Below are 267,963 nucleotides of genomic sequence, written 5' to 3'. Positions count from 1 at the left end.
GCACGATATTTTACATTTACTGAGAGCTGTTATTTTCTCCCACCCACTGTTTGTGCTTTTTCTGTCCATAAAACTGACAAAATACAAAATGAAATCCAATGAACTTGTTTGGGTTCCTTAAAATTCACCTGTTTTTATTATTGCAAAGAAGTCAGGAAAATTAACGATGCTTTATGACTTCCTAGCCTTTGATAGTTATTGATTTAAAAGATTGCTTTTTTACTATTCCATTACAAAAAGCTAAAAATGATACATTACATGGACGACATTTTATGTGCTCATCCCAATCTTGAAGTGTTGGAAGAAATCTTGTTAAAAATACAAAATTTGTTGCAAAGTCATGGGCTTCAAATACCCCAGAAAAATTCAAAAACATCCTCCATATCAATATTTAGGTCACCAGATACTTCAAGAAAAAATAGTTCTACATCCTCCAAAAATAGACCTACAAAAGTTGAAAACACTTAATGATTTTCAGAAACTTATAGGAGATATACAGTGGCTTCGGTCACAGATAGGCATTCCAAATTATGAATTGATACCTTTATATGATTGCCTTAGAGGTGATCCTCAATTAGATTCACCCGAATACTGACCCCTGAGGCGAAACACACATTGCTGTATATTCAGGAACAAGTAGTTGGAACACACACAAACAGGATTGATAATACATGAAAGCATGGAAGCTTCTATATTTAACACCCCAAATTCTCCAACAGCAGTGATACATCAGAAACAAAGGCTTTTAGAATGGGTATATTTACCATCTCAGCCAAAAAATACTTTAAGTAATTATATGGTCCTAATAGGGGACTTAATACATAAAATTGATAACAGATGTTTAACATTGTGTGGCACACATCCGGAAGTCATATACCTTCCATTTCCTCAACAAGTTATAGAAAAAGCAATACAAAAATGCCTAACTGGCAAATACATGTAAATTTGAACTTGTTTGGAAAACCCTTAAATATCACACAATCTTTGAGAATTGGCCTTGGATACAACCCACACTTACAGCAGGTGAACCCGTACATGGCATTAATGTCTTTACTGATGAATAAGGCCTCTATCTGGTGCCCTATAAGAAAGGAGTTACATGTGATTGAAACACCCTTTATATCCACACAACAGAATGAATTATATGCTGTCTATTGTGCATTTCAAAAATATGAGGAGCCAATGAATATTAGCACAGATAGTAAATATGTTGAAGGAATTCTAAAACATCTAGAGACTGCTGTAATAAAAAATACTGGTAACAATATATGTCAGTTGCTTAATGATATACAACTTATGATACAGAATAGGACAGAAATATTTTATGTTTTGCATGTTCGTTCCCACACTCTTGCCCCAGGACCAATTTTTGAAGGTAATGATATTGTTGATAGGTCTTTAACAATGAATGTGGAAATAGCAAGGAATAGTCATAATAAGTTACATTTATCTGCTAGGTCTTTAAGAACTTTATATGGCATAACAAAATCACAAGCACATGAAATTGTTAAGCACTGTGCTACTTGTGTGCCTTTTCAACCCCTTTCCATGTTGATGTCCATAACCCCAAGGGACTTACACCTAACACCTTATGGCAAATGGATGTTACTCATTATTCTCCTTTTGGAAGACAAAAATATGTTCATGTTTCTATTGATACTTATTCAGGCTTTATTTTTGCTACTGCTCAAGCGGGAGGCTGTTCAATGTTGTTAATCATTTGCTTCATTGTTTTTCCTTCACTGGCCCACCCAATGCTTAAAGACTGATAATGGTCCTGCATATATTTCGCAGGGTTTTTAAGTTTTGTACTGAGTTCTCTATTAGTCACACTACTGGCCTTCCCTATAATCCTCGTGGTCAGGCCATAGTTGAACGTGCCAATCGTACCTTGAAAATGGTGCTCCAAAAACAAAAAGGGGGAGCTAAGGGATCCCCTTGGCATCAATTGAACACTGCACTCTACACTATAAATTATTTAAAATTTGATAGTTGTAACCTCTCCCTGCAATGAAATATCTGGCAGGAAATGACAACAGTACTAGTGACACCACTAAATCAAACAGATTCCTTTCTCCTAAACATAATATGAAAGTTGTGGAGAGACGTTGATGGGTCTGGCAGGGTCCAGGGCAAGTGCTAACCTGGGGGCAAGGGTTTGTTCTTATTTTCACAGGTGATGGAGAACTCTGGGTCAGAACAAAGGATGTGCATTATCCATTCAGAAGGGACAAGGCAAGCAGAAGAGAAAACACAGGCCGGCCAGGAAATTGAAGAAGCCAAAAGAATAAGAAGAAGGCATTACAAGAACTTTTAACCAAGCTGTGCCTCTTGTCATTGTCGTCAGCAGGCATACAGAACACAGCAGCAGCAGAGACAGGAAATACAATACGATGGGCCTTTGTGACAAAACCACCATGGCCCAGACTAGTTACATGGAGAGACAATACCTGAGGTCATTCTGCAAGGAAATGCCTCCACAGGTTTTGGCAAGGAATTTCATTTCATATCACCTAAGAACCGGTCTCAACACACTGTAAAAATGAACTTTACTGGTGTGACTTTGGTGCCACCTATTTGTGTTACAAAAGGCAATGACACCAAAGACTCCACGTGTTTACAATTATTTAATGTCACCACCCGTTTTGATGGGTATGTGTTTAATAACATGGCACCCCCTCCTTATACTGTTGTCTTTTTTCAATTTTATAAGGTTACTTACACGGGCATCTTGGGGTCACAGTGTGTTAATGACACACCTATCAGACGTCCAAGTAATTCAAAGCCATGCTATCATGTGACACCGATTAGCAAGAGCTTAGGGTATCCTCCATGGTTATCTTATACTTAATTATACTACGGAGAAAAACAATCATACTTGGGCTTTTGGCGGGTTTCCATTTCCTCAGTGGGTTTCCCTTCATGACAGAGGGGTTTAAAATCAGTTGTGGAAGGCGTGGGCAGCCTTAAGTCCCATAAACATCACAAATTTGCAAGGCGCCATCCATGATAATATGACAATGCGAGCTTGTTTGACTAGTAATCATGCATTTATGTGGGGAAGAGCACAGAATGTTAATATAATGGCTGTGGATTCAGGAGAATATAATGTCACTTGTATTAATTGCAGGATGTCTGAATGTATAGGAACCAAGATTAGAGACCAAATTATTTTTGTTATTACACAGCAAAAGTTTGCCTTGGTGCCTGTGAAAAGCAAAGATTGGTATGAGTCACGTTCTGATCATATTTTTGGAATAATAGACCAAAGTAATCAATTAGCAGTTGCTAGGAAAAAGAGATGCATTTCATGTGTAGCATTAGGAATTGTTTCACTTATAGCTATCATAACTGCTTATGTATCTTTATCTCAATCTATATCTATCACAAGAAATGAAATGGTTCAAGCTGATTTTATGAATCAGTTAGCTCGCAATGTATCTAAAGGTTTTCAAACACAAAAAAGGGTAGATGATGAATTTTACCATATGCTTGAGGGAATGAAGGAAACCATTATTGAAATAGGTGATGAATTGGATATTTTAGAATATAGAACACATTTGAAATGTGATTATAGGTATAAATTCATTTGCCTTACTAATGTTAAATACAATAAATCCCAATGGGATTGGCAAAGAATACGTAGGCATCTAAATGGGCTGTTTGGAAATTCTACTATTGCAGTGGATATTGATGACATACAAAATTGCTAAAGATAATTGCAAGGGTGGCTGATAAGGATTCGATGCCAGATAAAACTGCCCAATGTATACTTGATTGGATAGATAACATTTGTAATCCTTTTAATGACCTTGGACATTGGTTTATATCTCTGTTGTCTTGTTTATTACCATTATGTTTGATTTTGCTGACCATGCTGTGTTTTGGACCGTGTTTGCTCAGGTGCATAGTTAATCAGATAAAGGACTTTGGGACTGAGCTTTATATGCTCATCTCCAACAAAAACAAAAAGGGGGAATTGTTGGGGATCTGTAAGGATGTTGAGGGCCACAGGCTGTTCACGAGGTCTCACTGATGGGCAGAGGCCCCTCTCTGGTGACTGATCTATGAGCAAAGGTCACCTGGTTTGGTGCTCCATTCTATGGATCTTTAACAATCTTTAACTCTCCTAGTTATTGTATGGTCATTAGCAGTTTATCTGTGATTGGAGTCAGATAAGTGCACAGGACTTGCATGTACTGTGGTTGAGCACAGCATGGGCTATACGTCATTGTAACTTGAGAAAGAGTTCCTGTTACTTTACTGTATAAGTAAGTGCTTCCATCCTGCCTCCCACCTCATCAATGCGCATTCGAGATAGAAAATCAAGCTGGACTTGATTCATCAGGTGTTTGGGAAATCCTAGGCCCTAGGTAGGCTCTATAGCCAAGTGAACTAGTTGTGCACAACATGGAAAGACAGATGCCTATTCACAGGATTATCTTATTTTGAAAACTATAATTTTATTGATGTCTTTGTTCTGTTATCACCTACATTTTTTAATGCATCCCTTCTCCCATCCTCCTCCTAGGAAGCTATCCATTATGACAAATTAAAAAATAAAATCCAACCAAACTAACCAACTGATCGAGTCAGCAAGCATTTACATGCCTACTACATTCCAGGCACAGTGTTAAACTAAGCCCAGGATACACAGAAAGGCAAAAGACAGTCCCTGCTCTCAGGGAGAGCACATCGACAGTATATTTTAAAAAGTCCAACATTATCTGTATCTTCACCCTTATTTCCCCACCTCTGAAAAGAAGTGAGGGAGATGTCTTCTCCTATCTCTTCTTTGAAGCCAAGCCTGGTCATGTAATTCCATATCATTCAGTTTCAATTGTTTGACTGTGTTATTATTTGTATTTAAATTGTTGTAATCATTGGGTATACTATTTTTTCCTATTTGAACTTACTTCACTTTTCATCACTTCATATAAATCTTTCCATGCTTTTCTGTATTTATCATATTCCTTGCTCTTTTTTCATCACAATAGCATTCTATTACATTCATTTACCACAATTTCAACTGTAAGTCTTTGGCCATATTTGGAAATGTTCTTTTTATCATTGACCTTCATGAGATATATGCCAAGAAGTAGAATTTTAGAGGACATTTTAGAGGAATTACCAACTATTAACAATCATACAAAAGAAAAGGATGCTCCAAAATGCAAATAAGAGAAATGTAAAATCAAAACCACTCTGAAGTTTTACTTTACCCAGCAAAATGACAAAGATGATACTTTCTCCATCCTCTCCAATATTAGCCATCCTCCTCTTTTGTTATCTTTGCCAGTTATTGCCTAAGATGAAGCCTCAGGATGATTTTAATCTGCATTTCTCTTATTAGAGATTTGGAACATTCTTTCATATATTCTTCCCAGTGGTTGTTCATAGTTTACCATTCCTATTTTGAGGATTGTTGATCATACTCTTTGACCATTCATTTATTGGGAAGACAGAGTATCTTAAAATCAACTAACCAGCAAGGTTTTACTGAATACCTCTTATGTCCGCTATACAACAGTAGTATAACCCATAGGTCCTGTCTTCAACCTGCTTGAAACCTAGTTGGAGAATCATAGTAAAACATTTTTAAGTGTTAAATTGTGCCCTGCATTAAGAATTTGGGGGTGGGGAAAGGAGAGGAGAGAATTATGAGCTCCTCAAATTCAGGAACGAGCTAACTTTTGCCTTTCTTTGTGTCCCCAGCAGTTAACACGGTGCCTGGCATAGTAGGTGCTTAATAAGTGCTTATCAACTAAGTTTTTTTAAAGACTTCCACAGAGAATTTAAGTCAATAAACAATTATTAATTGCCTATTGTGTGAAAGACACTGTACTGGTTACCAGGGATAAAAAAAAACACCACACATTATTTAAGCCTTTCAGGCAGTATTGTAGAATGGAAAGAGCACTCAATTAGAAGTCTAAGGACAGGCTTTTTTAAAAATTACATAACTAGGCTAGGTAATTTTATGACATTAGACTTAGTCACTTCCCATCCTGAGCCACTTCCCCCATCTGTAAAATGAGGGAGTTGGACCAAATGGTCTCTGACATCCTTTCTAGCCAGGGTGTGTTAGGGGCAACTTGAGAGAAGCCCATTGTTAAATTTTCAGTGTAAGGATTTACACCTCAGAAATGTACAAATGAATCAAATCAGGACTTGGTTTGTAGTTTTATTGATTTCCAAACTTAATAAAATGATAAAGAAAATGTTAATAATGCAGATTAAAGTTAAAAGTGTGCCATGTGTAAATTTTTGGGGGGGAGAATGCCTGTTGTTAAACATTTACCAGCATACTGATAAATGCATTTATCAGCTGCTTCAAGCCCTAAAGAGAGAATCTCTAAGGTCTCTCTAATTCTAAATCTCATAAAGACATCGCTGCTAGATCCTAAGGTCCTTGAGATCAGTATTGGCATTATATCTAGCTTGGTATCCCCAGTAGCCACAGAGGTAGATATATATAAATGCTCCTTGAATTGAAGCACGTGGGGAAAACTGAGCCCTACAAGATGGAGCGGAGTTTGGGTAAGAATGGAAAGTAAGGATGTTTGGTAGTGCAGGGAATTATGTAATCTTTTATGTACCATGGGCAGCTAGGTGGTACAGTATATGGAGCAGTGGGCCTGGAATCAGGAGAACTTAAGTTCAGATCTGTAAAATGAGGACAATAACAGCAACTACCTCACAGGATTGTTGTGAAGATCAAATGAGACTGGCACACAGTAGGTGCTTAATAAATGCTATTCCCTTCCCTTTTCCCTGTGTATCAACATAGCAAGGGGCTGTTCCTACCCCTCCTCCCCCACAAAAACAAAAACAACTTGAGGGTCTCCGACATTTGGAGTAGGTTTACATTGCATTAGATTTTCATGGCCCTGCTGATGTCTGCATAGCCTACCTAGACTAAGATAAGGAATATGGAGGCTAGTAGATAAAGGGAATGGAGTACCTCCAAGCCTTTGAGAGTCAAGGGGAGATATTAAGAAACTTGCCTTGCAGGCCTAATGGAGAGGGATGGGGGGGGTGTTAAGGTTGGGGAATTTTTGAGCAGAACAAATGGAAAGCAATTTCCATAACATCTGAAGAAGCCCTCAGTTTGAAGGGTGGAGTCCCAAGTTAAAGAACAGGAGTAAATAGCCTGGAACAATGGAGCCCTGGGTGTGAAGAACTTTTATCATAATTAGCCCCCTCCCCTGTTCTAGATTCTGGGGAATTGGTTCCATCTCCTGGCCAAAAGTGGAACTGCTAGAGAATACGTGATAGAGAATGAAATCTGTTCTAACTTTGATGCTTTGTGAGCTTGAGTATTTTAAGGGAAGCTGATGGCTAACCTCAGAGGGAACATTCCTAATTACAGCTTAGCAGAGGCAAATGAGTGAGAGGAGTGTTAAATTTCTAAAGGAACCAATGGGCTTTGAGTCAGGAACAAGTGATTTCTAGGGGCTCCAGAAAGAAGCCTCTTGCATGAGGTTAGGTAGCTGGACACCAGAAGTCAGTCAGAGAAGTCCAAGGAACCTATGTCCATTAATATTGGGAAGGTGGGAAAGGCCAAACCCAAAAGTTTGAAGGACCTCTGAACAAAAATATTTGTAGGCATCCCCAGAAAACTCCCATTCACCTAGAAAGGAACCTGGGAGGAAAGCATCAGTAATCAGTTTGAGACATAATAAAATGGATTTTCTTATTTCTTCTTGAAAGTGGATCAGGACCCTTGAGAAAGTATAGTAGGGGAAAAAACCAATTTAATTCAGTTTAGCCAACATTTGTTAAGCATCTGCTACTTGCCAACAAGTTAAAAAACAATCTGGTTTCTTCCCTCCAAGAATTTACAATCTGGTAATTAATATGTCAATTGGAACCTGGCCCCTGGGGAAGCTATAGGTCCTATTCTCACCTTAGCTCCAACCTAAGCCTTAGGACAAACATTCAAAGGTTACAGAATCCCCCTAGGACCCCATATATAATTTAGAATCATTCATATCAAGCTTGGTAGAGAAGGGAAGGGTAAGTTTTTCTCTTCTTATTTAAAATATTTCCGCTACCAAATTCCAATATGATTTTAAAAGTTCAAAAAAAGATCTTAAAATTTAAATGTACAGTGGATAGAGCTCCGGCCCTGAAGTCAGGAGGACCTGAGTTCAAATTCAACCTCAGACCAAATACTTGACACAAACTGTGTGACCCTGGGCAAATCACTTAACCCCAATTGCCTAAAAAAAAATTAAATGTAGGGTCCAACTCTGTCTCCAAATAAACTTGTAGAATCCTAGGATTCAGAGCTCCAAAGGACCTTTTAAGTCCAATCTCTTATTTTACAAATAATGAAACTGTGGCCCTCAAAAATACAGCGACCCTCTGCTTTTATCCTGGCCCATTCTGAAACATACCTTCTTCCTATGTCTGCCTCTGGCCAGAGGGGCGGGACCTTTTAAAACAAAACAAAATAAAATAAAATTCATGAACCCTCTCTGATCCCATCCATCACTCCATATAGCCAGATTTCACTCTAACCTCTGAGGCAATTAAGTGGCGCAGTGGCTGGAGCACTGGGCCTAGAGTCAAGAAGACCTGAATTCAAATTTGGCCTCAGATACTAACTAGCAGGGACCCTGGACAAGTCACTAAAACAAAATGAAACATAAAACCCTTGTGTGTAAAATGGAAATAATAATAACACCCCCACCTCAGCATTGCGAGGACTAAATGAGGTATTTGGAAAGTTCTTAGCACAGAGCCTGGCACTAGTAGGTGCTTAATAAATGCTTATTTCCTTCTTTCTTCCTTCCTCCCCTCCCTCCTTCTTTTCTTGTTTCCTTCTTTGTAAGTGGAGTAGTTAAATATCAATCTATCCAGTTGTCTCCAGGAAATTAGATTCCTTCATCCTCTTAGACAACCCTCCTTTATAAACTAAAAATTGTCTACTCATTTTCAAACTTCTTTTGGAATCCAACTTGGAGGGAAAATTCTTTACTGTCATTAACCAAGCCAGCCAGAAAGTACAAGCAAAACATCTGCATGTATTTTGCTCAGCTTCCCAAAGTCATAACCCAGTGTTCCTTTCATTATAGCCTTGGGCAGAAGATGAAGTCAACTTCATCACACCCAAACACACCTATGTGGCAAATGCATAACACACCCTTCGTATATTAGAATCCCATTAAATTTTCTTTTGGCCTTTCCTTCTCTCTAGCCCTTCATCTCTCCTCCTTTCTGTACCCAAAATGTGTTTTTATTCATCTTGTTAAGTATAATTATCATCATATGAGGCAATAATCCCACCAGGCTTCTTTCTGCCTCCATCTTTGGCTGCACTGGACTAAATCCAACACTTGACTTCTGCTTTGTCTCTACAGTCACTTTTCCTTACTATTTTAAAGGAAAAAAAGGGGGGGGGCGAGGGAAGGGGGAGGTTTCTTTTTCAACTTGGAGTTAACTGCAGCAATTTACAGCCCAAATCTAGTGCTGTTTCTTAGAACTTCTGATGCATTGTCCATCCTGGGAGATGTGTGTTTGGAGGGGCAGGTAAGATGAGGAAGAGAGGCAGAAAAGTTATTCTTTTTCATGATGTGTGAAAACAGTAAGTGTTAGTAAAGTTCCATCCTGACCCAATTTAAAAGAGCAGATTTGAAAACACACACACACACACACACACACACACACACACACACACACACACGGAATCAAACCACAGTTTCATCATCTTCATAAGCAAGACATGAGCTATGCCAAGGAACAGTTAGCCAATAAAGTTCTTATGAAGCATTCACACATGTAAATTGTTATGTGACTATATAGAACAATCCTGAAAAGTTTAACTAAATTGGTGTTTATGGTGGATGCTGTAATATTAAGCTTAAATTCAACCATGTACAAAACATGTGTTGCCATCATAATGTCAAGGAAAAAAATAATGTTCCCATATAGTTTAGAAGAGTGGGTAGAGATTCCCAGCTAAAACCAGAAAGCAGGTAATTATCAGTCTTTTGTATTCTACATGCTATCAATCAGAAATCACTTGATGAGATTGTGATTACGATAATTTCCTTGTGTTCCACAATATTTTGTGTAAAAAAAAAGAATGATTTGCATAGCTTCCTCTCACTCTTCTCAACAAAATTTCTGAAGCTATTTTTCAGAAAGAAAAACTATGTGTCTCCAGTGTACACCATCTGTCTCATCTCTCTCCCTTTTTAAGGATCACAATTATTTTGTAATTGGAGCTGTCAAATCTTGTGCCTTTGATGAATGAAAAGAAACTGTGTATTGTTATGTATAGTTGTGTGAGTGTTGCTGGGGTTAAGGAAAGGTTAGATGCTCAAAGCCCATTATGGCTAAGTTGACACATTGGAGGAAATGGGATCAGGTGAGCCGGTTGCAAGTTCACAAGGCAGGCAAACCATCTCTGGAAAGTGGACACAAAGCAGACCTTAGGGGGTAAGGGGAGGAGGAACTGGAAAGTAGCCTTGTGAGGCTCATGCTGTGAGCCACACATGAGAATGGAAGCTAGGTTTGGGATAATGACCCTGCCCAGTGACCTCCTTCTGAGGTCCGTAACTATTTGAATACAGTTAATGCTTATTTCAAGTTTTATAGGTATAACACAAGCATCCCGGAAATCAGAAAGAATGACAAGAAAGTATTCATGCTGAGGTTTTATTTAGAATCAATCATGCCAGGCAGATATAAAATCTGTTCTGCTTGGAATTACCAGGGAATTGCTATGGATATCATAGTACAATATTTGGACTTTATAACCAATGAATGCGGTATCTCATGATTTTTCCCCAACACTGATTCTAATAAAAATGGTTACAAAGCACAGTAAAACAAAAATTAATTGGAACAAACACTCAAGGTGTAAATCATTCTTGTTTACTAAGATCTAGTAATGGTTTGTAAAGAAGGTATTTCGCTTGCAGAAGCTCCTGTAACTCCTGTAAATTTCCTTAGTAAGCACTTACTAAGATGTGTCATTTTCTGGATAGCCAAGCATTTTTAGATTGCCAAATCTAAAAATTTGGGTTTGGACAGTTTAAGCATCAGATTTCTTCTTCTTCTTTTTAATCTTAACTGTTTTGGATAGATCTTTTGCTAGAATGTATTACAGACTTTCCTCCCTTCTCAAACAAATGTGCTGAGCATAATTGAAGCTTTTCTTTATGACTCAGAGTCATCATAATGATCAATTATGATTGTGGAGTAATTGAGTTACATCCTCAGAGTCTATTGAGTTGTATGGGGTTATTTATCCCTATATTAAATGGCCCCAGATGGGGTTCTTGGGTCTACTTTTTATGATTTTCCTGGCTCCTTCCTTAGAATCAGGCTATCAGGTTATCTATAGAAACTTCTTACTGCTACTATTGTGTTTGCCAAGAGCAATCCCATTCTCTCCTTCTTATTTGAACATTCTAGGTAGGAAGAGAGAAGGGAAAGGAGGAAGACGGGAGAGAGCAAAGAAAGGGAGGAGGGAAGGAAGGAAGAACAGAAAAGAAGAATAGGGGGAGGGTAGAAGAGAAAGAAGGGAAGGGATGAAAGGACAGAGGAAGGAAATGAAAATTTAAAGTACTACTCTGTGCAAGGTACTGTTCTAAGAGCTTTACAAATATTATCTTATTTGATCCTCACAACAACTTTGGGAGGTAAATGCTATTATTATCCCCATTTTACAGATGAGGAAACTGAAACAGAAAGAGGTTAAATGACTTGCCCAGGACCATGTAGCTGGTAATATCTGATGCTGGATTTGAACTCAGATCTTCCTGATTCCAGGCCCAGTTCTCAACTCAAGAAGGTTAAATAGTATGTGGCTCCCACTGTCTCTTTCCTTCATATCTGCTTAGTACAGTGACTTGCACAAAGTAGGCACTTAATAAATGATAATTGACTGACTGGAAGACTGTATCTCCCAAAGTATCAGATCCAGTGTTGAGAACATAGTGGGAAATGCAAGGGCTATCTTTTGTAGGTCACTGTTTATGTTGAAGACTTACTACCTCATTTCTAGACTTGTATATGGACTAGTAGCTAGTGATGAAACACAGGGATTTAATAACTGGCATCAGAAGTATTTACAAAACTACTTAAAAATTAATTAATCCATACCAATACTTTTTTTTTTTGCAAAAGGCTAAATGAAAAACAATACAAAAATATTAGATTAAAAAACAAAACAGAAATATGAGTTCTAAATTTCACAGATTGAAAAAAGGGGAGAGTTAGGGAAGGAGTAGGAAATCTGGAGTGTCAGGTCAGAGAGCAGATGTACCATGCCCACTACAAAAACCATGTACATTTTCCAGAAGGGATGAAGCATAAATGATTTCTGGAGCTTGTGACTTCAGCTTTCAGCCAGCAATGAATGAACTTATTTGAAACTGGACCAGCTGCCTTTCGAACGCTTGCTATGACCTTAAACAAACCAGTAGTAGTCCTTAGCTTCTCTCTAGGTCATTTACTTTGTCAGGAGATTCTGCTGACATTTTAGGAGACCTCAAGGATCCTATTTCCCATTCTCTACTTCCATTCTCATCTACTTCAAAAGCAGAGGTGAAATGAGGACAGGGCTAGAAGTTTCAGAGAAAGCTTCAGCATTCTAGTATCCTCTTCAGATTATTCTGATAAATGCCACAGAAAATGATTGGTGAGTGTTCTTCAGAAAAATAAAGCAATCTTAAGCCTTGTCTCGTTGGTAAAAATTAACTTGGTCCTGAAATGTCAAAAGAAGAAAGAGAAAAACAGGAAAAGGACTGGAAAATGGAATAATATCCTAAATGACTTGATGTGATTTGCAATAAGCTTTTCAGAAGAACAAGAATAAGATTAATGTGCTCATGCTGATAACTTAATTTAACTTATTTTCAGAGAATTGTCCAAAGGAGAAACTGAAGTCATTTTTTAACCATCAGATAAGATCCCATTACCATGGGAAAGGAACAACATATCACTTCTCCTATAACAAGAACAAAGATCACATATAAACTCTTATTTGGTATTTCTCTGATGTCCTTAGTTGTTTATTTGTTTGTTTGTTTATATTCAGAGATTATTTTTTAAAATTTGTTTTTAAATATGATTCAGACATGACTTCTCCACAAAGCAAGCCATGTAAATGTCTTTCTAAGATGTCATGCTCCTAACAAGAAGTCAACAAATTAAGTCAACAAATATTTATTAACCATTTACTATGTTCCAGGCACTGTGCATACAAATACAAGCAATAAGATGGTCTCTACCTCAAGAAGTGTACATTCTATAGGGGGAAAAAACACATAAAAGGAAGGGGGGGGGTGAGGAAGAATGATGAAGTCTGGAGATTTAGAAGCAGAACTGGAAGGGGAATGAAGGGCGACCCTTCTTTACAATGGAGGAAGAATTTCTAGAGACAGCAAGCAACAAAGGTAACTGATATTTCCTCCCTTGACCTGGACCAGTGCAAATGCAGGTCTCTCAAAAAATCCTATAAAACAATCTCAAATTATTATTTGGAGTAGACTGAGTTTCAACCTGTTTGTCTTCATTAACAATCCAGTGAAAGACCCTCAATGCCACTGTCAAAAGTCCTACTGCCTGATTCAAAGCATATGAGGGCACTTAGGGTCAGATCTATTACGAAGGCAGGGCAACAAGGACTCTAAGCCCAAGGGACCAAAATTTAGGGGGTGCTGATAACACATATGCTTTTAGAAGCTAGAAATAACTGAACTTAGTTAACCTAATTAGTTAAATTAGAAAGCCACCAGAATAAAGCTTACCCCACAGATTCCTCAATAGCCAGAATTTCTTGTCTTCAACGCGGGCCAGTGTCCTAAGGTTTCTTCTTTCCTTTCAACTGAATTTGTCTTTAAAAGTTGCTTTGAGGATGCATTAAGGGTATGTGTAATTTGCTAGTTAAAGATCAGCTTATGATCTCCCAACTTTCCTAAGCTGCTGCTATCGGGGCCCCAAGGAATCAGTCCGTTTTTAAGGGCTTTGAGGGTCAGTCCAGCTTAAGTTTCTTTGCAAGAGGGTTAGTTCTAATACTGCTTTAAGGTATGTATATATATATATATATATATATATATATATATATATATATATATATGTGTGTGTGTGTGTGTGTGTATATGTATATATGTATATATATATGTATATGTATATATGTATATGTGTATATATGTATGTATATGTGTATGTATATTATTTTATTTTATTTTGTGTTACATTTTAAGTTCTGAATTGTTTCTCTTCTTTCCTCCCAACCCCGAATTAGAGAAGGCCAGCATTTGATATAGATATATATGTGGAACCATATAGCATATTTCATATTTCACTTCTTTCTCTGGAGGTAGATAGCATTTTCCTTCATAAGTCCTTCATAGTTGATTTGAATATTCATATTACTCAGAATAGCTTAGTCATTCAGTTACTTTTCAAACAATATGCTGTTACTACATACAATCTCTTGATTCTGCTCATTTCACTCTGCATTATTTCATGCAAGTCTTTACCAGTTTTTCTAAAATCAACCTGCTCATCATTTCTTACAGTACAGTAGTATTCCATCACAATCATATACCACAACTTATTCAGCCATTCTCCAATTGATGGGCAACCCCTCAATTTCCAGTTCTTTGCCACCACAAAGAGAGCTGATATATTTTAGAACGTATAGGCTCTTTTCCTTTTTCCCTGATCATCTTGGGAAACACACCTGATATTGGTATTGGTGGTTCAAAGAATATATACAGTTTTATAACTCTTTGGGTATAATTCCAGATTGCTCTCCAAAATGGTTGGATCAGGTTGCAATTCCACTAACAGTGTATTAATGTCCCAATTTTTTCATATCTCCTCCAACATTTGTCATTTTCCTCTTTTATCCTTTTAGCCAATCTGATAGATGTGAGATGATACTTCAAAGTTGTTATAGTTTGCATTTCTCTAATCAATAATGACTTACAACATTTTATATGACTATATGTAGCTTTGATTTCTTTTTCCAAAAACTGCTTGTTTATATCCTTTGACCATTTATCAGTTGGGAAGTGATTTGTATTCGTATAAATTTGACTCAGTTCTTTATATATTTGCGATATGATGCCTTTATCTGAGAAACCATCTATAAAAATTTTCCCCAAATTTGTGCTTTCTTCCTAATCTTGGCTACATTAGTTGCATTTGTATTAAAAACTTTTTAAATTTAATGTAATCAAAATTATCCATTTTACATCCCACAAAGCTCTCCATTTCTTGTTAATTCATAAATTCTTCTATCCATAAATCTGATTGGTAATATGTACCATGTTCTTCTAATTTACTTATGATATCTCACTTTATGACTAGGTCACGTACTATGGTAAATGGTGGAAGATACTGGTCTATATCTAGTTTCTGCCAGATTGCTTTCCAGTTTTCCTGGCAAGGTAAATTTCCATATTTATTTGTAGAATGCTTGGATTGAGAATATTTAAGAGCATGCACTGTACTTCCCAAGGGGTATGTCTGTCAGTCATGGATGTTTCAATTACAACAGGCAACAGTTAGGATGGTCAGTGAACTGATTTCCTTGTTGTTTGTTTTTTAATGCCTTTCTTTTTTTCTAGCCACTCAAAGGTAGGCCAGACACTCTTGCCCTTATCTACACAACAGAATGGGATTTGATAAGTAATGGGTAGGAACATTAAAGGTATAAAATTTGTCCACCAGCTGTCTTGTTCAGTGGGGATATGGGACTTTGGAAAGGACTTCTAATGGTTGGAGTTTTTTTGCTGCTAAAATAATGCTAAGCCCAATAAATCATAGGTCATAGAAACTTAAAGGTAAAATGGAGACTCAAAAAAGGTATCGTTAACTTGCCCAAGGTCACACAACTACCTTTCAACAGAAGTAGGACTAGACTCCACAACACTATCTTTCAAGGGAATAATTCTGATGGTTGAGTCTTTTGGTCTAGGTCAAGGAAAGAGAAACTCTGACAGCTCTGGATTGGAGAGATGTTTGGGCCGGTGCGGCCTCAGATCACCAGTAATAAATAGGCTGCCTCTTCTTCCTTGTAAGAATAGGCCTATCTTGATCTTTCTGGGAGTATTGAAAGGTTAGATGACCATTTTTAAAAGATTTCTAGTTTTCACAAAGAAGTGTGTATAAAATTACCAAGGGTAAGAAAACAATGTTGTAGTTGTTTTTAAATAGTTAAGAGATACATTTGAAGTTGAATTGTAAATGAATTTCACATAAAAACTTACTACAATAGATGAAAATTTCCATTAAAAATTATAAGATTTAAATGACTGTGTCCTATCAATATCAAATGTAATGGATCAGTGCTTGATAGCTTTAATTAAATAGAATTGTTGAATTTGTATTTTTCAAGTGAGGATCACAAAATAACATATTGCAGCTTTGCAAATGTTAAAGTGCTACATAAATGCTAGCAATGGTTGTTGTTATTGTAATTTTCTAGACCCATAGGAGTAAAGTGTGCAATAAAAATGAACACCAAGGTAGCCCAAGTTTCCCTAATAGCTCACAAACTTTTAGCATAATAGCAAAAATAAAAATAAAATGGACATCTGCATTGAACACAGATGATTCCAAAGAAAATGCAATGAAATAAAATACTTAGAATTTTCTCAAAAGATCACTACAGTCAGTTTAAATCTGATTTTAAAATATGCATTATGTTTTCTTTAAAATGTTCTGTGTAATGGGCAGTTAGGTGGTACAGTGTTTGTTTATTTTTACTTTTTTGGTGAGGCAATCAGGGTCACACAGCTAGTAAGTGTCAAGTGTTTGGTCTGAGACCAGATTTGAACTCAGGTCCTCCTGACTTCAGGGCCTGTGCTCTATCCACTGGCCACCTAGCTGCCCCTTAGGTGATACAGTGAATAGAGCACTGGGCTTGGAATCAGGAAGATTCATCTTCCTGAGTTCAAATCTAGCCTCAGGTACTTTTAATAGCTACTTGCCCTAGGCAAGTCACTTAACCCTCAGCTCCCTCATTTGTAAAATGAGCTGCAGAAAGAAATGGCAAACCATGCTAGTATCTCTGCCAAGAAATCCCCAAATGGGGTCACAAAGAATCAGACAAGACTGAAAAATGATTGAACAACAAATTCCATATACAGGCCCTTTAAGAAAAAGTTCTGAAAATTACATATCTGAGATACATTATAACACGAAGTCATTGCCTGTAGCTTCCTTTTCCTCTTCTACTTTGTGAAGAGGAAGGAACTCTTATTGCTAGAAAGACAACTATCTTTTTCTCTAATTGGTTTGAAAAGTCAAGATGAACAGAACATTCCTACACCCTACTGAATAACTGCTGCAAGATAATCTATCTGGAAGCGTTTTGACATTATCTTTCTAAAATTTAAACAAACTATTAGAAGGGGCTTTTGATTTCAGACGATAAATTCAGAGTCAACTAATAATGGAAAATGTAATCATTTTAGCTGGCACATTTTAAGGTTTGACGAGCACTTCCCATATATTATCTCTTTTTATCCTCACAATAACCTTGGGAGGTAGGTACTCTTGGTACTATTATTATCTCTATTTTACAGACGAATAAAGTGAGGCTAAGAGAGGTAGGTAATTTACTAATATGGGGATTAGGAAGAAAGTTATTTAACTATACTTAATGTCCCCCTCTTATGTTATCCTAAAATAACTTCTGCAAAACTCATATATGATTGTTTGTCACAGAGATCATGTGGTCTAACCTTGCTTCCTCCCCCCTCCTCTTTTTTTTTTTAAACAGTTGAGGAAACTGAGGCCCAGACAGTTTAAATCACTTGTCCAAGGCCGTATAGTAAGATCCATAATTAGATTCAGGTAGTTTCAGTCTTAGTGGGTTCAGTACCAGCTTGCCTCAAGGGTTATGATGAAAAGAGACACAGAAGTAAAGAAATTGTCCAAATGCTCCACTGCTCAGAATTAGTCACCTCCTTAGCATAATGCCTGGAATATAGTAGGCACTTAAGTGCTCATTGACTTCCTCACTTATCTTTGCCCAAAGCATTGCCATTTTCAAATGCTCTTTTTCACTATTGATTAGAAAATTGCAAATTAAAACTCTTGCAGTACCACCTCACACCTGTCAGATTGGTTAATATGACAGAAAAGGAAAATGATGAATATTGTAGATGGGGGAAATTGGAACATTAATGCATTGTTGGTGAATTGTGAATTGATCCAACCATTCTAGAGAACAATTTGGAACTATGGCCAAAGGTCTATAAAACTGTGCATACCCTTTGACCCAGCAATACTACTTCTAGGTCTGTATCCCAAAGAGATCTTAAAAATGGGAAAAGGACCCACATGTACAAAAATATTTATAGCTTCTCTTTCTATGTTAGCAAAGAATTGGAAATTGAGGGGTTGCCCTCATCAATTGGGAAATGGCTGGACAAGTTGTAATATATGAATGTAATGGAATACTATTATTGTTCTATAAGAAATGATGACCAGGCAGATTTTAGAAAAACCTGGAAAGACTTGGATGAACTGATTCTCAGTGAAGTGAGCAGAACCAGGAGAACATTGTATACAGTAACAGCAACATTGTTTAGTAATCAATTGTGATACACTTAGCTCTTTTCAGCAATACAACGATCTAAGACAATTCCAAAAGACTCATGATGGAAAATGCTAACCACATCCAGAGAAAGAGCTACTGTAGTCTGAATGCAGATTGAAGCATACTGTTTTCACTTTTTTTGTTTTTTCTTTCTTGTGGTTTTTCCCTTTTGTTCTGTTTCTTCTTTCACAACATAACTAATGTGGAAATATGTTTAGTTAACATAATTATACATGTGTAACCTATATCAGATTGTTTGCTGTCTTGGGGAGCAAAGGGGAAGGTGGAGGGGAGAAAAATTTGGAACTCAAAATCTTATGAAAAATGAATGTTGAAAACTATCTTTACATGTAATATAGATAAAGATAAAATACCATTAAAGATTAAAAAAAAGCAATTTAATTGCTAAAAAATAATCATTTTTGTCAGCCAAAAAAAAAAATCTCCTCCCTTCCCCTCTACCTCTCCCTTCCTGTCTCCTTCCCTCCCTACCTCTCCTCTCCTCTCCTCATGAAGTATCATGCCCTTACCTGTGGGTGCTTTGCCCAAAGGAAGGTAAATTTTGATGCCTGAACCTAGCTAGATTTTTTCTTAAGGACCATGCCTCAAACCCAAATCACTGGGCCTCTCACTGATTGGCCAACAATAGGTTCCACCCCCAAATCCCAAGTGGTCATTGTTTGGGCCCAGAAGACTTAGAGTGAATGTAAATAGCAATTGTTTCTGTTTTGGCCAGAAACCCTGAGGGTCTTCTCCTCTCAGATTGATTTTTTCTTTAACTAAGTAAAGAGACCGTTCTTTCCTTCATTTCTTTCCTAGTCTTATTACTGAATGGGCTTTACCTCAGTCAAACTGAGACCTATTAAAGACCTTAGTTTAAAAAGGCCAAGGTCTGCCACTGCATCCAGGGCCATTTCCAGTTGTCCTGATCTATTTTTTCCCTCCTGGCTTGCAATAGCATATTTAATAAATGTTTCTTGTTCATAGAATAACTTAGGAACTACTGTCCCCTGGTGGTAACATTTCTATGTAATAAAAGCCATCCCGTAGAGTATGATGAGTCCACATTCCTGTTTCCTTGCCACCATGTGGAAGCTTCATTCAGGGAAGGGAAGGGGGTCCTTCCAGATATATGTGACTCATGTGACATAACAAGGAGTCCCTTTGTTAGGTGTGGAGCCACAGGATCCCAGAGGCAGAGTACAAGTTCTGGAGGGAAGGCAATGAGGAAAATGGCCAGAGTGTAGACATCATGGTTTAGAAATGGGCCTGGTGTCAAAACCACCTGCCCTGCCTGGTCAAACCTATAGGCAAGTAAGTATACTAAGATAACTAGGCTTAGAGGTAGCTTTCTGAAACTGAGAGGGAAAGGTAAAGGATACTTATTTATTAAGTGCCCACTATATGCCAGGCACTCTGTTAAGCACTTTACAAATTATGTCTCATTTGATCAACAACCCTGGGAATTAGGTACTATTATTATTTCCATTTTAAAGTTCAGGACACTGAGGCAGACAAAACTAGTAAGTATCTAAGGCTGGGTTTGAATTCAGATCTTCCTGACTCCAGGCCCAGCAGTGAAATCTCTATCCCACCTAGTGGCCTCTGAGAGGTCTGGAAACTTGAATCACTTGGGTTGGAGGCAGCTCATGGAAAGGAAAGCTTTTGCATCACAGAGGACAGCCACCAACAAGAAGACTGGCCTGAGCCTGGCTATTTTACCAATAGATGTGTGCCTGAAACCATTTGGGTAGTGCAGAGGTGAGATGAAAAGTAAAATACCTACTTGGCAAAACAATCCTTCAAACTGCTTTATGTTCTGATGAGATTTGTGTGTCAGCCTACAAGCCAATTTATAAGTATAAGTTAAGGTACCAAATCTTGTTCTGAATAGGGTAGGTTTATAAGTTTTTTTATGTTTAGCTTTTTTGTGTGTCGGAATAAATCCCCTGCCTCATGCTTGATTCATATTACATCTTTTACTCCTCTCTTTTTGAGGACATCCTGGATATGAGCCATAACCTAATAAGCAGCTCTAAGTAAAATTGTCCCCAGAGTCATCAGGGTAGGGGTTTTAATGATCCAAAGAGTATGAGAAAAAGGTACCTAATACCTCTCATTACATGTCAGGCTCTCCCAGGACTGAACTTGGCCCAACTTCACATCTACATGCAAAGCAGAGGAGCCCCCTGGTTGGACAAGGGAATGGTACCCCTACCCTCACCCTCGACTCACCACCTACTCCCATCCCTAGCAACACAGAAGTGGCTCCTGAAGGTTAGACCTAAACTGTCAATTCAGCAATTCTTTCCTGTAATTTAGACAAGAAGAAAATAAAATCACAATGACAAAGGAGATGATAAGAGTTATCAAGGTTATAAAGGTTTATACTACAAATTTTCATGATTCATACACAGTAGAAATGGAAACTTCCTGGTAGTCATCTGTTCTCGTGTCATCGTAGCCAATAAAAGCATAATTTTAGGGGCATTACAGGGCTTGTGTCATGTCAAATAAATCAATGGACAAAGATTTATTGAGCACCTGCTATGTCCAGGATACCGAGGGGAGCCTGGGAGAGGCTCTGAATAGTATCTACCTACAATGAGCTGACAATACAATTCAGCAGAGGAGACAGGATGTGCATTAGTAACCCCTTTTAGATGCTCTGCATTCCTGGATTGTAAATTGAAGCCACTGTTAATAGCAACAAGCTGTTAGCGTTTCCTCTTCTGTAAAATGAGAGGGTTGCTCAAAAGAATCTTCAAGTTCCTTTGTGACTCCCAAGCTCTATGTTCTACGTCGATAAGTACAGGAAGCCTATTTAGTCATGCCAAGCTCCCCTGGGAAGTTGCTACTGAGAAGGAAGGAAACTAGAGAAAGAGCAAAACCTCTTACTGATTTGGGGTATAAGAAGATGCTAAAACTGATTACTGTAAAGTAAAAAATTCTGAGGCCTATTTGGACCTCAGGGAAAAGTGACAAGAGGCCAAGGCTAGGATTTGGAATTTTGCTTCTGCCATTTACTACCTGTATGACCTTGGGCAAAATCACCAAACCTCTCTGGGCCTCAGTTTCCACATCTGCCGATGAGGGGATTGGGCTAAATGGTCTCTCAGGGCTCTTCCGGGTCTAGATCTATAATCCTCCAGTCCTATTAGGCAATTTCAATCAAACAGCATGGTGAACTTTGAAGCAGTGAAAAGAGAGGATTGCCTGTATAAAAGGTAACAAATAATAATAAAAGTAATATAGTGGTATAGGAATTCAGGGAGGAGAGAGAGAGAGAGAGAGAGAGAGAGAGAGAGAGAGAGAGAGAGAAGAGAGAGAGAGAGAGAGAGAGACAGAGAGAGAGACAGAGAGAGAGAGAGAGAACGAGAGAGAGAGAGAAAAACACATTCACGTTTATCCCTTTAGCAGGTTGATTTGCCAGACTAAATGGGACATGGGACAGTTAAGTTTTGATAGGAAGTTAAGATAAATTCGGAGCATGAAGCATTGTGGGAGAGAGAAGGCACACACTAACAGTATGAGGATATCAACAAAGGGGTCCTAAAAGAGGAGGGAAATACAGGCAAAACTAAAGACAAGCAGCTTACCTCATAGTTTCACTTGGGATCTACCCAGACTAGCCAGGTCTGGTTCACAAAAATATTCTTCCTCTTCCATTGTCTGGCCACCTTTAAATGATGACAGCATTATTGATACAATATATTTATGCCCTTTACCCACAAATGGCATCAATTAACCACCTCATAAAATCCCCTTTATATCAATTCAGTTCCTTAATTCAGCTGTCTTCGTGGAATATGTGCCTATTAGCTTAAAAAAAAAGTTGTTAACAAATCAGCCCAGCATCTAGTTTGAGTTGACAAGTAGGAACAATATATTCCTCTAAACAAAACATTCTTGCCACCCTACAGACTTTGCAAATAATAGAGTAAAAATATTCTATTGCATTTTTTTAAGATACAACAACAAAAACATCCTTCTCTCTAATTTGAAGTATTGGAAGAAGTTAATCTCCTCACAAGGTCTGGTTTTCTGACTAAGCATTTCCACATCATTTTTCATTTATAAAGAGCAGGGATGAACTAGACAGAGTGGTACCCTGACCTTTTAGCCAGGACTGCCTGCCCCACCCCACCCCTCCATGTCTTGGCTGCAGCAGGTTTAAAGTACTGGGAGTGACCCTCTTTCTTTCCTTCTTTCTTTCTTTCTTTCTTTCTTTCTTTCTTTCTTTCTTTCTTTCTTTCTTTCTTTCTTTCTTTCTTTCTTTTTAAGAACCTTCCTGTATTTGATCAAAGTCTCTTTGAAACCTATTTCTGAGATGTTAGCCATCCTGTGTAACTTAGTGCCTACTATAAAGTCCACCATTTACATCAATGGTAGAAAATATTTTAAAATCTTTATCCCAGTTGCCACTGAGTGGGATGGGTGAAATTTTCTTACCAAAGACATAATAGAGCTAACTAAGATCTCTTCACTTTCAAAACACCCTCTAATTCAGTGCTTCTTAAACTGTGGGTTGCAACCCCATATGGAGTAACTGAATGTGGGGCTCATGAAAAATTTGGCAACAGTAAAAGGTTTCTGAACATGCAACGACCAAAAATTAATTCAGAATCAAACATGTAATGAATCCAAGGTGTCTCTGGCAGCACTTGCCCATGTGGCATTGTGCAATTTCACTTCAGCCTTGGTTCTGAACATACAACATGCACACTTTGCACTGTTCATGCTGTCATGCCACACAATGCCAACGAATGCTGCCAGAAACACTTCAACTCAGATTCAAGACTACTGTATGTTATGAATTGCAATGTTTTTACTGTACATAGAAAATTTTCTGCTGTTATAAAAACATAAGTTTAATTATGGAAAAATTAAGACAATATTTTGCTACTCATTCTTCAGCATGTAAGTATCAAATTAGTATATCTTTCGATTGGATTATGTTAGAATGTTTGATTTTAAATGGTCAAAGGATATGAACAAGCAGTTTTCAGTTGAAGAAATTAAAGCTGTCTATAGTCATATGAAAAAATACTCTAAATCACTTTTGATTAGAGAAATACAAATCAAAATAACTCTGAGGTACCACATGACAAAACAAGAAAATGATGATTGTTGGAGAAGATGTGGGAAAATTTGAACACTACTGCATTGTTGGTAGAGTTGTGAACTGATCCAACCATTCTGGAGAGCAATTTGGAACTATGCCCAAAGGCCTATAAAATTGTGTGTATGCTTTGATCCAGCAATAGCACTAGTAGGTCGGTATCCCAAAGAGATCATAAAAATGGGAAAAGGACCTACATGTACAAAAATACTTATAGCTGCTCTTTCTGTGGTAGCAAAGAATTGGAAATTGAGGGGATGCCCATCAATTGGGGAATGGCTGAACAAGTTGTGGTATATGAATGTAATGGTATACTATTGTGCTATAAGAAATGATGAGCCAGCAGACTTCAGAAAAACCTGGAAAGACTTGTATGGACTGATGCTGAGTGAAGTGAGCAGAACCAGGAGAATGTTGTACACAGTAACAACCATGTTGTAGGATGACTAACTTTGATAGACTTAGCTCTTCTCAGCAATGCAAGGATCTAAGATATCTCCAAAAGTCTTATGATGGAAAATGCTATCCACATCCAGAGAAAGAACTATGGAGTTTGAATGCAGATTGAAGCATACTATTTGCTCTTTTTTTCCTTCTGTTTTGTTTCTTCTTTCTTGTATTTCCTCCTGTTGGTTCTAATTCTTCTTTACGAACATGACTAATGTGAAAATGTGTTTAATAGGAGTATATATGTAGACCCTTTATCAGATTGCAAAATGCCATGGGGAGAGAGGCAGGGAAGGAGGGGGAGAAAATTTAAAACTCAAAAGCTTATGAACTGAAAGTTGAAAATTAAAAATAAATTAATTTTAACCAAAGAATGTCTGATTTTTAAAATTGGTGTTACCTCCTTTTACAAAAACATAAGTGTTTAATTGCAGTGAGTAATGACAAAAGCCCTTCAATAATATTTCTCCACCATCGCCACAGTATGTGTATGTAAGTGTGAACATTAACTTTTAAAATTAAGCACAAACAAATGTAATTTCATAAAGTAAAGCTAGTATATATTTGAGATAAATATTTCAGGACAAAAATATTTTTTGGTTATGGATAAGTGGCTAAATTTAGACAGAAGAGGTAAAAATACTGATGACAATGCAACAGAGTCTTCACTACCAGGTTGTAGTACACCTAAATTGACAAGAAAAAGAAAATATGTTGAATCATTTTTGCGATATGGATTTACTTATAGTCATGATGATGGTGTGGAAAAACCTTTTTGTTTAATTTGTAATGCAGTTTTGGCTGCAGAGAGTATGAAACCAGCCAAACTTAAATGACATCTGAGTACCAAGCATGCAGTGTACTGCAATAAACCAAAGGAACATTTTGGATGACTTTCAGAATCTTCAAATAAAGAAAACAATGCTTTGAGAAATTTGTTACTGTCAACGAAAAGTATTTACTTGCATCTTACAAAGCTTAATTGCAAAAACTAATAAGCTGTACTGGATAGGAGATCTCGTCTTACCTGCTGCTATTAAAATGTCAGAAATAGTTCATGGGAAAAAGTATGGGGAGAAATTTTGTAAATTCCTTTATCGAATGATACTGTTTCCCAAAGAATTTCTGAAATTAGTAATGACCAATTCCAGCAGCTTATTACCAGGCTTAAGGGCAGGCCAAAGTTTGCAGTTCAGTTAGATAAAACAACTGATATTTCTAACATGGCACAGTTGTTACTTTATGTAAGATATGTTTGTGAAGGAAGCATACATTAGGAATTACTGTTTTGTTGCCCTTTGGAAGGGTACACAAGAGGGAAGGTTATATATCTTAAAGTCGATGAATTTTTCACAAATAAAGATTTACAGAAGGAAAAATTGTACACATAGTGCTAGAGCAATGATGGGCAAGAATGTTGGATTTGTAGCAAAAGTTAAAGCTGGGGGCAATGAATGTATCACTTTTATCTACTGAATGATCCATCAGGAGGCACTCATAGCCCAAAAAAAATCACCAGAGTTAGACGTTGTGCTTTGTGATACTGTCAAAATCATTAACTTCATTAAAAGCCAGGTCCTGGACTGTGATTACAAAAGCTTATTACTACATGCAGAAGTAAGGTGGGTCTCAAGAGGGTGAAATTTAAACAGATTATTGAAATTGACAGATGAAGTTGTTATATTTTTTACCTTTATTTTGACCAAAATCCAATTTTGCCAATTTTTTTCATATTGATTTATGGCATTCAAAACAGTGTTATTTGTGGGATATTTTCAAAAAAACTTGTGGTTTCTCCCATTTGTTCTAATTCTTCTTTACAACATGACTAATGTGAAAATATATTTAATAAGAATGTATATATAGAACATGCCATCTTGGGGAGGGGGAAGGGGAGGGAGGAGGAGAAAATTTAAAACTCAAAAGCTTATGGAAGTGAATGTTGAAAACTAAAAATAAATAAATTAATTTAAAAATAAAATCGTTAAATTAATTTTGACTTGGCATTAGGACAGAATTTCCAGCAATTTCTGAAATGGCCCTAAACATACTTCATTTTGTACTGCATATTTATGTGAAGCAGCACTCTCAGCATTGACAATTACAAAATCAAAATATTGATCAACTCAGAAAAACATTGAAGATGCTCTATGTCCTGCAGTATCAAATGTTTTGCCAAGATTTAATTCTTTATTTAAAATTAACAAGCACATCCATCTCATTAGCATGCAAATTTGCTTTTGTCTTTAATAAATGGTAAAATTATATGTATACCAAAGAATTGTTTTAAAATAAATTCCTTTATGATTTATTATCAGTAAATGTTTGATTTGTGTACCTATTTTATATACTTATATACCCAGGGTTGCATAAAAATTTCTCTGGCAAAAAGGGATCATGAGTGGAAAAAGTTTAAGAAGCCCTGCACCAATTTGTTTTCCTTGACTATGTACATTTATTTCTGACCCACCTGCTTTCTTGGACTTCGTCATCTCCAGAAATTGAAAGATGAAATCAACTCAGAAACTCATGCCTCTTCTCATCATTTCTCACCCTGATTCATGACTTTATTCCTGCCTTCCGGGATGAGTACCTCTCCTTCTCTCTCTGCCTTCCTTTTCAACTTCTTTTTAAAAGTATGTTGTCTCCTCCATCAGATTGTGAACTCCTTGAGTGTAGGAACTGTCTTATACCTTTCTTTTTTAAATTAATTTATTTTTATTTTTCAACATTCAGTTCATAAGCTTTTGAGTTTTAAATTTTCTCCCCCTCCTTCTCTGCCTCCCTCCCCAAGATGGCGTGCGATCTGATATAGGCTCTACTTATACATTCATATTAAGCATATTTTCACATTAGTCATGATGTAAAGAAGAATTAGAACCAATGGGAAGAAACACAAGAAAGAAGAAACAAAACAAAACAGAAGAAAAAAATGAGCAAATAGTATGCTTCAATCTGCATTCAAACTCCATAGTTCTTTCTCTGGATGTGGATAGTATTTTCCATCATGAGACTTTTGGAGATGTCTTAGATCTTTGCATTGCTGAGAAGAGCTCAGTCTGTCAAAGTTAGTCATCACAGAACATGGCTGTTACTGTGTGCAACATTCTCCTGGTTCTGCTCACTTCACTCAGCATCAGTCCATACAAGTCTTTCCAGGTTTTTCTGAAATCTGCTGGCTCCTCGTTTCTTGTAGCACAATAGTATTCCATTACATTCATATACTACAGCTTATTCAGCCATTTCCCAATTAATGGGCATCCCCTCAATTTCCAATTCTTTGCCACCACAGAAAGAGCAGCTATAAATATTTTTGTACATGTGGGTCCTTTTCCCATTTTTATGATCTCTTTAGGATACAGCCCTAGAAGTGCTATTGCTGGGTCAAAGGGTATGCACATTTTTATCAATAGCCCTTTGGGCATAGTTCCAAATTGAACTGCAAAATATACCCTTCTTTGTATCCCCAGAGCTTAGCACAGTGCCCGGCACATAGAGTGTGCTTAATAAATGTTTATTACTCTGATTCTGACTGATTTATTATAAAGGTTTTGTTTTTCTTATTTGTTTCAGTAGAAGGGGAAGGAGGGGGAGAGAGAGGAAAAAAGTTCTTGTTAAATGAAATTTTTTTTTAATGGGAAAAAAAAAGGGCAGCTAGGTGGCAGAGTGAATAGAGCACCGGCCTTAGACTCAGGAAGAGCTGAGTTCAAATCCAGCCTCAGACACATAACACTCACTAGCTATGTGACTCAGGGCAAGTCACTTAACCCCAACTGCTTAACAAAAAAACCCCCAAAACTGTCCCCTATTATTAACACCTTAGGCCACAGGACTCAAGTCTCAACCTATCTTTTGACTGAGAATTAGCATTCTAATCAGAGAGACCCTATTTGTCATTATCTAAATGGATATCTTGGTTTCCACCTAGAACTGGGGCATTTTCAATGGCGGTTTTTATTTTCCTAGGAAATGGCAGGTGATTTAGCTGTACCCTTCTACTGAAGTACTTCTCAGATGACATATCATGGCACAGAGGTGACCCTGAGCTTTTGAAGCCAAGTCAGAGGAGAAAAAGTTCTGGCAGATCCTATCAAGCTGGAAAAGCTTCTGGGATGGATCTAGTGATAATCAATCAGTAAACAAGCAGTTTACCTATCTATCTATCTATCTATCTATCTATCTATGTCTGTTTATTTATTCCTTCTCTCCTCACTGTCTCCTGATTCCCTCCTTCAATGAGAAACCAGGTGTCTCAACCCTTTCATCTTGGTTTTCCTTCCCTCCAGACGATATATTAACTCAGTAAATACCAAAGTCCTGGGTCTTTGGCTATGGAGAGCCTTGTTCAGGTTTGTTAGCAATTGGCATACATTGTTTGTTTTCTGGATGATACATGCTTTCTTTATTTCAATGTAACATCACCCAGGCTTGCAACCTTGAGGTCATCCTCAGTCTTCACTGGAACTTATTCCATGTTTCCAGTCTGCTGCCAAGTCTTTTCATTTCTGGGGCAGCTAGGTCATACATGGCCAGAGCACTGGGCTGATAATCAAGAAGACTCACCTTCTTGGGGCAGCTAGGTGGCACAGTGGATAGACCACCAGCCCTGAAGTCAGGAGTACCTGAGTTCAAATCCAGCCTCAGACCAAACACTTGACACTTACTAGCTGTGTGACCCCGGGCAAGTCACTTAACCCCAACTGCCTAAAAACAAACAAACAAACAAAAAAGAAGACTCATCTTCTTGACTTCAAATCTGGCCGGCTACATAGCCTTGGGCAAGTCATCTCAATTGCTCATCTTGTACTTGTCTCACTTTTTCTCTGGATCATAGGGCTCCTAGTGACTGGCTTTGAAAATATGCTTGTTCTTTTCATGTCAATTCCTTAGCACCACCTTTCTTGCATGTGACTGATCCTTCTCTTCTGTGGCATCACTGAGCAGCCAAACATCATCAAGGACATCAAAGTTAAAGAGTGGGCCACTTTTCTCTCTATCTTTGGTGACGATGAAGTCAGAAGCTGTGATGATGAGGTATGATCAGATCCTCCTTGATGTACATAAGCATAAGCTGCTCCACTCCTGCTGAACCTCAGTTCATTGAAGTCTTTCTGCAGAGTCTCCAGAGCCTTCTACAGGAACTGTTGCATTGTGTTCCCTTCTTCATCTCTAATGTCCTTCAGTGCCCAGAGCTGTCCCAGTAACTAACTGTGATTTCAGTGTCTTCACTCTTGATCTGCTTGGCCTGCCATTCCTGCTGACATTCCTCTCAGAGCCTATTTTACTCTTTTTCTCAGTCATGGTCAGGAAGAAAGCTTGTGTCTACATCTGGGTTCTTCCCTAATTTTCTTTTCTTTGAAGGGATCTCTTCCTGTTCTAGATGTTCCTTATCCATTTCTTCCTCAGGCTCCTCTTCCTCATCTAAGGTGAAAGGCTAGAGATCTTCGACTCCTTTTCCTTCTTGCATTCCTTTTTTCAAAGTTTCTCTAGCTTTAGCTGAGGTGTTACTTTTCCCACTCCTTCACCAGCACTTCCTCCTTGGCCTTCATGTCATTCAGGCTTACGAGAGCCACAGTGGTGGACTTGCGCTCAGTCTTTATTGCATAATGATGAGCTGAGAATTTCTTGTCAATATTTGATTTCCTAATGTTCTCCTCAGTGAGCCTCTGCTTTGTCTACTTCATTTGCTCTTGCTGCTTCACCTGCTTCACATGCATGGCTCGGCCTTCCTTATTGACTGAGCCATGGCAGTGGTGGAGGGCGACACCCTGGGCCAGGCAGCTGAGGACTAAGTCTGATCTCCTAACAACCATTTATTAAATGCCTACCTTGCACAAGGCACTGGGCTAGGCAGACTGTATGTTTGTTCTCCAGGGACCATCCTAGCTACATTCAAAAAATCTCATCGCCAGGTTGGTTACTGGGGACTCATTTAACTGGCCATAGTAACTGTCAAAAGCCATCTGCTAAGTTAGACAGAGGGATTAATTATGCTGATAAATTTGAACGGGATGTCCCAGTGAAGACTCCTCAGTGTAATTAAGGTTTGGGATAAGGCTGAGTGGGATGAGGGTCCCGTGAAAACTTCTTAGAAGAATAAATAGAAATTGTATTAGACTCAAGGCAGGCATAGCAGCCTGACAGGCCTAAGTTTTGATTTACTAGAAATCACTGATTTACGGGAATTCAAGCCCAAGTACCCCTCCATGCCATTGTTAAGTAGTTAAAGTTTGCCAAGCCTGAAACTCCTGAAGAAGCCCCCCCTGTGTTTTGTTGATATACCTGTTGCTATATTTCGGTCATGGTGACCTGGCTATACAGTACAGTGTCTAGCTTGACTGCACATCTTTAATTGCTTCTTTGGTATTACTTCAGCAAATTAAGAAATATAGATATGTATATTGTGTTCATTGTTTTGTTTTCAGTTTCTATGGACATTGAGAATGTGAGCCAAATATTGGCCAGTTGGTGGGAGGGGGGAATTTGCTGTCTGTGTCTCCTTTCATCAGAGTATTCTGGCGGAGGGACACCCAAATCTCAAGGTTTGATATAATAATAATAAATTAACTTTCTGTTTCTCCTTGGATACCTCTGTGTGTTCTTTAATTTGAGTGGCATCTCACACAAATTCATAGATCCATCAAGTATTGGAATGGGAGATAAGGTTCCAGTGATTACCCCACCCCACTTAAAATTAATTATCTTTGTTAGGTGAGAACACTGTTTGATTGTATCAACATCAGACCTAAGTGTGAACAGGGCCCTTACAACTTCAGTCAAAGCCATTTTGTGAGAGATTTGGTCATGCCCTTAGGAGCTTGTATCAAAAAGTAGAAGCTGTTTTAGAACTGGATAGAGATTATGAGGATCTGGAAGTGGAGGAGAAAGAGTAGGGCATGTGAGAGTCAGGTAAAGGTTAAATTTCCACAGAGAAACAGAATAATGCAGAAATTTAAAGAACAGCAGCTCCAGGAAGTAGTACATTGTAAGTGGGCCAGGACTTAGCCAATAAAAAGTAAGTGGATGGTTCCAAAAAGACCCCAAAATCAAGATGAGTCCAGCCAGCTCCGCCCAGTTAGGGTCAACGTGAGGACACCTGAAAAATGTTAGAGCCTGGTTAATGAACTTCATTACTATTATCTGACACACCCTGCATAAAATTAGAGCCTCATTAACAAGTCATGGGACTTATGACCAACGGAGGGGGAACATACTTGAGCATATCAAGGGGAAACATGTAAGGAAAGGCGTAACCTGGGAAGGGATGGACCAATCCCGGCCTGGGAGGTTTGGAGCCCAAATTTAACGTATAAAAGTATTTGCACCTTAACACTCAGGGCCCACCCCTCCTGAAGAGGGGTGGAGCCCACTTCTGGCCAGGATCCTCCAGACTTTCTCTATAATAAACTTTCTTGATACTAAATTTTTGGTGTCAAGCATATTTCTAACAGTCATATAGAGCTGAGCTGGTAAATACCAGCAGCACAGAGGCAACCAGTGAGAAGGAGGAAGTAAGACTGAGCTGTGGCAGAGAAGATGGGTTTGTCCTTTGTTTGAAGAGGACCATGACATCAGGTAGATGATGCCATTGACTTCCATTTGAGTGAGGGAGGGCCCTGCAAAGTCACCACTCTCTCCTCCAGAGCCATCTGAGTCCAGGGGCCTGATATGATCAGGAAACTGAGAGCCCAGGATGGAGGGAGGCCTTGGCCCTGTTAAGCTAAGGTGTTTTCAGGTTCTCACTCTGAGTGAGGCACCACTCATTCAGTGAACAGGCTTCTTGAAGAAGTGAGTCAAGGAATTGTCCCTTTAAATCAAAAAGAAAACAAAATCAAACTGGGAGGGGAAGACCCTCAGGGTTGCTGGCCAAAAGAGAAACAATTACTACTTATATTCATTCTGAGTCAGGAGGGCCCAAAAAATAACCATTAATTGGTGCTTCGGCAGGGACCTATTGTCCAATTGATGAGATTCAGAGTGAGTTGGATTACATGTACAAAAATATTTATAGCAGCTCTTTCTGTGGTGGCAAAGAATTGGAAATTGAAGGGATGCCCATCAATTGGGGAATGACTGAACAAGGTGTGGTAAATGAATGTAATGGAATATAAGAAATAATGCTATAAGAAATGATGAACAAACAGACTTCAGAAAAACCTGGAAAGACTTGTATGGACTGATGTTGAGTGAAATAAGCAGAACAAGAAGAATGTTGTATGATGACTAACTTTGATAGACTTGGCTTTTCTCAGCAATGCAAGGATTTAAGACATCTCCAAAAGTCTCATGATGGAAAATGCTGTCCACATCCAGAGAAACAACTATGAAGTTTGAATGCAGATTGAAGCATACTATTTGCTCTTTTTTTTTCTTTCTTCTGTTTTGTTTCCTCTTTCTTGTTCTTCCTTCTGTTGGTTCTAATTTTTCTTTACAAATGTGACTAATGTGAAAATATGTTTAATAAGAATGTATATGTAGAGCCTATATCAGATTGCACGCCCTTGGGGAGGGAGGCAGGAAAGGAGGGAGAGAAAATTTAAAACTGAGTGGATTGGGGTTAGGCTTGATTTTTGAGAAAGAAATCTAGTCTGTATGTAAATAGTAACTATTTCTCTTTTGGCCATCCACCCTGAGGGTCTTCCCCTCCCAGTTTGATTTTTTTTTTCTTTTTGATTTAAAGGGACCATCCCTTGACTCACTTCATTCACTGAATAGACCTAGGAGGGAGATATAAATGTAAATTAAGACCAGAGCCAAACCTTTGCCCAAATGTTAGGGGTTTTCCTGAGTGGAACCCCAAAGAACAGGGGATCTTAAGAGGCCATTATATGGCTAGGTTAGGGCATATAAGCTGTGTGGGACAGAGACCACTTACTCAAAAATAAAAACAAAGACTTAGATACCTTGAAAGCAGAAAGATGTTTATTGCTTTCTCATGAGAAAAGACACACCCTGTGTGGCTTAAGATGGCGCCAGCAAGGGAGTGTGTGTGTGTGTGTGTGTGTGTGTGTGTGTGTGTGTGTGTGTGTGTGTGTGTGTGCTGGCTATGAGAAGCAAAGATTTATAGCCCTAACGGGTGCCCCCTCCCACTTTCTTACCTCTTTCCCCCATTGGCTGGGTACTCAAGGCGTACAATCTAAACGCGGCAGCTAATACCCAATAGAGGCAAACATACCCAGATTTGGGAACTAGATGTATACGTGTGCCAGGAAGCAATGAAGAGGTCTAGGGGTTTTGGGGTGCTGGGACCCCAAGATCGCGGTACCAGGCCCTGCTGAATGAATTCAACTCAAATCTTCTTCAGCCAGAGGAAAAGTTTATTAGTGATAAATCACATTGACCAGGTGACACCCGTAAAGACAAGCGGGCATGAGAGATTCTCAGTCTTTTGAGCATGAGATTCTCAGCATCTGAATGAGGGCCAAGGTGGATCTTAAATACTAAAGTAACTTTGGGTGGCCAGAGAAGGGGGTTGGGGAAAAGGTCTAGGTAAGAATTCTAACTGAGGAGGTCAGAGTGATTGAATAGACAATGGAAATAGATAATGGAGGGAACAGGAAGGCAGAAGTTTGAAAGGCATCTGCACAAAATCAAGGTGGGGCTAGGACTTTCAAAAGGAGATAAAGGAAGGCCTTTCTGGGGCCTATAGACAAGAGGGAGCTTAAGGCTTTCAAAGGGAGATGAGGGGAGTCGATTAGGAAATTTGAAGGTTTAAGGGTTTTTCTGGGTCCTGTAGACAAACAGGAGCCAGATTCTATTCAGGGCAAGGGTTGAAGGTGCATCTGAATAAGATCTAAAGGTAAGCTAGGGCTTTCAAGGGAAATGAGGGTCTGGGGCCTGTGAGTCAGATTCCCTTTGGGGCAAAGGGCGAAGATCTTGGTTTGGGCCCCGCCCCTATCAGCAAGAGCGACCAGGAGCTGCCTGTGCTGAGGTGACTTTTTGAGAAAGGTGAAACTCAACTCAGGGCTTAGGCTTGAGGTAACTGCACTTTAGGCCATCTCTCACAAAGCTAATTATTATAATTGGGTATTACAGAGATATTGAAATAATTGACACAGATTCTATGAGTTGAGGGCAAGAGTTCTCTCATCAGTAAGGCAAAAAAAATCACTATGTGTTTTATAACTTTTCAGCATCAACAATGCAAAAGATATTAGGTAAGATATTAACCTGAAATATAGTTCGGTCACAGTTGACATATAATATTTTTTAAAGGTAAACTTGTTATTATTTTAAAGTTAAACCCCTTTAATTACATGGAAAATCCTCAACAGAATGCAATCATATTCTTTACTGAAGATCTTCCCCCATATAGAACTTGATCTAAGAACATAGAATCACTATAGTCATGTTACCTCTTGAGTGTGTATTAATTCAAAGCACCACATTTTAGGAACACATGTGAATGCATCCAGAATTAGCTAACCAGGATATTGAAGGACATGGAGACCACGCTATATTGTTGTTAGCCCTTCATTTTTGAAGGGGAGCCACTACCCGTTTTCCTGACTTATGTCTTGCCACCGAACTCCAAATGACTCTGGAGGAGAAAGTGAGGCTGATGACTTTGCACAGCCCTGCCTCACTTAAACGCAATTCACTTGTAAGTAAAGACATCACCCTCCTGACAGCATTGGTCCTTTCTGAGAATAAAAGGCAAACAACAACAGCAACGATCATTTTTGAAGAGTACCAATAATGTCATGATGTTGGGGTCAAGGTACAGTGTATTTGGCTATATCTGATCAGTCCAATTTGAGTTCAGAAAATTCTGCCCCAGATCAGGCACAGATAGTCCATTAGAACACTTGGAATGGAGACCTAAGTATCAGTTGAAGTATCAGTTGAAGAAACCAAGGATATTTAATTTAGAGAAAAGCAGAGAGGTAGGGACATGATTGCAGTTAAAGGGGCTTTAAGAGGCATTTCTAAGGGTCATAGAATTAGATCTGGAAAATAATATTAGAGACAATCTAGTCTAACCCTCTAATTTTACAAATGCGGAAACTAAGACTGGGAAGTTAAAGGATCTTGCCCAAGGTCACACAAGTAAACAGTTTCAGTATGGGATTATTTTATGTGCTACAAGAGGGCAGAACTGGGCACAATGAGGAGAAATTTTGGAGAGGCAGATTTAGGTTACACATAAGGAAAAGTTCTTAATAATCGAAACTGTCCCAAAGGGTAATGAACTTTCTTGGGAGGTAGTTCATTTCCATCACTGAACATCTTCTTTTGGAATTGGGATGACTGTGTGTTGGGTAAAGTGATAGAGGAATTCTGTACAGGTATGAATTGGACAAGAAGGTCTTTGAGATTCCTTCCAGTTCTAACATTTTAGAATCCAATGGATTTTGCTTGTGTTCACCATTTGTATGGTGATAGAAAGTGAAGAGGGTGAAGGTGATGGGGGCAGGGCCCAAACCAAGATCTTTGCCCTTTGCCCCAAAGAGAATCTGACTCACAGGCCCCAGACCCTCATCTCCCTTGAAAGCCCTAGCTTACCTTTAGATCTTATTCAGATGCACCTTCAACCCTTGCCCTGAATAGAATCTGGCTCCTGTTTATCTACAGGACCTGGAAAACCCTTAAACCTTCGACTTCCCTCATCTCCCTTTGAAAGCCTTAGGCTCCCTCTTGTCTATAGGCCCCAGAAAGGCCTTCCTTATAGACTTCCTTTATCTCCTTTTGAAAGTCCTAGCCCCACCGATTTTGTGCAGATGCCTTTCAAACTTCTGCCTTCCTGTTCCCTCCATTATCTATTCCCATTGTCTATTCAATCTCTCTGACCTCCCCAATTAGAATTCTTACCTAGACCCTTCTCCCAACCCCCTTCTCTGGCCACCCAAAGTTACTTTAGTATTTAAGATCCACCTTGGCCCTCATTCAGATGCTGAGAATCTCATGCTCAAAAGGCTGAGAACCTCTCATGCCCGCTCGTCTTTACGGGCGTCACCTGGTTAATGTGATTTATCACTAATAAACTTTTCCTTTGGCTGAAGAAGATTTGAGTTGAATTCATTCAGCAGGGCCTGGTACCGCGATCTTGGGGCCCCAGCACCCCAAAACCCCTAGACCTCGTCAAAGGGAGCAGGAGATCAGAGGAGAGGTCTAGTCAGAGGGTGCAAGGAGAGGTGAATCTGGGTGAAATGGAACCACAGAGATCAGGTTCAGGGAGGGGTCAGTGTTGGGGTTAGGGATGGTTGAGGGGAACAGAGAAACCCATGAAAATCCATATGTGATTCTTAAAACTATTTAATAAATTACTGAAGAAACCACAAATAGAGCTTTGAGAGCTTAATACTGGAGAAAAATGGGGACAACAGAACCTGAAAGTCTTATATATTGTCATTCCTCTTGTGATTGCCCTCCCACCCTCTCCTTGTCAAACTACATTATTTCTTTCCCATTATTTCCTCTCACATCTCTCTTCTCCTCTTTATTTCTACTGCCACCACCCTAGCACAGGCCCTTCTCATGACCTAACTGAACTATTACAATGGTTTTCCAATTGGTTTCCCTGCTTAAATCATCTTTTATAATGCTGTCAGATAAATCTTCAAACCAAAGGTAGGGATCTGTGGCCTGAAGACTACATGTGGCCTTCTAAGTCCCCAAGTGTGGCCCTTTGACTGAATTCAAACTTGGACTCAGTCAAAAGACTGCACCCAAGGACCTAGAAGGCCACCTGTAACCTCAAGGCTGCAGGTTCCCCACCCTTGCTTAAGCAGTGATCATTTCACTCTCCCACTCAAAATCCTTCCATGGATCCCTATAACCTATGGAGTAAAACCCAAAGTCCTTAGCCAGTCATTTCAAGTTCTTTACAATATGGTGCCTCCTCTCATATTCCCATATATAACATCCTCCAGCTGAACTCGATTATTTACTCGATTATTCTCTGTATTTACCCCATTCTTTCCTCTGCTCTGTGTTTTTTGCTTAAACTTGTTCCTTATGTTGAAAGTACCTCTCAGGGGCAGCTAGGTGGCACAGTGGATAGAACACTGGCCTCAAGTCAGGAGGACCTGAGTTCAAATCTGGCCTCAGACCAAACACTTGACACTTACTAGCTGTGTGACCCTGGGCAAGTCACTTAACCCCAATTGCAAAAAAAAGAAATTCCTAATTCTCCTTCAAGGTTTGGTTCAAGGATCACTGCTTTCCTAAAGCTTTCACTAATATCCTCCATTAGAATATTTCCTACTTTAGATCTTTCTACCTCTTTTTATGCTCTTCTCATGTACTGTTGCATCAGTGGAATAGATTAGGCACAAATTACATTATAGTAATTGGCCATAGTAATCTAATACATGATAAACCCAAAGATCCAAGTTTTTGGAACAAAAACTCATTATTTGACAAAACTGCTTGGAAAACTGGAAAACAGTATGGTAGAAACTAGGTATAGACCAACATCACACACTGTATACCAAGATAAGGTCAAAATGGGAACATGATTTACATATAAAATATGATACCACAAGCAAATTAAGAGAGCATGGAATAGTTTATCCGTCACATTTATGAATAAGGTAAGAATTTAGGACCAAAGAAATAGAAAGCATTAAAAAATGTAAAATAGATAATTTTGATTATATAAAATTAAAAAAATTTTGCACAGACAAAACCTGTGCAACTAAAATTATAAGAAAAGCAAAAAACTGAGAGAAAATCTGCAACAAGTACCTCTGATAAAGGCTTCATTTCTCAAAATACAGAGAACTGAATCAAATTTATTAAAAATGCAAGTCATTCCCCAATTGATAAATGGTCAAAGGATATGACAAAGAAATCAAAGCTATGTATAGTCATATAAAAATGCTCTAAATCACTATTGATTATAGAAATTCAAATTAAAACAACTCTGAGATACTATCTCATACCTATCAGATTGGCTAATATGACAAAAAAGGAAAATGTTTGATATTGTAAGGGATGTGAGAAAACTGGGACACTAATGCACTGTTGGTGGAGTTGTGAACTGATCTAACCATTCTGGAAAGCAATTTGAAACTATGCTCAAAGGGCTATAATACTGTGCATACCCTTTGATCCAGCAATACCACTGCTAGGTCTATATCTCAAAGACATCCCAAAAAAGGGAAAAGGACCTATTTGTACAAAAATATTTATAGCAGCTCTTTTTGTGGTGGCCAAGAATTGGAAATTAAAGAGATGCCCATCAATTGGGGAATGGCTAAACAAGCTATGCTATATGATTGTAATGGAACATTATTGTGCTGTAAGAAATGACAAGCAGGACTTACATGTATTGATGCATAGTGAAGTGAACAGAACCAGGAGAATGTTGTACACAGTAACAGCAATATTGTTTGATGAAAAACTGTGAATGTTTGAGCTATTATTGTATTATTGAGAAATAATACAATGATCCAAGACAATCCCAAAGGACTAATGATACTATCTGCCTCCAGAAAAAGAACTGATATTATTAGAATACAGATTGAAGCATGCTATTTTTCACTTTCTTTCATTTTTGCCTTTTATTCAAGTCTGCTTGTCAAAATAATATGAAAATGTTTTACATAATTGCACATGTATAACCTATATCTGATTGCTTACCATCTCAGAGAGGAGGGGGGAGGGTTGTGGTTGTTGTTTGTCCATCCTTCTCAAAGAGAACCATGACATAAGGAAGGTGATGCCATCGACTTGCAAATGAATTAGATTTAAGTGAGGGAGGGCTGTGCAAAGTCACCAACCTCACTTTCTCTTCCAGAGCCATCTGGGTCCAATGGCAAGATATAGATCAGGATGACTGGAGATGGCCCCCTCAGGGAGGGTGGAGGGGAGAGAGGAAGGAAGAGGTAGAATTTGGAACTCAAAATGTTAAATAAAAATGTTTAAAAATTATATACAAATTCTGAACTCTATGAGGTCAGAGATTATATCTTAATTATTGCGTCTTCTCATCTAGTGTCTAGTCTTATAAGAAATGGATATTTAATAAATGATTGTTACTGAATAGATTAAAATTTGTGTATTTCTTGCCAACCTCTCACTCATTCTATGAAATTTTTGTCCACCCCCTCCAAGAAACTCTTTTTTGGGGATTCATCCAACATAACGGAGGCCTTCAATACCATGGGTTCTTAACCTGGGGTTTGTGAACTTTAAAAAAAAATGGTTTGATCACTATATTTCACTATAATTGGTTTCCTTTCTAATCCTATGGGTTTTATTTTATGCATTTAAAAACATTATTCTGAGGAGAGGTCTGTAGGCTTTACTAGACTGCCAGAGGGATCCTTGACAAACAAGGTGAAGAGATCCCAACCTAATATGATTATCATTATAAAGAAGGATATTGTACAACAAAGCTACGTTGACATCTCCAAAAGATGAGCCATATGAAAGTGTGTGTGTGTGTGGTGTGTGTGTGTGTGTGTGTGTGTGATACACACTTTCTTATAAGGATTAAAAGCACTTTCCATTAGATTAACTCATCAAAGAGGCTTGAGATCAGTTCTATCTCATCTCCTCACCTTGGGAATTGTGATTTCTAGTAATGTCCTTATAACAACTTTCACTAAAATGAAATAACTTGGATGTACCATAGATTTCATTACATAAATATTGTCCTTGTTACCTCCTGGTATAATATTCTGCCCTCAGCAGAAGGTGCTTTAGAGACTTCAACCTGACTGATGTTGTATTTACCTGGGTGATGTAGTACATATGGTGTCCAGGTCTGGAGTCGGGAAGACCTGAGTTCATATCCAGCTTCAGACACTTCTTACTGTGTGACCCAGGGCAAGTTACTTAATCTCTGTTTGGATGAATTTCCTCAACTGTAAAATGGGGATAATAATAATAATAGCACCTACCTTACAGGGCTGTAGTGAGGATCAAATGAGTTAATAATTATACGGTGTTAGCATAGTACCTAGCACATAGGAGGTGCTACATAAATTGTAGGTTATAATTATTACTGTTATTCCAGGAGGAGACAAAGAAATGTGTCTAGGCATGACATTGTTTTTATTTTTAAATTTATTTTTAGTTTTCAACATTCACTTTTATAAGATTTTGAGTTCCAAGTTTTCCACCCCCTCTCCCCAAGATGGTGTGTAATCTGATATAGGTTATACTTGTACAATCATATTAAACATATTTCCACATTAGTCATGTGAAAGATGAATCAGAACCAAAGGGAAAAACCACAAGGAAGAGAAAAGAAAAAAAAGAGAGAGAAAATAGTATGCTTTGATCTGCATTCAGATTCCATAGCTCTTTCTCTGGAGGTGAATAGCATTTTCCATCATGAGTCCCTTGGAATTGTCTTAGATCATTGTATTGATGAGAAAAACTAAATAAGTCTATCAAAATTGATCCTCGCACAATGTTGCTGTTACTGTGTACAATATTCTCCTGGTTCTGCTTACTTCACTCAGTTCATGTAAGTTTTTTCCAGGTTTTTCTGAAATTTGCTTGCTCATCATTTCTTATAGAACAATAGTATTCCATTACATTCATATACCGCAACTTGTTCAGCCATTCCCCAATTGATGGGCATCCCTTCAATTTCCAATTCTTGGCCACTACAAAAAGAGCTCCTATAATTGTACATGTAGGCCCTTTTCTCTCTTTTATGATCTCTTTGGGACATAGACCTAGTAGTGCTATTGCTGGGTCACAGGGTATGCACAGTTTTATAGCCCTTTGGGCATAGTTCCAAATTGCTCTACAGAATGGTTGGATTAGTTTACAACTCCATCAACAATGTATTAGTGTACCAATTTTCCCACATCTTTCCCAACATTTATCATTTTCCTTTTTTTTCATATTAGTCAATCTGATAGGTGGAGGTGGTACCTCAGAGTTGTTTTAATTTGTATTTCTGTAATCAACAGTGATTTAGAGCATTTTTTCATATGACTCCAAATAGCTTTAATTTCTTCATCTGAAAACTTAGGCATGACTTTATTTTATTTTATTTTTATTTATTTTTTTTAATATAAATTAATTTATTTTTAGTTTTCAACATTCACTTCCACAAGTTTTTGAGTTCCAAATTTCACCCATCTCCCCCTCCCCCACCCCAAGATGGCATGCATTCTGAATATCCCTTCCCCTAGTCTGTCCTCTCTTCTATCTCTCTCCCCTTCTCTTATCCCCTTCCCCTTCTATTTTCCTGTAGGGCAGGATAGACTTCTATACCCCATTTCCTATATTTGTTATTTCCCAGTAGCATGTGAAAACCCTTTTAAAACATGTGTTTTTAAAACTTTAGTTTCAAATTTTCTCTTCCTCCCTCCCCACCCACCCTCATTGGAAAGGCGAGCAACTCAACATAGGTTGTACATGTGCAGTTATGCAAAACACGTCCATAGTAGACATGCTGTGAAAGACTAACTCTATTTCCCTTAATCCTATCCTGCCCTCCCATTTATTCTATTCTTTCTTTTGACCCTGTCCCTCCTCAGAAGTATTTACTTCTGATTACCCCTTTCCCAATCTGCCCTCCTCTCTATCATCCCCTGCTCTCTTGTCCCCTTCTCCCCTATTTTCCTGTAGGGTAAGACAGATTTCCATACCCAATTGAATGTGTATGTTATTCCCCCTTAAGCCAAATCCTATGAGAATAAGATTCACTCATTCCTCTCACCTTCCCCGTTTCCCCTCCACTGTAAGAGACTTTTTTTCTGTTTTTTTTTGTGAGATAATTTACCCCATTCTACCTCTCCTTTCTTCTTCTCCAGTATCCTCTCTCATCCCTTAATTTTATTCTCCAGATATGACCCTTAATCTTCAACTCACCCTGTGCCCTCTATCTATCTACATATATACATATAATTTTTTTCCTCAACTACCCTAATACTGACAAAGGTCTCATGAGTTATAAATATCATCTTTCCATGCAGGAATGTAAACAGTTCAATCTTAATAAGTCTCTTATGATTTCTCTTTCCTGTTTACCTCTTCATGTTCCACTTGAGTCCTGTATTTGAAAGTCAAATTTTCTATTCAGCTCTGGTCTTTTCATCAGAATGCTTGAAAGTCCTCTATTTCACTGAATGACCATTTTTTCCCCTGAAGGATTATACTCAGTTTTGCTGGGTAGGTGATTCTTGGTTGTAATCCTATCTCCTTTGCCCTCCAGAATATTATATTCCATGCCCTGGTCCTTTAATGTAGAAGCTGCTAAATCTTGTGTTATCCTGATTGTGTTTCCACAGTACTTGAATGTTTCCTTCTGGCAGCTTGTAATATTTTCTCCTTGACCTGGGAACTCTGGAATTTGGCTACAATATTCCTAGGAGTTTTCCTTTGGGGATCTCTTTCAGGAGGAGATCTGTGGATTCTTTCAATTTCTATTTTGCCCTCTGGTTCTAATATATGAGGGCAGTTTTCCTTGATAATTTCTTGAAAGATGATGTCTAGGCTCTTTTTTTGACCATGGCTTTCAGATAGTCTAATAATTTTTAAATTCTCTCTCCTGGATCTATTTTCCAGGTCAGTTGTTTTTCCAATGAGATATTTCACATTGTTTTCTAATTTTTCATTCTTTTGGATTTGTTCTACTGTGTCGTGATTTCTCATAAAGTCACTATCTTCCAATTGCTCTATTCTAATTTTTAAGGAAGTATTTTCTTCAGTAAGCTTTTGGACTTCCTTTTCCATTTGGCCAATTTTTTTTTAGGGCATTTTCTCCTCATTGGCTTTTTGGACCTCTTTTGCCATTTGGGTTAGGCTATTTTTTAAGGTGTTATTTTCTTCAGTATTTTTTTGGGTCTCCTTTAGCAAGCTGTTGACTTGTTTTTCATGATTTTCTTGCATCACTCTCAGTTTTGCCTCTACTTCCCTTGCTTCTCAAAATCCCTTTTGAGCTCTTCCAAGGCCTGGGACTGATTCATATTTTTCTTGGAGGCTTTGGATGTAGGAGCTTTGACTTTGTTGTCTTCTTCTGGTTGTATATTTTGATCTTCTTTTTCACCAAAGTAAGATAATATAGTCTGACTCTTTTTGCGCTGCTTGCTCATGATCCCAGCCAATTACTTGAGTTTTAAACTCTTTGTTAAGGTAAAGTCTGCTTCCAATGTGGAGAATGTACTGTCCCAAGCTTCAGGGGTTTGTACAGCTGTTTTCAGAGATACTTGTAGGGACCTGTAAATTTTCAGTTCTTCCAAGGTGGTATGATAAGGGGAGGTGTTTACTCCTTTCCTGGCCTGTGACCACAAGTATTCCTTTCTGTCCTGTAACTGTGAGGAGGGGTTCTCTCCACAGCCACTCAAGCTCCACCAGCCAGCCTCCTCCTCACCCCAGCACGCCCAGAACTGTGACCCAGATCCAACACGGGCAAAGCAAGAGATTCCTGCCTCAGCACTGGCAAAGAGATCCCTGCAATCCCTCTCTGATCAGCCACTGGATTCCCCCTCAGTCTGTGGGCCAGAAGCTCGGAAGCAGCTGCCCCCCCCCCAGGGCCAGCTCTTGGGGAATGGAGCTGAAACCACCTTCCTTCTCAGCACCACAGAAACAGACTTTTCCCACTGACCTTCTAAGTTGTCTTTGGCATTGTGGATTGAGGAGTCTGGAAACCTCCACAGCTGCCCACGATTCAGTCCTCTGAGGCGTGCTGCAGGTTTGCTGAGGCCTGCGCGCCCACGCTGAGCTGTGCTGTGCTCCCAGCCCGGTGCGATACACCTTTCTGATCAAACATCCAGGTTGTCTTGGGCTGGAAATTTGCTTCACTTTGTCTTTTTGTGGGTTCTGCTGCTTCAGAATTTGTTTAGAGGCATTTTTTATGAGTAATTGGAGGGGTTTGGGGGAGAGCTCCAGCAAGTCACTGCTTTCATTCTGCTATCTTGGCTCCACCCCCCACATGACTTTATTTTAAAAGGTTACTTACAAACCCTCAACATTCAAACAAATAGAACTCCAGGGGAAGTCATAAAGGAAAACTCTGTCTCTTTCTCTGTCTCTGTCTCTCTCTCAGCTCTCTCTGTGTCTCTCTCTTTTTCTGAGTCTGTCTCCCTTCACATTTGTTTTCTGACTACTTTTTATTCTAAGCATCTCATGGAGATAGGCATTGCAAATGTGGGAAATTTGATATTTCTATTAATATTACATAACCATAACATAACCACTTTGTTAGCTCTGCTCTTTTCTTTCTTAAATGTCTGTTTGCTGAAGTGTGTGTGTATGTGTATGTGTGTGTGTGTGTGTGTGTGTGTGTGTGTGTGTGTGTGTGTGTGTGTGTGTAGGAACAACATTCATATGGGAGTTACAGTCACATGAGTAAGTTATCAATCATCTGAGGGATGAAGGCATTCATAAATGCCAACAAAATGTAACATTGCAGGGAGGACAAATAGCTACTCCAAATTGCAATTCTGTCTGTAAATTACAACCACATTGGAGAAATCACCATGATTTAGAAAGGAAAAACTAAACACTTTAAAGTTAGTTTGTGCATATGTGTTCTTAATTAAACACAAAAGATTCCTGAGCAAAGGTAGGAGATTTTATATTAAATTAAATCCAAGTTTCTTCCTGTCACCAGCCCCATCCCTTGGATAGATAGGAAGAATTCTGAAGAATAAACATGAAGAACCCTTCCAGACTTTGTTTACTATCACTACAGATGGCAGACACCATCCCATGAGGTCCTTACTTCCCTTGCACTGGCATTTGTGGGTCCCTAAGGTAGCATATCTTCCAAGCTACCTTTTATTGGTCCTCTGCACTTGCAACCATAGCAGAAGTTTCTTGCAGTTAGCTGGACTTGCATAGATTCGATATCAGTTTTAGAAGAGGTATGTTAGTAAGACAAGGACTTGTCCCCCTTATTTTTTTTCCACTGTCTGCTCCAAGAATCTAGGGGAAAGTGATTTCATATGTAGCTATCAATTGTCACAAGGATTCCTTATCCTAATGATTTCCTACAGGAATCCACTTTGGAATGTTAGGGCAAGCTTTTTATCCTCAGAAAATCTGTCTAATTCTATTTTGTTATGTATTTTATGTTAGTCGGACAGTTTCACCAAAAAAACCCACCTCTTGTTCAAAAGTTTTGAATATTTGGTTTTCTCTCTGGGTTTAACTTTTTGAAGCTGTGTGCTCCTCGCTGTACGTACATTCCTAGGGGAAGTGTGTAAGGTTATTCAGACAGTCATTTGAGGGACACCCCCCATCAACCTCCCTCAAGGAATCTCCTTTCTTATAAATCTCCACGAGTAAGGGTTTGTTTAATACCCTGTTGCCAAAAGGCCATTGTTAAAATACATGTTTGGGGGCAGCTAGGTGGCACAGCGGATAGAACACCGGCCCTGAAGTCAGGAGGACCTGAGTTCAAATCTGGTCTCAGACCAAACACTTAACACTTACTAGCTGTGTGACCCTGGGCAAGTCACTTAACCCCAACTGCCTAAAAATAAAAAAAAATACATAATTGTGATAATATTAATAAATTATGTATTTAATATGTAATAGGATGAAGACCTATTAACACATAGGCAAAGATTTCTATTCTGGATTAGCCAGCCATTATATTGGGACTGGCCTGGGGACTCTGGTGAAGCCTCAGTGAAGGAGGTTCTGGGACATGTGTTTATATGATATGTGTGTATGTGGAGGGGTAAGTATGAAGGAATAGAAGAAAGGGGAGGTAGAAGGAGAAATACAGAAGACAAAGTTGAGTTGAATAACAACTTTGCCATCGACCAATCTTGGAGCTATGAAGACAAAGCTTGAATGTTCTTTGGGAGAGTCACTAATATATGCTGAAAGAAGGGCTTTCAAAGAGACCAAGAAAATCATTGAATCTTATAGGCACTTCAGTTATTGTACTAACTCTTATCAACAACTGGAGTCTTCCACAACATCCCTGTTAAGTATTCATCCAGGATTTGCTTGAACACTTCCAATGATGGAGAACTCACTGCCTGCTATGGAAGCAGGCCATACCACTTCCAGCAGCTGTAATTTTAGGAGGTTTATCATCATAGTGAGTCAAAATCTCTCTCTCTGTAACTTTAACCCTCTGTGTTTTGTGTTTTTGTTTGTTTTGCTTTGTTGTTGTTTTTTGTTGTTTTGTTTTGTTTTTTAGACTAATCTCCCTGGGAAAAGTAGGTGGTACAGTGGATAGAGTGCTGGGCTTTCAGTCAAGAAGACTCATCTTCCTGAGTTCACATCTGTCCTCAGACTAGCTGTGTGACCCTGGCTAAGTCACTTACCCCTATTTGTCTCAGTTTCCTAATCTGTAAAATGAGTTGGAGAAGGAAATGTTGAACCACTCCAATATCTTTGCCAAGAAAATCCCAAAGGGGGTCACAAAGAATCAGACACAGCTGAAAAACAAGTGAACAACAAGAAAATCTTCCTACCTCAGTCAGGCTGAAAGTACAGTAGACACTCACTGCCTAATTCCAATACTGACTGGAACAGAAACTGGGATGATTTGTCCATTCTCAGGCAATTGGTGCTGGACTTTGTGTAGACAGCCAATCAGCTTTAGCCCCACTGTAGCTCAGAAGTTCCAAGCTCATGTGATTCACCAACCCAGACCTTCCCAGGAACAGTGGATTTACAAAGCCCACACCATGGAGGCTTTCAGACTTGGTGGATTCATTCCCAAGGTCACAGGAATCACCATACCAGATGGGGGGGTGGAGGTGAGATAGGGCAGTTCAGAGAAACTAAATGCCACAGTGTGCTTGTTACATATCCTTTCTGTGTGAGGCCAAAGTAAACCTGTTTCATTGTAAAGTGCCTCATTTGTTCTCAAATTGGACCTGAATTGAGAAGCCTCTGGCTTTAGAGTAGTGTCTGTAGGCTTGCACCACCACCAACCTGGCTCCCCTTTTTTGGTTTTGCCCTGAGTGGGATTAGGGAAGGAGGGGCAAGTAAAAAATGGCTAATCCACCATGACAACTGCATAAATACATCAAACTGTTTCTACAAAACAATCCCAGTTCTTTCCACTGACCCTCTTATGTTTTGGCAAACTGAAAATAACAGTGCTCATCCTGTTCATAATTGCTAGAGATAAGAAAGGTTTTCTAGTGACCAGAATCTCTGTAAATGCTCAGAGAATACAGTTCTATTATAGGGCTGCAGGAATTTTCAGTGCTATCAAGTACAGATTTGTGTCAACCAGACAATCTGTGCCTAGTTTTGTACTGATATCAGCATACGAAATTTACACAAACCATCACTGAATAGCTGGGAAATTGGAAAGTGGAGGCTTCTCCCCACCCGAGCTTGTCCAGGATTAACCTGTTCCAAAGCCAAGTCAAGGCACGGAGGCAGGTCATGCAGACAATCTCCTGAGTAATGAATCTGGCAGCTGTAAGGAGTGTGAGAGCCAAAAGACGTTCTTTGAAGTATAACCTAAAACCCAGGCAGAAAAGAAAAGCCGCAGCCTAATCTTTACAAGAAAAGTATTGTTTTTCATTAATGATCTCCTCTTATTATTCTTAGTCAAGAGTTTTGAATTTCATTACCAAATTAAGAGTTTATGTGATCCCCCTTTTTTTCTGAAGCTGAGATTTCATCAATGTAGGGAATCTCCAGTGAAGAAATTCCTCAACCAAAGATCTATCTACGCCTGCTCTTCAAGCCCTAGACAGTTACCTGGGACCATGAGAGGTTAAGTAAGACATGAACCCAAATCTTTCTTACTCTAGAGTCAGCATCCTATCCATTAGAACACACTGCCTGTACACACATGATTTTTATTTCTTCCCCCAACCCCCAAAAATTGAGTGTTATTTGAGGATGCTGAGCAAGCTAGGATCTGAATTTCTTTTTTTCCTCTCCCTTCCTTTCTATAACCTCCTTATTTACTATCTTCTTCTATTAGAATGTAAGTTCCTTGAGGGCAGGGGCTTCTCTGTCCTGACATATAATAAGCACTTAATAAATGTTCTCTCTCTCTCTCTCTCTCTCTCTCTCTCTCTCTCTCTCTCTCTCTCTCTCTCTCTCTCTCTCTCTCTCTCTCTCTCTCTCTCTCTCTCTCTCCCTCCTCCCCTCCCTATATAGTTATCTTTTTGTTTTTATTAATTTAATTGATTATGCTAATTGCTTTATTGATATTTAACCATCCTTGCACTTCTGGAATAAATCTGATTAATTTCATAATGAATAATTTTTGGCTGTACTTCAATAATCAATTGCAAGAATAAATGCGGTCAATTCTGATCATTCATAGTAGCTGTGTTCTATAAAGTCACCACAAACACTGAATTAATAAATATCAAATCATTGCTCCTAGGGGAGATACAGGACTAGGTTCCTGAAAGCTTCTGGTCACAACATTTGCTTCCAGACTTTCCAGGTGGCCTCACATACAGATCAGTAAACGTCCTCCTCCTTTTTCTGGATGGACCATATTGTTGATTTATTGACATTGAACACAAGACCAACAGCACTGTCACTCATGCCTGAGAGAAGCTCGTCCAACATCTAATCTATTTTCTCCATAAGACACATCATGAACTTCTTTTATTTAGGAATATCAGACAGCACATTAGTATTTCACTTGAGGATTATTTTAAACAGTTTAATCACCAACAAAAAGTACAAAAATGCAAAAAACATGGCACCAAATAGAACATGAAAAGGATACCTGTTTATAGTCTCGAAGCTGAAACAAGGCAGAGCAGAGCCTTGTTTGACCTTAGCTGTGAACGAGTGTTTCAGGTGATAACAGATTTTACAATGCTCTGGCATGTCTGTGAATGATCATAAGAACACCACAAGTGTTGATTTTTCAGGGTGGAATAAATTTTAGCCAGTAGGCAAATTCACAAATACAGAATCTGTGAATAATGAAAATTAACTGTACTTATTTGTAAAAGCTAACTGGTAGCAACAGGTTAATCAATATATGGAAGATCACACCAGATGAGGGCTTGTGAAAAATAGTTTTAGGTAAGCCACATTCCCTCAGGATTTTTTTTTGGACTAACTGCTTTTGTTGTTGAGTTCTTTCTGTCAGGTCCGACTCTTTGTGACCCAATTTGGGGTTTTCTTGGTAAAGACACTGGAATGGTTCAACATTTCCTCCTCCAGCTCTTTTTACTGATGGAGAACTGAGGCAAACGGGGTAAAGTGACTTAGGCAGGGTCGCACAGTGTCTGAGGCTAGATTTGAACTTAGGAAGATTAGTCTTTCTGATTCCAAGCCTAGTGCTCTATCCACTGTGCCACCTAGCTACTCTAACTACTTTTTGCAGTAGTCAGCTGCCCACTGGGGACACAACATGCCAGTGTGAATGGGGTTGGGAAAGTAAACCCAAAGAGAGTGTTGTCCAATCTATGGTTGTTACAAATTGACCAACTTTGTAACCTGTAAAAGTTGAGACAGGATTTTTTTTTCTGGTTAATAAAATATTTAAGTTAACTGGAAATTTTTGTTTATTGGATCTCTAATATTCAAAGACAAGCAGAGAGGGACTGTGAACCTTGTCAGTGGAGTGAGTGACTATGCCAATGAAATCACAAATCTTTTGAGGTGTCAAGGAAATTAAGATATGATAAAAATAAATGTAACTCGAAATGATACTGAAAATTATTTGATTATTCAGAAGGCACTTCCAAGTTTTATAGTTTTTCAACAGCATCATAAATATCAATTATTATCGCACTATAGATACTTGGGAATATCATATAATAGAATATATGGGTGAACCAAAGGTAGGACAAGTTGTTCATCATATACTGTTCCTATCCTTCACTACCTTTTTGGCTTCTATACTGATCCATTTATGATTAGGGAATATTTACATGTGACTACAATATATATAAATACAAATCCAAGGAAAATAATTTCTCTTCTTGTCTTGTATTTGAAAACTCCCCTTGAGGCAAGTTTGTTCCTTTGAAAGTAGTTTGAAGAAGGAAATTTTACCCTTTGCTTACCTAACTCTGAACATTGTGTTCTTGGTTTTAATATGGACAGGAAGGAAACAAGGGACGAGGAAGGAAAGAAAGGAGAAGGAAGAAGAAAAGAGAAAGGAAAGAAGGAATAAAGAAACAGAAAGGAAGAAAAGAGAAAGAAAGAATACTGTTTCAATCAGTTTTGGTGGACTGTTCAACTTAATTATAAGTGAGGATTCAAGGGGGTGCATTGTATCAAGAAATAACTGGTGTAAAAACAAAAAAGGATCAATAAAATTGCAAAACAACAACAACCTAAAAACTTCACATTTTCCTCAGAAATGCGCAGTGTTTGGCACACAGTAGGTGCTTAAATAGTTGTTGAGTAGAAGAAAAAAAGAGTTTGAAAAGAGTTTAAATTAATCTCAGGGTCCAACTTTGACATTCTCTTTGTTTCAGTAGTTTTCCAAATGCAAAATTTTTACTTATTAATGTCATATGGGCACAAAGTAAATAGTAATTAGCCTGCTGCAAAGGTGCTAGAGAAAAAACATGCTTTCCTCATGGTAACTACTTCAGTGCATGTCAGACATAATATAAACCATCTTCTGCAGTTTCCTTCCCCTAGAAATACACAAAGAAAACGTTAAAAATGCCAGTAATTTCAGAGAAAAATCAGTTTTTTTTAGTTCACTGAAAAATTATTATTGTTAAAGTTAAACTCACATACTTAGCACGTAGGTGATGCAATGGATAGAGATCTAGGCCTGGAGTCAGGATCTAGCCTCACATACCAACTAGCTGTGTGACCCTGGGTAAGTTTCTTAATTTCTTTTTGCCTCAGTTTCCTCAACTGTGAAGTGGGGATAATGACTACCTCCCTTTCAGGGAGGAATGGCAGCTATGTCAGTCATCAGGGTGGCACAGCCAGTTACCAGGGGGAACCATTAGAGGCATTCTAGCCAAGATTCAAAGGGATGAGAATGGGTTGTGTGGGGAATGTGCTTTCCCTGAGTGTACAGCTCAGTAGATGGTTATTTACTTTGTTATTCTGTTCTAATTAGAAGCTTTACAATTTGAATTGTATTCCTGGTCTGTTGGTAGTGAGTGAATGAATTAGATTGTGTTTATCTGTGTATTTAAATAATTATGATGAAAAAAATGCCCTGCACTGAACCTGAGGTACTAAGAAGTTTCAAGAGTTGTGTGGGACAGCCCAATATCATTATTTGTTGAATGCTCACAGAAAACAAGCTGTCCCTAGGGATATAGTAGAGTTAAGATGCAATTCTTCATTTTTTTCTCAACTTTAATTTTCACTTTAAAAAAAGATACCTTTACTACCTTTTTATACCTCTTACTACCCATTTCCATGGTTATTTTGCCACAACAATAGGAAAACTAAATGTTGTAAAAATGTTGACAAATTGTGCTGGTCAATACATTCTCTATGGTTATATAATGGGAAGAATGTTCTTCAATGAAAATCCATCACAGAAGCATGATGGCACAGTGGATAGAGCACTAGCCGTGCAGTCAGGAGAACCTGAGTCCAAATCTGGCCTCAGACACATAACACTCAACTAGCTGTGTGACTCTGGACAAGTCACTTTACCCCAATTGCCTCACAAGAAAAAAAAAATCCATCATAGGAGTTCTACTGCTTTCTAATTTTGGACACAATGTCATTGTTAAGAATATGACCACCACAGAACATGTGCTCAAACCTTCTTTCCAAAATCTTCATTCCAAGAATGTTTTTTCCCCCCCGAGAATGTCTTTTAAATGATTTAAGTTGTGAAATGGACAAGGAATCATATAGACTATACTAAACATCTGTCTAACACGAAACTACAGAATGATCAAAAATCAAGTGTAGGAAAACTCAAACCATTTTCTCTTGAAGCACGATAACCAGTGATTTAGCAAAATATCTTTCAATTTTGTATAAGAAATAGCCAGAAAGATTGACATATTGGGGAAGTTTCACAGATGAGCACCTGACTTCGTGCTATCAGTTTTTAGCATAAGACAAAGGCAAGTAAGTCCCTATATTCTGATGAGTGTGACCTTACTGATGGAGCCGTTTCTTCATTAGCTCTACATTGGTATGGCCACTGACATGCAAAACGTTTCCCCAGAATTTCCACCAGCTAACAATGTGGAAACTGGGTCTTTTGGAACTTTTTTTTGTAGAGACTTCTGGGAGAAAGACTTTGGAAGAAAATGACGTGGAACTGAGAGCTGGAGAGTTCAGGGTTCATCCTCCATCTTGGCACCAGATGGACTTTTAGTATTTAGTTTTAGTATTTAGCTAGGTCTCTGGGCTTATTCTCCTCTTCTCTTCTTAAGCAGCTAGTGGCACAGAGGATGGGACATTAGACTTGGAGTGATGAAGACTTGAATTCAAAATCTGCCTCAGATGTGTGACCCTGGGCAAGGCACTTAACCTCTCAGCCTCAGTTTCCTCATCTGTAAAATGGTGATAATAATAACACCTAGCTCACAGAGTGGTTGTGAGGATCAAATGTATATTGCTTTGCAAACCTTAAAGAGCTATAGAAATCCTAGCTATTATTATTATCTTTATTTTCTATGAAGACTCTGAAAGGTATTAGTGTTGCAGTTGATAGTGATGGGACTGTTTGATGAATAGGCCAGCAGCAAGGATTGTGGGAGGTAGCTGCTTGGATGTCTCTGGGAGCTTCACCAGGAGCTAGGCCCCTGTGGTTAGTTGGGGTTGTGGTTTTTTGGGTTTTATTATTTCCTTCTTCTGCACCTCTCTCTCCTCTTTTTATTGGTAGGGTTTCCGCCATTTTTTCTTGGTGGAAGCATGATGGTTCCCCAGCATGGTAACTGCTCCATCATCCTCCTGGAAGCCTTCCAAGTCAAGTCAAATCCAGAAGCATTTAGTAACACACACACACACACACACACACACACACACACACACACACACACATGCGCGCGCGTGCCCGTTTCCCAGGCAGAGTTGTAATTGATCCCTAATGCGAAGATCCCTGTTGCTTTAATTCTTATTACTCTGGAAATAAGCCACAGAGACGGTAAGAACCTATTCCTTTACAGCTCTGGGTAGATCCCTTGCAGACAGTTCATGTTGACATCCCTCTTAAATTAGAAGGCATGCTCTGTCACGCAGCCCAGGTGACAAATTGGGCAGCTGAGATAAAAGTCCCCTACTTCACCATAGATAGTGACACTAGATTAACTTTGGTTCCCAGGCCACTGTTCTGGAACACGGTGTTCTTTTGCTCGAATACATTTGAAGTTAGTTGGCAATAAATAACTATACTTTGACCTAAAGCTGCAGCTTTCAGGGACAGTCACTTTGGTCAAAAATGTCAATGATTAAACATCAAATGACATTCATTTGGTTAGGGGCTTGTGACTGTTCAGAATTGTTTGGTAAATGGCAGTTCTTTTCTAATCTTGAGGAGGAAAAATGAAAGTAATAGAATTCTGCTTTCTCCTGCACTGTGGAAGAAATGTCACTGGCACTTCCAGGACCAAGCAGGAAATAAGCCTGGCATGAAGCTCTTAGGAAATCAGCCTGGGGCATTTGCTCTAACCTTAGTGTTTCCATAGGACATCCCCATCTCTCAGGGAATAAACAGAAAGGAAAAATTACCATGGAGGCTAAGCACTGCCCACAATAATGAGCATTGTCTGCTTCCTGTAGTCATGAATCAGTGCACAAAGTTAATGTTTTAATCTGTTAATTCTGTGAAATGATACATTTTGAATAGCTTACAAAATTACTGTAATTGTGATAAAAGCAGCTTCATTTTGCCTGGATTTCTTCCCCCTGATTATTGGGAACCCTCATTTAAGTATAATTAAGCAATTACAACGGAGTAGTTTTAGACCTCTAAGTGCATATTTCAAGCTCCTGATTCATAGCATTATGCCCAATTTTTAGAAACTCTCTTTGCATTTACTTTTTGTACTGAGTCAATAGGATCTGCTGCTTCCCCCTAGCTCCCCCCCCAACCCCACCCAAGCATCTAGGAAATACATTTTTCATTGGCAATTGACTAGGACCAGTTTACGTTCCAAGGATCTTGGTGCAATTAGATACCCAGTATTCCTAATAGTTTCTGCTCCACAACTAGAAGTAATGTTCCCATAGAAAGTTTGACTATCTTTCAACAAACAGCTCTTTATTCCGGTTTTGGCTTCTTGAGTTATTTTTTTTAGGCAGGTCAAAGGGAGATTTAAAAAAAATCTTGTGTGCTTTTAAAACAAAGAAATAAGACACTAAGAAGCCAAGAGTTAGAAAGAGAAAAATTAATAAGCACAGGTAAATACCTATACAGAACACTAGAATAAGATATTCATGATCATATATACAGAGACCCAACCCAGCATGGTGGTTTGAACATACTGAATATGAATTAACACTGCTATACTAAGATGCTGAATATGATGTGCCACTTAAATAATGAATGGAATATACTGTTCCCTCTAGTTCACTTCACATAAGATCCATATATACAGTACATCAGGTCAACTTGTGTGTCCTTTGGACAATGATCTTATCCCTGTTGTTCAGTTGTTTTTCAGTTGTGTCCAAATCTTCATGACCCCATTTGGGATTTTCTTGGCAAAGATACTGGAGTGGTTTGCTATTTCCTTCTCTAGCTCATTTTACAGATGAGGGAACAGAGACAAACAGGGTTAAGTACAGAACTAGTAAGTGTCTGAGACCAGATTTGAACTCAGAAAAATCAGTCTTTGACAACAGGCCCAGCACACTCTCCACCATTCCACCTAGCTACAGACTCTACCCTTAATTAAAATAAATTCTGTCTTGGCCACACTTGGGGCAACTCTATATTGAGTAATTTTTTTTTTAAACTGACCTCCCTAAAGGTCCATTGAAAGGTTCATTGGATCTTCCTGTTTCCTTGACCAGGAAACACCCACAGATGCATCATCATCATCATCATCACCATCATCATCAAGGATATATAAAAGGAGGTGTAAACCTAAGATCATTTGACATACCAGTAGGGTAACAATGACAGAATGAGGAGATATATTTTTATTTCTTTCTTCATCAACAATTGCTCATTGGATATCCATCTCATTGTATCACATTGAATGGAGGGGATCCTGTCTTGGCATTACTTTTACAGACTAGATGAAATTAAGATAAAGACCAGTCTTCCCTGTCCCCAAACTGTCCCCACTCTGCTTCCCCCCCCACTCCATAGATAGTACTGTAAGATAAAGCACAGGTAGAATGGAATTCAAGACTCATTTTTCTGCCCTACTGAACATGGTAGAGGGAAGCCCCCCTTACACAATAGATAGCGTATTGTAGCTCTTCCCTGTCACAAGGGGAAGGAAGCCAACTCAATTTAACCTTTTCTCAGTTATCTTCTTACTAATTATTTTCGTCAAGGCTTTGTTCTATCAATAAGGTTTATAGGCTTTTGTCCTTTTTATTGATACATCATTAGACACAACAGACAGTTCCAAACAAATACTCATACTCCCTGACAAAAGACATTCCTTCAAAAGAATTAAGTCAGATTTCTTCACTGAGAGATTACAAGTGATGTCATTAGCCACTGTTGGAGTATCCCAACTCACACAAGGCAAGCACATGTTGACATAGTGTGGTCAGAAGAAATGATACAAGGACACTGTCAAGGTCTCTCTTAAGAATTTTAGAGTTGATTGCATGACATGGGGGACATCGGCATAGGGCTGCCTAGCATAGCATGCCCTCATCAAAGAAGGGGCTGTGTTCTATAAGCAAAGCAGAATTGAAGTAGCTCAAAAGAGATGGGAAATACACAAATTTAGAGAATCTACCCTAAATGTTCACATGGATTATTTGTGCCTGACCTACGGTATAGCATTCTGAGCTCAAATTGGTTTGATCGGACACACTGTAACTTGATTCTAATATAGTGATGTCATTTTGGTCTTCTTCCAGGACAAAGGGCAACAACCAACCAATCTTAATGAACAGAAAGGCAGCTGGGTGGCCAGGGTATAGAGTGTAGACACGACTGAACAATGACTGAACAGTAATAAACCAGAGCCTTCACTTGACTGGTACAATCTTCAAGAATCCAGGCATTTCTACACCACAGTGAAGTAACCACGGAATTAAATTAAGGGCCAGAGGTTTTGAGTCTAGAATAGCTGGGTGCAAGACCTGACTTTGACACATATGGGCCCTGTGACCCTGGGCAAGGCACAAACTGTCAGCATCTCAGGCAGTTCTCTAAGCTGTGGGACAGTTTCTGATCTTATTAGTGGAGGGAGTTTCCCTATATCAATGAAATCACACACAAACAAAAGACAAACAAAAAAAGTTTAGTTTTAGGTTTTCACATATCATGTTTGCTGAAAGTGAAGAACACCAGATTTTTAATTGACCAAAAGACATGTTCAGCAAGAACACTGTGCCTTTGGTTTATTTTTATTGCTATATTAAGCTTAAAATATACAATTTACCTTCAAATATGACTGTATTTGTCTATAGCTTTGTCTATGAAAGGTATTTAACATTTCTAAAACTTCATGTTGGAGTGTCCCAATGGTATGGTAATCACAGTTCATTTAATGAAATTGAAATAGATGACTTTAAGAAAGGTGAAAAGGCATTAAGCATACATCCAGACAGTACCCATATCTGACAACTAATGTGGTCAGTGTTTGACCTGATATGGGAGACTGGCGGGGCAACATGGTGGCTACATTGGCAGATGGGGCACAATAGCGAGTGTTTTTGCTTATATATTTCCTTGTTATAAAGGAGGAGTTATCTGTAGGAGGTTTTAAAATAATTTTTTTGTTTTTGTTTTTCCTTGGAAGAAATGATTTTGATGATATGATGATAGGAATCAAAATATCAAAAGACAATAAAATGCATTTTTAGAAAGACATGCTCAGTTGCATAACATGGATATTAAATAGCCCCAATCTTTTCTGCTAGCACAACTCATTCTCAGGTGAGATGAGAAATGCCTGTTACTAAGTTCAGGATAATAATAGGAAAAGAAAGCAGGAAGTTTTGGGTTGTGCATTGTTTTAGTTAGAGCTCTGCATCAGAAGTGCCAGTAGGATGTGAATTATTGAGGAATTGCCACAATATACCGCCAAAAAATATGCTTGATTTGCACCACTCCACTCTGAATATGGTTTCATTTTCTTTTGTTTTTTGCTCTTAGAGAAGGTGGTCAGTTTGAGTACCTGTTTGATCTATAAAACTGTAGAAAATAACATGTGGAATGGCTACTTCAAAGAGCTGTTGTAAAGACAGAATGAGGGGCAGCTAGGTGACGCAGTGGATAGAGCACTGGCCCTGAAGTCAGGAGGACCTGAGTTCAAATCCGGTCTCAGACAAAGCACTTGACACTTACTGGCTGTGTGACCCTGGGCAAGTCACTTAACCCCAATTGCCTAAAAAAAAATTTAAAAATTTTAAAAATTAAAAAAAAAAGTAAAGACAGAATGAGATGTGTTTACTTTGCATACTTTTAAATCCTATGTAAATATCAAGGATTACTCTTATTATTTGCCTTTATCTTTATGCATTACCTTCCCCCATTAGAATGTAAGCTTCTTGAGGGCAGGGACTATCATTCTTTTTGCTTCTATTTGTATTCCCAGCTTGTTGACTTGACCCCACAACTCTACTTTATCTTAGTGTTTCTCCCTTGCTTCAATGAAAACCATTTCTTAAAGATGTCAGGGTGAAAAAAAAACCCTTCAAGCAGTGAATTATGATGGAATAGTGCATGGTATGTACTGTCATTTACTAGCTACTCTGGACAAGTCACTTAACCTTTCTTCCTGGGCTCCAACGTCATCATCTGTAAAATGAAAGGGTTGGATTAGATGACAAGTAGGGTCCCTTTCATCTCTAAATTATGCTTCCATCATTATTCTTTCAAGTGGTAATACAACTCCAACCCTAAATACCTCCTGGTACATCTCTTTCTGTCTCTATGTATATGCATATATATAGGCCCAATTTTTATGTGGGTATCTATCTACTTTATCTATCTATTGTGAAAAATGATTTCTAGACTCAGAGCTCCACCCTCCAGCCTTCTGCTTCAAAGTTCTTCAGGAGGATATTACTGATAATGAGATTGCATTGAATCTTCTTATCCTGGTCAAACCAGACCTAAACCTGAATTGATTTTATCCCATACGAGCTTGGATGGAGACAGATTTTCCTGTCTAGATAGACCAAGGCTGGGAGTGGTCTGGAATGATGGTGGGTTGATATGAGCCCCTGCTGAAAAAGTATGTAACTCTGTACACCCAAATCCCAAATTGAGCCAGTCAACTGGCCGCCTTAGTGGAGTACAGTTTTGGACTGAACTCCCAGTTTGAGAGAAATTAAACTGTGGACACACGCACCCTAATTTCATTTGTCTCTTTCTTAGGACAGACTCTGTAATTTATTAGGGTTCAACATTAAATGGTTCCAGTGACTTGGATTTAGATTGAGATTTTGGGGGGACGCTTTTCACCCCAAAGTGCTGCTACTGAGTGTCCACCGGACTTTTCTCCTGAAGTCCCAGCGTTGAAGGGTGGGTAAGTCTTATCCTCAAAATCCCTGCTCCTTATCTATTAGACTCCCCATATTAGGTTGCAGTCTGTTTTTCTCCAAGTGGCTCTGGGGGCAGAGATGTAGACAGGTGTCCTGGAAGGAAAGGATCCTTTGTAATTGGGCTATGGGTTAATCAGAGTAAATTGGCTTTAAACGGTAACTCTGAATTTTGACCAGTCTAATTCTAATTCTAAATCGGTTTATCTTAAAAACTAACTAAGCCTAAAAAGCCAACAAGTAAATTAGATCTGTGTGCACTCTGTCTTGTCATTCCATGTCTCTGTGTGTCTGTGACTGTCATGTTTCATGTTTGTGGCAATTCTGTGTCTTTGACTATCATGTTTCATGTTTGTGGTGAAAGATTTAAAATGCAACCAGAAACACTTCTAAGGAACTTCTAAGGTCTGTAATTAGAGAGAACATTGGGAAAGAACTCCCACCTTAGGCTTTCAGTGGGAGATTAAGACTCTTTTTTAGGGGAAATCTCAACACTGGCCGAGTTGGGATACCAGAATAAAGTTAGATAATGAGTAATGGAATCAAAAAGCAGGCTGAGATTCTCCCAGAAGTTAGTGGAAGGTGAAATCAGTTAGCAAGCAACTTTTAGACTAATAAGAATCTAAACCGGGCAAGGGCTTAGAGAGGGAAAAGCTGAGGGTATGGATTCAGGTTTAATCAGATCCCAAAGCTAAAGTTTATGTTTTATGTTTAATTTAAATCTAGAGAACTGTCCTTGTACCCCCTCCCACCAATATATCTGATAACAAGGTAATGTGTTTAAAACATCAAAAATATGGGTTTTTCTGTCTTTAAAGTGATCACCTTAGGATTTCTGTGATTTGTTTAGAATTTGTGTATGATGTTTAACATTGTAAAAGCCATTTGTGAAGAGTGTGGGAGAAATACAGCTCTCTTGATTTTGTAGATTGTTAGGCATTAACTCCCTCCAGATTCTGAAAGGTGAAGACAAGTGGGACGAATTGGGGTGAGTATAATTTTTAATTTGGAATGTAAAGGAAAGTGGAGGTAGTATGAGTAATGGGTTTGAAAGATTAGGAAAGAGAAATAAAGGCTTGAGTAAAAATATGAAGGGTAGAGGAAAAAACAGTTTGGAGACAGATTGGGGTAGTCAGTAGCAAGTCCATATGCTCTAAGCCCCGCCCCCCCCCCCCCCCCCCGATGGCCTTTGTGCCAAATGTTTTGAGCCTGTTAAAAAGGGTGTGAGGAAGTTTGATTTTGTTTTAAGCAGAAGGACTGAAAATGAAAATTTTGTAGCTTGACTTGAAAACCAATAGATAAAGTTATAGAGGATAAACCTGTAGGAAGGCCTTATTAAATATAACATTACATAAATATTGGAAGATAATGGTTATTGTGACTTTTAATTATTACATGAAATCTTGAGCTGTTTCTCTATAGTATTCAATTAATTATTGCTAACACTGGAAGCTATAGAAGTTTATGCCTTGGAAACTAGCCCATACCCTGTCAGCATTAGGTCACTTTTTGCCTGGGCCAAAAGAAGCAGTTAAAATATTGGCCTAGCACATTTTAAGTTAACCTGATGATTACAGATGATTTCAAACTGTAAAACATACGCATCAGTCTGAAACTCCCAGGAAGATGAAATGCTTAGGGTAGTTTTTTATCTGATAAGCCTCAAAAAGGAAAACAGGAATTCAGCTGTCTTAAAAAAGTAGAGAAAAAACGTTACTCAAAGCTGGAAATTGTCACCACGTGTCTTTTTAAGGGAATATATGAATTTGTGGATAATATTCTCTTCCAAAAGGCCAAGAGTATTGGACTTTAAAAAAAATTAAAATGTTTATCATTAGTGATTATAAATCCAGGTTTGATTTAAGTAAAAAATCTGTCCTAAAGGAATAAGAACAGCATTTGAGAGTGTTCTTCGATTAAGCACGAAAAAAAATTTGGCATTAAATTTATTAACTGTATGGCCTTGAAAAAGTTCTATTTACCTCAGCTCACTGTTTTGTAAGGAGATAATAGTGGAACCCACTTCCCAGGGATGTTGTGATGATCACATGATTGTAAAGCGTTTGGCACACTGCTTGGTAGGACAAATGCTATCTGAATGTTAACTGTTTAAATGTAATTGTTTAAATTAAAGTCACCTAATTGGTAATATTAATTGGCTTTGTTTTGAGTTTAAGTACATGATAATTGTTTACAGTATTGTTGTATTTCTAAATTTCCTTATATTGTGTAATTTGGTAACAATTGTATCACCTATATAAGAAAAGCAGTTTCTCTTATAGATTAAGAATTGTACTGTCACAGGAAAAGAAAAAAAATGAATGGGTTAGAAAGATGTTAGGTCATTCTATTTGACCATTTTGAAGTACTGTAATTTAAAAAATCATAAACTTGCAAGTTTTGTCTATATTTAAAAGGAAGTTTCAGTTAAAATTATTTGGTTCTCACTTGTGAAAATTAAGATTACTAGCTAAGCTATTTGGAGTTATTGTTTAAATCAAGGATTTAAAAAAGTATTTTTGTGGGGGAAGCTTAGTAATTATGCAAAAAAATGACCTTGTAAAATCTCCTTGTAATTAATTTAGTTTGTCATAGTAACATCAGGATACATTGAAAGCTGTTTTTAAGAAGGGGAATATTTTTATGAAGAAATGTTTTGCAAAATCTTTTGGGTGATTTTTTTTGAAGGCCTACTAAAATTCCATTTGCAAGCTAATTTGTTGCAGTAATAATTTCATATTAATGAAAATTATGTACAAAACTACTGTGAATTTCGAGTTTCATTCCTAAGTTTGTTCTGTCCTTGGACTGGCCTTAAATAAGTGCTTTCTGAGAAACAGAATCAGAGTCAGCAGCTCAATGGGAGCAGCATCAGAGACCTAAGGCTAGTGATTAATACTAAAGCATTTACTGTAATGAGCTCTAAGTGGGAAGGATCTGAATTCATTCCATAGCCAAGCAAGGATTAAAATTAGTGTTTGAACTTATCATATGTATAAGATTCAATTCTTGAAGTGTCTCGTTCTTTCAGATTAAATATGGTTAGAGAAGGATAAATAAGCTTGAAAAACAGATGCAAATCTATTAGTACTTGTGATCTTAATGAAAATTTTATTTTACTCATGCTGTTATTTAATCAGAAACTAGTACATGTGTAGGAATGTATACACACTACTTAAGGCTTTGATTATTGGAACTTGCTATTCAACACCTTATGGGACTGTTAACTGACTGTTATTCTGAATCTGACTCCAGATATGGTTGTCAAGGAATGCTATTCAGCCACTGATCCATGATGCCAGCAACCCTGTCAGGGTCTATGCTATGAACTGCAGAGGGTGTTCTCATGGGAAAACTTGAAAGAACATCTTCCACATGAGCTGTGGTGGGATTCTCCTGACTCAATTTCCCCAATATGAATATCCGACCTGGCAGACTTAAGCCTGGCTCAATGCAGTTGGCCGTCTACATAACTTCTGCCTGGAATTGACATGAAATTAGGGAATGTTGTTCTCTTACTATAGTTATGTCCCTCTTCTTTTATGGCAATTTTCTATAATCAAAAAGTTTTGTAAGCACAATATTAACTCTATTAAATAATAGATTGAGGCTAGAACACCTGAGATTATTTTGGTAAGATGCAAGTGTAAGATTGAGCTATTTGGCCTAGAATTTTAGAATTAAGTATTTAGCCTTGATATTTGTTACTAGTATATATTCCTGTATAAATTAGGGTCCTTTAATTCCTCTTAATGGTGTGGGGATAATTAGGTCAAGGGCTTGTGAAGCCAGGATATTATTCTGTCACTTAGTTAATATTATACCTGTCTCGTTTTGCTACAATTAGTTAATGTTAAAAGAAGAATGGCTTGTGGTCTATCTTGTAAATGCCTTAAAAGAAGCATCCACTTTAATTTAAACATGACCGGAAGTTGGAATTATTTTATTACTTGAGGTGTACTGTTTTAAAATTGATCGCTCAATGTATTATGTATGTATTGGAGTCTATCTCTTTATAAAAAAATGTTCTGTTTTAATTCTTTAATAGAATCTCATTCTCCTGATAAGGGGAATGAATATGAAGTATAAAAAACTTAAACTGGGTTCTAATTTTCAATAACTGAGTTCTAATTTTCAATGAATGTGAAGTATAAAAACTGGGTTCTAATTTTTCTTTTTTTTTTTTAGTTTCTTATATATGACAATTGGCTAAGGTTCCAATTTTGATTTTATAATAATAGAGACATAAGGTTTCATTATTTGACCTGGTTATTGGCAAGGTAATTTGAAATTGTGTTAAGATCAATATTGTAGGAGATTTCAACAAAGAGTCTTTACAAGGAGTCTTGACAGGATGCTGTGCTAGAGACTGCTTGAACAGCACTCAGACCAGAAAACTTCATCAGATGATGTCCCCCAGACAGCTGTATGAGATGGGACTTCTGAGTCTTGAATGGACAATTTATTGTTTACTTTTTCCCTTTGCTATTTACTTACTAAGGGGACTGCCACCTTGATTTGTCAATGCATTGATCAATTTCTCCCTCCCCTCTCCCATATTGTTACCCATTGTAAGTCCCCAAAACTCCTTGATGAAGTGTTGACCATATCAGTTAGTGATTCATTGAGAAGGCTATGCCTCCAAACAACAAAAATTCCTACTATAAATATTTTTGACCATGTAGGTGTACCCCTCAGGAAGACCTGGATTCAAATCCAGCCTCAGACACTTACTAGTTGTATAGCAGAGTTACTTAACCATTCAACCTTTGTTTCTTCATCTGTAAGATGAAAATAATGATAGAACCTGTCTCTCAGGACTGATGTGAAGATTAAATGAGATAACTTGTATAAACCAATTCGTAAACCTTAAAGCACTATCTAAATATTACTGTTGTTATTCTGCCTCCTTATTCAAACAACTGCCCAAACTGTTCAAGTCACCTACTGGTTATGTAGTTCATTTTACTGTTTTACTTAGTCTGGTAATCCTGTGACCCTAGCCCTTTGGAAGTTGGAGAAAACCTTAAAGACCAAGAAATGAAATGAGGCTGCTTGGTGACAGTTAAGGATTCCCAGATGCCTTGCTTTTTCCTTCCCATCTCAGAGCCAAGAAAGCAGTGTGCTTGACTCTTAATCAGTTTTGGCAACTAAGAAGTTTATTCCTTTTAGGAAAGTCTTTGAAAACTACAAAATTATTTTTTGGGGGGTAGGAGTTGAGGGGAAACTCATTATAGATAAAAAAGCATTTTTCTTGAGTTTCCTCTTTAAATTTGTGGCAGGAGTGGTGGTAGGAGGGAAGTACTTACTGGGGGAAAATTACTTAAGCAAATACAATACTTTCACGCTTGCAATTTGTTTTTCCTCAATTTAACTTTTCTTACCTATTTCTTCTCTCTAGAGCAGGGCTTACCTTTGTGTATATGTCATGAACCCCTTTTGTAGCCTGGTGAAGCCTGTGTACCCCTTCTCAGAATAATGTTTTTGAGTGCATACAATAAAAACACTTAGGATTACAAAGGAAACCAATAATATAGATATACAATTGTCAAAATGTCAAAGAAAAAGGTGTACAAACTCTAGGATAAGAACCCTATTTTAGAGGATTCCCATATGGATTGCATCTATGCTATATAGCTTACAGCTCTACGTAAAAATAATCATAGCTTTCATTTATACACAGCCTTTCATTCAGAGTAAAGGAAGTCATTAAAGAAATGTTACGATTAAAAGATGATGGGTTGGCCACATGGCAAGAGAGAGGGGTTACCAATGGACAGGTCATGTGCTCCATGGATATCTTTGTATTGTTAGAAAAAAAAATGAAAGGTTCCCAGTACATCAGGTTACTTAGGAGAGGACATGAGTAAAGAGTAGCATAGGATGGGTAGGCATGAATGGGTTAATGATCTGTATTACTGGAGGGAATGTCCACATTGACACAGATGCACTTTGAGTATAATTCATAAAGCTTTTATATCAATAGTAAATTCTGTGAGGATTATAGATACATGGCTAAAAGGTACTTTAGGATGAGACTAGGCTGTCTAGTCTAACCCTCACATTTTACAGATGAGGAAACTCGGCCTTGATTTGCCCAAGGTCCCATAAGTAGTGACAGAGGTTGAATTTATTTTATTTAAAATTTTTTTATGTTATTTTTAACTTATGGAATAAAACAAGCATTTCCATAACACAGTGTAATTAAAAAAATATTATTCTGCATGAAACTGCAAATCTGTTCTGTACAACTTACTATTCCTTTTAAATCTATATAATCACGTAATTTTTTCTTTTTTTCTCTCCCTCCCACCCCAAGATGGCTGCCATCAGACACACACATACATGTGTGTATGTGTGTGTGTGTGTGTGTGTGTGTGTGTGTGTGTATGTATACATATGTATATAACCTTAACCCTAAATTATTCAAATTGGATTTAAATTGAGATCCTCTGAATCCTAAACCTAATGCTCTTTCCTCTGCACCATGATCCTATCTCCATGTGGTAAATTGAGACAAATTCAAACCACCCATATTTCAGTTTCCCATTTGCTGCCTAGAACTTGGAGCTATATTTCTTAAGTAATAATTACACTTGATTAGTAGCATTTACTTTTTCAGTTGACCAAAGGTTTTTTCAAAGGAAGTTTTGACTAAATTTTGTTAGATGAAATGTTACTAGTTGCATAGAATTTTGTTCTTTAAGGTCACATTGTACTTTTTTTTTTTAATGAGAGGATATGTAATAATGTAATATGGTTATATGACGCAGAGATGTGATGGACAAACGACTCTTGGTTTCTTTTAAAGAAAGCTTGAAACAGAAAAGGTGCTATAAAACTGGAGACAGGCAAATATTCTAATTTTCAGAAAAAGGAATGTGAGTTCAACAAAACAGAGGAGGGTGAGTTCAGTTTTGATTCTTGGCAAAATGCTAAAATGAATTATTAAACACATGGCTTGTGAGCATTTTGAAAGGGAAATGGTTATTACTAGGAACCAGCATGGGTTCACTAGAAATAAATCATGCTAAGCTAACTTTTTTTTTAAACAAGATTTATTAAATCAGGGGAATACATAGACATAGTGTGCCTAAATTTCAGCAAGATATTTGCCTGTCTTTCATAATAAACATCCTTGTGGAAAAATGAAGGGAAAGACAATTTAGTTATGTGGATTTTGAACTGGTTAAACTGAATTCAAATAATGCATAGCGGACAAGGTCAACCTGGAGGGAACTTTTTAGTGGCATGCCCTAATGCTTGCTCTAGGCTTATCAACATTTTAATGTCAGTCAACAAGGTAGTGATGCATATATTCATCAATGTGAAAATTTATTGAGCATCTACCATGTAAAACCCATGAATTTGGATTGGGACTGGGTTATAACTTTCTCCTTTCAAAACAACATTGTAGAAGCTGTTTAAAATAAATTATCTTCAAACATTTTAGAACTAGCCATTTACATTAACTATTTTTGGGGAAGGGGTCTCTTGCCCTGTTATTCTGTCTACACAGAGAACTACATTTATTTAAGCAGAACAGCAATTCTGTTGTTAACTTTAAATCTTGGAGAATAGCCTGGGTTACAATAGCAGAGGCTACACTTTAGGCCAGTTTTTCCTAACTCTAGAATCAGTAAGAGGACTAAGAAAGTCAGATATAGTAAATAAACTATAAATTCAAATCGATCAAATATTATATACTTAAAATCACTCAAATTCAACCTTTCTGAACCTCAGTTTCCTCATCTGTCAAATGAGATGATTAGACTTTGATGATTTCTGAGGTCCCTTCTAGTTACAACTATGTTACAACTAGTTACAAGCATATGAATTTATGAATGTGTAATTAAAAGGGGGAGGGTGCATGTTAATTTAGACATCTCACCAATAGAAATTATTCCTTCCTCCAATCAGCCTGTTAGTGAGGGTTTTAAGTGGCAGCATGGCATAGTTGATAGAGTTGGTCTTAAAGCTAGGAAGACCTGGGTTTCAGTCCTGTCTCTGACACGTACTTGGCTATATGACAACATAACCTCTCAGTGATCTTAGACACTAAGACTCTCAGTTGCAGAGAAGGAACTAGTAACAGGAGTATACTTACCTGAGAGTTCCCTGTATCAAGGAATTCATAAGCCCAGTCTTTATCCCAGGAATTTTTATTATATCCATACTATACATTTATTCAAAAGGCTAAATTAAAAAAAATCTTTTAATACCAACAACATAGTGTGGTTGAAAGAGTCCTAGGACAGGACCTTTTTTAGTTCTTCGTGACCCTGGATCTATTTCCTCATCATTTCTCCTTCTTTTTTCTTTTTTTGGTGAGGCAATTAGGATTAAGTAACTTGCCCCACAGTCACACAGCTAGTGAGTGTTATGTATCTGAGGTCACATTTGAACTCAGGCCCTCCTGACTCCAGGGCTGGTGCTCTATCCACCGCAGCACCTAGCTGCCCCAGATCTATTTCCTTTTTCTAGAAAAAGAGGAGTTTGAACTAAATGCTATATAGCCCTAGTGCTAACATGACTTGACACTCCATTCACTGACCTTTTTTTGTTGTTGTTGCATACACTGAATTCTGTGACAGGCAAAGAAATAACCTACTTTTATAAACACAATTGTATAGTCATCTGAAAAGCATGAGCTAATTTTATTTTTTGAGACTGGCTTTCCATACCTTGACCAGGCTGGAAGTGCTGTGGCTATTCAAGGGCCCGAGCCCATTGCTGATCAGCCTGAAAGCACTGACCTGTCATTTCTGACCTGGGGAATTCTGCCCCTCATCAGCAAGCTTGGTGGTTTCCAGCTTCCAGGGTTTCAACACAATGGTGTCAGACTTGGTGTGGACAACCAGCTGGCTTTCTCTCTCCTTCAGCTCAGAACTCTTCCAAACTCAAGCAATTCACTGGCATCCCTGCTCCTGCAGGGACTATAGACACACACATTTCTAGTTAAGAGCTAATTTTAAACTCAAGCTATGAAGAAAGCAAGCACTGATTAAGCACCTTCTATGTGCTTTGTATTATGCTAAGTACTTTGCAAATATTCTCATTTGCTCCTCACACAATAACCTGGAAGGCAGCTGCTATTATGATGCTCATTTTACACTTGAGGAAACTGAGGTAGAGGTGGTGGTGAAGTGACTTGCTCAGGGACACATGGCTAGTAAATGTTGGAGATGGGATTTGAACTCAGATCTTCCTGACTCCAGACCCAGCACTTCATCCACTGAACCACTTAGCTGCTTCAAGTCACAAAATAATCTATAGCGTTCAGGATTTTAAAGAATTGAAACATGTAGTTCAATTGAAATATACAGTTCGAGTTCTCATCTAACTCATTTGCAAAAAGAAAAAAAAAATCTAATTACCTGATGTCAAAAAGATTACTTCAGTATGTGAAATAAGAGAATGTGTATCAATTCAGTAATGATGAGGCACAGAAAGTGTTCCTAGCTCTTTATAAAAAGCATATTGGGAATAGTGTCAGTAAAGAGAAGACAAACAGTATCAGGCATCCTTCAGGTAGGTAAGAAAAAATTTAATAGTAACTTCACAAAAGTAAAGAAATATACAAAAATTAAGTTATTTTTGAATGTTAAAAATAATATACATAATAGCTTCAACATAGTGCTGTTGTGAAGATTGTTTTTATTTTTAAACTTGTGAGATTTTTGCCAATCAGGCTGCATTTGCTCAAAGGTTAACATCCTCTATCTGGATGTCAGATATTTTCTATCTAATTCTTAGCCCTATTGCAGGTAGAGATTGCGCTGTGTCGCCATCATCTCAAAGAAAAAAAACTACCTGACTTTGTGAAACTTGGATCCTCTTGTAATGAAAAGCAATAGAGGAAACCATCAAATGATCTTTTTCCACTGAGATGCTGATTGCAAGAAATGACTTATATAGAAGGAAAACTGGGGATTGGAAACATTATTTCTTCGTAAGTCATAGTCCATATAGCAACTGTGGATAAGAGATGAAAACCATAGAGGGATGCTACTTTTAAGTCATATGTTGGGTCAATGTTACAAAAGCAGGCAAATTTCCAAGTACTTCTATGGGTTCCAGCCCAAATAAAACATAACTGGAAGAAACTGAACATCAAGGAATAAAATTTTCCATCTATCCTTTGCAAATCAAAAATTTCAATAATCTCTAGAACAGTGCCTCAATTTGTATCTATTTAAGTTGGTTTGGGTGATACTGTTGGGAAAACGTACATTTTTTGTTACAACATAGATTAGGGGACAAACTGCATCCTCAGAAATGTTAAATATTCAAAGAGGGATCTTAACAAGATTATTTAATTTAGTATATTTAGCTCATAAAAAAACAACAAACAGCAAAAATTGCCTTTTAGCAGTTTAGTCTAGGGGAAAAAAAAGGATAAGAACTTGAATGTAATGTGACAGGCAAGTTTTTCACAATATGGGTCACTGTTTTTCAGCCATACCACAACAGTTGATGCTACCTTATTTCATGATAAATATTCTTTAAAACCATTACATCCATTCCTGGCCCAGGCCCATTCCTGTTAAGCTTTGGATGGTTTGACACAAAGTATGTGTCTCTGTATAGATATACATAGATACACACACACATATATTCAACAGAAACTAACTTTTAAACTCAAGGAACAAAGAAAATATACAAAGCACTAATATTTTAAGTTTAAAATGGTACGTTTCCTTGGCTCCTTCATGCAATCAGCATGCCCATCTTAATAGTGATATTCTTATTCCACAAAATGAGCCTTGCTACATTTCTGATTGAATCTTGTTATTCTGATGGGCAGAATTCCAATGATTTCCCATAGCAGAAGGCAAAAGAAAATCTTGAGTCAGGTTTATTCATCATTATCTGTAGGAAGAAAGGAAAATATAAATTTACAACTCCAAATATGGGTATTGAGGCAAATGACTGATTCTTTTGGTCAAACACTAGTTTGCCCAAATCCAGAATTTATGATTGTGACATTTTATTAAGATTGTTACATATTATTTTATTATTATTACACGTGACATGTAACATCCAGGTAGCATTCTATTCAAAACTATATAGTAAGCACATATCAGCCACTTCTGTGGTACATCTGCATCTTGGTTGGATTGGTTGTACGATGACTTATATTGATAGACTTAACCCTTCTCAGCAGTACAAGGATCTAAGACATCTCCAAAGGCCTCATGATGGAAAATGCTATCCACAGCCAAAGAAAGAACGATGGGGTTTAAATGCAGATTGAAGCATCCTATTTGTTATTTTTTTTCTTCTGTTGAGTTCTGTTTCCTCTTTCTGGTGGTTCCTATTATTGGTTCTAATCCTCACCTACAACATTACTAATGTGAAAATGTTTAATAGGAATATATATATGTATAGCCTATATCAGACTGCACGCCATCTTGGGGAGGAAACAAAGAGGGAGGGGGAGAAAAATGTAAAACTCAAAAGCTTATGGAAGTGATTGTTGATAATTCAAAATAAATTAATTTAAAATTTTTAAAAAATTGATATGAGGAAAAACTTCCTTGCAATTGGAGATAGCTTCAAGTGGAATGGGTTGGTAAGGGATTCCTCCTCCCTGGAAGTCTTCAAGCAGAAACTGGATGACAACTTGTCAGCTACACTGTACAGAGGTATTCACTTAAAGATGTTTGCCTGTGTTGCAGATGATGTCCTACACAAAGTCTATAAAAATGGTAAGGTTCTCTAGATGTTGCTGGTTTGTAAATAAAATTGCACATTGAATATGATAGGGCTTTTTCAGTGAGAATGCTACAGTGGTTCATTAGAAAAAAGAAATGGATGAAAAAAGACTTTGTTGAGATTATTAAGGATTATGAAGTCTTGACTAAGCAACTCAAGCCTTTAGAAGCACAAGTTAGACAAGATGTCTTGTGAAGTCCCTTGGAATGTGGAAGATTCTGTGATTTTCTGAACCAAGCCAACATATGCCTGAAATGTGTTTAATGGACATGAACTTGGAAGAGGACAGCAAACAATGTCTCAAATTTAAGAGACGAAAGATGCCAGAGGCTCAGTGCCATCTCAGTGGACTCAAGATTTTGTATCATGAATACATTCTCAGCAAGTCAGAAGGTATTAGACACAGAAAACACTAAATTATAACACAGAATATAAATTTCATTTTCTAGCAGACAAGGAGTGTCTGGTTACAGATGTGGGAGTCATTTAAGAAAAGAAGATATACAGTCACACTGGTTAAAATAAAAGTACAAGTCACAGAACAAATTAAAAGAAAGGATAAAGACAAGAAGATGACGTTATATGTGATGACAACAGCACCAAGGTGGCTGTCTCCTAAAAAACCCCACAAAAACCAAAAAATGTATAAAAGCAAAGAACTGTTCTTTTCATGTAATAGTCTTTGAGAGTCAGTACAGTAGGGAGGCAGAAAGGGAAAAGCTGGAATAGGATTTTATTCTCATTAATGAAAACTGTAGAACCATAACACTTGGGACTCTCAAGACTGATGGCTAGCATATGGACAGACTTTGAAAGTGGGCTCTTGTGATAAGGACTGCTCCTTCATATGGGATTTATGGAAATGCATGGACAAGAATCATACAAAATAAGAAGGTGTAGACAGGCTGGAATCAACCCTGGTAGAGGGAATGAACAAACTGATAAGCTAATGGTTATATTAAGATATTAAAGTAAGTACAGTTAACATAGTTATTGCCTTGGAAGTGATAAAAGAAATATGACTGCAGAAAATATATATTTTATAACTGGAAAAAAATAACCAGAGTAAGTTTTATACACACACATATATACGTATTTTTGTGTCTTTCTGTTTACATTTGGCCCATCTCCCTCATTCATTCAATTCAATAATATTAATAATTTACAAAATTTACAAAGTTTAGATCATGCTGCTGAGGACTGGGCAAAATATGTTCCTTATGGACAAAACATTAAGATCACGAGTAGAGTAAGATCTACCTCTTACTTGGCTAGAAACATCGGACATTCTTCCACTAGATTATTAATGTAATAATTTGGAATCACAGGATTCTAGATTTAGAGCTGGAAAAGATCTTGGAAATTATCTAGTCTAATCCTCTATCTTACAGAGAAGGAACTGAGGCCTAAAGGAATTAAGATAACTGTTTACACTGCGAGTAGTAATTCAAGTTATTCTCTGCACTGCTCCCTGAGTCCTCGGCTGCCTTTCCCACTTCAAGATGCTTCCACCTTGAGGTCTGCTCTTTAGGGAGATTGAGGTTACCCCAAGGGTGACATAATCACCATAACCTGAGGGACCCAGCTATGGTCACTTCACTCCCTGCTCATCCCACTTTCCACACTGTTCCACCTCCTCAGTCCTGTATCTGCCCCTACCTCCCACCTTGTTTTCCAGCTTCTCTTCCTTCTTATAAACTCCTTGAGAGTAGGGACCTTCTTGTTTTCTTGTATTTATATCCCCTAGCATTTGATACAGTGCCTGGCACACAGTAACCCTTAGTAAGTGCTTTGTCTCTCTATCTAATAAGTAGCCAAGATCTGAACACAAGATCTGTAACTCTAAATCTAGCACCTTTTCTTCCATATCATTGCCTGTGTTTAAAAAGAAAAAAAAAGGACAAAACATATTCTTGGGTAGCTTTCTAAATATACTTTTCCTTTCACGTCAACTCTTAAGTCACTTTAATTTTTTTCTTCAGTTTATATTTATTATTAAGCCTAAGAATTAAGTGGCAAAACCATATGGCAATTCATACTTCTAATATTCACTTCTTCAGTTTGAATTTGGATTGCTATATCTGAACAAAAATGCAAAAATCCTAAAGACAAGAAAGCAGTTACCTGCTTCGATTTCTTTTTTGAGAACTAATTCTGATGGACTCTTAAAGAGTATCAGTGTCCATCAGAGTACTTAAAAAAAAGTATTTATGAATATATGTGCCTGATACAGAACCCAAGTAAACTGTTGCTTTAAAATCACATTTATATTTAATAGACAAGGTTATGTTTTTTGATGGAATTAAGAGTTTTATTTGGAGAGATCTGAATTCTTATGTAAATAGGTTATTATTAATATGAATGACAAGGAAAAGGCAACATACAATGTCAAAAGCAAAATATAATTACACAACCAGTAATAGAACAGGCTAAAAATAAGGCAGTACAGAAAATGGCTATTTTGAAACTGTCACACTATTGTTCTAAGGGCTCTAAGCCATTAAAAAAAATCTCCAGCCTACTATTATTCCGTAGCTGATTAGTTAGTATTTGAATTATCCATGCTGTTGTTTTTTCTTGCTCTTTGATTGTTAGCTGTTACCTCTACCACCAGATCTTTCACTATGGTTATTAATAAAAGGTGATGAGATTCATATTGGCTCATTTGCTGATTGTGAATAATTCTAGTGGGGAGAAAGAAAAAATGTTTAAAATGTAATACCGGGAGAGAATAGACTTCAGTTACTTATGTCATCTCACAGATGATCCTGATTTTAGCACAGGTGACAAGTAGTTAGCTGTACTGGGTAACAAATGCCTCAACAAACACAAATATACCATGCAGAAAGACAACACACATTTTGTTCACTGAATTACATCACTGCAGAAGACATTTGTCAAGAGTGGGGTCAGGCAATAAACATTTATTAAGTGCTTACTACGTACCACTTGATGTATTAGGCACTGGGGATAGAAAGACAAATGAAACAGTATCTGTCCTCAAGGAAATTTTGTTCTACAGGGACAAAACAACATATAAATAGATAAATATAAAATCAGTACAAAATCAAAGAAGTGTCTCCTCTGGGTCTACTTTCTCACCAAACTCACCTTTGCAGGTAGGGACCCCAAGGGGTTAACAACCATCCCAGGAAAAAGAGTCTGAATGTCTAAAACTACAGGTGTGCTTTGGAGATACTGCAACAACTAGAAACCCAAAAACTAAAAACTCCAACTAAAAACAAAAATAGAAATCCTAAAAATAAAAAATGAGATTCACAAAACTGAAAACAAACCCCCACTAAATTAACAGGAATAAATTGCAAACATCGGAATAAATGGAATTTTTTGTAACATATCAAATCATATAGATCTAAAATCAATGCACAGAATTTTTGCAATGAGGATAAAATAGCATCCCTTCCAATAATATAAGGACAAAGAAATACTGTCCATTGTCGAAACTATTATTAGATATAGTTAGAAATGTTCATCTACAGCAGTACAACAAGAAAAAAACTGAGGGCATAAGAAGAGACAAAATTATTGCTTTCTGCAAATGACATGATGGTGCACTTAGAAAACTGAAGAGAATCAACTAAAATTAATTGAAGCAATTCATTAAGGTTGCAAGATATAAAATAAATTTAATGAAAATTATATTACCCAAACTAATTCACTTATTTAGGGTCACATTAACCAGTCTGATAAAGGATTATTTTGCAGTTAGAAAAAAGTAAAAATACTCATCTGAAGGAACAGAAGGTCAAGAATCTCCAGAGTAATAATGGAAAAATTGAGAAGGAAGATCTCAAACCATACTTCAAAGTCATAATCACCAAAACAATTTGGTACTGGTTAAAAAAGAGTGGTTGATCTATGCTACAGACTGAGTGTGCAATAAAGCAAACAAACCTAGTAACCAAATGTTCATTAAATCCAAAGACATTCCAGGTATGAGTGTAAGAATGCGCTATTTGACAAAAACTACTCATTTGCAAGATATGTAAGGAACTGATTCAAATTTACAGTAAAAGCCATTCCCCACCTGACAGTTAAAAGATAATGAACAAGTAGTTTTCAAGGAAAGAAATCCAAGCTATCTATAGCTATGTTTAAAAAAATACCCTAAATCACTAATAGAGAATGCAAATTAAAGCCACTCCAAGGTTCCACTTCACACATAGTAGATCAGCTAAGCAGACAAAAAAGGAAAATGACAAATGTTGGAGGAGCTGTGGGAAAATAGGCATAATGATGTACTTTGGGTGGAGTTATGAATTGGTACAGCCATTATTTAAAGTAACTTAGAACTATGCCCAAAAAGTTCCTAACCTTGTAAATATTCTTTGACACAGCGATACAACTAATCAAAGAGGGAAAAATGCTATGTGTACAAACATTTATAGAAGTTCTCTTTGCAGTGGTAAAGAACTGGTGCCCATCAACTGGGAAAACGACTGAACAAATCACTGTAGATGAATATAATGGAATACTACATTGTAAGAAATTAAGAAAGAGATGGTTTTAGAGAAATATAGAAAGACTTGTAAAACTGGTGCAAAATGAAATGGGCAAAATCAACCAGAAGAGTAATGTATACAAGTACTGAAACACTGCAAAGAAAAACAACTTCAAAAGACTTACTGAACTCTGATCAATGCAGTGACCAACTATGTCTCCAGAGGACTGATGATGAAGCAAATTACCCACATCTTGACAGAGAGATAACAGATTAAAGTGCAGAAAGAGACAAGCATTTTTGGATATGACCACTGGGTGGATTCATTTTGCTTCAGGATGCTTATTTGTTAACAAGTTTTGTTTTGTTTCATTTTTTTCTTTCTCTTGATTTTTTAGTTGGGAGTGAGGTGGAGTTAAAAAGAAGTTCACTGAAAAATTTTTATAAATGCATAGAAGAAAACAGATGAAGTTCAGAAAGAAGCACAGACAAGAAAAGTTTTCAAAGTAACATATGGAGTTTATTATATACTTTCAAGTAAAAGCAAGTGATATGAAACAGACATTTAGTTTCATATAGAATCCTCCTTCTTAGTTCTACTGTTTACATGAAAATGATCTTTTTTGTGTTTAAATTCAGAATTTTAAAAATCAGTATCATAAAAAAAACCTCACAAAAGGAAAGCAATAAAGGAGAATGACCTATGGATTATATCCACTGGAATTTTGATTGGGAGGAGATTTTCTACTGAATAGACTTAAAAGTAGGAAAGGCTTCTGGGAAAGAGGTAGAGTCTCGTAATACTAGTGGAGCAAACAGCACTCCACTAGCCCTCTAAGACCAACATGTCAGGGGGAGAGTTGGAGAAAGAACATACAGCCAGTACTAGACAGCCAGAGATGCAGCATTTTCAGAAGAGAGCCAGGCCTCAGTGAGAGCTAATAGAAAGGAATGTAAGAGAAAGAGGTCCAGGATGAAGGACAGTTTGTTCACTATGAGAAGGGGATTCCGGGTGAGCAGGGCTGAGTGAGGTTGGGTTTAGGAGGGAAAAGAGAGAATGCAAAGAAGGGGATGGGGATAAGTTTTCTCCAAATGGGCAGTGATTGTTTAACCCAGAAACAGGGTAAAAAAAAAAAAGAGTAGCCATGGAGGTGCTATTTTTATTTAATGGCTATTTATCAAAAGGCGGGAAATACAGTACAAATAAAATGAGTACTTTCCCTATAAATATACCAGAAACCATTGTTTATGGATACCTAACAACTGCAAGACTGATAGACTTTTTTTTTGTTCCTTGCAAACCAACTGAAGGAAATATTGTGTTCTGTCCTATGAACAAAGTAAATTGTAGGGCACAGAATCACAAATCTATTTTCTCATCAAGCAACCTTCCACTGTTTCACTTTAGAGGTCCATATTTAAGTAGTAGTATAAAATCTGATCCACAGAAGAGAACCTCTCACATGACCAAAGCTAGCACCAAGTCCAAGCTGCCCAAGTGCTGATTTGATAAGCTGTCCTACATGTGTCTCCCTAGATTAGGAATCTAAAATATTACTTTTATCAGGCCATTTCCAAATGTCTCTCTGTTGATCAAGTCTAAATTTCAATGTAGAACTCAAGGCCTTCCATAATTTGCTTCTACTTCACCCCTCAATGTAAACCTTTCACTCCAGATAGTCTCCCCAGTACAACAGATTCATCCTTAAATTCACTCATAGTGCTCTATCCATATGGTATGCCATCCTTACTTCTTTCCAAATTATTTCTTCTCTGAACACACCTTTTTCTGAATCTTATTGCACTCATTAGTTATATTAGACTATTAGCATTTGTGGTTTTATTCTCTATTTGCTTTATATGTGTATATCTCCCCCCCCCAAAAAAAAATGACTGCAAGCTTGCTGTGAACAAGCAATAGGTATCATTTTGGGAGTTCCTAATAGTGTACAGAGGAGACACTCAACACTTAAAGAGCCACAGAAAGTCAAAGCTGAAGGAGACCTTAACTATCATCAATTTTAATTTTTTTTTTTCTGAGATAGAGAATTAAGAGACTTGTCAAAGATCATATAACAGGTCAGGTGACATCAGGGCCAGAGACTGAACCTAGGCCTCCTGATTTCAAATCCAATATTCTTTACTGAATGTGTTGAGGATGTGCCTAGGAGGAATCTGCTAATCCAGAATCCCTCTTGTGCCTCCTTAGCTTGTGCCTCCCTAGGGTGAGAGTCTTATGACAAGACTCTTGTCATGTAAGAGTGGAAGCTGTTTTCAACATTTCTTTGATACTTTGAGAAATCTATGATTAGTCGGAATAACTCCTTCCACCAATACAGAAAACAAAAAACAACTTCTTCATGCCTTCTCATCCTGCAAATCTTCCTCCAGAAAGCCTACAGAGGATTCATCAATTTATCAAAAGTGTTAGAGGACTTCCTGTCATTTTTTAGCAGCTAAGACCCACTAATATACTATTCAAATTGTTGACCTGGTGTCTTTATTTCTTACTAGATGACTTATCCACTTTCTTTTTGGATACATGAGTATCTTTGAGACTATCTTTTATACATCATCTTGTTGAAGTACACCTCTACCATATTTTATTAGTAACAGAATAGCCTACATACACCTACCTAGCATCTTTTCATCATCCCGTGGCTACCATCTTAGTTTTTTAGACTCTTTTGCTTTAGTATTGGCAGACATTTTACACTACCAGGAGAACACAGGTGTTAAAAAGTGATGTTTTTGTATTGACAAGCAATTTGGAATCACTGAAACCATGGCACAGTATCTCAAATGAATTCCGGTCTGATCTCTTCCTATTCCATTCTAGGCCCAGCTAATTATTTATCTAAATTACTTGTTCAAGAGACATATAATGATCAAATAATTAAGTGACTTACAGTCAATCCTTAATATTTGTGTGCTTAAACCTTCATGACTTGAAGCATTTGAATGATTTTATTTAGTAACTTCATTTTTACTTTTGCGTTGGCAACCACATGCATTCGTGGCTATGCACAATACAGGAAAAACAAAACCAGAGAGGTGTGATGCACCCAAGTTTTGCCTCTTACCACTTTTCTGTACTGCATTTCATGGGTTATTTTAGGAAAAATGTTTTGTTCCAAATGTATGAAGAAAAGTGTGTTTTTGGCAATCTCTAGTGAAAGATTACAGTTTTTGGTAATTGAGGGACCCTAAACCCCTATTTCCCATAGGTTCAATGTACCAACATCTGTGTCTGACTTTTGCACAGTTTTCTAGGAACATACTCCCTGAAAATTAAGGATTGAATGGACATGTCATAATTTGCACAATGTATGATTTTTATTTTTATTCACTCTGTTTTTAGAATATGGATGGTTAGGTTAATTTCTACTGAATAACTGTTTCACGCAAGGAGATTAATAGTGCTTCAAAGTCTGTTGAAATTATGTCATCATCTATTAACAGGAATACATGAAGCACTTCATTATAAATATAAAACACTGTTTTAGTTCAGAACTCTTTGAACACTATCTTCCATGACACTAGTAGACAAATAGCTTTGGCAGATGTCTCTCCTTATTTAACACCTGATTTAATATTAATATTCAGTCAGTCAAAAAGCATTTAGTAAGCAACTACCATAACTCAGGAACTATACTAAGTACTAGGCAAAGAAAGGCAAAAACAAGGTCACCGCCCTTGAGGACCTCACATTCTAATGTAGACAACTACATACATACAAGATGTATAAAAGGGACAGCACGTGAAAAGATACAGAGTTAGGAGATAGTGTTGTGTTCAAATAGGAAGAAGGCCAGTGTCTCTAAATAGTCGAATACTCAGGGGAGAGTAAAGTATAACAAAGGTAGGAAAGGACAGGCTGTGAAGGGCTTTAAAAGCCAGAGAATTTTAAAGGTAACCCTGGAGGTAAAAGCCAATGGAGTGTATTTGAATGGGGGTGGGAGAGTAGGGAGAGGATGATATGGGCAGATCTGTGCTTTAAGAAAATCACTTTGGCAGCTCAGTGGGGAATACACTGGAGAGGAGAGAGCAGGCTACTGTAATAGTCCAGGAGGTGTTGAGTACCTGTACCAGGTTGATGGCTCTATGAATAGAGGATTTATGTGACAGATGTTGTGAAAATAGGGCAACACTTGGCATATATGGATATAGGGATGAGTTCAAATGAGGAGTCAAAGATAGTGAGGTTGGGAGCTTGGGTAACTAGGAAGATGGTAGCACTCTAAACAGTAATAGGGAAGTTCAGAAGAGGAGGGGGTTTGGAGTGGAGGAGGATATAAGATGAGTTGTTTTGGATGTGATGAGTTTGAGAGGTCTACAGAACATTCAGTTCAAGAAGACAACAAACAGTTGGTCAAGAGACTGGAAGTCAAGGGAGGCCAGAGCTAGATAAACAGAATTGAGAATCATCTGCATAGAGATGATAATTAAACTCATGAGGACTAATGAGATCACTGAGTGAGACAGTATAGAGCAGATATGTCAAACTTCATACCAGAAAAACTTGCTCCTGAACCAAATTAAAATGTAATTGGGAAATGTTTAATAAAATAAATAAAAATACAATACAACATAGATAATGTTAATTTGTGGTATTCTAAGTCAATGTACTGCTCATAGGAATCCCATACCACTGGTGGAAGAAGAGAGGAGGGCCCAGAACAGACTCTAGACTCCAGCAGACCCCATGATTTGTGGGCATAACCTGCAGGAAGAGCCAGCAAAGGCGGCAGAGGTACAATCAGACTGATTGAAGGAGAATCTGGACACAGCTGTATCATGAAATCTAGAGAGGAAAGAGTATCCACGGGAAAAGAGTGAATGAGTGTCACAGGCTCCAGAAGGGCAAGAAAGATGATCTGGTAAGTAAGAAATCATTGGTAGCTTTGGAGACAGAGCAGTTTTAGTTGAATGACTGTGGTCACAAGCCAGATTGCAAATGGTTTAGAAATGAGTGAGAAGAGATAAAGTAGAAGTATTTTTTTTCTATTTTCAAAAAATTAATTAATTTTTAGTTTTGAACATTCAATTCCATAAAATTTTAAGTTCTAAATTTTCTCCACTCCCTCCTCTATGGCATGCAATCTGATATAGACTCTACATGTACATTCATATTAAACATATAACTCCCACCTGTGGCTCCAAGAACCTGATGCACTGGGAACTGTAGTCACTATCCTGCACACAGGCAGCTCAGGCCATAGGGTTGTTTTCTCACTGGAAGCAGCAGCGGGATTTGGCAGCCCCCTGGGTATCTGAGCAGCCTTTTAAAGATCGCACTGCTCGCCTCCTGGTGTGAGGAAGGGGCTAGAAAAGGTACCCTAAAAACTGTCTGCTTATCCAACCCTGGCTTGAAAAGTGGCAGGCAGGGAATCCCACTCCAGGGTTGAAACACAAACAAATGTACAAAAACATCTGCAAAGATGATTCCACTCACCATTGGCACATGGAACGTGTGCACATTTTATAGATAACACAAAATCCAGCAGATCTCAAAGATGAACAGCTCTTGTTGCAAGAGAACTCAGCAGGTATTGCATCCAAATAGCAGCCCTGAGTGAAAGAAGACTGGCAAACAAAGGCCAGCTTACTAAAGTTGGAGCTGGATACACATTTTTCTGGAGTGGCCACAGTGAAGGGGAGTGCATGAAATAGATTTTGCAATCAAAACCAATCTAGTCAACAAGCTTGTATGCCTACCAAAATGAGTGGATGACAGGCTCATGACAATGCGATTGCCACTTGCAGGAAAATGTCATGCTACCATCATCAGTGCCTATGCTCCCACCATGATGAACCCCAACAAAGTCAAAGAAAAATTTTATGAAGACCTGGAGACCCCTTATCATCAATGTGCTAAAAAAGGACAAGTTTATAATTCTGGGTGACTTTAATGCTAGAATAGACTCAGACTACCAGACTTGGTAGGGAGTTCTAGGGAGGAAGAGAGTTGGAAACAGCAATAGCAGTGGTCACTTACTACTGAAGACAAGCAGCAAACACCGGCATTTAATAGACTATGTGATTATAAGGAGAAGAGATAGACAGGATGTGAGAGTGACAAAGGCAATATGTGGTACAGAGTACTGGACCAATCACAGACTTATCCTCTCCAAGCTAAATATTTGCATTCAACAAAAGCAGCATCCCCACGGAAAATGAGTACCAGAAGAATTAATGTCAACAGATTAGAGCTCTTCTCTGAGCAGGAACAGTTTGTTGCTAATTTGAAGGGAAAATTGAGCCAACACACAGTTGGCAACAGTGGAGCAGAAAAGGATTTTCTGAGATTTCAGAGATTTGGCATATAGCACTGCATTTGCACATCTGGGTCAGAATATTTGCAAACACCAAGACTAGTTTAATGAAAATGATGAAGAAGTTCAGAAGCTGCTAAATGAAAAACAAGAACTCCACAGGGTTTACCAGCAGGACGGTTCATCCATCTTTAAGAAGGCAGCATTTAATTCCATCAAAAGTAAAGTAGAACCACTTCCTGGATGTGTTTGTCTTTCTTGGTTTCCTTGGCCTCCTCTGCAGGAGATACATGGACTTCAGAAACTGGCTCTGTTGCGACCAAGGCTGATAACAACCTGGCAAAGAGTCCCAATTGGTACCAATGGAGGAGTCACTGCAGTAGGCTTTCTCTCCAGCTTTATTGGTGAGTCTTTAGTGGGCATTGCCTACTTCTTCTCCCAGCTGCTCCCCAATGGCAAGTTGTTGCATTTACAGGATGGTTTACTAGGTCAGTCATTGACTCATACTTAGGAGCAACAATGCAGTACTATAGTTGGGATGAAAGCACCCGCTCAATTGTCAGCCAGCCAACTGGTGAGACAAAATACATATCAGGAAGCCTATTCTTGATAACAATGCTGTGAACCTGTTTTCTTCCATCCTCGTTGCTCTCTTGCTTTCTAGTGTAGCAGCATGGGCTCTCTGGCCCAAAGAATTACTGTCGATTTCCATTGTTTAGAGACCAAAACTGAGTATAAGGTGAACTTTTCGATTTCATGATTTAACCTCTAAACAATCATTTGACCCACCCCACTTGTAGGGATTTAACTGAATTCGCATTTCATCTTCCCATAATCATAAGCCTCTTGCAATATATGGAAACATTCCAGGAAAGAAAATTCAATAGGGAAAAACAAAAAACAAACATATCTTCCAGGACCTGAGCATACAGTTTTTTTCATGTGTCTTGTGTTTTTTTTCCCAAGAACTACTCTTTTACAACTTTTTTAAATTGGAGAATAGATCTTATTCTTGTTAATTCCTTACAGACTTTGAATGTCAATCTTTTAACAAAAAAATTTATAGCAAAGATTTCCCACATCTGTTTATTTGCTTTTAATTCTGAATATAGTTTGTTCAATAAAAGCCCTTTATTTTCATGTAATCAACTCTATTTTCTTCTTAATAATTTCCTTTATATGTTGAAAAGCTAAGAATTTCCATTTTTTAAATTTTTTTTGTCAAATTATTCATTTTATCAGAAAGGCGTGCAATCTTATTTGACTAGTATTAATCCTAATAAAATCATAACATTCCCACTAAATGGAGTTCCCATATCTTATTCCATTTAAGTAAAAATTTTGCAATAATTTCCCTTATTTGAGATGAGATAATCACTTTGGGATTGTCAATTTTTCCCATTCCGCATCCTCTTTCTACAAGTTCTCTGTTTATACATTTGTTATGTAGAAATGAACCAATTTTTTCATCTCCCTTCTTTTTTCTTCTCTCAACTCTTAATCTATGTCATTTGGCTGTTATTCACAACACTACTATTTTTGTTTTGTTAATCCATAATTTTTTTCATTACAAGATCTCTTGATTGTTCACATCTATTTTTTTTTCAAACCAATGTTCTCATAAGCTTCTGGTATTTTCAGCTCTAACAAATCCTACTAAGCAGAAAAGGCTTCAGAAGTAAAGCCATGGTGACAGGTTGTTGTCTAAGAACAAGCTCAGTGAAATTCAGACATTTCTCCAGGTGTCCAGAATGATGAATTTCTCAGCCACAGGAACTCATGAACATTATCTTTCAAAGTACAGAAAAATTGTGATATGCATCAGTGAAAAGAATACTCACACTGAGGAAATCACAGACCCCTGAAATAATAAATATAAATTGTACTAAAACAGATCAAATTAATTTAAATAGTTTTATAATTGGTGAAAGATACTCAAAATTTCGTATTTAATTTTGGAATCTAAATTACATTTCCAATTAAATACATTAAAAGCAGGCATTCAATACTTAATAATAATTTTTGAAACAATTATTACCTTCCTGATAGGCTCCATCTGCCATGACTAGATGAAGGATCTTAGGATAGAGGTGCTTATGTTCATTTCCCAGAATATTCAGAACTATTGTTGAACAAATCTCAATATTCTCATCTTCATCTTCATGTATTGCCTATGTGAAATGACAATTCCAAAATTTAATGAACACTTACACATTACCTTTTTCTAATCTGATTAATTTGATTGGTGTTAAGAATATTTTCAGTACTTATTAACATAATGACTATAAAGACATGTTTCATTTGTATATATAAAGAGTACATTTCAAAAGCAAATGCAAATTTTTTATTTTTAATATTTTGTTTTAATATTTAATATATCATTTTTAATACTTAATATTTATTTTTAATATTTTATTTCCCCCCATGTAAAAATGACTTAACATTTGTTGGGGGTTTTTTGAAGTTTTGGGTTCCAAATTCTATCTCTTCCTCCTGTCCCTTCCCATCTCTGAGATAGTAAGCAATCTGATATAGATTATACATGTACAACTATGTAAAACATTTCTATATTAGTCATTAGTTGAGAACACTTGAATAAAACAAAAAGAGAAAGAAAAAAGAAAGTAAAAAATAGTTTACTGTGGTCTATATTCAAATGCCATTTGTTCTTTCTCTAGAGGCAGACAGAATTTTTCATCATGAGTCCTTTGGGACTGTCAACAAGTGTGAATTTAATCAGCATTCTACTAACCTTTATTTTATCATAAACTTCAATGAATTTATCAAAGCCTATTTCCTGCTCCAGTTCAAGTCTCAGTTCCTCTAAATGGTTAAAGACACTATCACATTCTCCACATTCACTGGCAATATCACCATCACTGTAATCTAAACAAAGGGGAAAAAAAGGCAATTACTTAATGATCAAAACAATTAAAAATTAGACATAAAATGATTTGTATCACAACAGTCAAAAAACAAGTTTAATTCTTCCACAAATAATAAGCACAGCACATGACTATTTTCGCTACCAAAAAATTGTAGTCATTACTAATTTAATACCATTAACAATAATGTGGCATGATACAGTGGCAAATGCACTGGCTTTGGAGTAAGAAGATTTGGGTTCAAATCCCACCTTTGCTGTTCATTACTTGGATGACCTTGGCAAGTCTATCAAATGAGGGGCTTTAACTTTCTGAGAGAACAGGTATTTTCTAGTGTTCCTTCTGGTTCTAAATCTACTTTAGAAAGAGCTTTTTAAAACAGCCTGGACAGTATCTTTCAGGAAATCATAAAGGACAACTGCCCTGAAGTCCTAGAACCAGAAGGTAAAATAACCATAGAAAGAATACACTGCTTACCACCTGAGAGAATCCCAAATTGACAATGCCAAGGAATATAATAGCAACATGCCAAAATTACCAGATGAAAGAGAAGGTGCTGCGAGCAGCCACAAAGAAACAATTTAAATATCATGGAACCACAGTCAGGATTACATAGGACCTTGCAGCTTCTACATTAAAAGACTGCAGGGCATGGAACATGATATTCCATAAGGCAAAGGAGCTTGGATTGAAGCCAAGGATCAACTACCCTGCAAAAATGAGCATGATTTTTCAAGGGAGAAGATGGATTTGAAATAGGGGACTTCCAAACCTTCCTGATGAAAAGACCAGAGCTCAACAAAAAATTTGATTTTCAAGTACAAGATTCAAGAAAGACATAAAAAGGTAAATGGGACAGAAAGATACAAAATGTTGTTAATAAGGGAGGAATGTTTACATCCCTACAAGGGAAGATGACACTTGCAGGCTCTTGAGAACTGTATTGTTATTACACCATGTTAAAGGATATACATAAAGAGGGTGGATATTAGTTGACTTTGATGTAATGATAAAAAAAAATCTAATCAAGTGGGTTAAATGGATCCAAGTAAGTGGATTAGTCTGATCTTACAAAATGTACTGAGAAAGAAGGAGGCAGACAAGGGTAAATTACATTACAGGAAAAGACAGAAAATCCTATTACAGCAGAGGGAAAGAAATGAGCGGGGTGAGCATTGTTTGAAACTTACTCTCATCAGATTTGGCTCAAGAAGGGAATAACATAATCAGGTATAGAAATCTAACTTGTCCTATAGGCAGTAGGAAGGAAAAGGGGAAAGAAAAGGGAGGGGGGATAAAAGGGAGGGAAGAAGCAGTAAGGGCAAAGGGGAAGAAAAGGGAAAGGGATAATAGAAGGAAGGAGAGATTGAAGGAGGCAGTGGTCAAAAGCAAACCACTAATGGAGGGGGGAAAGGAGACAGGAGAAAGAAAAGCATAAACAGGGGGGGGAAAAGTGATGGAGAAAAAGACACAGATAGTAACCATAACTGTGAATGTGAATTTTTTTTTCTCTTCTGTTGAATTTTGTCTCCTCTTTCTGATGGTTCCTCCTATTGGTTTTAATTTTTACTTACAACTTCACTAATGTGAAAATATGTTTAATAGGAATGTAAATGTATAGCCTATATCAGATTGTGTGCCGTCTTGGGGAGGGTGGTGGGGAGGAAGGGGGAGAAAAATTTTAAACTCAGAAGCATATGGAAGTGATTGTTGATAAATCAAAATAAATTAATAAAAAAAGATCTTTTTAAAAACTGAAACACAGGGGCAGCTAGGTGGTGCAGTGGATAGAGCGCCGGCCCTGAAGTCAGGAGGACCTGAGTTCAAATTCGGCCTCAGACCAAACACTTGACATGTACTAGCTGTGTGACCCTGGGCAAGTCACTTAACCCCAACTGCCTAAAAGCAAAAAAAAATTAAATAAATAAAAAAAAATAAAAACTGAAACACAGAATTAGATTAAAATGCTGATGTACATAAAGATGTTGACTGAATTAATAAAAACTGAAAAAGCATGGCATTATGCCCATCCAATTTAGCAACTCTCAATATCTATGAAACTTAATTGTCGGCATCTTACTTCACTAGGTAGAATAAATGAGCCCTTAAGTGAAAAAGTAATATGGAAGAGAAGCCAAATATAAAAAAATTTTTCACACTATTTCATGAAAGAAGTAGGGAAAATATATGGATTCAATTTTTTTTTTATTCAAACTACATTGAAGAAAGCCTAAAAACATTAACAAAACACAAAATGCTATTTAAAAAGGCAAAACTAAAAACTTATTAATGTATCTAGTCAGTGACTGAATAGTTACTAGAAATAGACTAATGCATCCTTAAACTAAATTGAGAAAGGCATGAATAAAGACAAATCTCAAAAAAAAATTTAATCTTTAAAAGAAATTAAGTTGATACTATAAGTATTAATATTCTTAATAACAAAAATGATGAACAGGAGTCAAATTATTTTAAAACTGGTTCACAGTATTGACCTCTGCTATCTAGACAGGGAGGCCAAGCAACAATTGGGAGCAAGCTTAATTAGTTTCAGATAATTGTCCAAAAAAAGGATGCCCCATACTTTAGTAGAGAAAAAAAGAGTATGGCTTTTCTTTTTCCTCTTAAAACTTTCCTAATGCTCCAGTTATTTTTAGATTTGGAAATGCCTTTTCTCCTAAAATATACTTTACTTAAAAATCAGTTTTAAAAGTTGATACTTCAAAAGAGACTAACAGTCACATTGTTTTATTTTCACCTGAATGCCACTCTTCATTAAGAACACTTTCACTGCTTATGTTGTCATCCTCGTCAGCATGTTCTGTGCCATTTGTTATATGTCCCTCATTGATGGACTTTAAGACAGTTTCTTCTTCTTCTTCTTCTTCTTCTTCTTTCTTCTTCTTCTTCTTCACTAGATTCTTCATTAGGTGGTTCACTATATTCTTCACTAGGTTCTTGAAGTAACCTTTCCATAGAGGCCTGAAGATCCTGTAAATCTGGGTCTGCCTCCCCAAATATCCTAAAGTTTAAGAACCAAACTGTCAAAATGAAAATCATGATCACATTTCTTTAAATTCCAGGACACATTCTGAATCCATGTTCACTTGTGGGCAGAAAACTTAGATGACAATGTAATGTGATTTTATATAAAACGTATAATGCTGTTGAATTTTTAAAAGATTTGAAATTTAAAACAAGTGCAACATATAATTTTATGCATTATAATAATATGAATTGGTTCCTTTAAAATAAATTTTAGTTGCTTAATGAAATTACATTACCAAAAATACTAGTTTAATAATTACTTAAGTTTTAAAATACCTATTTACAATATTTTGGTAGACTAAATATAAAAGCAGCTTTGCCTTCTCTTTTACCTTCCTTAAGTATATGCCTAATTTGTAACATAGTAATATTTTAGATGATTTTGCAAATTCAGTAAAGAAATGATTATATGGAATATTTTGGAAATTAAAGTGCATTGAAATTAATACTAAAGGGGAATTTTTCCATATAGAGATGTAATAGTTTTTAAAATATAGCATCATTGTTACAAATTATCTTTCATAAACAAAGAAAACTTGAATGTGAAGTGTTTTATCAAGTAGTAAGTATAAAGGAATAAAAGTTTTTTTAAAAAAATACTACTATTGTTCACTCAGATAAAAAGTTTTCTATAAGGGTTTTAAAGCTATATTTTAACATAAACTAAAAGTACGGAATTAATAACCCTAAGAATTTTTTATAGATCTGCAATATCAAAATACTATAATTATGTTGTAAAACTGAGTAAAATACTACTAGCTAATACTTTATCAACATGAACATTCCAAAACTGAGCATTTCCAATACAAACTATTAAAATAGTAACTGGACCATCATTTCAGTGTGTTAAAAATCTCCATAAAATTTTCCAATGGTCTTAAGCTAAGAATATGGCTAGAAGAAAAACAAAAATCCCTAAAACTTCCCACAGTTCAAAAGCCGGCGCACTGCAAGGCTTCGAGGAAAATAAGAAGTATTTAAAAAATACGAGAAAAAGTTCTGAAAAGAAGTGAGGCAAATGAAATGAAATTAGAATCACAGAATCATAGTGTTTGAAGGGCCATCTGAGGCCATCTACTTCAACTTGTATCTAATCAAGCGCCAGACAACATAACTGACAAGTGGTCATCCAATTCTTGATAGTCCATTCTACTTAAGGATATCTTTAATTATCAGAAAGCTTTTCCTTATGTCAAGCCTGAATTTGTACCTTGGCAGAACTTCCACCCATGGCTGCTAGTTTTGCTCTACAGGGCAAACCATCTAATCTAGTCCAACATGCATTTGTTTTCAAGTGATTATTAAGGACAAGGAAGGCCCTGGAGATATAAAAACAAAATGAAAGACAGCCTTTGCCTTCATGAAGCTTCTATTTTACTGGAACAAATCTAATTCCTTTTCGCTGGAAAGCCCTTTAAATAATTTAAGTTATTATGCTCTGTATTCCTCTAGTCCTTTCTTCTCTAGGTTAATCACCTCCTTGCTTTATAGCTCCTTCTAACATGAACTTGAGGAAATCCCCCATTTTGATCACCTCCCTCTGGAAGTGCTCTAATAAAAAGGCCAGGTGATGCAAAGATTTTGTTATAATTATACTATCTCTATTTTCTTTGCTTTATAGGTAAGAGGAAAATGCGCTGCATTACTTGATGTAGATTGGTCCCTTGAAGCCTTCCTAAATTCCAGTTTTTCTAGTGTTAACAAAACATGGCATCCTAACTTCATATTATATTACACATGTGGTCTAACCAGAGTGGAATACAGAAACCTACACCACTTCTGTAGTCTTGGACCCTATTAGTATTAGACCTCAGTCTAAGACTGCTTAGTATTCCTGGCTGCCATATGACAGTACTGGTTTATATTAAACTTATAGTCCATTAAAGACTGAGATAAAATAATAACAATATAAATTTGAAGTTGGCTTCAGAACATTGATTTATCAGAATAAATCTAGAGACTGAAGTAATTTTTCCCTCAGATCAATGAAGTCATTATATAACGTATGATATTCATTAACAGCTTTATGCTTACATCTCTTCACAATCAGAAGGTGCTTCTTTAATGGGTTCATCTTCAGTGTCCTCTATTTCAAGATTGTCTTGACATACATCTACCACAGTGGGAACATCTATCAATGTTCTGAACAGCTTAGAGAGATCTGGAAGTGAGCATGTTCTCAACATCTAAAAAATAAAAAAGGTTTTTTTATTAGAAAGAACAGGAAAATAAAAAATGGAAAAAAAAGACGTGTCACACACATACACACTCATCAATTCTTAGTGGCTCAGCTTTAAATTCTAGCAGTTTCATGAAAATAATGTACCTTATTTAATTTTTTTTTTCTTTTTGGTGAGGCAATTGGGATTAAGTGACTTGCCCAGGGTCACACAGCTAGTAAGTGTTATGTGTCTGAGGCCAAATTTGAACTCAGTTTCCTCTGACTGCAAGGCCACAGCTCTATCCACTGAGCCACCTAAGCTGCCCTTTAAGTTTTATTTACTTTTTAAAAACATCACTGTCATTTTCTAATGACTTCTTACATATACCTCCACTAGAAGTTAACCTCCTTGTAAACAACAAAATATAGTTAAGCAGAACAAATCAATACACTATTGTCCATTACCTGTTTTCCATTACCATTCTGCCAAGAAGATAAGATGGAGGCTGGAGGTTGATCTAAATATTAGTTTACTAAATAGCAAGAAATTTCAGGTTCCTGCTGGCTTATTATTTCACATGTTCTAACTAATTAGTCCCCTTCCCCCCACCTTTTTCACTAAAATATTCAGGTGGGCCACAGGATACATATTAAGAGATCCAGGGACTAAATATTATATAACCTTACAGTTAGGCAATATGCAAAATATGACTGGAGAGTATCATAGACACAACAGACCTTCCCAAGTATCTACAAAAAAGGCAGAGAATAAAGAAGATCATACACAAGGTTTAGTAATTGGTATTTCTTCAATTAGAGCTTGGCCTTTTCATTAACCCAAAGAATTTAAGCAATAATACAAAGCCCTTAGTCAGAAAGTTTGTTCTTATATAAGGTCCTGGAACTAAATTATAAAATTTTATGTCTATACTAAATTGTTTCTTTCCAACTTAGATCCATTTATTCTAGTTTTGTCATTTGTAAATATGATCCCTGTAAAAAAATTCATAAGACGAAACAGAAGGTTTTGAATATACAAAGATAAAGAATTTTATAAAGCTAAAAAATGGTATCTCCAGAGTAAAAGGGAAACAGATCGGAGAAAATATTTTCATTAAATATATCTGATTAAAAAGCTAATGTTCAGAATACTTTAGGAATTAATACAATTGTTTAAGAAAAATTCCGCAATGGAAACATAGTTCTAGGATATTAAGAGACAATTTTTAAAAGAAGAAATATAAACAGTTAATAACTACTTAAGAACATGTTCAAAATCTCTAATGATCAGAAAAATGCAAAGTAAAACAATTTTACAATACTTTTTTCTTCTCATCAAATTGGCAAAATAGCTAATAATGGTAAAGTCAAATATCGGTGACACCAGAGATGAGTATAAACTTTTTGGAGAACATTCTAGAAATGTACAATAAGAATCGTAAAAATCACAACTTTTGGCACAGATATTCTAATATTGCTGGGACAATATTCTAAATATTAAAGAAAAAAGGAATTATTGGTACAAAAATCTTCACTGCTGTTTTATCTGTAATAACTAAAACTAGAAATAACTATTATTTCCAATTATTTGAAATATAGCTGAATAAATTATGATATATTAAGGCAATAGGATATTAGCATTCTGTATAAAATGACAATTACAAAAACTACAAAGAAATATGTAATTTTTTAAACAAAATTATGCAAACCAATATGGCTGAAGACTAAAATCACACATACTCACTACAACTGTGTTTTAAAATTACAAACCACCCAACAACAGTAACATTATAAAGATACAAACATGGCGAATGGATCTTCCCAATTTTTTTTGATTGCTTACTGCACTGCTACCCCACTGACCATCATCGTTATTACCATTATCATAATAACTGACTTTTTAAAGTTGACAAAATACTTTACCGACATTATCTTATTTGAGCCTTGCAACCCTGGGAGGTAAATATGACAAGTATCCTTATTTCTATTTTATAGACCAGGTTTTTTCAACCAGAAGTCTAATTCACTACCACATATGTAACCCTCTAAGAGGTTCCAAAAAAAATAGTGAAAAGGTCTGCAAGAAGTATAAACTAGTATGAAGAGGGCCTGGAAAGGAGCAGGGCTAAGATTTTAGGAGAAGTCAGAACACGTATTTTTCTAGTGATGTCTCTTGTCTTCTCTTATAGTTATTTGGCACTTTTTATAGCTGTCAGTGGATCTACTGTGAATATCTCCCACTACTGATCCAAATTTTCTGGGAGTTATAAACTAGTTAAAGACAGCTATAGGACACAAAATAACTAGGGTTTTTAAATAAGTGATCTTTTATACCTAAAAGTCAGAGAAAATGATCTGGCCTGATGTAGTTTATATTCTTCTAAAAAATAAAATGCAAGGGTTGTCTGACAGCTGTTTTTCATGATGCTCAAAGGCCTTTGCCCACAGATGTTTGAGCTTGTGTCCTAGTAATTGAGGACTGTCTGATTACTGAATAAATGGGGAAGTATTACGTTTAACAATTTCTGTAAAAATGTGCAAACACAAGTAAAATACGATAAGTATAGTTAAAATATAATGTACCTGATATAGGCAATGAAAATCAAAATGATAATTCTCTAGTGACAATCAATCAACAGGCATTTATTAAGAACCATGTGCTTAGAATTGTCAAAGATACATACCTGTAAATTTGGAAAATGTTATCAGAAAGCTGCTCTTAAGATATTATTATTATTATTATTACTAGTAGTAGTAGTAGTAGTACTGGTAATAATAGTATTTATATAGTGCTTTGAAGTCTGCAAAGTGCTATAGATATATTAGCTCATCCTCGTAACAATCCTTCAATGTAGGTGCTCTTATTATCACTATTTAACAGATGAGGAAACCGAGGCAGACACAGCTTAATTGACTTGTCCAGGGTCACACTGTAAGTGTGTGTCTGAAGCCACATTTGAACTCATTTCTTATTGACTCTAAGTCAAATCCTCTACAGAACTTTTACATTTGTTTGTTTTACTCAGTTTGTTGTGAACCTTTCATATTATATATGTAAGCTTAGTCTTATATAGGGGTAGAAGGAGGGTAAGTGGCAATGAAGGAAAAGGTGATATAAGAGAAAGGCCTTACAAGACGTGTGAGTTTTTAAAGAAATGTGAACCCAATAGGAAAGAATTCTGAAAAAGAAAGCCAATAGGAAAATGGTCTCTTGTTCCCAATGACAGGTTTATGTAAAGTGATAATCCTTTTCAATATTTTGGAAGAGGGCATTCATGTGTTTTATTTAAGGGATTAAAAAAATGTTTTCAAGGAAACATCTATTAACAAAAGTGCAATAATAATAATGTTGCAGTACTTCATAATTTAACTAGCATACTTGCCTTTGGATTATTTGCATCAAATAGACCAGTAGAAAGTCCAATTAGCAATGAATTCTTGCCTTTACTTTTTGCTGGTGAATCAGAACGAGCACGAAAAGATTGTTGTTGTGTAAGATGACTTGATGGAATGAAGGCAGCTTTTTTCAAGGCTTCAAGAGGATCAACTTTGTGAAAAAATGGTTCAGGTTGCAGACATTTCTTCAGATTAGGTTCAGGTTGCACAGAATCATCTAAAGCAGGTTCTGTAGCATAAATGAAAAATCAGGCTACAAGGTCATATAATATTCTGAAACCTTTGGGTTGGAAGGGATTTCTGAAGTAATCTAGCTCAACTCCTACCCAAATCATATATCCTACTATTAACATCCCTACTGCCCAATAAACAGATAAGTTAAAAATATAATGTTAAATATTAACAACATTAGTAAATGCGAACATAATGATTTCATTTAAGTAAAAACTCTACCAAGAAAACAAAAAGTATGATGTTTTCTAATTAAATACCAGGGAGACAACATGCAAATAAATATATACAAAGCAAGCTATATACAGGATAAACAGAAAATAATTAACAGAGAGAAGGCACTGGAATTAAGAAAGGTTGGAAAAAGTTCCCTGTAGGTGAGGTTTCTATTGGGACCTAAAGGAAGTCAGGGAGGTCAACAGTTGGAGCAGTGGAGGGAGAGGGTTTCCAGACATGAGGGACAGCTAGAGAAAATGCCTGGAGCCTAGAGATGGAATGTTTTGTTTGTGGAACAGCCAGAAGGTCAATGTCACTGGTTGAAGAGTGTGTTTTGGGGAGTAAGCTGTATGAAGACTGGAAAGGTAGGAGAGAGCTAGGTTATGAAGGGCTTTGAATGTCAAGCAACGGATTTTGTATTTGGTTCCTGAGAAGGAAGGGTGACATGACTGGACCTGTGCTTTAGGAAAATCATTCTAATGGCAGAAAGGAGGATGGACTGGAGTGGGGAGAAACCTGAGGCAGACAGACCCACCAGTAGGTCATTGCAATAATCTAGGCATGAGATGATGGCCTGCACCAGAGTAGTGGCAGTGTCAGAGGAGAAAAGGGGATGTATTCGAGAGATGTTGCAAAGGTGAAATCAACAGGCCCTGGCAACAGGTTTGATATGGGGGTTGGGGAAGGTGAAAGATAGTGAATAGTTGAGGATGACAGCAAGGCTGCAAGCCTGAGGGACTGGGAGGATGGTGTTACAGTGATAGTAAGGGGGTGGGAAAAAAGTTTAGGGGGAAAAGATGACTTCCATTTTGACACACTGAATTTAAGATGTCAACATCCAGTTCGAGATGTCTGGAAGGTAGTTGGAGATGCAAGACTGGAGGTCAGCAGAGAGTCTGGGGGAGTAAAGGTAGATCTGAGAATCATCAATGTAGAGATGGTAATTAAATTCAGAGGACCTGATGAGATCACCAAGTGAAGGAGTACAGAGAAAAGAGAAGAAGGCCCAGCAAAGACCCAGCAACAGAGACAGAGAAAGAGTGATGACAGGAAGGCAGAAAACCATGAGTGTGGTATCCCGAAAACCCAGAGGGAAGAGGGTGATCAACAGTGTCAAAGGCTGCAGAGAGGTCAGGGAGAAAGAGGACTGAGAAAAAGGCCACTGTATCTGGCAACTAAGAGATCATTAGTAACCTTGAAGAGAGCATTTCAGTAGAACAATAAGGTTAGAAGCCAGTAGGTAATGGGTTAAGAGAGTGAGAGGAGAGAAAGTGGAGGCACCTATTGTAGACAGCTTTTAGAGAAGTTTTGCTACAAAAGGCACAGGAGACACAGGACAATAGTTATTAGAAATGGAAAGATCAAATGAAGGTTTTTTCAGGATGAGGAGACACAGGCATAATTAAAAGCAATAAGCACTGAGCCAAAAGACAGACTGATTGAAAATAAGTGAAAGAGTGGGGATGACAGAGCAGGTAATATGTTGGATTACAGTTATTTAATTGTAAAACATATATGCAAACCACAACTAAATTTGTATAAGAAATGGTTTGAATCCATCGATGTTTAACCAGTTCATCTTTATACAGGGGAAGGAATCAATGTTTTCTTATACTTTAATTAATACTTTGTTAAAATACTAACAAAATGGCACATATTAACTGTTTAATTTCCTTGCCACATCTGCTGAGTGTTATAATATACTGCGGTGTTTCCCAGATACAGCAAAGTAGTTCTACATATGTTTTTGGTAAATGTCACTTTTACATTGATATTAAAGTTGCCTCAATTCAGGGCCACATAGTAAGTAAGACAGTCAAAATCCTGAAGTATAATCCAGATTTACTGATTTTCCAGGCCAGTGATATACCTATCACATATGGGAAAAATTAAATATTTTGCTTGGGTTTCTCCTTTGCCCTTTATCACATTACCAGCAAAGCATTTGGTATATAGTAGGTATTTAATAATAAATGAATAAATAAACTTAATAAATCTCTGTCTCTCTTATCTACTATAATGTGTATTTGTCATTATGCCTCAGCAGAATGCAAGCTCTTTAAGGGCAGGGACTAACCATTTACAAATTTTTTTCTTCCTAGTGCCCTGCAGAGCAACATACACTAGGAGTTATTTGATAAGTGCTGGTTTCATTGTGACTGGTGTAGCAATATTCAGTCTTATAAAATACCCAAAGTAAAACAGTTTAGTACCAATCACTCTTTAAAAAGTAATTTTAAAAAAAGAATAAGCAGACCTATCTGAACTTTATTAGGTGATTCCATTTCACTCAGATTTCTTCTTTCAGAAGTTGCTTCAAGATCATTTTGTTTCATCGTTTTATTCTCCAAGCTGTCAACACATACAGAAAAGGTTATGAAGCACAGAAAGAGCTACTTATATTATAAAACACACAGTAACTGCCCCAAGCAATGTGTTTTCTTAGAATGAAATGAATTTTGGCCTGGCCTAGTGTTATGGAAACTACTGTCCCAGAAAGTCTACTCTTCTCTCCTTTAGGGGAGTAGAATAAAAGACTAGAAAGGCTAGTAGCTGGGTCAAGTATATTCAGAGATCCAGTGAAATGGGCTTGCTGTTTTCCATAAAAGATTACTGAGATCCAGAAATCTAAACAATCTGCTAGAAAATATTTATCACTACAGCAAAAAAATGATAAAGTTCATATCTTGTGGACCTGTGCTCTCACCATGATGAGGAATAATGGATTCCAATGGAAAGGAATGGTGATACCTGTTATTGATATCCTGTGATGACTTTTCTGATGACTAGCCTATCTCCCACAGAGTGGGAGTGCAGCCCATGTCCTCTCTCACCTTAATCTCCTACCACACTTCACTTATGTCCATGTGCCCCATGCTTTACAGGAAATTGTTCCACAAATCTTGGAGGCTTCCAGGACATGTTTAAGTTAGAAAAAAGTTCAGTGGCCAGCTTTTTGCCTTTAATTAGGGAGAGCTGGGATGTAGAGAGTTGGTAAGGAAGTATCAGAACTGACTTAAATGACCTGATAGGTGGAGATACTAAACAGCATGGAAGACTGTCACTATGACTCTGCAAGGAGTCCACATGAATGGACTCTATTAAATCATAATTTCTATTAAAGTTCTATAAAAGTATTAGAATGTAAGTATATACAGCCCTAAAGAAGACTCTTTGAAATACAATGCAAAAACTACTAGGGACCAGGTAACATACTCTGTCTCCTCTGAGTCTCTAAGCCACACTTCATTGACAGAGCAAGGTAAGTCAATATTTTTGCCAGCTTTACTTGATCCTTCTAAGATTTCTGCTTCCAAATCATCAGGTTCTGTAAAAAAATGAAAACATTATAAGAAATGTATATGAACAAAGTCCCAGAATGAAACACCAGTAAGCCTAGAGAAAACAACATGAACTTTGTTGTAACCCATCAGTACTTTTGTTCCAGTTAGTATGTTAATTTACTAGGGAGGGGAAACAAACCATACCAAAGTTACCTAATTTTGTGGAGTACCAAAATTTCTTTTGCAAATTATCACTGCAGAAGACAGAAGCATACTTTTTTTTCAGTTTACTTTTCCTGCTTTTTTCTGCAACATGGCTAATATGGAAATATACTTCACATGATTTATGATGGGTATCATATAGGCTGGGGAAACTATGTGGCTCAGTGAATACAGTGCCGGACCTGGAGTTCAGAAGACCTGAGTTCAAATCTGGCTTCAGATTTGTGTGACCCGGAGAAGGTCACTTCACCCTGTTTGCCTCAGTTTTCTCATCTGTAAAAAGAGCTGGAGAAGGAAATGGCAAACCATTACAGTATCTTTTCCAAGAAAACCCCCAAAGGGGTCCCAAAGAATCGGACACAACTGAAAAAAACTAAACAACAACAAAATTGTACTGCTAGCTTATGAATGAAAGGCTAGATAGAGAGAATTGGGAAATGAAAAAATTCAAAATAAACAAAGAAATATATAAATTACTTTTCAGCATTAAAAAACGACAAAAAAAATTACCAATGCACAAAGAAAAAATACTTAAAAGGATTAATTATTCTCTTTCTTCCTTTCATCATTTTATTATGTATAACATTATCTTTTTCCCTTCAGGGAAAATGTAAGTCCTGGAAAAATAAAACTGGTTTTGAGAAAGTATAAAAAACTTCCCACAGAAAGTTATTAGAAGATTAATGTTGCCATACTTCTCTTTTGTTGAACTAAATTTCAGAAAATTTGGATTTTTACTAATTAGAGATTTACAGAAAGGTTCAATAGTTCAACTGAGGGCTAGCACCCACAAGTAGCTTTAAGAAACAAAGGGGAGAATCCCCATCCATTATGGATAGTAGGGTCAATTATGTGGTGACCTACATTGAGTTTATCATATTTGTTCTTGCTATTTTTGGTTCAAATGTAGGCTAGTTGCCTTCCTAGAAGAGATGGTGAAAAGACTAGAGGGAAGCCTCCAGGTTGCTATGGAAAATGAAGGGTTTCTAAAGAAAAGAGGAATGGCTTATGGGGGGGGGGGAAAGAGTGCTGAGGTAGAGGAGACAGGAGCCTTGTGTCAGGATTACAGAGAATTGATGACTGCTTCATAGAGGAGAAAAAGGAAGGAAAAGGAAACCTGTACAATTAAAGGCCCCCACCCCCATTTCAATTTATTTATTTTTAGTTTTCAACATACACTTCCACAAGATTTTGAGTTCCAAATTTTCTCCCCAACTCTCCTCTCCCCCCCACCCCATGTCAGCATGCATTCTGATTAGCCCTTCCCCCAATCTGCCCTTCCTTCTATCATACCCCAACCCCTTCTCTTATCCCCTTCCCCTTCTATTTTCCTGTAGGGTAAGATAGATTTCTATATCTCACTGCCTGAATTATTTCCCAGTTGCATGTAAAAACACATTTTTAACATTCTTTTTTAAAACTCTGAGTTCCAAATTCTCTCCCTTCCTCCCTCCCTACCCACTCTCATTGAGAAGGCAAACATTACATTGATAAGGCTTTTCTCCAGAATGGAGTCATGTGTTCAATTAAATGATGTTTGTGTTTAAATGCCTTTTTGCAGATTCTGCACTCATGAGGTTGTTTACTTGTATGTTCATATTTATGTCTTAATAGTGAACTGCTTTTCTGGAATATCTTATCACACAAATCACAAGCATATATTCCATTGTCTGTCTTTCACGTTTTCTTTTTTGGTGATATAGACTCAGAATCACTCTGATCCTCCACATTTGATACTCCTTCTGAGCTAGTGTCTTGCCTTTCAACCTGATTTCCATTAGGCTGGGTCATCTTTGCAGATGGCTCTTGGACTGGAGGGACAGACTAAAGCAGAATACGTATATGCCACCTGGGGAATCAGGATGGTCTGCTTATTGGCAGCAAGTGCTCGTAAGCATAGAACACTGTTTTGGTCAGCAATGGCAATGATTGTAGGTAACTGGGCAGTGACACTGGGAATGGCGTTATTTATGGGGTTTACACTTGGTGGGATCGCATTTACAACTGGGTCTGAGTCTGCCACACAACTGTCCTTTGGAGGATCCTTTTTTGCACATGACAAGTTCAAGGGCTCTTCCTGGACAGAATAAACATTGTCCTGGTAAACAACAGTGATGGTGGATTTCTCCAACAATTCTCCATGTTGCTTTGGTAACATGGTTCGACTTGTGGCTCTTTGGGGGCCCCTTCTGCCGTGTACAAGTAATCCTGTGTGTTTCAGGATGAAGAAAGGTTGAGTAGTGATTTGGATGGCATGTGACTTCTGGAGCCGTTCAGAGATAACCCTGCCAGCAAAATGGGAGACTTTGTCAACTGGGACTCTCTGAAGTCGTTGTGCTGTCCTGGGGTTCATTGGTGTTGGAAGGTCCTGGTGGACTGTTGGCATTGACAGAAATGTTCTCTTTGCCTAATTCAAGGGAGGACGGTTCGTTCCAAAGGCTGGACTGAAATCTGTCCAGCTTGCATCTTTTCAAACCACTTTTTCACTACATCCAAGGGCAGGTTTACTGAATCTGCAATGTTGGAGAGCTCTTCCGCTCCTGTCTATGCATTTAGAGCACCATACGCTTTGAGGAGAGACAGAAGGTTTTTTAGGGTTGACTGAATGGGAGACAGGAGGTCCTCTCCAGGGTCTGCTGGGACAAAGGGCTTGGACTTCTCAGCTTCAAGAAGCACTGGGCTGAGCAGGCTGCTTTGGGTCATAGTGCTTTAGCTCTGGAAGTGCATTCAGATCTCCTTGGCAGTCCTCACACAGAAGGCAAGTGATATCATCACTCCCCACTCCCCCTCAAAGTGCTTATCCTTCACAGACCCCACTGTAAGGTCTTTGGGCAACTTTTCACTTTTGCAACAATTGGTGGGGACTGAATTTTCTTTTTTTCAGATTCTGGGGAACAATCTGAAGCTGAATAGGCTGCTCAAGGCAAGTTGATGATGATTTTAGTTGTTCCATCCTGGTCAACTAAAGGAAGACTAACAGCAGAAACGTATGGCTGTATGGCTGGCAAGCTGATTGTTTCTTGATCTTTGGATGCAAGATTGGGATTTCTTTTCTCCAAAACTTGCTGTATAACATTACTATCTACTGCCAATTTGAGTACATTTTGAATATCACTCAAGTTAATACTTATGGGAGACACCAAACCTACTGTTGGGAGGACAACAGCTTGCACCACACCCTGAGGAGAAATGGTAGCCTGTAAGGGGCTACCACCACTGAAAACCCCATTCTGTAAAGGGACTGAACAGCTGATTCCTGAAGTAACCATGATGGGTTTGAATTCATAATCCACAAGTTCCATTTTAATTTGGTTTGTTGGAAATTGTTCTTGCAAGGGCTTGTTTTCAATCTTCTGCCATATCTGAGGCTTCATGGCATAGTGTGGTGATGCTAACAGAGAACAGGAGGAGCACTGTGGTGGCTTAAGCCCCGTTCTTGACCAGCTGTGCATAGGCATCAAACCGATATATTTTTTACTCTTTTACTGCACATCTAGCTTCATTTACCTGAGCTTCAGGCCCCAGGATGTCTTTTCCTTCTTTTCTATCATCTTCTCAGCAACTGCTGGAACTTCCTTCCTGTTCATGGCTTTCTGGTAACACTGTCTAGTCTGTTGGCAAATCATCTTCTGGCACACTAGCATCACAATCCCCTGCATCAGTAACAATTTCTTCTTTTACAATATGTAGTTTGTCTTCATTATCTGAATACAAATTTGTTTCTACTACATTATTGTAACTTGTAATGTTATTGTACTGTGGGTTTGCCTGCTTTCTGAGCTTATGCTTGGGGCCCTCCACCATGATCCTTTTGCTTGTGTCTCAATGCTTGAGTCACCTCCTCCCCATTCCACTCCCTTCCTCCCCCTCAACTCTCTGCCTCCACCCCTCCCAGTTCTGTATTTGAAAGTCAGTTTTTCTATTTAGTTCTGGCTTCTCAAGAATGCATTAGAGTCCTCTATGTCTTTGAATATCAAATATCCCCCTCATTGATTACACTCAGTTTTCCTGGGTAGGTGATCCTGGGAACTCTGGAATTTGGCTATAATTCTCCTGGGAGTTTTCCTTTTGGGATCTCTTTCAGGAGGTGATCAGTGGATTCTTTCAATTTCCATTTTACCTTCTGGTTCTAGAATATCAGGGCAGTTTTCCTTGACAATTTCTTAAAAGATGATGTGTCTATGCTCTTTTTTTGATCATAGCTGAAGGTAGTCCAAAAGTTTTTAAATTATTTCTCCTGGATCAGTTCCAGCTCAGTTGTTTTTCCAATGAGATGCTTCACATTGTCTTCTATTTTTACATATGTTTGGCTTTGTTTTATAATTCCTTGATTTCTCATAGAGTCATTAGCTTCCACTTGCTCCATTCTAATTTTTAAGGAAGTATTTTCTTCAGTGAAGCTTTTTGGACCTCCTTTTCCATTTGGCCAATTCTGCTTTTTAAGGCATTCTTCTCCTCTCTGGCTTTTTGGACCTCTTTTGCCATTTCGGCTAGTCTATTTTTTAAGGTGTTATTTTCTTCAGTATTTTTTGGCGTCTCCTTTAGCAAACTGTTGACTCATTTCTCATGATTTTCTTGCATCCCTCTCATTTCTCTTCCCAATTTTTCCTCTACTTCTCTTACTTGATTTTCAAAATCCTTTTTGAGCTCCCATGGGCCTGACACCAATTCATATTTTTCTTGGAGGCTTTGGATGTAGGAGCATTGTCTCCTTCTGACTATATGTTTTGATCTTCCTTTTCACCAAAGTAAGATTTTATAATATTGAGTTTTTTTCCACTGTTTGCTCATCTTCCCAGCCAATTACTTGACTTTTTAATTCTTTGTTAAGGTAGGGCTCTGCTTCTAGTGTGGAGGATGTACTGTTCCAAGCTTCAGGGGTTTTGTGCAGCTGTTTTCAGAGATACTTCTAGGAGACCTGTAAGTTTTCAGTTCTTCCAAGGTGGTATGATCTAAGGAAAGGTGTTTACTCCTATCCTGGCCTGTGTTCTGGTCTGTGAGTGACTGCAAGCACTCTTTTCTGCCCTGGAACTGTGAGGAGGGTCCGCCCTCCACTGCTGCTGCTAGTGCTCCTTCCCGCCCCAGGACTGACACCCATGTGTCCCTCAGGGTTCATTCCTGTGCCCTCTTCACTTCTCCTTCATATGATTTCACTTGGTGATCTCATCAGCTCCCATGAATTTAATTACCATCTCTATGCTGATGGTTCTCAAATCTGCCTTTCCTCCCTGAATCTTTCTACTGACCCCCAATCTCACATCTCCAACTACTTTTCAGACATCTCAAACCAGATATCCCGTAGACACCATAAATTCAAATACATGAGCAGAATTCATTATCTTTCCCCCTTAACTCTCCCCTACTCCAACCTTCCCTATTACTGTGGAGTATCACACTGTCTACCCAATCCTTCAAGCTCACAACCTAGGAGTCATCCTTGACTCCTCACTATCTCTTATCTCCCATATCCAATCTGTTGCCAAGGCCTGTTGATCTCATCTTTGCAATATATTTCTAACATGCCCCCTTCTTTCCTCTGATAGTACCACCGCTCTAATGCAGACCCTCATCACTTCACACTTGGATCACTGCAAAAGCCTGCTGGGGGGTCTACCTGCCTCAAAGTTCTCCCCACTCTAACAGCCACTCCAATCCATCTTCTATTTAGCCACTAAAGTGATTTTCCGAAAGTGCGGGTCTGATTATGTCACCCATTCTACTCCGTAAGCTTCAGTGGCTATCCTTGCCTCAAGGATCAAGTGCCAATTGCTCTGTTTGACATTCAAAGCCCTTTATAACGTAACACCTTCCATCCCCTGCTTCAGTCTTCCTACACCTTGCCCAGTGAGACTGGCTTCCTGTTTCATAAACAAGACACTCCATCTTTTGGCTCTGGGCGTTCTCTCTGGCTGTTCTCTATACTTGGAATACTCCTTTTCCTCATCCCTGTCTTCCTTCAAGTCCCACTGAAAATATCATCTTTTATAGGAAGTCTTTCCCAACCCTCTTAATTCTTATGCCTTCCCTCTGTTTATTATTCCCTGTTTATCCTGTATATAGTTTGTATATATTTGTTTGTGGAGCTTGCAACCATAAGACTGTGAGCTCATTGAGGGCAAGGACTATCTTTTACCTCTTTTTGTATCCCAAGCACTTAGCAGAGTGCCTAGTACATAGTATGTACTTAATCGACTGACTGACCAGATAACAAAAGAGAGCTCTGTTTTTATTTCTTGGACATTTAACTAAGACATAAAAGAACTTCTTAAAACTTATCAAAACAGATGGCAATTGTCCACTTATATTGATTCGACTGGGCACAAACGACACTTCTAAAAGGGAACCTACAAAGTATTGTCAAAGATTATAAAGTTTGAGGCAAGCAATGGAAGACTAAGGTCCTGGACATATATTCCTTATTCTTGACCATCAAACACCAAGCATACCAAAGAGAAAAAATAATTTTGGAAGTTAACAGCTGGCTAAGCAAGGGGGACATATGCCACTGGGTACATATACTGGACTGGGACTTGGATTTCTAGATCACAGTTTACCATGTAAAGTTGAAAGAGTCTTGGCCAGAGAGGCAGTATGCCAGATAAAAGGGGTAAGAGTGTATTTCCACCTGTTTTGAAATTAAAAAAAAGGGTTTTAGATTAAAAAAGGATGGAGGAGGGAGAAAACTGTTTATATATATCTCCCAAGTTAGATATTACAGAGATTAGGCACAAAGAAAAAAGAATAGCAACTGGAACACTTATAAATTCACAGGGGACAAAATCTAAGAAAGGAGCCAGTAGTAAAACCTATAGCCTCAAATATTTAGGTGACAAACAAGAAAAATTAGTGGGCCTACTGAAGGGGGCCAAATATGACCTCAAACATATCACTGAGACTTGGTGGGATGAAACATGTGACTAGATTATAGCTCTAAATTCTAAAGAAACAGGAACATAAAATGGGAAGAAGGTAGTAGATTTATATATCAAGAAGATATATTCATGTGAGGAAGTTCAAAAACCAGAATGGGGAAGCATGATAGAGAGCATTTAGGGGAAAGTCAAAGGAGGGAGAAACAGAAATGATTTTGTCACAGAGTACATTGTAGATTACCTAGACAAAAAGGGGAAATGGAAAAGGAGTTTGTGAAACAGATTACAATGGACACAAAGGCATCATGTAGCAGTGAAAGTATATTTGGAGACTTCAATTATCCAGATATTTGCTGAAGATCTCTCTTGGCCAAAAGCAGAGCGTTAATAACTTCTTTACTTATGGTAATAATTTTATTATTTCAAAAGGCAAACGAATCCTCAAGGGAAATTCTATTCTCTCTCTGATTCTTATTAACAGAAAGGAACTTGAGAGAAAACAATGAGAATCTTGGAGGAAGTGATAATTCTCCATCCTGAAGTTTGTGACAAAGACCAGAAAAAACACAGGCAAAATCTGACATGCACCCGAGATTTGATGAAAGCAGATTTTTAAAAAATTCAGAGGAAAGATAGGTAGACCCACGGAATAAAATGTTACATGGGAAGTTAGCCCAAGAAAGACGAAAAACACTTCAAGAATAAAATTCATAAGACACAAAGGGAATCAATTCCGACAAAATGAAAATGGAATTTTTATGAAAAGATGCACGTGAAATTCACCAACTTAGATTAAAAAAAAAAAGATATGTAGAGAAGTTAGAAGTAAGGTCATGTAACTGGAAAAATATGGCATGGCATTCATGTAAAGAATGCTAAAAGCTCAGAATGAAATGAGGCCAGCAAGGGAAGCTTGGGACAACAGATAGGGGTTTGTTTGTTTTTTTATTTGTTTCAACTATATTGGAAGAAAAAAAAGAGCAAAGAAACGGTAGAATTTTTGCTAGTAGTGGATGGGATGATGATGGGTGATAACAAAGAGAAGGCAGAGGTAGCTGACACTAATACCATTTTTTTCTTTACAAAGGAGAATGATCTTTGCACTAGAAATGACAGAATGAAAATGGCTAATGGGGAGTTGGCACCTAAGAAAAATGAGACAGTAATTCATGTCACCTGATCCAAATGACTTATAAAAGAACTGGTTCACTCAATTGCTGAGCTACTGCCAGTGATATCTGAATGATTACGGGAAACAGAAGAGGTACAATGTGACTGGTGAAGGGCATATATCTTGACTTTCCAAAAAGGAAAAAGAATACATCAGCAAACTTGAGGCCAGGGAACCTGACTGTCCAGCATGGCACTATCAAGAACAGGTCATGCCAGACCAACCTCATTTCCTCTTTGGACAGGATTACTAAACTGGTGGATCAGGGGAATACTGTATACTTCATCTACTGTATAATACTGTATAATTTAATCTAGATTTTATCAAAGCTTTTGATTAATTAGCTGTTATTCTTGTGGAAAAGACAAAAAGATATGTATTAAACACACTGGAATTACCTGATGCCCCTGTGGTCTCTCTTGCCTGGATGCCTCCTCGCAGAACCTCTATTTAAAGAGGGGACTCAGGAAACATTTCATTCCTTTCTAGAATGCCAGCAAGGCCTTCCTACATTATATCCTCCTACTCTCACTTTCCAGCTTCCTTTTATGTGTTGTCTTCCTTTTTTAGAATATAAGCTTCTTGACAGCATGGGCTGGCTTTCTTTTTACTTGTGTTTGTAAGTACTGTGCTAAGTGTTTGATACAAAATAAGTGCTCAATAAATGATAGATGACTGACGACAGACAATGATAAAATCAGGTGGATTCAGAACTGGTTGGATGGCTGGACTAGAACAGTTGTTAATGGTTCAGTATCATTGTGGCAAGAGATCCAGTATAGTATCTCAGAGATCTGTACTTGGCCCTGTAACATTTAACATTTTTCTCAGTCACTTGGATAAACAGAGATTATATTCTCATAAAATTTTCAGATGACAAGGGTGGGAGGGGATAGCTAATACAGCAAATAACAGAGTCAGTATCCAGAAGGATCTTGATACTCTAACCCTGATAAGATGAAATTCAGTAAGATTAATTAAATAGTCTTACATTTGTGTACAAAAAAATAAACCAACTCTGCAAGTACAGGATAGGGAGGCACTGAGAGACAGAAATTGTTCTTAAAAAGAAATGGGCAGGAGCAGCTAGGTGGTACAGTGGATAGAGCTCCGTTCTTGGATTCAAGAGGATCTGAGTTCAAATCCAGTCTAAGAGACATATAACACTGACTATCTGTGTGACTCTGAGCAAGTCACTTAAACCTGCCTGCCTCACCAAAAAGCAAAAAAAAAAAAAAAAGAAAAAAAAAAGAGAGAGTTTGATGGGCTGCTTTAAGGAATATACTTCCAGAAACAGGAAGATGATAGCTTTACTGTATTCTGTCCTTGTTGGACCTCATTTGGAGTACTGTGTCCAGTTTTGGGTATCATGGTTTAAGAAGGATAAGAAGCTAATGAGCTAGAAAGTATCTAGAAAAGTGCAACTAGGATGGTGAAGAATGTTAAGTCCATGTCACATAAAGACTGAAGAAACAGGACGTGTTTAGCCTGAAGAAGACTTGGAGTCAGGGTAAGGGATTAGGGGAGGTTGGAGTGAGAAGAAATATGACAGCTGTCTTCAAATATTTAAAGGAGTATTACATGGAGGAGGGACCAGACTCATTACATTTGGCCCCTTATTCTTGCAAATCAAGAAAAATATCCTAAAATTAGCATGGTCCATAATTGGAATGGGCTACTTAGAAAGATGGTAGGTCTCCCCTCGTCCTATTGCCTCCTGAAGATCTTCAAACTGAAGCTGGATGACCATTTGTTGGAGACACTAACACGGAGATTTCTTTGGTGTATGAGTTAGATTAGACAGCTACTGAGGTTCCTTCTAATTCTCAAATTTTGTAATTCTGTGAAGTATGTAGATTCCAAAGAATTTAACAGATTATCCTTACAGAGATGGAAGTAAGCAGACAAAAATCAATGAGCTTCTAATTTTTTACTTCTTTGATTGATTTAACTACTGTCTTTGGACATTATATGTTGTCTATTCAAAATTACTGGCTTTTCTTTTTCTCTGCAATTATCAAACTTCACTATTTCTTTTACTCTCCCCCACAGATGAGGTATTAAGTCCCATAAAGTTACTTAGAATTCCTTCCTCTTAATTTCCAGCCCACCTAAGTGCTACTGGTAATTATTCCTTGCCAATAAATTCTCTATTTCCTTTCTTAAAACCTTGCCCAGGCATTATCTTTTAAAGCTAGATATAAATGTTCTGATAATTCCAATATTCATTTCTTTACTTTCTCTTTTTACTTATTACTTTCCTGACCTTGCCATCTCAATAACTAGCATTATCCCTTTCTACCACAATCCCATGTTCAAACCTAAAACAATAAATCATAACTTTTATTTCGGACAGCTCTATATCCTGAATGTCCTCCTTTGACCTGTTAAATTCTTACTCACTCTTTAAACTTCAACTCAAATGTCATTTCCTCCGAAAAGTCTTCTGTGACTGAAGCTGGTCAGAAATGATGTAGACCTCATAATACATTTGGTTTGGAATTCTCTCACACATTTACCATGTATCTGTTAATAATATAGTTTTTTCTGCATATTGTCCCATAATGTCATGAGAATATAACAAAAGTACAGAAATGCAAAATAGTTGAGAAACTTAAAAGTGAAATTATATGTAATGAAGTTTGAAAAAAAAAAAGTAGCCATAAAAATTATATGTACTTCTGGAATGAAGTATGGTTTAAAAAAAAAAAGAGGTAGCCATAAAAAAGTAGAGAGGTAGCTTAAAAGAAGGTTAGGGCAAAATAATAACATGCACATATCAGGGCCTGATCAATGTTCACAGACTAAACAAATGAATGATAAGAATGAAGTAAACTATATTTCTGGTTGGGTTGTTTTCTAAACACTAGGAAATATAGCCTTGTTCTAATATAAATAGAACAATATGAGCAAAGGGAAAATCGGCCTACCATAATATAAAGTTTTATTCTTGAATTACACTAGCATTTATATAAAAAAAATTCAAGCTATTTTGTTACAGTAAAAAAGTAAATACCTATGGTTTAACCTATGAAATCTTGCTTAAGGAATTATAGTGCTATGGCTTGATGTAGACATTATTTCATTATTTATATCATATACCAAGTGTCTTTGCAGATATGCACATTCAGAAAAGTGAAAAATGTCTAAGTTTGAAAGTCTTGTCCTTATTTCATAATCACTTCTTACAAAGAAATCAAAAACCAATAAACAATGATCATTAAAATATTGTGGTTGGAAATTCCATAAATGCTAGAATCAGGCAATTCAGGGTTATGGTTCAAACTGCATGTTGGAATATAAACGCTGGCCATAAATGTGACCACAAGATCATACAGACTATGAAGGAAAAAATGCCTAGCTCTACTGAAATCCCAAACACCACAGAATACAAGAAGTTATTTTTGGGAACCAAAACTTAGAATTTCTTCACTTGTATAAAATTTCAATCATGAATTTTTATACTTAACATATTCAAGCCTTTCTGAACATGGAACTTAACTGTGATTAAGTTAAATCTTAGTCCATTTAGAATACGTAGGATCCATGAGAAGGAGTGTGGTATAGAAGCTAGAAAATCAGTCTCAACATCAAGAAGACCTGAGTTCAAGTCCCATCTCTGATATGCACTGATTGGGTGATCCTGGACAAAGCACTTCAACTCTAAGGGTACCAGGTAACTCTCTAAGACTACAAATCACTAATCACTAATCCGCATTGGTAGAGGGAGTTTCCTCACTGGGAGCTCCATATGTGAAATTACAGATGCAGAAACTTTTTCATCTTTTAAGATCCCTCCATCTTTGGAATTTACACATTGGAAGGACCCTCTGCCCTATACTCTCTTTCTGATTGGATGTTTCCTCCCAGAACATCCATTTAAGAAAGAACTCAGGCCTACTATGTCTCATTCCTCTTCAGGATCTCCACTGTGCGGAGCTGTACACCTTCCTTCTCTCCACTCTCTTTTTTACCTTCCTTTTATGTCCTGTTTTTCCTTATTAGAGGGAATCATATTATTCCCTTATTATAAGCTCCTTGAGGGCAGGGATTATTTTATTTTTTACTTATATCTGTATTTCTAGGGCTTAGGAAAAAGTGCTTGTCACATAGTAAGTGCTTCACAAACGCTTGTTTATTAACTGAAAGATCTAGATCAAAAGCAAAAAACAATTAGAAACCATACCTTCTAATTTTTCTTCCATCATAACTGGTTTTAATGCCATTTGTAAAAATTCATCTGCTTCCTTAAGTTTCGGCTCTTTAGAGGCTTTGATATCAGCTTTATTAACTACAGGTGAAGGATCTATATCAACAGGAACAAACTGTACTTCTTTTTCCTCCATGACTAAGGTTTTGTAGTTTTTTACTTCACAGGCTTCTGTGGAAACACACCCCGCCCCACCCACTCCATGAAAAAATGTTTTACAAAAGTCTTGAATTTTATTTCTAATGATGTTTGAGAAACAGTTTTTAAAAGGTGCTGCTAATAATAGGTAATCCTGGCTAGACTCTAGTATAATACTTTATATGTTCCAGGTTGCATAATTCTTAGTGAAGTAGTTAATTTGTATAAATACCATCAATTGTACTTGAATTGCACAGAAAAATAGCTAAGGGAGATGTTAGAATGTGGAGGGGAAAAGTATGCTTTCCTTCTTTCAAAGATTTTCTGAAAAATAATATCCAGGAATATCTTAGTTAACTTCTTACAGCAAATTTTGGAGACTAATTAGAAGATATGTGCTCGAAAGTTACTTGTTTGAGGTTTGAACACCACAGAAAAATTGCTTCAAAAATCAAGGAAAACTTTATATCCCTTTGGCCATAGGGTAGGCTAAAAGCAAGGGAAGAAAATCTGATAGATAACTGATGCTTACATAATGTTTATAAAGTTTGCAAAGTATTTTACTTATATTCTCTCATTTGGGCTCAACAACAACTCTGTTGCGGTGCTATGGATATTATTCCCATTTCATAGTTGAGGAAACTGAGGTTCTAAGTAATTAAGGTAAAATTTTCATTAAGAGGGGACATATTAGTTCAACTAAGTTATCATTCCCAATTGATAAATGGTCAAAGGATATGAACAGGCAGTTTTCAGAAAAAGAAATCAAAACTATCAATAGTCATGAAAAAATGCTCTAAATGTTTATTGATTACAGAAATGTAAATTAAAGTAACTTGGAGTCACTACCTCACAACTACTAGAAATGATAAATGCTGGAGGGAATTTGGAAAAAATGAGACATTGAAACACTGCTAGTGGAGCTGTGAGCTACTTCAACCATTATGGAGAACAATTTGTAATTATACCCAAAGGACAAACTGCATTCCCTTTAACTCAGTAATACCACTACTAAGTCTGATTCCAAAGAAGAAGGACCTATATGTACAAAAATATTTATAGCATCTCTTTTTGTGGTGGCAAAGAACTGGAAATTGAAAGGATGCCGATCAATTGGGGAATAGCTGGCAATTTGTGGTATATGATTGTGTTATAAGAAATGCCAAACAGAATGTTTTCAGAAAAACCCAGAAGTATTATATGAACTGATGTAGAGGGAAGTGAGCAGAATCAGGAAACTACTCTACTGTACACAGTAATAACAATAGTCTAAGGATTATCAACTGTAAAAAACTTAGCTACTCTGATTAATACAATGATTCAAAACAATTCCAAAGTCCCATGATGAAAAATGTTATCCATCTCCAGAGAGAATGAACTGATGAACTTGGGTACAGATTGAAGCATACTTTTTCACTTTATTTTTCATGTGTGTGTGCGCATGTGCATATATGTTTTCTCTTCTGCAACACTGCTAATATGGAAATATGTTTTACATGACTTCATGTGTACAATCAATATTATATTCCTTGCCTTCTCAAGGGGTGGGGTAGGAACTGGAGGGCAAGAGAGAATAGGGAACTTGAAATCTGAAGAATGGAATATTAAAAAAATTTTTTAATGTAATTGGAAACTAATAAAACCATATATTTTAAAAAGAAATAAACAAAACCCACTGATTCTGATTGAAGTAGGCAGAATAAATTGCCTTTATATGTATGTATAATATTTTGCCATGCTTTCATTTATTTCAAATAATGGATAGTGTAGAGTTAGGTTTTTTTAAATTTATATGGGTTTTAGTTTTTCTAATACATTCTAGAAAAAATAATAAAATTTCTCTAATAAAATGAGAACAAGTAAATTATTCAAACATGACATAGGGGATCCTGGTTTTAATGAAGACCATTCTGTGTGAACAGTCTGTTAGCATTCCCACCCTGTCCAAAAATTACTTTGTGTATATTCTTTACTGAATAACTGGTGTATGCATCGTTTCCCTCCAATAGATGAGGATTATTTTTATTTTTGCTTTTGTATTTCATATTTGCCTATTTCAGTGCCAGACACATAGTTGGTATCTAAACTGATGCGCTTAACTGAGTTCTTCATCTAGTTGTGAGAAGCTCTGAAAACTTGGCCATACCTCCTTTTACTGACTTACATGCACTACTTGCAACTACAATTCTCTATTTAATAGTGATAATAACTATCGTTTATAGAATTTTCAACCTTGCAAATCTTTTTGCATACATTACCTTATTTCAACTTCACAATAACTCTGTGAGGTATTACCTTTATTTTACAAATGAATAAATCAATGCTCAGAGAAGTTAAGTGAGTTGCCCATGGTCACACAGCTTAGCTAAATGTCAGTGACAGGATCAGAATCCAGGTCATCCTTACTACAAATTCAGCACTGTAAAACCAGAATTACCATATTTTACAAATGCATCTTGAAAAACTTGATAAACCATGTTTCTAAGATATTATCTGTTATAATCTATCAACTAGTAATAAACCTACTACCCAAACCACAAGCAGAGAGCACATTTCTTATTCAAAAAAAAACAAAAACAAAACTTGTTTTGCCAACAAATTCTACCCTATGGCATGACTTTTCAGACTTCATTTTACTTTTTTCATTTCCTCTTCTTATTGGATCACAGATATCCTCACATGTATTTAACCTCCTAGGTTAAGGTAAAATCACAATCAGGTTACATTTACCACCTGAAGAGAAAACTCATATTAAAAGCCTTTTTATAAATCATACATTCTTATTCATGTTTATGTTTTTACTGATATTAAACATTCAATTAAAAATATTTAGTTCTATTTTACCATTTTTAAGTGTTATCTCATCCAAACATTGTGTCTGAAGTTGTAGTTCAGCTTCTCCAAGAATCTTTAGAACAGAATCTGTTGGGCTTTTCACCCAGGCTCTTCTTGGAGATCCTTCAATATCTAGTTTAATAACATGTCCCACTGTAAGTTCTATAGAGCAAAAGAAGTAGGGGAAATTGAAATGGTTATGACAAAATACTTACTATGAAATTATTATAACATGACATTAGAAAACCATTTGCATGGCTGACTGTAAGCCAGCAACTCAGTTGTTTATTTATTTACTTTTAATGTTCATATCATATAGTGCATTTAGAGAGATTTGTTTTTAAAAGGTGATTAACAAGGTTGGGAGATTGAGACCAAAGGAAAATCTTCAACTAAAGAAAATAAAGGAAAACTAAGATAGCCTTTTAAATGAAATGTCACTTAAAATTTTTCAGTTAAGAAGTAATCATGGGTGTTTCACAGCAAAATCTATAGAAAAGAATATGGCCTTCCTGCTGTAGCTTGAAAAAGACATTCCATCTCCCAACTCTGTGCATTTTTGGCTGTCTCTCATATCTGGAACTCTCTCCTTCCTCATCTTAGTCAGTCAATAAACATGAACTGGGCACCATATTAAGTGCTGGGGATAGAAAGAAAGTCCCTGCCCTAAAGAAGCTTACAGTCTAGTGGGACAACAAGTAAATATGTAAAAAGAAACAAAAAAACCCTATATGCAGGATAAAGAGGAAACAATTAATACAGCGAAGGCACTAGAATTAAGAGTGGTTTGGGAAGACTTTCAGTAAAAAAAGGGGATTTTATTTGGGATTTGAAAGAAGCTAGGGAAGTCAATGGAGGGAGAGCATTTGAGGCCTGAGGGACAGCCAAAGAAAACACCTGGGGCTGAAAGACGGGGTGTCTTGTTTGGGGAACAACAAGGAAGCAAACTAGTATCAGTGGATTCAAAAGTACTTGGAGAAAAGTAAGGTGTATCAGACACATAACACTTACTAGCTGTGTGGCCCTGGACAAGTCACTTAACCCCACTGACTAGCAAAAAAAAAAAGTAAGGTGTAAAAAGATTAGGAAGGGGCAAGGTTATTATGAAGGACTCTGAATACCAAACAAGATTATATATTTGATTCTGGAGATGATAAGGAGCCATTGGAGTTTACTGAATGGAGGGAAGGGAGGAGACATGGAATGGGGACATGGTCAAACCTGAGCTTTAGGTAAATCACTTTGGTGGCTGAATGGAGAATGGACTGGAATGAGAAGAGACCCAGCAGGTTATTACAATAGTCCAGTCATGAGGTGATGAGGGTCTATACTAGGGGGTGGCATTGTCAGAAGAGAGAAGATGTATTTGAGAGATTGTTGCAAAGGCCTTGGCAACAGATTGTATGAGGAGTGAGTGATAGTGAGAAGTGGAGGATGATATCTAGGTTGCAAGCCTGAGGAACTAGAAGGATAGTATTGTCCTCTACAGAAATAGGAAAGGTACTAAAGGGAGAGATAATGAGTTCAGTTTTAGAAGGATGACTTTAAGATGCCCACTGAACCATCCTGTTTGAGATGTCTGAAAGATAACTGGAGATGCAAGTTTGGAGGTTAGCAGAGATATAGGGAATAAGTGAGGATTTTTTCAGGGTGGGGGAGACATGGGCATGTTTGTAGGCAGCAGGGAATCAGCCAATAAATAGAGACTGAAAAAGTGTGGATGAGAGAAGTGACCATCTGCTGGAGGAGATGGGATGGAATGGTATCACTTGAACAAGTAGAGTGTTAGCTTTGGTAAGGAGTAAATGCACGTCATCATGTGAGACAGAGGTGAAGAAAGAGAAAGTAGCAAAAGTGGCACCTGACTGACAGGAGATGAGGAAGAAGAGAGAAGAGGAAGCTCATGCTGAATGTCCTCAATTTTTTCTGCAAAATGCAAGGTGCTTAGCTGAGAGAGTAAAAGGAGGAGAACCATAGAAGGTTTGAGGAAAGATGAAAAGAGAGGGATGAAAGTCTCTGTGGAGAGTGGAATAGTGAGTGATAAGGGAGGTATAAGATTGCCTGGCAGCAGTGAGGGCCCAGTCAAGGTTGTATAATATAAATTTGAGTGGACCCTGTCAAAATGGTTAAGTGATTTTCTCAATCTTCATTCAGCAGCAGCAGATAGTGGGAGTAATCCTAGGATGAGGCTTGCTAGAGCAAAACGGAAGGGGCTACAGATTCAAGAGAAGAAGACAGTATAAAATTGAACTGGTTCCCTAAGGAGTCAAGATGAGGAAAAGAGTGGCTAATGCAGAGGCGATGGCTTGGGAGAGAACTGAGGGGTTAAGGGAATAGAGTTCATGTTGTGAACAAAGAATAAGGTTATATAAGAGAAGAGAGAATTGGAAAGTAAAAATAGAGTCTTTGTATGTTCCTTTTGCTAAGTTATATCAACAAGCATTTATCAAGTATGACCTCAGTGTAGTTGCCTGGAGACCCAGGCTAAGTAAGTTTAGAGAAGCTGATCATCAAGCTTGATGAATTTTTTAGCAAAAGGAACATACAAAGACCATCTAAGTAATAAAGAAATTCTAGTCTGTTTTCATGGAAGCCTGACCTTGGAGTCAGGAAGCCTTGGGTTCAAATCTCACGAACTATCTATATGATTGTGATCTTGAGCAAGTCACTGAACTTCTTAGAGGTGCTGGCAACTGTGTGAGACTCTCAGTTGCTCCTCTCTTCCCATGCTTTCAGATGAGAGCCCCACATCATATTTTACAGAAGAAATTGAGGACTTTCATCGTGAGCGCCCTCTTCTCTCCTCTTCCTCATTCCTATCACTCAGGTGCCTTCTGCCTCTATCTCTTCCTTCACCTCTGTCTCACATGATGAGGGGGCCTAATACCTCTACTTGCTCAAGTGATACCATTCCGTCCCATCTCCTCCAACAGATCACCACTTCTTTCAGTTGCACAGCTAGGGACAATCTCCTTTGCAAGAAGGAATTTCCTGCCAGGAGCTCCCTACACTAATGAAATCACAAGAGTAGCCCCACCAATGTACAAAGGCAGCGGATCCAAGGATACATTCTTTTATTTCCCTAAGTATTCAAAATTTGAATACTTGTTGCCAAAGAAGTTTTCTTTCTGCACTGACATTAGTAAACATTTCTTAATTTCTACTTGGAAAACTTTCTGATTCTAGAAGCTTTCGCTTTCATATCTTTTTGTACTTGCTAACTGCTTTTTCTGGATTTCCTCATGAACTCTAATGACTCACGTTTCTGCAAGAAGGCTAATCAAAAGAAAGACTGCACTATTCATCTTAAATATTCAACTATAAAAACTTTAATTTTGGCAAATAATTAACTTCACTCCTTCCCCTTAAGTGTTTTCTCAGTGCTGATTAGATAATTATTTTTGTTTTTATAAAAATTTCCCCAGGGCAGCTAGCTGGCACAGGGGATAGAGGACTGGCCCTGGATTCAGGAGGACCTGAGTTCAAATCTGGCCTCAGACACATAACACTTACTAGCTGCGTGACCCTGGGCAAGTTACTTAACCCCATTGCCTAAAATAACAACAACAACAACAACAACAACAAATAAAAATAAAAATTTCCCTTCCAGGAGGCAGAGCCAAGATGGTGGAGAAAAGGCAGAGACTCGCCTAAGCTCTCCCCTAAACCCTTCCAAACTTTGAATAATGCCCAAAACAAATTTTGGAGTGTCAGAGCCCACAAAAGGACGGGGGGAAACAATTTTCCAATAAGAGAGGTTGAGGAAAAATTGGGAAGAGAAATGAGTGATGCAAGAAAATCATGAAAAAGGAGTCAACAGTTTGGTAAAGATGGTGCAAGAAAATACTGAAGAAAATAACACGTTAAATAACAGAATAGGCCAAATGGTAAAAGAAGAACAAATTTCACTAAAAAGAATACCTTTTGAAAAGCAGGATTGGCCAAATGGAAAAAAGATGTACAAAAATTTACTGAAGAAAAGAACTCCTTAAAAAGTAGAATCTGCCAAATGGAAAAGGAGATACAAAAGCTCACTAAGGAAAATAATTCCTTACAAGTCATTCCCCACTTGATAAATGGTCAAAGGATATGAACAAGTAGTTTTCAGATGAAGAAATTAAAGTTATATATAGTCATATAAAAAAGTGCTATAAATCATTATTGATTAGAGAAATGCAAATCAAAACAACTCTGAGGTACCACATCACAACTATCAGATTGGCTAACACAATAAAACAGGAAAATGATAAATGATGGAGAGGTGGGAAAATTGGAACACTAATGCATTGTTGGTGGAGTTGTGAACTGATCCAACCATTCTGGAGAGCAATTTGGAACTATGTACAAAGGACTATAAAACTATGCATACCCTTTGACCCAGCAATACCACTTCTAGTTCTGTATCCCAAAGAGATCATACAAATGGGAAAAGGATCCACATGTACAAAAATATTTATAGCAGCTCTTTTTGTGGTGACCAAGAATTGGAAATTGAGGGGATGCCCATCAACTGGGGAATAGCTGAACAAGTTATAGTTTATGATTGTAATGGAATACTACTGTGCTTTAAGAAATGATGAGCAATGAGACTTGAGAAAAACCTGGAAAGACTTGTATAGACTGATACTGAGTGAAATGAGCAAAACCAGGAGAACATTGTACACAGTAACAGCCATGTTGTGTGATGACTAATTTTGAAGACATCTCCAAAAGTCTCAAGACGGAAAATGCCATCCACATCCAAAGAAAGAACTATGGAATTTGAATGCAGATAGAAGCATACTATTAGCTCTTCTTTTTTCTTTTGTTTTGTTTCTTCTTTCTTGTGGCTCCTCCTATTGGTTCTAATTCATCTTTACAACATGACAAATGTAAAAATATGTTTAATAGGAATGTATAAGTAGAGCCTATATCAGATTACAAGCCATCTTGGGGAGGGAGGCAGAGAAAATTTAGAACTCAAAAGCTTATGGAAGTGAATACTGAAAACTAAAAATAAATAAATAAAAAGAACTGATGAGCAGGCAGACTTCAGAAAAACCTATGAACTGATGCTGACTGAAGTAAGCAGAACCAGGAGAACACTGTACACAGTAACAGCCACAATGTGACATGACTAACTCTGATAGACTCATCTCTTCTTAGCAATGCAAGGATCCAAGGCAACTCCAAAGGACTCCAAAGAACTATGGAGTCTGAATGAAGATTAAAGGATATTATTTGCCTCCTCTCTCTCTCTTTTTTGTTTGTTTCTTCTTTCTCATAGTTTCTACCATTGGTTCAAATTCTTCTTTACAACATGATTAATGTGAAAATAGGTTCAATATGAATGTATATTTAGAGCCTATATCAAACTGCACGCTATCTTGGGGTAGGGGAGGGGAGAGATGGGAGAAAATTTGGAACTCAAAATCTCATGGAGGTGGATGTTGAAAACTAAAAATAAATAAATTTATTATTTAAAAAAAAGAAAATAATTCCTTAAAAATTAGGATTGGGCAAGTAGAAGCTAATGACTTTATGACACATCAAGAAATAATAACACAAAATCAAAAGAATGAAAAAATAGAAGAAAATGTGAAATATCTCACTGGAAAAAGAACTGACCTGGAAAATAGATCCAGGAGAGACAATTTAAAAATTATTGGACTACCTGAAAGTCATGATCAGAAAAAGAGCCTGGACATCATCTTTCAAGAAATTATCAAGGAAAACTATCCTAATATTCTAGAATCAGAAGGTAAAATAGAAATCAAAAGAATCCACTGAACACTTCCTGAAAGAGATCCCAAAAAGATAACTCCCAGGAACATTTCAGTCAAATTCCAGACCTTTCAGGTTAAGGAGAAAATATTGCAAGCAAGCAAAATGAAATAATTCAAATATTGTGAAGCCATAGTCAGGATAACACAAGATTTAGGAGTTTCTACATTAAAGGACTGGAGGGCTTGAATATGATATTCTGGAGGGCAAAAGAGCTAGGATTACCACCAAGAATCACCTACCTAGCAAAACTGAGTATAAACCTTCGAGAGGGAAAAATGAATATTCAATAAAATAGAGGACTTTCAAGCATTCCTGATGAAAAGACCAGAGCTGAATAGAAATTTGACTTTCAAATACAAGACTCAAGAGAAACATAAAAAGGTAAACAGGAAAGAGGAATCATAAGAGATTCAATAAGGTTAAACTCCTTACATTCCTACATGGGAAAACGATACTTGTAACTACCAAAAACTTTCTCATTATTAGAGCAGTTAGAAGAAGCATACATTGGACAGAGTGCAAGGGTGCGAGTTGATTATGATGGGATAATTATTTTAAAAAATAAAGTTAAGGGGTGAGAAAGAGGAATATACTGGGAGAAAGTGAAAGGGAGAAGTAGAATGGGGTAAATTATCTGACATAAAAAAAGCACTAACCGACTTTTACAGTGGAGAGGAAAATAGTGAAGGTGGGGGGGAGTAAATGAACCTTACTCACATCAGAACTGGCTCAAAATGGGAATACCATACACGTTCAGTTGGGAATAGATCTTACCATACAAGAAAGCAGGAGGGGAAGGAGATAAGAGAAGGGGATGGAAATGGGGAACTGAGAGAAGGAAGGGAAGATAAGGGGAGGTAGAAGTTAGAAACAAAGCACTTTTGAGAATAGATGGGGTAAAAAGAGAGCGAGTAGGATAAATGGGGAAAACAGGGTGGAAGGAAATACACAGTAATATAACTGTGAAAAAAATTTTATAGCTAGTTTCCCTTATATAGACCTAATTTCTTGAATACACAGAGAACTGAGTCAAATTTATAGAAATAAGAGACATTTCTCAAATGATAAATGGTCAAAGATTGTGAACAGGCAGTTTTCAGACAAAAGAATCAAAGCTATCTACAGTCATATGAAAAAGTGCTCTAACTCACTATTCATTAGCGAAATACAAATTAAAACAACTATGAGGTATGACCCCACACCTATCAGACTGGAAAAGGAAAATAACAAATGTTGGAGGGGATATGGGAAAACTGAGACACCAATGCATTGTTCGTGGAGTGATATGCCGATTCAATCATTCTGTAGGACTGATGGAGTGCTTGGGGACCTGTGCTTGGATCTCAATTTCTCCCTAGCCTCAAAAACACTATCCCTGACACTTTCCCTCCAGCCCAAGGACCCTAACTCTGGCAGTGGCTCATGAGTCGGCCCAGTGAGGCAAACTATCACTCCCTGTTACAAGAACAAGCTGATGACCTCTGCAGAATTTCCCTTGTATGAACAGGACTATCTTGTACCAGCAGAACTATCAAGTACTAATGCCCATGGTTACCGTACACAATCCAGAGGTCAAGCTATAGACGTCAATTCCTGAAGCTATCTTGTTTCAGACACAGCAGACCAAAAACACCGCCCCCCTTAGGAAACTCCTTTCCCAGTTTCCAGGAGTGAATGATGTAGTTGTATGTTATCACCTAATTAGCATACTTGGTACATAATTCGCATCTTTTCCTATATAAGCTTTAGCATCATTCCTGTTAGGTTGCAAGTTCCCTAAGGAGCTCTGCCTACTATGGCGGAATTCCTTAGGGACCTGTGCCTGCTGTATAGTCTAATAATAAATCTTTGCCACTTTGACTGTGGCATTCATTCCAGATGACCCCGTCCTATACTCTAGTCTTTGAGGGGTCTCTAAATCTCTCAGACCTCAACAGGTCTTTGGACCTTTGGAACTATGCCCAAAGAGTTACAAAACCATGCATACTCTTTGACCATTACTAGGTCTGTATCCCAAAAAGACAAAAAATAGGGGCAGCCACGTGTGGATAGAGCACTGGCCCTGGATTCAGGAGGACCTGAGTTCAAATCCGGCCTCAGATACTTCACACTTCCTAGCTGTGTGACCCTGGGCAAGTGACTTGACCCCATTACCTAGCGCCAACCCCCCCCCCAAATGGTGAATGACTAGAACACGTTGTGGTATATAATTGTGATGGAATACAATTGTGCCATAAGAAATGATGAGCAAGATGTTCTCAGAAAAACCTGGAAAGACTTACATGAACATCCAATGCAAAGTGAAAGGAGCATTGTATATAGCACCAGCAATATTGTATGATGTTTAACTGTGAATGACTTAGCTATTCTCAGCAATATAATGATCCAAGGCAATTCTGAAGGATTTATGGTGAAAAAATGTTATCTATCTTCAGAGAAAGAATTGATGGAGTCTGAATGCAGACTGAAGCATATTTTTTCTTTATTTTTTTTGTTTTCTTGTTTTGTCTGTGTTTTCTTTTGCAACATGACTAACATGGAAACAAGTTTTGCATCATTGCACATAAATAACCTATAGCAAATTGCTTGCACTTTTACTTTGAAGGGAAAGGGGAGGGAGAGAATTTGGAACTCAAAAATTTTTTTAAAAATGAATTAAAGTTAAAAATTATTTTTACATGTAATTGGGGGGAAAATATTAAATTTAAAAAAAACCTAAAGAAAATTTCCCTCCCTGATTTGATTCCTTATGGGCACAAAAATGTACATTAATTAAAAGAGGGACATTTGCTTTTAATTTCAATAAATGCATATTTCCCTTGGTATCATTTAGCATAAATAATATAAAGTAACTGCTTTGCTTTGAAAATGAGATAATTTCCAACATTTTTATAATTATTCTCACCTGCAGGAAAGGTCTCTTCCATTGTTAATTTGGCTAGAGGAATTTCCAGTTGACTTCCTGGCTCCCATTTCTTACGTTCTGATGATACAGATTTTTCTTCCTGATGATCCTTAATGTCTTCATTTATAGTTATTTTACAAATTTCAGAGGCTTGTTTCTTTTCTTCTTCTTCTTCTTTGTGAGCCTTGAGGTTTTGATTTAGTCTACGCAGTATCTCTCGTTTATTCTGCAATTTTAATAGTCTTATATTTTGAAATATTTATATAAACTAAAAGAAAGGGTAAAGAGAGAAAGCTAACAAAATTTTACTTACTGAAAGAGCATTATCAGTCATTTTCATTTCTTCAGAAGTTTCCTGAATGTCAATTAAACTTCTGTTCTTTAAAATTAGAAAGATATAAGACATATCAGAAAAAAATTCTTCCTTTAAAAGTCTGTTACTCTTTTATCATTCCCCTCCCCTCCATTATGAATCAATCCACATTAATTCTTTTATTTCTGCAAAGTTTAATTTCTTTTAAATACATTAAAAAACATTTCAAAGTCAATCAAATAATAAGCTCAATATAAAGTCTACAGGCCAATTCTCAACTATTTGATCAAATATGTGGATTAATCTATATCTTTTGTAATTACTATCTCTTTTAGGGGGCGGGGGGGGGAAGGGGAAAAGGGCTATTTCAACTCCACCAAAGAAAGGACAATGAAATGAAATAAACATAATTGAAGTTTCTCTATTAACAAGTCTCACCAAAGATTTAGTAGGTGAAGTGACTCAATTAAGTCAAAAATGAGCTTGTTTCTTTAAACAGTATTTGTATTTATTGTTGTTCTCTGTTCTATATTATCATACAGTTGTGAGTTGGGTAGACTGCTTTCTATTTCAAGAATAAAGCAAACATGGAAAATGAGAACTGAGTATTTGTTTGGAAGATAGCAAATATGAAATTTTTCTTTTGATTAGCCCACTCAGAAATCTGAGCCTCTAGAGCAGGGGTAAGGAACCTGTGTCCTCAAAGCCATATGCGGCCCTCTAGGTCCTCAAGTGTGGCCCTTTGACTAAATCCAAACATTTGTTCTGTATAACTTGGATTGAGTCAAAATGCTGCACCTGAGGGCTTAAATGGCCACGTGTGGCCTCGAGACTGCAGGCTCCCCACCCCTCCTCTAGAATTTATAAGGAAATCAGAAAAAGTAGTTAGTAATTACAAAAAGATACAAAGGCAAAAGCTTCAAGACTCAGAAAGTTTTCAAAGTAGGAATTAAGAAATGTTTACTAATGTCAGTACAGAAAGAAAAACTATTTGGCAATAAGCATTACTTCAAATTTTGTACCACTTGGGGAAATAAAAGGACATAAGACGAGTTAGGTTAGCAGTATTAGAAGTAAATGAGACAAAGAACATTTTACCCAGTAAAAGTAGTCAGGAATTAGCAGTCACTATAACCAGAGAGATGACCAGCTGGATGAGAACATATATGTCTGGGTACCATCTAGAGTGCACCCAATGGTATCTAAAGTTGGAATAAACAGTGTAGTAGGTGCAAAAGAAATTTTTTTAGAAAAAAACCCTAAGTTATTAGAGAGAAAAATGTTTATAGAGGAGCAACTGCTACTTCTATGAAATTCTCAATGAATGGCCAAAAACTTTACATTTGCATAGTCAACCACATTACTGACAATGTATCAACAGGGCAACATAAAGAGAGAGAATGTACAAATTACTTAAGTACAGTCACCTGAGCTAAACACTGATCTGTCACATCAACTATCATGGATCGGTTGATCAATCAACAAGCATTTATTATGTGTTCGAAAATGTGCTAAGCGCTGGAGATACAAATTTAAGAAATTAAACAATCCTTACTTTCAACTCCACCACAGAAAGGGCAATGAAATGAACATAATTCAAGTTTCTCTATTAACAAGTCTTATTAAAGATTTAGTAGGTGAAGTGATTCAACATAAGTTGAAAATGAGTTTGTTTTTTAAACAGTATTTGAATTTGTTGATGTTTTCTCTGTCCTATATTATCATACAGTTGTGAGTTGGGGAGACTGCTTTCTGTTTCAAAAACAAAAGCAAACATAGAAAATGAGAGTTGACATTCTGACAAATAAATGACACTGACTGGTGAAGGGGAAGGGAAAATTAATTTGAATACAACTTCGGGATATTGGGGCATAAATTATTTCACATCTGTTTTCAAGATTTAAACTCTTGAGGCACATAAAAGACAGTCACTACAATTTTCTCTTTAATTGAAAATTAGGACCTATGTAAATTGTCACCCAATGAAGCTGTACTAATATTCCCAAATACAAACTTTTGGCTCAGCCCACACTTATTTGGCACAATCTCATTTCTGGTTTATGAGAGTTTAACGACACAAGAATAAAAAAAGGGAGGACTAGAAAAATTACATAATGACAAAGCAATGTAAATAAAAAAATTATTAAAAGGAAGATGAGCTCTGAGTAATTGTAATAATCAACCTTGGTCCCTGGAAACCGATAATGTAACATACACTTCTGTCCTTGGTATAGAACACAGAGAATTAAAAGGGTTGAAAATTGCATACGTTATTAGATATGGTCACTGCACTGGCTGTTTTTGCTTAACAATGGAAAGGTAAATTCTGGGGGGTGGTGAGTTTGAAAATATCCAGAAAGGGTCAAACAAATGACAGTGAAAACCATTTAAAACAAAAAACATTTAAAAACGTTTAAGACAAACAATAATATCATACAGATGAATAATGGGACAAAATCCACAATTTGGTAGTTTAACTTTTACTAGTACATCTTATTTCTAGTTAATATGATTATATTTCTGCATTTGCATCCACATACAGGTACAGCAAATTAAAAAATCATTATAAGAATCAGACCAATAAGAATGTTAATAAAGGAAGTTAAAATAAAGCAAGCTTTAATTACAGTGGAACTTCATTAGGGAAGCGAAAGGGAATAAGCATTTATTAAGTGTCTACTATGTGGCCGGCACTGTACTAAATGTTTTGCAAATGTTATCACACATGATTCTCACAACACTGTGAGGTAGATGTTGTTATTATAGTTGAGGAAACTGAGGCAGACAGGAGTTGTCACATAGGGTCACACAGTATTTACTAGCTTGAGGCCATGAACTCTGGTCTCCCTGACTTTAGGCCTAGGGCTCTATCCACTATACGACCTTCCTGACTATCAGTACAACATTATTAGCTATACAAAGAATTTAGTATATAAAAGTGGTCCTTCTTGGATTCTTAGACTGATAATTACTGAAACCAATCAATCAAAAAGTTTTTATTAAGCATCCACTCTCGTGCTGGGAACTGGGGATACAAATACAAATATGAGTTTGCTCCATCCTTCAAGTATCTTAGGTTCTATTAGCGGCATAACTAAATAAAGGATAGAGAACAACTGACGAGTACTTATTAAGTTCTTACTTTTGCCAGTCATTGAAGAAGGTGCTGGAGATACAATGACGAAAAGAAAAGGAAAAAAAGAAAACAAGCCCTGATTTCAAGGAGCTTACATTCTAACACCACAGAAAATACACACATAGCCCCTAGTGCAGGGCCCCATTTTATGCCTGGACAATTGCAATAGCTTGCTAGATAGTCTCCTGCTTCAAGTCTCTCCCAGCTCTGACCTTGTCAGCCCTCCTAACTCAATAAACTCCTGTGGCTCTCTATTACCCCCAGTATCTGTTTAAAAATCTTGTTAGGCTTTTAAAATGCTTTACAACCTACTCCCTTCCTACACATTTCTCCCCTTCTCATACTCTGTGATCCAATGACATTGGCATTCTTCCTGCTCCTGAAATATGATATGCTATCTCCTGACTCCATGCCTTTTCTGGCTTCCCTCAAGACTTTGCTTCAATCCCACCTTCTGCAGAAAGTCTTTTCCTGATCTACATCCCCTCCCCCTGCCCATTTTACCCCTTCCCCTTTCCCAATGCTAATGCCTTCCCTCTGTGATTACTGCCTTTTTACATTATTTATATCTTGTATGTACATAGTTGTACACTTGGCATAGTACCTGAAGTTAGTAAGCATTTAATAAATGTATGTTAATATTAATAACAAAGTGAATGAATATAAATAAACACAAGGTAGTTACTGACAGAGAACACTGGCAATTAGGGAGGATAAGGAGAGGTATTATGAAGAAGGTAGTCCTTGGGCTGCGTGTGTGTTTTGGAAGTTTGCAAGCCTATGAGACAAAGGTGAGAAGCTAAACAAAGAGAGTTTAGAAAAAGCAGAGGACCCCCTCCCGGAAAAGTGCTAGGGTACCAGGAGAAATGAGAAAAAGGTCACTAAAAATAAAGGACATTTACAAAGAAGTCTCACTTAAAAGACAATCCCACGCCTGACATCTGAGTAGAGTGAGACTCCAGTGTACAAAGTTATCAATTGCAAAAAAAACCCTCAACGTTCTTATGAAGAAACAATTCTTTTGCTTCTCTTAAAGAACTAGTTCAAATATCAGGAAGTGACAATTAGTTCACTTGACATTTTGCTTGTAAAATATCAGATCATTTTCATGCAGATCTTCTCTTAGTCCAAAATTTCAAAGAACTTACCACACCTACTTCTTTCAAAGCTGATGTGATGGAGATGACTGATATATTGGGCTTCACCTGTACCTGGGAAGGAGGGCTGCCCGGTTCATGCTGTTCCTGGAAATGACCAAGTGCTGCTGCTCTCTCACTGGAAGGTACATTACCAATTTTTATGCCTTTAGCTACCAACTGTAAAAAAAGGATTTATAGATGGAAATTTTAATTTTGTAGAGGAAAAAAACATAAAAACTGCTTTTTAAAAAAACATATTCGTGTATTAATATATCTTACAAAAATTTTTATCAAATTGTATAATATTTTATTTTTTGTAAAATAAAGCAATGAAGAGATCATTGACTTCTTATAAATCTAACACTAATTTTTCTTTTATTTCAAATCAGTAAGTTCTATATAAAAATTATTCCATCAATCATACCCCTCAAAATAAATTAATTCGCAGTTTCCAGGATGTTTTTCAGTAAACATCAAACAGCACTTAAAATGGAAATATCAATAGTTATAAGAAAAATAACGATACTTTCAGGGGCTGGGCTATATGTATATTGAAGTTCACTAAGCAAACAATTTGGCATCTTCAGGTATCTGTTTTATCCTGAAATTCAAGTATATAAACAGCATAACTAATAATAACAACAACAGCAGCTGACATTTATGTAACACTATATGTCAGGTGCTATGCACAATTATTATCTCACTTGAGCCTCACAACTCTGGGAGATAGGTACTATTATTATCATCCCCATTTTCCAGATATGGAAATTGAGGCAAAACAAAGATTAAGAAATTTGCTAAGAGTCAAACAGCTACATCTCCAAGGCCTGATTGGAACTCAGCTCTTCTGTACTCCAGGCTCAGTACTCTATCTATTGTATCACTTAGCTGCCCCATGAAATAACATTTATCTAAAATAGTGAAACCATAATTCCATAAATAATTTTTATTTATATTTTCTCCACCTCAGATAGTCACACATATAAATACTTCTCTTGTAAAGAACTGACTTTTTTTGTTGTTGTTGGATAATTTAGCAGTGATGTAAAAAGAATAACCATTAGCCAAACCCAAACTCATCTCTTGCAAAATGTACAAATTTTAATCAAGTATAGACATCTTAAAACTTATGTTCAAAACAGAACTTACCATATTTCCCTTCAAACCTTCCCTTTTTCCTTACTTCCCTATTATTGATAAGAGTACCACCATCCTCCCAGTCACCCATCCACCCACACCCCCACACGCTCTCTCTGTCTCCTCAGACAGTGTAACCAGCCTAGTATGCAGGTCCTCATCATCACCTCATGCCCAGACTATTGTTACCAGCCTGTTGATTGGTCTCTATGCCTCATGTCTTTCCCCACTTCAATTCAGGCTTCACTCAGTCATCAAACTAATATTCCTAAAGTGCAGATTTGGCTAGGTCATACTCCTTTGAGTAAACTCCATTGGCTCCCTATTGTCTCCAGGATCAAACATAAAATCCTGTTTGTGTCTTAAAAGGACTTCAGAACCTGGCCCCTTCCAACCTTTCCAGTCTTCTTATCAAGCTAAACAAGCTGTGGTATATCATTGTGATGAAATACTATTGTGCTATAAGAAATGATTAGCAAGATGCTTTCAGAAAAACCTGGACTTACATGAACTGATGCAAAATGAAATGAGCACAACCAGGAGACCATCATACACAGTAACAATATTATTGTATGATGATCAACTGTGAATAACTTAGCCATTCTAAGCAGTACAATGATTCAAGTCAACTCTGAAGTGAAAAATGCTATCTACCTTCAGAGAAAGAAATGATGGAGTCTGAATGCAGATTGAAACATTTTTTTAATTCTTTCTTCTTCTTCTTCTTCTTGTGTGTGTGTGTGGGGGGTGGCAGCCTGTGTTTTCTTTGGCAGCGTGGCTAGTATGGAAATGTGTTCTGTATAACTAAACATGTACAATCTATATAAAAATGGCAACTAATTACTCCTATAAATGCATTTATATGTAAGAATAATTCTTGAGTTCTCTTACTTTAAAAAAAAAAGGAAAAAAAAGACAGAACAGACCCAAAGACTGAAGATTTCATTATGGAATTTGGGCAAAGAAGTATACATAGGTCCACTAGATCCTCATCAGTCACTAGTTTCTGAGGTTCATAAATTTATAAGATGTCCACAAAACATGCAACTTAAAAAAAATGTTAATCTGCAATGCCACCAAATGACATTTTATATTATCTCATAATGCCAACTAGAAAACTAGATACTGAGAGTTTAAGCAAAATAAATTATATCTTAAATACATTTGATTATTAAAGATGCAATCTAGGTTGAGGTAAATATTACCAAATAGCATGCTCTCACCATATTAAGAGGAATTTCACAGATGACTTCATGTACCCTAAAGAAGCTAGAATCAAATTTTATTGAATTCACAGTAATTTCTTAAAATTCGGAGTTGCTCTTTGTCTAAGTGAGAAGCAACATGGCATAGTGTAGAGAAAGGTGGATGCAGAGAGAGGAAGATCCATGTTCAAGTCCAAATGCTGACACATGTGGACTGTATGACCCCAGGCAAGTTAATTAGTCTATAAGCATTCAAACAACGATCAAACTAGATGCTGATATGCCCTGGGAAAAGGAATTTCTTCACCAAGAGTTTCTTACACCAATGAAATCACAGGCCTGAATAAAAAAAAAGTTATCCAAATAACAATACTTACCAAATATTATTTTTTCACTATACCTCATTTAAATTCTAAAATACAGTAAGTACATTTTATAAGGGGAAATATTCCAAAGCTATTAAAATGTGACCTGATATGAAAAATTTTTCCAGGTCTTACTGCTTTTATTTCTGAAAAAAAAAAGTATCAGTTTCATAAATTTGTATATAAACATGTAAAATACTGGTAAACTAGGTAGATATTGATAGTCAAAGTGTAACAGGCCAAAACTTGATCTATACCCATTATAACAGTGATAATCAAACATATATGAACATAAATAAAGATCTAAAATATGTTTTGTCTATTTGGACATTCCTCTAACATGATGTTTTCTAATAAAGTTGAGGCTTAGTTTTAAAACAATTTGACATCATTTACCAGCTTATACTGACTCAAAATAATATTTGAGATTTATTTTCTATTCCAAGTTGGATACTCATAGAATTTTTGAGGTGAAACAGACTAGCATTTACCTCACCCAATCCTATCACTTTGCAAATGAGGAACCTGAATCTCACAAGATTAAGTGACTTAGTCAAATAACATATACAGTGACAGAGACATGATTATAATTGTGATTCCCTCATCATTTCTCTACTCTTTCCAATCCTGAACTGAATCAACACTTAATCAGTATTTACTGAGCACCAACTATGTGGCCAGCATTGAAATACTAAGTTCTAAATGTTCTCAAACAACCCTGCTATTTGTGTATTGATCCACATTACAGAGAGGGTACACAGTGGCAGAGGGATAGTCTTCATAATTTTCAAATTTGAGGCATACACATTCACGATTTGATGTAATCTATAAGGGTGGAGAGACACTAGACTATTAGCATGGATCATACAAGAATCAGAAAATTTTACATGTTCTTCCCAAGCTCGCTTCTCTCTCTCATATGCTTCCTTTCTTTTTCGTTCAAGTTGTTCTTTCAATACAACAGCTCGAGTGTTTGCCTGAGCCTGAAAATGAACAGAAATGAATAAAATAGAGACACACAGAAAGCCTAATGCACACAAGCTAAAGATTTATGAAAATGACCATGCCCTTTGACCCAGAGATCCTATGTCTAGGCATACATCTTAAGGAGTCAATCACTAAAGAAAACCCCCATCTACACAAAAGTCTTTAAAGAAGAACTTTTTGTGGTAGCAAAGAACTAAAATAAAGTAATGACCATTGACTGGGGAATGACAACAAACTGCAGTACATGCAGATAATAACATATTTCTGTGCTGTAAGAAATAATGACTACAGAGAAGCATGGAAAGACTTACATGAACTGATGCAAAGTGAAGTAAGAAGAAGGAAGGGGGAGGGAGAGAATAAGTATTTATATAGTGCCTACTATGTGCCAGGCACTGTGCTAAGTGCTTTTTATAAACATTATCTCATTTGATCTTCACAACAACCCTATGGAGTAGATGTTATTATTGGCTCCATGTTACAGTTGAGGAAACTGAGGCAGACAGAGGCTAAGTGACTTGCCAAAGATCATATGGCTAATCCATGTCTGAAAGCCAGATCTGAACTCAGAGGTCTTCCGGACTTCAGATCCTGTGGTCTATCCACTGTGCCACCAGCTTCCAGAACTGTTTTCCTAAACTAGGAAAACAACATACACAATGACTATAATAATGTAAATGGAAATAGCAACAACAAAATCTCCAAAGCTGAAAGTTCCAAAATTATAATCATTAAAGCCGACTCCTAATAGATATGAGAAATATAGGGTAACATGAGTACTGAAACACTACACATGAAACATCAGACATTAATGTGTTGATTAGTTCTATGGGACTTCCCCCGACACCTCCCCCCATTCCTCCTCTCTGGGAGAAGGTAGAAGAAGGGATACAGAGATATGTGGATGATGTCAAAACAAAAGACAACAATAAAAATTAATTTAAAAAAAAAAAGAAAAAGCAAGAATAGGTAAGTCATGCTCTTTAATTTGTGGAGGGCATAGGGTCAGAAAGCTATATCTCATATCTCAATTCCTAATCACTTCAAGTTTAATACCTTTAGTGTTTCTATTTTTTTGCGTCTAATTTCTGTTTCTTCATTCCCCTCTTGTCCTTTGAAGCCATCAGGATCATTCTACAAAATAAATCAGCATATGAACAAGTAACCCAGCAGGGACACATCCTTCTGATTAGTACATGGATTCTGAGAAGTGTGACAGACCAACAGTATAAAACTGGAAGGCATTCCAATGCTGTTTTTCTGTCTTAATCAACTCTTATCAAGAATGATATTACATTTCTTGTGCTGGCCTTCTTATAAATATGGCCAAAAAACAGTAAAATGAGGAAAAAAAGAAAAAAAAAGGTTTTTCCTCCTTATTCAAGAATCTGATCTAATTTTCTCTCAAAATTCCTGGCCGGGGTGGGGGGAAGGGGGGAAACAAGCATGTATTTGAATCTTCATTCCTATTTATAAAATTGATCCACTTCTTAAATCTTGTGCCTAGGAATTTGCTCTACCAGTTTCCCTCTGTCTTATGTCAGGTAGTTCTATAAAAGTTTCCCTTGCCCTTTACCTACAATATCTTCTCAATTGTTGAAAGAAAAGGAAAATAATACTCTTCAACCTGCCTTTTCACCACGAAGTTTGGCTCTAATTTGTTGGCGTTCATTGAAGTTTTGAAGTCTAATTTGCCTTAATCTTGCCAAGTATTCCTATAAAAAAAATTCAAAATTTCCATTTAGGGGAAAACAATCAATTAATGTATTTTGATTGAGAGAATTATAATAAAAGAAAGCTGAGCAAATGTTTAATTTGAACAACAGAAGAATAGAGAGAAAGCAAAAGATTATTTGGAAAGGGTTAATGGGAGTGCAAAATTAGCAGTCACTTTAAAAACGCAATTCAGCAGACTTCCTCTGAAAGTAATTTTATTAAATATTGCCTGGGTGAGAAACAGAAAAAAAAATTTCAGGGGTTCTTCCTTTTGTTGAAAGCAAAAAAAATAATATAAGTGATATAGTTATTATAAAGTATAATTATGGAATATATTAGCCTGAATATTTTAATATTCCCTATACACTTAAAAAAGCCTCCAACACTTGTTAAACCATGCAGGAAAAGATGTCAATAAACTCAAAGTGTAGCGAGGTGATGGAGGTAGCGAACATGCAGGAAGCATACCTCTTCCTCCTTGTTTCTTGGTTTCCCTCCTCTTGAAGAACTGGACCTGCCTCCACACATAGCTGTCAGGTTTTGCAGGGTACCCTGTTTATCATTTAATGTACTAAGTTCAAAAATGAATGGGGCTATGTTACCACCTCATATAGGAATAGCTAGTTGTTTGTTACCTTTTTCACCCAAGCATCATTTCCTAGTTTTTATAGTGCCCTTTGACAAATATCTTTTACTTATATTGAAAAATTTTAAGTAAAAACATATAATGGTAATTAATCTTAAAGCAAAAATCTTCAAAATACACTCCAGACATATTTTGACTTGCCATTTTAATTACATGGAAATAGTGCAAAGGTCCCCAAGTCCTACTCCTTGAAATACAATTGAAAGAAAGCTTTAGCGATGCATTCTCTTTTTTTCAACATTTACTTTTCAATATTAACTGCTTCCTTCCTAGGAAGGAATAGACTTCCCTTACCAAAACCAAGTTAGGCAAAACTGTCTAGTACAGCAGACAAGGCTGACAGAGTATGACTAGTCAGCTCCTGTAGTCCATCACTTCAAGAGTGAGCAAGGGTCAAGACCCTATTTTAAACAGAACATTTTCTTTAATGGATGCCTAGCCTTTGCAAGTTAAATAAATTACAATACATAAGCATAAAGTAAGATTAAACTAAAAGGCAGTCTGTTTTTACAGACATAGATTGATTCTATCAATTGCCTTTTCCATGCTTCTTTGCTTCTGTTGCCTCAGGTACTTGTCTTGTGACACAGGAAAACAACACATTAGGACCATTTTATAGGGGTAAAAGCAGAAATAGGAAACTACACTGATGCCCTGAATGATTGTAATAGGGAAACAACTCTTCTTACGATAAGCTAAAAGTAAAAGCCTCGGGAGCTAGTGGACATACATGAATAGTTGAGAAAGAGGAGGGAGACAATGCTATGGAGCACTTAAAATGGCATCAAAATGTTAAAGGCACTAAAGGTACTTAAAGCTTCATAAGACTCCTATGTCTCATGGACCAGGGGTGAGGGCACCAGCAAACAGGATATTAAGAGTACTGGAAGCAAAGTGGCTGCTTTTGAGAAGATAAGAGGAAAAGATGATGGATTAAAGCAATTTCTTTCCCAAATTCTCATTAACACTTTGTCTGGTTCTCTTGCTTCTATCACATTCTGCTTTTATCATACTTGTATTTATTCATATTACATTATAAGTTCCTTGAGGGTATTGGTTTTTCCCAGAGCTAGCAAGTATCTTGTATGTGGTAGAAACACAAACGTTTCTCAAGATGAATCAAAAAAAAGGCAAAGGGAAGTGCCAGAAACTCTTGTCTCTGGATCCAGAGAAAATTTTCAGGATTTTTAGCAGGCAGTACAGCCAGCTGCAGTCTTCTCTCTGGCTTCACTGAACTGGCACATTTGTGCTCAATGACTTCAGTTGCCATTACCACCTTGCCATTAATCTCATTCAGAAACACAAACACAGCTCTTTGTTACTAAAAGATTGTGACTCCTGCTTTAAGAATACACTAATTTTTAAACAAATATACTGAGCCTTATATATTTTTTGGGTCCATACCTGCTGGTTTATTATGATCCTTTTTTTTGTATTTAGTATTTTATTTTTCCCCAGTTACATGTAAAAACAATTTTTAACATTTGTTTGTAAAATTTTGAGTTCCAAATTCTTTTCCTTCCTCCCCCCTCCTCCCAAGCAATTCAATATAGGTTACACAAATGTAGTCATGCAAAACATATCCATAATAGTTATGTTATGAAAGAAAACAATAGACAAAAAGACTCAAGAAAAATAAAGTAAAAAAAAGTGTGCTTCAATCTGTGTTGAGACACCATGAATTCTTTCTCTGGGGATGGACAGCGTTTTTCATCCTAAATCCTTCAGAGTTGTCTTGGATCGTGATATTGCTGAGAATGCTGTCATTCACAGCTGATCATCTTACAATACCACTGTTACTTTGTACATAGTACATTTCACTTTGCATCAGCCCATGCAAGTCTTCCCAGGTTTTTCTGAGCATCCTGCTCATCATTTCTTATACTAAATAGTATTCCATCATAATCACATACCACAATTAATTCAGCCATTCCCCAATTGATGGGTATCCCCTCAATTTCTAATCCTTTACCCCCAGAAAAGAGCTGCTATAAATATTTTTGTACAGATAGGTCCTTTTCCTTTTTGTTTTTTATCTTTTTTGAGACAGACCTAGTAGTGGTATTTGCTAGGTCAAAGTGTATGCCTGGTTTTATAGCCCTTTTGGCATAGTTCCAAACTGCTCTACAGAATGGTTGAATCAGTTCACAACTCCACCAACAATGCACTGGTGTGTCATTTTTCCCATATCCTCTCCAACATTGGTCATTTTCCTTTTCTGTCCTATTAGCCAATCGAATACGTATAAGGTAGTACCTCAGAATTGTTTTAATTTACATTTCTCCAATCAACAGTAAGTTAAGAATATTTTTTCATATGCCTATAGATAGCTTTGATTACTTCATCTGAAAACAAACTGTATCTTTTGATCATTTATCAATTGGGGAATGGCTCTTACTTTTATAAATTTGACTCAGTTTGCTATGTTTGAGAAATGAGACCTTTCTCAAAGAAACTTGCTTCAAAAATTTTTTCACAGTTACTACTGCATCCTATTCCCACCCCCCCCCCATTTATTCTATTCTCTCTCCCCTTTCACCCTGTACCTCTTCAAAAGTGTTTTGCTTCTAACTACTCCTCCCCCAATCTGCCCTCCCTTCTAATAGGCCCCCTTCTCTTATCCCCTTCCTCTCATACTTTCCTGAAGGCCAAGATAGATTTCTATATCCAATTGAGTGTTTCTTATTGCTGTTGCCAATTGAGTATGTCATTCCCTCTTTGAGCCAATTCTGATGAGAGTAAGGTTCAGTCACTCCCCCTTATCTCCACCCTCTTCCCTTCCATGGTAAAAGCTTTTTCTTGCCTCTTTTATGTGAGATGATTTACCCCATTCTACCTCTCCCTTTCTCCTAGTGCATTTCTCTCTTACCCCTTAATTTTATGTTTTAGATACCATCCCTTCACATTCAACTCATACCTGTGCCCTCTGTCTATATATATTCCTTCTAACTACCTTAACAATGAGAAAGGTCTTATGAGTTGGAACCTTATTAAGTCCCTTATGATTTCCCTTTCCTGTTTACCTCTTTATGCTTCTCTTGAGACTTGTATTTGAAACTCAGATTTTCTATAGAGCTCTGGTCTTTTCATCAAGAGTGTCTGAAAGTCCTCTATCTCCTTGAAGAATGCCCATTTTTGCCCATGAAGGATTGTACTCAGTTTTGCTGGGTAGAGTGATTCTTGGTTGTATTCCTAATTCTTTCGCCCTCCAGTCCTTTAATGTAGAAGCTGCTAAATCTTGTGTTATCCTGACTGAGGCTCCACAATACTTGAATTGTTTCTTTCTGGCTGCTTGCAATATTTTCTCCTTGAACTGGGAACTCTGGAATTTGGCTATAATACCCCTGGGAGTTCTCCTTCTGGGATCTCTTTCAGGAGGCGATTGGTGGATTCTTTTAATTTCTATTTTACACTCTGGTTCTAGAATATCAGGGCAATTTCCTTGATAATTTCTTGAAAGATGATATCTAGGCTCTTTTTTGACCATGGCTGAAGGTAGTCCAATACTTTTAAAATTCTCTCTCCTGGATCCACTTTCCAGGTTAGTTGTTTTTCCAATGAGGCATTTCACATTGTCTTCTATTTTTTTCATTCTTTGGGTTTTCTTTTATAATTTCTTGATATCTCATAAAGTCATTAGCTTCCTTTCTACATCCTAATTTTTTTTGGGAGGGGGGGCTAGGCAATTGGGTTAAGTGACTTGCCCAGCATCACACAGCTAGTAAGTGCTATATGTCTGAGGCCGCATTTGAACTCAGGTCCTCCTGAATCCAGTGCTCTATCCATTGTGCCACCAAGCTGCCCCTATTCTAATTTCTAAGGAAGTATTTTCTTCAGTGAGCTTTTGGATCTCCTTTTCCATTTGGCCAATTCTGCTTTTTAAGGCATTCTTCTCCTTTCTAGCTTTTTGGACCTCTTTTGTCATTTGGTCTAGTCTATTTTCTTCAGTACTGTTTTGGAGTCTCCTTTGGTAAGCTGTTGACTCTTTTCTCATGATTTTCTTGCATCACTCTCATTTGTCTTCCCAATTTTCCCTCTACCTCTCTTACTTGATTTTCAAAATCCTTTTTTGAGCTCTTCCATGGCCTGAGACCAATTCATATTTTTCTTGAGTCTTTGGATGCAGGAGCTTAACTTTTTTGACTTCTGAGTGTGTTTTTATCTTCCCTGTCACCATAATAACTTTCTATAGTGAGAGGTTTTCTTTCTGTTGTTTGTTCACTTTCCTAGACTGTTACTTGACTTTTAACTGTTTGTTAAAGAAGGGCTCTGCTTCCAGGGCGGAGGGTGCACTGTCTCAAGCATTTGTTCTGTGCATTTGTTTTCAAAGATACTTCTAGGGACCTGTAAGTTTTTAGTTCTTCCAAGGTGGTATAATTTAAGGAGAGGTGTTTACTACTCTCCTGGCCTGTGCTCTGGTCTGTGAACAACCACAAGCACTCCTTTCTTCCCTGGAACAGTGAAGAGGGTTCCCCCTGCACTCTTGCACTCTTGCCACAAGCTCTGCTACGCTAGAGCTCCTCCTTGCCCTGGGACTGCCACCCAAGACTCTGACCTGGATCCAAGTATGGGCAAAGCAACAGAGTCCTGCCTCAGTGCTAGCAAAAAGATCTCTCTAATCTCCTTCTGACCAGTTGTTCAGTCCCCTTACCGTCTGTGGGCTGAGAGCTCCAGAAGCACCTGCTGCCAATTCAGACACTCCCAATGCCTGCTCCTGGTTTGCTGGGGCCAGGGCTGTGCTGGCACAGCCTGCCCTGGACTGTGTTCCACTCTCACTCAGGTACAACATATAGTTCCCGCTGACCTTCTAAGCTGTCTTTGGGGTCTGTGGGCTGAGATGTCTTGAAACTGTCACTGCTGCCACTGATTCTGCTGTCCTGAGGCCTGCTCCAGGGGGCTGGACTGCACTCTTCATTCACATTGGTGCAACAAAATTTTCCTGCTGACCTTGAGCTGGAAATTTGTTTTACTCTGTCTTTTTGTGGGTTCTGCTGCTCTAGAATTTGTTGAGAGTTATTTTTTAAAGGAAATCAAGAGGTTTAAGGGAGACCTCAGGCGAGTCTTGCCTTAACTCTACCATCTTGGCTTCGACTCCTCAAGACTTATACATTTTAAACAGTGTTACCTAGTCTAAAAATTGTTATATTAGGAGGCAAGAATCTTATTAGATGATGAAACATTATAAAAACATTCTTGAATTCTTCTTTTTGGAATGCTTTAAAAGATAGTGGGTACACTCTTCTGAATACCTTCAGTTGTGTTAAATGTGTCTTTTTAGGGAATGATGATTTTAAAAACAATGAGAAGTTATTTGGAGCCAAGTTTGGTTAAAAAGAAAAAAAGAAATGAACTAATTTGGGTAAAAAATAAAGTGTAACTTTAAAGTAGTAATAAACCCCCAATGACGTTAAAGTGGCTCTAAATACAATGTTAGGAGTTCAAAAACCACTTGATTTAAAAAACTGCCCAACAATCCATATCAACATTTTTAGTCCAAGAGTCACAGTATCTGAAAACTGGAAGAGATTTCTGGAGGCCATCAAGTCCAACCCCTCACTTTCTCAATATAGTTACTGTGGTGCCAAGAAGTAACATGACCTGCCTGCAATTACACAGAAAGTATTAAAGACAAGATTTGAACCCAGGTCCTCTGAATGCAAAGTCAGTCATGTTGTACATAGTTTTATCTACAGGAATTAGTCCACTCAGAAATTTGGAAAAAATGTTGTATTAGAGGTTCAAAAAGAATGCAGTTATTTAAAAAATAAAACACTGATTTTTAGAAACAGCAAATTGAAGAATAAGTCAATAAAAATGTACCTTAATTAAATTAATTAGAAAAATGAAGCTAACAACAATTAAAAAACTTCAAAGTTTCAGTCCTAAATAATGCATTTTCTTTCTTTGGGGAGATTATATTTTATCTATTTTTTGTAATTATGAACTCTGCATCATGGTGTGGAGGTGACCATGGAAGATGCTATACCAGTGAAGCTCAAGCTCTAGGGGATTCCATCCTTTGGGAAGACTTAATGCATGCTCACAGCAACAGATTATTTCTAGCTTTTGAGGACTAGCTAGCTAAGTCCACTAGTTTACCACTAATAGACTTGCCACTTTCTCTATTTTTTTTTACTATTATAGTTATCAGTGATGTTAAGATTTTTCTTGTATAGTTCTTCTGTATATTCTTTTTTTATTTTTTATAAATTTATTTTGATTTATCAATAATCACTTCCACAAACTTTTGAGTTTTAAATTTTTCTCCCCCCTCCCTCCTCACATCCTCCTCAAGGCGGCACACAATCCAATATAGGCTTTACATATACATTCCTATTAAACATTTTCACATTAGTTATGTTGTAAGGAAGAATTACAACCAATAGGAGAAACCACAAGAAAGAGGAAACAAAAAAAAAAACAGAAGAGAGAAAATAGCAAATAGTATGCTTCAATCTGCATTCAAACTCCATAGTTTTTTCTTTGGATGTGGATAGCATTTTCCATCATGAGACCTTTGGAGATGTCTTAGATCCTCGCATTGCTGAGAAGGGCTATGTCTATCAAAGTTAGTCATCACACAATGTGGCTGTTACTGTGTACAATGTTCTCTTGGTTCTGCTCACTTCACTCAGCATCAGTCCATACAAGTCTTTCCAGGTTTTTCTGAAGTCCTCTTGCTCATCATTTCTTATAGAACAATAGTTTTTCATTACATTTGTATACCACATCTTGTTCAGCCATTCCCCAATTGATGGGCATCCCCTCAATTTCCAATTCTTTGCCACCACAAAAAGAGCTGCTATAAATAGTTTTGTACGTGTGGGTCCTTTTCCCATTTTTATGATCTCTTTGGGATACAGCCTTAGAAGTGCTATTATTAGGTCAAAGGGTATGCATATTTTTATAGCCCTCTGGACATAGTTCCAAATTGCTCTCCAGAATGGTTGGATCAGTTCACAATTCCACCAAAAATGCTTTAGTGTTCCAATTTTCCCACATCTTCTCCAACATTCATCATTTACCTGTTTTGTCATGTTGGCCAATCTGACAAGTGTGATGTGGTACCTCAGAGTTGTTTTAACTTGCATTTCTCTAATCAATAGTGATTTAGAACATTTTTTCATATGACTATAGATGGCTTTAATTTCTTTATCTGAGAACTTCCTGTTCATAACCTTTGACCATTTATCAATTGGGGAATGACTTGTATTTTTTTTTTTAGGCAATTGGGGTTAAGGGACTTGCCCAGGGTCACATAGCTAACAACTGTCAAGTGTTTGGTCTGAGGCTGGATTTGAACTCAGGTCCTCCTGACTTCGGGGCAGGTGCTCTATTCACTGCGCCACCTAGCTGCCCCAATTACTTGTATTCTTATAAATTAAGACTTAGTTCTCTATATATTTTAGAAATGAGGCCCTTATCAGAGACACTGGTTGTAAAAATTCTTTCCCAGTTTTCTACTTCCCTTCTAATCTTGGTTGCACTGGCTTTGTTTGTGCAAAAACTTTTCAATTTAATATAATCAAAATTATGCATTTTGCATTTTATAATGTTCTCTTATCTCCTCTTTGGTCATACATTCTTCTGTTCTCCATAAATCTGACAGGTAAACTCTTCCTTGCTCTCCCAGTCTGCTTATAGCATCAGCCTTTATATCTGAATTATGAACCCATTTTGACTTTATTTTGGTATATGGTGTGAAATTTTGGTCTATGCCTAGTTTCTGCCATACTCTTTTCCAATTTTCCCAGCAGTTTTTGTCAAATAGTGAGTTCTTATCCCAGAAGCTGGGGTCTTTGGGTTTATCAAATAGTAGATTATTATCGTCATTGACTGTTGCATTTTGCATACCTAACCTATTCCACTGATCCACTACTCTATTTCTTAGCCCATACCAAATAGTTTTGATGACTGCTGCTTTATAATACAGTAAGATCTGGAACAGCTAGGTCACCTTCCCCTGCATTTCTTTTCATTAGCTCCCTTGATATTCTAGACCTTTTGTTATTCCAAATGAATCTTATTATTTTTTCCAACTCTATAAAATAACTTTTTGGTAGTTTGATTGGTATGGCAATGAATAAGTAAGTTAGCTTAGGTAGAATTGTCATTTTTATTATATTAACTTAGCCTACCCATGAGCAACTGATGTTTTTCCAATTATGTAGATCTGACTTTATTTGTGTGAAAAGTGTTTTACAATTGTGTTCATATAGTTCCTGGGCTTATTTCAGTAGATAGACTCCTAAATATTTTATAATGGCTACAATAACTTTAAATGGAATAAACCTACATAAATCATTGGTATTTCTATATATTACCAACAAAGCCCAACAGCGAGATAGAAAGAGAAATTCCACTTTCTGTTTACAATTTGAAATGTAAAGAATATAAGAATGCCCTGTGCTTACTGTTTGTTATTTTTAAAAAGCACTGGATTGTCTTAAAAAGCAGAATTGGCCAAATGGAAAAGGAAGTCCAAAAGCACACTGAGGAAAATACTTCCTTAAATATTAGAATAGAGAGGGCAGCTAGGTGGTGCAGTGGATAGAGCACCGGCCCTGAAGTCAGGAGGACCTGAGTTCAAATCCAGCCTCAGACCAAACACTTGACACTTACTAGCTGTATGACCTTGGGCAAGTCACTTAACCCCAATTGCCTAAAATAAATAAATAAATAGAAATTCAAAAAGAAATTTAGAATAGAGCAAATGGAAGCTAGTGACTTTATGAGAAATCAAGACATTGTAAAACAAAACCAAAAGAATGAAAAAACAGAAGACAATATGAAATATCTCACTGGAAAAACAACTGACCTTGAAAATAAATCCAGGAGAGATAATTTAAAAATTATTGGACTACCTGAAAAAAATTATTGGACTACCTAAAAAGCATTGGATTCACAAGAGAAAGAAACTTCCTTAAAGGCTCTCTTCCATCTATGTATCTCCAATCAATCTGTCAAAACTATATGAGATGTATCCATTGGTTCTAATTCTTCTTTACATATGACTAATGTGAATATAGATTCAATATGAATGTATATGTAGAGCCTATATTAAACTGCATGCTGTCTTGCGGTTAGGGGAGAGGAGAGATAGGGGAAAAATTTGGAACTCAAAATCTTACAGAGGTAAATACTGAAAACCAAAAATAAAAATTTTTTTTAAATTATGAGATGTCTTGAAAGATGTTAACAGAGATAACTTTCTCTAATAACTCTGATCAAGAGAAGTACTTGTACTATGGTACAAGGGGACATATGTTTGTTTAGCAAAGGACTTCATTGTTGTCATAGAGAATAGTTAAAACAGAATCCAAATGGAAAAGGGATCTGCTACAGAAATTGATATCCTCCAGATGTCCTTGTATTTGGGCACTGTGGTTACTGAATCAGACTCCAGACCACTCAGCGCCTGCTAAATGAGGTGCATCATCACTCAAAAGAGTTTGGTTTAACAGGAAAAACCAAATGGATGAAGATGCTAAAGTTCTGACTATGATATCTGAGCAGATGAACAACATCTAGGGCTGGCTGATCAGAGCATGAATCTTGGACAGACACTGCAACCACAAAAAGATGGTCCTGAAATCGAATAAGAGTGAGTTGTACTGCCTTTGGAAAATGCCCAGTGCTTGTAATGATCCCAAGCTTCTCCATGAAACAAAAGCCAATCTTCTTCACAACCTTCTGATGATGCAGTATGGTTAAGAGTCATGTGGTATAACAATATCCAAAGAATTAAAGTTGAAGGTCACCTAGATGGTAATGCCACGTGGTAATGGCATTTTGCGCTGTCTATATATAACACCTTATTAACAAAGGAGAAGTAAGATAAAGAATATCAACAAAGACCTGACAAGTTAAAAAAAAAAGATAGGCCAGATACTTTATGAGAGTAAGGGATAATGTGAGCGACAGTCTGCACGTTCCACAGATATGTACAGAATATCTGAAATCTAAAGGTAGGTTTTCTTTTGAATGGAGGGATATAGATAACAGAGATTAGTTTAATTTTGGATGTGGGTTGAAATATCAGTAGGACATCTACAGATATTTACTAATCTGTGTACATACTGCACTCTCTGGTAAGATCTATGATGAGAGATTGTTTGATTTTTTATTTTTGATCACCAGTACCTAGTAATGGTGCATTGTAGGTACTTAACTAATGCTTTCTAAATTGAACTGCTGAAAATTAACAGGTGGGTGGAAATACCTTAAGTTCTAGGGATGGCTCAGGGGTAAAAACAGGGAACTGGGCATCATCTGCACAGTAGTGAGAACTGAAGTCACAGGAGTGGATGAGATCATTAAGGAGTCAACAATCTAAGCAAGAAAGGAGAAAAAAGGCAAGGAAATAATTTTGGGGTCCATTTACACTTAAGAGATAAGAAGAATGGAAGGGGAGACGAGCTCACAAAAGAGAAAGAATGATCTCAAAATAAGAAAACACACCACAATGGAACAGAATCCAAAGGACCTGACAGTATCAAAGATTCTTTCTTTTCCTTGTACACAGTTGGAGCTCAACAAATCTTGGCTAAATGAAAAATGAGTTGGCTTCAGACACTTAACACTTACTAGCTGTGTGACCTTGGGCAAGTCACTTAACCCTGACTGCCTGGCCTCCCACCCCACTCAAAAAAAGAAAAAAAGGGGTAAAAGGACAAACAGGAATCTATGATAGCATCATCTTTAATGAGTATTAAATTGCCCTTCTAAAGTAATCTTCTTGAGCCGAACCAGAACATTATACACAGTAACAGCCATGTTATGTGATCACTAACTTTGATAGACTTAGCTCTTCTCAGCAAGGCAAGGATTTGAGACACCTATAAAAGTCTCTTGATGGAAAGTGCTATACATACCCAGAGAAAGAACTATGGAGGTTAAATACAGATTGAAGCTATGTGCTCTTTTTTTTTCCCTTCATTTTGTTTTGTTTCTTCTGTCTTGTGGTTCCTCCTATTGGTTCTAATTCTTCTTTAAAACATGACTACTGTGAAAATACGTTTAATAGAGCCTATATCAGACTGCAGGACGTCATGGGGGAAGGAAGCAGGGAGGGAGGGGGAGAAAATTTAAAACTCAAAAACTTATGGAAGTAATGTTGAAAACTAATAATAAATTAATTTTTAAAAATGAATTAATCTTCATTCGGAAAAAATATTCACTGTTAACCTATTACAAAGCTATAGTTAAAGGTCCTACACATAAGTAATTTATTGTGCTAAAGAAAGTGATTTTTTAAAAAAAGCATCATTTTCTAATTTTTGGTCATTAAGTATTTGGGAGGGGAGAATTGTATAGTAATTAACACTATTCTAAGCACTATGGAAGGGTATATGTGTATGTATGTATGTATGTTGTATATACACATACTTGTATATATACACATACAAAACGAGAGAGAAGCATATGCTGAAACATGATCTTTCTGAAGTGCTTTACTTTCTACAATTAAACACAATATTTTCTGTTTACAAGTGCAAACAGTTTGGCAATTACCACATTAATCTTAACTGAAGCACAAGGAAGTTAACTTGCCCGAAGCCATGTGGCAGCAGAGATAGCAAGTTCCCTAATACGCGAGGGCTTTTCAATAACTCGATCTCTGTAGAGCATAAGAAGAATGTGATTCTTAGAGTGTGTATATCTTCTCAAAATGAGGGGATAATAATGAAATAAAATATTGAAAAGGATGTAGTGACTACAGTAATGTAAACTGAAAGAATAAAACAAAACCGAATGCTGAAGTCTGGCCCCAGAGAAGAGCTGAGAATACATATCTTGCCTCCCATCACTGCAAAAATGGGGCGGGGGAGGGGAGAATCATGAATATAAAATACTGAATAAATTGTCAAACACATTTGATGTGCTCGTTGGTTTTACTGCACTTTTTTTCCCCTTTCTTAATCTTCATTATAAGGAAAAGCTCCCTAGGTTTGGGGGAGGGAAGAAGAATAAATTCAGAAGGGAATGTGATTAAAAATAAAACCATTAATAAAAACAAAATAAAATTAATGTAAAAAAGGAAATTGCATACATTTGATTTAGTTATGAAATTAAGCTAGAATGCTATTCTCAGTTCTGAACAGTCAGTCACATCAATTTAACCTGGAAAGATACTACTAGAAAACTGTTTCAATAGAGAGGTCAAAACTAAAATTATTCTAAAAGCTAATGGGGGCAGCTAGATGGCTCAGTGGATAGAGCATCGGCCCTGGATTCAGGAGGACCTGAGTTCAAATCTGAACTCCTACACATAACACTTACTAGCTGTGTGACCCTGGGCAAGTCACTTAACCCCAATGCCTAGCCAAAAGAAAAAAAAAAGAATAAGCTAAAAAGTAGTCAGGGCAGTTAGGTGGTGCAGTGGATAAAGTGCCAGGCCCAAAGTTTCAATCTGGCCTCAGACACTTACTAGCTGTGTGACCCTGGGCAAGCCACTTAACCCTGTTTGCCTCAGTTTCTTCATCTATAAAATGAGCTGGAGAAGGAAATGGCAAACCACTGCAGTATCTTTGCTAAGAAAACCCTAAATAGGGTCATGATGAATCCGACCTGACTGAAATGAACTGCAAGAAAAAGTTGTCAAACATTGCCTTCACATGTTCTACAAACACTGAATGGGCCAGATTATAGACGTAGGCAAGGAGTGTGTGTGTGTGTGTCCCCCAAAATGTAAGCACACACATACAAGATACTTTTTGGGCAGAAGTTAGAACACTGTTAGAGGCAGCTAGGAGATCACTGTTGGCCCTAGGTCAGTCTGCCAGTCAATACACATTTATTAAGCACCTACTATATGCCAGGCACTGTGCTAAGCACTAGGCAGACAAAGAAAGTCAAAGACAGTCCTTGCTCTCAAGGAGCTAACTGTCTAATAGACTTTTTAGGCCCTAGGGGCCTAAAGGAATTTATAAACCTGTGAAAATCCCTAATTTTGGGGCAGTTAGGTGGTGCATTGAATAGGGCACCAGCCCTGCGGTGAGGAGGAGCTGAGTTCAAATCCGGCCTCAGACACATAACACTTCCTAGCTGTGTGACTCTGGGCAAGTCACTTAATCCCAACTGCCTCACTAAAAAAAAAAAAGATCCCTACACTTAACCCCTAGCCATCAATTAAGCTAAGTAAACTTATTTCAAACTAAAAGATATAACTGAATACTCTGAAGAGTATCTACTTTTTAAGTAAAGCATTTTCAAAGAAAAGTCTTCCTCATGAATCTTTTTAGACAACTACAATTATCTTGAATACTGTCGATTAAAATAAGCAAGGAGTTTTAGTCTCCCTTTTATCTCACACTGACTTCCGAATAAATCTGAATTTTCCTACAGTTAAAAAAATGCAACTCCTTTATATAATTTGCCCAACTTTATATGCCTAAAATACTTTGATATTTATTTAAAAATTTAAAACATACAAAACCAAAATTAACTACAGTAATTTATTCTGTACCTAATAATAAGTGACCAATTAAAACAAGCAGGAGAGTACCTTAAAAATGTTTTCCCAAAAAAAATTGGTAGGAAAATCATAAAAAAGAAGGCACATTTCTTTCTTGAATATACATTTTCTCTTTATCTAGTCCCTTAACTCCATTGTGACAAAAAACTGAAATCACTATAACCATCCTGAACCTGTAAGTAGAGGACCGAAAGTCATCCCTCACCCAGTAAGGCAACACTGGAACACCTTTGTAGTAAGTATTTTATAGATTAAGATACAGCAGAAGAAGGATTATTTATCTTATTTGGGACAACTGTGCAAACTGATAACATCAAGACGTCTTTGAGTTTCTTATTTTTGCATAACTTCATTATACTACTTCTGTTTGTACCTATGTATTTACATAAAGCATTAAAACACTAACATACTTCAAAATCAAGTAAATATCATACCATGTGTCCTTCAGCTCGAGCTTTATTTTGCATGGCTTCATGTTTCCGCTGTAGGAATTCCTCTACTTGCTTTGCTCTTTCTTCAGCAAGCTGTCCCCTTTGCCTAAGTAATTATAACAGGTATGTTAACTAGTGTGAACATTAAAAAAACCCCAAAACACAAAATTAGAAACGATGTTCTAAATAATAACATAAAAAGAATAAGAGGTAAGGAAACTAGAAGATAAAGCCACTCTCCTTTATGTTGTGAGTAACATAATCTAACTAGACAAATCAGATTCAAGAAATCAGAAATTTGACAAGAGAGACCAAGGGAACTCATATGAAGATATCTCTTACTTTTAAAATGAAGTGAAATCTATAATACGTAAATTCCTTTAAACTATGATTCTTTCAACATTTGTATGAGCTATTTTTTTCTTTCAAATGACAGTTATTTTATAAATTGATCATTTATTATTTCACTACAAAGTAGTTAGAATAAAAAAAGGAAAAGAAAAAGTGAGTAAGTGGTAAATTAGAAATCACCACTTAAAATTTACAAAGTAGAAGTCTTATGAATGCCAAATGCCTCTACACTCAAGTAGGTAGAAGCCCACCAATAATTTCACAGATTTGAATCAATGTTTGGCAATTTGTTTCAACAGTCTTTCCAAATTCAACTGCTACTAATCAGAACATAGGAGCCTGAGCTAAATTGTTGTGGAAAACTATGAAATAATGAGAATATTCCCTTCCATCCCAATAAGATTTCAGACACACCTATATTACATGTACAGAATGGTCAGACTACACCAAAACATATAATAAGTGAAAGAGAAAAAGAGAGCAGAACCAAAACAGCAAAATATAGTGACTGAAACTATGTAAATGTGTACAGCAGCATTAAAATTTGGAAGAATACACCAAAGTAAAAACAAGTTCAGAAGGAGAAATTGAAATGATTTTGTCACTACCTAGTCAAAGTGAACATGCAATATTTTAAAACTTTTATTAAAAGACACTGTAACAGACACTCTTGTTTGTCTATTTCAATATCTGCTTTTGATAAAAAACATTTTTAATGATAGGTGGTGACCCTAATTTTATGACTACAGCTATGTACCAAAATCAAAAAGTCTGTTTGCTTAATGGATAAAACTGAGCTTCAAGAAACTAAACCCGCTCTACCCCAAAATTAAACATATGAGGACCCCACGGGTCATTCAGCTGATGTGGTAATTAAAACAGATTCTAAAGACTGAATACTGAGAATAAAGACATTGCAGCTCACCACTCTATTACTCTAATAGATCCTGAAATTTAGGACAATGGTTCCTTCACTTAAAGGATATGTTTAATGGTCTTTTATATACTGAAATAGAATGAAACACAACATATGCAAAGCATTACCCTCCGTTTACAGGAATGGCTGGTAAATTTGGAAGCATAAAATAATGGCTACATATAACTAAAAGAAAATTTCAGATGGCTTCAATCTGGAAGGCATTTGTTTGACATATTTCTTTGTTTTCCTTCTCTACAATAGGATACGTACAGAAAACTCAAGAGCACTGGCCAGAAACTTGGCTGAAATGCTTTAAAATTCTGGAAGGGCGATGATGGGGAGCAGCATGATGCAGGGGAAAGAGGCTGAGTCTTGGAGAAAAGGATCTTTTTTTTTTTAGGCAATGTGACTTGGCCAGGGTCACACAGCTAGTAAGTGTCAAATGTTTGGTCTGAGGCCGGATTTGAACTCACGTCCTCCTGACTTCAGGGCTGGTGCTCTATCCACTACACCACCTCGCTGCCCCTGAGAAAAGGATCTAGATCCAAATCTAAGTTGTACAACTTAATAGTACATGTCCAGTCACTGAACTTCTTTTGGCCTTTATCATTTGTAAAATAAAAAGGGTGGACTAGATCATCTATGAATAGGTTCTGGCTATAAAGATATAGCTTGATTTTCCCTGTACAGATCATTCTGTACTCTTTCTCCTAAGTTCCAGACGAGCATTACCAAATGGCTGTCCACAGGCACCATAAACTCAGCATGTCCAAAACATAACTCACTCTATTTCACAAGAATTGACTTCTCTTCCAAGTTTCTTTATTTATGTCAAGGGCTGCACCATCCTTCCAGTTATGCAGGTTCACAGCCTAGACTTCAATCTCAACTTTGCATTTACCCACGTTCCCAGTACACCATCAGTTGCTAAGTCTTATTCATTCTACCTCCGTGACATTTCATTTATCTGTTCCCTTCTCTCCACTCACACAATGATTCTAGTTCACACTCTCACTGCAACAACCTCCTAATCTAAGGCTATCTTCCATTTATACTCTGTAAATTTTATATGTATAATTTTTTTTTTTTGCATTTTGTTTCTGGCATTAGAATTTGAGTTCTTTGAAGGCAGGGGCTGTTTTTGCCTTCCTTTGTAGCCTCAGCATTTAGCACAATGTCTGGCTCATACTAAATGCTTAATAAAAACTTGTATACTATCTGATTCCAGGTCATACATTCCTAGTTATTTCCACTCTCTCGATTGAATTTCCAGACATTTGACTCTCTTGACTATCCTCCTTTGGATACATTTCAGCTAAAATATTTCTGACATGGTCTGATTAGTACAGGGTAATGTTCCAAACATTTGTGCACGTTAGTTGTAAAGTTGTTCACTTTCAGTGGTTTCTTTGGAGTAAAAGAGATAAAAATGAACCACATCAGTAGAACAAGGAGTTAAGAGTGCAGGAAAAAAGTGCACATTCAGGGCACCTCAAAATATACACAGTTAGTTTATAAAATAGATGAAAAGGGAAAGAACATTGAAATACTAGATAGTGATCAAACTAGGTCAATTTAGTATATAAGAGAAAAGCGGTAGTTGTTGAATAAGGCAACAAGCAAAAAAAAAAAAACTGTTTTCATACGGGGAAAACCTAAGCACGTTGAACACAGGAAAGGAGTCTTGGAAGGGATATGCCAAAATAAATATCACCTTCTGTACAACTTACCAGTCTTAGAGAGGTTAAATGATTTGCTTGGCATCATGCAGCCAGTGCGTGGCAAAGAAGTACTCGAATCTTTATCTTCTCAAAACCAATCTCAACTATCAATTATGCCATGCTATTTAAATGATTTTATTAATGACCATTTCTATTAAATGTAATAGGGGAAACATAGAAACTCAAAATGGTGAAAACGAATCAGGTTTGCTAGCAATATAGTTACATTTAAAAATACAATTAGATAACAGAAAATATTGTTGAGGTACACAAGATAATGATAACTACAACACTGAACTCCTTAGAGTTCTTTACTGAGGAGATTAGAGGTTTTTATTTTTTTTTTAAACATCTTAGGCTAATTAATTGAATAACTACTTTCTTAGGTGTACAGGAGCAGAGTTGGAAACATCATTTAGCCCAGTCTAAATCATTTTACAGATGAGGAAACAAGGGCAGAGTGTAGTCAAGTGGAAATAGCATCTCATTTTATCCTCATGTTAATCTTGGGGGGGGGTGAGAGGTGCTATTATTATCCTCATTTTACAACTGAGGAAATTGAGGCAAATAGTGGTTAAGTGACTTGCCCAACGTCACACAGTTAGTAAGTGGCTGAGGCTGGATTTGAAGTCTACCCAGTCTACCCAACACCAAGCCTAGCACTCTACCCCCTGCATCATCTAGTTGCCTCAGACTGGGAGGAGAAGAAACAATAGTGAGCAGTGTCAAAAAATCCTAGAAAAGAGAATGTTGAGGAGGATAAGAGAATAAAAATGAACCACATCAGTAGAACGAGGAGTTACAGTGCAGGAAAAAAGTGCACATTCAGGGCACCTCAAAATATTGTCAAATCTTGTGGAAAGAACAAGAATGAGGATTTAGGATATATGAAAAATAATGCATATTCAAGGCATCTTAAAATATACAGATGATTGAGAAAAAAAATTTTTTTAATATATATAAATTTATTTATTTTTAGTTTTCAACAAGATTTTGAATTCCAAATTTTCACCCCATCTTGCCCCCCCACCCCAAGATGGCATGCATTCTGAATACCCGTTCCCCTAGTCTGCCCTCCCTTCTATATCTCGTCTCTTGTTCCCTTCCCCTTCTATTTCCCTGTAGGGCAGGATAGATTTCTGTACCTCATTTCCTGTATTTCTTATTTCCCAGTTGCATGTGGAAACTTTTTTTTAAAATATGTGTTTTTAAAACTTTGAGTTCCAAATTTTCTCCATTCCTCCCACCCCACCCACCCTCATTGAAAAGGCAAGCAACTCAATACAGGCCATACATGTGCAGTTCTGCAAAACATTTCCATACTAGACATGTTATGAAAAACTAACTCTATTTCCCTTAATCCTATCCTGCCCTCTCCATTTATTCTATTCTTTCTTTTGACCTCTCTCTCTTCAGAAGTACTTCCTTCTGATTACCCCTTTCCCAATCTGCCCTTCTCTCTATCATTCCCCTGCTCTCTTGTCCCCTTCCTCCCCTATTTTCCTGTAGGGTAAGACAGATTTCCATACCCAATTGAGTGTGTATGTTATTCCCTCCTTAAGCCAAATCCTATGAGAATAAGATTCCCTCATTTCCTCTCACCTTCCCCTGTTTCCCCTCCACTGTAAGAACCTTTTCTTGTCTGTTTTGTGTGAGATGATGTACCCCATTCTACCTCTCCCTTTCTCCTTCTCCTAGTATAATCCTCTCACCCCTTAATTTTATTCTCCAGATATCACCCCTTTATCTTCAACTCACCCTGTGCCCTCTATCTATCTGTCTGTCTATCTATCTATCTATCTATACATACATATAATTTTTCCCCTCCCACTACCCTAATACTGACAAAGGTCTCATGAGTTATAAATATCATCTTTCCATGCAGGAATGTAAACAGTTCAGTCTTAATAAGTCTCTTATGATTTCTCTTTCCTGTTTACCTCTTCATGTTCCACTTGAGTCTGTATTTGAAAGTCAAATTTTCTATTCAGCTCTGGTCTTTTCATCAAGAATGCTTGAAAGTCCTCTATTTCACTGAATGACCATTTTTTCCCCTGAAGGATTATACTCAGTTTTGCTGGGTAGGTGATTCTTGGTTGTAATCCTATCTCCTTTGCCCTCTGGAATATTATATTCCATGCCCTGTGGTCCCTTAATGTAGAAGCTGCTAAATCTTGTGTTATCCTGATTGTGTTTCCACAATACTTGAATTGTTTCCTTCTGGCTACTTGGCAATATTTTCTCCTTGACCTGGGAATTCTGGAATTTGGCTACAATATTCCTAGGAGTTTTCCTTTGGGGATCTCTTTCAGGGGGAGATCGGTGGATTCTTTCAATTTCTATTTTGCCCTCTGGTTCTAATATATCAGGGCAGTTTTCCTTGATAATTTCTTGAAAGATGATGTCTAGGCTCTTTTTTTGATCATGGCTTTCAGATAGTCCAATAATTTTTAAATTCTCTCTCCTGGATCTATTTTCCAGGTCAGTTGTTTTTCCAATGAGATATTTCACATTGTTTTCTAATTTTTCATTCTTTTGGATTTGTTCTACTGTGTCGTGATTTCTCATAAAGTCACTATCTTCCAATTGCTCTATTCTAATTTTTAAGGAAGTATTTTCTTCAGTAAGCTTTTGGACTTCCTTTTCCATTTGGCCAATTTTGCTTTTTAGGGCATTTTTCTCATTGGCTTTTTGGATCTTTTTTGCCATTTGGGCTAGGCTATTTTTTAAGATGCTATTTTCTTCAGTATTTTTTGGGTCTCCTTTAGCAAGCTGTTGACTTGTTTTTCGTGATTTTCTTGCATCACTCTCAGTTTTTCCTCTACTTCACTTACTTGCTTCTCAAAATCCCTTTTGAGCTCTTCCAAGGCCTGGGACTGATTCACATTTTTCTTGGAGGCTTTGGATGTGGGAGCTTTGACTTTGTTGTCTTCTTCTGGTTGTATTTTGATCTTCTTTGTCACCAAAGTTAAGATAATATAGTCTGACTCTTTTTGTGAGGTTTGCTCATGATCCCAGCCAATTACTTGAGTTTTAAACTCTTTGTTAAGGTAAAAGTCTTCTTCCAATGTGGAGAATGTATTGTCCCAAGCTTTGGAGGTTGTATAGCTGTTTTCAGAGGTACTTGTAGGGACCTGTAAATTTTCAGTTCTTCCAAGGTGGTATGATAAGGGTTGAGGTGTTTACTCTTTTCCTGGCCTATGCTGTGTTCTTTGAGTGACCGGCCACAAGCAGTCTTTTCTCTCTTGGAACTGTGAGGAGGGTTTCCTCTCTAACGCCACTATAAGCTCCACTGCGCCAATGCTCCTCCTCACCCCAGGACTGCCACCCAGAACCGTGAACCAGATCCAAGCACAGGCAAAGCAAGAGATTCCTGCCTCAGCATTGGCAAAGAGATCCCTGCAGTCCCCCTCTGATCAGCCACTTGATTCCCCCTCAGTCAGTGGGCTGGAAGAAGCTCAGGATGCAGCCACTGTCCCAGCACCCGCACTCTGGAACTGGCTCTGACCTAGCTCTTCTCTCACCAAGAAAACAGACTTTTCCCACTGACCTTCTAAGTTATCTTTGGTGTTCGTGGATTGAGGAGTCTGGAAACCGCCACAGCTGCCAGTGATTCGGTCCATTGAGGACTGCTCCACGTCCACTGTGGCCTGCACGCCCACACCAAACTGCACTCCTCTGCCCACCTGGAGCGATATGCCTTTCTGATCAACCATCCAGGCTGTCAGGCTGGAATTTGTTTTACTCTGTCTTTTTGTGGGTTCTGCTACTTTAGAATTTGTTTAGAGCCATTTTTTTAACGGGTATTTGGAGGGGTTTGGGAGAGTGCTCAAGCAAGTCACTGCTTTCACTCCGCCATCTTGGCTCCACCCCCTGATTGAGAAAAAATTTACAAATAGAAACACAAATGTAACAAGTTATATTATTCTATAATAAGATTACAAGTGATGTGGTCATACCAACAGCAATAGGTAAAAGAGATGAACGGAGATATAGAATTTGAAGTTTAAAGAATGTAAATTGATTTTATTAATAATAAAAATATTTGACATGTAATACTTTAAGGTCTGAAAAGCACTTCATAAACATAATTGTACTGAAGCCACACAAAACCCTACTTAAATAAGTACTACAAGTGTTATTATGCACATTCTATAGGCAAGGAAACTGAGATGTAGAAAGGTTAAGAGACATGGTCACACAACTAATAAATGGTAGGGGTGTCAGATCTCTCGTAACGCTAAGTTCAATTTCTTTCTGTTATGCTATGCTGCTTTCAATGTGTTACTACAAACTGGGTCAAAAAGAATCTTCAGAATATAGAGATTTCACAGGTCATTTGGCACAAACCATAGTTAAGAATCTTCTCTATCACACAACTGACAAGTAACTACCCTACCTTTGCTTGAAAACCTCACAGAAAATATTACTTTGGTACTATACTGATTCAAAACTGAATTACCAAAAAGTGTAAAACTTTTAAGATGGTAATAAATTTAAGAGAAAAGGCCTAGTATAATCAAATGGCTGGCACTTGATGTTATTTCAACCATAAAATATTCTGGAAGACTGGCAAAACTAAAGAAGTAGATCTTATTTCTAACCTTATATTCTTAGACTTTAAAAGTATTCTGAAAAATACGTTAGACTAAAAAGGGCAATAGCACTGGGAAATTTATCTACATCCAATGAGTCAGCAGGAACTCTTAGGTCGTAAAAAGTATGTGTAGTATGTAGTACATCTTTCTTATAAATGCAAAGATGTTAATGGCAAATACTTTAAATACTCTTATTTAAGCTATATGGTATACTAGTTTAATCTTTTTTTAATTTAAAAATATTTGTTAATGTATTTAAAAACAATAATAAATCCACCATGTGTTAACATAAATTACACGTAAAGAAAAAATAACCACTGTATTTTCACAAAAAAAGAGGAGTGGAATTGTTCCATATATTTTTTCTTACATTTAATATTTCATTTCTCTCCTTTGAAATGTAAAAATAACTTTTAACATTCATTTATTAAAACTTACCAAATTCTCTCCCTAACCCTTCCTTCTTCATTAAAAAGACAAGCAAGTTGACGTGAGTTATCCATGTAATATGGAATACATTTCCATATTAATCATATTATGAAAGAAAACAGGGCAAAAAGAAAAAAGAAAAAGAAAAATTAAGTAAAAAAAGAAAAAGTATGCTTTGATCTCCATTAAGACTCCAACAGTTCTTTCCTTGGAGATGGACAGAATTTTATCATCATAAGTCCTTCAGAATTGTCTTGGATCACTGTATTGCTGAGAATGGCTAACTCATTCGTAGCTGATCACTGTACAACATTATTGTTGTTCTGGTTCTGTTCACTTCACTTTCCATCAGTTCATGTAAGTCTTTCCAGGTTTTTTCTGAGAGTTTCCTGCTCATCATTTCTTATAGCACAATAGCATTCCATCACAATCATATACCACAACTTGGTGAGCCATTCCCCAATTGAAGGGCATCCCCTCAATTTGAAATTGTTTGCCACCACTAAAAGAGTTGCTATAAATATTGTTGTACATATAAGGCTTTTCCATTTTTTTGGTTTTTTTTTAAATCTCTTTGGGATACAGACCTAGCAGTGGTATTGCTAGGTCAAAAAGTATGCATGGTTTTGGAGCCCTTTGGGCATAGTTTCAAACTGCTCTCCAGAATGGCTGAGTCGGTCCACAATTCCACTAACAATGCATTGCTGTCTCAATTTTCCCACATCCCTTCCAATGTTTATCAGTTTCCTCTTCTGTCATATTAGTCAATCTGACAGGTGTGGGTTGGTACCACAGAGTTGTTTTAATTTGCAATTCTCTAATCAATTGTGATTTAGAGCACTTTTTCATATGATGATTGATAGCTTTATTTATTTCATCTGAAAACTGCCTCTTCATATCCTTTGACCATTCATCAAATTGGAATAGCTCTTATTTTTATGCATTTGACTAAATTCTTTATATATCTGAGAAATGCTTTTATCAGAGAAAATGCCTGTAAAAATGTTTTCATTTATGTTTACTGTATATTTCCCTCTATCCTATTCCACCCCTCCCCCATTTATCCTACTCTCTTCTCTCTTTTACCCTGTTCATCCTCAAGAGTTTTGCTTCTGACTACCACCTTCCCCCCCAATCTGCCCTCCCTTCTATCAGTTCACCCGTTCTCTTATCCCTTTCCCCATCTACTTTCCTGTAAGGTAAGATAGATTTCTATACCCAACTGAGTATATATGTTTTTCTCTCTCTGAGACAACTCCAAAGAGGATAAAGTTCAAGTGCTCCCACCTACTTTCCCCATCTTCCCTTCCACTGTAAAAACCTCTTTTCTAACTCTTTTATGTGAAATAATTTATTCCATTCGACCTCTTCCTTCCTCCTTCTTCCAGTGCATTCCTCTTTCTCACCCCTTATTTTTTTGGATATCATCCCATAATGTTCAACTCACACCCTTGCACTCTATGTATATGCCTTCTAACTGTCTGAATAATGAGAAAGTTTTTAAGAGTTATAAGTATCATCTTTCCTTGCAGGAATGTAAACAGTTCAGTCTTAATAAGTCTTTTATGATTTCTCTTTCCTGTTTACCTCTTCAAGTTCCACTTGAGCCTTGTATTTGAAAGTCAAATTTTCTATTCAGCTCTGGCCTTTTCATCAGGAATGCTTGAAAGACGTCTGTTTCACTGAATTTCCATTTTTTCCCCTGAAGGATTATACTCAATTTTGCTGATAGGTGACTCTTGATTATAATCCTAACTCTTTATTTTAGAATATTATATTCCAAGCCTTTGATCCTTTAATGTACAAACTGCTAAATCTTGTTTTATTTTGACTGTGGTCCCACAATATCTGAACAGTTTCTTTTTGGCTGCTTACAATATTTTCTCCTCTTCCTGTGAACTCTGGAATTTGGCTATAATATTCCTGTGGGTTTTCATTTGGAGATCTCTTTCAGGAGGTGATCAGCGGATTTTTTTTTTCCATTTCTATTTTACCCACCGGTTCTAGAATATCAGGGCAGTTTTCCTTGTTAATTTCTTGAAAAATAATGACTAGGTTCTTTTATAGAACATGGCTTCCAGGTAGTACAATAATTCTTAAATTATCTCTCCTTGATCTATTTTCCAAGTTGGTTGTTTTTTCAATAAGATACTTCACATTTTCTTCTACTTTTTCATTCTTCAGATTTTTCTTTATTGCTTCTTGATGTCTCATGGAGTCATTAGCTTCCACTTGCCCAATTTTAATTTTTTAAAGAATTATTTTGCATTTGGCCAATGGTCTGCTATTTAAATAGTTCTTCTCTTCAGTGAATTTTTGTTTATCTTTATCCATGTGGCCAAGTCTGCTTTTTAAGGCATTCATCTCTTCATTGGACTTTTGTGCTTCTTTTACCATTTGCCTATACTTTTTTTTTAAATTTGAGTTATTTTCTTTAGAATTTCTTTGTGCCTACTTTACCAAGCTGTTGACTCTTTTTTCATGATTTTCTTGCATCACTATGATTTGTTTTCCCAATTTTTTCCTCTACCTCTTTTATTTGATTCTTTAAAATACTTTCTGAGCTCTTCCAGGAACTAAGAGCAATTCACATTTCCCTTTCCCCTGCAGCCATAAGCTTTGGTGTGCTCATGCTCCTCTTTGCCCTGGAACTGCAGCCCAGGACTTCAACCCAGATCAGAGTATGGGTAATGCAACAGAGTACTGGACCCAGTGCCAGCAAAGAAATCACTGAGATCTTCTGACCAGTTGTCTGATTCTGGCTGCTCACAGGTGATTCTGTTGCCCCCAAGGCCTTCTGCTGGTTTACTGTAGCATGGCCTGTACTAGCACTAGACTGTGCTCCATTCTCACCTGGTATGACAGATATTTCCTACCGACCTTCCAGATTATCCTGGGCTAGAAAACTGTTTGATCCTGTCTTTTTTTTTTGGGGGGTTCTGCTGCTCCAGAATTTGTTTTGAGTTATTATTTAAAACTGTTTAGAGGGGAATTTGGGTGAGCTCAGGTGAGTCCATTGCCTTTTCTCTGCCATCCTGGCTCTGCCCCACTAGTTTAACATTTGTTACAAATAAACAGCTAAAGTATGTGTCAATCTTATTGGGATGCTTTATATGTTTTAGTTTCTGCAATTCTTTGCTCAAATGTCTTAAAGTGTACTATAGCTACACCATACTGGACTGCCTTGAATTTACACAGTTTTCCTACTACCTTACACAGATATCAGGTATCAAATACTAATTTAAATATAACTCAATTATTTACAACTGTTTTAATTTATTCTAATGAGCATCGATCGTGCACCAGTCATATAGGTTTCTACTCCCGTAGACAAACTGCAGGAATGTCCCTCTCAATCAATTTAGTTCAAAAGCACCTTTTTATTTTGAGCCCCCTTAAAAGTGCTCTTCAGAAGAACTCAACAACAAAAGAAGATGTATCTAAATGTTCTTGTTAGTGACAACTCCTCCATTCCATCTCATAGCTATTTTAAGGATGAAAACTGAGTTTTCATTAACAGACTTTTGTACTCTAAGGAACAAAGGAGATCTGTAAATCCAAGGTTAGTCTGTAACTACTGATTTACAAGAGAAAGGGGGAAATGCAAGAGTACCACGGAAACAAAAATTAGTAATGGTTGAGAAGAGAATGAGATGAAAATAGTCTCAGAAGAAAAGGTGAGAGAAAAGCAAAGGGGAAAAGAGCTGGGAAAAATCAGGGGTTTTCAATGTTTTTCAAAAAATATATAATTGTAACAAAACCCAAACTTACTATGATGGTAGCATGGCTGCACAATAACAGGTATGAAGATTGAAACAGAGATACATAGGCATATCTTGACCCATATACTTGAATGTAATCATTTTGATCTCAATTATAAGCTAAAAGGTCAAGTCATTGAAAAAAGTTACCAATTATAATTTAGTATTAGAACTTATGGTTCCTTGACAGAATATAATTAAGTGCGAAATGCATTTACAACTTAGAAAATTAAGGCATATGTCAGTTTCCAAAAGGGAAATGATTCTGAGGGATGAAGAGATCTTCAAATAAATACAATAATTAAGCTACATATGACAACAGACAAAATTATACACAATGATGGAGTCACAGATTACCACAGTCCAACCTGTTTGAATTGGCTTGTTTAGACACGGCCTTCAATCTTTTCAATGTTTTCCTAACTGTATCAGCATCAGAAGACTGGTGATGACCTGCAGCCCCATAAGGAAATCCTGGACGTATTCCAGGAGGAACACCTCTGTAGATAAATATGCACAGTGATTTTCATTACTTTAATCTGGAGCAAAGCAGATTCATCATCACTAGAACATAACCATACCTTTCAGGAAGGCAATGGCGATGTATTTCTCCTTTCCACCTAGCCTCTCTGTCTTCTGTTCTTTGTTGCTGCATTTGAGCAAAAATAGCATGGTAATGTTCATATGGTGCTCGGGAAGGAAAAGGACCTGGTGCCATTGCCCTTCTACCACCAATATAGGAAGCCTGGAAATGAAAGGAAATGCTTTCATAGTCTTTTGTCTTTTTTTATTTCATATATATCATGTCCCCAAAGAATAAAACATATTAATTTAAATAGATGCCTTTTTCAAATTGAATTTATTAACTTAAAACATAATAATACTACCTAATATTCTACAGTTTAACATTATAATACTCAAAAACATAGTAGTTTCCTCTGTGACAATGACAACAAATTCTTAGTTTACTTTGTGTACTAATAAAAATAGATTAGCAAAATAAATTAAAAGGAATATAATAAATACATGCATAGAACTACAGGTAAATTCTAATAAAATGTTCCCCCAAATACTCAAGTGCATAGTAGTTTTCCAATGACAATGGTAATGCATTTTTAGTTTACACTGTGAATGAATAAAATAGATGAACAATAATGTATCAAATACATGCAGAGTAATTACAAGTAAATTTTATTAAAATGTTTCCAGATGAAGGTTAAAACAATGAAGAGAACATTCACTTGCAATTAGCAACACTGGATGCATATAAAAATCAATGGATTAAAATTATTTAGCCTAAACCCCTCCAAATACTCATAAAAAATGGCTCTAAACAAATTCTGAAGCAGCAGAACCCACAAAAAGACAGAGTGAAACAAATTTCCAGCCCAAGACAACCTAGATGATTGATCGAAAATGTGTATTGCACTGGGCTGTGAATGCAGCGCAGCACAGCGTAGGTGCGCAGGCCTCAGCAAACCTGGAGCACGCCTCAGAGGACTGAATCGTGGGCAGCTGTGGAGGTTTCCAAACTCCTCAATCCGCGAACGCCAAAGACAATTTAGAAGGTCAGTGGGAAAAGTCTGTTTCTGTCGGTGCTGAGAGAGGAAGGCGGGGTCTCAGCTCCATTCCCCAAGAGCATGGCCCTGGGGGGGCGGTACAGCTGCTTCCCGAGCTTCTGGCCCACAGACTGAGGGGGAATCAAGTGGCTGATCAGAGAGGGACTGCAGGGATCTCTTTGCCAGGGCTGAGGCAAGAATCTCTTGCTTTGCTCTTGTTTGGATCTGGGTCACAGTTCTGGCGGCGGTGCTGGGGTGAGGAGGAATGCTGGTGTGGTAGAGCTTGGAGTGGCTGTGGAGAGGAAACCTTCCTCACAGTTATAGGACAGGAAGGAATACTTGTGGTCACAGGCCAGGAAAGGAGTAAACACCTTGCCCCTTATCATACCACCTTGGAAGAAGTGAAAATTTACAGGTCCCTACAAGTATCTCTGAAAACAGCTGTACAAACCCCTGAAGCTTGGGACACTACATTCTCCACATTGGAAACACTCTTACCTTAACAAAGAGTTTAAAACTCAAGTAATTGGCTGGGATCATGAGCAAACCTTGCAAAAACAGTCAGACTATATTATCTTACTTTGGTGACAAAGAAGATCAAAATACACAACCAGAAGAAGACAACAAAATCAAAGCTCCCACATCCAAAGCCTCCAAGAAAAATATGAATCAGTCCCAGACCTTGGAAGAGCTCAAAAGGGATTTTGAGAAGCAAGTAAGGGAAGTAGAGGAAAAACTGGGAAGAGAAATGAGAGTGATGCAAGAAAATCATGAAAAACAAGTTGCTAAAGGAGACCCAAAACAATACTGAAGAAAATAACACCTTAAAAAATAGCCTAACCCAAATGGCAAAAGAGGTCCAAAAAGCCAATGAGGAGAAAAATGCCCTAAAAAGAAAAACTGGCCAAATGGAAAAGGAAGTTCAAAAGATTACTTCCCTAAAAATTAGAATAGAGCAATTGGAAGATAGTGACTTTATGAGAAATCAAGACACTGTAGAACAAATCCAAAAGAATGAAAAATTAGAAAACAATGTGAAATATCTCACTGGAAAAACAACTGACCTGGAAAATAGATCCAGGAGAGAGAATTTAAAAATTATTGGACTATCTGAAAGCCATGATCAAAAAAAGAGCCTAGACATCATCTTTCAAGAAATTATCAAGGAAAACTTCCCTGATATATTAGAACCAGAGGGCAAAATAGAAATTGAAAGAATCCACTGATCTCCCCCTGAAAGAGATCCCCAAAAGAAAACTCCTAGGAATATTATAGCCAAATTCCAGAGTTCCCAGGTCAAGGAGAAAATATTACAAGCTGCCAGAAGGAAACAATTCAAGTACTGTGGAAACACAATCAGGATAACACAAGATTTAGCAGCTTCTACATTAAAGGACCGCAGGGCATGGAATATAATATTCCGGAGGGCAAAGGAGATAGGATTACAACCAAGAATCACCTACCCAGCAAAACTGAGTATAATCCTTCAGGGAAAAAATGGTCATTCAGTGAAATAGAGGACTTTCAAGCATTCTTGATGAAAAGACCAGAGCTGAATAGAAAATTTGACTTTCAAATACAGACTCAAATGGAACTTGAAGAGGTAAACAGGAAAGAGAAATCATAAAAGACTTAATAAGACTGAACTGTTTACATTCCTGCATGGAAAGATGATATTTATAACTCATGAGACCTTTGTCAGTATTAGGGTAGTGGGAGGGGAAAAATTATATGTATGCATAGACAGATAGATAGAGGGCACAGGGTGGGTTGAAGATTAAGGGGTCTTATCTGGAGAATAAAATTAAGCGATGAGGGAGGCTTAAGGGAGAGGTAGAATGGGGTAAATTATCTCACAAAAAAAAAACAAAAGAAAAGGTTCTTACAGTGGAGGGAAAATGGGGGAAGGTAAGAGGGAATGAGTGAATCTTATTCTCATAGGATTTGGCTTAAGAGGAATAACATACACATTCAATTGGGTATGGAAATCTGTCTTACTCTACAGGAAAATAGGGGGAGAAGGGGAAAAGAGAGCAGGGGGATGACAGAGAGGAGGGCAGATTGGGAAAGGGGGTAATCAGAAGTAAATACTTCTGAGGAGGGACAGGTCAAAAGAAGAATAGAATAAATGGGAGGGCAGGATAGGATTAAGGGAAATAGAGTTAGTTTTTCACAACATGTCTATATGGAAGTGTTTTGCATAACTGCACATGTACAACCTATATGAGTTGCTTGCCTTTTCAATGAGGGTGGGTGGGGAGGGAGGAAGAGAGAAAATCTGAAGCCTAAAGTTTTAAAAACATATGTTAAAATAAAGTTTAAAAACATATGTTTAAAAAAATTGTTTTCACATGCTACTGGGAAATAAGAAATACAGGAAATGGGGTACAGAAGTCTATCCTGCCCTACAGGAAAATAGAAAGGGAAGGGGATAAGAGAAGGAGGGGGAAGAGATAGAAGAGAGGACAGACATGGGGAAGGGATATTCAGAATGCATGCCATCTTGGGGGGCGAGGGGTGAGATGGGGTGAAAATTTGGAACTCAAAAACTTGGGAAGTGAGTGTTGAAAAAAATAAATAAATTTATATTAAAAAAAATTATTTAACAGTACTTTAATAAGGAATGGAATAAGAAGGAATAGAAAACAAAGTTCCTATTCTCAAGAAACTTGCAATGTACTTGGAAAGAGTAAACATGGATAGATTTTTAAAAAATGTATAAGTTGCATGTACGTGAACAATAATGTGGCACAGAATGTAAAATAGGCGATGAGGAAATACCCAGTGCTAGAGAAAGATTAAGGCAGGAAATGTTAATAATTCAATGCTTTCTAGAAAAAGTTAGTCTTGAACCGGGTTTGAATAGTAAGGAAAAACAAAGAGGACCTTCTAGGTAACAGGAACAAAATAAAATAAGATATTGAAATGAAAAGTAGCAAGGTAGGTGTCTGAGGTAGAAAGGGAAGAAAGGATGAATGGTAATGAGATTGGATTGGTTAAAGTATATTGGAAAGCAACGAGAAATGTAGTTGAATTTGAGTATCAGGATAAAGGGCTTGGATTTGAACTTGGTGTAAGTGAAAGAGCGCTGGTCATAAGAGTCAGAAGAGATTTGGGTTCAGGTTCTGCATCTGACAGTTCTTAGCTGTGTCCTCACAGATGTTAATTTAATTTCTCTTCTACCATTTCCTCATCCATAAAATAGGAATAATAATATCTATAAATATGTACAAAGTTTTTCTTTCTAAATCTCAAAACACTGTATAAATGTCAACTTTTAATATTACCTGGGAAGCCAGGAAGACTTTAAAGTGAAAAGGTGTATGAGGGAGATCAACCTTTTACTGCTGTGCAAGATCCACTACAAATCAGACACTATGTTAAACGCAAGGAGCTGTACTGGGAAGATATAAAACTAAAGTATTGGTTGAGAAATACAAAGAACTGTTGAAGTGTGATGAAGAATTGGCAGTACTGGGATACTGATTAGGCATATAGGAAGAAGTGTTTTGATTCTTAGTGTTTGGGAAAATTATGGTGCTACTTACTAAAATTAAGATCAATTAGGAAGAAGTTATAAGCTAAGGGGAGAAGGAAGTAAGATTTTAATTCCTGACACATTGTCGGGGGTATCAGAAAGCCATTGCTTTAATTGGAGCTGATCGCTATATTTATCTGGAGATCTTAGAGGTGAAGACAATGTAGACTCTCAGGACTGGAAATGTACTTTCAGAAGTTATCACAAAAAGGTGAAACTTGAAAGGCTGCAAGAAGTTCTTTATCAGTTCTTATAATACCAGAAGTCAGTTCTTTATAATACTAAAAACAGAGAAGAATAGCAAAGTGTGGAAAGATGAAGCAAGGGAAGATGTGAGGTATGATGTAAATCAAAAGAGTATGATGTTACAAAATGAAGGAAAGAGAGGTTCAAGAGGGAAATGGTCTAAATAGTATCAAACAAAGCAGGGATCAAGAAAGATGACAAATGAGAAGAGGGAAGAGAATTTAGATAGGAGGTCACAAAATGGAATTCTAAGGAGAGGCAGCAGCAAAGGAGTTATGGGTGTAGGAGCCACATTATGGAAGATCATCTTAAGAGTTTAGCTATGAAGGGGCAGCTAGATGGCGCAATGGATAGAGCACCGGATCTGAAGTCAAGACAACCTGAGTTCAAATCCGGCCTCACACAAAACACTTGATACTTACTAGCTGTGTGACCCTGGGCAAGTCACTTAACCCCAATTGCCTAACAAAAGGAAAACAAAACAAAACAAAAAAAAAAAGAAGAGCTTAGCTATGGAAGTTAAGTAAAGAGGAAATTAGTTCCAAGATATGGTAAACTTGAGTTTAACTCATAAACTGCCAAAATTTGTTTTAACACTTTTAAGACCATTTGTATAAGAGCACTTTCTGTCACAAAATAGTTTCCTCATAACAAACTTATTTGTAGAAGTACATAGTAAAAGCATCATTCCCATCTTACAGACAGGTAAACAGGTTTTGAGAATTAACTGTTTTGTCCAGTTGTGTCAAGTGGGGATCCATGGGTCTTAATTCCACTGTTTTCATTGTACCCTGTCCCTAATTTTTTTTTTTTTTTTTTGGAAATTGGGGTTGAGTAACTTGCCCAGGGTCACACAGCTAGTAAGATTCAAGTGTTTGGTCTGAAGCTGGATTTGAACTCAGGTCCTCCTGACTTCAGCGCCAGGGCTCTATCCACTGCACCACCTAGCTGCCCCTAGTTCCCTAATTTTTAAAAAATAATTTTAACACAAGTTTAATAATGTACTCAACAAGTGACCAAACTAAAGTAAGTAAAAATAAATATAATAAAACTACCAAACGTGAATTATTTATTTTTAATAAAATATAGACAAATACTATATATCTTAAAAAAACAGTTTGTGCAAACTTTGCTGGACCCCTTTTGATTGCTTTTCTTTTGGTGTAAGTACACTTTGGTGCATTTTTTATTTTAAAAACATGTAGGCATAGTCAATATGCGTATTATTCTGCTAATTCTGATTTCTTTGCTAAAATAACTGCCTTTATATATTTGTGTTCTTCCCTGTGATGTTTTGTGGTTCCATGAAATTCTATTAACTTACCACAATTCATCTATTCTTCAATAATTGCTTATTTAAGTTTTTCTAGTTTTTCACAGTTGCAAACAATTTTTTTAAAGCTTCTCGTATAGTGTTCCAATTTTAGGTTTAATAACATTCTTTTTCACTTAAACTTATAAATATTAAAACAATTATTTCCATATTCAGAGAACAGAAAAAGAACTGGAAATGAAAACTGTGAATCTGGATGTACAGCTTGCTTTAAAAATTTTAATATATCTGACAGCGTCATTCAAATACTGTCCTACTGACATCTCTTTCTGAAATTTATGCTCTCTTCTGTGTCATTTATAAATGTTTCATAAATTTTTTTTTCCCCTGGCATCACTATAACTCTCCTAGGTCCCACTCCCCAACTAAAAATAAAGGCATTCATTCTCTTATATCAAACTAGTATAAAGTCAAGCAATAAGGGTTTTCACACTGCCTGTGTCAGAAAACATGTCTCCTCCCTACACCTCTTGTTCATAACTTCCCTTTCAAGACTGGAGGGATAGGAATCTGTATCTATATTCTGGACATGAGCTGCTTGTGGCAGTGGTAAGAGTTCTTAAGTCTTTCAAAATTGACAATGCTAGAGTTATTGTATTGTGTACTTAATTTTATTTACTTCACCTTCCATCTATTTATACATTTGTTGTGAATTCTCCTTTTTAATTTTTGATACATGTAATCTGATATTCCTCTTATTTTTTAAAAATCAAATTAGGATAAATTTGTCCACTCCACTCAAAAAAATCCAATTCTTATTTTTATTTATTCAAATTTTTTTTCTTTCAAATTTTATAAACTGCTTCTTTATTTTCAGAATTTCTATTTTGGTGTTTAATTGGGATTTTAAAATATGTTTTTCTAAAACCTGGAAAGACCTGCATGGTCTGATGCTGAGTGAAGTGAGCAGAACCAAGAGAATTTTGTACACAATAACAGCCACGTTACACGATGACTAATATTGATAAACTTACCCTTCTCATCATTACAAGAATCTAAGACATCTCCAGAGGCCTCGGGATGGAAAATGCTATCCACATTCAAAGAAAGAACTATGGAGGTTGAATTTCTATCATTTTTTTTTCTTTTCTGTTGAGTTTTGTTTCCTCTTTCTGATGGTTCCTCCTATTGGTTTTAATTTTTACTTACAACTTCACTAATGTGAAAACATGCTTAATAAGAATGTAACTGTATAGCCTATATCAGATTGTGCACCATCTTAGAAGGGTGGTAGGGAGGAAGGGGAAGAAAAATTTTAAACTCAAAAGCATATGGAAGTGATTGTTGATAAATCAAAATAAACTAATAAAAATTAAAAAAAAAGAAACTGGAAAAAATGTTTTTGTTGTTTTGTTTAGTTACATGCTGAAGTCATCTATCTGTTCTTTTTCTCTTTTATTAATGGAAATATTGAGATACACAAATTCTCCCACTGCTTTAGCTGCAGCATAAAGATTCTGTATATTGTCTCATTGCTGTCATTTCCCCCTCACTAATTATTTATTGTTTCTATGACTTGTTCTTTCATCCACCAATTCTTTAGGATCAAATTAGTCTCTAATTTTTAATACCTCTTTCAATGGGCCTTTACTGATTGGATACAAATAATTTGTATTTAATAAAGTATGTGCTTAATATCGCTCTTTTTCATCATTTGGCTATGAGACTTTACTAGTGCCAATCAGCAATCACCAGAGATCTACCATATTTAATTTTTATAAAATTCTATTAGGTCCTTAACTTCTTTCTTATTTTCTTTTAAAATTTCTCTTGCTGTAAAAGGGTTACTTTGAGGCCTCCCACTATTAGAGTTTTACTACCTAGTTCTCTCTGAAATCTATTTATTCTTCTAAGTATTTATATAAAAAGTTATCCTGTGCATATATAAGATTTTTAAAAAAAAATTTTAACACTTAATTTTCCTCCAATCACATGTAAAATCAATTTTTTTTAAACATTCAGTTTTTAAAATTTTTGAGTTCCTAACTCCTTCTTTCCTTCTCTCCTTTCCACCCTCATTGAGAAGGCAAGCAATTTTATATAGGTTATTCATGTACAGTCATGCAAAACATATTTCCATAGTAATCATATTGTGAAAGAAAGCACAGATGAAAAAACCTCCCAAGAAAAATAAAATACAAAAAACTGCATCAATCTGCTTTAAGATTCCATCAGTTTTCCTACATCTTCTCCAACATTTATCATTTACCTGTTTTGTCATACTAGCCAATCTGATAGGTGTGATGTGGTACCTCAGAGACATTTCGATTTGCATTTCTCTAATCAACAGTGATTTGGAACATTTTTTCATATGACTATAAATAGCTTTAGTTTCTTCCTCTGAAAACTGCCTGTTCATATCCTTTGACCATTTATCAATTGGGGAATGACTTGCATTCTTATAAATTTGACTCAGTTCTCTACATATTTTAGAAACCAGGCCTTTATCAGAGACACTGGTTGTAAAAATTCTTTCCCAGTTCTCTGCTTCCCTCCTAATCTTGGATGCATTGGCTTTGCTTGTGCAAAAACTTTTCAATTTAATATAATCAAAATCATTCATTTTGCATTTCATTATGTTCTCTATCTGTTGTTTAGTCAAAACTTCTTCTCTTCTACATAGCTCTGAAAGGTAAACTATTCCTCACTCTCCTAGTTTGCTCATAGTATCAGTCTTTATATCTATATCCCTGAAGGATTATACTCAATTTTGCTGGTAGGTGACTCTTGATTACAATTTTAACTCTTTATTTTAGAATATCATATTCCAAGCCTTTGATCCCTTAATGCACAAACTGCTAAATCTTGTATTAATTTGACTGTGGCCCCACAATATCTGAACAGTTTCTTTTTGGCTGCTTACAATATTTTCTCCTCTTCCTGTGAACTCTGGAATTGGCTATAATATTCCTGTGGGTTTTCATTTGGGGATCTCAGTGGGTTTTTTTCCCCCCATTTCTATTTTACCCACTGGTTCTAGAATATCAGGGCAGTTTTCCTTGATAATTTCTTGAAAGTTGATGACTAGGTTCTTTTATAGATCATGGCTTCCAGGTAGTACAGTGATTCTTAAATTCTGTCTCCCTGATCTATTTTCCAAGTTGGTTGTTTTTCCAATGAGGTATTTCACATTTTCTTCTACTTTTTAATTCTTTTGATTTTGCTTTATTGCTTCTTGATGTCTCATGGAGTCATTAGCTTCCAGTTGCACAATTTCAATTTTTAAAGATTTTCTTCATTGAGCTTTCTTTTCTTCAGTGAAGTTTTGCACATCTGTTTTCCATGTGGCCAATTATGCTTTTTAAGGAGTTCTTCCCTTCACTGAATCTTTGTATATCTTTTTTCATGTGGCCAACCCTGCTTTTTAAGAAGTTCTTCTCCATAAGATTTTGAGTTTTAAATTTTCTCCCTCTCCTCTCTTACCCCCTCCCCAATATGATATAGGCTCTACTTAATATATTCACATTAAGCATATTTTCCCATTAGTCATGATGTAAAGAAGAATTAGAACTGAGGGGAGGAGCCACGAAAATGAAGCAATAAAATAAAACAACAAAGGAAAAGGAGAGCAAATAGTATGCTTCCATATGCATTCAGACTCCATAGTTCTTTCTCTGAATGTGGGTAGCATTTTCCATCATGAGTCTTTTGAAGTTGTCTTAGATCCTTGAATTGCTGAGAAGAGCCAAGTCTATCAAAGTCCATCATTGCATAATGTGGCTGTTACTGTGCATAATGTTCTTCTGGTTCTGCTCATTCCACTCAGCATCAGCTCATATAATTCTTTCCACGTTTTTCTGAAGTCGGCCTGCTCATCATTTCTTACGGAACAAGAGTATTCCATTACATTCATATACCACAACTTATTCAGCCATTCCCCAATTGATGGGCATCCCCTCAATTTCCAGTTCTTCTTTTTGTTTTCTTTTTTTTTAGGCAATTGGGGTTAAGTGACTTGCCCAGAGTCACACAGCTAGTAAGTGTCAATGTTTGGTCTGAGGCCAGACTGGAACTCAGGTTCTCCTGACTTCAGGGCCGGTGCTCTATCCACTGCGCCACCTAGCTGCACCCTCAATTTCCAATTCTTGGCCACCACAAAAAGACCTGCTATATATATTTTTGTACATGTGGGTCTTAGGAAGTGAATGCTGAAAACTAAAAATATATAAATTAATCACTAAAAAAAAAGAAATTATGAGCAGAATGCGTTCAGAAAAACCTGGGAAGACTTGCATGGGCTGATGCAAACTGAAATGCATTGTGTGCAAAGTAACAGCAAAATCATAAGATGATTAGCTGTGAATGACTTAGCTATTCTCAGTAATACAATGATCTAAGCCAACTCTGACGGACCTATGATGAAAAATGCTATGCATCTCCAGAGAAAGAACTGATAGTGTTAGAATATAGATTAAAGCATACTTTTTTTTAAACTTGAAAAAAAATTGGGCCCATTACTTGGAACAGACATAGAAGAATTTGTTAGCTTCCTAAGGAAGACCCCCACAGGACCATATCTGTATCTGACAAGTCTGACCATCTCCTTCATTAATTATTATTACTTTTAATAAAATTTGTTGTTGTTCAGTCATTCAGTCATGTCCAGCTCTATGGGATTACATGGACTTTGTCCATGGGGTTTTCTTGGCAAAGATACTGGAGTGGTATCCAGAGAAAGAACTATAGAGTCTGAATGCAGACCAAAACATACTGTTTTCACTTTTTTTTTTTGTTCCTATGTCTGTTTTTTCTTTCTCATGGTTTTTCCCTTTTGTTCTGAGTCTTCTTTCACAATATGACTAATGTGGAAATATGTTTAACATCATTCTACATGTTAACCATGTAGATAACCAAGATCAGATTACTTGTTGTCTTGGGGAGGGGGAGGGAAGAAAGGGAGGAAGAAAAATTTGGGACTCAAAATCTTATAAAAATAAATATTGAAAACTTAAAAAAAGTTCTTCTCATTAGATTTTTCTGCCTCTTTTACCATTGGATCTATTCTGTTTTTTCAGGTGTTGTTTTTTCAGCATTTTTTGTCCCACCTTTACCAAGCTGTTGACTCCTTTTTCATGATTTTTTTGCATCACTGTGATCTGTTTTCCCCATTTTTTCCTATACCTCTTTTATTTGATTATTTAAAATCTTTTTTTGAGCTCTTCCAGGAATTCTTTTTGGGCCTAAGACCAATTTACATTTTTCTTTGAGCCTTTGGATGTAGCAGTTTTGACTATGTTGTCTTCTGAGTTTGTTTTTTTTGGTCCTCCTTGTCACCATAGTAACTTTCTACAATTAGGTTTTTTTTTTGGTCATTTGTTCATTTTCCCCAGCCTATTTCTTGAGTTTTACCTTTACGTGTTAAAATCTTGCTGTGCTCCTTGGGGTAGAGAGGGCACTGTCCCAAGCATCAGGTTTTTTGTGCAGCTGTTTTCAGAACTACCTTGGGGGTGGGGGCATTAAGTTTTCAGTTCTTCCAAGGTGGTATGATCTAAGGAGAAGTATGTTTACTACTCTCCTGACCTCTACTCTGCTCTTTGCACAACCTCAAGCATTCTTTTCCATCCTGTAAGTGTGACCAGGAAGTCTGCTCTCCTGTGCCTAAAATTTCTGTATCTTTTAGTCAATTATATGAAGACAAAGAGGTGGCATATTGTGGAATATCATTTGTGCAAACCTGTGTTTTCCCTACTAATATCCTCATGGAGGATTATCTTCACTGAATTTCATATAATTCTAATTACAATTTTATATAAATAGCAAAGTAGAGAAATGTGTTAGCATTGCTGTAGTTCACTCAATAGCCTTGTTCCAGTATAAAGCCCAAGATTTTTTCTATGCCTTTGATTTCTTTTCTTCCTTCAGATAACCTGTACATTAATCCCTCGATGCTCTCACAACTGTGTCTTCTGTAGCATCAATTATGCTACATAAACTCAACTCAACCTTTACTTGAGCAAGGTAATCCTTTTACAATTTCCTTACCCAAGATCCCACTCACCACATTACCTTCTCCAGATCTTTTCATCTCTCGAACTTCTCAGAGCTCCCTTTCCCTTACCCTTTCAGCTGAGAACCCTCTCTCATATGTCACTGAAAAGAACTAAGACCATGTCATTCCCCTATTCAATAAACTCCAGAGGCTTCCTATCACCTTCAAGATCAAATATAAAATGTTTCTTTGGCTTTTAAAGCTCTCCATAACCTGGCCTCTCCTACCTTTCCAGTGTTCTTACACATTACTTTCCTCCAAATATTCCACAATCCAGTAACACTGGCCTCCTGGCTGTCCCTTGAATACAACAATCCATCTCTAAACTCTGGGCATTTTCACTTGTTGCCTCATGCCTGAAACACTCTTGTTCTTCATCTCTACCTCCTTGCTTCCCTGGTCTGTCAAGCTGCACAAAATAGTCTTACTTCCTAAAAGAAGCCTTTCCCAATCCCCCTTAAGGATCATCTCCGATATAAGCTGTACACGTCCTGTTTGTGTACAGTTGTTTGCATGCTGTCTTTACATTAAACTGTGAAGCTTCATGAAAGCAGGAACTATCTTTTGTCTTCTTTTGTATCCTCGGCATTAGGACAATGCCTGACATATAGTAAGAGCTTAATAAATGTATTTTGACTGCCTGAAGACTCAGTTTCTTGTTCATCTGATTAAGAGGTCTCAGGATATTGATTAATTCCTTTGCATTCCCTTGTATGAATCCTACTTTGCAGAAACAAATACTTTTAATGCATTTTGGAATTTTTATTGCCAAAGTTTTATGTAATAATTTTTCATCTATATCCATTCATGCCATTGCTTTTTGGTCATTTTTCAGCATATACATTTCCAGTTCTATTGATCAAAATCATAGCTTTTCTAAAAAAGAATGGTTTCATTTTTGACTCTGTATTGCCAGCACATTATCTAGAACTTAATACTTATTGATCAAATATAATAAACTAGAATATAGTTTCTCTATATAACCAAATGAGATATTATATACAAAGTACTATATAAATACTCTTTATCTTTACATTTAGCAACAGCCCAGGTAATACATATTATGATCAATTAAAGTTTGGATGAGTTCAGTTGGCAATCCAGATGACATCTTTTTTGAGAAAATAGTTTATTTATTAATAGTTTATCTCGGGGCAGCTAGGTGGCACAGTGGATAAAGCACCGGCTCTGAAGTCAGGAGGACCTGAGATCAAATCCAGCCTCTGACCAAACACTTGACACTTACTAGCTGTGTGACCGTGGGCAAGTCACTTAACCCAATTACCTAAAAAATATATATATATAGTTTATCTCCTGAAAATGGTCTGTTCTATAATTTTAGATAGTTGATACTTTTCTACATTGTAGAGGCCTTTTTTAAGCCTTATAACTTATTAAGATTCAATCAATGTTATTAAGTAATAAAGAGTATATTTAATAATATTTAATAATAACAAAATTAATAATGATTAATAAGCATTTCTAGGTGGAGTATGTTGCTATTCCAATAGATTTGCCAACTTGACTACACTTATTTTTTACATTTCTTCTCAATTTTTAATACGAAGGATAGAGGTTGGAGGAAAAGAACGAGGAGACATTATCAGTAATAGTGACACCAAAAGAAAAGAGGGCTCTTAAAATGTTTTTTTTTAAGGCAATTGGGGTTAAGTGACTTGCCCAGGGTCACAAAGCTCATAAGTTTCAAGTGTTTGGTCTGAGGCTGGGATTGGAACTCAGCTCCTCCTGACTTTAGGGCCGGTGTTCTATCCCCTGAGCCACCTAGCTGCTCCTTAAAACATTTTTAAAAACATACATATTATAGCAGAAGGAAGTTTGGAAATAAGCAAATGTTAAGAAGTCAGGATACCCAAGGGGAGGCTATGATATTTAAGACTGTACTAAAAGAGTGAGTCATCATATAAACCAAATTAAAAAAGACAAGAGTAATATGAGATATCCATTTACTACAGGCTTTCCAAGCATGGCTGCTAGAAATGCCAACATTTTCACATATCAACAAATAAGAATAAAACAATTTTAGAAGTAAATATACCTAGCCAAGGCAAAGAGACCTTATGATATCTGAAGCAGTATTTCACAGAATTGTGAATCTATCATGAGCATGTTTTTATTTACCAATGTAAGTAATCAATAGAGGCATTATATTATAGGACTAAATTTTAACTATAATTTAACAATTATCACAATAAATATTAACATCTACTGCCTACCTTAACTTCACCACTTCCACCACAACTTAGAACACTTCTCCATCCTTGCTCCCTGGCCCTATTTATTCGTTCCATCTTTAGGGGAAAAAAAAAACAAGAGCCATTTCAAGTATTTGTTTAAGAAGCAAATGTTATATATGAAGTAAAAATGGATTCCTGAAGAAAAACATATTACAGAAAAATAAAGCAAATTTTATCCTTACCCTTTCCTTCTCTTGTCTTTTCATATGTTCTTGTTTCAATAAATTAATCTGTAACAATTAAAAGACAGTCTCTTTAGACCATTTGAAATACAGTACATTGGATATATCAGCAAAGCAAGAAAAAAATAAACCTAAGTCTACCTGTTCCCTTTTTTTTTTTTCTTTTTCATGACATTCCAACCTTCTCCTCCTTGCTAACTCCTTAAAGGGAAATAAAGTATTATTTTAGTCACTATATTAATTCCTTCTTTTACATTTTCATCAGGAAAGTTAGTACTCCATTAGTAGAAGCATGCCTAAAGAGGTTTAAGACACAGTTAGAGGCTTTTGGTGGAAAGAAATAAGGAGGAAAGGTTTTGAGGTTTAATTTTGTACTATAAGTATTTTTAGTTGTTTAAAAATTACTCGTATGGCTTGAAAATAAGCAACAGTTGACTTTATACCTCGAACATTTTCCTCCTTTCTTCTCCAGGATTCACTTTCTTCAAAGGAGTTTGTTGGGCCTGGACAAAAAGTGAAGCTAAAAATTAGATAAAGAGTATGAAGCACACATTTTAGTAAATGCCAAACTATAAGGTAAACCAAAAGAGAAAATGCCAAAGCCAACTTTGATAAAATTCTACTTCATAACATAATTTTCTTCAGTTGAACTTAATATGTTTTCTGTGGATCAGAAAAACACAATTAGATGCCAAAAGCTTTGAAAAAGTTATTTCCTGATGAGCAGATTCTGGGAAGATGGTGGAGTAGGTCAGAAAATTTTAAGGTCTCAAGATTTTCTCCCACAAGAGCTAAAATAGGGCCTCAGGACAAACATAAAGGGGTAAAAATAAACAAGAGTAGGGCCATTACAGGGGTCCTCCTGAGACAATCAGAGAAGATCTCAAGAAAAATCCCAGGATGAGGTTTGGTCCCTATGAAGAGTAAATACCTCTAGGCTAGGCCCACTTAAACAGTAAGCTCCAGCCACAGAGACTTTTATCCCTGGGACAATGAAGGGGAGTTGGGTGTCTGAGCTGGAGAAGATCAAAGAAACCTCTGCTGACAAGGAATGCCAGACCCGGCTGTGCTGTGGAGACATTGCTGGGGCAAGATGGAACTAGCACACGCTTGCCCAGGGAGTGCAGAAGCAGTTGGGCGGGGACACTGCTGGTTGTGGGCACTTACAGGAGGCTGGAGAATTGAAGGAGGATGTAAGGCCAGAGGCACCATCCCCCATATCCCAGGGCTAGAGGTGATTACAAAAATTAAGCTGCTACAAATGACAAAAAATGAATAGGCAAAGGAGAAAGAATCCAACCATAGAGAATTACTATGGGAATAGAGAAGACAAGAGTTCACCCTCAGAGGGCAATACTGAAGCAAAGAAACCCTCTTCTACCCCAAAAAGAAATAGCAAATGGCCACCCGTCCAAAAAGAATTCAGAGGAGAACTTAAAAAAGATTTTAAAAATCAAATGAGAGAGACTGAAGGAAACTTTAAAAAAAAATCCAAGAAAAGCAATAAGATTATGAAAAGAAAGTCAACGGCTTAGAAAAGTAGATCCAGAATCTTAAGTAAGAAAATGACTCTTTGAAAATTAGAACTGGGCAAGGGGTACCCAGTGACATTATAAGAGATCAAGAAATAATAAAACCAAATATAAAGAATGAAAAAATAGAAGAGAATGTGAAACACCTCATAAGAAAAATAACTGATCTGGAGAACAGAGCAAGCAGAGAAAACATTAGAATAATTGGACTACCTGAAAGCTGTGATCAGAAAAAGAATCTTGACACCATAATACAAGAAATAAATAAAGAAAATGTCCTGTGAAGTGTTAAAACAAGAGGGAAAAATAGAAATAGAAAAAATACACTGATCACCACTTCAAAGAGATCCTATGAGGAAAACCCACAGGAATATTATAGTTAAATTATGAAACCCTTAGTTCAAGGATAAAATATTACAAGCAACAAGAAAAAAAAAATTAAATATGGCAGTGCCACAGTTAGAATCACAAAAGATCTAACAGTGCTGACACTAAAAGACCACAGATCTTGCAACACTATACATCCAAGATCAAAAGAAATGGGGTTGCAGCCAAAAATGTCATGCTCAGCAAAGCGAAGTATAACCCTGAATGGAAAAAAAACAACAACAAAACGGATATTTAATGAACTGTCAGGCTTTCACAAAACCCTGAACTTAATAGATTTGACATACAAAAGCCAAAAGAAATATAAGGTATATACTAAAGGCTAATTACAAGGCACTCAACAAGGATAGACTGTTTAATGTAAAACTACATAAGTCTAAGATTGTTATTAATAATTGGGTAGTTCCTAAGAAAAATTGGGATAGACTTGAGTATGATATGTCTTTAAAAAGTAAAGCCGTTTATGAACAGCTAAAAAGAATATCTTGTAGAAATGAGATGCAAGAGGAAGAACTGAGAGAGGAATTGAGATGGTGGAGGAGGGCTATTTTGATCAGGAATAGCTTAAGAGGGAACAATGCATATGTATCTAGAAGAATATAGAAGTCTTATAAATTCAGAAAGAAATAAAATGCTAAGGTGACAGGGAGGGTGGAGAGGATAAGAGTAATATCTAGAGGGAGGGTGAAGGAATAGGTCAAAGACAGGTATAGAAGGGTGTTTAGATTTATGGGAATGGGATAAAGAAGGGATTCTTGGAGGGAGGGTAGGTTAAGTAATAGGAGGGTAAGGTAGCAGGTAGAAATAAAGTACAGGAGTCAATAGGGATAGGAAATAAGAGATACATACAAACAAAAACAAAGATCAGGAGTAGAACTTATTAGGGAAAGTATATGTTTATATATGTATGCATGTATATGTGTATGTGTATGTATAAGTCTATATATAAATATATTCACGTTTAATTGTAGCCTTCTGGGAGAGGAAGAGGAAAAAAATAATGAAGTAAAAAGTGCATAGCAGAAAACAAAAGAAAACTTACAAGGAAGCAGAGAAAAGATGGACAGCTTTTAACCTAATGTTTAGTATTTGGTATATAAGTTTTCTTGAAATGGCAATACGTGGCTATATATTTTGAATCTTCTCTTATGTTCTGCTGTGCACATGACATGCTTTTTTTTTCCTGATTTTATATTTAAGTTTCAATATTTAAGTTTATAATGTTTCCTTTTCTTTTCTCTATTGTGCATACTAGTTTTAGTATTTAAAAAAAAAAGAAAAAGAAAAAAAGAAAAAAAAGGTATTTCCTAATAGTCATTAAAACTACTTGAAGACAGCATATTAGAGGCAACCCACCTGAACTCTCTCAACATTCCTTTCCAAACAACTTCAAAATACTGGCTTAAACCAAATATTGGAGCACCAGAGCCAACAAAAAGTCAGGATGAGGCATTTTTCTGGTCTACAAAAACTTAAGTAGTTGGCAAGAGAAATTTGTGATACCAAAGTAGAAGTTTGTCTAGAGACCATACACCTGGCAGCAACAACAGCAGCAGCTTTGGGAGCTGTCAGACCAGAGATAGTGAGGGATTCAGACAACTACACAGAAAGAGATTAGAGGAAACCCCAAGGGTTCTGGTCACAATTCCAAGTCAAAGAGCACAGTGTACTTGTGGTTGCAACAGACCAATGTCCCTTCCTGGGTAGAGACCAGACTTCAGGCCAGTGACCACATCCTACATCACACAACCTTGGAAGCACCAAAAACTTACAGACCCACAGAACTAGATCTGAATATAGCAGCATGAAAGAAGCTAAAGCTTAGAACAACACCTCCTCACCCTAGGTGAGCAGAGGCCCAACTTTAACATAAAGTTCAGAGTCAAAAAACAGACTGGAAAATATAACCAAACAACAACAACAAAAAAAATAATTTGACCATAAAAAGCTACTACACAAGGAAGACCAAGATATACACTCAGAAGACAAAAAGATGAAAACAGTACAAAGAAAGCCCCAAAGAAAAATGTTAACTGGACCCAACCCCAACAAGAATTTCTGATTTAAAGAAAAAAGAATGGTAAAGGAAAAATTGGGAAAAGACATAAGAGTGATGCAAGAAAACTATGAAAAGATAATTAAACTTGGTAAGAACTGCTGATGGAATAGTGAACCAGTCCAAACATTCTGAAGGACGGTCTGGAACTATGCCCAAAGTGCTATAAAACTGTGCATGCCCTTTGACTCAGCAACTCCACTAAGTCTGTATCCCAAAGAGATTAAAAAAAAAAAAAAGGAAAAGGACCTACATGTACAAAATATTCATAGCAGCTCTTTTGTGGTGGCAAAGAATTGGAAATCAAGGACAGGCTCATCAACTGGGGAATGGCTGAACAAGATATGGCATGTGATTGTGATGAAATACTATTGTGCTGTGGGAAATAAGGAGTGGGGTGTTTCAGAAAACACAAGACATATATGAACTGATGCAAAGTAAAGTGAGAAGAACTGAGAGATCTTGCACAGTAACAGTAATGTTGTAATGTTAATCAACTCTGAAAGACTTGGCTACTCTGAACAATACAATTATCTAAGACAATTCTAAAAGGCAGTGGCGGAATCAGAGAACAGAGATGGACTAAGGCACTTAGGAATAAGAGTTGGGAAGGCATACTATCAAAGATAAAGGAGTTTCAACTCATTTTTTTTTCCAATTTAAAAAGATGCCTTACTGAATCACAGGGACAAAGAGGAGAGGAATTTGAAAAGGAGGGAAGAACTAGCTCATCACTATCATTACAACAGCCCCATACCATACAAGGGTATATGATGAATCAGTACAGAGCAGTGGTATCAGTTTCCCAGTTGGTCATTCTAAACAAACATAGGGGAGGTGGGGGTGAAGGCAGCAAGGAATTCCACTTGTATATTCAATTCTTCAAAAGGACCTCTGATCCCATTGATGTTACGTACTCCTTCCAAAATGTGCAGATCAAAAAACATTCATTCCTCATCCTGTATGGTTCTTATCCACATCCTTCTGTAAATATCCCATGGAAGCTGCACTCAACATCATGGGGGCCTTCCACAAGGTCTTCTGACATCAAGTAGATACAAAATGTAGTCCATATATGTCTCTGTGTTTTTTTGCTTCTTTTTAAAAAATCTTTTAAATTAATTTATTTTGATTTATCAACAATCACTTCATAAGCTTTTAAGTTGTAAATTTTTCTCCCCCTCCCTCCTCACATCCCTCCCCAAGATGGCATGCAATCTGATATAGGATTTACATATACATTCCTATTAAACATATTTTCACATTAGTTATGTTATAAGGAAGAATTAGAACCCATAGGAGAAACCACAAGAAAGAGGAAACAAAACAGAAGAAAAAAATGCATGCTGCAATCTGCATTCAAACTCCCTAGTTCTTCCTCTGGATGTGGATAGCATTTTCCATCACAAGGCCTTTGGAGATGTCTTAGATCCTTGCACTGCTGAGGAGGGCTAAGTCTATCACAGTTAGTCATCATACAATGTGACTGTTGCTCTGTACAAAGTTCTCCTGGTTCTGCTCACTTCATTTAGCATCAGTCCATACATGTCTTTCCAGGTTTTTCTGAAGTCCACTTGGTCATTATTTCTTATAGCACAATAGCATTCCATTACGTTCACATACCACAACAATTTCAAATTCTTGGCCACTACAGAAAGAGCTGCTCTCTCTCTCTCTCTCTCTCTCTACAGATATATAGATAGATATGTATATATATACACACACACATATATATATATATGTATGTATATGTATATATATGTATATATATGTATATATATGTATATATATGTATATATATGTATGTATATATATATATGTGTGTATATATGTATATTTGTACATGTGGGTCCTTTCCCAATTTTTATGATCTCTTTGGGATACAGCCCTAGAAGTACAATTGCTGGGTCAAAGGGTATGCACATTTTTATAGTTCTTTGGGCATACTTTAAAATTGTTCTCCAAAATGGTGGGATCATTTCACAACTCCACCAGCAATGCATTAGTGTTCCAGTTTTCCCACATCTTCTCCAACATTTATCATTTACTGGTTTTGTCATGTTGGCCAATCTGATAGGTGTGATGTGGTACCTCAGAGTTGTTTTGATTTGCATCTCTCTTTTTTTTTTGTTTTGTTTTTGTTTTTTTGGCAATTGGGGTTAAGTGACTTGCCTAGGGTCACACAGCTAGTAAGTGTCAAGTGTTTTGGTCTGAGGCCAGATTTGAACTCAGGTACTCCTGACTTCAGGACTGGTGCTCTATCCACTGCACCACCTAGCTGCCCGATTTTCATTTCTCTAATCAATAGTGATTTACAGCATTTCTTCATATGACTATACATGGCTTTAATTTCTTCATCTGAAAACTGCCTGTACATATCCTCTGACCATTTATCAATAAGGGAATGACTTGTATTCTTATAAATTAGACTTAGTTCTCTAAATATTTTAGAAATGAAGCCCTTATCAGAGATACTGGTTGTAAAAATTATTTCCCAGTTTCCTGCTTCCCTCCTAATCTTGGTTGCATTGGCTTTGTTTGTGCAAAACTTTCCAATTTAATGTAATAAAAATTATTTATTTTGCATTTCATAATGTTCTCTACATCCTGTTGGGTCATAAATTCTTCTGTTCTCCATAAATCTGATCACTGATTTTTACAGATGATATGTTTCATGTACCAATCCCTAAAAAGTCAACTAAATAATTAACTGAAATAACTTCAGCAAGTTAAAATGAACTTATGTATATTAGCAACTTTTTGGGGGCACATTGCCAATAGTGAGCCGAAAGAGATAAAGAAATTTCAAGCAAAATAACTACAAAATACGTAAAATAGGGGATAGCTAAGCAGCACAGTGGATAGAGCACCAGCCCTGGAATCAGGGGTACCTGAGTTCAAATCTCAGACACTTGACACTTCCTAGCTGTGTGACCCTGGGCCAGTCAATTAATCCTGATAGCCTCACCAAAATAAAGAAAAGAAAATTGTTTCTTCTTGATATATTAAATGGCCCACCTCCTTTTTCACACTCTAGTTCTTTGATACCTTTTAGAGTACAACTGTGTATATCAGAGGTACCCCAGTTCAATACCTTCGTTTTATAGAGGAAGAGCTGTGTACTGGAGGTTAGGGGACTTGATCAAGGTCATATGGGTCATAAATGGCACAGATGGATTTGAATCCAAGTTCTCAGATTCTAAATCCAGCAATCTTTCAGTGGCAAGCACTTGGCATCTCTCACCATTGCCTACTAAGTACTCTATAATTTTGAATCCTCAAATTGCAAACTATTAACAATTAAATGAAATCTCACAGTTTTGCATGAAATCTCACAAAAACTAAAGTGGTATAAATAGGAACCAGCTCTATCACCCATGGAACATAGCAGCGGTGGTAGTCATGGTATTTTTTGCAGAATAAGCAATGAATAAGAACAGGCAGGGACCTAGGAAACTTAACTCTAACTTTGTCATGGCAAGCAAAAGCTTTTACTAAGACTGTTTAACTTCCAAATTCCTCTAAATTCTCACATCAACTTTTGACATTTGGCTATTGTGAGCTAGTGAAACCTGGTTTGACTGATGCCATCCTGGCCTCCAGGATAAATTTATACTAAGGTTCATCTGACACAGAGATGGGGCAGTGTCCCTTTTGAGGCCTCTTGCATGCTGGAACAGAGTTAGAGTTAAGTTCCCTGGATCCCTGGGGCAGCTGGGTGGCGCAGTGGATAGAGCCCTGGGCCTGGAGTCAGGAAGATCTGAGTTCAAATCCAGCCTCAGACACTAGCTGTGTGACCCTGGACAAGTCCCTTCATCCAGTTTATCTCAGTTTCCTCATCTGCAAAAAGCACCGGAGAAGGAAATGGCAAATCACTTCAGTACCCTTGCCAAGAAAACCCCAAATGGGGCCATGAAGGACATGACTAAACAACGACAACAAATTTCTAGGTCCCTGTCCTACACTGAGGTGCTCTGCCCACTGCTGCAGCACCCGTGGGACCCTCCATCATGTACAAGTATCAAGCATTAAAAAGTGTGTACAAGTCTATAACTCTCTTAACCCTTCCCAAACCCCATTTAGAAATGGGAGAGGGGGCAAGAAGCAAAAAACGCACTCTCATTTCCACATTCCCCAGCCAGAAGACCACAATTTCAAGCTCTTTGGACTCGGCCAAAACTGCAGCAAAGCTCAGGGTCTAGATGTGTCCCTCCCATCCAGGAATGGGGCAGTGCAGAGTTTTGTCCCAGAACAGTGTAACAGCCAGTGTTTGCAGGAGGGTGCAAAGTCTGGCTCTAATACAAAGACTGCTAGGATATCAGTCCAGCTGTCTCCTGTAAGACTGGGGAAAAGGAAAGGGTTCAGGTGCTCTATCAGCTATCTCTAGCAGGTGTCACAAACCAGGGAGCTATCATCAAGCCAGGACTTCCGGCTGCATAACTCGCAATCCTCAAGATATACAAAAAATCTGTAAACACATATAAAACCAAAAGTCACTTTCTAATGGGCAAATGGTCAAAGATTATTTTTTTTAAAGTTCTCAAAAGAAAAATAGCAAACTATTAATAACTATGTGAAATATAACCCTAAGAATAAGAAATTCAAATCAAAACAACCCTGAGATTTCACTTTATAGCGAGTAAACTGGAAATGATCACAAAAGATAGGGCTAGTCAGTGTTGGAGAAGTTGCAGAAAAACAGGTGGAGCTGCAAATTAGTCCAATGAATATAAAGCAATCTAGAATTATACCAAGAAAGTGAATAACATATCTAAATCCTTTGACTCAAAGATTTCACTGGCAAGCATATGTCTCAAGGAAGTAGGTTTCATAAACATTAAATCATGTATAGAAGCACTGTTTTGTAAAAGCAAAAACCTGCAAACAAAGTAGAATCCCACCCAAATGGAAAATAATTATGGTATATAAATATACTGCAATATTACTGTACTGGAAGAAACAACGCCTATGAAAAATACAAAGTAAGTGATGCTAAGTGAAGTGAGCATAACCAGGAGAACATTGTACACAGTAACAGCAACACTGTGTGATGATTAACTATGACACACTTAGCTCTTCTCAGGAATATAAAGATCCAAGACAATTCTAAAAGATTTGTAATGGAAAGTGTGATCCACATCCAGAGGAATAACTATGGAGTCTGAATACAGACCAAAGCATACTATTATCACTTTTTTTTATTTTTTTGCTTTTACTTTCTCGTGGTTTTTCCCTTTTGTTCTGATTCTTCTTTCACAATATGACTCCTGTGGAAATATGTCTAACATGATTATACATGTATAAGTTATATCAGATTGCTTGCTGTCTTGGGAAGGGGGCGAGGGAAGAGAAGGAGGGAGAAAATTTGGAACTCAAAATTTCACAAAAATGAATGTTGCAAACAATCTTTACATGTAATTGGGAAAAAATAAAATACCATTAAGAAAAAAACACTTTAAAATACACAATAAGACGGGAATACTTCTACAAACTGATACAAAGTAAATGGAAACAAGAAAATAATGCATATAATGACTACAACAATGTAAATGTAAAGAACAATACCACTAGCAAAAAAATAAAACTGCAGGCTGTGAAGTTATGACAACTAAGAGTGGCCTCAACCAAGAGATATGAAAATGTATCTAGCTTCCTTAATTGCAAAGAAAGGGGACTATGGGTATAAAATACCACATTTAATATCAGACTTAACTGATGTGCTTGTTAATTTTACTAAACTTTCCTTAACTCTTTGAATCTTTAAGGGTTGGCTGTCTGAGAAAAGAAAAAGGGATATGATAGGGAAAAAAGCAATGTAAAAATAAAAGACAAATAAGAATTAAAAAACCAAATGTTAACAATGCTGTTTATTATATTAATTATACCTGTTTGTATCTTGAAGGTGGCTTCTTTTCGTGGACTTTTTTAGGCATTTCCACCACTTTCTTATGTGTTAAAGGCACTCCATATTTAGCAGCAGGTTTTGTAATTTTCTGTGCTGGAGCAGGAGATACAAAGATCTGTCCCTGAGCTGGTCTTTTGGCTACATAAGAAAACACAAAGACACAAATTATGAAAAAACATCTCTTTTTTTAGGGGCTCTTATCATAATTTTAATTAAAATCCTTTCAGGTTGTAACTCTTGAGTTTTAATCATTTAATTTCCAACCTTTCTTACCAAAGACATCTAGACCCCTTTACTCTGACAATATAATTGCTTCCAGTTCAACTAAATCAATCTAAAGCCATAAACACAAAAACTCAAACACTCAATGCCAACTACAGGGCATAGTTAAGCACTTAATAATGATAGATGATGATGACTGTTCTCTTCTAACAACAAAGCCAATATACCTCACATGAGGAAAATATTCAGGTAAATATACACCAAATTTCAATAGAGAGGGCAATTTGCCAAACCAAGGCAATCAGCTATTAACCTAAAAAAACTATCAATCCGTAGTGTTCTTAAACATTAATTGCATCATTAGTAACAACTATGACATAATTTCAAAAAGATGAATTAGTGCAGATTAAGATTTGTGGCAAAAGAATAAAGATTTTCAACTAAATCTACCTCAATACTTAAAAACAACTGAATGGACTGGTGATCTCACCAATTCAGGAATTCCCTCGAACAATGCAGCTACAGCTCATTTACACCAAGCCACCAAGTATGACTCTTATCCACGTGCTACTAGAAGTCTGCTGGATGACAGTAACACAAGGTGCAGGAAACCTTTGTTTCTTTCTTCAAAATCACAGGGGTGACAGTGGAGCACTCCAGCAACCTGATACTCCCTAATGATACCTCATGAGCATCCCATCTATTCCTTCTTCTATAATTGCTTGAAATCTCATTATCCTTTTCACTAGAGTTCCTCACTGAATAGGTCCTGCAGTTTGCTCACATGTACCACATTCCTTTCTACTGCTCTCTGATACTCATGTTTAATTCTTGAAAGGCAGATGTATAAGTCAAGCAAAAGTGTGGTAAAATGTAAGTACTGAAAAGACAGGCCTTGGTTTTCATGGAAAGCCCGAGATCAGTAAAAGAGCTTTGCCATTTTACCAAAATCAATCCTGATAACTGTTCTTTTGCTCATTTCTGGATTCCGCTCACTTTTCATCTGCACAGTCGGTACAAGATACACATGCTGTTGTAGGGCTTAGCTGAGTGACTGGCACATAGAAGCTTGATGGAGGCAGCTAGGTGGTGCAGTGGATAGAGCACCAGCCCTAAAGTCAGGAGGACCTGAGTTCAAATCTGGCTTCAGATCAAACACTTGACACTTACTAGCTGTGTGACCCTGGGCAAGTCACTTAACCCCAATTGCCTAAAAAACAAACAAACAACAACAACAAAAAACCACACCACATAGAAGCTTGATTTTAAACACTGGCTGGCTGCCTCTGTAAGGTGTCCATCCAAACATATTCTAAAATCTTGGCAACACTCATTTTTCATCCACTTAGTCTTTCTTTGCAGATGAACAGATCAAATTTCATTGTGTGATCACAGATCTATTTTGGGAAGGTTCAACAATGTTCTGGTACTTCTTACAACCAATACAATATCACCTGTAAAGGGGGCATCAGAAGGAACTCTTCATTCATTAGGGAATCCCTACTTGGACTCTGAACTGAAGCTTCTCCACCTGAGTGGTGAATGCCTTTGGCAAACATACATCTCTATTTTATGTCTCAACTAATGTTTATTATGAGAGGGTCATTGAACAAATGTATTTCTGTTGTCACATCTTCCAAGGGATCTTGATATATGGACGGAAAATACTTTGTTATAAAATAGTCTGCAACACAAGGTTTTATTGTGAGGATTTGCATACTGTTAGACCCTAGATGACAGAAACGACTCCCTATTTGACCACTGACTGACAAGCCTATGTTACCAGGAAGTTCCCAATACTGGTTTGGTTTAGTCAGCTACATGTAAGCAAAGAATACAAGGCTCCCCTGATCGTAATTTACCAAACTTCATCCAATTCTGGTATTTAAGGTTAGTAAACTTTCCTAATACAATGCCTTAGTGGTCAATAAGGTGGCGGATCAAAGACTATACACTCAATGCCTGATTGCTTTAAAGGTCCCTTGCTCCCTCAAGCCCTGTGACATCTGCCCACAACAATCAGATAAAAGGACAAAGATCCAGAGATCTGAAGTATGCATTCCACTGTCTGCCTGAGCTACTAGCTAGGGAGCTGCATGCTTGCATACCTGTGAGTAATGAAGTGCTTGACTCATGATCCTTTGAGCACTTGTGTTCTTTGCCTGTACATTACTCACAATATCTTCATATTTATTCTACAAAATCCAATACTTCTTTCAAAATCAAGAAACAATGGAATATTTTATTTTCTACATTTTTCAATTAACTATAAAATGATAAAGATATGGTTCAATATTGAATAAATGCCTTTGGAAGTCTATAAAACCTTCATCAAGGATGAAAATGATTCATGGAAAAACACCTCTCAAAGACTTTGTATAGATGGGAGAATAGACATATGTCAACAGTTAGTGATGTTCTCTTGTTCATCTTTTTTTTCCATTAATAAGGTCTGAGATATTTTACATGCCTTTTGTATCTTCCCCTCCTTCAGATATTGTATATATTAGTATCTCGATATGCTCACAACTGTTTTATCTCAAATAGTTGATCCCTACATATACACAAAGTCTAATCTGGTATTTTTCACTGAAGTGTTCCATGTAGTGCTATTTCTGCCTCCTTTATAAGCATATCTGAAACTGAGATTAGGGCCCAAGTTTGGTGCTTCTATCATCATTTACAGAAAAAAATTTTTTAACAGTTTTTATAAATCTTTTCTGTTTTGTTTTCCCCATTTATAGTTCTCCTGTCATTGTAATCCTTGACTGCCCTCGGGATGACTTTGCTAAACTGAGTATCTTACCAAAGTTTCTTTAAAATAGTTTTACTTTCAATTGCTTCAATCTATTTTATGGAATGACACTGCTCATTATTATCCACCATCTTATATTCTAATCTGGTATCGCCTTTAGCTGCCACATCTTTTTTGTCAGACGTCTGCTAACTAGGGCACTATTCAGGCTCTTTTGGTATTCTTGTTTTGGTAATTAATTGGCAATAGTTAAATTTTTCAACGAAATGATCATAATCTAAGTTGATATCACTTCTGTTGTCTAATTTCAATTACTTATTTAACAAATCAGAGTTAAACTGTTTTAAACATATGTCACAGCTGCTTCTCCTTTCTTCATGGATTCTGATCTTAGCTGCCCAACTACATGCAACAGCCCCCATAATAATGTTTTTTCCCCCTGTCTGTTAAAGTATAATTTATTCTTTCTTTATGATGATATTTGGTGTTTTCCATGTCCACTGCTTAACAATTTTTAAAATTACTCTTTAAGAAAAGAAAAACAAAAGCTTATAAGAAATATAAGGCCAAGTGAAACAAATTCCTGTATTAGCAATGTTGAAAAAAATATGTCTTAATCCGTACTGAGTCCATCTAACATCTCTGTCAGGATGTGGGTGGCATGTTTCATCATTAATCATCTGGAATCACGGTTGATCACTACACTGATTGCACTGATCAGGCTTTCTTAAGTCTTCCAAAGTTGTCTTTACAATGTTTTTCTTAGTATATAAATTATTCGGCTGGTTCTACCCACTTCACTCTGTATCAATTCAGAAAAATTTTCTCGGTTTTCTTTGCAACCACCTCCTTCATAATTTCATATGGCTTAATAATATTCCATTATATTAATAAATCATAATTTGTTCAGCTATAACCCTAAATGCAGCCAGGTGGCACAGTGGATAGAGTGCCAGGCCTAGAGTAAGAAAGACATCTTCCTGAGTTCAAACGCCACCCCAGACACTTACTAGCTATGTGACCCTGGACAAGTCACTTCACCCTGTTTGCCTCATTAGTAAAATGAGCTGGAAAAGGAAAAGGAAAACTATTCCAGTATCTTGGCTAAGAAAACAACAAATGGGGTCATGAAGAGTCAGACACAAATGAAACCACTGAACATCATCATCATCATCACCCCAACAGGCCTTCTCTTACTTTCTAGTTCTTTGCCACCACAAAAAGAACTGCTATGAATACTTTTCTACATATAGGTCTTTTTCTTCCTTCTTTGATCTCTTTGGCATATAAACCTAAAAATGGCATCACTGGATTAAAGAGTATGCACAGTTTAGTAATTTGGGGGGCATAATTTCAAAAATTTTCACTAAAAAATGCACCAACAGTGCATTAATGTACCTCATAGCCCCTCCAGCATTTGTCATTTTCGTCAACTTTGTAAATCCAAAGTGTGAAGTGGAACTTCAGAGTTTTTTTCTTTAAAGGCAATTGGGGTTAAGTGACTTGCCCAGGGTCACACAGCTAGTAAATGTCAAGTGTTTAGTCTGAGGTTGGATTTGAACTCAGGTCCTCCTGACTTCAGGGCCAGTGCTCTATACACTGCACCACCTAGCTGCCCTTCAGAGTTTTTCAATTTGGATTTCTCTAATTATTAGTGATTTGGAACATTTTTTAGATAGCTACTGATAGCTTGGATTTTATCCTTTGAGAACTGCCTGTTCAAATCATTTGACTATTCATCATTTGAGGAACGGCCCTTATTCTCAAAAATTTAAATCAGTTTCCCATATATCTTGAAAATGAGACCTATATCAGAGAAACCTGCTACAGAATTTTTCCCCCCATTACCTGTTTCTCTTCTAATTTTAGCTGCACTGGTTTTGCTTGTGCAAAACCTTTCAAATCTCATATAATCAACATTTTAGCTTCTGTGATCCTCTCTATCTCTTATTTGGCCATGGACTCTTCCCCTTCACATAGATCTAATTAATGATGTCCTCTTTTATGTCTAATGTAAGTCACTTCTCTCTTCTCCCCACAACCCTGCACCTGTGCTTTGCAACTCCTTTATGTATTGTCTCCTCCTCTTAGAATGTTAGCTTGCCCCTTTGAGGACAGGGACTATTTTGTTAGCTTTTTTTTTTTAACTATAGGGCTTAACATCATGCTCGGCATATAGTAGGTGCTTAGTAAATTCATTTCCCCCCCCATTCATTCACATACAGATCTGGGAGTCACCTGCATAGAGATGACATCTGAATTCATAAAAGCTGATATTTACCAAGTAAAAAAAATTGCACAAAAAAAAGAGGGCCCAGGACTGAGCCTTGGGGGGAAACCACAATGACTGGACATGACATATGAGAAGATCCAGAAATAGAGACAGACAAGGAGCAGTCAAACAGGCAGGAGAAGCACCAAAAGAGAGCAGAATCACAAAAAAATCCATAAATGAGCAAATATCAATGGGGCAGCTAGGTGACACAGTAGATAGAGCACTGGCCCTGGAGTCAGGAGGACCTGAGTTCAAATCTGACCTCAGATACATAACACTTACTAGCTGTGTGACTCTGGGCAAGTCACTTAACCCCAATTGCCTCACCAAAAAAAAAAAAGAGAGAGAGAGAGAATATCTGAAAGGAGAATGTGGTCAGCAGAGTCTAATGCTACAAAGAAAGTAATAATGATAACTAAGAAAATCCCATTAGATCTGGCAACTAAGGGATCATTGCTAACTTTAGAGGAACAGTTTCAAATATTAATGTCAAAAGCCAGAATGCAGGAGGCTGACAAGACAGAAAGAAAGTAGAGGTACTAAATGTAGATAGCTTTTTCAAGAAATTTGGTTGAGAAGGGGACAGATTCAGAACAACAGACAGAAGAGATGGTAGGATCTAGTGTTTTCTAAGAACAAAGAGACTTAGGATCTTATATAATTATTAAGAAAGAACTCAGTATATAGGGACAGACTGAGAAATATAATATGACAGTGGACAGTCATCTGCTGGGATAAACAGGGGGAAGTGAACTAAAGCATAGGTAGAGTGGCTGGCCTTTGTAAGGAGAAGGGCCACCTCAGAGACTGGGACGAAGGGAAAAGATAGTAGGGACAATGTCAGAGGGTTGTGAGATAAAGAAAAGGGGAAAAGAGATAGCTCTTGGCAAATTACCTCAATCTAGGTATGGTGGTGGTAGTGAAATGTGAAGCAAGGATTTTAGCTGAGAGTACGGGTTAGGTGGCGTCATGAATGATTTTAAGAGACAAAAAAGAGTTTAGAATATTTGCTGTGGAGCCAGCACAGGAAGGAGAAGAATTACTTTGTCACAGTAAGGACCTAGTTACGGTTACATAACACAGATTTGTAGTAGACTCAATCACGACTTCTCCAAACTCTGGTAACATATTCGTAGGTGCAAAGGAGAAAGATGATGCGAGCAATGCAGAGACGGAGTTTGGCATAGCATGATGCTTGGAGTCAGGACAGAGAATAAGGGCCTTGAAAGAAGACAACAGTGTAAATTTGAACGAGTTTACCAAAGGGTCCAGAACGGAAAAGGAGGAGACAATGGCTAGAGCAAAGGTAATGATCTAAGAAAAATACTGAGAGATGAAAGGACTGGAGGTCACAGAGATGAAGAATAGTGCTAAGAGTAGAAATACATAGGAAAAAATGGAATGATAGAAGATTAAGATCAGATAAAGGAATTTTGGAGTTCTAAAACACTGATTTGGAACAACTGTAGTGATAGCAAAAGCACAGGTGTATAGCTGATATGGAGTAGAGGAGTTGTTCTATTAATTGCTGAAGTAGGAAGTTAGATTACTTGAGGAAACATCAACAAATACATTGGAAGTTTAATCTTACATACTGCCATATTTCAGAACAGATCAGAACCTAAACATTTATGCAGTTTAATGGTCACCTAGCCTAGATTACACAAATTATTTATTGTTGAAACTAAATTATTTTTGTTATTCTATAAGGACATAGATACTGGTTCAAATTATACTATAGTTAAACTAGATTTTTTTTTCCAAAAAAACAGATGAAAAGAATCTGAAGATATGTTGTTTACCTGGTACAGGATGAGCTCCATATTTGTGAAATGCTCTGTGACTAAATTCTTCGGCAATAAGCTTAGATTAAAAAGGGGAGAAATAGTATATAAAAACGTTAGTCTTAAAAAAAAATAGTTAAGTTAATTAGCAAAGAATATAATCTTCTCTATATTTCCTAAATCAATCACATTCAAGTACAAATACAAAATTATAATAAAAAATCAAATAATCCTTTTACCAAATCATATTCATATTCTACTCTAATGTTTCTAAACTCACTTCTTGTTTTTGCCAACACAGATTCCACAAGCTAATGAAACTGTTCTCCCTCACACACATTTGATGCTTATTCCTCCTCTCTGTATTTTAATTTTGTTGCATGTTGTAGTGATAAAGTGGTATAACAATGTAAACGAAAAGAGAATGAAATGAACCCTACTTTCTAGAAAACAGAAAACAAAATGAACTGCCCTCTAAAGAAGAAGTAGGGGATTACAAGGCACAATGTCATATACACTGTCATATGAGATCACTGAACCATATATTTTGCCTCAGTTTTTTCTTTGTTACAAGGAAGATTTCAATTCTAGGTGAAGAGTGAGAGAAAGAGGAGGAGTGGTGGTATTACCAGAAATGACAGTGATATAAAAAACATAAGATCATCAATAAAACATTTTAAAAAATATTTCTTCTCACGGGTAGCTAGGTGACACAGTGGATAGAGCACCAGCCCTGGAGTCAGGAGGACCTGAGTTCAAATCTGGCCTCAGAGAAATAACACTCACTAGCTGTGTGACCCTGGGCAAGTCACTTAACCCCACTGCCTAGGCCCCCCCCCCAAATTCCTTCTCAAACACTATTCCATCTGAATAACATCTCCTTACACACACACACACAGAGCAATAAAAAGAATACTTTCCCTTGTAATAAAAAAACTAATACTGTGATCCCATATGATAGCATATACAATACTGACACCCACAGCCCACATGCTTAGTCTACAATCCAAGGAAAAAGTGTCATCACTGGTCTTTTAGAACCAACATTAGCTGTTATATTTCATCTTAATTCTAATGTATTGTTTTAATTTACATTACTTCAATCATTGTGTATATTATCTTCTTGTATCTATTTTCTTTGATCTTCGTCAGTTCAGACAGGTCTTCCCATTTCCCCCTATACTCCTAATTTCATTTCTTATTATAGAATAAGATTCCACTTCATTCATATGCACAAGTTGTTCAATTATTCTCCAATACTTGTTTCTAGTCTTTTGGTACCACAAAAACAAGTACTGTGAGTGTTTTGGTATATGTGGGAACTGCCTGACTTTCTTAGAATGCTGGGTTAAAAGGTATTAACAATTCAGTCACTCCTCTAAGATAGCTCTCCAAATCGTTAACCAGAAAGAAGTAGCAACTTACAGCTCCAAAGGTATATTAATGTGCCTCTCTCTTATTGCCCTTTGAATGTTTACATTTTTGTAGCCAATTTTAAGAATGTGAGGTAAACAATTGTTTTCATTTACATTACATTATTAATGATACCTGTTTTTCATATGATCGTTCAAAAAATGTATTTCTTCTTTTAAAAACTGTTGATAATTTTGAGCCGCTTGTCTATTACAGAATGGCTCTTATTCATATATTTGCATCAATTCCCCTATATAACTTAACAACCAGACTTTTAGTAGAGATGTCCAATGAAAAGATTCCCTAACTCTCCTCACTTCCTACAACTGTGATTACATATCTTTTTATTCTAGCTGTATTTAAAATTTTTAAATAATGGAATGCATCAATTTTGGCTTTTGTGATCTGCTCTATTCCTTGCTGAGTTGTGGTTTCTCCTTCTAGCCTCAGAACTGAAAGGTATCATCTGCTGTCGTGTTCTAATTTTTTTTATGAAATGATCTTTTATATTCAACCTATCCAATGGAATTCCTACAGAATCCTACTCTTCTTCCTTATGGTATGGAAGTGACATGTAGGTTCAGGATAGTCAGAGAAACAGACTGTGTCTCCTCTTCGAGGTCCAGTCTAGTTAGAGTAGAAGAGGCTCATCACCAGTGAGCTAGCAACTCGGCTAGGCATTCTTAGGCCATGGCAACCCATGACACAAAGAAAATTGCAAAATGACCCTCCATCCTACGTAGTCCCTCATCTGCAGATTACATGGTACAATAATAGAAGAAAGGGCAGAGAGTGCTAAGAATCACATACTTTTACAATCTTCTAAGAACATCAATTTAGTTAGAGGCACTCCTTTTGAGATCACTGTCCTGTGACTAAGAAATGGATAAATTACTGCAGGGACTGAACTGTATTAATCTTGGACAGTTGTTATAAATACAACCAAGAGAAAAAAGGAAGTTGCAGCTAAATGGAAGGATGATGTTTCAAAATTCTCCTTGGAACAGAAAATAACAGAATTGTAAGAACTGGTAAGTCCAAAGGTAACAATAAATATTTCATAATATATTCAGCCATTTTATAATGCAATAGTGAGTATTTGCAAAAACTTATCACCAGCTTATGTGCAAATAAGAGCTTGATAAAACCTCCATTAAATCACCATATATTTTGCATGTGGTAACTCTTCAATGCAAATATGTTCAGAGGGAGGGATGATTAAAAAAATACACTGGGAAATATGGTTCAGGAATAAGAAATGAGAGAGATCAAAGGGTTACAAACTATACAGAAACCTCACGCCTATAAAACAAGAATACATTTCTCAGAGTTGGAAAGCATTGGATGTGATTAGCACCACATAATAAAAAATGAAACTGAATGTATTTTAACAGACATGAAACTACTTGTTACTGATGTAGGGATTCATTCCCAAATCTGCTATTTATTTAGAGTCCCACCACTGACTTGGCTAAAGCAAAATTCCAAATTAATAACAGCCTAGAACAAAATTGAGAAAACATGGCCTGCAATTAAAACAACTCTAAGCAGATCTATTTAAGGAACCTATCAATAGTAGAAATGGGAAACTGAAGAGAATGGAAGAGCTGCTCAGATTTTACTTCCTACGTTCAACTAATATAAATCAAATAACATATAAATAAGATGACCAAAAGAGTACAGAAACCATTTCAGCAAACATTTGATACCCCTGTCAAATCAATAGGTCTGTAGCCAAAGGCATCACGAGTTTAGAATATTTATCCACATGTAAAATATTACAGAGGACAGTGGAAATTCATGAGCAATATTTCTTCATATAATAGTGAGAAGCAATGGAAGAAAAAATGAACTTAAAGAAAGCCTAAAAAGTTAAGTGATTTTAAATGATTATTACTAAGTTATAAGAAACACCTAATAGGAAGAATTATGAGAAGCATGTTATAGACTTATACAAATGGATTCAGAGTAGAGTAAGCAGAACCAGGAGAACAACATACATGCAATTACACAGGAAACAGAAAGAACAAAGAAATGAAACTAGTGGTGGTGTAATTATGACTAAAAAGCTTAGCCCTGGAAAAGGATGGAGAAAATACACCTCTTTTACTTTTCTGCAATATTGCATTCACCATAAGACTCAGCTGATGTGACAGCAACTTCTGCTAAATTGCTTTTTCTTCTTTTTAAATTTTTCATTAAAAGAGATGACTCACTGGGTAGGGAAAGAAGAGGGATATATTCTTGAATTGAGCTGATACAAAAATAAAAGTTATAATTTAAAAATTTTAATATAAATCATTTATGAAATAAAAACAAAAAAATTAAATCTGACAATTTGAGGGACAACAAAATTTGAGGGAAACAAAAAAAGACACAGAAAGATTTTTATAAGACTTTATACTGGCTAAGGCAAACACTTGGACTCTTACACAACTTAATGATCCCAAGCCACTCTCTGAAACAAAGACCTATTCTGTTACACTAAAATTCTATTAGCAATGTTATATGGTTTCAACTCATAAAATATCAAAGATCTGAACGCGAGGGACACTCAAAGGGAGATGGAGAAGTATAGGATGGGCTTATGCAAGATGCAGTACGTAATAAATGGGGCCCTGCATAGCAAAGGCAGCATCAAGAATGTTGTTACAAAAATGTAAAATTGGGGGGGGGTAAGATGGGGCATGACACAGTGAGAGAAGTAACTGATGGAGATCACGCCTTCTCACATGGTATTTGTGAGATGTGTCAAGATATTTAAAGGAAGACCTGTAACATACTGCGAGATTCCCTGTGGCAGATTCAAAGAAATACATAGAAAAGAGTCACATAAGATGGAGCTAGAAAAAAATATGCTTTATGAAGTGCAAAGCTAATAGAACAACTATAACATGTCATTTTAATTTTGGAAAATAACAGTTTAATTCAATTCAAGGAATACGCATTTGCAACCAGCATTGGAGAAGTACTGCATGGCATGTAAACTGTAATGAACCAGCAATTTATTAAATGTCATATCATAATTTTGATCAAATTAAAAACATACCTCAGGTGTAAGAAACTTTTCAATACGTTTAGCTATAAAACTTTTCTCCAATATGGAGTTGACTGATGGTCTCTCCCTAGGATTCCTTTTAAATAAATGAGAAAGTAGACTACGGAGATCATAGGAATAATGCAAGGAAACAGGAGGAAAAGATCCAGAGATGATCTTCAGTACTAGGTTTTTCATACTGCCAGCTTCAAACTAGAATTATAGGGGAAAAAAATGTAAATAAATAGGCCAAATAGGTCCACTTAACAGCAATTATTTTCTACTCCCCCATATTCAATTTTATTTAAAAAAAATTTTAACATTAATTTTTAAATTTTGAGTTCTAAATTCCTTCCCTTCCCCTAGTCCCTCTCCCATCCATTGAGAAGGTAAGTAATATTTCATTATATGTGTGAAGTTATGCAAAACATATTTTCATATTAGCCACATATTGCACTGTTTTCCTAGGTTCCTATCAACTTAGACTATTAACACAATTTCATTTCAAATATTCAATTCCTCGAGTTTTAATGCAAAGTTTACTTGCTTCACTATTACTAGATTTCACGTAGAAGATAATACAATTTCTAACAAAAGCAAATGCTAATATTTAGCTGTAAATGTGTGTTAAGTTTGGGTTTTTTTTTTGATTCAGTAAGCAACAGGGTAAGACTAAGTATTTAACCAGTGTGAAGAACTTGTGTTGACAAAGTCTGACTTTATAACTAGAGGAAAAACTCAGAAAAAGTGAAGAGTATTACCCAAAGGTAGCAAAATCAGTGGCGTAAATTTCTTTCTAGTAGGAAAATAAATGTGTGAACCTTGCCTTCCCAGCTAGAAGCAGAAAATTCTTATGAAGGCAATTGAAGTATATGAACAGATGTTTTTGGCAAAGGCTAACTAATTCTCTTAAATTCTACAAGTTTCTTCCCTCTAAGTTTCATATAAACTGATTATCTTATGCTAATACTATATTACCCTTAAACTGTGGCACTATGAATGCAGAAAAGGCTGAAATGAACTGAGGTCTTTATCAATATTCTAAAGTTTAACAAAATATCACCTCCAATCCATTGAGGCTAAAGGGTGATAGAAATATGGTAGTGGGAATTAAAGTGAACTTAGCTTTAATAAAAAGTAGAAAAATAACTGGAAAATTAAGCCTTGTTTCCCAAGATAATAAAAAGCAAATGTGTCCTGCCTTAAGAAAACTCAATAAAATATAAATTGGGGCAGAGCTGATTATTTGCATATACTTTACAAAAGTATTTACTGAAGCACTCATTTAAAACTGTTCTGTCTAGTGCATTTAAATATGAAATTCAATTTTTAAAAAATTTTATTTCATATACACTTTACATTTCAAACCTTTCAGGAATATTCAAGAAAAGTCTAAAAGCAGGAAAAATATACTTGCTTTTCTATTCTCTAACTCGACTTCATTTTTTTGGGGGGGTGGTTAGGTTAACTTCTACTGATAAACAAAAGGAAACTGGAAAAAAAAACAAAAACAAAAAACACAAACAACTCCCTTCCCCACTAAATTGTAAAACTCAATCCTAATTAGAGATTTTACTAATTTACCAAGAAGAAAATGCATACCACAAGTGGTGTTCTATGTGTCCCACACTGGAGGACTAGTGTAATGGGAAAGCCCTGAAAGGTCTTAGTGGACTAATTAAATCTGCAAATGGCTGTTTTGGTGGTGGTAGCAAAGAGAAGAACAGGACATTTCACGCCTCACTCCCTGCCAGACTAAAAAGTGAGTCAAGGGAAATATACACTGAATTTTCGTTTCCTTCTGGTAGAGGGATGACATAGCTAAAGGGATAAAGAAAAAAAAATTAATCACCCATCCCAATTCAGGCAAAAATGGAACTAGCTGAGTCAGGCAAAGGACATCCAATTCTACCACACTTTGCTAATCATGACTACTCTTTATTACTAAGCTACAACTACCTTTTTGTAAAAAGCCTTTGAAAAGGAAATACGAATATACTTCCACATAACGTTACTCATTGGTTCCACAAAAGCTCTATATTAGGTGAAAAAATGCTGGGGTGGGGTGGAGGGTGAGGAGTGAAAGCACAATTCCACAGGAATAATTATATGAAAGGAAGATATGATCCTGAGCACTAGAATTTGGGCAAAAGAAGCTTAAGAGATATTTATAGATAGCTGAGACTCCATAATTTTTATGATGATAACACTGACTTCTTCCTCCTTCTACAATCCCTGGGAACTGGGAGTTTCTCACTCAGTCAGCAGTCACTTTAAAATATCTGCCCATTTTTTTCTCATCCAGGCTAGAAACTAAGAGGCAGCAAAGTTTAAGGATGAAGAGAGGCAGAGGTGGGAAAGGGCAAGTCAGCTTCCCTAGAGACTTACTAGTGCTATTCCAAATGTGCTCAGCAACTGATTTCTTATACTGTCTCAACTAACAACTATCCCCTGGCAGGGTATTAGCATTATCCAACAGAGGGTAGAGAACACTTTTGTTTCAAGGGACCAGGTAGGGTTTAAATATAAGTGTTTGTAAAGTTATTACAAAACAATTTGGTTGGGACACAGTTGTGCAAAGCTTGCCTTGTTATCTGAGAATACATACACATGGAAAGAACGCATTCTAACTTTTCATACTGCCCATCATATTCTACAGCAGGGCTTCTTAAACTTTTTTCCACTTTTGACTCCTTCAGACCTTCTTAAACTGTTATAAATCTAGATATTTAAGCTTTTTTCTAAAAAAATTTTTAATCTCATTTTAAAAGTATTTAAACCTAGAATAAAGTGTTCTAGCAAAGACACTGTATGGAATCCTTTAACTGATACTAGTTTTAATCTTTAGGAGTCTAGGAAATTAGCCAAATTTTTAAAATTCACATTAAATGAATGAATTTAAAATCACCTTTAAACTCAGCTCTGGGGCTAAATGAGAGACAGCACGGGTGAGTGGACAAAGAGCTAGCCTTAGAATACAAGAGTCCTGGGATCCAATGAAATCCCAGCTCAGATACACCCTAATTGTACGACCCTCTGCAGCTCCCTTAACTGCCCACTGCTCTGACTGCTGACCTGCACTGGTAGAGGCAAGTTCCCTACACCAATAAAATCACAGTCTATCAGGGGTGGGGAACCTTTAGACTCAAGGCCATATGTGGCCATCTAAGTCCTCAAGTGCGGCCCACTGACTGTGCCCCAGCCCTGTTGGCCCTATCTTCATTCCTATCTATAGCTAAGGAATTTGTTAAAAGCAAGCATAAAAATAAATATTAAACTTAGAAAAAGAGTACAGTTATCCCTTCTGCATCATGGGGGTTAGAGGCATGGCACCCCCACAATTTGGAAAATCTGTATAAAATTGTTTGTCCCTCCCTTTGTACCACAGAAGAAGTCTCAATTTTTTCATTTTCTTCCACGGGGTGCTTACAATAGTAAAACACAGGTTGATATTATTCAATACTACACATATATTTTATGCATTTCTGAGTTTCTAAACTTTTTCTGCATTGTCTGCTGGTCTTTATGTGTCATCTGTGGCTTCTGCAAAACTCTCCCAAAACTCCCATTTAATTTCTTATGGTGAACCACAACATATCAAAACCACGATGGCGAAAATTGCAATGTGTAAAGGATAACTGTATATCTAAATACTAATGGCTAATAAAATTAAATTTATGCTTAGGTGAAAATAAGAAAGTCCAAAAATATGATCAACATAAAATTTTACTACCAGTGCTTTGCCACCTTTCAAAAGATGCTAAAGGACAAAAGTAATGAAGATTAAATTTAATTCAATGTAAATAACTTTGAAGTATAAAAAAAATACTTACTGCATGTTTAAGCGTACACATCTCATATAAGACACAACCTAAAGCCCAAATGTCACTAGAAAATAAAAAGCAAGAGATAGTATTTCTATTAAGTTTTTAAAACTTCAAGTTCCTGATTTAAGATAACAAATATATCCCTATCTCCCAACAAAATCAGAACCAAAGCATGCAAGGACACATCCAGGATCGAGGATGATAGATTTGGAGCTAGAAAGCACCAGAAGTCACCTATTCTATCCCAATCTTATTTAATAGATGAGAAAGCTAACACACAGAGATGTGAAATGAGTTGCCTAAAGCCATAAAGGAATAGTTACTATATGGCAAAGTCAGAATTTGAAACTAGGCCTTCTGATTCTCCAAAACCAGTACTCTTTCCACCACACTACACTGAAAAAGTGAATGGATTAATGGCCTCTGAGGTGCTTTCCAGCTCTAGATCTATGTTCCAAAGTAAACCTAAAAACACATGGTCAGTAAATTTTATTTTTAAAAAATTATGATGAAGATAAACACAGCATGCCAATAGAATGGGAAACTCCTTGAAGGCAGGGGACTGTTTTCCTTTTCATCTCTGCATCCACAATATTTTACACACACTTAATAATGTTTGTTGAATTGAACACAGCAACCTTAAATTTCAAATGCTGTAAATTTCAACAAGAAAATGGACAAAATCCAAAGTTGCCATGTACAATTAAAATGGAAACAAAAATGGTTATTTCATTAAAAAACTCACTACCATGTGAAATATTATAGTATAAGGATATTAAGTTTCATATAACTTCTGAATCAAATATAAGAACCAGTTGTACTCAAAGCTAGGTTTAAATAGAGAAGAATAAAATTCATTCTCAGGTGACTTTGGCCTGATGACTTTTCCTCTCACCATAGAAAAGCACATTATAAATTCATAACCCAAATGGCAATTAATTTTGAAGCTATTTATCAAGCTACAAAATTGTAAATGTGATTATATCTTTTAAATTTTAGCTGTGCTACAATGTTAATTTATAAAAGTGCTCATCACAAATCAATGGATTTGGCAAAACTATACTAATAATTTTTATGGAAAAGTGTAAGGCACCTTGAGAGAGAGAATAGAGCAGAAACAATTGCTATTCTAGATTTTCAAAAGCATTTTACAAATGTTATTGACTCAGTAAGATTCCTATCTTAAAGATAAAAACCAATGAAAAAAAATTTGACTCATACTAGGTCAGAGTTGCAGAAATAACATTAAAATTCAGAGGTGTCTATTTTACATACCATTGCTTAAGAGGAAAGGAAAAACTGGTGCTCCTTAATTCAACAAAAATTTAGGCACCTACTGTGTTCAAGGCACTGGTGACACAAAAGATCACAAAGCAGCTTGGGCCAAGAAACTGGTTTTCTATTAAGCGACAGAGAAGCATATGGGAATGCAAAGAATGCGTAAAAGCAATACAAAATAATTTCACAAGGGGGTTAGCTAGGTGGCACAGTGGATACAGCACCAGCCCTGGAGTCAGGAGAACCTGAATTCAAATCCAGTCTTAGACCAGATACTCGACACTTACTAGCTGTGTGACCCTGGGCAAGTCACTTAACCCCAATTGCCTCACAAAAATAATAATAATAATTTCACGAGGATAAGAGTACCAATGCTTAAGGGAGATGGAAGAAATAGGAAATGCCCTTGAGCCATGCTATCTTAAGAAAAATGGGAATTGTAAAGGGGGAACAGATTCCAGACTTGGGGCTGACTACCTGTGCAAAAGGCAGGAGATGGAATGTGTATGTGGACAGCCGGCAAAGAAGTAAAAAAGAGTAATATGTAATAAAACTGAAAGGAACCATATTTTAGAGGTCAGGATGAAAATTCTGAGTTTTGTAACGTTTTGAGTTTATAATGAAGACTAAAATATGGAGTCACAAAAGATTTTTGGATAGGGGAATGAGTCAGATATGTGTTAGGAATATTAATTTGACAATTCTGTGGAGAATGCATCAAAGAGAGAAAGAAAGATGGAGTAAGGATATCAAATAGGAGACTATTTACTCAAGAATTATAAGTCAAATCTCTTCAGAATGAACCCCACTTTGATTGTTTCTTTGCAATATTTGTTTTGACCAAATTAAAGTGCTAGAAGCCATATTTCCAGCTACATAACACTGGAATGAAATCAAGCTAGGATTGTCTTGGCTAGCTCTCCCCCCCACAAAAAGGTACAGAGGCAGCTGTCATACACATACCACCACACTTTTCTTCTTTCCAAGTCCTGAATCTTTTGTGCAGTTTTGTTTTGGGGATAGTTTCAGAATGAAAGTAGATTTTGCTTAAGTAGTTTGAAACAGAAAGGATGAGAAGGATTGAAGAACTGACAATTAAAGAAAAGTCTTCTCTTTACCAATAAGGCAAATATGACCAAATTGCAGACAGAGCTGGAAGGGATTCAAGCCCCTCACTTGACTTGAAGGGTTAAAGTGATTTGTCCAGATTCCACCATTTCTGCCACTGTTCCATGTTGGCTCCTCAAAAACAAGTTCTTTGCTTTAGGGGAGTGATAATTTCCTTGGTCAAGGAAAGAATAGAAGAAGTACTTGTTTGTCCACAGTTATGCAAACTCAAATGAATCCAGGCTTTCATGAGTCACTGATCAGGGCATTTAAGTGGTTTTATGCAGGAAGTCTTCTTTACAGTGGTGTTCACAGTGATGGAATTTTACTCATTCCCACTTTCTATGTGATACCCTCAAACAGATAAAATACTGTGGCAAAGTTACTCAGCCATGCACCTTGCAGACTACAAAGCAGGGTCTTGCAAACTAATGCAGTAAAAAATGGTACAAGATATTTAAATTAAAATCCACATCATGTTTAGGTACCTTTTATTATTATAACGTTTGTTTTCACAGATTTCAGGTGACAGATAGTATGGAGTTCCTATGCAAGTCTGAGATAGTTCAAGGGTACTAGAATAAAAAGAGAAAATTACTGGTTTAACAAGACATTTAACACATTAAAAATGATCACATGCACTATCAACTTTCATTCATGTTTAACTGCCATCAAATTTCTGAAGAATAAAAATTAGGGATGACCTAAAGGACTGTGGACACATACATGGCAGCATGGCCAAGCTGCAGCCTATTATTATCACCAACACTATGCTCAAGAAGGTATCATCCAGGAGATAAAGAATCAGGAGAAAGGCAGGCCAAGGACAGCAGTGAAGAATTGGCCTTGGCACTCACATCATGTTAGAAGCCTCCAGAGCATTAGATCATCTATGGAAGGTCTATGGATCAGCATTAACAGGAATCTCACAGAATGAGAAGGGGTAGAGGGTTTTCAATCTATCCACAATGAGATCACACATCTGCTGAAGCATTCAAGTAACTTCAAAGTAAATATATTACCTATTAAGAACTCTAGCAATTCCAAAGTCCCCTAGCTGTATTATCCCATCTTTGGTTAAAAATATGTTCTGGAAGAGAAGGGGGGAAAAAAGTACTATTAGATATCAATTTTTAAAATCTTTAGATATCTTTAGATAAGTCTGTAGTCTATAGAATTAAAGGAAAAAGTATACTACCTAGTAATTCAGATTAAATAATTTTTCTCTGTAAGACTGTCCTATAACAAAATGAACTCAATGATATGACTCAAGTATAGAAGAATATACTCTTCAGGGAAATCTGTCCCAAAGACTATTTTCAGTTTTCCAACATATTTAACATAATAGTCTTACCCTGTTTCCCGGGTTTTATGAACCAAAGAATTGGATTAATCTCCATGAAACCTGATGAATATTCAAGTAAAGAACTAAAGCACAGATAGCCTTTCATTTCTTTGACAGACATTTTTAATTTTCAGTAATGCCTTAGCAAAACCATTTACAAAGATATCAAGGTATATCAGTTGCCTCATTAATTGAACACAATTAAAAAGTAACCCCATTCTTCCTCTTGTATTATGTATTCTTCCTTGTATTCTCCTCTTGATTATGAAATATTATTCTCATAATATATGTTTGAATGTCAAAGCCTTATTTTGAAAATGTTTATATTTTGTTAAATGATTAGCTAAACGTGTATGAAGCATTTAAAAGATGTTTGCCATGGAGAACAATGACTAAATGAAGAAGATTTCCTGTGATTAAGTAGTAAGATGCTTTGGGTCTAAACTCACGGAACAGTGATTTGTTTAATAGTTCAAAGGCAAATGAAAAGAGGACAGGTTACTTTCTTCACACATTCTGATGTTAGGATTATAAACAAAACTCAAAAGATGGGAAATTTCATAACCTTCAAGAAAGAAAAAAACCTAAAACTGAATTCAGTAATCGGTTTTCCCTGCACAGCAAAACAATACTGATCTAGTTAAATGATGCTGAATGCTGTTTACTGACTATATAACCCAAACCACTCCTTATTAAGACAGCAACATGATGGAGTACCATTTCCTCAAGAGGTAGAAGCTTCTACCTGGGAGCAGTTATTTCTTAGAACACTAATAAATCTCTTTCTTTCAGGTGGCTACTCACTTTATTTGCTCTCCACTATGCAAGTCTTGCTCCTGGGCTGAGAAATTTTCCAGCCCTATCTAGGTAAAGATATTCTATGACCTTCTATAAGGAGAGGACAATATTTCCCATTTTATTTCCACAATGTTTTTTGGTCTCAACAACACAATATGCCAATGAATTCAAGAAGAATGGTATAAAATTATCTGCAGATTTTTTGCTAGATCATACTGATACATAGAGCCTATGAACTTTAATTCAAGTATTTCTTTTCCCTAATTTCATTCCATTGTACTTGACCAGTGAAACCCATATAGGCAGCTAAGTAGTGTAGTGGATAGAGCTCTGGGCCTGGAGTCAGGAAAACTCAACTTCATGAGTTCAAATCTGGCTCAGACACTTACTAGCTGTGTGGCAAATCACTTAACCCTGTTTTGCCTCAGTTTCCTCATCTGTAAAATCAGGGGAAAAAATCTACAAAACCACTCAATTATCTTTGCCAAGAAAACCCCAAATGGGGTCACAAAGAGTTGGACATGACCGCAATGACTGAACAAGTGAAACTTATCTGTCATATTTTTTGCCCATTCACACATTCTTATAGAGTCCACCATATTCTTAGATCTTTCCAATATTGACCAAGAACTAACCAATTCAACTGGGCACTGACCTTTATTTTTAAATCCCTTGCTGCCTTATCTTATTTCCACTCATTCCTTGAGCAATTTTAACCTTGGATTACTTCTATCATAGGCCTCATCCACTCTGCAGACTTGTGGACTGGATTAGTACACATTTATGTTATCTCAATTAGGCCTTGCTCAATCCTGAATGCAAAATATTCCTTGCTCAAGAATCCATTAAATTGGGACTTCAAAATGATTTGGGTGGAGAGATGTCTAAAACAACACCTGTCATTTTGGATATTTCTCTCTAAACACAGCAATATTTAGATTAGTGATAAATTAATAAAAACTGCTTCTTAGAAAGTTTGTGCCTACAACACAGAATACAGTACTAATATTTTTTCTATGGCATTTTTAGACTAGAGAAGAGAATTCTTAAGGTGAATATTTTCAAATATCTAGAGGGTATTCCAAAAGAAGGATTACACTTATTCTGTTTAAAACAAGAGTAGAGAAACTAGGACACTAGGTAGAAGTCTGATTGATGCAAATTTTAGAATATAAAAAAGAACTAAAGCTGTTGAAAAAAACACCTGTTAATTAAAGTCACTGGAAAAAACCCATAAGAAATGGGTTTTCCCTCACTAAATGTGTTAAAGCAGATGGGTGATACTATATGGGGGAATTCATGAATAAGAAAAAAAACTAGACTAGGCAGCTTCTGAAACTCTTCCAAACACAAGTATTTCATGCTCATATTCTTCAGTTTAGCTCTATCACCTTGTTGGCATTTAACTGTTTGAAAAGGCTTAGTATCATTGACAGAGAAATTATATGCACAACTACACAAACTTAGAACTTGAGGGAACTTTAATTACAAATTATCTTGTACAAACCTCTCATTTTACAGAAGACAATGGAGCTCTCACAGAGACTACAGAGGTGCTAAGTGGCAAAGCCAGGCCTGGAACCCTGGCCCTCTCATTCCAAACTGAGCACTTTTTCCACAGTATGCATCATGCTGCCATCTGTACATTTTGCTATGTTGATTATACATAAATATGTTAAATTAACTGGTGCTTATTCCTGGGGAATTCTACTAAAGTCCACTCAGAGAAATATGAATTTATCCACAGGCCTTTGTCAAGTTTGGAAATATTTTTAGGTAGCTGCAATGTGGAAGAAGAAGCCAAGCATAAAAGGGCTTAGTTCATAAACTGATTACTTACTTATTCACTGCCCTAGCTAGTGCTTTAGGTTTGTTAAAAACTGTTGTTTTTATTCTTTGTTGCTCACAAAAGGATGCCATTCAAGAAATATTTTCTATAATGAATCTTGGTTTAAAAATTACTGTAGTTCACCTCAGGGAAGGTGTTTTTATATAGCTGCAGTCCCAGACTTTAAAAATCTAACTCTCATTTTAAATATACACATGAATGCAATCAGATAAGAAAGATCAAAGAATCTGTATTTTTTTAAAAAATACACAATTCAATAACTGAACTCAGTAATAATTATTTATTAAGCTCCTATTACATGCCAGATACTGTGCTAAGCACTAGGGATTCCAAGACAAAAATGAAACATCCTCTGACCTCAAGAAGTTCACATTCTATTAGAAAACATAACATAGGGGGCAGCTAGGTGGCACAGTGGATAGAGCTCCAGCCTTGGAGTCAGGAGGACCTGAGCTCAAATGTAGCCTCAGACATTTGACACTTACTAGCTATGTGACCCTGGGCAAGGCACTTAACCCCGACTGCTTCACCAAAAAGCAAAAACAAAACAAAACAAAAAGGAAACATAGCATGTACACAGAGAAGCAAATATTCTCTCCCCATATGTGTATGCATATGTATAAGTGTATATTATCTATGCACACATAACAATACACATATATAACATACACATATATGTATATACAAATATGAAGTTAGGAACTGAGGAATCAGGAAAAAAGGAGGAATCAGGAAAGGGCTCTTCCACAACATGGCATTTTGTAAGTAGGCATTTTGTAAGTAAGCTAGATGGAGATGGCTATGAAGGGATAGCATTCAAAATTTGGGGGATGACTTATGTAAAGTTTCAGACTAGAGATAGATGGTTACGTTAGGGAAACAGCAATTAGACCAATTGGGCTAGAACAAAATATAAGAAGGGAGAAATATGTAATAAACCTAGTAAAGGTAGGTTTGGGGACAAGACTGTGAGAGAGTAAAATCCAAAGTGAGAATTTGTATTTTACCTTAGAGGCAATTGAAGGAAACATTAAAGCTTCTTGGAAGAGAAGTGACATGGTCAGATCACGTTTTAGGAAAAATACGTTTTGGCAACTGTGTGAAGGGTGCATTGGCAAGGAAACCAGATTCAGTAAAACAATTAGACTACTTAAATTGTCTATCAGAGAGGTGCTGAAAGTCTGAATCATGGCGGTTGTAGTGAAAGTAAAGAAAAAAGGATGAAAAGGAAAGATGCAGTGGAGGATCAGTAAGATTTTGAAGTAGACTGGATATGAGGAATGAGTTAAAGTGAAGAGCTGAAGATGACTTGTAGGTCTCAAACCCAACCACTAGAAAAATGGAAGGAAAGTTGGGAACATGGGTGGGTTTGGCCCAAGTGTTTGTTTTTTTTAACCTGGGATCTGTGGATATATTTTGGGAATCTATAAACTCGGATGGGAAAAAAATCATCTATATTTTCAATAATCTTTATTTTTACTAGCTTCTAACTGAAATTTAGCATGTCCTTCAATTACAAATTTTAAAAACATTCTGAGAAGGGTTCCATAAGCTTTATCTGAAAAAAGTTAAGAACTTCTAATTTAATGGAACAGAAGTAACTTCACCCTTAAAACATACAAAAATCAGAGAATTCTTTCAGAACAACAAATGTTAATATGAAAGTGAATGAATACTGGGTTCAGAATGGGATCTGCTCTGATCTAGAGCTCTGACTCCATATAAACCTCAATCTAGGGCAGCTAATGGAGAGCAGGTAAATATTCTAGAATAAACAAAGAGCTACAGTGGGTGCTGAGTAACCCTTTTCGCCCTTTGCCCTTGACTATGGGGATAAAAAACAACTAAGGTTTACTAAACACAAACCAAAATGAACTTCATGTAAATAAGAAGCAAAAAGAATGTAATGGGGAAAGGACATTAAAAAAAGAAAATATTAATTAAAAACTAAAATATGGGTCTTTTTACTCTGCCTATTGAAAGAGAAAAATGTGAAGGAAAAAAATCAACTAAGAAAGAGATAGCCTCAAACATGAATTCAGAGAGAAGACAGAGTAGAAATGAGGGTGATAAAAAGAAGAGGAAATGGAATGCTCAAAAGGTTCTCTAATGAGTGTCAGCTGGAATAATCTCACCAAAAATTCTACTGTTTTCGAGTATGGACAGTGGTAATAAGCAATTGCTTATTAACACAGTTACATGTAAGCCACCATTTCTATCTGAAATTGTGATTAGCAATCCAGCTTAAGAGCAGAAATTTCTCCACGGAAACAGTTTTCTTGTTTTGTTTTCAGAGTCAAAAGTTTATTTTTCAAATTTACTTTCTTGGGGAATTTTGAAGGTTTTACATGTGTACAAAGCCTGCGGAATCTATGCCAGTCTATAAACCCATTCTACAACACTGTGTAATTAAAATTTAGCATAATTTTGTTTAAAAACTATTCAAGTCTTAGATGTAGAATATATCAACATACCTGTGACTTTATATCTCGATGAAGAATTTTTCTGTCATGCACATGTTTTAGTGCTAAACAAATCTGCACAAACCAGTCCAGGATCTAAACAAAATAATCAATAGTCTCACTTTGAAAAACTGTTTACAATTTACCATAAAGCATTACCTTTGATTAATTATTTTTGGTCTTACTTCATTAAACATTTCTAGGTTAAGATTACTTTTCAACTATAGAAATGGCTGGCCAAAAAAAAAAAAAGGCCATCAACACAATAAGTAATCAGACAACTGGCATTCAAAAAATGTGACCTATTTGCTTTTCTTAAAGTAACAATTTTTAATAGTGTTGCCTTCCCTCTTAGCAAAATGGGCAGCAATGATTTATAACTAGCATGTTAATTTCTTATATGCTAATATGTGCTTTTAAAGTTGTTTGTTGTTGGTTTTTTGTTGTTTTTTTTCACAGTCAAGCTGGCAATGTGATAGTCTTGTGCCCTCAAATTTTCTTCAGCATCTAGTCAACTAGGGCAACATCCTCTGGAAGGCCTAAATCAACCTCTTCCATAAGGAATCTACTCTGTTATAGCTCTGGAACTGTCCTTCTCCTTCCCTGTAAACATACTGTTTCAAGATAATTCCCATCCACACACAACGAGCAACATCAAAGCAGGTCAGAAGTTTCATGCACTAATGTTAGATGTTCAAAGCCCCATTTACAAATGCCATTCCCACTGAACTGCCTGTTTCTAGACTTTCTAGATATTCCTAGTCTTTTGGACACAGCTTGTCTTCCAGGATCAAGCGTTACTTCTTTATAGCACTTCTCTATCCCTCTATACACTAACTGACCCCCTGGTCTTGCCCATTGACTTCTTAGCCCTACACCCTCTGCAAGTAACTTATTTTGTGTGAAAAGGACACTGCCTTTGAAATGTTTCTCAGGGGGCAGCTAGGTGGTGCAGTGGATAGAGCACACCGGCCCTGAAGTCAGGAGTACCTAAGTTCAAATCCGGCCTCAGACCAAACACTTGACACTTAATAGCTGTGTGACCCTGGGCAAGTCACTTAACCCCAACTGCCTTTAAAAAAAAATAAACGTTTCTCATCCACTCGTTTTTTCACCACCCTATTTAAGGATGTAATATGTCATTTGGACCTGTACAAAAGCTTTACCACTAGTAATTCAGTGTACAATCCCCCTCTTCCAGTAAATGCTGCATAACACTGCAAAAAATATTTTCCTAAGCACTTATTTGATCCTGCATTCGTTAGCTCAAAAACCTTCAAGTCTCCTTATTGCCTAAAAAAATAAAGTTAAAATGAATTAGCCTGGTAATCTGACTCCAATCTACTCCTCTACTATACTTGTATATAAAGTCTCTACCTACACCACACAATGCTATCCCCAAATATGACAAAAAATATGCACAACTATGATCATCTCAATGTAGGCAACTCCATTATACTTTGCAACCCTCTCACATTCACTTATTGTTTGTTATTTTTGTCCACATTCTTCCATGAATTCTCCATTGTCTGACACACTAGAAGCCTTCCTTTTGGTAATCTACATATAAGAAGTGGCATAAATGCTATCATTCAAGAAATGTATTATTGGAAAAGCAAATGGGCCAGTCACGTGGTAAGTGATTAATAGAATTATATGTGAGTGCAACAAAACATAACTTTTAAACAAGACCTATGGAAGGTCTCTAGCACATTGGGCAGATCCATGATGGGGGATTTATGGGAGGATATGAACACTTCTCCACACAATATAAAACAGAAATGATAATTTATGATCTATGCCAAAAAGAAGAGGGGAGACAGGGGAGGGGAAAAAAGACACATGGAAAAAATCATGCATGCACTGAAGTGCTGATGTAGGCTAAGGATAGGTCATAGAGAGCTTTGAAATTTAAGCATATGACTGTGATCTTAATGGAGTAAGCTACAGGAAACCATTATAAAGTTTCTAAGCAGAGTAGTAGTATGAGAAAAGGCATATCCTAGAAAGAATAGTCTGGCAGCAGTATGCAGGATGGAACTAATCCCATCCTGTGGGAGTGGTAGGAGAGACTACTAGTTGTACTAGGCAAACAACGAAGGCTTAATAAATATTCAATCATTCATTCATTCACATGAAAGGGATAACAGAGCAACAAGGGATGAAGCAGAGAAATAATGCAAAGGAAAAATCAACAGGACCTAGAAATAAACAGGATATTACATAATAGACATTGAAACTAGATTGTCCAAGAAATACTGTATTGGTAATAGAAAATTTTAAAAGTTTTATACTTAAGAACACTATAAAACAACTATTAGTCCAAATAAAGTTACCTGATCTTCTGGAAACAACACACCTTTCTGGGCATTTATTCGTTTATAAAGATCCCCTCCTTCACAGTAATCCATTACTATGTAGAGAGAGCCATTTTCTACAAAATATAAACAAATATTCCCTTCTTGAAATTTAAGGGAAGAAAGAAAACACAAAGTAGACATATGTTTATTTAAATAAAATTATATAAAAATTAAGTGCTAGACTTAATAAGACAACAGAATTGAGGTACAGTATCAATCTGGGGAATGCCTAAATTCATAGTGTCTATAATTTGTTCATACATTTATGTTGACAAAAGATTCCATTACTGACAATTTAACAAGGATAAATGACCAAATATGCTTGTGCAGGACTATCTCATGAAGTTTTAGAAAAGTTACTTCTATATATACACAAAAACATTTCAAAACACTAAAACACACCAGAATTTTGTTTAATGTAATGACCAAACTTTATTCCAGAGGACTCATACTTCCCTATTACAGCTGACAGGTAAGAGACTAAAGGTGCGGAATGCTGAGTATGGCGTCAGACACGGTCAGTATGTTGTCAGTTTTACCTCATGTTTTTCAAGAGAAAGTACCTTTGGAGAAAGTTGACTAGAAAGCATTCCCCCTAAGTCAATCTTCCAAATAAAAGATGCTTGCTCCATCACAAGTCAAACTTTACTTTATCTTATTTATATTCATTTTTATATATATACACAAATATTTATTTTAATCATTTTTATGTTTCTAAGAGATCGTAAACAAGTAAGTGGGATTATATCCTTCTCTTACCATTTTGAAGAATGTATAATGTAGGCAATTTAAACTTTTCTTGGTGACTTAATATCATCACAAAGGTAAGTTATCATACTTTGCTGCGATATAGTGATGCCTCAGAGGCTACTGAGATGAACAGGACTGGTTTCAATACAAAGTTGCCCCAGACTTCTATTCTAGGCTTTTTGAATACTTATGTCTGCTTTTTTTAAAAAAAGTTTTCCTGCCCTCCCACTTGCTGTAACTATGAATTCTCACTAATATTGTCCTCTAGTAGTTCATTTCCCTACTCCCAATTTCTTCTAGTTTCCTGTGGGTTGGGAAAGAAGTCAACTAATCTTAATATAATTGTGTCAAAGAAAGAGTAAATAAGCTCATCAATTTTAACACGTCACATGATTTTGTGATAATATGCTGGCTTCTCTGAGGCTTTTTTTGATGTGTGGTTACAGAATCTGTTCCAGATAACTAAGATTACTGGATAAGTGAGGGATCAGAAAAAAGTCTCAATTTAGAAAACTCAATCTGTCATCTAGTAAGTGGGGCAAAGCAACACACACAATTTTTTTTGAGTTTTCTGCTTAAGCAAAATATTCCTCACTCAGTAGTATTTGATTTGAAATAATAAAACTTCATTTAAGGGGCTTGGATTGGCCTAGTGGATGAAGAATGGGCCTTAAGCGGCAGCTAGGTGGCTCAGTCAATAGAGCACCAGCCCTGAAGTCAGGAGAACCTGAGTTCAAATCCAATCTCAGACCAAACACTTGACATTTATTAGCTGTGCGACCCTGGGCAAGTCACTTAACCCCAATTGTCTAAATATATATATATATATATATATGTGAAATACATATATATATACATATATATATGTGAAATACATATATATATATACATATATATGTGAAATACATATATATATATATGTGAAATACATATATATATATATACATATATATATGTGAAATACATATATATATATATACATATATATATATGTGAAATACATATATATATACATATATATATGTGAAATACATATATATATATATACACATATATTAAACAAAAGCAAGATCTTAAGCTAGAGCAATAACTGCATCATACTTTTAAAAAAATCCCATTTCACAAAATATCAGAGTGGGAGAGGATTTCAAAATCTATGTACTTTAAGTTCTGTACCCAAAGGAATTTAAAAAAAGAAAAAAGGTAAAGGATCTATATGTGCGATAGCATTTATGTCAGCCCCTTTTTGTGATGGCAAAGAACTGGAAATTGAGGAGATGCCCATCAATTGGGGACTGGCTGAACAAGTTGTGGTATATGATCTAATGGAATACTATCATGCTATAAGAGCAGAATACTTTCAGAAAAACCTGAAAGACTTACATTAACTGATGTAAAGTGAACAAAACCAGAACATTTTATACATTAACAGAACAATAATCAACTGTGAATGACATCCCCAACAATACAAAGATCCAACACAATTTTAAAGGACCTATGATAAAAAATGCTCTCCACTTCCAGAGAAAGAACTGACGAAATCTGAATGCAGATGGGAGTAAATTATTTTATTTGCTTTTTCTTGTTTTCTTTTTGATGTTTTCTTTTGCAAGATGACTAACATGGAAATGTTTTACATGACTATAACCTTTATAAAACTGCCTGCCATCTCAATGATGGGGAAAGGGAAGGAGGGTAGGAAAGAATTTGGAACTCAAAGTTCTAAAAAACAAAGGTTAAAAATTGTTTTAATGTGCAATTAGAAAAAATATTAAAATTTTAAAAATAATATGAATAGGTTCTAAATGTTGTGTTAGTGGTGAAAAAATTTGAACAATAAAGTATTTAATAAAAGTCATTTTTTTTAAAAGACTACATATTTCTCTCAAAATAACTTGGTAGTATTTTTTTTTCTCAATTTTTAAGAATAATTTGTGTAGTACAGCAATAAATACTCCTATAAAGGTTTAACTGGAATTGGGGGAGGAGGAAGTCAGAAGCAAAACACTTTTTGTAGAGGGACAGGGTGAAAGGAGAGAGAGAATAGAACAAACAGGTGGAGGGAAACATGGTTAGCAATAGTAACTGTGAAAAAAAATTAGAAGCAAGTTTCTCTGATAAAGGCCTCATTACTCAAACATAAAGAGAAATGAGCCAAATACGTAAAAATAGGAGCCATTCCCCAATTAGTAAATGATCAAAAGATGTGATCAGTTTTCAGATGAAGTAATCAAAGCTATCTATAGGCATTTGAAAAAATACTCTATCGATTGCAGAAATGAAAATTAAAACAATTCTGAGGCACTACCTCATACCTATTAGATTGTCTAATAGGACAGAAAAGGTAAATGACAAATGTTGGAGGGGATGTGGGAAAAATGAGACATTATTGCACTGTTGGAGTTGTGAACTGATTCAACCATTCTGTAGAGCAATTTGGAACTATGCCCAAAGAGCTATAAAACTCTGCATAGCCCAAAGGCTTAACAATACTACTGCTACTTCTGTATCTCAAGAGATAAAAAAAAGCAAAAAGGAAAAGGATCTATATGTACAAAAGTACTGATAGTGGCTCCTTTCTGGGGGCAAAGAATTAGAAATTGAGGTATTAGGGAATGGCTGAACAAGCTGTGGTATGTGATTATGATGGGATACTATTGTACCATAAGAAATGACAAGCAGGATGCTCTCAGAAAAACCTGGAAAGACTTGCATGGGCTGATGAAAAGTAAAATGTACTGTGTACAAAGTAACAGCAATATTGTAAAATGATAAACAGTGAATGACTTAGCTATTCTCAGGAATACAACAACCCACGACAACCCTGAAGGAACTTACAATGAAAAATGCTATCCATTCCCAGAGAAAGATCTGATGGTGTCTGAGTACAGATTGAAGCACACTTTTACTTTATTTTTATTGAGGGGTTTTTTTTTGTGTTTTCTTTCACAACATGACTAATAATACAACAAATGCTGCTGTGGCAATTACCTGCATCGTTTTGGGATTTTATGTTCTGTTTATAAAATGAACTCTTAAGACATCTGAACCCCATCTGTCAATCAAGGGGCTTGAGGCAAGAGGCCCCAAGAGGCCCTGACTGAGATCAGTAGCACATTCCCCAGGATGACACCGCATCTTCTGCCTCTGCCAGGCCTAGAAAAAGCTCCTTGGGATCACCCACATCATTCAGATTTGGGGGGATTCCAGAAAGCAAATTTCTCTACCTTCCTCTGATCTGTTTATAAATTAATCTGCTGCAAAGAATCTATGGTATTCAGCTATACAGCGCACCTCTTGGTGACATTACATACTTCTTGCGGAAGAAAAAAAATTCAACTCATGCGTTACATCTCTCAGGAGGAACTTGATACCACCTGGTTGGTGCGTGTGCATGCTCCCCACTGTCATTACAGAAAGGATCAACCCACCCTCATCTGCTTTACCTGCCCATGGTTAATTGGCAGAGGCTGGAATGAATAGGTCAGGTATGTTTTGCATGACTACACATGTATAACCTATATCAAACTGCTTGCCTTCTCTCAATGAGGGTGGGGAGGGAGAAAAGAAGGAAATTTGGAACTCAAAGTTTTGAAAATGAATGTTAAAAATTGTTTTTACATGTAACTGGGGAAAAATAAAATACTAAATTTTTTTAAAATGGCCTAGCTTCAGATTAGTCCTTCCAAATAAAGCAAGTGCCAAATAGTTTGACAGCTCTAGCTTATCAAAGCCAAACAAATTATTTTTAACCAGAAGTTACTAAAGATTGCTTGAGGTAGCATCTTCAGACGTCTGAATTCTCCATTGTTCAGTTGCTTCAGTCGTGTCTGACTCTGTAACTCCCATTTGGTGTTTTCTTGGCAAAGATACTGGAGTAGCTTGCCATTTCTTTCTCCAACTCATTTTACAGATGAGAAAACTAAGGCAAACAAGGTTAGATGACTTGCCCAGGGTCACACAGCTAGTGTCTGAGGTAGAGTTTGAACTCGGGTCTTCCTGATTCCAGGTCTGGCACTCTATCCACTGTACCACCTAGCTGCTCCATGAGTTCTCTGCACAAAGTTTATGCGGGATTATTCTCATTATCCCAAGAAGTGAGAAATTTTTTAAATTTTTATTTATTTTTAATTTATGGAGTAAAACAAGCATTTTCATAACAGTATAATAAAAAAGATCACACATAAAACTGCAAATCTATTGTGTACAATTTTCCTTTTAAACATATAATAAAGTTATTATATATTTTTTTAAAAGTTTTCTTGAAGAAAAAAAAGCTATCCAATTTAACACAAACCTCAATATCTTCCACAAGAGCTACAAAGTATTCACAGCTACACAAAAAAAATGCTCCAAATCACTAATAAGAGAAATACAACACTGAAGTTTCATACCTTGTAAATGGCCAAAAATGACTCAAAAAACGGCAAGGATCATTACTGGAGGGGTTGTGGAAAGAGACACCCTAATACATTCTTGGTGGAGCTGTGAAATGGTACAAGCATTCTGGAGAGCAATTTGAAATTATGCAAATAAAGTGACTAAAATATCTAGCCCTTTGACTCCAAGGAAGCCATCAATAAGTAAAAAGCCACCACATAATCCAAAATGTTTACAGCAGCACTTTTTTCAAAGCTAAGAACTAGAAACTAAGTAAGATGACTATTAATTGGCTAAACAAACTGTGGTGCATGAATGCAATGGAATACTACTATGCTGTAAGAAATGATGTGTGTGATAAATACAGAGAAGCACGAAAGGATCTATATGAACAGAAACATAGTGAAGCAAACAGAGCTAAGAATATAATATACTCAGTAAACACAATTTACATAGAAAGAATGACACACCAAAAAATCAAAAGTAAATGTAGATAAAGATCAAACAGGACTCAAATGGATATGAAAAAATCTCCCCAAACTACCATCCATGGATGAGAGAGGTCCACAGCTGTTACGTACTACGTACTACGTACATGCTTACAGACTTTTTCAATCTATCGATCACTCGGGCTGCCTTTTTTCTTCCTCTAAAAACATACTGTTTGTCACAGGAGATGGCTCTCTAGAAGGGGCAGTGGCAGCACTACATCGGACACTATGGCGATGAAAGAAATACAAAATACTAATAAAAATTTGTTTTTCAAAATGTCTTCTACAATACACTGGATATTGATAGTTTAGTCAAGACCTTTATTGCTAGGCAACACGCTAGCTCCAAAGGCAGGAAGGACAAGAAAATTCTTCCTGACAATCTGCTCATTTGCAACTTCCACCAAGTTCTACCTAGCCTCCTACTTCTATCCTCTGGGGTGAGAAAAATTATTAATAATCAATGATTTGGGGAGATTCAGTGTTCCCCCTTTTTCTAGTTCTCATTTCAAAGTTCAGTTTCTTGATTAATGTACACTGAGATTGAATTAACTCTCCTCAATCTTGGTCACACCTCACTCAACCTTCTACTCAGGGTCTGGATGGGAACAAATTTTTTGAACATATTGCCCAAGGCTGAGCAACTTAAAAGTAAATGAAATAATCAAAGTTCATTAGAATAGGTCCAGCCCGTTATGTACTCAATGCTCCTTACTTCCTTCCATCCAGAACCTATAACGTTGATTTTGGAGCCCAAATATAAGACTTGACATTTATGCCTATTACATTTCATCTGATTTAATTCAAGCCCATTGAGATCTTTTCCTTCCCAGAATATTCATTCTCTCACTAATTGTTAATCAATCAGTTGATAGCCATCCTCAGGAACACTCCTCTTCCAAGGGCATATAAACTGAGAGCCCACCATGATTACCCTTGGCATTTAAGAGTGCCACTGACTTATTAAAATACTAGCATTATAATCTCTTCAGGCACACATCTGTCTTTTTTAAGGGAACTTCAGTCATCATGTTTGGATAGGGAGGTGAATTTCTATGGGCAATCTCATTCAACATTTCCAAACACCTCCCAATTTTAATCTCTTTCAAAAACAAGACTACTCCTGGTCTTCATTCATATAAGGACTACACACCCAGTAACTGCCAAAGGCCCTGTGGTCCTCAGCCCCTTGGTTTCTCAACTCCAAACCCCTTCTGTTCTCCTATGTAGATGAGCAGCCATGAGAAAGGCAGAGAAAGCAGGAGTCAGCTGGAACCAAGCAAAAGGAGCCAAATGTTAAATTTTCAGTGTGAGCATGTTGAAAAGCAGCAAATGCTACAAATCAGGGCTTGATTTATTGTTTTGTTGATTGTCTAGACTTAAGAAAGTGATGGAGAAAATGTTAATGAAGATTAAAAAGTGCTAGCATTATTAATAAAAATGACTAATTACCCAGAAATTATGTCTCTTGAGCTTTTTTAAACACAATGGGGCAAAAAGCACACCACGTTTAATCGTTCTTCCATATAACAGCCCTTCAAATGCTTAAAGATAGCTATCATGTTTCCTTCTAAGTATTCTCTTCTCCAGGGTAAAAAAAATCCCCAGTTCCTACAAATGAAGATCACATGACAAGGGCATTCACCACTGTGCTACATTCACCTGGAGATTGCCCAGCTTATCAAAGTCCTTCCTAAAGTGTGGTGCTATGAACATAATACACCCGCAGTGGACCAAAACGCCCAGATCTTTTTCAGACAAACCAATGTGTACTCATGCTCCTTACCTCCTTCCATCCTGTACCTATAAAGTTGATTTTTAAACCCAAATATAACACTTGACATTTATATCTATTACATTTGATCTGATTTAATTCAGCCCAATGTTCAAGCCCACTGATATTTTTTTCCTTCCCAACTTGATCATATGTAAGTTTGATAAACATGAATTTATGCTTTTATCCAGGTTTTGGTGTCTATGGCTTGTGACATCAGAATCCTTTAATGAACCATGTGTTCATACAAACAGAATGCTGTCCTCTAGTAAACATTCATGTGGATATAAAGAGGTTAAAACCCCAATTTAGATTCCATCACCATTCTGCTATGACTTTGAAAGGTTCATTTCAATTTTCTGCTATAACTGCCACAATCTAGATCTCCTCTAACTTTATAAGAGATATTATGAATATCCTATATGTGATACAGGGTAGAATTTCAAAAAGTCATCAAATGCAGTTTGGGGCCAAGATGGTTACCAAATGGAAGCAGACAACTCAGTTCAATTCAGCTTAGCTCAGCTCCCATATACCGCTTTCAGGAAAAATCTAAAAACAACACAAAACCCAACAATGATTAAGAAATCCAGTCAGACATTACTACATAGCATGACTTCAAACTCAAAAAAAGCCAGCCAATATCCCACAGTCAAGAGGAAAGGAAGCCTACCACAAAAGCCAGCATCAGTGTAGGCATATAAGAAGTTTCCTGTCATGATCAAAACACTGGAAGCCTATAGGATTCTATATCCAGAGGCAGCAAGAGTGGAGTGCTCCCACTAGAAAACCCTAGCATGGTCAGAAACCTACAGAGTGGACCTCAAAAGTAAAACAAGAGTAACAACATCCAGAATGGATGTAGCAGTACTTAAGACTGGGACAGCCCAGTACTAAGGGGCTCAGAGGTCCCTTGAACTCTGTCCTGAGACAGGACAGAAGGCCCTAAGAAGCCAGTGCTTTGAATCTCAAAGATCCAGGGGAACCTACCAGAGCTCTTTGTATAGACACATCCCAGAGGTGGAGGTAAGTAGGAACCCATGTGATCCAGGTACAGACCAGGTAGGGCCTATCACACCACCCAAAGAGCAGGCACAGAGCCTGGCCTTGGCACATAGCCCCAGTTCAGCAATTAAGACAGGAGCGATGAACAAAAGGAAGATGACATGGAATGTTATAAAAAATAATTAAAGCCTAGGGGAAGAGAAACTACTTAACAACTGAAAGCAGAGACTCAAAGGAAAAAATTGATTTCCAATGAAGATTCAAATAGGAAACAGAGGAGATAAAAGGAGAGTGGGGGATAGAGTTAAGAGGGAGCATAATACAAAAGTGTGAGGAAATACTTGCAAGCAAAACAAATTTCCTGATTGAGGGTGGGAAGGAGAGAAGAACAGGGAACGGTAGAGGTGGAATGAAAAGCTAGGAACTGGAAACTAAGATGGTGGCCATGAACTGAGGAATGACTGAACAAATTATGATATATGAATGAAAAGAAATATTGTTAGGAAATAAGAAATTACATGAGACATTCAGAGAACCCAGAGACAATTGTATAAACTGATGCTGAGTGAAAAGAACCAGAATAATTTATATGCCAACAACACTAAAAATAAAAATGACTTAAGAACTCTGATCAAGGCAATGATCAACTCCATCTCAGTGTGCTAATGATGGAACATATTATCCACCTCCTGTCATAGAAGTGATAGACTCAAGAGAGACACTTTGTGGATTTGTTTTGCTTGATTAGGGCAGCTAGGTGGTGCAGTGGACAGAGTGCTGGATCTGAAGTCAGGAAGACTCATCTTCCTGAGTTCAAATCTGAACTCAGACACTTATTGTGTTACCCTGGGCAAGTCACTTAACCCTGTCTGCCTCAGTTTCTTCATCTATAAAATGAGCTGGAGAAGGAAATGGTAAATCACTCCAGTATCTCTGCAAAGAAAACCCCAAATGGGGTCATGTAGAATTGGACATGACTAAAAAATGGCTGAACAACAACTTTGCTTAATTATGACTGTTACTGGTTTGTTAGGTGGGAATCAGTTGCAGGTAACAATAGTAGTGCAGAAAAAAGAAAGAATAAAGAGGGACATCGAAACCATTTTTTAAATGCACAGAAGTCAACAGAAAGAAATTTAGAAGGAATCATACACAAGCAATTAAAGTTTTGAAAATAACGTTCAATTTATTGTTTTTTAAAAAGCAAGAAGTATGGAATGGATATCAGTGCTTTCATATGCAATCCTCTTCTGTGTTCTGCTGTATAATAATGCTCTGTGTGTGGGGAGATAAGGGTTAAGCTCAGAAGAAAATAAAATGGTGGTTTTCTTTGATTATGTACAACACGGAATCATTCTCTTCTTCTAGGTTTGTTTGCTGGGCATTCCTGGCTCTTTAATATTCTTTTGACATTGACTGCTTTTTCTGCTTACTTGTTTTTTCTATATGGTGTTGTCTATCTTCAAGGTTTTTTTTTAATTTATTATTAATACAAGGCTATCTAGCCTCTTATTAAGATATGCAAAGAAGAGATTCCACAACCTCTGGCCTAAATTTTTCTAACACTATCTCTACAGCATTTTAAACCCCATCAAGAAGATACTCAATGCTGTGTGACCCTACGCAAGTCACTTAACCCCAATTGCCTAAAAAAAAAAAAAAGATACTCAATGTAGTTAAATCTTATAATTTCAGATGTAAGAATACCAATGAATGGATAGGTCTCTCAACTTTTTCCCAGAGGCTCAGAGCTTTCTCTCAGAGGTGATGCCTAACAGGACTTAAAGGGTTAAGAACAATTTGAGTGAACAGTTTATTTTCATCAGCTTGCTATTCCTTCCACAGATTACCAACACAGTCTTCAGGCAGTATGGAACTAAGAATATGGATGGAATCAAAGAATCAACCCAGCCACCAGCCTCCATATAATACTGGCATTGCAATGATATGCATTATTCCCCAGAGTAACGAAAGCATAGTCATAACTAAATTACAAAGAGACCATCATTTAGTTGATGAGTTCTTGTGTACTCTTTTGCAAATTTTATCTGACCTTCAAATGATTCCCTATATAGGACAATATTTGGATGCTTCATGTTTGCCAACACTTCAACTTCTCTCCTTGATTCTTCTCTTTCTTTACTGGACATCTGAAAAAGAAAATCAGATTTAAAATACACACTAATAGGAAATGAAAAAGCAGTACCAAAAAGAGAATGAAAATTGACTTACCCTTGAGATGTTAATTTCCTTAATAACATATTGTTTATAATCTTCCCTAGATTTAACAAGAATGGCTTTTCCAAAGGATCCTTCCCCAATCTTTTGGAGTTTACAGTATTTATCCATGGTTCTTTTCTTAATGCATCCTCATACATGTGCTAAACAGAAAAAGATATCATTAACATAGGTAAAAACATCTATTAAAACATGTTATAAAGTTTAAAAGAAATAGTACATCTTTGCTTACAGTTAAATAACCTTTCACTAAATTATACTGTAAATTGCCTATAGTCTAAAAAACAAACCCTACCATAATAATTACACATACTAATTCAAATTTTTGTGACTTCTTGGAAATCTAAATATGCCATTGTCTTCAAATGGTGAAAAGAAAAGGTATCATTTCTGCCACTACTGCCTCTATCCTGGATAATTGTAATGGGCTCCTAATAGGTCTCCCTAACTCCCTAACTGTTCCCTTCTCCAATCATTCTACACAGCTAACCAAATGATCTTCCTTAAGCACAGATATGACCATGTTACTCCCCCATACAAGCTACAGTGACTGCCTAATGCCTCTAAGATTAAGGAAAAAAAATTTCTCTGATGACTTTTAATGCCCTTTACAATTTGGCCCCAATATATCTTTTCAGTTTCACCATACATGACTCCTTCTAAGACTCTACGGTCTGATCAAACTGGCTTCTCTCTCTTCCTCACACATGGTATGCTATCTTCCATCTCTGGACCTTTGCAGTGGCGGTCCCTCATGCCTAGAATGACGTTCCTTCTCTCTGGGTCAAGGAGGACAAAGAGTTTATTTTTATGGTTTTTAAAAAAATTTTATTTATATTAACATACATCAATAAATTTTATTTATATCGCATTTTATATTTATTTAATTTTTCTGGTATAATGTCAACTTTCAGGAACTGTTGGTCTATTTTATAGCTTAACCAAAAGTAATTAATGTTATCTTCTGGAAAAGGCTTAAATGCCCTCTGGATCAACTCACCATCCTTCTGATTCTATTAACCAAAACTTTCCCTCCCTGGTCACCACTCCCCTATATGCATGCATCTTCTTCTATGTGGGAACTGAGGGAACCACACTAACTCCATTTTGTGACTCAATTTGGGATCTCGCTCAATTACTATTCTATTCAATTATGGGTCTACTCCAATTTCTTGGCAGAAAACTATTTAATTATGGGAATTGTGAGGAAAAACTTTATTGCACTGTTTGAACCCAGTCTTGTGTGGGGGAAATTGGATCACCTCTACTTGCTGCTTAGAGACCCTTAGCTAAGGACCTAGGTTATGCTGACCAGACACCCCGTCAGATCTGAAAACTGATGCAAAGAGTTTTCTCATAATTACGCATCTCAAGCAACCCATATGCCTTATCTGAAAACTGGCCCCATTCTGTCAGTTATTGATTCCATGTTCCTTTGACTGAATACAGATAGTTGGGGGGAGTGGGACACCTCTTTTTCTCATTTCAACGAACTGCACCTGTTTGTTCTCCCCCTCCCACCTCGGAAAGCCTCTAATTTTTCTTCCAAATAGGAATCAGATTACCTAATTCTGTTTCCTGGTTAACTATTTTCTTTTAATAAATTGGTCTTATTAGATTTATTGTTTTTAATGCATAAAAATCTATCTCCTCTTGTATTAGGGGTCCAGTGCCAAAGTTAAGGAGACCTGGTCCTGATTTTGTCATGCACTGGCATGCATTGCTTAATAAATTGATAAGACTGAAAGTTCAAACCTTTGTTCTCTCAGTCATTTCATCTTTCACCTGCCATAACCAACCGAATGCTAAGTTCTTTGAGGACAAGCACTATCTCCTTTTGCTATCTGTATTCCCAGTGCTTAGCACAGCACCTAGCATGCAGTAAGTGCTGCATAAATAGTTTTTCATTCATTCATTCCAGCAAAATGTGTCCTTGAGGATTGCGCTTGTGCCATTCTTTGCTACTGGTAGAAGAGACATTTAAAAGAATCCAGTGCTTCGCATCTGATATGCTCAAATAAAACTCAAGTTTTACAGCTGCCAATTCACCTTCACCATTAAGGATTACATTACAGAGAACAAGAACTTCCAAAGTCTCTGGAACTGATCACCAAGACACCAAGCTTGTCCAGTCTGCCTAGTGCAGAAGACAAAAGATGTATTCCCAGCCATTCAGCAGCTTAGAATGGTGGTTCTATGTAGACCATGTCCCCACAACAAAGGCAGAGGTTATTTAAAAATAAAGGCCCTAGAGTATATTCACTGGTAGACCCTAACGGTCTAACTTTCTCTCAGGGAAGCCAAAATGTGCTGTAGGGAATAAAAGGGAATTATTTTTTACTCGCCTGATAGGAAACTTTGGAATTGAATTATAAAATAAAATGAGAGCCACTGGCTTGTGGGCACTTACAGGAGGGTAGAGTTCTTGGTTTTGGTTGGATTGGTTTTGCGATGACTAATGTTAATCGACTTAACCCTTCTCAGCAATACAAGGATCTAAGACATCTCCAAAGGTCTTATGATGGAAAATGCTATCCACATTCAAAGAAAGAACTATGGAGTTTGAATGCAGATTGAAGCACCCTATTTGCCATTTTTTTCCTTCTGTTGTGTTTTGTTTCCTCTTTCTGGTGGTTCCTCCTATTGCTTCTAATTCTTACAACACCACTAATGTGAAAATATGTCTAATAGGAATGTATATGTATAGCCTATATCAGATTGTGCACCATCTTAGGAAGGGAGATGGGGAAGGAGGGGGAGAAAAATTTAAAACTCAGAAGCTTATGGAGGGGCAGCTAGGTGGTGCAGTGGAAAGAGCACCGGCCCTGGATTCAGGAGGACCTGAGTTCAAATCCAGCCTCAGACACATAACACTTACTAGCTGTGTGACTCTGGGCAAGTCACTTAACCCCATTACCTAACCAAAGGAAAAAAAAAAGCTTATGGAAGTGATTGTTGATAATTCAAAATAAATTAATTAAAAGAATAATGTCCTGAAGCTTTAGAATAAGAAGGGAAAGTAGAAAGAGAAAAAAATCCTCCAATCACCACCTGAAAGAGATCCTAAGAGGAAAACCTACAAGAATATAGTGAAATTATGAAATTCCCAGCTCAAGGATAAAATATTATAAGCAACAAGAAAAAAAATTTAATATGACAGTGCCACAGTTGGAATCACTAAAGACCTAGCAGTGGCAACACTAAAAGACCACAGGTCTTGGAACACTATATATCAAAGATCAAAAGAACTGGGGTTGCAGCCGAAAATATCATACTCAGCAAGGTTAAGCATAATCCTGAATCCAAAAAAAAAGAAAAGAAAAAAAGGACATTTAATGAATTGTCAAGACTTTCAGGACTTTGTTTTAAAAGAAAAAAAAACAACCTGAACTTAATTGGAAGATATGACACACAAGAGCCAAGAGAAATATAAGGTACATACCAAAGACTAATTACAAGGCACTCAATAAGGACAGACTGTTTACTTTTTATGTATGTAAAATGTAAAACATATGCCTAAGATTGTTATTAGTAATTGGGTAGTTCCTAAGAAAGACTGAGGTAGACCTGAGTATGATATGACTTTAAAAAGTAAAACTATTTAGGAATGGCTAAAATGAGTAATTATCTTATACAAATGAGGTGCAAGAGAAAAGAACTGACACAGGAATTAGATGGAGGAGCAGGGCTGTTAGTTCTGGAAATCTACTTTCATCAGGAATGGGTTTCAAGAGGGAACAATACATATATATCTAGAGTAACATAAATGTCTTCTAAATTCAGAAAGAAATAAAATGCTAAGGAGATAGGGATGGGTGAAGAGGGTAAGAGAGAGTTCCCTAGGAAGATAAGGGAAGAATCTTTAGAGGGGAGGGTGAGAGAATAGGACAAATGGGGTTATAGATCAATGCGAATGAGAGGATAAGGGAAGGATCCTGGGAGGTGGGGTAGGTTAAGTAATAGGAGGGCAAGGTACCAGGTAGAAGTGAAGTAGAGGAGTCAGGAGGGATAGGAAATAAGAGATATGCACAAACACAAAACAAAGATCAGGAGTAGAATTTGTTAGAGAAAGTATATCTTTATGTATATATGTATGTATGTATGTATGTGTATACATCTTTACATCTAAATATATCCACACTTAATTGTAGCCTGGGTGGGTAGGGAACGAAGAAGAGGGGGAAAAAGAACAAAGTAAAAATTACACAGCAGAGAACAAAAGAAAACTTACAAGGAAGCAAAGATGGATAGCTCTCAACACAAGGCATAGTATTTATTATGTAGGCTTTCTTGAAATGGAAATTTATTGCTATGTATTTTGAATCCTCTCTTATATTCTGCTGTGCACATGATATGTTTATTTTCCTTATTTTGTATTTAAGTTTTAATATTTAAATTTATGCTTCTTTTTCTTTTCTCATTGCATAAGTTTTAGTATTTAACTCTAAAATTTAAAAAAAGATTAATTTGTTCTTCATTTACCACTATGACCTCCCCTTTTTTTTCAACCACACATTTTTTGGGTAATATTTTTAATCACTTATTTCCTTCTTTGTTAAATTCGAAGTCTGCTTATCCCTACTATGACCTCTTCATTGCCCACTAAGAGTACTCATTTTTATTTCTTCAGGGACTAGACAACCCACGTGCTCCACTAGTATCTGCACAATGCCAAGAGTAAGAAAGGAAGGACTCTAGTAGGTTGGGAGGACTCTGTTATGATAAACTCAGGGAAGGACATGGACAAGAGTCAAATAAAATGAACAGTGAATTGCATCACTAGAGGGAACATTCACATCAATGAGTCCAATCAGAGGAGAGATTACAGGGGTGGAGGGTATTTCCAACATCTGAATTCCAGGACTGGAGAAAGACTTACGGATGACACTGTTGATCAACTTCTCCTCCTTGATACTCTTTTCTCTCTATTTTTCCAGACACTACCCTCTTCTGGTTAGCTTCTTCTCCTCCCTCTTTGTTGGCTCCTCCTTTACATCAATGCCTCTTACCATAGGTGTCCCTCAGGGTTCTGTCCTGGGCCCTCTTCTCTTCTTCCTCCATACAACTTTACTTGGTGATCTCACTGGCTTCCATGGATGTAATCATAATTTCTATGCTGATGATTCTAAATCCATCTATCCTGCCCCAACATTTCTGCTGACCTTTAGTCTCACACCTCCAAATGCCTTTCAGACATCTCAAACTGGACGTTCAGTGGGCACCTTAAACCAACATTCCAAAACTGAACTCATTATCTTTCTCTCTTCCCTGCTTCTGTAGAGGGCGACATTATCCTCCCAGTTGTCAACCTAATTGTCATCATCCACTTCTCACTATCACTCACCTCTTACACACAATCTGTGGTGAAGGCTTGGCGATTTTACCTTTGCAACATCTCTCAAATCTATCCTCTTCTCTCCTCTAACACTACCACCACCCTGGTGCAAGACTCTTATTATCTTATCCCCGGAGTACTGTAAAAGCCTGCTGGTGGGTCTGCCTATCTCAAGTCTCTCCCATTCCAAAATATCCTCTATTTTGCCACTCAAGTTATTTTTTTAAAGCTCACGCCTGACCATGTCACCCTTCTATCCCTCACACAATAAACTCCAGTGGCTCCCTAACTGCCTCCAGAATCAAATCAAAATCTTCTGACTGGCATTCAAATCCCTTCAGAAGCTAGCCCTCTACCTTTCCAGTCTTCTTTTGCCTTACTCTCCACTGCTTTCCACAAACAAGACACTCCATCTCTCAACTCTGGGCATTTGCTCTTTCTTTCCCCCATGCCTGAAACATTCACCCTCCTCAGCTCCATCTACTAACTTCTCTGGCTTCCTTTAAATCCCAACTAAAATTCCATCTTTTACTAGAAGTCTTCCTCAATCCACCCTTAATTCTAGTGCATCCTTCTGTTAATTACTTCCTATTTACCCTGTATACAGCTCAGTTTGTACATATTTATCTACATGTTGTCTCTTCTTTTGGATTATAAGCTCCTTGTGAGAAAGGACTGTCCTTTGTCTTTCTTTGTATTCCCAGTACTTAGCACAGTTCCTTCAACATAGTAAGTGCTAAATGTTTATTGATTGATATGAATAAGGCATTCCTTTATACCTAGAGTGTATTTCTTCCTTATCTCTGCCTCTAAGAATCCTTACCTTCCTTCAAGTAATACCTCCAGTTCCAAACCTTTCCTGATATTCCTGTTAGTACTATCTCTTTCCTCAAATTATATTTTTCTGTGTCCATGGGGCAACCTCTCTCCCCTACCCCACAGAATTTAAGTATCTTGAGAGTAAGACTATTTCATTTTTGTATTTGTATTCCCATAACAATTTCTTTCATGTCAAATGGAATTTAGAACAATGCCAATGCTAGAGGTTAGTTAGAGATTAGTGGTAGAAAAGGGGTTAATCTACTAGCTACATGTGCATACTAAAACTTCTAAAAACATCAAAATTGGTAAGTAAAGAAAATGCAGCACTGACAAAAATCAGGGCTAGGCTGCTTTATGGGGGGTAGACTTTGACCCTCAGCTGTAGCCTCAGAGGGAAATAAAATTAAGCAAATTAAAACAGAAGCAGAATCTTTTTTTTTCCACATAAACTTAAGAGACAGTTAGATGCACAGCAGAAACAGCACTGGGCCTATAGTCAAGAAGATTTGAATTCAAATCTGACATCAGATATACTAGATGTGAGACCTTGGGCAAGTCATTTAACCTCTGTCTGCCTCAGTTTCCTCAACTACAAAACAGGGATAATAACAGAACCTTCTAGGATTATTGTGAAAACCAAAGAAGATAATATTTGTAAAGCACTTGCTATAGTGAGTGGTTAACAAATACTTCCTTCATTCCAGTCTCTTAGTATTATGAAAAGAACAATGCCTTAGGAGTCAGAAGACCTGTGCTAAAACCACTCCTTACTGTGTTACCCATAGGCAAGTTCCTTAATCTCGTTGAGCCTGAGTTTCCTCATCTGTAAGATGGAAATGATGATGGTTTCCACTTAGATCTTTCTCTTTCCTACTGGTCTTCATCATACTCTCAAACCCTTAATTCAAGGATCTTTTCTTGGTACTCTTCATTCTCTATACTCTATCCCTTGACAACCAGATTCAGTCCTTTGACCTTAACTGCCACCACCATGCAGAAGAGTCTCAAATCTCTTTCTATTCTTGACCCTCCCTTTTGAATTCCGAACGGAATCTACAAAACAAAAAAAAAATCATGTTTTTTCTAAGTTGCATACAGGACATCTCTATCTCAACCTTCCATGGGTACCTCAAAATAAGTATTTCCAAAAACCAATCTTACTTCTATTTCAACCTTTCTCTTCCTTCCAATATCATAACTGATACTGACGTAATCCTAATAAAGCTGCCCCCAGCTCTAATATTCTAACTTTCTATGGGCCTCACTGACAGCAGGCATGCCCTGATTTAACCACACAATCTGGCTTTAACCACACCACAGGCCCCCAGACGCAATACAGCCACTGCCTTTAGCTAGCCTCTGTGCCCAGATCCAATTCTCATATTTAAACAAGTGTGTCCACGTACTCAACCACAAGCACATCCTCCATGTGGCCCAAAACAGGACCACAATACCTAACTATCCATCTTGACCAGACAGGACCACAACAGCTAGCCAATCAGAAAGTGGTGCAACCAGGATGTTTGAACACTATGCAGTAATAGTAAAGAACTGACCTAAATTTATGATGTCGAGAGGCTTATTATAATATCATTACCATACATAAATTCCCTCCTTGAGTTTTTCTGTATGCATTGTCGGTAACTGCATGTGAAATTCCACCAAGGCTGAGACCCCTCCCCCCTTACCTAATCCCTTAACAAACCCCTCCTACCTTTTAATATTCATAATTTCTGTTGTGTGATTAGCATCACTATACTGTAAATTTGCCTGCATTGTCTTACTAAGTTGCTGGTTCTTCCTGTAACTCAGCCTGCTGAAGGTCTCATTCCAATAAATGCAATACTTGGATTAGAGATGGTCTGACTCAGAATTCATTGAAGATGACCCTGACAACAAACCATGAAACTGCTAACAATACTGCAACAGACAGAACTCACCCAAAATCTCAAAATGTTGCATTAGAAACTTGGTTCCAGACAGGATTATCTAGTATAACCTCTTAATTTACAGATGATTAAGCTGAGGCCCAGAAAGGGATCATAAATTTAGAGGAAGATGAATCAGAATTGACATGTCCAAGTACTCACACTTAAGTGATAGAGCCAGAGCTCTACAAGTCCAGGTCTTTGGTTACCAAGTTTAGGCTCTTTCTACTACACCATATGGTTTGCTTACCTCCCATATTTAAAACATTGGATTATCTTTCACTTTTCCCTGTTACTCATCTCTAGTTACCAAGTTCTATCTATTACATTTCTGCAATATACCTCACATCCATCCCTTCCTCTCAATTGCTATTGCTGACCTTAATACTGTTCCTCCTTACTTACCTGTCTTGACAATTGTAATAGGATTCTAATAGGCTTTCCTGTCTCTACTGTTTCCACAATCCATACCTACTGAAATAATCTCCTATATTAAGATACTGTCGTGTTACTCAATAATTTAAAAATCTTCAGTGGCTTGTCTGTTGCATATTGAATGAAAGTTCAAATTCCTCTGCCTATAATTCAAGGCCCTTCATCATTTAATGCTACCCAATTTTTCCAGCCTTATCTCACATTATTCCCTTCCACATACTCTACATGCAGCCAAACTGTACTGCTTTCTATCAAACACATCATATATACTTGTACCTCTTATGACTTTGCCATTTCCCGTGCTGAGAACATCACCCACCCACTTCACATGTTGAAACCCTATCCAATTCAAATTTTTTCATTGGATGGCAAAGATCTATTATCCCCTATGTCTCACCCTATACTATTCTGAAAACTTTTTCATCTATTGTAGTTATCTATAATGTGTCTTATGCCCCAACTACATATAAGCTCCAACCTTTATCTAGACTTTGCATTTTCTTCAGGGCCTAACAACGTCTTGTACATAAGAGGAATTTAATCAATATTTATGTGAATGAAATCTACAAAATTAGACATCATCACATAAATGTGAGCTATTTTACTAGAAAAAAAGTTGCCTTTTTCATATGATGCTTTCAAATTATTCTTCAGTACACTTAACAGAAATCTGTGCCACATAAAAGTGAAGGTTTAGGACAATTTTCTCACACTAACCCTGTGAGGTAATTATTACAAGTAATATAACCTCTATTTTAAGGTAATATAATTGAACGGAACCGCACATGCTTACTGTCTGCCTCTAAGTCCAGGGTGCTATACCACTATATTGCCTCTCAGGTGTCAGCTTGATATCAATGTAACATTATGCATCAGGAAATTTTTTTAAAAGTGTCTTGTCATAAATAAGGAAGCTGCAACTTTCCCCCTCACAAATCTAAAAGACTTACTTGCTATAAGGAAAATTTCAGTAGTGGTAAGGGGAGAAGAAGCAATCAATAAACATTTGTTAATGGTTTTCCTATGTTAATGTTTAATGTCTATGTTTTTCATTGTATTTATTACTATGTGCTAGCCAGGTGGTAAGGCCTCAGACACCAGGTGTGTGTGATCCTGGGCAAGTCACTGCACCCTCTTTGCCTCAGTTTCTTTTTCTGTGACAATCCATTCCAGTATATCCACCAAGAAAACCCCAAATTGGGTCACACAGTGACTGAAGCAAACGAAAACGACTGAACAACAACGATAAAGCATGGAGCTAAGTGCTGGGGACACAAAGGAAGGCAAAAGATCCCTGATCTGGAGGAGCTAAAAATCTACTGGGGGAAGACAACATGCAAACAACTATACACAAACAAGCTATATACAGGATAAACTGGAAATGATCAACAGAAAGAAAGCAGTAGAATTAGGGGGATTGGGAAAGGCTTCTTGCAGAAGTTGGGATTTTAGTTGAGACATGAAAGAATCCAGGAGGCAGAAATGAGAAGGGAGAGAATTCTAGACATGAGGACAGCAGTGAAAATATGTAGAGTCAGGAGACAAAGTGTCTTGTACCAGGAACAGCAAAAAGGCCAGTGTCACTGGATCATAGAGTGGGTGGGGGAAGAAAAGTGTAAGAAGACTAGAAAAATGGGGGAAGGGAAGGGAGGTTATGAAACATTTTGAATTCCAAACAGATCATCTCTCTAATACTGAAAGTGATAGGAATCACTGGAGTTTACTGATTAAGGGGATGTCATGGTCAGACTTTTGCTCTAAGATTACTTTGATGGATGAATAGAGGATGGACTGGAGTGGGAACAGACTTGAGGCAGGCAGACCAATCCCAAAGGCTACTGTAATAATTTAGATATGAGGTCATGAGGGCCTACATCATGTTGGCAGTATCAAAAGAAAGAGGGTGTATACCAGTGTTATTTCCAAAGTAAAATCTACAAGCCTTGGCAAGAGATTGGATAGAGGAGTGAGACTGAAGAGTTGAAAATGACACCTAAGTCGTAAGCACTGGGATAACAGTGGTACCTTAGACAGTAAGAAGACTGAAGTTAAGCAGAGAGGGGGAGTTCGGGGAAAAGATAATAAGTTCACTTTTGGTCATGTTGCATTTAAGGTACAGGAAAGATTGCCTGATTTGTTCAGCTGCAAGCTACAAAGTAGAATTTGTGAACAAAATGTGTAGATCTGGCACCATAACTTGGAACATCATCAACAGGGTGTGGGAATCAGAAAAGATCTACTACAGGAGGTAGCAACTGAAATGAATGGGTGAAGGAAGCTATCACTGGTGCTTATCAAAGCAATTTACCCTCAATAAATCTTGCATACAAGCAAGATATCTCTTCATAACCCTGATTAAATATCCATCTATGATAAATAGCTTATAGAAACCATTTTAATTTTTAATACTGAACAAGCAATTTTTAAGAGGAAATGATTTACAGGTAACACTGAACAATTTAAAATAGTACTAATGCACTTTATAGAAGCAGACAGGTGGTTCAGTTGATAGAATGCTGGGCCTAGAGTCAGGAAGACAAGCTGTGTCACCCTGGGCAAGTCATAACCTCTGTTTGCCTTAATTCACTGGAGAAATGGCAAACTACTCTAGTTCTTTGCCAAGAAAACTCCATAGACAGCACTGGTGTGCTATGGGTCACAAAAAGTTGGATATGACTGAATAAGAACACAGCATTTTATATATTTATATATTTTTGATCTACCAGATTTCATCTCCCATTCAGTCATCTCCACAATATTATTAAATCATAAGAAGAATGCATTATACAAGCACTTATTATATGACACTTACCAAGGCAATAAAGGAATTCTGCTTCTTGGGCCAGGTTTCACTCACATCAGATGATGTGAGGCAGGCCTATAAACAGAGACACGGCAAGAATACAAAGAGAAAATCATTCTAAATCCGACCACAGGAAAACTCTAACGGTTTTGTGTGGGAACAGGCCCACATAACACACTGCCTGAAGCTTGTGGCTGGTGAAAAATGTAGGGTTGCCACTGTGCACTCTCCCCTCTTTGTCACGGGACCTGTGGCAACCAGCCATCATCAGTCTGTCTCTAGCCTAACCTGTCTGCAGCCTGAAGAAGTTTAGCCTATTTTAATTTTGTCCCCTACCTACTACCAAGCTCTGCAGGTCTGGTTTAGAACATCTGAAATATGAATAACCAAAAAAGGAAGTTAATCTTAACATTTTAAAGCAATTCCATAAATACCGTTTTCCTTTTCCTAGCTATTTTATTTTTAATGTAATATCCATTCAGGCAGAATCAGTATCATCTTTGTCTTAGAATATCCAGTGACTTCCATAGTGCCTCACATGTAGGTGCTTAAACGTTTATTGAAGGAATATAAGGTACTACTAAATATAAATCATATTAGCATTGGATTAAACTGGTATTGACACTTATCCATTACTATTCACCTATGTAAACTTTCAAAAGGTCTCCATCACTTGGTTTTTAAAAGCCTTCACAACCTGGCAGGGACCTCTCTTTCTAGTCTCCTTACCATATTCTACAATCCAGAACTGGCCTTCTCTCAGTTTCTCATAAAGGACACACCCACTGCTGTCTTTCAGTGTTTGGCAGGGATTCCTGCTTGACATGGATTCCCTTCTCACTCTGCTTCATAGAATCCTCTCTTCAAGACACAGCCCAAACACCACCTTCTAAATGAAGTCTTTCCTGATCACCCTGCTAGCTCCTGCCCCACCTTGTATTTATTCAAGATATACTTATGTGTACATGTTATCTACATGGATAGAAAGTAAACTACTTGAGGGGAGGGATTGTTTCATTGTTTTTATCTCTATATTCTCAGTGCTTAGCACAATGTCAGGAATACAGTAGGAACTTACTGGTTGCTGAATGTTATAAAGCCTCTCAATTCAGGTGAAGAAACTTTCAATTCAGTTTCTATGTACCACATACTCTACAAAGTCCTGGGAGATGAAAACAAAACATACACACAAAAGTATATGCAAATACAGGTCAGAGACAGTCTTAGGGAGTTGTATAGTGAACTGAGAGTGAGATAAATTGGCCAGGGTCACATGGGTTAGTGAGACTTGTACCTAGGTTTTCCTGGCCCTGAAGTTCACTACCAATCCGCTAATGTGTCTAGCAACCTGCAAAATAAACATTAGCTACAAGCTTCCAAGAGTGCAGATATTTCAGTACTTTAAGAATCTGTAATTTCATCAGTCTAGGTCCTCTCTCCACTGGCTATGAAACTCCCTTAGAAGGCAAAGGAAAGACTGATTTGGAAACAGAGCCTGTTTCCAATTCACAGCTACAAACTTCCAAAAGCTGAACTTGTATACTACATATAGAGTCAATATAGAACTGATCTTGCATACAATATATAGTCAACATAAAGCTGAATTCATATAACATATGTATGTATGTATGTGTGGGGAGAGGGAGAGAAAGGCAGTCAACACAACAAGATCAACAGAGTGCAAGTGGCAGATCAAGAAAGACCTTCAACTGAAATGAACTGCTAAAGAAAACTACCATCAGTTCCCATCAAATCAATTTACCTTATTTATCTAGTGTGTGTGTATATATAGTATACGGGCCAATACTATACACACACACACACACACATACATATATACAGTAATTTGCACTGTTTCCCCCTTTAGGATGTGAGCTCTGGAAGTGAAAGGATCAGGTTTTTTATTTTGCATTTCCTTTTTTTCCTAGCACTTGGCCCACTGTCTGGCTCACAGTATTTTATATTTTACATAGCACTTAGTATATGGTTATTGAGGGACATGCCAGAAACCTTCAAGACTGGGCTCAAATGTAACTTCTTGTATATGCCTTTCCGCAGGCCCATTTCCCTCTGAAATCACCTGCCTTGTATGTCTATATGTATATATCAGGTACACAGACAGTTACTATTATCTCTCCCATTAGAATGTGAGCTCCTTGAGGGCATTTACCTTTCTTTGCATTCTTGGTCTGTATTAAGCCTGGCACATGGTAACCACTTAATGTTGTTGACTGAGGGAGACACCATAGTACTTCAAATCCCATCTTCTGCAGGAGGCCTTTCCTCTCTCCCCTCTCCCTTGCTACTGCATTACCTCTGACATTACCACCCATTTAAACCGTACATATTTCTGTCTCTTGGCGTCCTTCAAATCCCAGGTAAAATCCCACAGGAATTCTACGGGAAGCCTTTCCTAATCCTTTTTAATTATTTCTCTCTAACAATTTATTTTAGCGATTTCTATTTCCAATTTATCCTGTACATAGCCTGTTTGTACATAAGTTGTTTGCATGGTATCTCCCCCACTAGACTGTGAGCTTCATAGTCATCAAGCATTTATTAAGCGTCTACTCTGTGCCAGGCACTAAGTGCAAAGGACAATCCCTGCTTTCAAGAGGCTCTTATTCGAACAAGGAGACAACAGGTATACAAAATCAAGTTATGTTCAATTAAGCGCCTGCTCTGTGTCAGGCAATTAAGTGCTCCTGCTCTCAAGGGGCTCCAGTTCAAATGAGAGAGATACCAGGACAATCATGTGCATTGTCATTAAGCATTCTGAAGCGCCTACTGTTGCACCATTAAGTGCAGGGGGCAGTCCCTGCTTTCAGGGACTCCCTTTCAAAATGAGAAGGCGACAGACAGCCACGTCCATTGTCAGTCAATAAGACGGAGCGCCCGCTCCTCGCCCGGCTGGGCAGCCAAAACTGAGCAGAGGCCCCCGGCCCGGAGCAGCGCGGGCGTTGGTGCGGTCTCCAGGTCGGTTAGTTCGAAGCTGGCTCCATCCCCGTGACTGCGCAGGGATGGGCGGCGGCCCCAGGGCCGCTCCCAGATGCTGCCAGCGGCCGAGCAGTGGGACAGCGGACTCCTAACGGCCCCGCAAACACCTGCAGCACCCCCCGCCCCGGCCCCACGAACCGGTTTCCTGGCGGCTGCAGCGTCCGTCCTCCGGAGTTAGGGTTTCTTCAACTTCCCGGGCCCGCCTGCCTCCCCGCCCCGGCGGCGGTGGCACAATGCGTGCCCGCCCTGGGGCACCTCTCCTGGACCCACCCACACCCACAGCCAGCTGAGCTCCCAAACCGGAGACGGAGCTACGGCACAGGCTAGCAAAGAGAGAAAGAAAGAAGCGGACCCCAACCCCGCCCGCAGACGTGATGACGTCGTGCGTCGCTGGGGCCCCTCCCCCTCGTGCGCTCGCCTGAAAGGCCGGAGGGGAAGTGACGAGTAGGGGCGGGGCCGAGGCTTCTGGGGCTCTACACGTGGGCGGGAGCGGAGAACTACGGAGGCCCGGAAGACCGGAGGGGGAGGCTAGGAAAGGATGGAGTAGGAAGCGCCTGACTCCAGACCCTGGGGCCCCAGGGATGAAGCCACAAAGGCCCCGGGCCCACTTCAGAGGATGCCTTGGTCCAAGAGGGGCCAGGGCTGATGCGCAGGCAGGCGATGAGGAGCCTGGGACGGGGTGAGCGGAGGAGGAAAATCGGGAAGGTTTTTGGAGGAGGTGGCATCACCTCCTGGAAGAAAAGAGGACGCTACGGGGTGGTTCCGGGGACAGAGGGCTGCGCCTGGAGTCACAAAGACCAGAGTTCGAGTGCTGCATCAGACGCTTTGTAGGTTATTCCATGACCCTCAGTTTCACGTACTTCACTGGGTTGTAAGCATCTGGTGAGATCGCACTAGTCCAGTCCTTTGAGCTCTATAAATTCTAGATATTGTTCCTATCGTTCATATTAGGAACAGGTGTAGAGGAAGACCTACAAGAAAGAAAGGCAGCGGGGCCTAGAGGAGAGGTAGAAGAAACCTCTAGACCCTAGGCCAGGAGTTCTTAACCTGAGGTAAATGGGAACTTGGATGGGAGAAAATTTTTTCATTTTTATTTTCGTTAATCTTTAGTTTAAATTGCCTTCCGTTATGAATATAAGGGACAAACATAATGAGAATAATGATGATGGGGTACGAGCCCAAGCGGAGACCTTTGCCCCTCACCCCAAAAAGGAATTTGGGTCCCATTTGTCTACAGATTCTCCTTGAATGCTCCCACTTGATCTAGGAAGTCTCTGGCGTTGACCTGAGGCCATAATGCTATCAGCTGGCCTATCTTTATCTGCTGTGCCAGGTCTCCCAGTTCTGATACCCTTAACCTAGTCTAGCTGTCTGCTGTCTGTAGATGGCCTGTGGCCATTTCCCACCCTGGATCCTATCTAAACTCCTTGTTACCCTCCCAGTAACTCCCATCAAGATTCTCCACTACCAGATCCCTCCCACAGTCTTTCTGTATGTCTCCATCGAGGTGCTCAGATTTTTACAATCTAGCCAATAGCTCACAAATATTCAGATTCTGGCCAGTGTGGTGTATCTTTAATAAACCTTGTCTTAGGCTGAAAGAAGGCTTGGGTAGAATTCTTTCAGGCAAGGACCTGAGTATCTTACTCTGGACATTTTGGGGCTCTCAGCACCACTAAATCTGTAGACCTCAACAATATTAGTGCTTTCCTCTATGACTAACTGCATTTTATTTTGTGTCCAAAAATTCTTAGCGCAGTTTTAAGCTTTAGCAGCTTAATCCTCTACTAAGATTTTTGGAAACATCTGCATGTCTGTTTTACCCAACAGCCCACCCTAAATTGCTGCTCTGATATCTTGTTGTAGTGTGGAGGTATGATCTTGGTTTTTAAGGTTAAGCTAGTGGAGCACAAGTTCTGCCAAGTTCAGAAAGACTGAGAAATGCCAATGATAAAGTTAATGTCTTTTGTCTAAGTTCTAACACAGATAAGTGCGGAGATGCTAATCAACAGGTGAGGTTTGGTTTGGTTTTGTTTTTTCAACTTCAGCAGTTTATGAAATGATCCAGGATTCAGGGAGTCTTAAGTCTATAGGACTATAGTGGAAGAAATAAAACGTACTTTGAAAGAAGTCGTTTTGTCCAGCCCCCTTACTTTATAAATGATGGAACAGTGGCTCAGTAGTCTTAAGACCCACTATTTGAACCTGTGTCCCTTGTTTAAAAATCATGTTCTCTTTCCCTGTGCTGCCTTCCAAGGGTGTAGTAAGCACCAATGGAGAGAGGACCCAGAGTGAAGAAATTATTGGTTCTTGGAGTGCTGAAATCCCTAGCTGCTGTTGGCTTATTTGTTATATATTGACGTGTCATGTCATGCAGAGAGACTCATCCATCGTTCTACCATATCCAATTCGTGCAAACACAGGTTGCTTTTACTAAGGCTGCTTCTGGTTTTGATTGCTTTACAATACTACTCCCAGATCCTAGATGTTAGCAAAAGTCTTGGACCTATCATTGATTTTTAAGGGAGCAGTTGCTGTTCTGATTCTAAATTTACTCATGTTCTTCTTTTAGTCCTCTCTTTGGCCAACATAGCAGCTTGAAAGTATTGCCAAACGCCTTTGCTGGAATTCAGTTTATTTCTTTTAGTTAAGGTTGCTAGAAAATAACTGATTAGCATTATCCTTTGACTGATTCCTTTCTACGAAGACCAATAAATTACACTTCCAGACTAAAATGTCTTTGACTCCTTTATTCTATTTTTTATCTCTTCAATCATCTAAAAGTGATAGTGTCACATGACTGGGAAACTTGAAGTAGTCTATGCTTTTTTTAGTTTTTAGAATACTTTCTGCGGAAAACATTGGTATTATTCTTGTTACATTCCAGGAAACTATCAAAGCAACTAAAATATTTATCTTTCGTTCAGTAAGAAAGGTTATATAATTAGCTGAAAAGGTAGAGAATAGAATTTACGTTGAATAGTTCTCTATGTGAGAGGTAAGAAGCAGTTATGTTTCCATATAAGAAATTGAGAGAAAAGGTAGCTTTAGGTCAGAGGTTCTAGAACAGGCTGAAAATGGGTGAACTGGTAGTTTGGTTAAAGAGCCAGAAGTAGGACAAAGGTTAAGCATTACTTAGACAAATACGAAATAGACTCATTAATCTAACTTCTCAGCTCAGAAGGGAGCAGTAGCACAGAACTAGGCACATTTCATATGTTATTGGGAGGGGTGAACATGATAAGGAGTAACATGGGATGGGCGGTTCAGTAAGGGTGTAGCCCAAATGGGAGGAGTATGGATTTTACTAACCATTCAAAAGTTGGCTCTGCTTCCACACATGTCATACTAGGGTGTGGTATGACCTTTTCAGAGAAGCATAATAAAGGCTTTTCTTCACACATTCCTGTAGTAGATTTTTGTTTCAGATTTTCTAACACAACATGAAATAATTGTTATTACAAAAAGTTTTGCTAGGTAGGACACACACTGTGGACTGCAAAAAATCTTCCATTGGATCCCTTAAGTAGGCAGTTATCCGTGGCAGTTACCCACTACTTAGAAAATCTTGCACACACATACACACTTCCATGCCCATCATCTATGGGATCAGGTCTGTGAGTGGCTGTTGTACTTTTAGCCTTGGCAAGTTAAGGAGACCCAATCTCCCCCTCCCCCCCTTCCCCAGAAAAAAAAAAAGACAAAGAAGGAGGAAGGAAGGAAATGTCTGTCACCAGCAGGCTTGCCTTGAGTTGCAAAGACAATGCAAAGGAGACCTAGATGGGGCAGTTCTAAGAGAGTAAGTTTCCTAAAGTTGTTTCTGGAGGCTGAGGAGGAGAGAATACCCAATTGGAGTGATTAGAGGGGGTGGCCAACAATGCATAAAGCTATGAAAGGATCTGGGAAGTTGAGGAGGAAAAGAAAGCCATTGTATTTAACAATTCAGAGTTTATTGGTAACCTTTGAGGGGGAAGCTTTGATTAAGAAGGGAGGGTGGAAGCTGGATTGCCAGGGTCTTGGAAATAGTGGATAAATTCCCTTTGTGTTTGAAATTTGAAATTTGTTTCTTCTGAAAATGGGTTTTTTGTTTTTTGGAAATGTTGAAGTGCATTCATTCTGAGATTTAGACAGTTTACATAGAGAACTCAGTTCTCTAAATTTCTAAAAAATGACAAGATTAAAGCACTTAAGCAAAATTGAAATCAATTATAAAAATAGATCACTCATTGACAATACACAGCAGTATATGATTCGCTCTTTTCATGTGTCTGTGTATTGTCTTCAACTAGATTATAAAAAGCCATCTGCAATACAAAGAAGCCGTTTGACGGGCTTCTTTGTATTGCAGACTGCTTTAGTCTAGAGCTTAGTGTATCATAAATACTCAAAGTGATGGGGTATAGGCCCAAGCCAAGACCTTTGCCCCTTACCTCAAAAGAATTTGAGTCTCATTTGTTTGAGAGGGGAATGATGGGGTAGGGACCAAAACCGAGACCTTTGCCTCTCTCCCCAAAAAAGAATTTGGGTCCCATTTGTGTATGAGACTCTCCTTGTCAAGAAAGTCTAGCAGTCTCCAGAGGCTATAATCCTATCAACTATCCTTTCCCATGCCCAATCTCCCAATTCTTTGTTACCCTAATTAAGCCTAGCCCTCTGTTGTCTTACCTGCAGATTGCTGCTTCCTCCCCCTCCCATCCTTCATCTTATCTAGACCCATTCAACCTTCCTGTCACTCCCATCAAGATCCTCCCTAAACCATCCTCCAGTCACCCCAGCTTACTGGCACTCCCATCATGATACCCTTTCTCTCAGACCCCTCCTCTAGTCACCCTAAACTACTTGGCCACTCCTAGATCCCTTCCATGGTCTTTCTGTATATAAGATCCATCCTGGCTGTCACTTAGGGACCTCATCTTGTCTTTACAAGTATCCTGGATGTTAGATTTCCTTAAGAGTCTGGCCAAATATGGCTGATCTTTAATAAATCTTGTCTTTGGCTGAAAGAAGGCTTGAGTTGAATTCATTTGGGCAGGACACACATGTCTTGATTTTGGGGTCCCAGTACCCTAAACCTCTAAACCTCAACAAAAGAAGCTTTGAGCTGAATTGAATGAGACCTATTAAATATACTAGAAAACAGTTAAATATTTACTGCTACCTACTCATATCTTTAAATATTTACAAACTATTTAAAATACTATTATAAATAACAAAGCTAATGGACCATTAGATTTCTCGCTAAAGTGAGTTATGTATTTACAGTATAAAATGGAGGGACAAATTTCACAATTTAGAAATAATTTTTTTAAATTTTTAATTAATTTATTTTGAATTACCAACAATCACTTCCATAAGCTTTGAGTTTTAAATTTTTCTCGCCCTCCCTCTGCACTTACCTCCCCAAGACGGCGCACAGTCTGATATAGGCTATATGTATATATTCCTATTGAACATATTTTCACATTAGTGATCTTGTAAGTAAGAATTAGAACCAATAGGAGGAACCTCCAGAAAGAGGAAACAAAACACAATAGAAGAAGAAAAAAAGCAAATAGTATGCTTCGATCTGCATTCAAACTCCATAGTTCTTTCTTTGGATGTTGATAGCATTTTCCATCGTGAGGCCTTTGGAGATGTCTTAGATCCTTGTATTGCTGAGAAGGGTTAAGTCTATCAATATTAGTCATTGCACAACATGGCTGATACTGTGTACAACGTTCTCCTGGTTCTGATCATTTCACTCAGCATCAGACCATACAAGTCTTTCCAGGTTTTCCTGAAGTCAGCCTGTTCATCATTTCTTATAGCACAATAGTATTCCATTCCATTCATGTACTACAACTCATTCAGCCATTCCCCAACTGATGGGCATCCTCTCAGTTTCCAATTTTTTGCTACCACAAAAAGAGCTGCTATAAATATTTTTCCCATTTGTATGATCTCTAGGATATAGCCCTAGAAGTGCTATTGCTGGGTCAAAGGGTAGGCACATTTTTATAGCCCTTTGGGCTTACTTCAAAATTGCTCTCCAAAATGATGGAATCATTTCAGAGCTCCACCAACAATGCATTAGTGTTCCAATTTTCCCACATCTCTAACATTTATCATTTTCCTGTTTTATCATGTTAGTCAGTCTGAAAGGTGTGATGTGGTACCTCAAGAGCTGTTTTGATTTGCATTTCTCTAATCAATAGTGATTTAGAGCATTTTTTTATATGACTATAGGCTTTAATTTCTTCATCTGAGAACTGCCTTTGACCATATATCAATTGGGGAATGACTTGTATATTTAGAAATAATTGTAAAGGAATACACTTAAACAGAAATAGCCAAATTATTACAAGGCTCCTGTTTGAAAAATAAATTTCTTATGATGATAACATTGTTGGAGATATTCTTTTGCCTCTCAGATTGTTCATGGAAATCATAAAAGATCTTATCAGTTGGGACATTATAGAACCAAATCACAGAAAATCTGGTCAGCGCTTCTTTCTTTTGCTCCCCTTCCATATTTCCTAAAGGTTGATCTTTTTTTTTTTTGACATACTTATTTTTTTAAAGAGTGCTACATGATTACCTGTGGAATGTTAAAAGCCCTGTAGCTGGGGTTCATAACCTGGGATCTGTGAGCTTGTTTTAAAACTGTCTTGGTAACTATTTCAGTAGAGTTCCTTTGCAATCTAATGAAATTTATTTTATGCTTTAAAAACATTATTCTGAGAAAGGTCTGTAGACTTCACTAGACTGCCAAAGGGGTCCATGACACCAAAAAAGATTAAGACCCTAGAAGAAGGCCTCCCTCCAGTGTACTAAATTGATCTTACATGGAGGATTTATGAGTAGCTATGGACAAGAATTGCACAGATTGTGGTGTGAAAGATTTGCATTCTGCCATTTCTAGAAGAAGTGCCACCATAAACAAGATCACAATCCATTGAAGTAATAATAAATATGGTTTGGATATCCTTTTGCATATATTTTCTCATTTGAATTATAAATGAGGTAGGATCACATTTGGCACCATTTAAATTCACTTGAATTCAATAAACATTTATTCAGGCTCTGTTCTAGGCCCCTTGGATGGATAAAATCAAGGCTGTCCTCACACTCCTATGAGGAGACAACACATACACAAATAAACTCACCAAAAAGTATGTTTAGGAGAGAGAAAGAGTTTCAACAATTGCAAATATCAAGGAAGGCTTCATGGAGGAGGTGGCTCCTCAAACTGATACTTGAATACAGGATTCTGAAAGGCAGAATTGAGGAGGGAAGATATTTTGGTCATGGGCAAATTCCTGGAGGTGGGAGATGGATTATCGTATTTAGGGAACATTTGGGTTGGAATGTAGAGGTCATGATGGAAAGTAATTTGAAATTTGTCTAGAGAGAGTAGAAGGAGCCTGTTTATACAGGACCATAAATGCTAGGTGAGAGAAATGACTATTAATAACCAATGATTTGAAGAGGTCCAGATTTCCCCCTTTAAATTAATCCAATCTCATTATCGCCAATGTCCTTCAGAAACTGAATTTTTGAAATAAAAGTTGATCTTAATACGGTACATTAACTTAATTAAACTGAAACTCCTGTCAGAGACTTCATGACACAAAGGCCCAGATATGCTTTGGGAGATGTCTTACAGCTCCAGTCCATCTCCAAGTGAATGACCTTGTCACCATATTCATCCTCTGCCTAAGCAGGGCTCTCAGAAATCCTGGCCTAGTAAGCCAGGAGCAGTAAAAGGCCCATATTCATGTAAAAACCTAAGAAGACCTATCAGCTATTATGAGCTGGCCTGGCCTTGCAGGGATCCAGAGACTGGGAGCCATGCACTTGGCCTGGATGCTTCATCCTTTATTGACCTGGGCTATTTGAACAGTCAGACTTCCACGAAAATGGACTAGCACTGGTGGGACTGTGGCAGATGGTTTTGCTACAATGGCTTAAGATTAGTGGATGGTGAACATGATTGTCATTGGCTGGTCTGTGGAGATAACCCAAATCCTGGAACTGAGAGCCAGAATGGAGCACAAGGAAGGAAGATCTTTAGTTCCAAGGCTTGCAGCTATTGAGAATCCTTTCTGCTGGTGAACAAGGAGGGGGAAGACTGATTCCTCTCATCACTGCATTCCCTGACTATTTTTTACTTCTTTTCCAACAGCTATGGTACACACACACACACACACACACACACACACACACACACACACACATATTTAGTTCTGCTTCACTATGTGTAGTTATGCTTCACTATGTATCAATTTATATAAGTCTAATCAGGTTTCTCTTGTGAGAAATAACTCATTCAGACTCAAGAAGGATGCAATTAGCCCAGTTTATTACACAGTTGCAAAAGCAGGTATCCTAACACACACACACACACACACACACACACACACACACACACACGCAAGAGTTTGCTATTCATTTCTATTCCCTGCAGCAGAGTCCCTCCTCTATTTATCGTTGACTGAGTACTCCAGGTATACAACTTTCCTGGCACCCCTATTACATATTTGCTCCTTGACATGTTCTCTCTCCTACATACATGACATGTTTAGGAAATGGCATCTTAACCCCACCCAGAGGTGGAGAAGTTAGTATTTATGAGCCTATTAAGCATGCACAGTCTGAGTAAAGCTTAACCTGTCCTACTTACTGACTTCTACCAGGGAAACAAAATAAGACTGACTGTATCCAGATTTACTTAGTTGTTTTTCTGGTGGTTGTTTCAATTTTATGGAAACAAACATTTTTGTTTCATCTCTCACTCTGAATATGTCTTTCATTATTTCTTTGCAGCACAGTAATATCCCATTACATTCATGTATTATAATTTATTCAATCATTCCCCATGTGATGGCAATCTATTTTGTTTCTAATTCTACATTCCAACAAAAAGAGCTGCTATAAATATTCTTGTATGCTTAGGTACTGTTCCTCTTTTTTTTGCTCTCTTTGAGGTCTATGTCTAGTGGTGATGTTGCAGAGTCCAGGGATATAGAGAGTTTGCTAATATTTAGTGTATAGTTCCAAACTGCTTTCAAGAATGGCTGGACTAATTCATAGCTACACCAACAGTGCATTAGTATACTTGTCCTTCTCTTATCTCCCACCACACACACACAAAAACACACATACACACTTTGTGGTAGGAACACTACCTTAACCCCTTTGGCTATTCAAGTTAGACTACTTTTTTGGCTGAAAAGCCACAAAGCTTGATTGGCCCTGGAAGGCTGAGCACTATCTCCTTTGATGCAGTCTCCTGGTAGCCTCGTATTATATTAAGGTGTCTTCCTGATCTTGTAGAACACTGACTTGTGTTCTTCTAGCTTGGTGAAAATCCCCACACTTTTGGAGTCACACCCTGCCCTTAGGACCAGACTTGTTTCCATATGGAAATGAGGAGTTATGGCTAATGTAAGTGGTGGAATATCTTTGTTGAATATGTCTCTATGTGATAGCTTTTTAGTTGACATCCTTTTGTTAACTATTGTTTGAGCTATAAGTCTTTTCTGGACTACCCTGAGTCTGGCATGCCCCTAAACAACCTCCAATAATTGTCCTTTTTTACCATCATTGCCAATCTAATGAGTATGAGGTAGAACCTCAGAGGATTTCTCTTACCATTAGGGATTTGAAGCATTTTTGTATGGATGGTGATAACCTAAACTTTTTCTTTTAAGAACTCCCTATTCATATATTTTGGTCATTTATCTACCAGAGAATGGTTCTTATTCATATATTTAAATCAGTTCTCTTCTATATCTTGGATAGCAGACCTTTATCAGAAAAAAAGGTGTTGAAAAAATTTTAGTTAAATATTCCCAGGACATTTAGGTGACGCAGTGGATAGAGCACAGGCCCTGGAGTCAAGAGGATCTGAGTTCAAATCCAGCCTCAGACACATAACACTCACTAGCTGTGTGACTCTGGGCAAGTCACTTAAACCCAATTGCCTCACCAAAAATATATATACATATATATTTATTACCTTATAATTTTGGCAGGTTTGAGCTTGTTTCTGTAGAAGCTTTTTGGTTTTAAATAATCAAAATTGACCGTTTTATCTTCTTTTATACTCTTCACTTTTGTTGAGTCATGAATCTTCCATATCTTTAGTTGTGAAAGGTATCAACTTCCTTGCTGATCTAATTTATTTATTTGACCTTTTGCATCTAGGTCATGTATCCATTTGTTGCTTATTGTGGTATATGGTATGACATGTTGGTCTAAACCTAATTTCTTCCGGACTGCTGACCAGTTTTCCCAGCAATTCTTATTGAATGAGTCCTTACTGTAGTAATTGTGGTCTTTGGGTTTGTAGAAGAGTAAGTTATTCGGCTTATTTGGTTCTTTATGATCTGTGCCTAATCTGTTCCACTGATAGACTATTTCTATTTTTAACCAATTTATTTCTATTTTATTTCAATAGATTTCTATGTTTAATATGAAATACCTTTGAGGATTGCTGTTTTGTAGTAGTTGTGATCTAATCCCCTTCTTTTTTTCTGTTATTTCTCTCGAGATTCTTGACCTTTTCTTTCTCTAGGTGAATTTTGTTATTATTTCTAGCTCTCTAATCCTTTGATTTAATCCTTTGGGACAGCTAGGATAGAATGCTGGGCCTGGAGTCAGGAAAACTCATCTTCCTGAGTTCAGATCCAACCTCAGACAACTACCAGCTGTGTGACCCTAGACAAGTCACTTAACTCTGTTTGCCTCAGTTTCCTCATCTGTAATATGAGTTGGAGAAGGAGATGGCAAACCACTCTATTATCTCTGCCAAACAACAATCCTTTGGTTGTTTGGTATGGTACTGAGTAAATTGAATTCCAAGTAAGTTTTTATGAAGCATCTACTACTTCAAGTCCAGTGGCTGCCTTACCTAGATGCCTAGGTAGAAAGCAGATGAGTGAGAAGTACCTAGGAACAGAAAAAAGGGGCAAAGCAGTAAGAAAGCTGAGCGATAGGAAGCAGAGCAGTAAAACAGTAAGGGGAGACAGTAGAGCAAAAGATCGAAAAGGTGAACTAACTGACATCCCTTTGCTGAGATCAGGAGAGAGCTGCTTAAGACAGGAAACACAGCACACATAACAACAAGCAGTCTAAATCAGCAACTAAGATGGAAAAATAATTATTATTCCATAAAAATGGTTATTTTTTTAGCGTATGGATACAATCTGAAAAGTTAATGGCCTTCATGCAGGACACTAGTTTATCATATTTCAATCTTTTCCCATTATCATAATAACCATATTGTGGGCTTGCTTTGAGACAACCACATAGCTCCATGGGCACAAATACAAAACAAAACAGTTCCAAGGGCACTGGTATCCAAAGGAAGTGTTGCCACAATAAACAGATATCTTATTTTGCTTTTAAAGGATTAGTTGCAGCCGTTTTTCCATAACCTTTACTGATCCATCCACCTGTTAGTACTCTCTTGGTATTCCGAATGTTTCTAGAGAACTTGTCTCAATCTTTCCTTTGCCACTTCCTTTGTATTATTTTGAACATGTTATATACTTGCCTCTTTTAGATTACCTTTATACTTGTTTAAATGTTGCATCTCTAGTAAAATGTAAGCTCTTTGTGAGCAGGCACTGTTGTTTTTATCTTTGTGTTCCCAGAGTCTAACCAAACACCTTACAAATAGTAGGTGCTTCATAAAAGCTTTCTTAAATAGAGTCATTTGAATATTGAATTCACCAAGAATTTTTTCAGAGATTGAAATGGAGAAAACTATTGCCTAAGGCTCAAATTGTAGAGGAATATAGGAATGTCAGTTGATGACAGTGATTGGCATCTGACTAGAGTCATATAATGCAGGTTTAAGCCCTCCTACCGACTACAGATACATTTGGTTCTGATGTAATATTTATTATGAAAATGAGAATTTGTTCCAATGCAGTTTAAAAATTAGGGAATAATTTGAACATAAAATGAATGCTTTGCTTATGCTTAGTTTCGTCGCAGAGAATGAAAAAAAATGCAGACTCCATAGTTCTTTTTCTGGATGTGGATAGCATTTTCCAACATGAGTTCTTTGGAGTTATGTTGGATCCTTGCATTGCTAAGAAGAGATGAGTCTATCAAAGTTAGTCATTGCATGTTGTGGCTGTTACTGCATACAATGTTCTGGTTCTGCTCACTTCACTCAGCATCAGACCATTTAACTCTTTCCAGGTGTTTCTGAAGTCTACCTGTTCATCATTTCTTATAGCACAATAGTATTCCATTACATTCGTATACCCCAACTTATTCAGCCATTCCACAACTGATGAGCATCCCCACAATTTCCTGTTCTTTACCACCACAAAAAGAGCTGCTATATTTTTGTACATGTGGGTCCTTTTCCCTTTTTTTTTTTTTTGATGAGGCAGTGGGGTTAAGTGACTTGCCCAGGGTCAGACAGCTAGTAAGTGTTATGTGTCTGAGGTCTGATTTGAACTCAGGTCCTCCTGACTCCAAGGCTGGAGCTCTGTCCACTGCACCACCTAGCTGCCCCTCCTTTTCCCATTTGTATGATCTCTTTGGGGTACAGAACTAGAAGTGGTATTGCTGAGTCAAAGGGTATGCACATTTTTATAGCCCTTTGGGCATAGTTCCAAATTGCTCTCCAAAATGGTCGGATCATTTCACAACTCCACCGGCAATCATTAGTGTTCCAGTTATCCCTCATCTTCTCCAGCATTTATCATGTTTCTGTTTTATCATGTTAGCCAATATGATAGGTGTTATGTTACTCATATCTTTAAAAGCTAAATTCAATGTTGCTAAAACAAGGTGTTTGGAATTATAATTGTAACTATCTTTCTATAAATTACTATTCCCAGTGGAGTCAGGGAAAGTATGTTTTTGCCTTTATTCTATGAGGTTCCTAAAATAGTTTATCTATAGCTGGAAGGAACCTCCAAGTCCATTTAGTGTAATGCCCCTCTTTTACAATGAAGAATCTGAGGTCCAAGGAGATTGCAGCTTGCCCAAGGTCACACAGAGGAAATGACTCTCAGTGGTAGTTTTTGACCTCAGATTTTCTGACTCCCAAGTCAGCCTTCATTTTACTGTTACACACTACCTCTATGAGATAAACTTGGAGAAGACAAAGAGAAGGAAGGTGAGGAGAAAAGTATCTCTTATGAGAACTGTCTTAACTGTTACTTTATGAAGAAACATCATTAAGTAAATTCTGTTAAAGAACGTATTAGTAATTGGCAATTTGTGTGAGTTCCAGAAAAAACTGCTGTGATGGCTAAACAGAGGTCAAAGAAAAAGGAAAATCATAACTTTTCCTGAGAGACTGAATTCTACCTTTACCTTAAGGATAAATATGAATAGGATTCTTAAGAGAGTGTCAAGAGGATTACAGTATCCGGGAGGTAAAGGTGGAGGAAGGCCTTCACACACAATAGGTACCTAATAAAATCTTGTTGATCTGTCAGGATGCCTTTTAACTTTTGAGGGTAGGCATGTGTTGCTAACTCTACCTTCTTTGTTTCTAGGAGCGCATTTCAGCTATGGACAGCTTCTGGCCAATATAGGTGTTTCTGATATAAGAAACACCCCCAGGGGTAGCTACGTATTGCAGTGGATAGAGCACCAGCCCTGGAGTGAGGAGGACCTGAGTTCAAATCCAGCCTCAGACACATGATACTCTCTGGGTGACCGTGGGCAAGTCACTTAACCCCGTTGTCTCACCAAAAAAAAAAAAGAAAGAAACTCCCCCTCTGAAGGGCTCATTCCACCTTCCATCTTCTCTGCTGGGGCCCCTGCTCTTCATAGAAAAAAGTAGAGAGCTAAGGTTAAGCACTTATTATTGGGCCTGCAACACTATTCTAAACTTTTGGGTAGTCAGTGCTCTATCCTCAGCTCTTTGTTCCTAACCATTGGATCAACTGCATCACATGGTCCTAGTCACTAAGTTTATTCTGCCAATTGGGCCTTTATTTGGATTCGTCAGACATGGAGGTGGGTATGGAAGGCATTGGATGTGTTTTTTTCAGACGCCTGAGGAACAATTTGAGTATAACATCATGCTTTTTTCATTGATTTATGCCCCTGCAATTTTTTAGTGATTTTTTTTCATAACCTTGTGGACCCCTGTGATATTATAACTTAACCCTAGGTCCCCAGTCAGCATATAACTTTGTTCAAAATCATCCTCCAATGTCTAAGCATCACAGTCTATTATCAGACCTTAGAATATGAGGAAGTGGAGTTTCTTGTATATAAAATAGTAATAATTCTAGTGGAGAGGGTGATGCAAATGGATCCATGAGAAGTGGATGTTGTACAACCTTGGGAGTTACCTAGGATCACAGTGGCCTTTCAGTAATATCTGTTATTTTATTTGCTAGCCACTACAACCACTTTATCCTATGCTTTTCTGCTCTGATTATATACCTCACTAATATACTCCAGTACTAAACGATTTTTCACTGGACCCAACCATCAAGAAACCTTTTAGGTAAACAGAAAAATGATTCAGCATGGCACTGATGCTGACCTTTTGTTGGGGAAATAAATATCTCCAATATGCCAGTTGAGGTTATACTCTCTTCCAAACTGTCCCTCTTCCCTAAGGTGCTCAACCCAAAGCCGTGTAGCTTTGAGTGAGAAGCTTCAGAAAAAGATATGCTGACCATGAAGACAACATTGGAGACCTAGCACTTTCACTTGGAAAGGGCCTCTGCTTGATCTCAACAAATAGAAGCACTTCTAAACAGTCCCCCAAGCTCAAATGGCAACAGAGAAAATGGACATTCTCTTCAACCTAATTAATTTGCTCCAAATATATGTCCCAGGTCACCACCATGAACAGACATTTTCTGACAAGAAAGCCAAAGCATTTACTACCATCACACTCCCTTGCCCTCTATGCAAGCAATTGCTCAGAAAATTTTATAACCAGTCTCTTCAAGTTGATCTGAGAACAGGCACAGGACTCTTTACTCTTAGGTCTAACTTTCTATCATTTAAGGGTTCTTTCTACCTAAACTGACCTGTCCTTTTCACTCTTGTAATTGGCAGGTGCTCTATAGTCCTGAACATCTCTGTGCTGGAACTTTTCCATTCACTTTCACTTATAACCAGAACAAGAGAGGGTTTGATCTAAACAATGGACCTTGGTTTGTGCCCTACTCAGAGCCTAGACTTTATGGAAAACAGTGCCAATTAAGAGTGAAGCAAGAATGTGCTATCCCACCTTAACTCTCCCAGGTGTGATGTCAGAGGCAGGCTGCTGTACAATTTTAACTAATCCTAATCTTCCTTGACAAGATTAGTATTTGGATGAAAAGGAGAGTAAGTCTCTTAACAGTGCCAGTGGGTTGAAACCCCAAGATTGGTTAGTATAGAGCTGATGGTCAAGGACTGCCAAAGCTTACTCCTTTTTTTTTTGTTTTTTTCTTACTAATTTATTTATTTTTAATTTTCAGCATTCACTTCCACAAGATTTCGAGTTCCAAATTTTCTCCCCATCTCTCCCCTCCCCCCCGCCTCAAGATGGTGTGCATTCTTCTATCTCTTCCCTCTCTTTTCTCTCTTTTCTATTTTCCTGTAGGGCAGGATAGATTTCTGTACCCCATTGCCTGTATATCTTATTTCCCAGTTGCATGTGAAAACAATTTTTTAACATTTGTTTTTAAAACTTTGGGTTCCAAATTTTCTCCCTTCCTCCCTCCCCACCCACCGTTATTGAGAAGGCAAGCAACTCAATACAGATTATACATGTGTAGTCATGCAAAACACTTCCATAGTTGTCATGTTGTGAAAAACTAAGTATATTTCCCTTCATCCTATCCTACCCCCATTTATTCTATTCTCTCTTTTGACCCTGTCCCTCCTCAGAAGTGTTTGCTTCTGATTATCCCCTCCCCCAGTTTGCCCTCCCCTCTATCTTCCCCCTGCTCTCTTGTCCCCTTCCCCCCTTATTTTCCTGTAGGGTTAGATTTCCATACCCCATTGTGTGTGTTATTCCCTCCTTAAGCCAAATCCTATGAGAATAAGATTCACTGATTCCCTCTCACCTTCCCCCATTTCCCCTCCACTTTAAAAGCCTTTTCTTGTCTGTTTCATGTGAGATAATTTATCCCATTCTACTTCACCCTTTCTCCTTCTCCCAGTATAATCCTCTCTCACCCTTTAATTTTATTTTCCAGATATCACCCCTTCATCTTCAACTCACCCTGTGCCCTCTATCTGTCACCTATCTATCTATTATCTGTCTGTACATACATATAATTTTTTTCCCTTCCGCTACCCTGATACTGACAAAGGACTCATGAGTTACAAGTATCATTTTTCCATGCAGGAATGTAAACAGTTCAGCCTTGATAAGCCTCTTATGATTTCTCTTTCTTGTTTACCTCTTCCATGTTTCACGTCTTGTATTTGAACATCAGATTTTATGTTCAGCTCTGGTCTTTTCATCAGAATGCTTGAAAGTCTATTTCATGAATGACCTTTTTTCCCTGAAGGATTATACTCAGTTTTGCTGGGTATGTGATTCTTGGTTGTAATCCTATCTCCTTTGCCTTCTGGAATATCATACTCCATGCCCTCAGGTCCCTTATTGTAGAAGCTGCTAAATCTTGTGTTATCCTGATTGTGTTTCCACAATACTTGAATTGTTTCTGCAATTGCTGCCTGCAATATTTTCTCCTTGACCTGGGAATTCTGGAATTTGGCTACAATATTCCTAGGAGTTTTCCTTTGGAGATCTCTTTCAGGAGGTGATTGGTAGATTCTTTCAATTTCTGTTTTGCCCTCTGGTTCTAAATATCAGGGCAATTTTCCTTGATAATTTCTTGAAAGATGATGTCTAGGCTCTTTTTTTGATCATGGCTTTCAGATAATTCAATAATTTTTAAATTATCCTTCCTGGATCCTGGAAATGGTATTTCACATTGTCTTCTGTTTTTTCATTCTTTTGGTTTTGTTTTACAATGTCTTGATTTCTCATAAAGTCACTGGCTTCAGTTTGCTCCATTCTGATTTTTATTGAAGTATTTCTTCAGTGAGCTCTTAGACTTCCTTTTGGCCAATTCTGCTTTTTAAGGCATTCTTCTTCTCATTGGATTTTTGGATCTCTTTTGCCATTTGGGTTAGGCTATTTTTTAAGGTGTTATTTTCTTCAGTATTTTTTGGGTCTCCTTTAGCAAGCTGTTGACTCGTTTTTCATGATTTTATTGCATCACTCTCATTTCTCTTCCCAGTTTTTCCTCTACTTCTCTTACACGCTTCTCAAAATCCTTTTTGAGCTCTTCCACGGCCTGGGACCAATTCGTATTTTCCTTGGAGGCTTTGGATGTAGGATCTTTGACTTTGTTGTCTTCTTGTGGTTGCATGTTTTTAACTTCTTTGTTAACAAAGAAAGTTTCTGTGGTTTGACTTTTTTTGTGCAGTTTGCTCATGACCCCAGCCAATTACTTGAGTTATAAACTCTTTGTTAAGGTAGGGGTCTGCTTCCAGTGTGGAGAGAATGTACTGTCCCAAGCTTCGGGGGGGGGGTTTGTGCAGCTGTTTTCAGAGATATTTCTAGGCACCTGTAAATTTTCAGTTCTTCCAAGGTGTTATGATCAAGGGCGAAGTGTTTACTCCTTTTCTGGCCTGTGTTCTGGTCTGTAAGTGACCTCAAGCACTTTTTTCTGCTTTGGAACTGTGAAGAGGATTCTCTCTTCACTGCCACTACAAGCTCTGCCATGCCAGCTCTCCTTCTCTCCCCAGGACTATCACCTAGGACTGTGACCCAGATCCAAACACAAGCAAAGCAAGAGAATCCTGCCTCGGCACCAGCAAAGAGATCCTTGCAATCCCCCTCTGATGAGCCACTCGATTCCCCCTCAGTCTTTGGCTCAGAAGCTCCAGAAGCAACTGCCACCCTGGGGTGTGCTGGCACTAAGGCTGGAACCTAGCCTCTCTCTCACCACAGTCACAGACCTTTCCTACTGACCTTCTAAATTGTCTTTGGTGTTTGTGGGTTGAGAAGTCTCAAAACTGCCACAGCTGTCTGTTATTCAGTCCCTGCGGGCCTGCTCCAGGTTAGCTAAGGCCTGGTCTTTGCCTACATGCCCACTCTGAACTGTGTTTGTCTCCCAGCCTGGCGTGACAGACCTTTCTAATCAACCATCTAGGTTGTCTTAGACTGGAAATTTGTTTCATTCTATTTTTTTATGGGTTCTGCTGCTCTAAAATTTGTTTAGAGCCATTTTTTACAAGTATTTGGAGGGCTTTGGGGGAATGCTCAAGCAAGTCACTTCTTTCACTCTACCATCTTGGTTCTGCCCCTGCAAAGCTTACTTCTTTAGGAATGCAAGTCAGTGGAGAGGCCATTTATGAGGAAATAAAGAACCTATAAAGTTTGTCTTAATTCCCTGCTCAGGTGTGAAGATTCAGGTCAGTAGGAACAAAGGCCAGATTATCCTGAATTGACAGCCTTAGATGCTGTCCTGGCAATCACAGAAGTCTTCTTGACTGTGATAGGACCATCCATCTACTCACTCAGTCTGAGTAGGTAGCAAAATGGTATTTGACATTAAAAGTAATACAAAATGTTTTAGTTTTATTTTAAAATAAATTTAAATATGGACTACTTGTAATGGATTTTTGGTGGGCTTTTTAAGAATGTGAACAGTGATGGTTATAGCTATTTTTACTTATATGATAACTGGTTTTTAATTTTATATGTACAAGTATTACAATATGCAAGTTTTGTATAAGAAAATATAAGAGCATAAGAAAAGAAATTATGAAAATACAAGAATACAAAATAAAACACCCCATCCCTCTACACACACAGAGAAACTTTGAATTATTGTACATATGTCTATTAACTTCAATTGTGCATTCATTAATGCTGTCCACTGCCTACTGAAAGGCAATTTAGTTTGGGCCAGCCTTGGAGTGAGACCTTGTGTCAGTCATGCATTTGATACATATTAACAGTATGACAGCATTTCATTAGTCTTACCGTTTGGATTGTTTAAAAAAAAGCTGTTTATTATAAATTATAAGCACAGTGGTTAGTAGATGGTTGGCTGGCCTTCAATTCAAGGCCTAGTTTCTTTTTTTTTTTTAAAGTGAGGCAATTGGGGTTAAATGACTTGCCCAGAGTTTAGTAGAAAAATGAAATTTAATCCTTTTAACAAATTTAAAATCTCTGAATTTTCTAATGTGAAGGGTTAGGGAAGGCATCAAGAAACAAGACCCATCAAGATGTTGCTTGCAGGAAAGAAATACATTTATTCTAAAATCCTGTTTTTATATTTAAACCAAGAAATTATTCTAAAATACACTATAATAATGCAAGTCTTAAAAATTCAGTATTTGTAGTGATGACGCCTGATAAAATAGAATTAAAATTAGAAAACATTAAATATTATACGATGGTAAATAGAAAAATAAATGACAAACAGTTCTCAATATACGTCAAACCATTTAATTTCCTTAAAGAAAAATTAACAGATACAAAAATGAAAAATAAAAGATGATATTAGGGAACAACATTTTAATACTCCACTATCCAAATACATTAAGACAACAAGCATTTATTAAGTATCTACCATGTGCCAGGCCAAAATAATAAATGAGAGACCTGAACTATTAAGTAAATTGAAATTACTAGTTAGATGGCATAAACTAAGGGGGAGGATCAGAAGATACACATTCTTTTCAATTATATGTGCAATACTTATAAAAATTGGTTATGTAGAAGGAATAGAAAACCTCTATGTAAGATTTTGAAAAGCATCAGTTTTGTACATTATGTTTTGTAAACTGTATATTACATATACCTTTTTTGCACTGCTGTGTAATAAAATTCAGTAACAAAGGTTAGAAAAATCTCACAGAAAGTGGCAAAAGTGGAAAATTATAGAAGCACTATATAAAAGACATGACAGTAATGATATACCCTATGAAAATTGACAGGATTGAACCAAAGCAGTTCTTAAGAGGCAAATTTGTATCATTACATACACAAATAAGAGAAAGGGATGAATCTACCTTGAAAAGGCACAAATCAATAGTGTAAAGGAAAATTTTAAATTTATAAATTTATAACATTTATAAAAACAAGAAAGATAGCTCCCAAAAATAATCGATAAAAACTACCTTTTTTTCCAAAGACTAATTAAAATGGACAAAATAAGATTTAAATTTTTAAAGTGGGAAACATTGAAATAAGAAAAACTACAAATTACAAAATTATCACAACAAACAAATTAAAAACAGTGTGTGATTTACACAATGTATTCCAATGGAGTAAATATGCTTTGGCCCAGTGGCATCAAACAGAAATGGAGGCCACTAAACTGTACATAAGAATCCCCATGCAGGTTCCATATTGATTTAGAAAATCACATTTCTTTTTTTAATAATACATCAAATATTTTTTGCCAATACCTCCAGAGGTCCACTCTCTTATACCACATTTGTCTAGAGATAACATGCTAAGATTTAGTCAGTTTCTACATAGCATTGATCTCACTAAGTTTATGTCCAAATGTGGAATTATTGTCAGATGATTGATTTCTTGTCACTTTTGGATCCTCTGGGCATGATGCTGAGGTAGCTACAAACCCCGTGCAATGACTTCTTGTAGTTCTAGAGGCTCACTCTCTTGACCTTTTGAAATAAGTAGTTGAAACTCAGAGCCTGCTGATTGTTCTCCATCCAGCTAAAAAGAATAAACACTGAAACAGGCAAAGAAACTAATTTATCTCCTTTCAAAATGAGAGAATAAAGACCAAGGTAGTCAAAAACCAAAGGCATTTATACAAAGGGTCAAGTGTCAGCCTTGGAGACAAAGGGTTCAGGGTCTTTACCCCTGCAGCACTCATCAGATACCGTTAGTGAAGAAATGAAACCAAGAGAGGTCTTAGGGCAACTAATACCTTTTGAATGACCCTTATTCCCCATCCCACCCCCCACTTCATTTCCATACCTGAAGTCAATCAAATAGACTGCTTCCACCACCTGCTTGGTTAGAAGACTGGAACCAGTTAAAGAATTTCTACTAATGCTTGAAAGTCTCTCCAAGGTATTTATATTTCACATCATCACATCTCTCCTATCGGCAGTCTCCCCAGCTAAGCAAACTGATGTCCTCTTCAAAGGCTTATAGAGATGGCTTATTAGCCTGTCCCCCTTTATACTAATTAGCATATTAAGATTGGAGAGGCATCATGATGCAGATAAAAAGTTGGCCTTGGAGCCAGGAAGACTTGGATTCAAGTGTTGCTTCTGACACATGATAACTAGGTGAGACTAGACTTAGTGTGTAGTCATCCTCACAATTGCTCAGGTAATTTAAGAGTAAGTTGTAGAGGAAGCAGCTAGGTGGTGCTGTGGATAGAGCACCAGCCGTGGAGTCAGGAGAACCCGAGTTCAAATTCCTCCTCAGGCACTTGACACTTACTAGCTGTGTGACCCTGGGGAAGTCACTTAATCCCTATTGCCTTGCCAAAAAAAAGGACTAAGTTGTAGGGGTGTCAAGCTTCGTTCCTTTGCAAGCTCCCTGTATCAATGAAGTCACAGGGCCTGTCCATACATTAGAGATCTTGAAGACTACTAACCTGTAAAAATAAAGATTCCCCAAACTGACAGAATAGGAAGTTAATCATTAAAGTAGAAAGCCACAGCAAACAGAAAGCCTTCAAAGAACAAATAATTACTAGTTATATAGGTTATTCCAAAATGTGAGATTCTGTTGGCAGAATGGATCCATAGCCAACTTTGGAGTCAGTATGACCTAAGTTCAAGTCCTGATTGTTATATAGCAGCTGTGTGGGTAAGTCATTCAACTCAGTTCCCCAGGCAATACATCTTAAGTTATAAAATAGCGACAGATCTGCATTAGTGAGGGGAATTTTCTTCACAGGAAATTCCCTAGACAGGTGAAGTCACAGATCCTGACTACTTATCTCTGATGGGGTGTTAATGATGGGCCCCTAAGAGGTCCCTGGCATTTGTCAGGGGGACCCAGCCCTTCTGGGTCCTCTGTTACCTCGCAGTCACCCAAGCTATTGGCTACTCCTTGACCACTGTATATAAGGTCTATTTGCCTCTATTAAAGTGCTCAGAGTCTTTAATAGTCTGGCCTGTTTGTCAATACAAGTGTCACAAATGCTCAGATTCCTTGAGTTTGGCCTGCTTCTATTGGCAATATAATAAACCTTGTCTCTGCTCAGATTCTTAAAATCTAGCCAATAGCACATATTCACTAGGAATCTCGCTCACCCAAATGGATGTTAAAATAAACTCTGTCTCTGGCTGAAAAAAAGGCTCGGGTTGAATTCATTTGAGGCAGGACCCAGGTCTTCTGCCCTTGAATTTCAGGGTTCCCAGCAACCATAGATCTCAACAATCCCTAAGAAAAAATGTAACAGAGAAAGATGGAATATCATCCTAACGTCTTTGGTTAGACAAGTGTGATATTGCTTTTAGAAGCCGGGAAAGATAAAGAAATTTATATACTGATTTCATCAATAGAGATGCAAAAATACTGAATAAAATGTGAGCTAATAATGATGAGGCAGGAAAGAGTAAGTAGGATGTAAGACAGGAGATAAAAACCAGCCAGAAAAGTGATCAAAGAAGACTATACATTGAAGTCCCCACCATGGACTTAACTGTGTGCTTTCACAAAGCACCCTCAATTCCTGAACAACTATTCCCCTCCCCTTTTCTGTTCTCCTTGCTTATCACCTCCAGACTATATCCCAGGCATTTTGGAGCCATGCTTGCTCCTCCATTCTCTTGTCCCCTTTCCCCCTATTCCATAAAATTGTATTTAAACCATTCCTTTGACCTGGCTAACCACATTTGCCTCCTATGGGAACAGGGCCTACAGCCTATGCTCTGCCTCCCATGTGGAGTAGAGCCCATTGGGGAGCAGGCCCGATTGGGTACATCACCCCAATAAATGCTGTTCTTTAACTTGGAGACTATCTGAGTGAGTTCTTTCAGGACACTAGGACCCACACATCTATTCCTCATCACTTCAGGTAGCACCCCAACATTCTTAGGGTCCACCCTGAATTCATCATCAATGACTTCAGAGAAAGTCTTAGTGAATTCTTTCACACCTGAACCAGCTCTCCCAACTCTGACCTCAACAATAGTACAGCAATATATATATATATATATATATTTTTAAACATCATGACCAACCAGGCATAATATAACATACATGCAGGCTAGTTCAGCATCAGAAAAATTATCAACATGATACAACATTTGATGCCCAAATCTTTAAAATAGTATGTGATTATGTCAGTATGTGGAGAAAAGTCATTAGATAAAATCCAACTGACCAATAAGTAACATTTTAAAAGTCTAGGCTTTTTTCCTCAAGAAAATAAAAAAAATCACTCAAACCAAAAACCAATGTAAAAGAAGTATTTTCGCTAAAAAGTTGTAAAGCAAAGAAAGATACCTGTACTCAACTATTATTGTGTATAATGCTGCAAATTCTATCAGATGCAATAAAATTGAAAGAAAAAAAGTAAACAGGATTATCATCGGAAATGGTGAGATCAAAATGTCAGTATTTTCAGATGATGATATTGTATCACAAAAATCCAACTATTAAAATTTATTAGAGACAACAAATGATTTGAACAGGGTCTCACGTTCTAACATTTACTCACAAAAAATAATTTGCAATTTTTTTTACTATGGACCAAGAAAGTGTTATTAAAAAGGAACTTTATTTAAAATACTAAAAATATTAAGTATGTAATTAGATATAATTAGAAATACACTTGAACTGAATAGGAATATATATTTTAAAAAAAGATTGAAATGAAAGCCTAACTAATTAGGATGACATTCCATGTTCATGGATAGAGCATACTAAAATATTAAAATGACAATGTTTCCCAAATTAATCTATGCATTTAATGCAATGCCAGAAGGGAACATATAAGAAAACTGAAAAGGTAGGAGGGGGCTAGGTTATGCAGGGCTTTGAATGCTAAACAGAGCATTTTGTATTTGCTCTTGGACACAACATGGAGTTACTGGAATTTATTGAGTAGGGGTGGTAAAATGGTCAGGTCTGAGCTTTGTGAAAATCATTTTAGTGGCAGAATAGAGGATGGATTTGCATAGGGAGAGACTTGAGGCAATGATAAGGGTCTGCACTAGATTAGTGGCAGTGTCAGAGGAGAGAAGGGGGCATGTTTAAGAAATGTTGCAAAGGTGAAAACAACAGGCCTTGGCAACAGATTGGATATGAGGGGTGAGAAACAGTGAGGAGTTGAGAATGACAACCCACCTAGGTTGCAAGCCTGAGGGACTGGGAAAATGGTGTTGCCCACTACAGAAATATGGAAGATTGGAGTGGGAAAGATAATGTGTTTGGACATGTTGCGTTTCAGAAGTCCGCTGATGATTCTAAGAGGTCCAGTTTGAGATGTCTGAAAGGCAGTTGGAGATGTGAGATTGGAGGTCAGTACAGATTTTCAGGCAGGATAGATAGACTTGAGAATCATCAGCATAGAGATGGTAATTAAGTCCATGGGAGTTGATGAGATCACCAAGTGAAGTAGCATGGAGGGAGAAAAGAAGAGGGCCAGGACAGGATAGAACCCAGGGGCACACTAATAGTGTGAGGGCATGATCTGGATGAGGAACTAGCAAAGGAAACTGAGAAGGAACAGTCAGATATATGGGAAGAGGAACAGGAGAAAGTAGTTTCCCCAAAACCTAGAAGAGAATATCAAAGAGGAAATAGTGATCAAAGGTGTCAAAGACTGCAGAGAGATCAAAGAATGAGGATTGAGAAAAGGCATTGGATTTGGCAATGAAGAGATTATTGGTAACTTTGAAAAAAGCAGTTTGGGTGGAATGATAAGATTGGAAACTGGATTGTAAAGTTAAGAAGAGAGTGAGAGGAGAGAAAGTGGAGGTATATATTGCAAATGGCCATGTTAAAGTTAGCCACAAAGAACAGAAAGAGATGATGAATCAATCGGATTGAATACATTCTAGCTAGAAAATATTTTCTCCCTCTCCATCCATTAGAGGGAGCCCATTCATTAGAAAACATTCTCAATACTATATTTCTCAATTTTGAGATAAAGTATAACAAAAGCTAATTGGACCAAATTTTTTCTTCTTTTTCTAGGCTAAGAAATTTCATGGCAGTATAATGGCTATAATCCATTCTAAAACAGCAAAATTTGGAGTCTTAATTACCTGAGATTAAAAGCAAAACAAACTACCCAACAGAGGCTTTTGATAGGAAAATGAGATCTGTACATGATAGCTTCAAAGCTAGTAAATATCACTACAGGTATTATAGAAGAGGAAACCTTACAGAGAGGTTAGAAGATTTGTCTATGACCACCTAGCTAGTAAATGTCAAAGGTTAGATTTAAATGTAGGTCTTAATGGTCCCAAGAGTAATGCTCTTTCTATGGATTACAACCATGAAAGAGTCCATTATATCAGATTTCACGTTTTTTCTAGTTTGGAAAAAATTAAATTTTTTACTCATTTAATGAGGGGACTGGCCAAAGAGGGCCCAGTCCTTAGAGTACATTCAAAGTTGCTTTTCCTGATGAGTTATATACCAAGTATGTGCAGATATTATCCAACTTGCTTCCAATTCAACCACGTATGGGTATATGTGGGACATATTGCAAGTTCAGTTCTAGACCATCATAATAAAGCAAATTTCGCAGTAAAGTGAGTCACACGAATTTTTTGGCTTCCCAGTACATAGAAAAGTTATGTTTACACTATATTATAGTCTAAGTGTGTAATAGTATTATATCTAAAAAAACCCAAAACAAAACAATGTACATACATCAGTTGAAAAATACTTTATTGCTAAAAAATGCAAACCATTATCTGAGCCTTCAGCAAGTAGTAATCTTTTTGCTGGTGTAGGGTCTTACCTTGATGTTGATGGCTGCTGACTGATCAAGGCGGTGATTGCTGAAGGTTGGGGTGGCTGTGGCAATTGCTTAAAATAAGACAGCAATGAAGTTTGCCACACTAATTGACTTCCTTTCACTTGAACATTTAGAGGCCATTGTAAGGTTATTAAATGGCCTAATTTTCAGTATTACTGTGTCTCAGGGAATAGGGAGAGATAGAGAAGACAGGAATGGCTGGTTGGTGAAGCAGTCAGAACACATACATTTATTGATTTAGTTCACTGTCTTATGTGGGTGTGGTTTGTGGTGCTCCAAAACAATTATGATAGAAACATCAAAGATCACACATCACCATAACAGATATAATAATAATGAAAAAGTATGAATGTTGTGAGAAGTATCAAAATGTGATACAGATATGATATGAGCACATACTGTTGAAAAAATGGTGCTGATAGATTTGCTTAATTTTCCACAAACCTTCAATTTGTAAAAAACAAAAATAAAAAATTTAAAAAAACACCCACAATATCTGTGAATCGCAATAAAACAAGGTATGCCTGGATGGAGGCTTAGGAGGCCACTTCCAGGCCAGAGTACCTGAGGGACTGGTGCTCCCTGGTGACAAAGAGTCTTTTAATTGGCTGTGGCATTGGAGAAGGTGGTGACTTAGAAGGTGCTAAATCAGAATTGAATCCACATACAGAAGATTTGATATATTCCTCTCTCAGGCTGGTGTGTGTACACGCATGTGCACTTTTCTTTCTTTACAGTGAGCAAGGGAAGAATTTCTGGGAGCTGGTGGAGAGAGGGGTAGTACGTAGTCTATTTCCCACGTAGATATCATATATCCAAGTACACATGGTATTTTTGTGTCTTTTTTATTTATTCTTTCCTGATGTTAGGTGACTACATATCATCAGAGATTGAGGTGACCAGGTTACAACCTTGCAAACTTCAAAAAGTTGGAAGATCCATCAGAGATTCCCCCGCCACCAATTGGATATAGTGACAGAGTCTACTACCACCACCACAGAGGTGGTAGCAGCAGCAGTTGAAGGGACCACAGATGGAGGTGGAGACAATCACCCAGTCTGGATATGGTTTGTCTCATCATTGAGTATATCCAGATCAACAGGGCTCTCTAATAAACAAGCGTTCTTGGAGGGCTCATGGCTGAATCATCCCATACATCGGTTTTTCTTTCTTTAGAGGTGGTATTTCCCCAAAGATAGTGATCAGATGTGGAGAGGAGTATTGCCTATAGACTCTAAAAAGACACCAATTTTCAGTGTTCCTCTCTTTGCACTTCAGATTTGAACATAAAACTGCCATTTGCGTTCATGAAGAGGGTATATGCCTTGTTTTGGAGGAACTGTTTCATAACTATTATACTGACACATTGTAGGTACTTAGTAAATGCTAATTGAGTGACTACACTCTTTAAATAAATACTTTTTTATAAAAGATTTTTATAAAAGATGCCACTTGGTTGATTGCTATTAGGGAACATACTGATTAGGGGACCAAGGTTATCCCTAAAATCCTGAGGGGCAGGACAGGTATTCTCCCCTCTGGGGACTTATCTCACCAATGCAGGGTAAGTTAGGCTTAAAGTGGATGCTGAATTTTCACATGGAAAAACTTGTCTGTCATACCTCACATTCCTTTTTAATTTTTTTTCTCAAAGTAGGCCATTATACTCTAGTAAGATTGAAAAGTGTATATATAAGAATTGCCCAGTTTCTATGAGCCTAGCCTGCTTTTATCTATTGAGTATGAATGGATACATAGAAATTTCTAGTAACCACTGCAACTCCTTTTCCCATTTCAGGCATTCCTTCCTTTTTTTTCTCTCCTTCCAACCATCCAGTTACTGTCTGATCTACCCAGTCAAGGCTGAGATCTAGCAATACCAACTGGATATTTGAATGTAAATTACACTCTTCCTGTGAGCTGTCTCAGGTCATTGTTAAAATGGTAATGTATTTGATCTGGAGAACTCTACAAAATCATTCAAGTCCAGGAGTTTACATTTCTAAATCCACTTCAGTATAATCTATGAAACTGCCCACCCTGTCATTGCATAAATATCTCAAAGTTAACAAGTATTTGAAACATGCCTTTTTGTCTTTCTTTTCCTTTTTTTCTTTAGGCGTATGAAGAATTAGAGTTAGTGTTAGGAACAATGTATTCCTTTCCACTGAATCAAAGGTAGAATTGGCTCTCGTGCTTGTGCTAAGCACACTGGATCAACAATTCAGAGAGAAATGGAGAAGTTAAGGGTTTAGATGTGGATTCTATAGTCACTGAGTTTTTCCTGGACATCAGGGCTCCCAAAATACAGAGGCATACTTACAGGGCTGATGGCCAAATCAACCCATGTATGAGTTGTTATCTTTTTCATACTGAGATGATACTGAAAAGGAACGAATTGTTTCTCAGCCAGAAGAGAGGGTTACTCAAAAGAAAAAAAAAATACCCAAAAGAAATTGAAGACCCAAAAACTTATGGTACAAGAGTAAATATGACATTAGTGTGCAAATAAAAGTGAAATAAAAATTTTAGAAAGTAAATGTTCATATCTTTTTCTTTCTTCTCTCAAATATTTCTGGCACTGCCAGGACCTAGTAGCTTAAGCTTTGTTGCTGTTCAGTCATATCCAACTTTTGGTGACCCCATCTGTGGTTCCAGCTCATTTTACAGATGAAGAAACTGAGACAAACAGGGTTTTGCCCAGGATCATACAGCTAGTTAGGTGTCTGAGGCTGCATTTGGACTCAGTTGTTCCTGACTCCAGGCCCTGCATTTTATCCACTACACCACTTAGCTACCCCAGCCTAAGCTTACTCCAATCTGTTCTTCTGTCCAATCCTTTCCATGCTTGAACTTCTGCACTGACCAGACCGCAGGACCTGCCAGTGTGAAGTCACAAAAATAAAGGGAAATAAGAGAAGGGGAAATCTCTAATGCTCCTGGAAATATCCCTGAACACTTTTTTTTTCATATAAAAACGATGTTACACTTGGTTAGGTTTTAAAATCCTAATAGTTAAATACTAGAATTCGGGTAAATTCTGAGTCAAAAACCAAAGTTTAGTCAAAGTTTAGTTTAGCCTGGGAACCTAGTCTTCATATATTACCTTGTTTCTATGGAAAGAATGTAATAGAGTTCTTACCTGACTTGTAAAGAAACACAAAAGTTGAATTAAAGCTGGGAATTACTTATATTAAGACTTGTAAACCATATTTTAAAATTTCTTCTTCTCAAATTCTAGTTGCTTATTTCCCCAATCTATTAGACTGTTGTGATTAAGGTGTGTCAATCATGCACGTCTGACTCTTTGTGACCCCATTTGGGATTTTCTTGGCAAAGATAATGAAATGGTTTACCCTTTTCTTCTCCAGCTTATTTTCTAGATGAGGAAACCGAGGCAAATAGGGTTAAGTAACTTGCCTAGGGTCACATAGCTAGTAAGTATCTGAGACCAGATTTGAACTTAGAACAGGAGTCTTCCTGACTCCAGATCCAGCACTCTATCCACCGTACCACCTCGGTGCCCTGCTCGTAGACTTTTGTTGTTGTTGTTGATTTATTGTTTTCAGTCATGTCTGACTCTTCATAACCCCTTTTGGAGGTTTTCCTGGCAAAGATACTGGAATGATTGCTCATAGACTACCTCTTATATAAATAAGTTTGTGCAGGAAGCTGTGATACAAAGGCTTGTCTGAGTGTCCCCCAAAGCTCTATCCTGGGTCCTCTTCTCTTAGTTCTTTATTATCTCATTTAATAATTTCATTAGCTCTCATGGGTTCAATTATTATCTTTGTGTAGGTGATTCCTAGTTCTATATAGCCACCTCTACTCTCCTGGGCGATAGTCACCAACTACCTTTAGGACATCTCAAACTGGGTGTTCTATAAACACTGTCAAGATGTTAGGAGACATGGGGCAGCTAGGTGGCACAGTAGATAGAGCTCTGGCCTTGGAGTCAGGAGGAACTGAGTTCAAATGTGGCCTCAGACACTATACTTACTAGCTGTATGACCCTGGGCAAGTCACTTAACCCCAATTGCCTCACCAAAAAAAAAAAAAGATATTAGGAGACATTAAAAAAAAAAAGGTATTAGGAGGCTCCCAGTTTTCCCAAGCTAAGGCCCAGAAAGCGAACTGCGCCCTGAGCTTGGCATAACAACAATCCTTTGCTCTCACCCTCAGGATGATCTCACCTTCAGGCAAAATCACATAATTATTGTATTGTTTTGACCAACATCTAGTGTTCTCTGAGCTTGGACAAACACTGGACGAGCTCAGACAAGTGCCCATATTCTGGTCATGAAGCCCTGCTGTGAGCCAAAGTTGTCACATTGTTGCTGTTACCCCCCATTGTCAGAGCTACAGCTCACTGTGCAACCATTGGTGTAAGTATTGAGCTCTCCCCACACTGCTTCAAGTACTCCCCTCTAGGGATAGGGCCCTGGCACATGTGCCCTTGCTCGCAAGCTATTTTCCTCACTTGGAAATTAAACTTCTGCTTGATTTTCTGACTCTCCTGTTTCTAGCCTGCTCTGTTTGGCTTGACCATCCACAGGGTAGAAGCTGTTTCAGTCCGGTTGACAGCATCTTAAATTATAAAACAGAACTCATCTTTTATATATTATCATTTCATTATCATTAAATGTCCAAAAGTGAACTTATATCTTTCCTTCTAAATCCTCCTTCCAAACTTCCTATTATGGTCAGGGGCACTGCCATCCTCCTAGTTGCCAAGGCTTGAAAGTTTTAGGTGTTATCCTTAACTCCTCTCTCACACTAACTTCACAAAGCCAGTCTGTTGGGTCTAACTTTTCTTCCGTATGTTTCCCCTATTTTCCATTAATATAGTCACAATCTTAGTCCAGGCCCTCATCACCTCATGCCTGGGCTATTGCAATAGCCTTCTAACTGGTCTGCCTGTTCCCTCACCTCCACTTCTACCCCCTAAATGAGTTCCAGTGTCTCCCTATTACCTGTTTTAGTGCCTTTCCCTCTTATATTGCTTTCCATTTTTTTTCTATATGTATTTTGTATGTACCTAGTTATCTATGCTTCAAGGGCAGGAACTGCTTTTGCCTTTGTATCCCTAGGCTTAGCCCAGTGACTATGATGCAGTGAGCAAATGATAGTTAAGTGACTGACATCCATTATATTCTAGATTTAAAGTGATGGGAACACCTGTTTTTCATTTTATTCTTTTTCTGTGGTATATAGAAGAGTAAGTAGGTGGCAAGTGATTAGGTAGGAATGTGGAATGAACATTCAAAAACCCATCCCACAGTGCTTAGCACAGTGCCACATAATAGGTGGTTCAATAAATGCTTGTTGACTGACTGCCATTAGAAGGCTTCCAAGTTGACAGAAAGAAGTTAAAACTGGAGAATGGATAGATGAATTGTTGTGGTCTGAAAGGTTGAGACCCCTCAAAGATTGGAGTACAGAATGGGGTCACCTGGAATGAATTCACAGACTGAAATGTTCTTTGAGTCAAGTTGGCAAAGTACTTTTCAGAGAGCAAGGATTCTTAAGGAACCTACAAGAGACTGAGGATGGAGCTGGAGTTTATATGGAGAAGGGCATGGGAAAGGAATGCCAAGGATACTAATTAGGTAATCTAAAGGTCCAGGTGTCTTTGGGAACTATGGATGGGAAAGTGTAGGGAGTATACCAAACAAGGAGGGAGATGTTAGAGGATCTTGGGAATCTGATGGAAGGAGGAGTCCCTGGGCCAGCCAGGGACAAAAATTCTTGGGCCAGGCAAGACACCCTTCTCTCTTTGTCCTGATTAGAGAATGCTCTGCAACAAAGGAAAGTTTTCCCACAAGACAGGAGCTTACTAAGGAATTAGGAGGTGTCCAGAGACATGATCTTAGGGCTGGGTCTTGAGCAGCCCATCACTCTCACACAAGCTTTATGTAACTGCACCAGGGAAAGACAAATGTCTTGCTGGGGCCCACTCATGAGTTATTGCTAGGTACAGTGTCCTTGGGCTGGAGGAAAACTGCCAGGGATAGTATTTCTTTTTTTTTTTTAATTTCTTTTGATTTATCAATAATCACTTCCATATGCTTTTCAGTTTAAAATTTTTCTCCCCCTTCCTCCCCACCACCCTCCCCAAGATGGCGCACAATCTGATATAGGCTATGCATAGACATTCTTATTAAACATATTTTCACATTAGTGATGTTGTAAATAAGAATTAGAACCAATAGGAGGAACCACCAGAAAGAAGAAACAAAACTCAACAAAAGAGAAAAAAAATAGCAAATAGTATGCTTTGATCTGCATTCAAATTTCATAGTTCTTTCTCTGGATGTGGATAGCATTTTCCATCACGAGGCCTTTGGAGATGTCTTAGATCAGGGATACTGTTTCTGAGGCTAGGGAGAAACATGGTCTTGGAATTGGGGTCCCAGTACAAGCACCAAAGCATCCCATCAAATTCAGTGCAGAGGAACTGGGTGGATATTTCCCAAAAAAAAGGGAGAGGAAGGGAACATGTCTTTTCAATCATTTACTATGTGCAGGCCCTGTGCTAAGTTTACAAATATTATTTTACTTGACTTGAAAGGAATGTTTTAGTATGGAAGAAATCATTACCTTGGTGGACCACAATATAGGATGATGCGTCAGGCTAGGCCAGTACAATTGGAACTAGAGAGATGAATCAAGTACCATCCAACCTAATTGGTAGTTTTCTTTTATACACATTTCTCAACTGCCTCAGGTTATTAGGGTAAGCATTAGTGCTAATGAAAGCACTGGATACCCCATGTCTTGGGTAAAAACACAGGGTATAAATTGAGATCCAAGCACATGTCCAGGCCAGACTAGTACCTGGGTTTTACCAGAACATTATTTAAGGGACTGAGAAAGAAGTCTCATACTGATCACTAAGGTTCAGCTTAATTAGTCAGTCCTGAATGAGGAGGCAATATACAGGGAGTGTAAGGGAGCTGACTGACTCAACCCGCCTCTCCAGAGCTGCTTACTGTGGCTCTATTTCCTACTCTCTTTCCATAGTGATGTGTTGGCATGGTGACAGGCTCATTACCCTACTCTTTCCCCTGATTCATGCCTCAGATACTAATTGTTTAACCTTGGCATATGTTTTTGAAGTGGCATAGTCTGTTCACTAAGTCTTAAAAACACATTCTTCTATTAAATTCAACAAGGCTTGTGCTTACTATATAAGTACTTGAATTACCTACTAGTGCCATACACTTTAATACTTTAAATCTAAATTTAGATAAAACAAATCAAGAAAATTCCAGATCCCTCTGGGTCAGAGGCTTAAGAATTTGTAAGTTAACCAAAATCAAAGAAAAAAAAATACACTAAAAGCTTGTACAACGTACACAGTAACAATTGTTAGCTGAAGCCTTTGTTCAAGACTTCCAGTTTGTGTCTTTGTATCTTTTTCTTTAAAAAAGTAATAAATTTTTGAAGGTCAGCTATTATTTTAAATGTTTTATTGATGCTTTAAAAATGGTCGTTTCCAATAATTCCTTTCTTTCATAGTTCTTTCCTTATAATGTGTAAGTATAGTTAAGCCAAACAAGACAACACATTGACATTGTCAGACAATAATTAGTCAATCATTAAGCTTTATTAAGTACCTACTATGTGCCAGGTACTGTGCTAATCACCGAGAATACAAAGAAAAGCAAAAGACAGTTCCTGTTCTCTAGGAGCTCATAGTATAATGGGGGAGATGACATACAAATAACTATGTAAAATGGGATATACCCAGAATAAACTGAAGATTATCTCATTGGGTGGGTACTAACATTAAGGACTGAGAAAGGCTTCTTGCAGCAGATGGCATTTTACCAAGGAGTTGAAGGAAGCCGGGGAAGCCAAGAGGCAGAGATAAAGAGATAGAGAAGTCTAAGCATTGGGAACAGCGAGTGAAAATGTAGAGATTGGAGATAGCATGTCTTTTGTAAGCAGATGTGAGTATTTAGAAGGGTGTAAATTATAAGTAGACTGGAAAGGAGGGTAGTAGAATAACAGGTTATGAAGGGCTTTGAACACTAACCGATGATTTTATATTTGATCCTGGAAGTGATAGGGAACCATTGGAGTTTATTGAATGAAGGGGTGACCTATGCTTTAGGAAGATGAATACATCTTATTACACCTCTGTAGTCCACCACTTCTTTACTGAGTGAAAGAAGGTACATTTCACTTACAGATCTTTGAAGCAAACCAGTATTCAAACCAATTGCACAGATATTAGTTGAAAGAGGCAGCTGGGATGGTGGAAAAGTACACTGAATTGGAATCAAAGGGCCTGGGTTCCAGGAGTTCCAGCTCTTTGTAAGACCTTGCACAAGTCACTTCTCTATGCTTCAGTTTCCTCATCTTTAAAAGTAAAGGGTTGGAAGAGATGATCTCTAAGGTCCATTACAACTCTAATTTCTATGACACTATTGTAAAGTGAATGCTTGGTTAAAGCACTGGAGGCCTTAGAAAGTTTAGATAAGATAGGGTCCCTGACTGGATAAGAGTCATTCAAGTGAAGATAAGATGCAAAGAGATAACTATAATGTAGATTGTTGAGTGCAATAGAAGAAACAGTGCTACTAATATAAAGCTATTTTAGAAAGCAATTTGTAATTATACTAAAAAAAGTGACTAAAATGTTCTTACTCTTTTACCTAGATATCTCACTGCTATGCACATACACATACATTTATCTAGATATATTCAACATAAACACACACATATACTTTCTGTTTTTACTTCAGTATAAAGTAGTGCTTTGTATATATTTTTTACTTTATTCACATGTAATATAAAATGCTATGAAGTTGTAATATGGAATCTATTTTTTACTTCTGTATATATAAA

The 267,963-nt window shown here is 37.2% G+C and overlaps 1 protein-coding gene and 2 pseudogenes across 5 annotated transcripts; all 3 read right to left on the bottom strand.

Moving 5' to 3' along the window:
* Positions 1 to 28,937: 28,937 nt before the first annotated feature.
* On the bottom strand, positions 28,938 to 29,962 carry LOC110216016 (protein FAM50A pseudogene; annotated as a pseudogene).
* A 38,159-nt stretch (positions 29,963 to 68,121) lies between these two features.
* Positions 68,122 to 233,558, bottom strand: NEK1 (NIMA related kinase 1). 5 transcript variants are annotated; one of them, XM_078148331.1, is made up of 37 exons: positions 233,312 to 233,557; positions 230,186 to 230,251; positions 218,848 to 218,996; positions 218,669 to 218,765; positions 208,192 to 208,289; positions 205,868 to 205,951; positions 200,424 to 200,491; positions 199,890 to 199,976; positions 197,023 to 197,077; positions 193,202 to 193,402; positions 188,758 to 188,818; positions 181,684 to 181,841; positions 172,267 to 172,326; positions 171,965 to 172,024; positions 171,824 to 171,871; positions 171,621 to 171,695; positions 157,303 to 157,466; positions 157,090 to 157,221; positions 144,946 to 145,048; positions 130,857 to 130,940; positions 130,304 to 130,387; positions 129,729 to 129,806; positions 128,573 to 128,668; positions 124,988 to 125,155; positions 120,704 to 120,769; positions 120,391 to 120,616; positions 111,729 to 111,881; positions 108,723 to 108,917; positions 96,204 to 96,315; positions 95,245 to 95,339; positions 92,528 to 92,769; positions 89,018 to 89,169; positions 86,851 to 86,957; positions 86,694 to 86,819; positions 83,803 to 83,936; positions 83,089 to 83,221; positions 68,122 to 69,467 (listed from the first exon to the last, which is right to left on the bottom strand). In XM_078148331.1, the coding sequence occupies exons 3-37, from the start codon at positions 218,962 to 218,964 to the stop codon at positions 69,454 to 69,456; spliced, it is 3,933 nt and encodes a 1,310-aa protein (XP_078004457.1). In that variant the 5' UTR covers positions 218,965 to 218,996; positions 230,186 to 230,251; positions 233,312 to 233,557; the 3' UTR covers positions 68,122 to 69,453. The 5 variants fall into 5 exon arrangements, with proteins under 5 accessions (XP_078004457.1, XP_020853481.1, XP_020853482.1 ...); XM_020997822.2 differs by lacking the exons at positions 68,122 to 69,467; positions 83,089 to 83,221; positions 83,803 to 83,936 and adding an exon at positions 231,255 to 231,338 and having other exon boundaries at positions 86,697 to 86,957; positions 233,312 to 233,558; XM_020997823.2 differs by lacking the exons at positions 68,122 to 69,467; positions 83,089 to 83,221; positions 83,803 to 83,936; positions 171,965 to 172,024 and having other exon boundaries at positions 86,697 to 86,957.
* LOC144455312 (zinc finger E-box-binding homeobox 1 pseudogene) lies at positions 97,948 to 100,297 on the bottom strand (annotated as a pseudogene).
* Positions 233,559 to 267,963: the final 34,405 nt, after the last annotated feature.

Source organism: Phascolarctos cinereus, unplaced genomic scaffold (genome assembly GCF_003287225.1).
Source record: "Phascolarctos cinereus isolate Bilbo 61053 unplaced genomic scaffold, phaCin_HiC Scaffold_9;HRSCAF=440, whole genome shotgun sequence".
Taxonomy (NCBI): Eukaryota; Metazoa; Chordata; class Mammalia; order Diprotodontia; family Phascolarctidae; genus Phascolarctos; species Phascolarctos cinereus.
Note: the sequence above shows the minus strand (reverse complement) of the source record. Positions and strands in the feature narration are given on the sequence as shown.

Coding starts and splice junctions, on each gene's coding strand:
- NEK1 (XM_078148331.1), bottom strand. CDS start 218,964: ATGGATAAATACTGTAAACTCCAAAAGATTGGGGAAGGATCCTTTGGA. Junction 205,952..208,191: donor TGTTGTTTCCAGAAGATCAG/GTAACTTTATTT, acceptor TATTTTGTTTAG/ATCCTGGACTGGTTTGTGCA. Junction 120,617..120,703: donor TGACTGATAATGCTCTTTCA/GTAAGTAAAATT, acceptor TTAAAATTGCAG/AATAAACGAGAGATACTGCG.